At 47.9% G+C, this 288358-nt stretch overlaps 2 protein-coding genes across 4 annotated transcripts; both read right to left on the bottom strand.

Annotated features, from left to right (window-relative positions):
• Positions 1-6869: 6869 nt before the first annotated feature.
• On the bottom strand, positions 6870-232616 carry NTNG1 (netrin G1). Of its 3 annotated transcripts, XM_059673414.1 has the most exons (8): positions 231600-232616; positions 222607-223367; positions 121402-122042; positions 77653-77825; positions 67326-67352; positions 45629-45796; positions 39725-39859; positions 6870-8562 (listed from the first exon to the last, which is right to left on the bottom strand). In XM_059673414.1, exons 2-8 carry the CDS (start codon positions 222850-222852, stop codon positions 8306-8308), a joined length of 1647 nt encoding a protein of 548 aa, XP_059529397.1. In that variant the 5' UTR covers positions 222853-223367; positions 231600-232616; the 3' UTR covers positions 6870-8305. The 3 variants fall into 3 exon arrangements, with proteins under 3 accessions (XP_059529397.1, XP_059529394.1, XP_059529396.1); XM_059673411.1 differs by lacking the exons at positions 39725-39859; positions 45629-45796 and having other exon boundaries at positions 231600-232600; XM_059673413.1 differs by lacking the exons at positions 39725-39859; positions 45629-45796; positions 231600-232616 and adding an exon at positions 231275-231488.
• Positions 232617-277026: 44410 nt separating this feature from the next.
• PRMT6 (protein arginine methyltransferase 6) lies at positions 277027-278560 on the bottom strand. Its single transcript, XM_059673277.1, has one exon. The coding sequence runs from the start codon at positions 278539-278541 to the stop codon at positions 277339-277341; it is 1203 nt and encodes a 400-aa protein (XP_059529260.1). The 5' UTR covers positions 278542-278560; the 3' UTR covers positions 277027-277338.
• Between the last annotated feature and the right edge of the window lie 9798 nt (positions 278561-288358).

The raw sequence follows: 288358 nt of genomic DNA on the forward strand, positions 1-288358 counted from the left end.
CGATTGGATTTTCCCGTGAACTCTGAAGAATGCTACTCTTACCCCCATTTCACAGATGGGAACACTGGGTGTCTAGAGCGGTGTTGTTCAATGGGCAATATATAATGTGAGCCACACGTGTAATTAAAAACAATCTCTGGGAGCATGATTAGAAATGCAAAAGGAAAGCGTTAAAATCAGTTCTGAGAATGTGCTTTATTTAACCCCAGATATTCAAAATATTGTCATTCCACCATATAACCAATGTGAGAATGACAGGTGATAATCCATACTCATTTCTTGTTTGTTTTGTACCAAGACTTCTGGTGAATCTCTTACATTCCCAGGACTTGTCAGTGTGGATCAACCACAGTCAAGGGCTCGATCGCCATAGGTGGCCAGTGGCCACTGACTGGGACAGGGCAGGTCGAGGGGACAGACGGACGTAAGTGCCCTGAATAGTAGGAATAGTGCCCAGAACACAAGGAACCAGGAAGACAATTAGAAACCTAGACCTCTTCTCTTGATCTCGTGCTTGTAACCCAGGAGACACACACAAACGAAACCACGCAGCCCCCAAAATGACGTGGTGCTGCTCCATCCAAGTGTGTCCCCCTGTCACACATTTCAGTTTTAAAAACATTTTGTGACGAGTGTGGGAAAGAAACTGTTGGAAACCTTTCTAGCAAAATGTCTGCAACCCAGGAAACAGAGTGGGCGCTGCTTCTGACGGCCTTGGGAACACACTCGAGACCACCTGTTTCCGACTGGTGAGGGTGGGATTGTATTTCGGTGACAGGATCTGACTAAGGGGAGGGACTGGAATGGATGTGGTCACGGCCTCTCAGTGGCACGTCCCCAGTCAACCCCGTGCTGTCTGCCTTGAATTGGAGGTAGCCCTCACTCCTGTTCCCTAACACGGGCATGTGACTGCAAGTGAAGATCTAGTGTGTGGAAAGTGAGAATGTACATGGACATTGGTACGTATTCATATTGAATGAAAAAATGACTTATTTCCAATCGGCCAAATCTCCATGCTGGAATTGGAACTGATGATGAGGTCTGAGGCTTTTTTTGTTGCTGGTCAATCCTCACCTGAGGATATTTTTTCCATCGATGGATTGCCTCCCTGTGCACTCGCCCTCCGGGGCCGGGGATCGAACCTGCCACCCGGGTACGTGCCCTCCCCAGGGAATCGAACCCGGGACCCTTTGGTGTGTGGGCCAACGCTCTAACCACTGCGGACACTGGCCAGGGCTGAAGCATGAGGCTTTTATCACAATATTTTTTAAAAATATATTTTATTGATTTTTTACAGAGAGGAAGGGAGAGGGATAGAGAGAAACATCAATAAGAGAGAAACATCGATCAGCTGCCTCCTGCACGCCCCCTACTGGGGATGTGCCCGCAACCAAGGTATATACCCTTGACTGGAATTGAACCCGGGACCCTTCAGTCCACAGGCCGACGCTCTATCCACTGAGACAAACCAGTTAGGGCTATTATCACAATATTAATGCAACTATTTAAATGATTCAGAAACAGAGATTCTCTCAAGAGCTTTTTGGGGGGCCCCTTACCAGAACCAATATCCTTCAAACAAACCCTAAAGCAGTGGTTCTCAACCTTGACTGTACATTAGAATCACCTGGAATTCTTTTTAAAATCCTGATTTCTGGGCCTCATCCTCCGGAAATTCTGTTTCTTTGTTACTAATGTTGTGGCCCCACCCCATCACAAAGAAACAGAATTTCCGGAGGACGAGGCCCAGAAATCAGGATTTTAAAAAGAATTCCAGGTGATTCTAATGTGCAGCCAAGGTGAGAACCACTGCCCTAAAGGAAGGCTGAGGCAGGGCCCCAGAGCACGGAGTCTCCCAGCCCCACACGCTGCCATGAGCAATCGCCAAGGCTGCCCAGTCTCTCTGCCGGCGCTCACCCCGCGCTCCTGGTCTGGGCCATCGCCCCTTTGCTTCACGCTCGGTTTCCAGATCAAGCAGGGGCGGAGTGAGCACGCATCCCCTCCCACCGGCATGCGGTGCCGAGCCGCCTGGGGGAGAGGAGGCCGGTAGGGGATGAGCAAGCCGGCTACTGGGAAACACGTGCTTCCAAACACCTGCGCGCTATTCTCTCACGTCCCGTCCACAATTTATTATTTAAAGGGACCTCCCACAGTGGGGGTAAACCTTAATGTTAGGTTGTAGAGCAGTCATCCTTACATGTTTAGGCCTTTTATAAATTAAAAAAATACATATAGAGAGGGGATAGCCCAGGCCGGTGTGGCTCAGTTGGTTGAGCATCGTCCAGAGCACCAGGAGGTCACCAGTCAGGGCACATGCCCGGGTCTTTGGACTCGATCCCCAGTAGGGGGCGTGCAGGAGGCAGCCGAGTGATGTTTCTCTTTCTCATGGATATTTCTCTCTCCTTCTCCCTTGCTGTCTCTTTAAAATCAATAAAAACATATTTAAAAAATAGAGTATAATAGATCCTCTGCCCAGAAAAAAATCATATATATCCACAGAGCCTTCCACATGACTTATAGCACTTCTCTGCTAGGATTCCCTTGGCCCTCCCCAAATCTGGTTTGAACGGTAGGCAAAGAAGTCAGGTTTTTGAGGCACTTACTGCCACTGTGCTGTTGGGCCTACTTGGCAGAGCGAGAACCACCGACAAGAACGCACTTAGATCGGACTGCTCGCCCCATCAGGAACTGTAACTACACAGGTGTACACGCGTGTTTAAGTGCGTGCGGAACTGCTGCAATCCTGGTCACGCTGTTAGATTAATAAGCGAGCTGTGTAGCTGGGGACAGGAACTGTAACTACACAGGTGTACATGCGTGTTTAAGTGCGTGCAGAACTGCTGCAATCCTGGTCACGCTGTTAGATTAATAAGCGAGCTGTGTAGCTGGGGACAGGAACTGTAACTACACAGGTGTACACGCGTGTTTAAGTGCGTGTGGAACTGCTGCAATCCTGGTCACGCTGTTAGATTAATAAGCGAGCTGTGTAGCTGGGGACAGGAACTGTAACTACACAGGTGTACATGCGTGTTTAAGTGCATGCAGAACTGCTGCAATCCTGGTCACGCTGTTAGATTAATAAGCGAGCTGTGTAGCAGGGGACAGGAACTGTAACTACACAGGTGTACACACGTGTTTAAGTGCATGCAGAACTGCTGCAATCCTGGTCACACTGTTAGATTAATAAGCGAGCTGTGTAGCTGGGGACCTCAGAACTAGGCATCCACCGGCGAAAGGCTCTCCTGGCAGCGGCATCCTCTCTTGGAGACTTTTTTATTTTTTCCAAAGGGAGAGCGACAACGAGGCGGAGAGGGATGGCGCCAATCTCCTTGCCTCCAGGTGTTTATCACCCCACGGGAGCCAAAACAATGATTTGGGGCTTCGTGGGGTGCGCATGGCTGATAAGTAGCAAAATGCGATTTCCTGGGAGAGTGTTTGCTCGCTGTTTCCCACGGGCAGAGGGAAAACGGTTCCCGCGCAGGACGGCCTCCCGCAGCGCGCGACCAGTGGGCAGAAATGGCATCACGTCCTCGCCTCCTGGGCAGAGGGAATCGCCTCTTCTTGGCGGGACTCCAGGTGTGCGATTTCCTGCCATTTCCCGTCTTTTATTAGATTAGAAGGACGCCCCTCGGAAGAGCAAAGCTATCGGGCGCTACTCTCTGGGCAGGGCGGCTGAAGGGCACACGCGTGTGCAGCTCGTCTTTAAGGAAATGGGCCGCATTCTTGTCACGCTGGGACCTGAGCCTATTCAGACAGGTGTAGGAGGGGCGGTCATTATTGTCTCTCTCCCAGTTTCTTTTCCCACTGAATGCATAGCTCACGCATTAAATACTAGTTGCAAGGGCCGCCTCTGAAGACGTGGGACCAGGTTAAGAAAGTGGGAGCTGTTTTTACTTCCACTTCTCTGGTGTGCGCTAGCCAGCTCACCGACATCGTTAGTGCTCACATAATTAGGCCTCGCCAAGTAACCGCCCATTTTACCAGCTAGGATTTCAGATTAATAAACACGTCGCCTCATTTTCGATGTTCCCACACCATTTGCATGCATCCACCAGTTACGAAGAGCTCTTGGGTGGCCGGAGAAAATACAGGGGGGATTTCCGCATTTGTTAAATAAATGCTCAAATATATAAATCTTATCAACGCATCCTAAAATCAATGAGGTCTTCTTGTTTTAGGGCCTACGTTAAAAATGTACTGGGGGCAGAATTTTTCTGCCAAAATAGATCTTAAATAGCTGGCAGTTTTCAATGTAAATACTAATTTTTCATAAATGTTAGTTTCTCATTTCTAGTTACATGCAATAATGCTTTTTTGTTATTAGTCTTCACCCGAGGATATCTTTCCATTGATTTCAGAGAGAGTGGAAGGGAGGGAGGGAGAGGGAGAGAAACATCGGTTGGTTGCCTCTTGCATGCACCCTGACCAGGCCGGGAATCAAACCTGCAACCCAGGTACATTCCTTTGACTGGGACTCAAACCCAAGACTCTGGTGCTGGGCCAACGCACCAACCACCTAGCAACACTGGCCAGGGCTGCAATAACGACTTATAGAAGATATAGGTCTTGTTTCTTAGTTATTTGATTTTTCAGAAGCAAAATGAGGAAGGTAACATGTGAGTCACACCCTACCAGGGGTTGTAAAGCGTTCGCCCTCTCCCTAAGATTGTTGGCGAAAATTTAAAATATGATAGTTGGCCTTCGTAATTCTTGCGGACATCAGGTTATGATTACGGGCAGTTTGTGTGGAATTTGTTGGCATCTATTTTAGGTAACTAAAGGGAAGAACTCCTTGTAGTGTAAAAAAAAGTTAAAATACGGTTACAAGGGAAACGTTCTCTTACATGGAAATGGTCAGACCTGGGGCAATATTGGTGCCCGATGAACACTGGATACTTCTTAGGAAGAAAACTGAGCAGAATCGAGTCCTGATTTCCGGAGACAAAGAAAGAATTGCCCACAACCAGATATTTGGATCAAAACTCGGGGGGCGGGGGGTGTTCCTCCTCTGTATTTTTCATTCCCCTGTAGGACTAAGGCTGTCCCATTGGATTTGCTAAAAAAAAAAAAAAAAAAAAAAACCACCCTGGAGTTCTACCTGGTGATTCATATTGCGCTCGTCATCAGCTTCATCGCTACCATGCTTGCCGTCCTTGTCGACAAAGCCTGGGGATGAAGATGGAGGGGAAAGAACTCTAGTTCAGTTTTGGGAAGTTTCGGGAACTGCAGCTTTAACTTGCGCCAGGTCATACACAGCGTCCCGTCTGTAAGTACGAGGAACACGGAGCTCAAGGTTCCACACAGTCTGCGTCATTCTGGGAGCAGGGAAACTGCCAAACGGGGTTTTATTTAGTAGCTGACAGTGGGTGGATGCACCAGCCTGTTTCCCATCGAACACAGCGCTTCCCACTTCAGAATGTGGGGACTTTACATCCCAGTAAAACTGGGTTATTGACTTGATGGTGGGGAGCAAACGCGATGAGACGAAAGGCGATTTCAGGGTTTCCTCACGGCTGCCCCGTTCCACTCAGAAGTCCCCATATTCCACCCAGTGAGGCCCGTCTGCTTTCTCCCAACCTGTAACTTTTAAAATTTTTATACATTTTTAATGATTTCAGAGAGGAAGGAAGGGAGAGGAACATCAATGATGAGAGACAATCATTGATCTGCTGCCTCCTGCACGCCCCCTACTGGGGAATTGAGCCTACAACCCAGGAATGCCAGAAAGCAGACAAAACCCACTGAGATGGGGTTCCTCAGGGAGCACCCCCTTTAGACTCTAAAGTTTAGAGGAATCTGAGGATCCAGAGGAAAAAGAGCATTTCATTTCACATTGGCTCTATACCCCAACGTGAATTTTTATTAAAAGCAGATCACATCGCTGCAGGAAATTCAGAAAGCTGTATCTCAGTACACGGGCCGCAAGCTATTCCTCACCCCGTAGATCGTAGAGCCTCCTAGAGATAAGATGCAGATGGAGCGATGCCGATCAGGCCTTCATTAAGTTTTAGAATTAGCTCGCGGCCTCCCCGATACCCGGATGTGCAGACTCGCCCCTGAGCCTCGTGACAAAGCCACGAGCGGGTGATGACCAAGTGCGCCGTGGCCGGAAATAGAGGGGCTGCCTGTGGTTCGTGCTAATAAACTCCAAGGCGCCTTCCACTCCAATGTTCCCCCGGGAGACCCGCCTCATCATGAGCAGCCTCCGAGCCTGGGAGCTACTGGCCGTTCGGGAGGGTTCTCGGCTGAGCCTGATCTAGAATTTGCTGCTGATGCTTCTCATGTAAATTGCCAGTTTCTGACTGGCCACGCTGGCTCTAATTCATGTCCATCTTCCCTTACTCTCACATCCAGAGAGACTGTGGGTTTGAATAACCAACATTCAATCGACTCAGACGTGGGTGACAGGCAGGGCGGGCATTACCTGTTTACCTTTGATGGCCTTTTTCGAATTGGCTTTTTCTGGGAACAAAACCAATAAGACACACTGTTCCCTCATCTGGTGTAATTTATCAGATGATTCCCTCAACCCCTTGGTGCCCACCCTCCTCCCCCCTCGTAAAACTGCGACACTGGGAGTGGGGGACCCGGGGTCAGGGACTCAGAGAGCAGGCTTCCACCCAACACTGTCTTAGCTCATCGGGCGACCAGGTCATGGAGGACTTCACTGTCCTGAAGTCTCTGGCCGGGGCTGATGCTGTCTCTGAGGGCAGTGGAGGCGGCCCGCCACATGGGTAACCTGGAGTGGCACCCACGCTGGTCCCCCGCTGGGAACCTCCGCCTTTGCCCCCGCCCACCTCCCCTCGCTGTCTCGCCCGGTAATTGGCCTAATCAAAGGCAGAAACAAGAACTGATCACACCCTGGGCGGTACTTGAAACAAACTTTATTCTCAGGCCCAGCAGTCATGTCTACTCGCTGCTGGATGGTTGATAGTTCTTCTAGAGAGTTTGAATATATCCCAAGTCCAACTGCGAACACTCCACTCCCTGCCACTTCCCTGGGTCCCCAGGTTGCCCCCACGACACTCCCTGTAAACACTGTGCTTGGAAAGATACATCCATCAGCATCCCTCCCTGGAGTCGCGTGGTCACATCGGTCGGTGAAAATAGCATGGCTGAAAAATAAAAGTCTCTTCGTACTCTGCCAGCAGGCTTTGGCATAAGCTTGGCAATCGCTTAGATTTATTTACTCTTTCCTGTTATCGTCTTCCCCAAGCGGAAACAGTCTCGGGTTTTGCAGAAGGTGTCCAGGCTAGCGCACACCCTCCGCCGGCCCGGGCACTACACCCGCCGGCTGAGCGTGATCGGTCCACCACGGAGACGGCAGCAAAGCGAGGGTGACACTGCTCGGGGCTGCGCCCGGCCTCCCAAGAAAGCGCAGTACGTAGGCAGGAACTGGTTACTCGTTAACTCTTCCCGGGTTAAAGCAAACAAGAAAACGGAATGTCCTTTGGTGGAATCTTATTACACTCGTTCTATATGTAAACGGATATGCTGGGACGCCGGCGCGCTCGTTGCCCTTACAGAGAAACCGCACAACAGAACGGGAGAGGACAGCACAGCGCCAGCCCGCGCTGCGTCGGACGGGGGAAACGCGAACAGATTGTCTGGTAACACAAATCGGCAAGAATACAAAAAATCTACGTAGTACAGTATTTCAAGAAAAATAACTTCATTTGAATACAAAAGGATAGATACACTTTCTCCTTCCCCGACGGCCGCCCTTGGACAGCGGGGCGCCCCGGCACGCGGCCCCGGGAGGCCCGCCGAGCGCAGGAGGGGCTGTTGCACAGGTGCGTTTACTGACATCAGACAAGAAACCTTCCAACCAACGAGGGTGACAGCAACGTCCGTGAAGCACGGGTGGGAGGGGGCTCGGGGCCGCGGCGGGCCACGCGGCCGATGCCCGGCCAGCAAAGACCGCTCCGCGTGGTGGGGCCAGGCGCGCTGGGCGCAGTGGTGCTGGGCGCACGGCGGGAGCGCACACGCCCCTGCCGGTCGGTTCGGTTCGTTGGATCGTTGGTGCGGTCTTTCCTGCGCGGAGGGGCCGTCCCAGCCTGTCCCACGGGCGCTTCGCTCTGCAGCGACGCCACCGCCGCTGCCCGCTCCCGAGTCAGGAACGACCAGAGTTGACTCGGAGGCGCTGTCCACGGCTGAGAAATATGGCTTCGTTCAGTCGGGCCTCCCGGGGCGGGCGCTGCGTGGGCGCGGGGTCTGAGTGTGGTTCTGGGTCGGGAGCGAATGCTGGGGCGGGCGGCGGCGGCGGCTTCCCCGGTCCCGGGCCGGCTGGTGGCTGCGGCGCCGCCTAGACGGCGAGCAGCGCGGCGGTCGGGGTCGGGGTCGCCGGTGGCAGCAGCGGCAGCAGCGGCAGCAGCAGCAGCAGCGCCGCGTGGCCGCGCGGGGGCGCCCCCTGGCCCGAGCGCGCCCCGCAGCCGCCGGTCTCCTCGCAGCGCCGCTTCTCGCACAGGACGCCGGTGTAGGCGGCGGGGCACAGGCAGCGCGCGTGGTTGTGGCAGGTGCCGCCGTTCTGGCAGTGCAGCAGCTCGTTGTCGCAGACGTTGGCTGCAGGGCGAGGGGGGAGGGGGGAGGGGGAGAAGCAGAATCAGTGTCAGTGCATCGGGTACATCATGTTTGCAGCTTTAAAAAAATCGCAATTGATGGACCGATCTCGCGCTCCCCCGTCCCACTCCCCCCCCCCCCCCCCCCCCCCCCCGCCGCACACGAAGCACGTGACTCCAATTTCCAAACACTAGTTTGCTGCCTCTCCTCCCTCCCCCGCATCCCATCGGTTCTTTTCCTATGGATTTCTGGTGCAATCTGGGACGGTATCCTTGTCCATGTCGGGCTATCCAGAGCGAGGTAGCATCGTACTCCTGGTCTCTCAGGGGACCCGCGGTGGCCTCCCCGGCTCTTGAAGGACAAGTGCCTCATGCAAGAAGGCGGGGCTTTAAGGGCAGATGATGCTAATTAGAATGCAAAGCGGGGCGGCTAAGTGACCAGGAACCTCTAAGGAGGTGACATTCTCCCTGCAGGCGATCCCCAGGCCACATGCATGCGCACAGAAGCCAAGGGAAGGGGCTGGGTGGGCCGGGCGCAGGCAGGCGGCATGCGCAGGCAGGGGAGGCCAGGTGGGGCGGGAGAAAGCTGTTTCATGGAGAGGTGTGAGGCAGAGCAGTCACTCCTGCCCGTGGCAGCCGATGGTGGCATTTATCCTCTTGTAAACTGGGGACCTGGAGGCCAAGGTTGCCTTGGTTTCCGGGGGCCGTAAGAAGTGCAACCGTGAAACCCTGATTAGCAAAGATGTCACTATGTTCATCGATGGATCGCCTCTGTTTGACAATTCGAGACCAGCAATGCCAGAGACGGAAGTCCATTGGAGGTCCCTGCCACGTGACTTTCAATCTCTAATAATTTCTTATTTCTTCGGCATTCTGGGTATTCTCGTTCAGGCCACGTGTTTCTTATTCTTTTAGATAATCAAGGTTTCACTGATTTAGCGGGATGTTCACTAGAACCGGGGGAAATTAAGACAGCAACACAGAGGACAAGCGCCAAGAACACTTCCAGCAACATATGCTGTGGGAGCACTTCATCTGCAGAAACTCTGGGATGGGCGTGGGGGCAGAGCAGAAAAAGGCGTTTTTTTTATAAATTGTAACATTTTCCGTTTTAAAAAAAATGCCAGGGGTACCATGTGAATTACACACACACACACACACACACACACACGCACACGCACACTCAATATCAACTGAAAAGTGTGTAAAAAAGATAACCCCACCTCCCAAGTACTAGTCAACAGAGAATGCTGCCTGGCCATTACTCCTGGTCAGTGGTCACATCACCTTGCAAAGATGCTTCTTACGGACACGTGAATGCTCTGTGTGCAAGTGAGCCGAGAGGAACGGTTGCTGGATGCTCTCAAGGTTCATCACGACGTGGCCCACACAGGCCCCGTGTTACCACCGCCCACCCCTCCTAGGCCACCACCTGGCGACGCTTGCGTGAGGCATTGGTGTCATTGTCCACTGTGCTCGCGCTTGCTGCCTGCAAGTGATGCAGGCGACGTCTACTGCCCACTGAGCTCTTCCGCTCCAAGTCTGGATAGACAAGGGGGTGTTCTGGCTCCACAAGAAATGGCCGAGGAGTGTGCAAGCGACCTCTCATGGGGTGGCGTGGACCTCGTGAGGGTCACACCCAAAGGACAGCATTTTCTGAGTCATGGTTAGAGCGGTCGTCACAAGGCCCAGGATACCAGTAGCTAGAGATGAGATCAGGGTCAGATGAGATCAGGGCCAAAGCCTTCGCTTTTTTTTTTTTTTTTTTGGTGGTTGTTAATTTGGAGAGCCTGCATGGGTTTTCGGGATTTGGTTTTGTTTACACTTCAGGAAATATCTGTTTCATTGGGGAAACGTGGAATAAACAGATCCCAATAGCTGTTTCCATTTCAAGGTAAAGATTCTCAACAGCTTTGTCCCAGGCAGCGGATGGCTGAATGGGACACTTCCTCTCACTGTGGCCTGGGAGCTAGGGAGATATCTGTCCCATCAATATCAATAATTGCTTGCCTTGAATAATCGAGAAGAAATCAATAGTTAATTAAATATCACGCCCCCCCTTAAAAAAAGAAAAAGCGATTTTGCTGCTTCTTGGGCCTGAATGTAGTTCAGCTGCTGAAGAGAAGTATCTTTTCTTAAGAAGGTGGTGGTTAAAATTCAGTGCTTTTCCTATGTTTACATAATCTACTGATTGATGTTGATCATTGTGAGAAATTTCATAAACATACGAGGAACAGATGTAACCGCATGGAGTGGGGGGGGGGAGAATATGTTTTCTGTAAGAGAGACACAGGGGGGAAAAAAGAGACGTAGAATATGTTTCCTTCCTTTAGAATTCACTGTCAGACATACTGCATTTGGTCTCTTGATTGGGCTGTTCTTCCAACAAAGACAGAACCTGATTATCCGCACAGCACACTCCGTTGGGATCGTGTGCTAGGAACACATCTAAACCTACCGACAGGTCTCACCTGCGAGTCATAAGCTTATGCTGCATCTCTGTGTCACTCGGAATCAAATCATGGCGCTTAATGAAGAAACTAGGTGGTTAACATCTCTCCTTGAGCTCTACGCCAGCACTGGAAACCTTGTACTGAACACCACAAAGCAAGCAAAGAAATCTAAAGCTCTGCTCTTGAGGCGTTCGAGTCTGGTTGGGAAGATAAAATATATATGAGAAAGGATCTCATGTTAATTTCATTAAACGACCCTTATCGATTCTGTCCGGCTCAACCCGCGTATCTGCCATGTGCCGTGTGCCGGGCACCCTGCCAGGCTTTACAGCTGCTGCCCTACCTGCCCTAAAGGGGCTCACCGTTTGGCAGAAAACAAACAAATGAGTGTAAACAGAAATGATTATAATACTATATATATATATAGACTCTAAAGGAAGTATTTGCAAACTGCAGGGGACCTCAGATGCTGGTGTGACTAATGATTTGGGGAGATTAGAGAAGAGGAAAGAAAGGAGATTGTGTTTGCATAGAGGCATGAACCAGGCAGCTGTGGGTGGAAAGAGCATCATGGATGGGAAATGAGAAGTAAAGGCACAGAGACGGAACAGCTGTCTCTCAATTCTAAACCCACCCACCCCTGCGGAGGTCCAGGCTGGAACCCTGCAAGCTGTCTCCTGGCTCCCACCACAGGGGGCGCTGGAGGGGCAGGGAGGGAAGAGGGAGGAAGATTTCCCTTTTCCTGAGTCAGGGCTCTTCCCAACAGGACCCATCACCCCAGCAGCGGCCCCTCCTCCCCACCGACCCCAGCATTGGATGTCAGGGCTCAGCGTGTTCAGAACCTCTTCATGTCCCCCTTAGAGGTTCCCACCCCAACCCACGGCCTCCCTGCCCTAGAGGTTGAGCTCCCGCTGCCAGGCCCCTGCCCAGCCTGTGGGAGGCACCAGCAGCAGCCGGGCGTCGCCCCTCCTTGGGCCTGCAGGTCCCGGGCTGTGGGGCCTCCTCCAGACTTTCTGCTTCTCAGAACCCGTCCTCTTTCCTGTCACCCTCTGCCCTAGCGTGGGCTGCTTCCTGCTGCCAGTCACTATCTTGGAGGGACTTCGCTGTCTCCTCCTGTTTAAATCCTAAGACACCTGTTTGACCTTCCCTGCCTTCTCTCTGCTAAAATACCTACTGTGGTTTCAGCGGGGCCTGGGGGAGCCACGTGCCACGAGTGAGTGAGTGAGTGATGAGTGGGCTGGTGTGGCTGCAAAGACGGTGGAGACTGGGAAGGTAAGCCGTGGCCCGGGTGAAGGTTCTGGGTAGCTCGCCACAGAGTCCAGGTGATGGGCAGTGCGGGCGGGCGGAGACCTGTGAGCAGGGCCGTGTTTGAAAGGGGGAGAAGGTGAGGCGAGACAAGCAAGGTCAGGCTGGAGGCCAGGAGCCCTGATACCTCCATAGAACGGCCGGGGCTGAGTTAGAGCAACCGGAGCAGAGAAGGGACAGGTCTGGAGGCGGGTCATTTGAAACGGGGAGGAGAGATTCTGAGGTTCCCGCTTTGGTATTTGGACGCGTCACCGTTTAATTGATGAAGAAACGAAGATGGGAGGCAGAGTGTGGTAAGGGAAGAAAGCGAACCTTCCTTTGGGGGAAGATCTCTGGACCCGGAGGGCGTCGCGTCTTGTTCTTAGCGGGATCAGCTGGTTAACGGCCCGGGAGATACCGATTTGGAGCAGGGCCGAGGGAGGTCGTGGTTACCAGGGGTGAAGCTGCGGGAATAGAAGACCTGATCCTGGTGGAACAGAGGTGACGTAGACATGAAGGCGGCAGGTAGAACACCGAAGAACAGCAGTGTTTAAGCCAGAGGAAGAGAAGCAACGGTGCTGAAGGATGCTGAGAGGAAAAGATGTTAACAAAATGCAGTGAGGGGCGCAGCCGGTGTGGCTCAGTGGTTGAGTGTCAACCTATATAAGTCAGGAGGTCAAGGTTTGATTCCTGGTCAGGGTGCATGCCTGGGTTGCTGGTTCGATCCCCAGTGGAGGGCATGCGGGAGGTGGCTGATAGATAATTCTCTCTCATCATTGATGTTTCTGTCTTTCCCTCTACCCTCCTCTCTGAAATCAATAAAAATATGTTTTAAAAAAATGCAGCGAGGGATTGAAATGGACCACAGAAGGCCTCCTGCTGCACTTGACTGTGTCTGGGAATAAATTGATGGACCGGAAGGGGCTGAGAGGAAGGGCCCTGTGAGTCGGGTGAGGGGAATATGCAAATGAGCATGGCATGTTCTCGGCTGAATCTGACAGCAGGGGTTCTGGAATAATTAGGAGGAGGACTGGAGAACCTGGAGGCATGACCATCGAATGGAGGTCTTTGGTTGTCCGTCAAGTAGTGCTTTTCCACGGAGGGTGACTGTGCCTCCCAGGGGGCACTGGGCAATGTCTGGAGACATCTGTTTGGTTGTCACGACCCCGGGAAGGGCATGCGAGTGGGTAGAGGCCAGAGAGGCTACTGAATATCTTGCAACACCCAGGACCGCCCAGCAGAAAGGACCGCCCCTCTGTTAACGTCACAGATAAGATGAGGAAAGCCTGGCGCAGGCTGTCAGCCACAGCCACGAAGGACCGCTGTCCGTGCGGAGAGTGGGGAGAGGAGAATGGAGACGCCTTGGCGACTCGAGATCAGAGACAGCGAGTTTTCGGGTGCAGAGCCACGGGGATTCGGGGTGACCGGAAGCACTAGATGTTGGAATGAAGGAGCTGGGTCATCTTCCTGGGGGTGCAAACACAGGAAGACTGAGATCAAAGACAGACCCTTGAGTACCGCCCACAAGGAATTGAAGGGCACGTGGAACCAACACCATCCTCGTGGAATCTGTTCTACTTGGCGCCGGTAGGAAGGGGACCACCAGAGGGTGAGGGTAGCTCAGGAACTCTGCCGCCGGAAGCTGAGGGTTAGGGTAGCAGTAGGTCTAGAACCCAGGTCTCCAGGAAGGAGGAAGGCGGCTGCCCAGCGCTGTGCTCCGTGCTCCTCGAGGCGATGGAAGTCAATCTGCAGATCCGCTGTCGATTCTCAGTGGTACTGGCCGCTGCGCTGCTTCCTGTCACTGGACTGTGACACAGTGAGGTCTTTGCGAGTGGCAGTGTCACACCTTCTAGAGTCCCACCACCTCCTGGCCGCGCTCCAAATACAGATCAGCCCAGACACCAACTCTGGCCCCGGGCAGCGAAGGTGCGGGTCAGGAATGGTGAACGCGCCGTTCCCCTTCCTCTATATGTAGAAGACACAGCGACTTGGCCACGGCACTGCCACACCGACCTTCACAGTCCCTCTCAACACAAGGTTCGGGCATCTACCACCAGCGGGTAGGACCGGCACCGGGATAAACACTCAATCCTGGCATCACCTCCATGTCATCTTGTGTGTAGATGCGGATGGAACATCTACTGGGAAGGATTTCTGTCCAACGTGCACCTAGCAGCAGGCCTCTGCACGGGTGCCTGTCTGTGTGCACCTGCCTCACACTGAGCGCTCTGCATGCATTCTGTGACGTGTGGACATGAAGCATGTCCTGCTCCTCTCCTCACAGCCTGGAGGGTGCCATCTCAGTAAATGCAGAGGGTTCACTTTCAAAGCCCTCTGCAGCACTCAGACTGGTCCCGGAGGCACACTGCCGTGTGCCGGGCACAATGAATCCTTGTATGATGATACAATAGGAGTCCTCGACAGGCAAAGCTAATAGTGCTTCGACCATAGCCTGACTATTCCAAAGGACCATTTTACCTGTGATAAAAAGAGCTCATTTATGGTGTGTCCAAGACGCCCCCTAGAAGCTGCACCCCTGATGGGAGGGGTGCTCTCAGATGGAGTGGCTGGGATGACCTTGGCCTCTGCTGGATGGTGGTAGTATTCCTGTGGGGCCCAAACTCCGATGAAGGGTGTGGTCCTGATGGAAGGGCTCGGTTGGCCACGTGCTGTGAGAGCTCTGATCACAGCAGCGGTCACCCAGCGCAGCAGCAGGTAAACCTCCCCCCACATCACCTCCCATGTGAGTCTCAGAAAACGCTCAGAATTTTCACAGTGAAAGGACAGGAGCAAGGATCATCTCTTCCTCCCTCTTTCACATCTTTTTTTAAAAAAAATATATTTTTATTGATTTCAGAGAGGAAGAGAGAGGGAGAGAGAGAAACATCAATGACGAGAATCATGGATCAGCTGTCTCCTGCACGCCCCACACTGGGGACTGAGCTTGCAACCTGGGCATGTGCCCTTGACTGGGCTCAAACCTGGGACGCAGGCCGATGCTCTATCCACTGAGGCAAACCGGCTAGGGCCACATCTTCTTGCTTTTCCTGTAGCTTGGACGATGAGAGTCACGGGGCTGTAGCTGCATTACTCAGTTCTTTAACTTGATTTGGGTGGGTTTCTTGATTGCCGTACCCATTTCCTCTTGCCTGACCTCAATCTATTGTCACAACGTGAATGAGGAGACTTTGATGCGTTTTCCCTCCACCAGGCCTTTCTGGAAGGTATAGAAAAGCAGACCGAGGGAGGGGTCGCCTGTGCTCAGAGGGCACGGCAGGACTTCGTTATCGCTGCCTGTCTTCTTCTTTCCCTCTGTGACCTGCAGGGCCACTGATTCCCGTTATGGCCGATGCTCCATTACATCGCCCCGAGCCCGCTTTCTTTTCCTTTTCCGTGTGGGTCTTGTTCTAAGCCGTACATCTCGGCCGCCTTGCCAGGGAGCCGTCTGCTTGAGCAATGCTGGGGCTGTATTTATAGACTTGAAAGTTTCTCTTTCCGGCTTTGTCTCCCGCGCTTCAAGGAACTGATGCGATGCGTTACCATGACAGCCTTCCTTGATGGTCGTATTAATACAGTGACCTCCACCTCCAGCACCTGAAACAGGCCCAGGACTGCCGCGGGAACCATGTTCCAAATTGTTCCCGTCCTTTTCAAAGCTGCGGCAGAGAATGAATAACCCCCGCCACGCAGGCTAATAACAAAGGCGCCAGCGCAGCGCTGGGTCCTGATTGAGGCGTTTGAGGGAGCGCGGCCGCGAGATAAAGAGCTGGGCCGATGACCCACTTACTCAGCCGTGGCGGCTGTTTTACTAAGTTGAGAGATGGGAGATAGAACACTGAGCCCACAGGTGAGCTCCTGCGGACTGGAAGAAACTTCACAGAGCCTCGTCTAACGGCCTGGTGGGGGGATTTTAGGTACACGACGTGCATGTCCCTGTCTTTTCTCACCAATGTCGGGCCATGCCTGGTGGTGATGTGGTGGGTGCGGTGGAAAAACAGCCGAGCCCGGCCGGCGTGGCTCAGTGGTTGAGCATTGACCTACGAGCCAGGAGGTCCCACTTCAATTCCCGGGCAGGCTGATCCCTGGCTGGAGGAGGCCAAGGGACTTGGTTATACTGATTTCGATCTTTTTAAATGACACCCTGTCCAAACCACCTAGAACAAATGTCCAGTCCTCCGATGCTCCCAACAGGTCCATAAAAGGAACTGTTAACTCGAGAAAATGCAAGTGTCTTGCACTGAGATGCTAAGTCATTTGGGTAAGAAATGAATCCTGTGGCCACCTTTTGCCATATTTCAGTATTTGTGTTATTAACTAACATATTTCCAGTTCAAGGACCCATTATCCTACAGCCTACAAACATGATCTCAGGAAAAGCATGATCCCTCAGCACTCCAGGGCCCCGGTCACGGGACTCCCTGCCTCGCAAAGACGCAGAGCCTCAGGCGGCCCTGGAGCCAGCACGGCCTCTGGGCTGCGGGGCCTGCAGCCGAGCCCACGCTGTTCACTGGTGCGAAGTGAGGGAAGCTTTTACCTGCGAACATCCAGCCACAGCGGCGACCGTGATCGGTCTCCCGCCGCCTTCCCAGCCGAGAGGCCCACAGTCAGATTTCACTTAAAGAAAACATGTCACCTGCCACTTGAGTTTGTGGGCGACTCATACCGGCCCGCGTGGACACGTCGGCACCACCCGTGACCACTCATTGTGGTTCTGTCCTGAGTATTCCCGTTGTCCCTGGCACTGAACAGATGCCCAGTCAACACGAAGCAAGTACATACAGGTTGTCTTTTGTTCTCCGTTGCTTTCTGGGGGGAGGATAGATATCTCTTGTGAGTAGACAGATGATGGATGGACAGACAGACATGGCACAGATGGGTAGAAAGCGCGTAGGTTGGAGCAGAAAGTGAAAGTGCCTGAGGAAGAAGGAGAGAACTGGACCATGAATTCACATGTGTGGGTTTGATTTATTGTTGTGTTGGGTTTTCTTCGTTGTCGTTTTTTTGAGACAGAATGTTTTTGAGGACTTTGTAAAGCTAAAATGTTAATTTGAGGTTCCTGCTTGTTGAGTTCTAACCCAATGTCTCCTTAGAGACTTCATCTTTCCTCTGTGGACTTGGCAGGAGCATCCTAAACATGGACTAAGCCCTCTTAGGATTTTTAAATGGCAGGGACACTTAAGTATGAAGAATAGCTACTAAAATCTCACAACAGTCACTTTTCTCAATGGTTCTGTCCCCCTCCTCCCCGCTCCCCCCGCTCTGGGATTGCTGTAATTCACTCTTGTCTGCTGTGGTCTTGCGGTCCCCATAACCACCTCCTGACAATGCCAAGGCAAGTCTTGGGAGGCAATTTTATGTCAGAATGAAACAACACCGTTTCCGTGGCAATGCCAATGCCAAGGCAAAACGCCTTGGTGTCGCTACATTCAAGGCGAGGACCACAGCATTACGGAGTCACAAGCATGTGCAACACGATGACAGGAGGCCTGTAGGGAGGCTGAGCTCCGAGGGCAAATGACCGCTAATTTTCAAAAACGCCACTGGCTACCGGGGGCCAGATGTGTAAGGGATCTAAAGTATATTGGCGAAGTTAGGGAAGGACAGAGGGGGCACAGGTCATCAGCGTACCTTCTCAATCAGGTCAGCGATGACCATTGCAACTCACGCTGTCCTTTCCCATCGATAAATTCCCGAGCCACTCAAAATACGGAGGGCGAAGTGCAGTATCTCCTTGCTGTTCATTGTGGAGTTGACCAGGAGTCTGCGGTCTGGTGCAGGCAGCTCTCACCTGTTCACTCAGGCACATTCCTTTGTGCTGCTGCTGTTGTTGGTTATCACTCTTCCTGCTTGTCACAGCTACCCACGGTGTTTACATGCGCGAGTGTAACAGTTAGCTAGCCTATGGCCGCCTGGCTTTAACTAGACAGAGCCAGGCCGCTGCCTCACAGATCACAGAGAGACAGGATTCGCGGGTAGGGGTGGAAGGTGATACCCTGCTGATGCTGAGAGGAAGAGACACACAATTCAAAGGATGTTAAGTTGAAGGTTAGGCTCTTACTTCAAACTCAAATAGCGAAGCTTTCACCCTGTTGGAACTAATTGCCTTCCTATTTCCAATATAGTCATGAGAGGCCTTTTTTGTTAGTTTAGGAAGAAGGTATATAATTTCAAAATAATCCCAAGTCTCCCAGAATCCATCAAAATGAAAATGTGTCTGAAATGAATACATTGCACTTGGTAATCTTCAGGGTTACTAAAGGTTACTAGTGTTAAGAATGGTTAAGAACTATAATTTAATACGGTGGTCGCCAACCTTTCGGGCCTCACGGACCACCAGTGGTGGAGGTGACTCCTAAGGACATTGTCGGGGTCCTTCCACCGGCCAGGGAGCAAACCGTTTGAAAAATCTGGCCAAACACAAGTACAGTTCAATTCTTGACAGTGTTCCCATGAGATCGGTGATCCAGTCCCTAGTACCGCCTTCCTCTCGCGCACATGCTTGCGCCACGCTGCTTGCTCTGAACTGGCCCGGCTCCCTCCTGCCCTTGACTTGGCTGGAGGTGTCTCCTCTGGAATACTCATCCTCCAGAACTTTCCCAGTGGGGTGACCCCGCCAATGGTGGCGGACTGCTGGTGGGGTGGCTCTATCCACGGTGGCTGACTGCCGGTGGGGTGGCTCTATCCACGGTGGGGGACTGCCGGTGGGGTGGCTCTATCCACGGTGGCTGACTGCTGGTGGGGTGGCTCTATCCACGGTGGCTGACTGCTGGTGGGGTGGCTCTATCCACGGTGGTGGACTGCCGGTGGGGTGGCTCTATCCACGGTGGGGGACTGCCAGTGGGGTGTCTCTGCCCACGACAGGCAAGTTCCTTTGTCTCCCATCGCCCTCTGACCAGCCTGTGAGCCGGACAGCAGGTCTCCGTGCCTCTTCTTGGCACCACGTGCTCGGTTCTCAGTACCCAGAACGGCGCCTGGCCCCGACTTGACGCGCAGCACCTGTTTCTGGAATAAATGAAGCACCCTTCCTCATGGGCCCGACGGTGGCGGGGTACTAGGTTCTGTGGCCCCCTCCTGGCTGGGTGGGTTTTCATTGTCCTCTATCCCAGGGTTAGATCAACTCTCCTGACCGTTGGGGCTTAAAGACGCGATGGTGCCCGCCGGCGTGGCTCAGTGGTTGAGAGTTGACCTATGAACCAGGAGGTCACGGTTCGATTCCCAATTAGGGCACATGCCCGGGTTTGGGGCTTGATCCCCTGGGGGTAAGGAGTGGGGGGGGGGAAGGGTGTGTGCAGGAGGCAGCTGATCAACAATCCTTTCTCATCATTGATCTTTCTCTCCTCTCTCTCTCTCTCTCTCTCTTCTCCCCTCCCTTCCTCTCTCCCCCCCCCTTCATCTCTGAAATCAATTAAAAAAATACATATGTAAAGACGGGATGGTGACTATAGGGCACAGTTAGTGGCTGGGCATTGGGCTGCAGACCCCCAGAGCTAAACGTCCCGGGAGGGAGACATGTCTGCAGGGTTGGTCAGTGCAGCTTTGCCCGGGGAATACCAGGCACTTGGCAACCAGCAGAAAGTCTCCCTCGGAGACCAGCCCGCTCCTCGGACGGAGGGACAGTTGCCAGCAGCGGTTCCACCGCTGGGCCGCCTCCTAATGTCCAGTTGGCAGAAAAGGGGAAGCGGAAGGAGGAGCCACTGTCCCCCAAAGAGCCCGTCAGATGCTGCAGCCATTTTCCCACGGAACTCTCCCCCCGCCCCCCTGCCCCCCGCCCCCCGGCCCTGCAGACGCTGGGAATAGAAATATTCCTGAGTCGGTATGAGACCGCGGCCATAGAGAGAAACATTTCCTTTTTTCTTTCTCTTTTTTGTGAATCCTCAGCTGAGGATAATTTCCCATTGACTTCTAGGGAGAGTGGAAGAGAGAGGGAAAGACAGAGAAACATCGATGTGAGAGAAACACATCGATTGGTTGCCTCCCAAACGTGCCCCGACCAGAGCCAGGGCTGGGGAGGAGCCTGCAACCAAGGTACCTGCCCTTGACGGGAATTGAACCTGGGACCCTTCGGTCCACAGGCTGACGCTCTATGCACTGAGCCAAACGTTGGGTTTCTTTGTGAGATGTAATTGCCACAGTTATTCCGATGGTAAAATCTGGCTGCCTGACCAGATGCTGTCAGCTCAGGCTTTTGGGGGTGTGAAGGGGCAGGGGAGCCCGTCACCCAGAGGGGCCACTGAGGCCGGAGGGCACACTCAGGGGGACCCTCAGCTGTCACAGTGCAGGGGCCGCCCCGCGGCGGCATTCGGGCATCAGCCAGCGTGAGGAGGCGCAGGGAGCGGCCATGCCCGGTTCTGACATGGTCTCCGCTTACAGCTGTGCTTTGCGGCTTTTCTCTCCCAACAAATGGAGTTGTTTCCTCATCTCGATGTTCTCAAGGACAGAAAAGAGCAAAGAATACCATTGCGGGGGCGGGGGACCCGCCAAGACTGTACTTGAACTGTCTGTTGCTCTGCGTTCCCTCCCGGGGCCTCTGACCAGCTGGGGAGTGGGGGACAGGGCGGGGGGGGGGGGGAGGGGGAGGCTGGTCTGTGATTGAAAATCGCCCCCTGGTGAACCCACCAGCCAGGCCTTCGCTCAGGGCACACCCGCTGGGCTGCGTGTGAAATGCTTTTCTCAGCCTCCAATGCAGGGCCGGGCGCGGCTCCTCTGTGCCGGGTTCTGGGTTAAAGCGCTGCATTCGGATGATGCTCTAACCGACTCGCCCGTGGCTTTCTGCCGGCCTCGCTGCCCAATGGATTTGGGGTCAGGAGGAAGGAGGGAAGGAGGTGGGGGCTCAGGCCTCTCCCCGCCTGTAAGGAGCCCTCACTCTTGATTGCGAATAATTCCAAAGGACCCGCCTGCATAGGAATAACCTCACCTTGGAAATGCAGGGTTTTTCCCTGTGACTTCTTCTCCACGCCTGCCTTGCTCTGCCCAGGCGCACCCCCCCCCCCCATCAGGCCGACATCTATGTACACGGGGGGCGGGGAGGGGGGTACTTTCCAAGCCGCTCTAGCCGCAGTGCATGCAGAGGGTGGAAAGTACGCGTGCTATTTTGAGGCAGAATGAATGGCATAACCCGGAGCCGGAGGCCTCAAGGCCTCGGTGGGAGGAAAACAAAACCCCATATCACAGCACCTGGGTTTCCCCGAGGTCGCAGGAATAGAGTCGTCTGAGGTTTAAGATCAGGCCGCATGAATTCGGTTCCTCTCTTTCTCTCTCTCCTCTTGAACATGTTCATAAGTCTTTGCAAAGTTGCCAAAGGAAAAAAAGCAATGAACCGCTCTCATTTCTTTTTCTCTTTGATACATTCCAGGTAATCATAAACAGTGTGAACCAAAGCTATATAAAAATCCAATACCCACTTTTTTTTTTTTTTTTGCAGAGGGGAAAAGAGATGGATAAGAGTAAATAGAACACATCCTATGCATGGAAAGTGACTTTAAAACAGCAATTCCTCCAACTCCCTAACTCTTTGGATGATGCCTTCTGAGATTTAGGGCGTAGAACAAATGCAGGCAGACATTGCATGATGTTCTTCACGAGGGAACAGCACGGGCAGCTTGAAAAGGAAGGTCTGGCCCACAGTCAGGGTTCCACGGGGGGGGGGGGGGGGGAACTATAGGAATTGGAAGCGTTGGGCCACCCGTTGTCGGCTGCAACGCTGTCCCGCACGGCCCCTGGGTGGACGCTGGTAACTGCAGTGACGGGAACGGTAAGACATTCGTTCCACACTCCCGCTTGTTTCTCCGGGTGATTCAAGTTCTAAAAGGCCACCGGGCTGTTCTCTTCAGTAACTGTTTCGTGGAGACGGTTAACATGTGAATTAACTGAGTTCGCGGGCCTTCCCGACGGAAGCTGGGAGCACGGTGCTCATTTCGGCCCGAGTAGCAAATGATAACTATTTTTTAAAGCCAGATGGTGGGGGGTGAAGGCGGTGACCTCCGTAACGGCCAATGTAACGACCTACTTTTTTGTCCCTGAAATGGAAGCTTCATTGAAAATAATTTGGTCTCTCGGTTTATTTATGGCAAAAAGCGCTTTTCACCTTTTGAACTTAAGGACCGCTGGCCGCACAGGGTGGCTGGAGGGCTGCTGCGATGGCCTGACGGCTCCAGAGAGGCCAGCGTGACATTTCAAAGGACGCAGGCTGCTTCCCTGGGCAGGTCCTGCTTTTAGAGGACTGGCCCTGGACGGGGACAGCAGTGGAACTCTGTCACCCCGTTAATCTGACAGATGGGCAGTGAAGGGATTTTAAGCCACCTTTCTGTTGTGTGTGTTTTTTATTGACATTAGCCGTGTGGTGGAGAACATGCCCGAACTTTCAGGTGAGAGCACGTCGGAACGGAATGTGTCCGCACCTGGACTATCAGAGCACACGAGGTTCACCTTTAATGGGAAACGGAGTCTTTTCCTCGAATATTATGGATAAAAAAGACCATCGCAAGGATGGGTTAATTTTCTATTATCTCTAACTAAGGAGTCTGGGATATAGAAATAAAAAAGCGTCCTTACACTACTCATAACACAAAACGCCGAGGAATGAACATTCTGTTTCTTAGATATTCCGGCAAAGTATGAGCGTCATCACTTTCTGATACTTTAGGAGGGAGACAGCCTCGTACTACGAACTCATAAGTCTAGTGATATAAATAATGTATGTCTGACTCAAACGGTAATATTTGTAAAAGGATATCGCAATTATCCTGCAACAAAAAAAGTCTTAATAAAAAATGTTATTCTTAGATAAGCCACCAAACAAAAGGTCTGTTTGCCTCTTCGAACGTATTTCCTTCAAATAGTACAACTTAGATGTGCCCGTTGTTAGGGTCACGCGGAACCCGAAGAAAGCCGCTCCTTGGCGGTGTGGGCGGAGCTGGCGCAGGGCGTCTGCAGGGGCGTGTCCCTCCGTCTGTACCTGAGTTCAAGGTGCTCCAGACGCGTGATTCCCTGGACGTGAGGCCTCGCGCTTCAGGGCGGCCTCACGGTTTCAGGGCGGCGTCTCTGAGAACTAATAGCACAAATGCCATCCGACAGGGGGTTGAAGTTATGCATCATGTTATGTGAGCAATTGTATTGCAACGTGCAGCCAGACTGAGGTATGGGCGGACCGATATGAAACCACATGGGACCTTGAACCCTGGGCTACAGGGCTTCTCGGTTGGTGCGAGACACAGGATTTGGGGCTGGCACTGCATGCCCTGCCTCCTTAGAATGGCAGTCTGTTCTGCTGACACCCCGTTCGGCCTGCTAATTCCCCATTCTCCCTGCTGACACCCCGTTCTGGCTGCTAATACCCCGTTCTCCCTGCTAACACCCCGTTCTGCCTGCTAATTCCCCGTTCTCCCTGCTAACACCCCGTTTGGCCTGCTAATACCCCGTTCTCCCTGCTGACACCCCGTTCTCCCTGCTAACACCCCGTTCTGCCTGCTAATTCCCCGTTCTCCCTGCTGACACCCCGTTCGGCCTGCTAATACCCCGTTCTCCCTGCTGACACCCCGTTCTCCCTGCTAGCACCCCGTTCTCCCTGCTAGCACCCCGTTCTCCCTGCTAACACCCCGTTTGGCCTGCTAATTCCCCGTTCTCCCTGCTAACACCCCGTTCGGCCTGCTAATTCCCCGTTCTCCCTGCTAACACCCCGTTCTGCCTGCTAATACCCCGTTCTCCCTGCTGACACCCCGTTCTGGCTGCTAATACCCCGTTCTCCCTGCTAACACCCCGTTCTCCCTGCTAGCACCCCGTTCTCCCTGCTAGCACCCCGTTCGGCCTGCTAATTCCCCGTTCTCCCTGCTAACACCCCGTTCGGCCTGCTAATTCCCCATTCTCCCTGCTAACACCCTGTTCTGCCTGCTAATACCCCGTTCTCCCTGCTGACACCCCGTTCTGCCTTGCTAATACCCCGTTCTGCCTGCTAACACCCTGTTCTGCCTGCTAGCACCCCGTTCTGCCTGCTAGCACCCCGTTCTGCTTGCTAGCACCCCGTTCTCCCTGTTGACACCCCGTTCTCCCTGCTGACACCCCGTTCTGCCTTGCTAATACCCCGTTCTGCCTGCTGACACCCCGTTCTGCCTGCTGACACCCCGTTCTCCCTGCTGACACCCCGTTCTGCCTTGCTAATACCCCGTTCTGCCTTGCTAATACCCTGTTCTGCCTGCTAACACCCCGTTCGGCCTGCTAACACCCCGTTCTCCCTGCTAATACCCCGTTCTCCCTGCTAACACCCCGTTCTCCCTGCTAACACCCCGTTCTGCCTGCTAACACCCCATTCTCCCTGCTAACACCCCGTTCTGCCTGCTAACACCCCGTTCTCCCTGCTAACACCCCGTTCTCCCTGCTAACACCCCGTTCTCCCTGCTAACACCCCGTTCTGCCTGCTAACACCCCGGGCCGGCTTGCACGTGAAGCAGGCAGTGAGGAACGTGGGCTCCGGTTAGCAGCGGGTGAGGGGACAGGGAGGGGGGTCACTGGCCTCTGCCGGTCAATGCTTGTCTCCGCCCGGAGGCTTTCTCTGGCGTGTGGCCTGTCTGTGTCCGTGAACACCCCGAGAATGAGCGCTGAGCTCGCTTCCCTCACCGAGGGCAAGCGGACCCTGTCGCTGGGCTCGGCTCCAACACTAGCCACGCAGGCCCCTCCTACCCTCCGGGCTCAGAGGAGCATTGAGCTAAAGCGGGTCCAGTTTGGAGCCATGGCCGTGAGCGTGTGGCCTGTGGGACTAAGAGGCAGATCTGTGTCTTGGTTTCATAACAGCTCTGTCGCCTACTGGCTGTTTGCTTCGAACCCATTACACTCTCTGAGCCCCAGGTCCCGTCTCTCTAAAATGGGTAGAGCCCGGCTGGTGTGGCTCAATGGTTGAGCATCAACCTATGAACCAGGAGGTCACGGTTCGATTCCCGGTCAGGGCACATGCCCGGGTTGCGGGCTCGATCCCCAATGTGGGGCGTGCAGGAGGCAGCCGATCGATGAATCTCTCATCATTGATGTTTCTCTCTTTCTCCCTCCTTCTCCCTTCCTCTCTGAAATCAGTAAAGATACATTTAAGAATAAATAAATAAATGGGTATAGTAGTGCTATTTGCAGGGTTACTGCGAAGAATCAACGTAATAATATGTGTGAAATCCCCAAGCATGCTATGGTGCCTGGCAAGTTTATTACTAAACTACGTTCGAATGCAATTGAATGTATGAAGTCTTGACAGGATGGGCGTCTATATTTATAAGACACCGGCCTGTTTCCCTCGATGGTATTCATCTTTCCTGCTTATGAAAGTCACGGCCATCTGTGAAGAAAGACACAGTCAGCAGGAAAAGCTCAAGTCCATTGGAGGGAAGGAACTGGGCCGGGCCTGCACTGCAGGGACCCTGGGGGTTTAGCCATGATCGCTGCTGCGTTTGCAAAAGCACTTGCCAGCGAGGGCTGCTGGCTTTTGTGCTGGAAACCAGGTACCTGCTGAGGCCAAGAAAAGATCCCCAGGAAACGCCCGTCTTCTTTGCAAAGAGACGTGTTTTCCGTGTCTTTTTGGACTCTCAGTACATGGCCGATGCCTTTGTCATCCGCGCTCTAAAGAAACATTATTTTCTGTGTTCCTGTTGCATTTGGAGCCAGGGACCGGCGGTGCCTCGCCTTCTTAGAGGGAAATGAAAGACTGCCTTTAATTTAGAGAGAAATAAAAGACCGCCTCTCCCTTTAGGTGTGCTGACGGACTTGGAAGTTGACCCTGCTGTTTCACCCAACAATACAGTTACTTCTAATTTGATTTGGACACAAGAAAACTCTCCCTTCTGCTGTGCCATTGGCGAATGCTGACCCCCGTCTGGGGGCACTGAACTAATGTCAGGGAGACGAGCACCGTGGAAGGGAGCTCCATCCTCTCACTCGGAGAAGCCGAGGGCAGCGGGCAGGGAGCCTGAGCCGGGCGGGGGGGCTGGGGCGGGCCTTCGTCACCTCCCAAGGACCAGGAGCAGGCCTGAAGGCCCCCACTGAGTTTCAGAGCATCAGGCAATCCATATGAAGGTCTTCGTCCACCCCCGCCTCCCCCCAGACTCCCCACTTTCCCCTGCTGGCTTCCGGGCACGCATGATGAACTGTCTTGTCCAAGATTGCTGGAACCCCAGCGTTCATGGTTGGGACCCCCATCTGCGGCTGAACGGCTCATGGACACTCGCAGGCCCCCCTGAGCTCCTCTTCATCCAGGCTCGGTGCTGCCTTCGAGGCTTTGCTCCTAGTGGAGCAGCCCCGGGTGACAGTGACCATTCATGGCGCTCACGGTGTCCCCTGCAGGGCTTTACCGCGTTTCCCTCTGTTCCCCAACAGCTCCGCCAGATGCAAGCGCTCTGAGAGGGTACAGAGAAGGGACAGCTTGGGATGGGGAGGTTCTAGAACTTGCTCAACGGGACGCAGAGTCAGAGGCAAAGCCAGGATCACAACCCTCTGCTGTACGAGAGAGAGTGGCAGCAAGGCAGACCCGGAAGGTTCCGGGTTCCTTCCACCACCAGGGCCTGTGGGAGAGCCTAGGGCCTCCGGACAGGAAACCCCATTTCCATCTGAATTTACGTGCTTTCACCCAATCTCCTCGAGTTGGGCACCGTCCGGAAGGCTCAGGCTTTGAACCGGCTCTGTATCTTCCATAGCAGCTCTCACGGTGGATGGGTCCCAGCCAATGGCTGATAAGTACTTGGTTACTTGTGTTTTCTTTTTTGAAAAAATACATTTTTGTTGATTTCAGAGAGGAATGGAGAAAGAGATAGATAGAAACATCAATGATGAGTCATTGATTGGCTGTCTCCTGCACACCCCCCACTGGGGATCGAGCCCCCCAACCTGGGCCTGTGCCCTGACCGGGAATCGAACTGTGGCCTCCTGGTTCATAGGTCGATGCTCAACCACTGAGCCAAGCCAGCCGGGTGGTTACTTATTAATGAGTCCCTCAACCCAGGGTCTCTCGTTCCGCCCTGCTCCTTCTTACCCCGTTTCTCCTTCGATGATTCCTTACTCGATGTGCAGTTAGAATGACATTCATGTTAGGAGAGAAGATAATATGCCAGGATCGTGTGCAGAGAGAAGGCGCTTGTCAAATGCACAGACTAACGCGAGGCTGACTGCCCGTGACAGTGAACCCCATGCCAGCCTGTGGCTGGTGGCCGTCACACTTCCCTCACACTCTCCTCGCTCCTTACAGGGTCTGGCTCCTTCGCATTGTCACATTTCGAGGTGACACGGCTGGGGCCGCAGGCGTAGGAACGCCTCCTCTGGTGCTCGGGCCCTCTGGTTCACCGTAAACCTCAGCCTCACTTCTTCCAGGGCAGCATGACTGGGGCCCACCTGGTACCCCTCCTCCTCCGTCTCATCCTCTGCAGGAAAAACAACCCCATTCCACGCAACGCGAGAGTCTCCCTCCATGGGAGTCTCTTTTTGGTGTAAGAGGAGGAGTCTGGACTTTGCTGAAAAACAGCACCTAGCATGAACTTGCTAAGAATAGCCCAATAACCCCGTGGAAAGGCTCCCGAGTTACACAAAAAGAAAAAGAAAAAGAGGGAGCTGAAGGCGGGTCTGACATCCCAATCCCCGAGGGTGTCCACAGTCGCCACCACTAGGTCCCAGGGGGCCGCGATGGATGGGAGCTGTCCAGGTCACTCCTGGGGAACTGCATTACGTCCACATGCAGAACCTGGTCTAGCTGTTGGTTTGTTAAGGGGTCACCATAACTCAAGACCCGGCTAGCAGGCAGGGGTTTGAGTATTACGGGGTAATTTCCAAGATTTAAGATGACCCTAAAATTGATGAAGAAGTGCTGCTCAGGTTAGGGAGAATTTAATGGGTAGAAGCTCAGTGTAACAGCTTTATATTCCTGTTTGGAAGCTGGGAAACTCGAAGGCGCTGATTTTAGAGACAAAACCTTAAATTTTGCAGTTACAGATCGCAATTACAACGTGAAATAACCAGAAACTGTGATGCAATAAGTACCAGAGCCCATTCATTTTTAAGTCATTCTTTCAGGAAGCAGCTCTGACTTGCACTTATCCTGTCCTGTGTGTGTAACTGGATTGCTTTCTTAAGTTCGTTGATACAGTCTCCACCATTTTCAATGAAACTTTGAGGGCAGGGATCATCACTTATGGTTTTATCTCACTTCATGCTCTGTGTGATAGAAACTGGGCTGAGTAACATATTATTTAATTCTCGCAGATTAAATGAGGTGGGTTCAATCCTTATTTTCACTTCACCTGAGCAAATTAAGGCTACGTAAGGGGAACCACGGTACAGGACTATATTTGTCGCACACTAAATATTTGGTTGAGTCTATAAGGATTAAGGTACATGACGTAGGTTGCAAATATTATATTTTGCTCCATTATCTTGAATTTTCTGTCATTGTCCATAATGTTCTTACTTTTTATCCCAAGATTCCAAAATGAACAGGTGTTCATGTTTTTTTTAATAACTCCATTTATTTCTAAAAATATAATTGAGTATAAACATAGTTTTTTTGGAGAGAGAGGAGGATAAAGCTATGAACAGGAATAAAGCGGCCATATTTGTATCTTTATACATTTGCCTTCCCTCTCTCGTAGAAAATGTCTTATCAAGACACGTGTGCAATGAGGAAGTGGATTTTAAAATATGGTAATTGGGCACCTGGTAAAATATATTTCGCAGCAATGCTAATCATGTGTGTCAAGATAAAAGGAAATTAAGGAGGCTTAAGTTTTCAGTTCTCTTCAGAAAAATCAATTACAAAGCAGTTACGCTGCTGACACTAAACAACAAATCCTAGGACTTAGTTAATAAAAAAGCTTCCACTTTTTGAAGGTTTGTTTTTCCATCCAACAGGAGAGACGGGCGGCATTGATTTTTTTGAGGAAGAAAGGGCTGTTTACATCGGGTAGCTTGAAATCCAGACGGATTCTTGCTCTTAGCCTGTTTGGCTCAGAAATGGGTCCCCATCCAGGGAATACATCTTCATAACGCTGTCCCTGGCCTGCAGTGCTCCAGGCCTTGGCTGGGTGCTCCCCCCACCCCCCACCTCTGACTCAAACTAGGGGAGCCACGCTGGAGCTCGACTGGCATCTCACTTGGGGTTCAGAATATCAGGACTCACATTCACAGTTGGATGAAGTCTCTCTGAGGATGTACAATGTGGTCCTCAGTTTTGGTTGCGTATCATCATTGCCTGGGAGTTTTTGTTGTTGTTAATCCTCACCTGAGGATATTTTTTAAAAAATACGTTTTTATTGATTTTAGAGAGAGAGGAAGGGAGAGGGATAGAGAGAGGGAAACATTGATGAGAAACATCCACTGGCTGCCTCCTTCACACCCCACACTGGGGATCGAGCCCGAGACCTCAGGCATGTGCCCTGACCAGGAATCAAACTGTGACCTCCTGGTTCATGGGTTGACGCTCAACCACTGAGCCACACCAGCCAGGCCTGAGGATATTTTTCCCATTGAGTTTTAGAGATAGTGGAAGGGAGGGAGAGAAAGAGAGAGAGAAAAACATTGATGTGAGACAGACTCATGGATTGCTTGCCTCCTACACATGCCCTGACCAGGGCCAGGGATTAAATCTGCAAGTCAGGTACACGCCCTTGACCTGCCCTCAGAGAAGTGACAGGAGTGAGCTGGAGCGGGCACACCGATAACAACTCCATTTCACCCTCAGCTACCCCTTCCCTGAGATGCCCAGTCTCGTCATTGCTGCCTTTGGATGATCAGAAACTGCTGTCATCCTCTCTCCCTTTTGTCCCCGTGACACCAACAATGCGCAGGTGAAAGCCACGCGGAAGACGTCTCCCGACAAGCGCAGTGCCTGCTGCGCATCGCCTTTCAAACGAGCGATTAATAATTCACAGCAATTAACTGAGTTATGAGTTCCTCTCTCAATACGTTCGCAAACATGAATAGATTAAATGGTAATTGCCATCAAAGTTTATGTTCCATTTCATGTCCCCAATAAAAGTTTATCTTGTGGAACTCACTTTGTATTTCCTTTTGATATATTCATAACCGAGTGCAATGCACTATATTAAAATATTTATTATTAACCTATCAAATATTAACCACTTTGAAATTATAGGGATGAAAGAAAACAAATAGGCAACTTGTTTAAGTTTGCACGATTCTCTTTCTTTTAATAGGATGTGGATTGGTAGACTATGTGCCAGCAAAAACCGGAAAACGGACGGTGTGGGAAGCGATATGAGATCCTGCCCCTTCCAGAAATTTTTACGAGGTACGTGTATGCCCTGGGCCTCCCACCACCGTTATTTTAACACGAAGTGATAAAGACACGCAACCTGTGAGCTTTCCATCAGCCCAGCCCAGGAATCACCTGGGGGTCATGTTAACACGCAGATCAGGCTGGGCTGGGGCAGGGGTTCTGCATTGCAACCCATGTCCAGGTGGTGCTGATGGCCTGAGCCCACGGGGAAGCTGCACTAGAGGAGGGGGTGCAGGTTACTTAGCCGCTCTCAGCCTTGGCTCCTTGACCTGTGAAGTGGGGATAACTGCTGGAAGGGTTTGATGCAGGTTCAACAAGGCCATGTGGGTGGCGAGCCGCAATTTCTGGCACGCAGTAGGACTTCGGTATTTTTCAAACAAGTGATAGTGTGAATCCTAAATGAGCAAATGGGTGAATGAATGACTGCATGGGCAAATGAATGAATCAGGCAACTCTATAGCCAGCCTCATTTGCTAGGGAGATTGAATTCAAAAGATTCAGTAAGATGCTGTTAAGAAGCCCTTCGACCACCTGATTAACTTGAATTTAGGACCAAAGATGAAATGAAGGGCATACATCTCCTACTGAGTATGGTGTGATCTGACCTCAGTTGTTGTAAATGGAGGAACTCAATGAACATGATTGATCGATTCAGTCATGTTTGATTAGATGCACCTGCCAATAGGTGACTCACAAACTCCCCCCTCCTACGACTCTGGACAGTCTTCATAACTTCAGAAATTTCCAGACCTGATAAAACCAGATAGAAGTTATATGTCACCTCTATAGGCAGCTTAGCATCCTGGGTGCAAAATCAGCAACTTTATTTTTTCTTTTAATTAGAAAGAAAGGGAGTGCAATATCTCAGGAGAAACCTTATAATACATCCAAATACCTTCTAAGTGGAAACTAGTGAAGATGAGTCAGCAGAGTCATTGAAAATGCTGTGATTGCCATCCATCCCCAAGAAATTGCCAAATTATCCTGGTAACAGGCCCACCTGTAAACTCCCAAACTTTGTCTTTTTGCACTTAAAATCTGTGTGGACAGTGCAGTTGTCCATATTATAGATTTTCATGATAAAGAATACAGATTAACAAGACTGAGTCCATAGGGTCAATAATACTAATTAAAAAGAGGTCTTGCTGTGATTCCTAAAAATAATTACATCAATATTTCATTATTTGGTAGCGTTTTGTCTCTGAGACATATGCCCGTTTCCCTAAAGGCGTTGTAGCTCAGAAGAAATAACTACACCACATGATATTAATCCTACGATGGGAAGGAATATCGTTAAAAATGCATCTTAGCAATGATTTCTGTTCTAAAAGATCCAGCCATGTCTGGATGAACTCAACTGATAGCTACAGTGATGAGTTGGGATTGAGGTTGGACGCAGAGCAGATGAACTGCGTGAATTTCTGTGTATGTGCCTGTTTCAGATGAAATCCAATTTTAATGAATTCACACCAGTTGCTGAGTATTTAATGCCAGCCTCTTCTCCCCACTGGCAGCGATGGATAACTGAAGGTTAACTATCCTTTTTTAAAAATAGAGAACTTGCCCAGTTGGCGTGGCTCAGTGATTGACCTATGAACCAGGAGGTCACAGTTCGATTCCTTGTCAGGGCACATGCCCGGGTTGTGGGCTCGATCCCAGTAGGGGGCGTGCAGGAGGCAGCTGGTCAATGATTCTCTCTCATCATTGATGCTTCTAACTCTCTCCCCCTTCTCCCTTCCTCTCTGAAATCAATAAAAATATATTTTTAAAAAATAGAGAAATCGACAAAGATGGGACGGAAAGCAGATGCCACTTACGTAGAGCTGGGCCATGACATTCTATTCCTGTGGGGCAGAGCCACACGACCCAGAATTTCCGGGGTTCAAATAGGCTTAGTTGCACTCAAAAGGGCATCGGGACAGAAGAGACATGGGTTCAAAGCCCGGGCCTGCCCCTGATTCAGAATAATTACCTCTGATATCAAAGGCGAGGGTAAGAAATACATTCTCAACAGGGTCTGTTTTTCCCCTGTGCCCTCGGCGTGGCCTCCTGATGTTACTGTAATTCTCTCTCTGTAGAGCTTTTTGCTGATATTCGAGGTGACAGGCTGTTCTGCTCACGGAGACAGATGACTCCTCACCAGCCTGAGCAGCCGGACTGCACGGTGGCAGCCTCACGGCTCTTCCATTAGCGGCTGATTGTCCCAAATTGATGTAAATTGACTTGGCCGGCTCGGGCGCCTTTAAATGGTTGGCACCGACTATGGTCTCGCCCTGGAAATTATACGGTCAAAGCCTCCATGTTTCTGGAAATCCTAACCCTTTTCTTAATGTGAATGAGGGCCTGGTACATAGGAATTAGTTAGACACATGCCCTGTGGTACCCAGGGCCAGACAGGGCATGCTTCAATGAAATGGACGGTTTTTGTTTAAATTTTATTTTTTTTAAATATATTTTCATTGATTTCAGGGAGGAAGGGAGAGGGAGAGAGAGATAGAAACATCAATGATGAGAGAGAATCAACCCAGGCATGTGCCCAGATCTGGAATTGAACCGTGACCTCTTGGTTCATAGGCTGATACTCGACCACTGAGTCACGCTGGCGGGACTAAAATATGTTTGTTTTTTTAAATGTTCTCTTCTGCCTCCTGCTTCTCATCCTCTCCCCTTTACTGAAAGGTCCTCTGTTTCTTCATTTCTAACTGCTGTGTGAGTTTGAAATAAATCAGGCTATGACATGCAGGCCAATCCCAGCCTTTCTACATTTTTAAGTGACTGAAACAAAATCTAAAGAAAAAGAAGATTTCATGGCACGCAAAAATTGGATGAAATTCAAATTTTCAAAAGATGTTACTGGAACATAGACCACACCCGTCCACTCTTGTGTCGTCCACGGGTTCAGGCCCAGCAGCTGACAGAGGCGAGCAGCCGGGACAGAGATTACAGGGTCCGCGGAGCCTCAGATAATCGTATCTGTCCCTTCACAGGAGAAGCTTGCCCGCCCCTGGGATCAATCACCAAAGCCTCTGTCGCCATCAGCAAAGCGGAAACGACAGCATCCTGTAACCTGCCGCCGTGAGCTGCACGAGCCATCAATACTCACTGATGCTCGTTCGCCACTTCTCCCTACTGGAGCTGGGCCTACCCAATTGAAACCTCCGGTTTTCCACCTATAAAGTGAAGAGAATAATCATACCCGCTTGGGAAATAAGATGGTGCATTTATTTACATTCCTGACACAATGGCAAATGCACCATAAAGAACTGTTTATGGTTTGAAAAATGATTATTATTCCTCAGAAATGTGTTCATATGCACACAGGTCAGATCATTGGTATCTATTTTTAAAGACATGGAGTCTACCTTCAGCTGTCCATTCCTGCAGGGCCCCTACCTGCATAAACACCCAGCCATGGAGGTGAACTGCACCCAGTGGATTTCCTCTGAAACAGGCACGTACACAGAATTCAGACCGACAAGGAGCCTTAGCACGTCAGGCCCCGCCTGGGGTTTCCCGGGAGGAGGTGCAGAGAGAAGACCAACCAAGGTGGCCAGGGCCACAGTCCTTGGGAAGGCGGTAGCCGCCACCCCAGAAACAGGGGCCCCGGCTTCACTAGACTTTAGTTCCCAGGTGCCCTCCCATCGGGCTCACCTGAGGCTCCTCTACCCCAGAATCCTGCTGTGATGGCGGCGGAGGACTGGCCCTTCCCCGGATTCAAAATTCTCCTACAAGTTTCAAGTGCCTGGCCCTTTAGCAGTTGAGCTGGTTTGCATACTTAGATGTTATATATGCCATTAGAAGAGTCTGAGACTCTCTCTCTCTCTCATTCATACACACACACACACACCCCCTCACTAGCAGGTAAGGAATGGCTCCAGGGCACCTCCACTCATGCTCTGCCTCAAGGGAGGAAGGAACGTCAGGTGTTGGATGTCCACGTGGCCTCCTGATGGTCTGACCCTCAGCGAGTCCTCCCTGCTGCTTCCGCTCTGGGCCAATAGCAGGTAGAACTCCGCCTACGTTTCTCCACGAGCTCTGGCATCTCACACACCTTTCCCTGTTAAGTGTGGAGGGTCCTGTGGTGTGAAATGGTAGATTCGGGCGTATTTGTCCTTCTCAATATTCCCCCCTAGTAAACGGGGAAATTAGCCTGGATTGCCAAGCACCTACGGAGAGGTGCCCCCAGGGTCGGAGCCCAGGCTCCCTCTGGGTCTGTCTAGTCGCAGCGTCAGCGGTTCAGAGCCTGGGGTTTTGAACACATTCAGGATCTGGTCCTACTGTGCGGGGCGCTCTGAACAACTCTCTCCTCTCGAGCTGCCCCAGCAGCCTCTGCTTCCTGTGGCTCCTCCGGGTGGGCCATGAGGATGGGAAGCGTTGAAGCCCCTTTCACAGCCTCCGTGTAAGCCCACTGGCTCCCGGGGCATCGGGTCCGGGAAGCATTAGAGGTCGTGGGCTTCTGCTCTCGATCCCAAATTAAAGTGGCGTTAAGAACGCAGGGAAGCCGGCCGGCGTGGCTCAGTGGTTGAATGTCCATCTATGAACCAGGAGATCATGGTTTGATTCCCGGTAGGGGCACATGCCCGGGTTGCGGGCTCCATCCCCAGTGGGAGGCCTGCAGGAGGCAGCCCATCCATGATTCTCTCTCATCATTGATGTTTCTAGCTCTCCCTCTCCCTTCCTCTCTGAAATCATAATAAAAAAAGAATGTCACTACCCAAGGGACAGCTTTAGCATGACAGAGGGGTGTGGCCTCATCCTGACAAATCAGGAGGAATTTCACAGCGGGAGCCAGCCTGGGGTTCCCTCTTCCAGGTCATCAAATGAGCCTCTCCTTCCCTCCCCGCTCCTTCCACCCCCAGGAGGACTCCCCAGCCTGTGTGGTGCCTACAGATGACCGCTTCCTACCTTCGGCCTAACATTTTCCTTCCCCCGGAGGCTCCCGTGGGTCTGTTTAGAGAGCGCCTCCTCCCCGTTAGGAGCCGGGCCACAGTGACTCAGCGCCCTTCCCAGCACTCCCTGTTGGGGCTGAGGCTCAGGAAGAGCCAGGAGACCCAGCCCACGGTGCTGGAAAGGCAATGAAAAGCTCGTGGTGCCCGTGGCTTCAGTGACAGAGAGGTGAGCAGGCCCGATGAGGGACCTGATGCCACACAGACGGCCTCGTCTAAGTGACGTGACGCGCCTGTCAGTGGGCTCAGCCTGTGAGGTCGACGGGTGAAATGGGAGCTGGAGGCTTTCAGACCACGCGGCAGAGGGAGTGAGAAATCACAGGGAGGCGCCAGGAGGTGCCACCTTCACCTCAGAGAGGCGGTTGGGAGCATCATCTTAATGATCACAAGTTGTTGGGTGGGCGGGCGTGTGGGGGGTAATCTCACAGCAGGGAGGGGGGGAAGGGGGGGCAGGGAGAGGAAGGAAAGAGGCTCCTGAACCAGAACCTTCGCAGCCGGGGAGCCATGGTGGGAATGACTCTGAGAGGAAAGGAGGTGGAGGGATCCGAAATCTTGCTCTGGAAACCAGTGAGGACTGAGAACCTGGCTAGTGAGATGGACGGGAGCCCTGGTGGTCAGGAGAGATCGGAGAGAAGAGCGCCGAGGGCCCAGCCGTGGCTCAAAACCTCACCGCCCTCCCCTGGCCTCCTGGGCTGAAGGTCAGAGGGAGGGTGGGAGAGGCCCTGCGGTCTTTCACTTGACTTGCATTGAAGCAGCGCCTTTCCTGAAAGCATCCCTCCTAGCAGCCCGTCCGGCTTCTGCTGGAACTTTCCCAGAGTCTGGGGACCTCTCACTCCCCAAGGCAGCCGATGGCGGCTCTCCGGCAGCTGGGGAGGCTGCAACCTGCGTGGCTCCGTGTGCCCACGGGTCCCCCTCTGTCTTCCTGAGCCAACACGTCCACTCGTTACATAATAGCCCTTCAAACCCCACTCACATCTGCCACAGGCCAAGTCCTGTGCTCACCGGCCTGCTCAGCTCTCTATGGACACCCCTCTTCAGACCGGACCCCCCTCCATCACAGCCTGCTGCTCCCAAGGACGAGGCACTTTGTTGTTGTTGTTAATCCTCACCCGAGGATATTTTTTCCACTGATTTCCATTGATTTTTAAAGACAGTGGAAAGGAGGGAGGGAGGGAGGAAGGGAGGGAGGGAGAGAGAGAGAGATATCAATGTGAGAGAGAAACATCCATCAGTTACCTCCATACACACCTGGACCAGGGATTGAACCGGCAACCTAGGTATGTGCCCTGACCGGGAATCAGGAATTGAACCTGTTGGTGTACGGGCGATGCTCCAACCAACAGAGCCACCCAGCCAGGGCTAATCAAGAGCTTTTCAGAGTCTCCTAGTCAACAGTTTGATACTTCTAGTAGCCAATCTTGCTGCACATTCTGCACTCCCATCGTGTATAATAACCTTAAGACATGACTTCTTGCCTAGTGCTTTCACACAGCAACCTGTGCTTGGAACTAACTAATAACCGAGGGCTGACCATCTACCACAAGGGCCACATTCATCATTTTCCTTGAATCTTCACGATTATCATGTGTTAGGGCCTAGTGTTACCCCCATTTTTAGATGAAAACTGTGCTTAGAGAGTCCAAGTAATTTCCCCTAAGTCTTGAAGGTGGTAAGGGGCGGAGATGAGATTCAAACCCAGGTCCATATCACGCCAAAGCCTATGTATACACTCACTATCATAGATATAAACAATGGTGTCAGTAACTGGCAAGATCCAGTCCTTTCTGACTGCTGTTCCACATGGCTCCTCTAGGGGGCTGCAGCTCCGTGTCCTGTTCCCTCCTCACCTGGCACTGCCCACCTAAAGGGCCGCTCATTGCTGCCAAGGCCACTGTGAGCCCTGCTCTCCCACTGTCTCTTCTTGGTGTTGGTTCCTTGTTGTCAGGTTAATATCACTGCCATTGACAATGAGGCTAACGCAAGGATGGGTTCAACTCAGGGCAAGCAGAAGAATGCGTGGTGGTGGAGAGAAGAGAGACAGAGAGAGAGGGAGAGAGAGAACCACCAATCGGTTGCCTCCCGTAGGCATCCTGACTGGGGATCGAGCCCACAACAACAACCTTTTTGGTGGATGGGATGACGCTCTAACCCACTGAGCCACCCGGCCAGGGCTGGACTGCCTGCTAATGCCATGCTCCAGATGCCGGCCCTCCAGCTCCTGGGTCCACCTAACCTTGGCCAACTCACGGCCCACTTCCTGACGCCCGTGACATCAGAGTGGTGGAACATTCCACCCCGGCCTTGCGTTACGTAGACCTGCACCTTACAGGCGACTTCAATTCCGCGAGGAGCCAGCCACACCTTCCGCACAGCCCTGGTGCCATGGGCTCAGACAGGCCCTGCGTGCTGACATTTTTTTTCCAAGTGCCAACCAAGCAAAGAACCCTCTAGAGCCGCGCGGTCCAATGTGGTAGACATATGTGGCCATTCCGCCTCGCAATATGGCCAGTCCTAATTGAGCTGTTCTGTTTAAGCACAAAACCCACGTCTGACTGCAGAGCCTGAGGGAAAATGTAAACCGTCTCCTTGATCATTTTAATGCTCATTATGTGTTGCAATGATGCCATTTCAGACATTCCGGGTACCGTGAGTTGTTAGAATCAACTTACATTTATTTTCTTAAATTTTTTAAGGTGGGTAACAAACCATGGAAGGTTACCTATCTGGTTTGCACGATTTTCTACTGGGCTGGGGATTTGCCTGGTGCCTCGTAAAGCCAGCTGGCCGGCGGGGTATAGATGGGTGCAGAGGTGGTGCAGAACTAAAAAGCAGAGAAGGTTATGCAGGACGCCAGGAGGCTTCTGCTCAGATTTTGAAATTCACATTCCCCAGACACCCCACACGACGTGCCACCTCCCCTGACAAGGTTTTCAGAAGGCCTGCTGACCCTCTGAGCGTTGAGGCTGGACCGCGCGACCCCGGCATCCGTCCAGGGCTCCCTGAATGGTGCCCAACCTCAGAGGCGTAACATCAGCATTGCTTTTTGCCATTTATCCTCCCCTGGCGTTTACATGCCCCTTAGATGGATTGCCGTTAGGTTTCTGGTTAAGATTCAGTGATGGGAATGATAGCCAGGGTAGCGATAGAGATGTAGATACCATTTAATTTATGGACTCCGGGGCTCCAAGGTCCCTTCTGGCTCAAGAAATATACGAACCACAGACACACCAGCCCTCGTTTTGCGGTGAGTGCTTTCTGGCCAGGTCCCTACTGTGCCACTGAATTTACGGTCTGGCCAGGTACACGGATCGGCGTACGATATTTCAATGTGAGTGGCTCTAGCCATCAGAGGGGCCGGAGCCGGGCCTCAAAGACACCCGCTGGGCAGCTGATGAATTGCTCTCCCTCCTCGCCATAGAGCGTGGCATTAGGTAGCTTTTACTTTATTATTTTAAAAGAGAAACATGGATATTTAATGCTTCTAAATGCAACCTAAGAAAGGAACGTCTATTCCGCGAATATAACAGGTGATAAACAGGCTTCCATTCTTCATCACAGTGGGTGAAGAAGAAGAGGAAGAAAGAAAAGCGAGTAGAAAAGGAATGACAGAGAAAAAAAGAAACCCCACGTCTTTCCCAAAGCAGACTCTGAAAATATCCCGACTTTAAAGAATGGATAAGATAGCTACTTCTAGAACTTGTTAGGAAAATGGCATTTGGGTCCTGGCTGGTGTCACTCAGTGGTTAGAGCGTCTGCCCACACACGAAAGGGTCTCAGGTTTGATTCCTGGTCAAGGGCATGCACTTGAGTTGCAGGTCTGATCCCTGGCCCTGGTCCGGGCTCCTGCAGGAAGCAACCAATCCATCTGTCTCTCTCACATCAATGTTTCTCTCTCCTCCTACCTCTCTATTTCTCCCTCTTCCCCCCCCTCCCTCCATCCCTTCCACTCTCTCTAAAACTCAAGGGAAAAAACATCCTCTGTGAGGATTAACCAAACATAATAAAAACAATAAAAGAAAATGGCATTTGGTTCGGAAGCAAAGGCATTCTTGAAATCCGTCTCCAACACTAGTGCCAATCAGAACTCGCTGGGTGGCGGGAAAGGCTCGGGTAGCTTTCCTGGCTTGTCAGGGGTCGGGCTGGGCCTTTTTCTGCTCTGAGCGCTGCACGGCCGGCCAGGCAAGCAGGGGGGGCCATGCTGCAGCAGGCGAGGGCAGCGCCCCAGTTACTTACGTCGACAGCCGGCGTGCCAGGAATTGCCCGGCAGACACTCATCACACTTAGGCCCCGTGGCTCCCGCCTTACACTCACAGAATCCCGAGCCATTACAGCGCTCATGGACTGAGCCCAAGGGGTTACAATAACACTCTGTGGAAAGGAGACAACACACAGGCTGGAGAGCAGGCCCAGGGCCCGGAGGGTGCCAACACCCGCGCCCACGGCCACCAGCGCCTCGCTTCCTCGGGACGGATGCCACTAACGAAACGCTCTGGCAAAGGCGGCCGCGGCAGGCCCATCGATTTACCTGCCCGGCCTCCCAGGATATTGTTTTCATGACACGGGAGGAAATCAACCAAAACCTTCCAGGGAGATAAGGCATCGCGCGCCCCACCGCCCACGGAGCCTGATGGAGAGGCCATCGGTGGGGCCTCTTACACGGTCGCATGAACGCCACCAGCAGGGTGGCCGGCGAGGCTCCGTCATCCACCATCAGGGCCAAAGCTGCTGAAATGATTCAAATGGGCTGACCTGTGACGCTTCGGGTGCGAGAACCGCCGGACACGTTTACAGCGCAATACGGATGCACTTGGCTCACTCACAGGCAGCTTTTCCCTTATGACTCGGGATGGACACCCTGTAGGGACTGATCTACGAGGCTAGGGCGGCGTTTATGCCGCCGAGATGCACACTCGGGAAAGGAAAAGAAATGCCGAGATCCCACGTAACTTTCTACGTTTGAGACTTTCCTCACTAGAGTGTCTGAACTGTGGGTAATAAACAGAAACAGGCCGTTTTCCTGACTCGGCCCACAGCCTCATGGGAGTGTTTTTACGGCCCGGGCATGGCTTGGCCTCGGGCTTCCACTGGCCTGAGAGGTTTCAGGACCAGCTGGCTGGCGGCGTGTGGAGTTTGGGGGACAAAGTTTCTTCGCTTATCACCCCACCACGGGATCGTGGGCAGGTTCTTGGGCTCCTCCATAACAAGGGGCCCATGAAGAGGTTTTCTTGTTAAAAAAAAACAACAAACCCCAAGTAAAATCATACCAAGCAAATAACCAAACAGCCGCCCATGAGCGGCCCTGGGAATCCGTTTAGTATCACCCGGTTGAGCACCCGTTAGCCATGGAGACTCAGGGTTTAACACCACAGCGGGCCAGAGGCCCAATCTCACTCTTTCTGTCATGGGAACCAATTAGCTAATTTCTTCAAAAAATGTGGAAGGCCTTAGAACTGTGATTTATTTCGTGGTGATTAAATCATTTTTTCCCCCCTCTTTATAGTTCAGCATTCTGCTGCTGCAAACACGTAGAAGACGAATCGGTACACACAGGTAAAAATAAAGCGAGGTTAACTCTAAAATGCTCTCTCCTGGGCTGGTGTGGTTTGTCCTTAATAACCAGTTTTATTTTTAATCGGCATTTCCTATTTTAATGGGTGTGTGTAGGGGGTTGTTGTTTAAACATTTTAAAAACAGTAATTCTGTTACGGCTTTAAGATGTTTTTCTGTGCATATGTATAATATGCACCTATCCAAACTGTAAGATGTTTTTTACTGTTTAATGTGTGTACATTGACAATAAACCACCAATGTTTTGTTAGCCAGGTGGTAGAATTTTCTTTGGCCAACATGAATTCACATACTACCCTAGTCAATTAGCAAATAAAAATTGATTATTATGCCTTGATCAGTTTGGCTCAGTGGATAGAGCATCGGCCTGCGGACTGAAGGGTCGCAGGTTTGATTCCGGTCAAGGGCATGTACCTTGGTTGCGGGCACATCCCCCAGTAGGAGGCAGCTGATCGATGTTTCTCTCTCATCGATGTTTCTAACTATCACTCTCCTTCTCCCTTCCTCTCTATAAAAAATCAATAAAATATACTTAAAAAATTGATTATAAAGTTTTAGATGCAAAAATATGTAAACAAAGTTGTTTTATTTCTCCCTCAAAAATGTGAAACGTCTAAACCACGGAATATGCCAGTGGTTGTCTTAGGAAACGGTGTAGGTGTAATGAACTTACTCGAACAGTCATGAAAATAAGTAACAAGAAGAGGTGGGGCTACCCTCCACCTTCCACACAAATACTTGGGTTTAAAGTATCTATATTACTTATGGGGCTATGCTGTACGGTAGGTGCTGGGCTGAGGAGGATGGCCTTGGAGAATTTGTTTTCTTCTATGAAACTAGGAAGAATAGGCAGCACTGCTAGACTGAAAAACACCATGAAACATGTTGGGAGGTTTGATTCCATAGTTACGTTGCAATTGATAGGTTCAAAGTATCTTGCATTTGCTTCGCTCTACAGAAGGGACCGCTGATGACTTGAACTTGCGTTTCAAGGGGAATAAAAAATAATCCAATATCAGCTGAGCTACGTTTAGTAGCAACGGCTGGGCCCTGGCAGTGACTACCCAACGTCACACATCAGGCATCCGCTAGCTTCCTGCTGGAGTGTCAATGAGACAGAGGCGTGCAAGGCTGCCCTCTCCACATAATTGCTGCGTCATACAGGGCGATGCCATGCATCTCTGGAGACACGGCTGTGTTTGGACTTTGTGTGAAAACCGGTAAATTCACCAGCGATCCCAAAGCAGCGATCACTGCGGCAACATGGATCAGGCTGCAGTTTACATTTGCCGGATTATAAAATGATGCCAGCGGTGTACAGCTATTTCAACAGAGTCCACGTTTGGTCAGAGATTATGGGCTGTTCCCCAGTGGATTTGACGGCCAGCTGTTAAAGCGCCGTTTAAAAAAATATTTAGAGAAGATTTAGATGAAGTTCACATTTTTGTGAGATTACCGCCTGATTCTGTGCAAAGGTGCTGGGTAGATACCCATTCGTTATCATGAGTGCTTTCTGTAAACACGAGCCCTCAGTTCCTTGTGGTGTAGCCTCTCAAATTCAATCCTCAGTCCTGCCTTAAGCCCTGTGGGGAGCTTAGTGTGGGGAATAGTGAGAAGGGTCCTGTGCCCGCCAGGGCTAACCGTGGGCCTTGGCCATGAGCCACAGGCTGCCCGTGGCCCCAGGGAGCAACCCTCAGCCTCTGTCTCGATTTCCCTGCCCTTGGTCGCTCCTGTGGGAAAACTGGAATCTAAATGTTATTGCTTCGTTGCACATATGCATGTATGGACTAAAGACAAAAGACAGACCATTGCTGATACCAGCTGGCCACACCTTTCAGTTCATTCTCTAAAAATAATTCCCCCCCCCCCCTTAGGAAAAGGGGAACAATTTAAGGAGCTGGTGTGTGGGGGACATTGTAACTACTGGCTAATGTAGGTAACGGCACCTCACAACACCCATCTCTGTGCTTACCAAGTCCTTTCCTTGGTTTGAAGAGTGTAAAAGAGTGCTCTCCAAAGATTTCTAATTTCTAGAATTCCCCAAAGGTTTAGGGTTTTAATGAACAGACTTTCCAGAAATGGAAAAAGAAAACCAAAAAACAACGGCTCTTGATTTTTTTTAAAAGTAGAATTAAATAAAAAATGTCTACTTAAGCTTTCCATATTTTATCTGCAGCTTATGTTTTAAAAGACAAAAGCGGAATGGGCTGTCCTCTTGTCTGTGGATAATCAAGCGTGGATTTACATACAACTATATCTCTTAGAATCGGAGGGGGAGCGCAGATTGTCCTTCATAGATTATTTTAGGACTGGAAAAAGGCCCAACTTCCTCAGAACAGAATATTACCCCAAATAGCACATATTGGGGCATTGTTACATTACCTGCAATGAGAAAGTCCCTGGGATACAGTCTTTTCTCTTGGGGCCTTTTTCTTTAATTTATTTCAAGTAATATGAAATTAAGTTATAAAACCTTGTAATCGTACGTAAATAGAAATAATTAGGTTTCATTCCTGCGCTCCTATTTATTTTACCTTTTCTCTTGCTTCCATATTTATGGTGTGGCATTTATATATTTTTACAGGTGACATTCAGCAACATGGAACTCTGCATTCAAAATTCAGACAGCTACATGTCTTTGGGTTGTTAGTAATATCCTCAAGTCTTTGTAACCCCGGTGTTAGAAAGGCAACTGAATTTCTGTTCCTAAGGTTGGAGTGGAATTGTGGCTCTCATTCCAAAAGCATTCCAGACTGTGGAACCTCAGAGAGAAGGCAGGGGTGGGGCTGGGTGGGTGGGAAGAGATCAACCAAAGACCTTGTGTGCATATATGCATAACCCATGGACACAGACAATAGGGTGGTGAAGGCCTGGGGCAGGGGGCGGGGGTGGGCTAGAAGGGGTCAATGGGGGGAAAAAGAGGACGTATGTAATACTTTCAACAATAAAGATTAATAAAAAAATTCTATAAGTAAAAGTCTGAGAAGCATAGCTTTGCTAATTGGGTCAGGGTGGCTGGGAGAACGTGTTCAAGCTTTGAAGTCAGAAAAGGGACTCTTTGCTAACGCCATATGATGTGCGTCAACTTGCCTTACTTTTCTCAACTAGAAAATGGGAAATTATCAGTGGAACACTTACCCCTGACCCCCCCCCCCCGCGCCCCGCCCCCCCCCCCCCCCGCTTTGTTAATGAGGATCAAGTGAAAAAACACATTCACAGTCAGCCCACAGTTCACCAAGAGCTTGCTGCACATCCCATGGGATCCCCATGTGACCAGGGGTTCTCAGATGACTTACCTAAGGCACACGGCTATTAAATTGCACACTGGGACTTGAACCCAGGTCTCCGGCCTCTAAGTCCAGTGATTTCTCCACTAATTCACAAATAATAAGTGAGGAAGGCTTTGAAAAATAGGACATACTGGAGACATACACAGTCGAATGTAAACTTGGCCCAACCGAATTCAAAACAAGGTGTACAGCTAGTTAAATGAGACACTTGGCAAGTACCTATATGTCCTTGACAATCCAATCGGCGAGCGATAATCCCACAATTGCATATTGACTGGGTTCCTTTTTTTGATGAAAAGACCATCTGTCATTTTTCAGCTCCTTTATTCTGTTGAAATTAGTCTCTGTGAAATAGTCTACCTTTAAAATGGGTTGCCTATATGGTTATACCCATTAGTGTGGTAACGGATACACAGCCTTTACCATTTTGAACATATGCATTTCTCCCTAGAAAATGATGACGTGAAATTCCATTTATTGGTTCTTACTTCTCCATCAGCTCCCTTTCTTAAAGACAGGTCCCACTCTGCACAGGCAGGAGGGTTTTTTTTGGATGGAAAGGCCCCTGATTCTCTCCAGTTGACATGGTCAACCGTCATGGTGGGTGGGGACAGCGCCCCAGGGACCCAACCCTGTGGACTCAATTTTCCAGGGCTCACGAAGCTAAGAGAATTAACCATCTAGAATAATTTTGAGAAATTGCTTCTCTTTTTGGGGACTGTAGAAAAATCCAATAAATGGAATTTCTTTTCTGTGGATGAAAAAGGCAGGCAAGACTTCTATATTACCAACTGCATGTGGCTTTCAGTTGCAAATGGCAATATTTGTAATCAACCAACATTTATTTGTTGATTAGCGATGATGGGCAAGAGGTTGTATCCTAACTTCTCACATCGATACTTCAAGCCCCTAGAATGAGTCCCCATTTTGAATGTTGAATGCATAGCTTCACTTTAAGGTTAGGCTGAAATGACCAGGTTTTAAGAATTCATGCAAAAGGAAAATTGAAAATTCTTTATCTCCGAAACATTTTTCAGCTCATTATCATCTTTAAAGCAACAGTCACATAAGGATTCGCCATATATTCCCCCAACTACGATTTCAACCAGCACACGTGAATTTTACGTCTACCACAGGGATGTTTTCCCCGTTGAGAAAGTTCCTTCGAGAAAGTTCCTTCTGGCTCAGCCATGGTACAAATCCCCAGCCTCTCCGCCTTCCATAGCTCCCCATCGCGTGAAAGGCACAGAACAGTAGCTGAAATGATAAGGGGACTGACCTATGCACACATTCTCATCGTCCAGCTGTGCCGAAGCATTTCGGAAGTAGCCCAGCCTGCATAACTCACAGTGCTGCCCTCTAGTGTTGTGCTTACAGCTCACGCAAATGACTGTATTTAGCAGATCGATATAACTGCATCGATTGGAGTGGCCGAAGCATTCGCAGTCTTGCAAGGAAGAAGAGAAATGTATACAGAGTGCATACGGCAGCGGAAGAGTCATCGCACACCACATGCTTGGATACAATGAGGGGCGGGGAGGAGATGGAGGCATGGCATTACATCTATGCGGTGCGACATGACACATGGCGACGGCAGGTGGCTGTGACGGGCATGGAGGGAGCATCTGTTTCGAGCAGGAGAGAAAGGCCGGACATTCAGAACATGATGGGAGGCTGTCAATTCTTGGCAGACAGGATGAGCAGAAGCATTTGCAGGTGCACACCTTTTAATATCTGGGAAGGCTTGGCTTCCGTGGATGCGAAAGTCTAATTTTTGCACATGGGGAACTTTGCTGTCTTTGCATCCCTTGCCCCGTTTCCTGTCCGTCTTTGCAGATGGACAGAAGAGGCGGGGACGCGTGTGAGCACCTAAGGCCTGAATCTGTCATCACCCACGGCTCCTTGGACTAGAGCAGTGGTTCTCCACCTTCTGGCCCTTTAAATACAGTTCCTCATGCTGTGACCCAACCATAAAATTATTTTCGTTGCTACTTCATAACTGTCATGTTGCTACTGTTATGAATCGTCATGTAAATATCTGATATGCAGGATGGTCTTAGGCGACCCCTGTGAAAGGGTCGTTCCACCGCCAAAGGGGTCGCGACCCACAGGTTGAGAACCGCTGACCTAAGGCCTGACTCTGTCATCACCCACGGCTCCTTGGACTAGAGTCTCTCACTGCTGATGCTGTCAAGAGAGGAACCCATTCAGGGGTTCACAGAAGTCATGGCCAGTTTAACAGGGACCCAGACAACTAGATACTCTTTCTGTTTTGTTTTCTTCCCCCAAATGTCAAGAGGAAAGGTGGCCTCTGAGAGCCTCTCGCCAGGCCAGACCCGCATGTTTGCTAACATGTAGAGAAAGTATAAAAAGCAGGGAGGTTATTTGTGTAAAAACAGGGGTTCTTGCTATTTCTTTTCCTTCCAAGTTTCAAGCTAAGTCTTCGACAACAGGAAGACCAGGCAGCTCCTGTATCCCTAGGATTTTTTCCTTTGTCTCCTCAAAATGTTGGCGGTGCCTCTGACGCTTCGGGGTGACAAGGATAAGAACCAGATGAGGAAATGGAGCCAAGAGGACGAGAACAGGTCGGGGAGGGTGGAGAGGGACTGGATCGTTCTCTCGGTTGCATCTCAACCAAAGCAAGAGGTTGTTCATCTGATTCAACCTTTTTAAAGGAAGTGGTAGAGACCAAGCCCCCATTGGTAGCCACAACTGTCAACTCAGCCCCTTAAAAAAAGGTGAGGGATAACTAGACGGGGATCTCATTTGTCTTCTCAAAAGATGGGGGTAGACCTCGCTGGACATCTAAGAGGACAGTCAACCAGGATACTGCAAACCTCGTTTACCTAAAAACACTCCTCGGACTAATGCCTGGCTTTTATGTCATCTCACCGGGAAGCCAAAGACAGTCCCTATTTGAGCCCATCCATCCATCCGTTCTTTCATGCACTCAGTCAATACCTTTTGGGTTTGTCTACCATGTGCCAGGCACTATGGGAGGTGCTGAGTGGAGCTTTTGGCCTAGATAAAATTTTGGAAGTATGGCCTTCGATGACCAAAATAAAAATGAATAAGCATCATCACAAATGAATAAGGAAGAAGGGAGGAGACTAGCCTTGTTTTTTTAAAGAATTAACATGCTTTACCCATCGGAATGCTATGGATTTATGCAGTGGAGCGCCGGTTCCGACAGCGGAGAGCTGAGGTCACGGTTCTGACAGAATGACAGAAAATTCGGACCGAGGCAGAGGACGACACTGGAAATGGTGAAGGAACAGGGTCAGCATCGTGGGGACTCCAGAGGCAAGAAGGAGGGGAGGCTCCTGAGGGCGAGCCGCTTCCCGATGGAAGGCTGGCTGTGTCCCTGCAGGTGTGCCGGGTGGGGATGGAGATGGGGATCGGGGGACCCAGAGTGAGGAGAGGACAGGGAACCTTGGGACTCCAATGTGGGAGGTGGGGGAAGAAGGTACTTGTGGAAGTTTAGTAGTTTTAGGGCACGCCACGTTAAAAAGACAACGCTAGCATTACAGGTCACCAAATGAAATTCTCCTAGGGAACAAAAGCACTTCGCCCCAATACACTCTCTCCCTGAGGTACAGTTTCCTTGCGGTGGCATTTCTGACTCCCGAGGGAACCTAAAAGGCCTTGAAAACGTCCCTTGGTTGAGGGTTTGAAACAGGGAGAATCTTTTTGGTCTGGAGATGCCACAGGGAGATGGTAGCAGGGAGGAGACCCAAGTCTGACATCTCGTTCCCAAGGACTTCTTCCAGCTGCCCGGCCTCCTGAGGAGTGGGCTGCCCTCCCGGCAGGGGTCCTCCGCGTGTCCTCCCTGGTCCCTACCCCAGGTTGGTCCTCGGTGCACCTAACGTAACAGCTTGTGTCAAAAGCATCCTTGAAGGCATACATTCATCCCAGGAGCTTTCGGAACGACCAGGGGTCCCTGTTGTTAAGAAGCTACTTCAGTGGGCAAGACAAGCAGGTGCTCAGATAGAACACAGAACAGCTCGGGCCAGAACACCCGCGGTGCCACACGCGGCCTCCGGAGAAACCCAGGAACTCCAGAGGAGTTAGGAAAACTGACTTCACACTGGACTTAATATGGAACCTCTGAGGGGAGGTCGAGTGTATTAAAAAAAAAAAAAGGAAAAAAAGGAGGGAATGAGCGTTTCAGGGGAAAGGAGTCACGTGTGCAGAGGCAGGAAGTTGGGCAAGTTTCATGACCTGGTTCCTTTGTGGGTGTTGAGGGTTCGGTAACATCTGCCCCATGGCCAGACCACATCTGAGCTCCATCTGCAAAGTTTATCCAGGAAAAAAAGTAGATTTCCGAGTTCCACACTCGAACCCAGTCCATGAATGTCCCGAGATATGTCAAACGTGACTGGCACTGATTTTTTTTGCATTTCATGAATAGTACACATTTCTGGGATGACATTAACTTTTTGTTTCTGGGTCCTCTTTTGAAAGCCAATATATTACTTTTGATGAGAAGAGTTAAATAATATAAATGATATAAGTAATTATATAGCGATACACGAAATCCTACGTAGCTCAACACCCAACATTATAAACTTATTCAGAAGGTAAGGGAATCTTTTACATGCCTTACCATCTAGGAAACGGGCTAGTGGACACTTGATTCTTTTAACACTTCTAAGACTCTCCCCAGACTTTGATAAGTTGCCTTGCTTGGCTGTGATGTAAACTTGAGAATGTAAAACGAGAAAAAGACCTTGGAAAGTGATTTGAAAAACATGAGGACACTAGATAAACGCAAGACCGTTGCACATGTACTTCTGAAACTGCCGTGTTCGATTTCAGTATTCTGTGAATTCATCACTCCCCAGCAACGAGTCTTCCCAAGATGGGCACGGAATCCATGAATGATCACTCCTGATCTCGTCTGAGAGGCTTTAGCATCTTAAGACCCTGAAGGAATAGCTCAATGACTCTTTGATCGTCCAGTTCACGGACCTATCATCTCCCCGCTTCCCTTTTCACAAGAATGGAGTCCATGGTCCATCCTGGTAATTACTTCCTTTCACATATTCTCACTCCCCTGTCTCCTGCGCCCCCCCCCCCCCCCCCAATCATCATCTCCTGGGCAAGTCGGGTCCTGGTTATATCCAACTCTCTAGCTCTCCGTGCCTATACACCTAACAGCTGACTGTGGAGGTTTTATCCAACCGTTTGGGATAAAGTCTCACTTTAAGTTCATGACCGTCACTCTTCATGGGTCCTCGGAGCTGCCTGGAAACCGTTCCTGGACAGGGGGCTTCCCTCTCTGTTCTCCGCCTTCGCACCAACCATTGTTTCCCCTCCCTTTCTGCCCGTCTCCTCCCACGTCTCAGGGCGCAGTCACTGGCCCTCTTTGCTCTTCAGGCTCACACTAGAGCTAGGGTTGTTTTTGTTCTGCTTGTTAATCAGCCCCCGAGAATATATTTTTCCACTGAGTTTTAGAGAGAGTGGAAGGGAGACAGAAAGAGAGAAGCATGGATGTGAGAGAAACACATCCATTGGTTGCCTCCTGTACTCATCCCAACCAGGGCCAGGGATCAAGCCTGCCACTGAGGTACAAGCCCCTGATGGAATGGAACCTGGGACCTTGGGCTGATGCTCTGTCCACTGAGCCACACGGGCGAGGGCTGTTGCTGTTTTGTAATCCAGCTTCATGACTTCATACACCATCTACATGCTAACCTTCCCCAAACACTGTGAACCCCCGATTTTGCAGACCTCAATTTAACAGACTTTGGATTTAACAGACAACATTTCTGGTCTGTATGTTTTTAACCAAGATTTGCTTAAATTAAATTAACAGGTTATTTTTTTGTTATTAATTCACTGTTATTCTTAACAAACTTTGGCGAATAGGCCGTTTGTGGGGGAAAAACACTGTAGTAATTTCACTAACATAACTAAATATCACGTACCTACAACTACAGTCCACATATTTAAATCCAAGAGTTCTGAGACCAATTAGCACGTGATCACACCGCATCACCAGTGTTAACTGGCCCTGCCTCACGTGGCGGGACTTTCTGCAGCAGGTGGAACAGGTGCATGTTCCCACGGGCGCTAAGCCCCGCCCAGCCGTGCACATCTGCTCATCAGGTGACGGGTGAATGCCTGCATTTACTAGACCTGATCTGTATCGATTTAAAATGATAGGAATACATATAGGCAACTTCTCTGTGAAACTAAACTTTTCATACTTACTTTTAATTACACAAACGTGTCTACATAAGTCAAAACAGGTAAACTAACTAACTAATTTATCATTTGTTTTTTAACATCCAAATTTGGAAAACCAACTTGATTCTAAAACAGACTTTTGGCTTTAAGGGATGCCCCCCTCGTCCGAATTGTAACGAGGTTTTACTGGAGTTATTCCCAGCGGGGCCAACGCCCATCAGTTAGCGAGACTTCATCCGGACAGATACTCAGCTGCCTTCTTCATGTCTCCGCTTAGACACTGTATAGACACCTCAGCTCCCAGCCACTCCCCTCTGAGCTCCGAAGGCACCGTCCTAGACGCGCTGCTCAGCCAGGGGCCACCCATCTCAGTGACAACACCGCCCCTCCCATCGCCCGGCTCAGCATTCCCTGTTCTCCACACCTCTTGTGTTCTCCTCCCTGGCGACCAAACCACCAGCAGACCCTCGGCTTTGAAAACACATTCTAAATCTCTCCCCCTCGCTCCATCGTTTCCTCAGTTACAGCCACCCTCCACCCCCAGCCCCCGGATTATTGGATTGTCCCCAAGTTGCTGTCCTGGTTTCCATCCCGGGACCGTCTCCTCCCCACACAGCAGTCAGAGCAACTCTGAAAACTCCAATGAGGCCATGACGTCCTCTGGTCCTATCCTAATGGCTCCCTGTGTCATTCGTATTCACAGGCCGAGCTCCAGCTCATTCCTTCCCCGTGGATCTGGCCTCTTGGCTTCCTGGGGGCTCATTGCTGTCACCCTCTTCCTCACTGGCTGTAAAATGCCTCCATGTTGCTCTGCCCACATGCCAAGCCCTACCTCAGGGCCTTTGCACATGCTGGTCACGCTGTCTGGAATACTCCTCCCCTTGCCACCCCTAGGACCTGCTTCCTCACTTTTAGCTCTCCGCTCAAAGGAAATTCTGAGACCACTCTGTCTGCAGTAACAACCCTGGACCCAAACGCACGAGTCCCCCAATTTCCTAAGCCTGTTTCATTTTCCCCACAGAATTTACAGAACCGGAAAAGCATATTTATGAAGAAATCTCCCCCCTGCACTGACTGTCAATACACGAGTACAGCCCATGTCTGCATGGCTCACTGGTGTAACCTCAGCTCTCAGGACGTCGACTGGCACATCTTACACACTCACAGCTGCGGACTGGATGGTCAAGGAACCCGTGAGGGTCCCGGGGCACCCTCCTTTGGGGGACAGAGGAAGATATAGAGGAAACTTATGTTTAATTCACTCCCGCGCCATTTGGATTCCCTAAGAGTCTGGCTATATCCGATGCATTAGAGAGTATAGAAAAACGACAGCCGCCCGGGAAGATATAGCTGAGTTAGCGATTAGTTTAGCAGGCAGCTGACCGTGGGTCTACGCAGGTCCAATTCAGGTGCGAAAAACCAGATTTCTGAAAATGACTGTGGCTTTATGTAATTTTTTGATCTTCAAATGGCACTGTGGATGATACCTATTTTTTTTTTCAGACAAGTGCTAACTACTGCTGTGCAAACAGCCCTCATGGTGGTCTTGCAAACGCATCTGCGTGGTACGGCCCCCAGACACTGACAATGGGTGCGCACGGAGCACCACCTTGGACCGGGGGACAGCGTGAACGAGGCCCAGTCCTGCCAAACCCAGCCGGGGTCCTCAGCCTTGGCATTATTGAAGTTTTGGACCAAACAATTCTGTTGTCCTGATTGTTATAGGATATCCCAAACGTGACAACCGACATTCCCCTGGGGGACAACCCCCCAACCCCCTTAAGACATATATGAGGTCATAATAGGCAGTTAGGGTGGGAGGGCTGAGTCACTGGCCAGTGAAGAGCAATGAGGCTAGCAGTCTGGAAGGAGAGGGAGTGTCCGCCGTTGGCTTCTAGCGCAGGAAAGACCCACACCTGTGAGGCCTAGTCTAGCGGCTCTGAGACTGGCCTGGGAGGAAGAGTGGAAGGAAGAGGGTGTCGGGAAGAGGAGGGGAAGCCTTCCTTCTCACTGTCCCCGGGGCCTTACCGCTGTCAGCATCAGACAGAGCATGTGAAGGTGTGCGGGTAGATTTCTTTCTTTGGCCCAATGAGGAAAATGTATTCAAAGCCAGAGCTGGAGAGAATTCATTCGCTCCCTCACAAAGAAAGGATTTGGGAAAAGGACTTGAGGTAGACTAGCAAGATGGCCCCTTTGCTTTAATAGGCACCACGCCTCAGAGGGGCCTCCGGGGCGGAGGGGAGCGGTTTCCTGGCCCGTACCCGCCCAACCCTGCGGCTTCGCTCTTCCAGGCACACCCTAGGTGGCGTCTTCCTGCCTCCGGAGGGCGTGTGGACGTTCTTAGTGCCGTGACACCAGTGACACCAAGAAACCAGGGGTCGGATGGAGGGTCCGAGACCAGGCCAAGAGGCCTCCTGAGTATCCAGCGTGTGGATAGGACACGAGGACACGGACTTTGCGAGAGTCCCCGTCGCTCCCCTTCTCCGTCACCGCCCTGGTTTCTCTGGGCAGGTCTGCCTATGGCAGAGGGGGAGGGACATCCCCATGTGGCCTCACAACTGCCCATGACACTGTGACGTGCACACGCGTACACACACACACACACACACACACAGGTGTGATAACCCAGCCTCCAGGCTGCTCGGCTCCTGAAGGAGTTAGATCCCCTGGGTTTCCAACCCATTTGGAAGCCCCTCAAAAGCTGAGTGAAAGTACATGGGGGGGGGGGGCGTAAGGCGTGGCGTCAGTCCTTCCATGTCTGCTCTCCCCATGTTCGGACCAGCTTCCCCCTTTCTCCAGGGGCCTCAGGAGGACCGGCTGGGCGTTGATTAAACTCGGGAAGAGGGTTTGGCTACATTCGCTAAGGAACGGGGAAGCTACTGTGGCCACTTTCCCCAGGTGGGGCCACACCAAACCGGATGTAGCTAATCCATCTATTTATGGGTAAGAGGCGGTCACTTCAAAAAAGAAAAGCATATGCCCAGCAGTCAAGGGTGGAAGACAAGACACACCTGTCACAGGGGACGTTTGAAGGAAAAAGGCGAACTAAGAATAGGAGTCTAGGTTTCCTGGGGGAAAAAATCTCCATTCTGTGACTGACAGATGCCACCTGGAACAGGCCATTCATGAGTCCCAGAGGAGACGCTGCTGGCTCTCATTTAAAAACTGTGCCCTGATTATTCTTCTCGGGTCACGGTCATGGCTTAATGCCCAGTGTCGAGCGTCCCTCGTATTGGTTCAAATTCATTCCAACTAAGGTTTGGAAGCAGAAACCCCAAGGGGTGTCATTTGTTACAACACCAAGTGGGCACCGCATACAGCGCCTGCCCTTCTGTTCTCATGAAGAGCATCCTCAAAACTCACACCGCGTGGGTTTCCGTACTTTCAGTGCGAATGGACAACAGTGTTCATACGCTCACGCTCATGCTACACGGGAACCTAAGCTGCCCTGATTCTTAGTCACACACAGATCTTTCGGAAAACGAAGTTGCAGTGCTGTTGGTTTGCAGCAACTTTCTGAGTGAAGCTTTTCCCCCTCCCTCTGACAGGTGACATTCCCAGGACGAGGGGATGCATGGCTCGGTGTCAGGCCACATGCCTCACCAATAAGCTGATGGGCACACCCCACAGATATCCCCGATTCATACAGGACAAGGTTTCACAACACACAGCGCAGGGGGCCACTGTATGAGTCCCAGAACTCCTACCTCTCTTGTGGTTTGCAACTTGAACGGAAGGAACTGTTGACAAAGCTACTTTGGGAGCCACTGGATAGGTTCAAAAGAATGAACAGCACGTTAGAAACCACCGCGCAACGTTCCCACGGCAACCACTTATCACCAACCCACGGGGGAGGAGCCCTACTAGTACATGGCGGCTACTCGTGCGTGTCCTTCCCGGGAGTCTGTTTCCTCATGGAGGGGAGTCTTATCTGTGGCCGAAGATGGCCTAACCCTGTCTGAAATAAGTCTAGAGGCTTTCTTTTCAGGGGCAAGAGTAACTACCACTCCCATCAAGAATCCCGTTATAGCCCTGACCAGTTTGGCTCAGTGGATAGAGCGTCAGCCTGTGGACTCAAGGGTCTCAGGTTCGATTCCGGTCAAGGGCATGTACCTTGGTTGCGGGCACATCCCCAGTAGGGAGTGTGCAGGAGGCAGCTGATCGATGTTTCTCTCTCATCGATGTTTCTAACTCTCTATCCCTCTCCCTTCCTCTCTGAAAAAAAATCAATAAAATATATTAAAAAAAAAATCCCGTTATGCAAAGATCAGTCTAGGATAGTGGTCGGCCAACTCATTAGTCAACAGAGCCAAATATCAACAGTGCAACGATTGAAATTTCTTTTGAGAGCCAAATTTTTAAAACTATATAGGTAGGTACATTGTCATTAACCTAATTAGGGTACTCCTAAGGCTTAGGAAGAGCCACACTCAAGGGGCCAAAAAGCCGCATGTGGCTCGCGAGCCGCAGTTTGCCGACTACGGGTCTAGGAGCAATATGGCTGCTGTGGGACTCCCCGGGGTCCCTCTCTTAAAACAGTAGTTTGCGTTGCTGAGTTAATCAGCTGTATCGTTGCCTCCGTTTGCCATGTCATTCTCTCTGTGGGACCACAGGCTACCCAGACACTGGGCAGATGACCTCTGTTGAACTGATAAGACATCACAGCTCATTGCGACCATGGTCCCCCATTCAGTAGCACCTGGACCTGGCTCTCAGGGTCACCTTGAACCTGTCCGCCTTGCAAAAACGGAGCCTCCTTCCCAACATGGATTACCTTTGTCATGAGACCGGTCGCTAACGGCAGGCGTTTTGCTCTAGGTTTGCCCGCCGTTTCTTTTCCGATTATTCGTGGGGAGTTATTGCTGTGGAAACAGCCCCAGCAGCACAGAGCTGGATGCTCCCTGCGGATGTTGACAAGGTAAATGGCGGCCGCACAGAACTGGCCTCCGCCGGGAAGCGCACCTTTAGCTGAAATCTCATGTCCCAGCACTTTACTCCTCGGGCTGCTCCCAGATCCATTCACCTGAACTCGTTACCCTCGTCCTAACGCGGGGCGGCCGGCATGAACCGGGGACACTGGTGGGAGCCTGGTGTCCCGTGACACTCACAGACACAGGGCGAAACAAGGACACGGCTCTGTCTCGGGCCTGAACGATGCTGCTTCCGTCCATCTCCACACCAGGGCGGGGGGTGAAGTGTGAGAGCCTGACCTGCCTCCTCTGTTGAGTCTGAAATTCAGTGGGCAGGGCCGCTAGCCCTCGCCCGAACCTCACAGAGCTCCTCTAACACGGGGGGATGGAGCTCGATTTCTCCCACGCCTGAACGCAGGAGATCCACTAGGAGCATTTGATTATAATTCTGTTTACTGGTGATGCGTGTAGCTAGGACGGTCTCCATTTCAGCACTCGGGTCAAGGTCCCATTTCAGCACTCGGGTCAAGGTCGGGTGACGCAGCCCTCCAAGTGGACGCCCCCAAGCCTGCTAATATGCCGTTTTGTGTAGCAGCTATTTGGGGTCCTCCCTTCCCCCACGTCCCCCGGGTCTGTTCTCAATCGAGTTTAAAAGGAGCACCCGCAGGGGACGAAGGAAGGGAAACCACAGCCGTGCCCTGTTCCCTTCTGAGAAGGGAGGAGGCACAGGAGTGCCATATCCCAGCAGGGTAAACCCCTCTTTGTGTCTAGGGAGAGCTACGGCCTCAATGTTAGTGCGAGAGGAACGTTCCGCTGCGTCTCAGGCATCTTGGGGCCCAGTTTTTAAAAGTTCTGTTTCCTCCCATGTCATCGCGCCGCCATCTGCCAGGCTCTCTTATGTATGTATTTACGTTTGATGTTGAAAGTCAGAACATAACGAGGGCCCTCCGGGCAGACTGAACACGGGTGGCTCTCAGGCCGGCAGAAGTGGCTGTGGATTCACAGAAGATGGCAAGAGGGAGGGGAGGCCCAGCAGAGGCAATGCACCGTGACTGATGGGGGCGGGGGAGAGATGGAGAGAGAGAGATGGGGGGGGGGGGGATCTAAATTTCTAGAAGTCAATATAGAGCAACTGTAAGAGAAAGCTGGTCTCCTTAGGGGTGGCCATCCTGCCTTGACATGAATTGTCCCCGACCCTCGATACAACGGATGTAGCCGTTTCCTGAACAAAAGCAAAGGCAGGCAGTGGAGCGATGCCTGAGCCACTCACAGCCTGTGGACCTCATTGTTGGTGGCCTGGGCTGGGACGGCCACGGCACCCTGGGACGGCCTGCCGTTCCGTGTAGCACGGTGCCTACAGCTCCTACCCCATCGCATTCCCCCCTCCTCTCACTGGAGCATTTCTGGGACACTCTCCATATTAGAACAAGTTTTCCATGTACGATTCAAAGACATGGCACTTATGACAATGCTCTTGTTTAGTGCTAAAAATATTAGCATCTGGGTTTTTCCCCTCCACAGGAGGGACTGTTGTATCAGTAGGAATTGGACATGCTCCTACCTTGTTTGGGGTTAGAAACCTCAAGGGAAGAAATGTTCGGCCATATCCTATTAAACTTGGAAGGATCTGCACGCGTCGGGGAGAGATCAGGGCACGTTATTGTCAGCTCTCATGTCATTGGGTCGAAACAAAGTCATATGGACAGACACACAAGCCACACATCTGCCCTTCCACTCGGCCGTGACGTGGTCCACACAACACAACCCCACACCACACGAGGACAAGCCCTTGATGACTTCCCAAACATTGAATGGACATTAAATAGAGAGCCCCTCCGCTGGCCCAGCTCTGGCCATTTGCTTTTGCCACAGAATCTTCTTATGCAAACGGGGGGACGGCAGCAATTCAGACCCCGTAGGAAGCTGGCGCCTGGAACCAGGAGATAACACGAAAGGAATCATTTCTCCCTTGAGGATCCCGGGCTCTGCAATTTATATTTACAGATACCAACTGGCTGCATTCGTCTTCCCTGAGAGATTCTTCGGGGTATGTTTTAAGTGTGAGCCATTATCTCTGCGAAGAAATGGATTGATTTCCTATTTTTACTTATGCAATTTCTCAGAGAAAGGACGAGGGGTGCCCAGAAGTTGTGGCTGAAGGAGAAGGGTCCGAGGAGCCTCTGATCTTACTTAAGGTTTGAATGTTTGGGTGCGTCTACATATTTTCCCGATGTTTTTAAGCTCAAAATACGTTTCTGGAGTTATTAGTTCCAATCCAGAAATAATGGTAAGCGTTGTTCATTTAAGAGTTGATGTAATTTCTCTCTTAGATTCGCCAGTATAAAAAACAATGATCCAGGCCCAGCGGTGTGGCTCAGTGGTTGAGCACTGACCTATGAATTAGGAGGTCACGGTTCAATTCCCGGTCAGGGCACATGCCTGGATTGTGGGGGTGCACAGGAGGCAGCCGATGCTCATCACTGATGCTTCTATTTCTCTCTCCCTCTCTCTTTGAAATCAATAACAATAAATTAAAAAAAAACACAATAAAAAAAAACCTAAACCCCCAAAAAACAATGACTCAGGATCAGGACTGGACGCTTTGAAAGGATGTTTGCTAAGGAGCCGAGGCCATTACTATCAGACCAGTCATTTCATGAGTCAGAACTACCATCCGCTGAGCTCAGCTCCAACCCCTCCTGAGCCCACAGGAGAGCTCTCACCTCTGACCTCGGGAATCGGGGAATATGTCAGTGCTCCTGGCTGCTCACTGCCACGTGAGAACTGCGTTTGCATATCGCTGGCTGACATCTCATAGGTCTAGTTCTCATCCCTGTAATTTGATCGGATCTCTTTGAGGAAGGGCAGAGCCTGGCAGAAGGCCTCTGTAAATATCTAATAACCGAGTAATTGATAGCAAGTGCCTCAGCGACGGTAAACAGGTATCATCCGATTGTTTCCTCTGTAATTAGATGAGAGCAAGTAACGTTCTTCTAAGACATGGAACGTTCACTCTAATTTTGGTTTTTTAATATTTGGTAGAGAGCTGATATAGTGTTGCTGTGAGCGTAGGATACACACAAGAGCTAAGGAAATCTTCATGCGGGCATTGCTATAGCTGTCGGTATTTATGAATGGGAAAAGCACGTAATAATTTTCCACATCTGTCTCCGGGCGTTACTAAGGAAACACTTGGTAACAGGCAGGCACAATATGCAGGCTGTTGACGGCATGCTGCTATTCACCTGAGCACTTTGGTGAGTGAAAAGCACGAGTCCACCTGGACTGGGATGATCACTTTGGAAAAATGAAAAATTTGCATTTCCAAGGAATTAGTATGATTTCTAGAAGTTCAGAAAAAATTCCAAACCATTGTTATGGCGCTAAATAAAAATTATTTGTATTACTAGCATCAAATCAAGAACATTTTAGTTTGTTGACATGGTTCTTTTTCCTGTAGGAGAGGCAAAAACAAGTGATATGTGCAGTTTCAGTGACTGGTTTGTCTTGTTTAATATACTCTTTTCTTCGTGTTTTATGATTTTCCCCTAGGATGCCAGGGTTCCATCTCAAGGGTCTTCCTATATGTATAAAAATTAATGTAGGTCATTCTCCTTTTGAATTGTTCGTTTCTAGCCTGTATGGAATTGCCAAGATAGACAGTTACCATTTGACTCCTACCTAGAATACAATTTTCTTCTGTGTCATGTACTTAAGATAGTTTCTTGGGGGTGGGGAGTGCATAGCCCTTGCATTTCCTGGGAATATAATTAGACATTTTTTTTTCAAATAAGTTTTATTATGTGGGATGCCTAACCTTCCTGAATAATGAAAAGTCAAGATCATCAGCGCTCAGACAAAAATCCTAATCTAATCTATGCCTATGTCCACTGGGACCAATTTCTACGCTATGTTTTTCCTTAGGAGGAAAAATGTCCTAAAAAAAGATAATGGAAATTTGTGGCCCCTAAATCCCTATAGTATTTTACTGTCTGTGCATTCCATACTTTACTATTTGGCTGTCATGAGATTTTTAATTTATTATCTCATCCTAATCTTTAAAGATTTATTTTATTTTATAATTGCAATGAAAACAACTTAAAATTAGCCAGTTATTGTCTGGTTACTATTATTACTCTAAGATCCAAAAATATTCAATCAATATTACTAACAAATGTTTCATTCCCAGAAGTAAAAAAATTAGGCACTTTGGAGGCTATATTAATAGTATAATTGAGGCAAAGTCTATATTATCCTATGCCATTCCAATAAAAGTTCTTTGCATAACATGAAGCTTCTGAGAATTTTTACCTGTGGGCCACTTGGTTCGAGGAGTTAGAAATTACAAATAGGAAAAAATGGTAACACATTGATTTGCATCCCAGCTCTACCACCTGGACAAGTTCCTCACCTTCTCTGGGTCTAAGCTTTCTCACTTGTGGGAGGGGGATGATGATGCTACCTACTGGTCCCAGTCAGGACTACAGAGTTAATATTTGCTTGTCACTGCAGTGAGCTTTCAGTAAATGTCAGCTCTTGTTATTCTAATTGTGGGTGCCATTGTAATAGAAATCAGATAACTGTCGCCTAAACAGTTCCTGCTGAGTGGAAGTTGAGAAAATAATAGTGTGCCTCCTATTTTTTGCAAGTTTAGCTGTTCTCAAAGCAAGTGGTTCTGATATGTTAAAAGAAAGCTTACTATAGGGAACAACCCAGTTCCAGGGCCAACATCGATGAATACTATTCAGAGAGCAATAGAAGTTATTTTTGGAATACTGCGAAAAAGAGTTGATATTTAACATTTAAAGATAAAATGTTAATTTTCGAGTTTCTTGCAAGTTTGGAAGCACATCGGTTTAGACTGTGCATCAACACGTATCCTGCCTGACTTACTTTCTCTTTTTCATTCACGAGCGAACTCAGGAAACTGTGATGTGACAGTTTGGCTGTGGCACTCGAAGTTCATCTCCATGAATCAGAAAAACGGAGATTCTGGTTCTAAGCATGGGGCTGTGGAAGGATGTGTTTTTTCTCCTCTGCACCCCCAGGAAAACTCTCTGTGCTGCAAGTTGGGGAGGACGATGTTAGAATTGCCAAACCTGACTGTCTATTGCTGAGTCCATAGTGTGTCAAGCTGACAGCAAGCTTGAAGCGGACAGCTAAGTAGGGTTGTTCTAGAATTTTACCTTGTCTTCTATCATACAAGGCGTTCACTCAGCATGAACCGCAGGCAGGGTGCACCTCACTCTGTGGACACCCTTTAAATGCAGAGTAAATTGTGATCACGCTTTCCCATGTTTTTTTCTAGAACAGCCTACTCCATCGTTTTCCATGGTGAATGAGACGAGACGGCAACAACCCAATGTCAGGGTGCCATGGAAGGAGTCCTGGCTTAGAAACTGGACACTGAGCTGAGATGGGACACAGCTGACCTTTAGCCATAGTGGCCTCCTCCGTAAAATGATGTTGGAACAATCCCCTGAAGTTGCCCCAAAACACTAACTTTTATGTGATGTTTGGGTTCTACGATGGGGCAGGGGGCGGGGGGACACAGGGAGCCACCCTGGGCAGAAAAAGCCACTGCGGAGAGGGGGCTGGTGAGCCCTCGTTCAATGTGCCACTTCGGGGAGCGTCTCGGGTGGAGGCAGAGTCCCAGGGCCCCTCGGGTAGGTACAGTGACTGTGGCTGATGCTCAGGGGACCCCGAGACAGCATTATGGATGCCTAGACAGGAATCCACACAAAGCCCTAAAGCTTTCCGGCAGAAATCCCCAGGCCCTGGGGTAATCTTCCCATCTTCGCTGCCTGCTGCCTGCTCTCAGAAACAAGCCTCGTTAAATCGGTGGGAGGATAGCGGTCAGGTGACAGCGGTGGGTCTGTCCTTGAGATGACACGCAATTTTATTTTGTTGTAAGCAACTGTCCTGATTCTTTTTAAAGGTTTTTACTGTCACAGGCTATGGGCAAGCATGTTTTCTAATCTGCGTGGCTTATTTCATGAAATGTTCTGTGTTCTGCAATACATCTGACATCTACGCCTTCTCCCTCTTCCTCAGCATGCTGGGAAGTCGGTGCCAGAGGAACAGTCCCCGACTCCCTCTCCTCAGACGTGGTCCCTGTAACTTCTGTAACGAAAATATGGCCCGGCCAGTGTGGCTCAGTGGTTGAGTGTCGACCTATGAACCAGGAGGTCAGGGTTCGATTCCCAGTCAGGACACATGCCCGGGTGCAGGCTCGATCCCCAGTAGGGGGTGTGCAGGAGGCAGCCAATCCATGATTCCCTCTCATCATTGATGTGTGTTTTTTTTCTCTCTCTCTCCCCCTCTCCCTTCCTCTCTGAAATCAATAAAAATATATTTTTAAAAAATATGGATTCCTGTGTTTTCCCAGGTCATTGAAGTTCCTTGCACAGAAATGGATCGTTCAGGGACCAAGAGGCACCAGGTGCAATGCCAGGGGTCGGAAGGGGTCTGCGTTAGAATCAATAAATCCAGATGTCCCTGACTTCTCTCTTCCCCTTGGTCTAAGGTTATGAGCTTGAGCTGTGGGAGCTAGATGGGCCTTCCTGGCCTTGTTACATGGGCGAGCCCCTCGCTCACTGAGCCTCACTTTCAACCCTCGGCAACGGAGTCCTGTAGACACGAGGGAACATTCCCTCCTTCTGAGCAGCAGCTCTGTCTCATGCTTCCCAGGAAGTGGAGCTGCTCACTGGCCAGCTCGCCACTGGTACCCCAGGAGGTCAATGACACCCACACTGAGTGTGGGGTTCACAGCTCCGTGTCGGCAGATGCATCCCAGGACCATTCAGAGATCTTGGCAAATCTTGGTTTGAGCTAGAAATTTCCGGGTTCCCCCACTCCATGGAGATAAGGTACAGATAGCAGCTCACACTTAAAAAGTGGCTCAGCATTCTAAAATCACCTGGGACGAGATGAACGCCTGAAACAAAGTCAATTTGCTCAAGGTGGGCATTGTAGTCAGTAAAATTCACGAAGCCTCTCGGATTTTTTTTTTTTTTTAAGGAAGGGGTACTTCCTCCTCCTTCATTGAAATAGTTGATTTAGTCTTCAGGATTAAGGAAGCAGCTATGTCCTAATGTTCATTCAACTTTCGGGTAACCACCAAGGTTTCATGGACGCGAGATGCTAGTTACACAGATATGAAATGGATCTGAGATGAGGATACTGGGGACATGAGAGATCCGAGTCCCTCCGCTCTCCTCCTAGAACATCAGCAAACAGTTCCAAATGAATGCAGCTTTGTCGCAGAGCTACACTAGCCTGATCCTTCCCCCGCCTCGTTATATAAAACCTAATTAGTTAAAGGGCAAGTCAAATGAAACTTTTATTGGAGGGATTTAGAAGTATTAAAGCGCAGGGGGAAAGCAAACACGGCAGCTCCCCGAGGAGCACGAACACGGTCGCTAATCACCTCGGGTGGGCACATGGCTGACCTTGTGATTCTCCTCACGACCCAGCTTTCCTCCGTAAATCGGTCGCGAACAGGAATATCTGCATGCTGCCTGGAGAACAACTTTGACAAGGTCTCCAGCTCTAATGTCTTCCAGCATGAAAACACGCCTGGGCTGTCCCAACAGGCTGCTGGACCCCTGCAGGTAACACTGCCCTGGTTTCCTCGTCCTGCCAATTACATCAAATTAGAGGTGGACCTTTAACTCTGTGACGAAGGCCGTGCTCATGGTAAGAGCAAACAGGAACACGGAATTGTTTCCCTTATGTGAACGGTCGTCTCGAATTGAGCGAGTTGGAGAGGAGGGGATGGCCAAACACGTCCACCCATGGTCTAGGCTAGTGGTTCTCAACCTTGGCTGCACATTAGAATCACCTGGGAATCTTTCTGAAATCCTGATTTCTGGGCCTCATCCTCCGGAAATTCTGTTTCTTTGTTCTGGGGTGGGGTCCCAGAAATCAGGATTTTAAAAAGATTCCCAGGTGATTCTAATGTGCAGCCAAGGTGGAGAACCACTGGTCTATGCTTTTCATGCCAATCATCTGAAAGTCATTTAAGGAAATCATGTTCACTTGGGTTCACAGAATGTTCCTCTCTCTTTTGTTCCTTTTCAAAGAAATATTTGGATTTAAAAAAAATTCTGAGTTTTCTGAAATGGTGTTTTCGGACGTGATCTTTCATGTCAACGGATGGCCTACCTTTAACCTCTGACTCATCCCTTTTTAAAGCGATAATCACCCACACAAACCTATCTGCACATTAGGCCAATGCTTGTGGTTCTAATTATGTTCTTTATAAGATACTGTTATAAAGACATAATTAGCGAATTGCTTTTCAGGATGAAGGATCAGATAATATACGTTAGGAGGTAACAATTAGCTTGCCACCTTAACAAAGACGCCCACACCAAACCAACTATTAATTTGGATCAACAGCATCAACAAATGTTCACTTGAATAAATCGTGAGTTTGCTTATAAGGGCATAAATACATGAAGAGAAAAAAGAAAAACCTGAATGAATTACTACTACCCCAGCAGGTAACCAGGGCTCCTAGAGATATCTATTTCGGGATTCATTCATTGCTGACAACATCACCAGTGTTTTTTCAGCAGTGGCCAAAGCACACAGAAATGACTGAGTTTTCAGAAATCCAGGACCTTTGGGGATGAGTGGACAACCTACTTCCTTATAGAGAGACAACAGCAGGTACCAATGACCTTAATGGGAAATTTGTATCAAAAACTTCTAGCAGATGATCGGAAAGGATGACCACTCTGTCCATGCATTTGAACCCAACTTAATACAGGTGTTGACAGTTCGAGATCCATACCGACATCTATCAGGGCTCCAAAATCTTTAGCCCTTGTATGTATGCGAACTTACGGTTACATACGTTAATAATTTACGTCGATAATAGACATTCGTTTTCCTTGAGATGCACTTTGATGATGGGTCTCCTAAGTGCTACACCTGTTGTAAGGGCAGCTTTCTATATATACTCGGTGGAACTATGTTCATTGATTCCTTCTGTGGGATACAGGGAACAGCCCTGGCCACGGTTTGTACCTTAGAACCACCCTTCCTGTGCCCTCTGGAACGGGCAGCGAGTCATCTACCATGAATTCCTGAGGAAAGGAACCGGGCAGAGTGCCTATGTGCCCACAAAGAAGGAACCGTGAGACTGGCATTAAAGCAGCCTAGAGATAGTCATGTCTGATGGTTTTATCGCACATCTCTGGGCCTGAAGGCCAGGCAACAAGCAAGCTAGTCCTGCCTGATGTTGGGTGACCCCAGGAAGCTCTTACGTCCTGTTTTCTGGAAAAAAAACCGCACTCCACGGAGAACAGCCAGAGGCCTGGTGAAGGCAGGCACAGGCGACCACGCTATCTGCTAGAGGGCTTTGGTTAGGGATGCAGGAGCTAAATTTTCCTGATAAATAATAAAGCCGAACACACTTCCCCAAGGCACAACGCAGCATCCTTGCGGGTCACCAGTGATTTCAAAACAAAAACTAAGCCCCGCAGACTGGGATCTCCCGACTGGGTGTGTAAAAGGCCGACATCTGCTGATGCTCGGAGATGAGGCATGAGGCGGAGGCGACAGGGTGAGATGTCCCGTGAGCAGTACAGTGAGACCCATGCAGCACGCCCGACACGCCCACACAGAAACACGCCCAGCCCCGAGAACCACTTTCCATCCGTCCATTTCTGAAACGCCAGGCAGGCCGACGGCCACAGCGGCCTCAGCCATGTGCCTCCGCTTGCTTCCCGGGGTTCGCTGTCTGCTCTCAGATGCACGTGCAAATGCGACCCGCAAGGCCTGAAAGGAGCAAGTTGTGGGGGTGTCTACAGTGCCTCTGAGCGCTGCAGGTCCTGCACATCTGAAGTGGCCCCCCTCCAAAAGGCGCCATGGGCAGTGCCAGCGACAGGGCAAGCCAAAGACTGGCTGCTACTATTCATAGACTTTATGGCAAAAGACATAGCGAGGCTGGGAGAGGAGTAGGAATTCCAAAGACATAAAGGACCTAGGAGTGTAATACAGGACAATTCTCTACCATCCATGGAGCCATTTCCCAGATATTTCAGTAAGTGGAGAATTAGGTAGAAGCTGAAAAGGGAAATTTGGCTAGAAATTGGAGAATATGCTAGAACTCCGTGATTTGGTTTAATCAACCAAACCGTGGGGAAGCACATACGTTTCTGTTGCACTACAGGCCAATCGTCCACCCCCCAGGCTCGTCCATGCTACTGTACCTCAGGCCTGCATCTGGGTCGTGTCCTGCTCATCTGCAAGCGGCAGCGCTGAGGCTCTCAGCAGCAAGGCCGCGGGGAGGAGGCCGCGGCGTGGCTCATGGCTCCGGTGGGCCTCCACGTGGCTGAGAGCACGCCCGCTGTTTATGGAGCCGCCAATTATCTCGGCACCAGCCCGACCCCGGCCCAGGCCAGGCTTAACCAATCCGCATCCGGGCGGTCCCAGGCTGGGTAAACTGGTTGCTTTGTGAGTGGGAACACCTGACTGGCACTTACGAGGCTCGGGAAGCGTTTTACCTAAGTGATCCGAGACAGGGGATGGTCTCGCTTCAGCTGTCACCCTGCGATCACCCCACACTGCCCGAGGCCAGGGAGGGGAGACCACTGAGAATTCCTCTCCTGCTCCCAGTGTGGGGCCTCGCCTTCCTCACGGCTTGCTTTCCCTTTCGTTACTCAGCAGCCAGAGGTTGGAGCCACCAGAAAGGGTGCGATGTGTAAAAATGGGTGCAATTCTGCAAAGTTCTGGGGCCTTATCAGCTTTTCAGGCTCATGTCAGGGGTCCTTGGTTTTGTACGAGGAAGCTCCAGGCCATTCTCCCGGGACAGCTGGGAAGGGCTCTTTGCAGGGGCACCGGGCCTGACTTCCCCAGAGGGTCGAAGGGCATTTTCCTTTCCATTACTAATATTTCCACGAAAAGATTTCCCGCGGAAATTCCTAGTAGCCTGACTCCTCCCTGCTGCACATATATATATATATATATATATATATATATATATATATATATATATATATATATATATATATATTAATCCCTCTTCTCTAGCAAACTTAAAACTAAGTGATCAGGAAAACCTGGCTCTCGGTATTTTAGGAGGGACAGACAGACTGATTCGTTTTCCCCTCCATTCCTCCAGAAAGACGGATCGGGATCAGAAACCTGCTCCTTTCAGGCCTTCACCAGGACTGACTGACACTGCTGGGATAACACAATCCCTCCCCCGGCTACGTGGGATTCTCCCTGGATTCTCAGGAACACGCAAGCGTTCACTGGCGTCTGTTATCTGATTTTCTAGATGACGGTGGAAACCGTACCCCGTCCAGGGGAGAGCGTTCAATCGGGTTGTTGGTTACTAAGTTTGGGTAAATAGGACTGCTCCTCTTTTCGCTCAATGAGCTAGCAGTGGTCGGCAAACTGCGGCTCGCGAGCCACATGCGGCTCTTTGGCCCCTTGAGTGTGGCTCTTCCTAAGCCTTAGGCGTGCCCTAATGAAGTTAATAACAATGTACCTACCTATATCGTTTAAGTTTAAAAAATTTGGCTCTCAAAAGAAATTTCAATCGTACTGTTGATATTTGGCTCTGTTGACTAATGAGTTTGCCGACCACTAAGGGGACTTAAGTAATGGCACCTCTGTGAAGCGGGCCCTCATTGATCAAAATGAAGGACAGCTGGGCTGTGCCCGATCCACAGGCTCTACCAGGTAACCATTTCACCCGTGATCGCATCCCATCTGGGCCGAGAACAAACCCAACAATTCACTCCACCGAGAAAATACTCGTGTCAGAAATGGAGGCGGGGAAAGTGGATCTGAGGAGCGGAACAACAAAGCGAAGCGAGCCTCGACTGCTTGGTGATTTTTTTTTTTTTTACTTACTACCAATGCTGGAAATACTGGGGATGCCTAGGGAAAAAGAAAGAAGAGAAAGAAACGCTGTTAGACATGTATTAGTGCACGGTCGTGAACTCAATGTAAAAATCTCAGAAACATAACACGCGATGGCATTCTGATCACGAGGACGTCAGCACAGAGAAAGCAGCGTATCTAGCCCTCCGCGGGAGCCATGTTGCTTTCGCTGCAGAACTCCAGAACTCATCCCCGTTAGGAAGTCAAGGCTCGACTTGCACAGCTGGCTCAAGGCAGCTTCATATCAACCCTGTTGTGTTTGCCTATAACAGTGGTTCTCAACCTTGGCCGCACATTGGAATCACCTGGGAATCTTTTAAAAATCCTGATTTCTGGGCCTCATCCTCCGGAAATTCTTTTCTTTGTTACTAAAGTAGTGGCCTCACCCCATAACAAAGAAACAGAATTTCCGGAGGATGAGGCCCAGAAATCAGGATTTTAAAAAGATTCCCAGGTGATTCTAATGTGCGGCCAAGGTTGAGAACCACTGGCCTAGAAGGTGAACGGACATTTGTATGTGGCTCAAAACATATTCAAAACTAGGCTTCTGTTCCGGGCACAGAGGACTAAACAGACACAGCAGGGGCCTCTGCAAATAGACCCACATCATGGAATAGGTCTCTTTCTATGTGTCATGAGAAGTACGTGTTAGCGGGTGCAAGTCATTTGGCCTGTTATTTGATTAATGTCACATAACCATCATTTCTTATTCCTCTTCTACTCATCAGATATGTGGATTAAACTCCGTAATAGAAACTTAATTCGAGAATACACTAGGTTGTTCTCATCGATCATGGACTTCATAGATTTTTCCAAGGTGTGCGAAGGTGGTGGAACCATTTCAGAACGCACTGAGCTTGGAATAACCATGGGCATGGATGTAGTGTGCATCCAGATGAGAACTCCTGGCCAATTCCCTAGACGGTTTGGCTCCGTGGATAGAGCGTCAGCCTGCAGACTGAAAGGTCCTGGGTTCGACTCTGGTCGAACATGCCCCGGTTGCGGGCTTGATCCCCAGTGGGGTGGTGCAGGAGGCAGCTGATCCATGATTCTCTCTCATCATTGATGTTTCTATCTCTCCCTCTCCCTTCCTCTCTGAAATCAATACAAGTATATTAAAAAAAGAAAAAAAAAGAAAAAAGAAGACTCCTGGCCAAGAGCAGAGGCACCAGCTGTCCGGGTTGGGAGCCCTGCTCTTGCACTTGCTGCCTGTGTGACCTTGGGGTAAGTTGCTAAGGCTCCAGGAGGCTTGGTTTCCTGCCTCATCGTGTTTGCAAAGATGGCAGAAATTGACATGCAGAGCACTCAAAACATGGCTTGGCAGGTAGTACGTGCTAGCTCCATCCTTGCTATGATGACGATTATTGATGCAGTTGGTTCATCAAACAAGCAACCCCATGATAGATATCGCCAATTAACAGTCAGAGATTCATATCTTCTCCACTAAATTCGGGTTGAGAGCATGAGATGGAAGTCAGACTGCACTGAGGGACAGCCCTGCTCTGCCACCGATGAGCTGGGTGACTGTGGGCAAGCTCCCCAGCTCTACCCGTTTCCTCACTGGAGGGGGGCTAATGATGTCTACCGCAAAGGGCTGCTGTGCGCGTTGAATGGGATAATCCATAAAAGTGTCTGACACCCGGTACATAGTCCATACAAGGCAGCTGTTAATGAGCTGTTCGGACGTGCTGGTTACATCGTGAAGTGTACGAGCAGGTGGTAATTGTAGGAATCATTAAACTTCTATTTTAGTATTTATTTTTTTGAACGACTGCCCTCTGCTTATTTTAATTGATCCCTGTAGATTCCTAGCTTTGTTTTCTTGAAAACCAAGAGCTGTTTTCTTATTTCTTCAAAGGGAGGGGAGAAGGAGAAATAAATGCTTGCCATTCCTTGTGAACACCTTGGAAGGAATGAGATCCTAGGTTCCATTATTAGATACATTAAAATTCTCTAGATTTCATTTATCTTTATTTTTAAAATATATTTTTATTGATTTCAGAGAGGAAGGGAGAGAGAGAGATAGAAACATCCATGATGAGAGAGAACCATTGATCGGCTGCCTCCTGCACGCCCCACACTGGGGATTGAGCCTACAATCCGGGCCTGTGCCCTGACCAGGAATTGAACCATGACCTCCTGGTTCATAGGTCCACAGTCAACTACTGATGCATGCTGGCTGGGCCAGAATCTTTCAATTTTAAATGAACAGAGTTTATGGGGCTTCAGCTCAATTACTGATCACTGATCAACCCAAACCGGAGACCTCAGTTTCCATCTCCATGTTTCAGCGCTGTCCGTGCAGAGGGGAGCTGAACTCCTGACCCCACGCTCTGTAAGCTGCCTTGGCACAAGCGACAGTGACTTGGTATTGAAATTTTCTTTCCTTTGCAAATCCCCCGTTGAGTGAGGAATGATGGCCGCATCATCATTTTAGTATCAATGGCAGGAGGCTCCAAATTTCCCCGTGACTGAAAGCCCTGCTCCACTGGGGGAGGCTGCTTGCCTTTTGTAATCCGTCAGAGAGAATGGAAGTTGGGCTGCAGGAAGAGACGTCTCATGCGCTTGCAAACTCACGGGGAGCTAGAGGGCCATGCATAATGCAAAGCGAAGTTCTCCGTTCTCAGGGTGCGCGGGCCCCCCCGCCATGGAGAGCCAATCCCCAAAACTGATGAAACCCTTGCTGCAGTGAAGCACCTCAGACTCATGCAAAACTGTCTCCGTTCCTTCGGGGAGCCCCGCGCAGAGAGCCGTGTTCGCTGCAGCGACAAACCCCCTAAGCCAGGCTATCATGCGATCCTGTTTTCCATCAGCTGACATTTGGATGCTTAAAATTCAGGCTCTTCCTCACGCTGCGGCTGGCCTTTTTGTGAGATGTCACCAGGCGAGCGCGTCCTCCTCCATTGCTGTCAAATGGGAATTGCTTCGAAAAGATTTTTTTCGACTGCTGGTTGGAAAAGAGCTTTTTGAAGTTGAGAACAGCTGACTGCCAAGGGATGTCTACTGGTGTAGTTTCAAATGTTCTTCTTTCCCTCATGTTTCTTATTTAATGTCCAAACACCTGGGTTTTGGTTCCCCACAGACAACTGGTGAAGAACTTAATAAACCCGTTGCATCTATTAAAAGAGCTTCGAGCAAGTCACGAGGAATCTTTTAAATGTTGAAGGAACTGAGATAGGAATACAGTTCATTTCTTGAAAGTGGGCTTCTTCGGGGTGGGGGATGAGTCAATGAGTGAGATCCTATCTCACACCAGTGACAGTGCCCCTAAGCCACGGGACAGATGGTTTCAAAAAGGCCCATCGAATAAGTGACCAGACTGCGGCCACCAGGAGCTCTACCTGCAAAAGCCCAGACAATGAAGACGCGGGTGATGAGTAAGAACACGGGTGTGTTCTGTTGCCATTACTTCCGACGCCCTCCCAGCCCTGGTCTCTGGTCCAAATGGCTGTACAGAGCCGTCTTCCAGGAACGTGAAGGTGAAGGGAAGACCGCCTTCACAGCATTGCGCTGTGGCATCATCGTACAGGGGATCCAATCAGAGATGGCTAAAGTCACCTTATGCCAACAGAAGGGCTCCGGGGCCTGAGTGTACATGACAAACAACAGAGGTGGCCTTAGCGGATTGATTGACATGTGTGAAGAATAGTCGGAAGAGAGGCGTCCTGAGGCACGTGGTGGCAGGGTGGCCTAGCAGTGTCTCAGGAAGAGGGATGGGGAACCTCCCACCTTGACCTCTGTGCCGCCGATGCTGGGGAGGCTGGCCTGTGGTCAGAGGCATGCGTCAGGGTGTTTCCGCCCGATGTTATTAGCATTCGAGTCATTTACATTTCGTGACCCCCGTGCTTGGCAAGCAGCCTTCTGATGATTATCTGGCTCCGCAAGGAGACCGACTCACAGGGGAGAGGCTACACGGGTCCTAAGGACTGGGGCAGTCCGGACTCTGGAACGGTCCTTCCACACTGTGGGGGAGCAACTGATATGCGGACACACTCTATCTCCCCACAGAGCTGTCGCCAAAGGAGACACTGCTGACCAGACTGGGATGGGTCCTCGGTGGGATCTCAGTGAAATTCAAATGACAACAGCAGCGGAGTGTATTGCGCGCTGGCTGTGTACCTGCCACTCTTCCAGATGCCTCACATGCATGAATTTGTTTCACTTTTATGACAACCCGATGAGGTCAACACTCGGGTGTATTTCGTGGAAATATCTAAATGAACTGTATCTAAAGTTTTTGGGAAAAACTCACACATGAAGAGCTTGCCCACGATCATGTCAGTAAGTTGGGAAAGAGACTGGGATTTGAATTGAGTGGTGCTACCTGCTGTTCAGCTGTGGGTGTTGCTGCCATGGAAGGTAGGCACGCCGCATGACCCTTCAAAATGCGAAAGCTTTTGAAATCCAGGGCCTATCTGGCCTCATGAGCTTCCCATAAGAGACTGCAGGCTGGTGGTTGCGTGGATAGTTTGGCATTCGGGTCTTTCTAGATCGGGCCCGCGGGCTGGCTCACATACCCAAGGCTCTGCAAGGAAGGTCCTCTCCTATTGGGCCGACAGGCTCCGCATCTGGAAGGCTGGGGGTCCGGTCGCCGAGGCCAGGAATGCCACTTGGGGAGGGCTGTGAAAACCAGCCAGGCAGTGGGTCATCTCCAGGTGGCTGGAGGGGCCATGAGCAGCCAGGGAAACAAAGCGAGTCTTTCTCCTACCGTGTTCCCTTCATGTTCTCAGGGGGGCTCTGCCTTCGGAGACTGGGTCCCCTGGGCCCTTGTGTTAGAGCCGATGAGCAGAGAGGCCACTTTCCAGGAGACACCAGAATGTCAACAGGAGGTCAGTGTACCCACATGGGCGCTATAGGGTTCTTTCGCTTCACTTATTCGTTCACCTGATAATTAATTCCATAAACACAGGAAATAGATGGCCCCATTCTTAAATGGCTAGCATTTTAGCTCCTGAAGTCAAACAGAGCTGAGTTTAAATCTTGCTCTGTCATGCATTCGCTGTGGGACCTTGAGGCACCTAACTAACCTCTCTGTGCTTGTGTCTCCTTATTTGTAAAATGGGGGGTGGGGGGGGGCAGGGAGGATTGAATGCAAGAAAGCACTTCCCAAAGTCTAAAAGCCTCTGGCGAGCTTAATCAAGAGTAACTGTCATTATTATTAGAATTTTGATGATAGATAATCAATTCTAAGTGTCCATACATTGCCAAGACTCCAGAGAGGAAAGAGCAATTGATGTGGCATGGGAGAGCCTGGTAGGCTCCGCAGAGGAGCTGACATTGAAGAGCAGTCTTGAAAATGAGCAGAATTTCCATTGAGAGCAAAGAGAAGGATGACTTCGGTATCCAGGGTGTTGACTTTGAGATTTGCACAGCTGGAAAAATTGTCTGGATTCATTAGAAAAACTCAGGCTGTAATTGGTAGATTACAGTTGAACCAATAATACTAAGAACTAAAACCCAGGTATAGATTGGAATATCAAGGAAGTAAAAAACACCTGTAGATCGACAAGAGGCGGGGGGCGAGGGGTGGCAGAAAATGTAAAGCAAGGGCAGAGGGGGTTCTTTGAAGGCAAAGAAACAACAAGTAGAGATCCAGGGAGAGGAGCAGAGACCAGAGGAAGCCACTGAGGTCCCCTGAGAAGCAAGATGGGGTCAAGACCCGGCTGGGCTCTGACCCTGACTCGCTATGTAAACCTCCAAGATTCCTCCCCCTTCACCGTCATCCGCGTCTATAGCGTGAGAACAGTAGCATCTTCCTATAAGGCTGTGGTGAGTTAGGAATGAGCTAACGCACTTAGAGCACTTTGGAGATTGTTTGGATGATGACACATATGTGTTAACCTGGGAAAATATAAACCGGTCAATGCAAATGTAATACCAGAGAAAAGAAGGGAACCACCGCCAATTACTTTCCCCCACTCCGAGGGGCCCTGGCTAGTGTGCAACAACTCAAGTTGGATTTCTGAGCAAACAAATAATGTCCGTGTCAGACCAATTTAATTTTCTTTCTTGGGAGAATATCAGACCGTGTAGGTGGAGGGAAAGGGGAAGATGGAATACAGCTCAGCTAGCTGGGCTTTCTGTCTGCCTCCATGACATTTCTATCTGCAGCCTGAAGAAACAGGTTAGAATAGCCTGTCCCCCAAAGAGTAGTTTAGAAATAGAAAGTTATTAGTGTCCCATGAACAAGGAATCTGGGAGACAGTAGATTAAATTGGCTACTTGACTACAGGATTCTCCAATTTTTTAAATAAGGTGATGTGAATAGCTAAGAGTTAGGATAGTGGACAGCATTTTTCAAAATTTCTTGGCCATTTAATACTTTTTTAAAAATATATTTTATTGATTTTTTTACAGAGAGGAAGGGAGAAGGATAGAGAGTTAGAAACACCGATGAGAGAGAAACATCTATCAGCTGCCTCCTGCACACCCACTACTGGGGATGTGCCTGCAACCAAGGTACATGCCCTTGACCGGAATCAAACCTGGGACCCTTTAGTCCACAAGGTGACGCTCTATCCACTGAGCCAAACCGGTTAGGGCAAATTCTTTTAAGGGTCATAGAACACAGTATGGAAAGCAGTTTGGTAAAATTATATTACTAGAGGCCAGATGCACGAAATTCATATAAGGGGCTCGGCCCTTGTAGCCCTGGCTTCGTCCGGAAGGTTGTCCGGAAGTTTGTCTGGTCTAATTAGCATATTATGCTTTTATTATTATAGATCTTTCCTAGAGTGATAGTTTCTAAGGTTGATTATTACGTTTGCAGCATCTCTATGTAGAAAAATATTGTGTGTTATTCTACGGGGATTAGAATTGAAAGAGGCGCTACTTAATTCTTTTATTCATGAGCTGGTCAGTGAGCCTCAAGAGAATCTGGACGGAGTTGCTGTGGACTCAGAAGCTAGAAGAAGTAACATTCAAAACAGAATTCCCTCAGAAACAACATGAAGATCAATAGGGAACAGGAGAGAGATGTCTTACCGATAAAACATCATTTCTACCCATTTCTGTAAAGAAATAAGGGGAAGATTTCGATGCGCACATCCAGGGATTACCCAGCACGGGTGTCATCCCCAAGTCACCGAGAAGTTGATGCTGAGAGGACGGAGGCCACGGCCACTTCTTTTTTACTTCTTAGGTTTTACATTTTTGAATTAGGATATGGCATATCCTAAGTGTCCCTCCTCGAGAGCTGACTTGTAATTCACCAAATGGAGTCACAGGTCTGTGTGTGTGTGTGTGTGTGGGGGGGGGGGGGTTGAGGGAGCGCTGCGCGTGCACGTGCCCGCGAGCTCATGTATGCACATGTGTAAGAAAAAGCCACTATACAATGAGAATCAGAACAGCGCTACAAGTCCTGTGCTTGACTTTAAATTCCCACACTAAAAAAATGAGAGCAATTTCCTGGGCAAGCAACTAGGTAAGAGAGGTGAACATCGTACCACCTGGAAAAAGGAGTTAATGATGCTAACCTGGACAGGAAGAGAAACTGGGGCCAGTATAATTCTTTCTCTATTTAAAAAGAAAAAGAAGGTGGTTGGAAATGCAGAGACACTCACTACTGATGCTAAGAAATAAGTGTGATAACAGTGAAAACTGTCCTCCGATAGAAACAAGTCTGCGTCGGAAAAGAAGCCAAAAGATGAACTTAGTTTGAATACTTAGCGGGTGGCAGGTGTCACACCGCGCACGTTGCTGCATTAGCTTACTCAGTTCTCTCGAATCCCGGGGACAGGCGCTGCTGTGATCCTCACAGTCCAGGCGGGGAAGCCGAGGGTTGGAGAGGTTCGTCGGCTTCTTCGCGGTCACACAGCTAGTGAATGGACGGGCCGGTGTGGGGTCCTGGAGCCCGTGCGTGCTAGGCCACCGAAGTGCTGCCTTTCACCCATGGGCATGTTGCAGCACCGTCTGATACGGCAGAGAGTTCGGGTAAGGGGTTGGTTCCATTGTGAGAAGTTTCCATCGCAAGACAAGACCATCGTAGGTAAGCTCTAGGATCTTTTTTTTTTTTTTTAATATATTTTATTGATTTTTCACAGAGAGGAAGGGAGAGAGATAGAAAGCTAGAAACATCGATGAGAGAGAAACATCGATCAGCTGCCTCCCGCACATCTCCCACTGGGGATATGCCCGCAGCCCAGGTACATGCCCTTGACCGGAATCGAACCTGGGACCCTTCAGTCCGCAAGCCGACGCTCTATCCACTGAGCCAAACCGGTTTTGGCAGCTCTAGGATCTTTAATCCAATTTCCTGCAGGTTGAGAATTGAAACATTCGTCCAACCTCCTTGGCCACCGTGCCCACCTGTCGCCTTCCTAATTTACAGAGATGGGGGAGAGTCCAACAGTCTATGGAAGGATAGGAAAAGGGGAAAGAGGGATGGCTAATGGAGTCGCCCAGGAAACCCGGAGGAGGTTGTGTAACGGGCCAGGGAGTGGACGGATGTTCTGCAATAATCAAATGACGCGGGTGTGCAGTCGCTCCCACGGAGAATGGAACAAGACGTTCATTTCTATGAAAAGCGTGGCTGCCACCAGGAGGTTTCCCCAGTGCGATCGTCTTGAAATAAACAGACGTGGAGGCACAGTGACAGGTAGAAGAACAGGGTCCTGCTAGCATGGAAGCCAACGGCTTGGACAGCAGTGTGCCCAGCCGCCCTTCTGGTGGCCTGGACACGTTGGCCTGCCCCGCGGGCCCGCCGGGATGCCCGCCAGTGATAGTGAACTTGACTTTCTTCCGTCCTGTCTCACTGAAGACGCGGCAGACGCTGAGAATGAAATCGGAGCCATTTTCACTGTGGGGAGCTTTTAAACTCAATTTGATGACCATGGCGATGGGGATGCTTAGATAGCCGGCCACTGGGCAGCAGAACAAATAAGCTCGGGGTTCCTTCGGAATTCATGAGCGATGGCCCGCGGCGACCCAGGAACGCCCGGGAGAGGCTCAGTTAATAAAATCCCCCTGAAAAATCAACATTTCTGCCCAACGGGGCTTTGTGTATTAATTTCAGGAGCTGGATGGCCATTTTTCCCTTTAACACAGATAGAAACCGAATCCCCTTATACTAAGAGACTTTTTCCTTTGCTTCATAGAAATTTCATCATCATTTCATGCCCCCACACTCCACGGCTTGTTATTGAGCTCATTGCTCTTACGTCTACCTTGATAAGGCCCTGGGGCCGGTGGTACTGGTTTTAGGTTTTGGCTTCTCCCAGCTGTGGCTTTGAGGCTCCTGGTAACATTCCCTGCCTTGCACGGAGCAGGTGGCTTTGTGAGTGTTCCTGCTCTTGTAGCTTCTTCTCACCTGGGTGGGTGTAGGCTCAACCTCACCCTCCTCTGCTTTTGAAAGATGGCAATTCTGGGCTTGTGCAAGTGGCTAAGGGGCCCATTCCTGGGATTGGGCGAATCGTCTGGAAATGACTTCTCTCCTTGAGTGTGTCACAGCGTGGTTTTAGGGGGGCACATGCAAGTGGTGACGGGGCACCCCCCCGGGGCCCTGTAAACACGGGGAATGCCTCGCTCTTTTCACAGGGACACAAACATTTCTTTCCTCATTGTGGCCCTCGCACGCCTACCGTCACTCTCTCTATCTAAACCAGGGGTGGGGAACCTTTTTCCTGCCAAGGGCCATTTGGATATTTACCACATCATTCCCTGGCCATTCAAAATCATCAACTTAAAAATGAGCCTGTTCTATTTGGTCAAACATTTAGTTAACTCACCTCTAATGCCTTGGCAGGGCCAGACCAAATGATTTCACCGGCCTTCTATGGCCCGCGGGCCGGACGCTCCCCATCCCTGTTCTAAAGGGCGCCTCTGCTAACAGGACCCAGGCCTCGGGTAACATCTCAACCACGGGGGTTTGGGAAAAGCCAATTATTTCAGCGGACAAAGTTGGGCTGCGGCTAAAATCGGAGAGGGAAGCATTTCTGAACACAGCGCCTCTCGGGTCACCCAGCGTGAGAAACCACTGCAAATATTTAGAAACTTTCCCAGAAGTTATTTATGGCTCACATCGACTTAGAGTTTGAATGTCTTTGTTATTTTTATAGGAAACTAATTTGGGGGAGGGGAAAGCACCTGTTTCACCCACTCAGAAAAAACATTCCTCCTGCGATTTCCACCGTTTCCCAGCCCACGTGGTGTGAACACTGGCAGACGGAAATGAGCACGACCCAGCGCTGACGTGTGCTTAAAAGTGGGGAGACAGGGACGGGAGCCTCAGCTGCGCTGCGGACAGGAACAGCAGCCGCTCGTCGCGCACAAAAGCCGGGGTGAGGAGCGAGCTACTCACAGGTGTTGGCGGTGCCCTTGGGGATGGGGAGGTACGAGCCTGGGCTCCAAGGCCGGCCCTGGTAGTTCTTCTTGCATTTCCCACAGTCGGGCCCTGTCGTGTTGTGCTCACACTCACAGGTCAGTTTGCTGTTGTCGTACACGCACACCGTGGCGTGGAGGTTACATTTGCACCTGGGCAGAGGAGAGACAAGAGGTCACTGTCAGTGAGGCTGGCCTGGTGGTCACTGAGCCTTTTCCCACCTGTGTCTCCCGGTTGTGGCTCCAGTGCCACCTACAGGCTCCAGGGGAAAAGGTGGATTTGCAGCAAGTGCCCTGGGGGTGGGTGGGTGGGGCTCTGACATAGCCTGTCCTCACACCCCATCGGGAGGAATGCTAATCCCAGCTGGTGGGGTCCATTCCCGGGGGCCTGAAGCTCCGAGACCATCCTGCTCCAAAACCAAGGGGTCCCCCTCCCCCACCCCCTGCAGGTACCCACACTACGGCCACACCTCAGCGGTTCTGCTGTGATACCATCAAACCTATGACAATTGCCTGTGGGTTGGAACCACAGTGTTCTGCTCTGTTCTCCCTGAAACCAGAGGACAGTTCTTTTTGTTTATTTTTTAAAGAATATATTTTTATTGATTTCCGAGAGGAACGGAGAGGGAGAGAGAGGTAGAAACATCAATGATGCCAGAGAACCATGGATTGCCTGCCTTCTGCAGGCCCCACCCTGGGGACCAAGCCTGCAACCCGGGCATGTGCCCTTGACTGGAATCGAACCCGGGACCTTTCAGTCCACAGGCCGAAGCTCTGTCCACTGAGCCGGCCCAGCTTGGACAATTCTTATTTGCTTAAAAAGAAAGACAACCATATGACAGTGAGCTAGTCCGATTTTTGTCCTGGAGCCCCCGCGGTTCCATCAGCTGCTCTCACGCCGAAGACCACATCGCCCATCAGAAGCGCTTCCCACCGAGGCCCCGAACCAGCCTGAGTGTCGTTCCTCAGATGCCCTTCTCACGGCCAATGCGCTCATCACAAAGGAGTCTCAGAGCCGGGTCGCCCGGCTCAGGGAAAAGGTGCTTGTGTCCTAGCAAGCCTAAGCCTACCCGTGGCAGTGGTTTGGGGGCCTCAGCCAAGGCCTCGCCTTCGGTGCCTGTGTGCGAGGCTATGATATATGAGAGGCCACGACAGAATCTGCGATTTCCACAGAAATACATCCCCGCATGCAACGTCTTCGACTGCAGAATTTCAAAGGCCAACTTGATGTCTGTTGAGGGAGCAGGTTATAAATGGTAACACCCCAAGCACGGGCCTTATTCTCTAGGGCAGGGGTGGGTAAACTTTTTGACTCGAGGGCCACAATGGGTTCTTAAACTGGACCAGAGGGCCGGAACAAAAGCATGGATGGAGTGTGTGTGTGAACTAATATCAATTCAAAGTGAACATCATTACATAAAAGGGTACGGTCTTTTTTTTTTTTTAGTTTTATTCATTTCAGACGGGCCGGATCCGGCCCGCGGGCCGTAGTTTGCCCACGGCTGCTCTAGAGAGTTAAAGCCTAGGTTGATGGCATGACCTTGAGTGGAGGTCAGAGCAATGTATGCGGGAAGGGGTGTGTCACTCAAAGGAGAGAACCAGGACACCCCAGCCGGGGGGGCGAGGACCAAGATCTGTCACAGTCAGAACTGAAAATGTTCCTCTGTGTGCGTGCGTTTTTAAATATGTTTTTATTGATTTATAGAGAAAGAGGGAGAGGGATAGAGATATAGCAACACTGATGAGAGAGAGAAACATCATCAATTGGCTGCCTCCTGCACCCTCCCCTCCCCGCACTGGGGATCGAGCCCCCAACCCGGACTTGTGCCCTGACAAGGAATTGAACCAGTGACCTCTTGGTTCATGGGGTGATGCCCAACCACTGAACCACCCCAGCCGGGCTGTGTGTGTTTTTAAACTAGTCTGGCCTCTTCCAGGATCCAGGATGAAAATATAGAAAGAAAGCCAAGTTTCATAAAGACAAAGAAATATGGTGGTGTTTTACATTTGCTGTCTCCTGTGGCAGATGTCGTGGATTGGGCAAAGAAGCAATACTCTTTCTTAGGGAGGAAAATGAGATTCTTCAACAAGGGGTGTTGGTTTCCCTAGTGCGGGGGTGGGCAACCCCTGGCACGCGTGCCAAACATGGCACGCCAGTAACTTTTCCTGGCACGCGAAACCCTCTCTTATAATCTTCCATTTACAATTTTTTTCTTAATATTGACTTTTTTATTTTTCAGATAAATTAAGTGTAGGTGCATCTTAGATAAATAAATAATTTTACATAACAAGTTATCTTAAAGACCATAGACATGGATTGATGAGAGAGGGGAAGAGCAATTTCTATGCCTCTGCCTTAACTCTCCCTGCCTTCCTAGATCCGACCAGTGTTTTGGTTTCATCCACATACGCTTGTGAATCTTTGATCTCAGTGATGAATTTTGTTAACTCTCGTAATAGGAGTAGCCTGACAGATGAAAGTAGTAGCTCGTGCATATCTCTGAAGGTCACGAAATATAAACCTGATGTAAAATCTCTGTCATCAGTGATGCAGCAGCAAAAGTCCCACGGATAATATCAAACGGGGTCATAAAGTTACCTGTCGGACTATCAGTGTACATGTATACATTAAAAAATAAATGTCTTTTTCATCATCATATACTGTGTTTTTGTCGCTCGAATGAATTTTATTTCTTCAAGGTTCTTCACATACGTACACCTTAAGAGATATCAAGTAGGCGTAACATGTTCTCAAAATATTAGGGTTGGCACGCAGAAGAATTTTGAGTCAGAGATTTTGCTGATTTTGGCACGCACTCACAAAAAGGTTGCCCACCCCTGCCCTAGTGTCTGTCAGTGACTGAGGCTCTCTTCTGCGCCGACGACCTGTTTGGAACACTGACCCACACTCACGGCAAGGAAGCAAGGGATGGCTATGACCATTCCTGACAGCGGCTGGGCTCGCTTCTGACTGACAGCCAAGGGCACCCACTTTCCCCAGGGACGAGCCTCAGTTTCCTCTGGGCTCTACTACAATTTGTGACCCTTGTAGCCACACCCTGCTGTCTGTCGAGTCATCGATGGTGATAAGCTCTAAGGCTACTATTCCACACCTGTTCAACAGACACATAAACAGAACCTCCGAAAATGGACATGAGTACCATCTTTGAAAAAGAGAAGAGAAACATTGTTCAGTGAAGAGAACTAGAGGGTGTTTCATTATGAGCCGGGTCTTGTAACAATCCTCTCTGTGCGGGGAGTGGCTTGTGCTAAGCTGCCTATGAAAGGAGCTTTCTCCTCCCAACACCAGCACCTTTATTTATGGGTGTGTTTACACATGGAAGATGTTAGAGACCCAAGTGGTGGAAGCACCAGCTTTACTGACTTAGCACCCTCTCCGGTGTTAGAAATTCCAAATGAGGAAATGAACAGTGAGACCCCTCCCCCCCACCCCCTTCCGCAAAGAATAGGCTGGTTTCATGTGTGAAGACCAAGAACGCAATAATAATAAGTTGGGTGATATATCTTGTTACTGTTAATACTTTCATAGGTGTAGTCACTCTGAGATGCAGGCAATTTCCATCCTAAAGACTTCATATTCACTGAGAAAATAGTCTTTGAATAACAAAAGGAGGCGAAAAAGAATAGATGAATGTTTAGTGGGTCATCTTCACCTGTCCAAAAGCTTATTAATCATTCGAGTCTCAACTCAATTCATGACTCTCTCTGATCTCTTCTGCCTACTCTAGACACCCTGCTATCTACCGTTCTGATTTCCTTCAATGCTGCTGTGTGTTTAGTTTGGTTGATTGTTGCTTAAGACTCTGTGCCTTTAAAATTTTTACTCATTGGCATAAATCTCTCCCATCTTAATGTGTGCATGTCAGGTGCAACATCCACTTTGCACCTGGTCTTTCCCATTTACCTCTTCAACATTTTCCTCTCTCTTCTTGAGTTTCCTACACTTGCGGTCTCTGTTTTCTCATCTTCTCATCTTGCTCTTTCCAACTATCAAAGCCTCTCTTGCCAAGTTCATCCACAGCCCTGGTCCGGGTGTCTCAGCTGGTTGGAGCATCATCCCATACACCAAAAGGTTTCAGGATCAATTCCCCGTCAGGACACATGCCTACGTTTCAGTTTGATCACCCATTGGGGCACAAATAGGAGGCAACCGACTGATGTTTCTCTCTCTCTCTCTCTCTCTCTCTCTCTCTCTCTCTCTCTCTCTCTCCTTTCCTCTCTCTAAAAATCAATTAAAAAAACAAACATATCCTTGGGTGAGGATTTAAAAAAAAAAATCATCCACAACCTCCTTGTTGAAAACCCAATGGATATTTTCCCTGCCTCAAGGGCATCTTACCCATAGACCATTCCCTTTTCCCTGCTGGATTCTTGGCCTGTTTCCAGAACCCTCTTCTCCAGTGTGTTCTCTTCACAGGCCCAGTTAGGATTCTGGCCCACCAAGGTCAGCCTAAGTGACTCTCCTTGGGCACCCGTATCCAGGTTGTCCCTTCAGTTTCCTCTGTGGTCCTTAACTGCCTTTGAGTTAGAGGCAATTAAAAGCAAACTTGCATTGATTTTTGTTCCCAGGAAAAAAAAATAGACATATGCAAAATAAGCTCACACATTTGAAAACAGTTCAGGAGATCCAGAGGCTCTGTGTTACCCACAGAGATCCAGGGAACCCCCTCCTCACCCTCCATCACCACCAGGTGAGGATTATCTGACTGACGTGTTGGTAAGTCCTGGGTCTCCCTCTCCGCTCTCACTCCTGGGTATCTCAGACTCCACATATCCCCATCACATCCTTTGGCTTTCCTCTCCCACCTAGTCCTCCTCCTGTGGGTTCCGTCTCAGCAAACGGCATCACCTTCCAATCAGTTGGTCAAGAATGACTCCTTCCCTCCCTTTCCTACCGCATCTCATTGTCATCACTCAGCCTCTCCACAGGTTCTGAGATGCCTCCTCCTGACAGCTCTCAGGTCCACCTGGTTCTGGCCACCGCCACTTCCCTAGTTGAGATCAGCAGCATCATCTCGGATCTGGTTCATCTCGATGGCTCCTAAACAGAGCTTACTGCCTCCAGTCACGCTACTCTCTCACCCAATCTCAACGCAACAGTCCAAACCACGGTTTACTCAAAAATATGTGGGTCAACCTGGCTTAGAACCATAGAAAGATTTCCCATTATTCTCAGAATAGAGTCCACGCTCTACAACATGGTCTACAAGTTCCCTGGGAGTCTACGTCTTCTCCCACTGGAATGCCTTTCCCACATGCTCCCCTGATGCGGGCAAGGCCGGTCACGTGATAAGGCCCTCATTGTCGCTACTACAGATGTGGGTTGTATTGTCACTGTGAGCTCCTGGGAGCAGCGGTCCTGTCTGCCTGATTTACCCCAACATCCCTAGCATGTGTCAAGTGCTGGCGCATAAGTACTCAGAAAATATTTGACCAATAAACAGCTGGGCAGAGTGCTGCTTGGACACCAGTGCAGACTGTAACTTCAGCAGCAAATCCGGGCCATCTGTCCTCAGTCACTCTGTGGTCTGCTGTCCTAGGGCTGAGCATGTGAAAGTGGACATCAAGGTGCCCCCACACTGGCCCGTATTTGGAAATGACCCCCTTTCATTTTCTACAGCTCAGTGTATTCTCATCAGCCATGCCAGGCAGACACTGAATCCTCCCTGTGGAACCCCTGCCCGGGTGGCTTTTCATCCCCTGGGGAAAGATGGATTTCACAATGCCGAGGGCGATGGCTCTCCATTCCCAGGGGTCATGACCTCCAGCCTTGTGATTTCCCAGACACCTGCTGGGCTCTGACAGATTCATTATCCACTTCCACGGCCCCCTCAGCTCCCACCTCTAGCAGCACCTTAGGGGGGAGGGACGATACCAGTGGAGACCTAGAGGGCTTTACTAGAGGAGAAATGCACATTTATCTGTTGCTCTTGGGAGCACAGCCTACTCACCAAATCTGATGACACACCCAACTTGCACCAAGATGCCGCCCACAGAACTCACCACCTTGCTTATACCTGGGAGATCCACTTGTGTGTAAGTGACAAAGTGCACACGTCAAATACGGGCACTGCTGAGATGGACTTAAACAAGGTGAGCCTGCCCTCGCCAGTATGGCTCAGTGGACAGAGCGTCAAACTGCAGACTGAAGGGTCCCGGGTTTGATTCTAGTCAAGGGCACATGCCTGGGTTGCAGGCTCGATCCCCAGTAGGGGGTGTGCAGGAGGCAGCCTATCCTTGATTCTCTCTCATCATTAATGTTTCTATCTCTCCCTCTCCCTTCCTCTCTGAAATCAATACAAAAATATTGTAAACAAAGTAAGTGCTAATTTGCGATGTGATGGGCTGCAGCGTGCTCCTGCCCCACCCAGGTCCGCACCCCTGTGCTTCAGTGACCAGCTGGCACGAGTCAGTTTAATCTCGCTTGTGAGAAGGCTCCAGCACGGAGGTTTGTGCACCTGCCAGTCGGTATGAAATAAACCGGTACCACCTGCCTGTTGTTGTTTTTTTAAATTACATAACTGAATATATTTACCCTGGGAAGCATGTGATCCGCCCGCCTCTCCTGGAGTTCCAGGTGTGCATATAGCACCTGGGAGTTGCCTTTCGGAGGCGCTGGGACAAAGGAGTTTGGAACGGGCTTTTTCCGGAGCAGAAGCGAGGGAAGCCAGGCTTCTGCATTGGGCCCGGGCTGGCGCTGCTCTGAGCCAGAGGAGGAGTGACATGCGGGGGGTGAAGGTCACGCAGCTCAGCCCCTCCAGACCGGGAGGAGGCCCCCAGCAACGTGCTCACGGGGCACAGATGAGATATTATTATATAGTTTCATTTAATGAAGATTTTCCCTTAACGAGCCCTCCCCCCCGCCAGGGTATACATTTCAGGTGCTACAGGACCTGAGTCAACCTCCCTTTGCCCCCCTTTCCCCCCCCGCCCCCCGAATTGGATCGGCACTCGGTACACAAATGCGTCTAGAAGAGAAGTCAGCACGAACATCAGGGCTTCGCAGAGGTCTTTCTACGAAGATGCTGCATTACAAATGCCTCTCACATCCCTTTTTCTGCCTTGGCAGCCCCCGACCTTCCTTTGTGCTCTGACCCGAGAAGATGTAGTTTCCAGCTCAAGGCATGATTTGAAATGGGAGATGGGCATCCCTGTCACTTAGAGATTATGAGTCGGGGATGCCGGACGCAGGCAGCGGGGTTCAAATCCAGTTCAGATCCAGGTGGACGGTGTTAGTGAGCACGAGCGTGGGACCTGGGCTCCGGACGACCCCCGCTGCAGGCAGGGCAGCGGGCCAGCCCGGGGGCCTCCCTCCCGGCTGCAAGCAGAGAGAATGCATTCCTACCCTGCTTCTGGCATTCCGTGCAGCCCCTCTAACGCACCCCTGAGCTTACCTCTGGGACCCGGCATTGACTAAATCTAACACATTAAGCGCCCTGTCAGTCACTGGTGACTGACACTACACTTTCCATCCAGAAGACAAAACAGGCTGGGCGCTTAACGTGTTCTAAGCAATGACCTGACACCATCTTACAGCCGAAGCCCAGATCTGCAGATATCCAATGGGCCTGGTTTCATCCTGACCCCACCAGGGCTCCGACCTTTCCAGGATTCCACCACCCTTTCCTCCACTGATCGAACCCGGACTCTGACAGCAGCCGTCACTGGGAAGCAAACATTCTTTCAAAAGATGTATTTTGATAAACTCTGCAATGGCCCGGGTTCAATGGCAAATAGGTACCTGCTTATGGCGTGAGTTTTGGAAAGCAGCCGCACACTCACAGACCAACCAGCAGGCTGGCCACCCTCCGTGTGTTGGGATCCTGTCTTAGGAGAAGCGCTCGCGAGAGAAGGGGCATCAGGGCTCTAGGCAGCCACCCCCAACTCTCGGGGCGACGTGCCCACGCTCTTGAGCGCATGCGTCCAGGGCCCTGGTGGGCTTTCCTCTCCTGGGCTCTGCTCTTGGAAGAATTGTTTTTGAAAACTGATCTAGGCCTATTTTTTTTTTTTTTTGGAAGCAGAGAAATGTAGTTAGTTACACAGTTTTCTCTAAAAATAAAAACTGAGATCTTAATCAGTTCTCCACGGACACTGGGATCTTATGATCTTTTCTTAACTATATAAGGCCCTCGGTTTGCTCGCAAAATTGATGGAATGAGGACCAGAAAGCCTTCTTGTACAGCTGAGCAATAAATGACCTAGAGATCCTTATGGCACTTTTAAAACCCTCTAAAAGGCCCATTTAAACTTTACTTGAAACCCTAAACTTGCCCAGAGCGAAGCATCAGATGGCATGATTCACTAAATGGCTGGATCTTTTAGGTAATATGAAACGTAGCCCTTTTTCCATCGCTCGGCCCTGCCCGGGAGATGGGAGTACCAGGACCATAAAATATAAATGGGAGCCTATAAATCTGAGAGGACACACGTACGAGACAGACGCAGGTCTAGGATCGCGCGCTCTGAACCGCTCCCCGCACTGGCCAGCAGTCTGCTTAGACAAGAGGGGCCTGGCACGGAAGACAGATTTCACGAGACAATGATCGCTATCCGGACGGCCACTGCTCTCGGCTCAAGCGATCAATCTAAACATCGGGATGCAAAGAGCTCGTTGCATGAAAACGAAATGAATCCAAAGCCAATGAGCAATGACTAGATGGTCCTCAATGCTCACACTCTAGGCACGGCGAACTTGTCTATTCTAGTTCTTTTTGAGGAGACAGGAAATTGAAGAGTTTCCAGCCCCAGAAATACTAATGATCACAGTGCATGGTTCCAGAATCTGTAAGAAAGATGGGGCACATGGTGTTAGGAGTGCGGATTATGGGACAAAGGGCTTGAGTTCAAGGTCTAGCTCTACCACGACCCTGCTGGGTGGCCCCCTCGGAGCCTCTGTCTCCTCACCTATACTTTGGACCACTATTAATTAGCACCTCGGCTATGGATGGCTACACAGACTGGATGAAACAGGCCATGTGAAGGTCACATCAGAGTCGGGTAGATAGGAAGTAGGCAGTAAATGGTAGTGATCACTATAGGGCAGTGGTTCTCAACCTTCTGGCCCTTTAAATACAGTTCCTCATGTTGTGACCCAACCATAAAATTATTTTCGTTGCTCCTTCATAACTGTCATGTTGCTACTGTTATGAATCATCATGTAAATATCTGATATGCAGGATGGTCTTAGGCGACCCCTGTGAAAGGGTTGTTTGACCGCCAAAGGGGTCGCGACCCACAGGTTGAGAACCGCTGCTCTAGGGAGATACTGGAACTTTATGGCTTGGCTGTTTGAAAGCCCTTCACGCACCCCCTCCCCTCTTACCCTCCTCTAACACATGTGGGGGCCTGTGATGCTCACTCCCCCAGCCTTCCCTGCTCTAGGGTTGGCCATGCTCTGCAGTTCTGACCACATGAGAGGTCACAAACAGTTTTGAACCAGGACAGCTCACATGGGATCATTCCTTTGGTCTGTGCCTTTTCCTACTATTTTTTTCTCTTGTCTGGGATCCGATGGAAATGCTCACGGGACTCCAGGCTTGGCAGCCCTGAGCATGGAGGCTCTGCTGCGTGATGGGTCGGCGGGAGGCTGGAGAGAACTGAGGCCTGGCGGTGGCCTCCTCACTGCCAGAGCCCAGCCTGCAGACCTCCCCTGTGCTGCGAGCTCCCACCTGTTCAACACAGGCAGCTTTCCCGCTTTGGAAAACCATCCATATACTCCTGATCTAAGAAGCAATCGCAAAAACCGTGGTGTATTCACGCTCTGTTCACATGGACTCCTCCATCCCGTGGTTTACCGTAACCAACGGCTAAGTTAAATTTCTCTTCTGGTTTTTCTTTTTCTAGAGAAAAACAAACCCCACTTCAGCGAAATCTTTCATCTATTTTTCTGAAAGTTTCCGGTTGGATGTGCACCCTACCATGATACCTCACAGGGTACTTCCTTGGATTAAGAAATACGCCTCCCTCGGTATTGTCCAAGAAGCCGGGACAACAGAAACAGGGCAGGCACAGGCCTGAAGCTCCCTGTGCTCCAGGAAGCCGGGCCTGCGACCCGGAGTAGCTGACGCTACAGAATTCCTTCCGAGGCGAGGCTGGCGGGTGCGTTTCTGAGCTCCCATAAATATGCATATGGTCGTCTTTCACAAAGGTCTGATTCCTTCCAATGGTTGTATTAGAGTCGGATTAAAAATGAATCAGGCTGAAGGTACAGCTTGATGACTGGGCTGCACGTTGAATCTGTACAAAAGCACACACGACAGCAACCTGATTCTGTACTTTGACTTTTCGCTACAAAATCTGAGAGAGACACTGAATTAGGTTCCCCCGGCGGGTATGGAACACTGGGGGAATAGCTTCCCCCTCATTCCCCCTTCTCTGAGAAGTACAAGGATACCCCGTAGAGAAGAGTACACCTCGAGAAGGTTTTGTCCCCCGCCCCCCCTTATTTGGTCGCTACTTTTGTTAAGAAGCCTTGGAAAAGCTGAAGTGTGTAATTTGGACACGCTTTTAAACTTTCAGAGTCTAAACCCAATTTGCAAAATGCTGTTGACCCCTACACACCTCCAGAGAGGTAGGGAGCGAGGATGCATCAGCTGAAACGAAGGTGGAAGAGTCTGGAAGTCTTAAGGCCCACGAGGCATGCACACAGAGATGAAGCGACCGGGGCTGGGACGGTACCTGCCCCAGGGCCATCTGGGGCCTGGAGGTGTCCCCTCCCCTGCGGTCCAGCCTGGAGACCAGGTGGGTGCCGACCCCAATGGGAATGGCCTCTGGGGCAGGCGGGGCTGCAAATAGCAGATGCTGACTGTGCTGCAGCCGTTTAATCCGCGGGCCGGGAGGAAAGGTCAATTACCTCACTTAGAGGGATGAGAGGCCGCAGTAAAAGTCAAATAGATGCGCATTAGACAGCGCAGCTCAGGCATGGAAATGAGGCTTCTCCAGCGGCTCACATGGATGAGCCAGGAAACGCGGGAGCTTGCAGACAAAGAGGAAGCCAGAGGCTGGCGGCAAGGCTGCCCGCGGGGAGCCCCCTGCGCCCCGAGAAGCCTGTGTGGGTCTGCGCAGTCACCCTGATGGCTGTCAGGACCCTGCCCGGAAGCCAGCAGGTGCCAGGCGGAGCCGGAGACACAGGTGCTGCTGCCAGCCTCCGTCTCTAGCCCGTCCTCTCCCGGAACCGGGGCTTTTTCTCCTTGCCAGACAGCCCACTGTGGTCCTGACCTTGACCCTGGCCCGGCACCCAGCTCAGCTCTCCTGTCTGGGTGCATCCGGGGACCCAGCCTCATCCCCAGTTCCTGGGGCTGTGACTCTTCAGTCCAAAGCTGTTTGCCTGCTGTACATCTGTCAGATCCCGATCTCTACTTTTAACCAGGACCGACCTGCACCCACGTGGCTGGTGCCTGGTGGAGGGCTGGATGAGAAGGCCGACCCTGACTAGCTCGCCCTGGTCACGTCCAACACCGGCCGGGGGGGGCGCCCTCCCCTAAAGCAACTGCCTGGCTGTGTCTCTGGAAGTGTCTTCTCCCCAGCCACGCCCTCTCAGAACCACCCTGAAGGGGGAGGCGGAATGAAGACAGCAGACGTGGGAAAAGGGGGCAAAAAGCAACCAGGCAACAGAAAAATTCCCCAAGAACCCTGGAAGTCATGGGGATATGGCGACAGAACACAGGGCGCCCTACACTAGGTTGGGAAGATGTTTCAGCCATTTTTATTTAAAGATCTAAGTACAGGGTAGCCAGTAGGCTAGGGACTAGTGAAAGGCCCATCTGCTGTCCTCTATCTATCTTTAATCAATCTATCTATCTATCTATCTATCTATCTATCTATCTATCTATCATCTATCTATCTATCTATCTATCATCTATCTATTATCTATATATCTACCTATCTATCATCTTATTGTCCCCAGCACAGGTCACTTCATCTCTGTGTTCATGGATCCTGGGCCATAAGACTTCCTGAATCTTCCACCTTAGTTTCACCTGACGTATCCTCACTCCCTACCTCTCTTGTAGTGTTTAGGCATCAACAGTATTTTTCAAATTTGGTTTAAAATCTGAAAGTTTAAAGTTTGAAAGTTTAAAATCATGTCATTCATATACATATATACATCATATGCCACCAATATATATACTGGTGGCATAATTGCCTGTTTTACAAAAATGAGAAAAATTGCCTTTCTCTAAGACTACCATTGCCTTTCCAGGCTCGATCCTGATGCAACAAAAAATCGACACGTACCACGACAGTCTAGGGCAGTGGTTCTCAACCTTCTGGCCCTTTAAATACAGTTAGTTCCTCATGTTGTGACCCAACCATAAAATTATTTTCGTTGCTACTTCATAACTGTCATGTTGCTACTGTGATGAATCGTCATGTAAATATCTGATATGTAGGATGGTCTTAGGCGACCCCTGTGAAAGGTTCATTCAACCACCAAAGGGGTCGCGACCCACAGGTTGAGAACCGCTGGTCTAGGGTTTAAGAATCACACGGGGGGGTGGGGGTGGGGTGCGGGGGGGGTTCCCGGGGGTTAATCTGACCGCAGCCACGCACGGAGTTTGTTAGGCCAAACGATGCCCGGTCACTCAACAACAGTTCACTGGGTGTGTGAAGTGAACTGCGCCCGCTGGCATCCGGCCCTCAGAAGGCTCCGCACCCCTCTTCAGGAGTCTCCAACCCACATGTTTCTACGTCCTGTCTCCATCCTTAGGGTCCTTTATGGGGAAAAAAATCTATTTGGGGGCAAATATGAGGATCTACACTTCCTATTAGCGGCAGATGCTGGTTTAGAATGCCCAAGTCTCCATTCAGGATGCGGCCCCATTTTCCAATTATATCTGAAAGGAGTAGTGATTTATCATATGGCTTAATGCCATTAAACATTTATTGAGCTCCCAGAGTGTGCGAGGCATTGTTCCCGCTTAGCAGCCCCACGTAAAAGAAGACTAATGAATACAGGCATGTTCCATAGATCAAGCAAGCAATATACATTTTAAGAAATTTATAAATATTTAATCAAGATGTTCTACAGTCACTCTGACAGAGAAACCTAAGCATCTTGGATTGCTAACAGAGGAGTCTAAATCACAATGGGAAGGTCTACAGCTCTTGTGGACAAAGTGAATAGAAAACATCGCGAAATAAACATTTCAACATGATTCCATACCCTGTCTCCTAAATTTCTCAGAAAGGGATTAAAGATCAGAGAACATCTTCCATCCCCAATAGACGAGATGATTTAATTCTGCATCATTTAAATCTAGATAGAAAATGTGGAAGATTTCATATTATCCCACTAGCTTCTATGTTAATAACTTGGAAGGGATTTGGAGTCTGACTTTATCCTTTCATCCTGAATGCCTTTAAATATGAAAACACACACACACACACACACACACACACACACACACACTTACAGAAATGGGAGCCTTTGTCTACAGGTCTTTAACTCTATTGGGTTGGCATTTTGTGGCTCTTTGAACATCCCCCTTGACTCTAACCCCTATTGTCCTAAAGTTAATTTTAGCTGCACATTTCCAGGTCTCTGGGGAGATGGAGCCATAACAAACTTCGCTTTGAGACAGATTTTGGGGTCTACATTTAAGTAAAGATGCCCTGACATCTGCTCAGGCTCCATCCTAAGGAAGTCCTTCTGTGATGGGAGTGGTGAACCTCGACTTCTGACTTCTGATCTATCCAACTGGTATACCCTGCACCTGTCTCCCCACTGTGAGAGGGAACAATTTGGTGTGTGGGAGGTCTAAAGTGACATCATGGAGGGACCTGGAGAGTATTATGCTGAGCGAAATAAGCCATTTAGAGAAAGACAAGTATCACATGATCTCACTCATATGTGGAATTCTAATGAACCAAATAAACTGATGATCAAAAACAGATCCAGAAACATAGAAGCATGAATAGACTATTGAACCTCAGAGGGAAGGCAGGGGAGGGAAGGTGGAAAGAGATCAACCAATGAACTTGTATGCATATATGCATAACCCTTGGACACAGACAATGGGGTGGTGAGAGGGAGGGGGTGGGGACGGGAGCAGGCTGGAAGAGGTTAATGGTGGGAAAAGGAGGACCTATGTAATACTTTCAACAATAAAGGTTAAAAAAAATTGCAGAGCTTAAAATACCACCTGAGTGGACATGGTTGCAATACCATTCAAAAATGACCCTTAACTCTCCACCACAATTGTATTTCCCCACTAACAGGCCACCCAGGTGAGCTGTTACAGACCTGTGCCAACTGCTGCTGTGGCAAGCAGCAGACACAAGTTACAGAGCGTTTATCTGTCACTGGCTTACTGGCCGAGGCGAAGTAGGCAAGGTACATGGACACAGCGGGGAACGTGGTACATTTATGAACGGAAAGAACACTGACTTTCTGTCGAGTTGTTTGCTGCCGCTGGAGAAACAGAAGAGGTTAATTTCACGCTGTATAATAAAGCTCTGAAAGAAGGTAAAATAAAATAAGGCTTGGGCCTTACCACAGTGGTGCGCTAAGAATCTGCCTCCCCCAAGCAAAACAAACTCAGCGTCGTTTTAAGACCTTTAAAATAGATTTTAAATTCTTATGCATGCAGGTCCTGAGGGATTATGTTAAGTCGTTCTTACAAATCATATCTCGTGCCAAGTGGCATATAGAAAAAATATGCAAAAATATGATTATGTTTCATTGAAGATTCTGTCTATTCCATATTATGGCTGAATTTGAATTTTTATATTTATAGACATCATTACATCACATATGGTAAGTGACTGTAAAATATGCATTTATAAAAATTATATGGGTTTACCTATATGCAAATCAGTAAAGATACTCATGTGTATAATTTTTAAAATCATCATTGAACGCCTCAAAAATGGGGCTGGAATCCAGTTGTTTCTTTTGTTTATTATTGTTAATCCTCACCTGAGGATATTTTTCCCATTGATTTTTAGAGAGAGTGGAAAGGAGAGTCGGGGGGAGGGAGAGAGGGGGAGAGAGAGAGAGAAACATCGATGTGAGAGGGAGAGAGACATCAATTGTTGCCTCCTGCACATGTCCTGACCAGGAACAGGGACTGAACATGCAACCCAGGTAATGCCCTTGACTGGGAATCGAACATGAGACCCTTCGGTGCTTGGGCCGGCGCTTTAACCATTGAGCCACACTGACCAGGGGCAGTTGTTTCCATAAGTGATCGAGTGCCAAGAAAGATGACTGTGCACCATCATCAGTGGCCCTCTGGCTATGTTTCATTGGTAGGAATCATCACTATTTTTCGACAATTCCTAATACAATTCCATTTAAGTCATCAGCCATAACAGAAATGTTAAGAAAGGTGGAGGAACTTAAAAAAAACACCTGAAAGATCTTGAAATCCTCAGCTGCCCTGATGCTATTTCTGCGTGAAGTGAAACCAGCACCGTCTGCCTTGTGCTTGACAGTTTACCAAGTGTTTCCACAGCTATTCCGCGGTTAAGCTTCACCGCAACGGGGATTTCACAGATGACGTAGGCGTCTCCGAGGCCTAGGGGACCGCACCCCCCTCCCTGAGCAGCGGGGAGGGCGCCACACCTGGGTCTTCAGCCCCCAAGTGCTCCCCTCGGCACCACCGCACCCCGTGCTGTCAGCTTGGGCTCCGCACGCGCTGGGATAATGACAGACGCGTTCATCCTCCTGCTTGGATCCTGCTTAGCCGGCGTGCTGGCTACAAAGAGAATTGACTCACGGACACCGGCCTCCCGGGACAGCAGCAGCAGAACTGCATAGCGCCTGCCACAGCCAGCCAGGGTTAGGCAGCCACAGGCCCGAACAACCACACCACCTGGTCTGCGCCACTGACGCCAAACGGTGAACAAAAGGTCTCATGTCCTAACTCACCTATGCTGCCTGCAGGTCACCTGGAATCCCACCCTTCCCGGCATTCCTTTGGGTGAGATACACCCGCCCTTTTATTTATTTATTTATTTATTTATTTATTTATTTATTTATTTATTATTATTAAAAATATATTTTTATTGATTTCAGAGAGGAAGGGAGAGGGAGAAACAGAATCATCAATGATGAGATTCATTGATCAGCTGCCTCCTGCACGCCCCCTCCTGGGGATCAAGCCCACAACCCAGGCCTGTGCCCTTGACCCCTCAGTCTGCAGGCCCATGCTCCATCCACTGAGCCAAATGGGCTAGGGCTACCTACCCTTTTAAAAAGCACTTCTGTGATTGCGATGGAAACATCATGGCGCACAGGCTTGGGAAACTGTCCGGGAGAGCTCTGCGGAGAGGGGGTGGCGGTCAGAGCTCTTCTGATGGGTGGGTTTTGGGGCTGGGAGCCTGTGGGGTGCCCGAGGCGTTCCTGGCTGCGGGCTGGGTGGGTGTGAGGCCCCTCTCCCTAACCTGTTCCGGGCTCTCCCCGTCCCTGTCCCTGTCCGTCACTCTAAAGCAGCCTGTTTGCGCTGAGGGCTGCACAGACCCTGTCAGAAGCCGAGATGCTAATTGGGGAAGTCTCGGCGGAGCGTCCTCAGGGCGGACACGGAGCCTGCCTACCTGGGTAGCCGGGTCCATGCAGCTTTCTCCCGGGAGGAGTCATGTCCCGAGTGTCAGAAGTGACACCAGCTTTCAGCAGGAAGGGAGGTGTGGCACCCAGGAAAAGGTTTGCATTCTCAGACCATTTTGCCTTTTTAAAATTTTTTTTGAGCTGTGAACTTCCCATGGCCATGTGCTTTCCTTGCAGCGGTTCTCAACCAGTCGGTCGCGACCCCTTTGGCGGTGGAACGACCCTTTCACAGGGGTCGCCTAAGACCATCCTGCAGATCAGATATTTACATGACGATTCATAACAGTAGCAACATGACAGTTATGAAGTAGCAATGAAAATAATTTTATGTTTGGGTCACAATATGAGGAACTGTATTTAAAGGGCCAGAAGGTTGAGAACCACTGCTTTAAAGGGATGTAATGCATGAGTTAGAAGAGTGGCACAGAAGTTCCATTAGCAGCAGACATCTTTGTCATAGATATTGATCAATAACAAAATAAAGGGTCTTAAGCCCGCTTTTGCATAATCATAGGAAGAAAAATTAAACCAATGTATTTTGGGCGCAAAGCAGCAAATACTCAGTGACTGGCGAACGGATAATCGGAAGCAGAGTCTCGAAGCAGTTTGGGCCGGGGGCCATGCATTAGGACTCTCTGTGCTGTAAACAGAGCTAGCGTAGGACTCTGCACATAGTAGGTGCTCAATGCGTGTTTCCTACCCTGTGGGTTGGCTGAGCAGATGAAGCGTGCAGATTACAATTTCGAGAGTATTACTTAATTTTGCAAATCTTTTAAGAAATTAAAATAAGCTAAAATATGAATGAACTACTTATGAGTTAGAATTATCCATTCATCACCAGAGACATCAGATGACTTGATTTCCTTGCTGCAGGTCCCCCCGGGGCTTCCCCTCGCCCAAGCAATCTGGCACTTGTTCAGGTCTCCTCCCCCGGCGTCTGTCACTTCCCCTGGAGTACCCCGCACGGCTCTACTTCCTGCTTTCCTCAGGGCCTCGCACTTGCCATTCATTCCTCTTGGCACGCTCTCCCTCCAGACTTTCTCATGGCTCACTCCTCCCTGTCACTTCACTCCTGCTCTGCTATCCTGCCCTCAGAGAAGCCTTCCCAGACACTCCTCAGGTAGCTGTCCTCTCATTCTTTTTTCCTTACCCTAATCTGTTTTTCTTCGTGGTATGTATCCCTGCGCAATAAGACAAAATGGCCCTCGCCGGTTTGGCTCAGTGGATAGAGCACCAGCCTGCGGACGGAAGGGTCCCGGGTCCGATTCCGGTCAAGGGCATGTACCTTGGTTGCAGGCTCCTCCCTCTGGTTAGGGCGTGTGCAGGAGGCAACCAATCGATGTGTTTCTCTCACATGGATATTTCTCTCTGTTTTTCCCTCTCTCTTTCACTCTCTCTAAAAAAACAAGTGAACAAAAATCAATGGAAAAATATCCTCGGGTGAGCATTTAAAAAAAAAAAAAAAGACAAAATGTATTGTTTTGCTCACGTCACCTTTATCAAGAAGGTTTGATGACATAAACTTAAGAAATACAGGCAAACACTAACCAACAGACTTCCACTCTAGATGCCTTTAAGGACATCCGTGATTCCCAGGAAGAGGCCAAGGTATTAGCATGAAGAGGGGTGTGGAGAGGCCGATTCCAGGCCTCGTGGAGGACTCGGAGGCTTCAGGTCCTCCGCGGAGGAGCGACTGCAGATGTGGGGGGAACAGCAAGAGAACCAGAGTCAAGATGGGACTGAACCGCTGCATCTCGTCCTAGAACTTGAATGGCGAGGAGCTGCTCCTTGTGGCTGAGCAGGAAAGTGGTTCCTGAGATGGAATCTAGTTTCATTCAAGTGCTGGGAAGGCTGCTGAGATGGCAGCAGAGGGTTGAGAACATGACACGCACTTAGCTGTGAGGCGGGGGCACGGCTGGAGAGGACTGGCCCCGGTTGTGAAAGGAGGTCGCTGGGGGTAAGCTGCTCTCCCACCGCGGCACATGCTACAGAGAGGTCCTGAGTGAAAGGCAGAGTCCACCCATGAGGCAAACCTCGTGGCTGTCTTCCTTGAAGGAACTGCCACCCCCGCCTTCAGCCTTCACCAACCTGATCAGCCGGCAGCTATCGGCATCCAGGCAAGACCGGGCTCAGATGATGGTTAGCATTGTTAAGCAATAACATAGTTTTTTAAAGGAAGAGATGGACATGGTTTTTCTTAGACATGATACTGTGGCGTGCTTAAGAGACGACAGTATAATACAGGCATCTCTTTTATATGCACCGGGAAACCAAAACATGTGTGTGACTGGCATCACCGCGATAGTCGCTTTATTGTGGCGGTCTGGACCCGGCATCACCTCCGACGTATTCCTGTAGCTCATATTGAGGCGCTCCAGGAATCAACAGAGTATATTTTTCTCCCAAGCACCGTTCCCCCCACGAAGATGAAAATACTCATCCCCTTTGATATTTACTTTCGGATTTTGCATAATCTTGCACTTAAAAACCTCTCTCTATTGCATTCTTAGGACTTGTAACATGTACTCCGTGTCTAAAATGGAGTTCACAATAAGAGCTCATTTTAAATTCTATATATTCAAAATCTTCGTCATGTATTTGAATGGAAGAATGAATTATTTGTGAGTAGTCAGAAATTTCAAAGGAGTCATTGGGCTCACACAGTAGAGTAGGATATAAGGCGATGGATTCTGCAGTTGGGAGTTTCTAAATGTTCCTGAGTTATGGGAAGCAGATGCAATTTCAATATTCTATCTAACGAAATGACTTCATCTATATTTCAAATGTTTCTGATCAATATTCCCCTTTATTCTGTATCAACTCACCATTATAACCGCATATAATTCAAAAGCTAAGGACCGGCTACCCCGTTAAAAGTCATTTACAGTTGTCACTGTGAAAAACAAATTGTTAAATACCACGGAGAAAAGTAATATGTTTATATTTTTATGTTAAAAATACGCACCCCTACCCCCAGCCCCAGTTTTTCTCCCTCTCTGTTAGCTTTTAAAGGCAGACTCTCCGCTTTCTTTCAACATTAACTTGTGATTCAGGCTTTCTGGTCATTTCTCAACTCTTTCTGTCAGATATGTCAAGGAAAGGATGAAATGACTTCACTTTTTAAGGAACTATGAAATGCCTGTGAAAGAAATAAAAATAGTTACAATGAACACCTGGCCAAGCTTGTATATCTGGATAGAGATTCTTCAGCTCACGACTTTGCCAAACAGATATTAGGACTAAGGTGTCCAGAAAAGATGTTATAAACACGAATCGTTTTTAGCTCTTCTTTCCTTTCTCAGCTCACTGCAGGTCTGCCTGTCTCCTCTGGCCCATTAAGACATAAATTTAGGGATTTGTTGTTGATATAATGGCTCAGTGAGGTCGACCTGCTGTAATGGATGGCCCTCACATACTGCAGGTGGTGATCTCTCACCTGGAGAACGAATCCACGCCTGCCACTGGGGCCCCGATTCTGACTGGGGTGGGTCCTGCCAGCGAAGATATTTGTAAATCTGATCGTTGGCCTTGCCGGGAGCCGGTCCATCCTTGCTGTTTCAAGGGACCTGGCATATATGGCATACGGTTCTTAATATGTTTGCTCACCTTCTTGGCGCTGTGTTTTAACCAAGGTCACCTCTCCGAGAAAGGTTGAATCCCCAGGTAGGGATTTCCCCCTGAAGTTAGGGAGGGAATAAAACCCCTCAACTAAGTGCCAGGCGGGTAATTAATCACTTTAACTACGAACCATCATGCTTAAACTACATAATCTTTTCTCCCTGGAATGGAGATAAGAAACGCCCTAACCTTTGTAATAGAGATTGATAGGATTGAATCAACTGGTATAAATACAGTTGTAACAAGACAGAAACACACAGAACTTAGAACACAGAACCAAGAGAGACAGAACCTAGGCACAGAACCTACACAGAACGTTCTCTAGAGACAGAAGAACTTCGCTGGAGAGAACATGGCAATAGATCCTGGACTGAACCTGACTACAGAACATGGCAAGAGAACCTGACTAGAACCTGGTAACCGAACCTGGCTGGAGATCTCAGACAGAACCTGGCTAGAGAACCTAGCGAGGGAACATGGCTACAGAACCTGGCTGGAGATCCTAAGCAGAACCTCTCTGGAGATCCAGACCAGAACTTGGCTGGAGATCCTGGCTGGAGATCCTGGCTAGGCTGCTGATCAACTGAACGTTTTCTCTGTGTCATTCCTTCTTCGCCGATTCCGTCCACACCTTTGGGGACCCCTGGACCTGCTGGGGTTGGACCCCAGCATGGCCTGAGAAGTGTTGTTTGGTTCGGAATTGCTGGTATCGGCCCAGATGGACTGAGGCCACGCAACACCCTCCAGAATGAGCCTTTTGTATGCATTCCCAGAGGCCCGACATATATTTCCTAATGACTTGATGCCCTTCAAAAAAACAGCCCAGCTCTTCCTGGGGAGGTTTCTTCCCAATTCATTAATTGTTCAGGAAACCCCTGCTGAGAACACCCGCTCTACCAGGTACAGCAGGTCAGTGTTCCCCAACCTTTGGCGGCACGTTCACATTTCCAGGCACCGAAAGGTGAATAGAACAAAGGTGAGTAGAACAGACTCTCTGACTTTCGTGAAGGAAATGGCCCACAGTATTTAACAGGACTCTAGTTTCTACCGCTACGACAGTCCAGAACACACTAGGACCTTCTTACAACACCAGCGCTAACAACACTTGATCAGCGCTTTGGAGACGGCAAAAGAAAGTCCAGTAGGCATCAGGAATAAACCCTGAAATGACGTAAACATTGAATCTGTGTGGGAATAATAACTGAGTTCTGTGGCCTGGAGCGTGGGGGTGGGGGTGGGGGTGGAGTTAGACTGGTACCGAGACAAGACCATGAGCCAAGTGGGTCCAAGACCAACCTAATAAAGACGAAATGCAGGAGTGGTCAGGTCTTGTGGGAAGAGGTAAATTGATTGCTGTGTGCCCACATACACATGCTCATACCCACACCCACACGCCCCATAAATGCTCCAGAATAAGTCAGCAAGGGACGTTCTTTTTCTTGGCTTGGCTCTAAGTAGCAGTTAAGCCAAGAAATATCTCTGGTTGTTTTTGGTCACTGCCCAGCCTTCAGGGGCCCCCGGGTTTGAATATACCTGATGTGCATGGTCCTGAGAACGTTACGGTATAAGTCATAACTTTAACTAGACTTGGGGCTATGTTGCCCCAGGTGCCTGAAAGAAAAACATAGATTGAGGACTATCAATGATGAGAATAACCAAAAATCACAAAGCTCGCAGGAAATAAACCCCCCTATAAGAGAAGCAGTGGGAAAGCTAAAAGCCAATCAAACAAACAAACAAAAAAAACCAAACATGCAAAGGCTTCAGAAATTGGAATAATCAGATCAAATACAAAATAAATATGTAGCCTCAAGAAAGAAAGAGAAAACTGAAACACAAGTGGGAAATAAGAGACTATTAAAAATCATCAGGTAGATTTGAAAAACACACACAACAAAACAAACTTGACACAACGACAGAAATAAAACTCTACTCATTGAAGTAAAAAAATTCAGTGAGAGTTTGGTACCGAGAGAAACCCAGTATAACTCAGACGTAGCACTGCATAGCAACAGGAAAGGGTGCATGCGATCCACGAATTCTTCCAAGAAGCCTTGAGGCCAGTTAATATTCTCATATTACTGAGGTGGAAAATAGAGCTCAGAGACACAGCCTTTGCCCAAGTGACAGAGAGAGCAGATGATGGAGAAGTGGATTTGAACCCAGTCTGGCTGCCGACAAAGATGGCCACTAGGCCATACGGAGCGCTTCCCGCTTGCTCTGTCTTATCCTTTTCCATTCCCCTCTCCCTTCCCTCACTCACAGCTGCTACAGCTGCTTCTGCCCCACTGGTTCCCTGGGTCAGTCGACCCCTAAAGAAAGGAACTTTTATTTTCTCAAGGAAAAAAAAAGAGGGGATGGCAGGCATAGGGGCACCCAGGGTGAATGGCTGTGTTTTGAACTCCTACTACGTGCAGGCTCTTTGTAAGTGCAGAGGCAGGGAAATCCTGGCTGTACGGGCGCAAGATGAAAGACTTAGTGAAGCAATGTGGACGAAGGGTTAAATCAAGACTGCCTGGCAGTAACTTGCAAATGCTATTCTGGTCCCCTAAGCCTGATCGAAGCTTCTTTTTAAACCAGGCACTGAACATTTTATCTGGGATATAAATTTTTCACTTGTTTTGACATGTCTGAAGATTTTTTTCCCCCAAAACTTGCCAAAAAAAATCTAAATATATATTTGTGAGTGCACCTTGAGAGGAATCTATTCTCGATCCTCAACAGCCATCCCAGCCCACGTGGTCGAGCTGTCACCCAGGGAACGGCCGTGCAGGTGGCAGGTAGGGTCTGCGCCTGGACACCCTTTCGGGGGGATCCTCGGCCGGCATCTGGCTTGCTCTCAGACGCGTGCTCGTCTGCTCCAGTCTTGCAATCCTCACGGCTGCCAAAATGACTCGCTCAAGCCCCGTTTGGCTTCTGGCCGCCAACGATGCTAAATTCACACTCGGAGCCAGAGCACTGTGGTCGTGGGGCCGGTGTCTAGGGAGGGATCGTCTCCGAAGCTCCATCGCCGGTGGAGAAAACCTCCAGCTGCTGCAGGTTGGCGGCCGCCCAGGGTTTCTGAGTCTCCAACACTTGCTTCTCCTTCGTGAAACCCACGGAACCGCAAATCCCGGGCAGGTCAGACGGCAACGCAGTGACCACACAGGAGCCCCCGGACTCCAGCCGTGTCCGGGCTTCTCGGCTCTGCTTCCTGGTTGGCTCCTGGCTGGTACAACTGTATACTTTTTCTGATGTCTGAGGCCTGAGGACCCCCGGGGAGACCCCTTCTCGGGAAACAGATCAGTAACTTACACCGTCGCTGCCAGGGGAACACGGGACATCCCGGATTCTGGGAGGACTATTCCCACACACACGTGCTCCTTCCCATGTCAGATACACGGTCGAGGAATGAAACGTGTTCAATTCCAAAAGTTCTTTAAAAATATATTTTTATTGGTTTCAGAGAGGAAGAGAGAGAGAGAGAGAGAGAGAGAGAGAGAGAGAGATATGATGAGAGAGAATCACTGATTGGTTGCCTCCTGCACGCCCCACACTGGGGATGGAGCCAGCAACCTGGGCATGTGCCATGACCAGGAATTGAACTGTCCTGGTTCATAGGTAATGCTCAACCACTGAGCCACACCGGCCGGGCCAATTCAGAAAGTTTTTAAAAGGAAAAGAAAGAAGAGCACAGATCTCAGACAGGCAGCAAGCACCCTTTCCATGTGGGGCTTACTTTGAAGGGGCAAGCGGAAGGCATTTCTCTCCAAGGTGCTGAAAAGGCAACATTCAGACCACAGCCTCGAGGGCAGTTCTGTCTGCAAGTGGGGTTTCCAGGTCAGTGGTTCTGCGCTGCGGGGTGGCCATCAAGAATCAGATGAAATGCCCTCTGACAATGCCATCGCGGAAGGAAGTGCCGCTTTGAAGGAGAAAGCCAGAGTAACTCGCTTCCCCTGGCGGCCGTGTCCGTGACTTCTATGCCACGGCCAACGGCAACTGTCCAGTGAGCAGCTGGGCTCCTGCCTCCCAGTGCCATCCACGGAATCTTGAAGAGCCCCCTCTGGGCTCTGTCTTTGGGGGTGACACAAAGAAGAAGAGTCCGTTGTTCCAGACATTGCATAGCAAGAAGCGGTTCCGGCTTCTAACCTGTTTGAAAATGTGAGCTCTCCTGTATGTTGATAACAGATTCTGGCATCAAGCAGCGTGAAGATAGCTGATACCACCTAGATTTTCCACAGAGCTTTTGAACACTGGAGATTTTATATTTATGTTGATTTCAGAGAGGAAGGGAGAGGGAGAGAGAGAGAGAAACATCAATGATGAGAGAGAATCATTGATGGGCTGCCTCCTGCAAGCCCCGTACTGGGGATTGAGCTGGCAACCAGGGCATGTGCCCTGACTAGAAATTGAACCGTGGCCTCTTGGTTCACAGGTAGATGCTTAACCACTGAGCCAGGCTGGCTGGGCTTGAACACGGGATTTTCATTCCCAGTCAAGTCAGTGAGACTAACTCAAACCTTGGGAACGATGTTCATGATCAGATCTACAACACTACGTGTGCGTGAACCTCTTCTCACTTCGAACCACGGGGTCTTGCCTTTTGTAGGAAGACAGAGCTATTGTAAGCGACATTTGGAACTACCCCACGAATCTCCGTGTTTGAATGGTGTGGGGCTGCTTTTCCCGATAGGAAAAGAAAACATGTTGCTTTGGTCTGGTTTTTAAAAGATATGAGACATTTGACTCCCAAATCAACCTCTTCTCCTGTTTTAAAGCAGAATTGAGTTGTGGAGGGAGGGCCAGGTTCAAGACAACTATCCTTATCACTGAGAGAAAACAAATACCTGCCTTCATCTACCTCAGCGGTTCTCAACCTGTGGGTCGTGACCCCTTTGGGGGTCGCACGACTCTTTCACAGGGGTCGCCTAAGACCATCGGAAAACACATATATAATTACATATTGTTTTTGTGATTAATCACTATGCTTTCATTATGTTCAATTTGTAACAATGAAAATACATCCTGCATATCAGATATTTACATGACAATTCATAACAGTAGCAAAATTACAGTTATGAAGTAGCAACAAAAATAATTTTATGGTTGGGGGTCACCACAACATGAGGAACTGTATTAAAGGGTCGCGGCATTAGGAAGGTTGAGAACCACTGGTCTAATTAGACAGGGTCAGCGTTGTGGTCCGGGGGAGGTTTCAGAACCTACGTGAGATAAGTGTTTTGGAATGGAGGACCTTGCCAGTGTGTGTGTGCATGTGTGTGTGTGTGTGTGTGTGTGTGTAGTATTAAGGGAACGTGTGAAATTCTGCTTTGCATCTCTGAAATATCTTCGGGCCCAAGAAGAGGGCCCAGACCTCAAAAATACAGCAGAGTGACACATTTGCAGACAAACACCTCATCAAGTGGATTTGAAAAAAAAGAAAGAAAAAGAAAACACCAGCAGATGGGATGTGTCTGCCTGCCCTCCCTGCTGGGGTGCGTGTCACTGACTATGGGCAGAGAGAGCTGGAGGCCCCAGAGGACCCCGCCTTCTAGAAGGGAGGCAGCAATGACCCAGACGCACCTCTCTCTACAACAGACTCAAGGTTGATGAATGCCATGTCTCAGCAGCTGGCTTTTGTCGCCTCTTCCTATTTCCCTAGGTGCCCTTGCCTCTTAAGAAAGAAAGAAAAAAAGAAAGGAAGAAAGAAAGGTCAGACCATAATTCTGCATCAAAGCCACTCTCCATTTCGATTTCCATAACAACATTGGTAAACCTCATCTGTGGGTTTAAAGCATCAAATCCCCCCGCCCCCTGTAATGACGGGGGACAACGGGGGAGTGTCTCCTGCCATGAGCAGGAACACCAAGAGCCAGGCTTCTAGATGAAGGCTCCCTCTGGGAGGGAAGACGTAACCAAGTCTAAATCAGACGGAAGTGGTGTCTGGGTGCCCGCGAGGCACTACCGCTCAGTGACCAGGTGCCGTCGGGCAGCCTGCGGATCTTTTCTCTGGCCTCCACATCTGAAGCCGGAGCTCTGTGAGGGCTCGGCATCGCTGTGCAAACCCAAGGCTAGAGCCCGGCTTCTCAGGCGCACAGCCGGCGCCCGCCCGCCCGCCGCCCTGAAGGGGCCGCGTGTGTGATGATCAAGCCGGTCTCTCCATCTCCGAAAGGCTCTGGGGCGGGTTCGAGGGCAGCGGCCTGTCTGGAGACGGACGGACACGTGCTCGTTTTTGAAACGGAGGCGTCGGATGCCTGCGGCCTTCAGGAGGCGCCTCTGTTCGTGAGAACAGACCACGGGGGATGTTTTCAGTACAAGATCCCTTTTTCCTTTTAACAAATAAGAAGCTTGTCCGGCACCGCGGGGCTGCCCACCTCCACGCAGCCCTGGCTCTGTGCGGCGGCCCCCGGAAGCGAGCTTGGCATTGTCTAGTTCACCCAGGGCTGGATCGTCTGCTGGGCTAACGAGCTCTCCCCGGCCTCCTCTCCCGCAGGCAAATCCCCCAAAGCACAGTCTTAAATCAGATCCAGTTAGAGCAAAGGAGAGGAGTGGAGGAACATTAAAAAAAAAAAGGGTCGAGAAAGCCATGTGAGCGGTCGGCCAAGAGCCACCCATTCCATCCGGTGGCAGTGAAGCCGCGCATACCTCCGGTGGATATTAATGTGATAGATCTTCGTGGCAGATGGCGCTTAAATATACGGGTGGCGACCTTGACCTGGGACTGATGAGAAAGGCCGGATGAAAGCAGAGCGCGCCATTGGAAACCTGGAGGCCCTGGCGCCCGTGCTGGGACTGATTTCCTCATGTGTCACCCTGTCACCGGGGAGTCCGGCAGACATTCTTGGGACGCTCTGTGACAGCGGCTAACGAAGTGTGTTGGGGGGAAATCGTGGCTCCCATGGCACACGGATCATCTTCTGAAGAAAGACGGTGGTGTGGATGGATGACGGGAGGTGCAGGGGGCAACACTGATGATATGGGGCCATTCGTCCTGGGCCCGCGCCTGGCCGGTGATGGACGGCTGCGAAGAAATAACTTGCAGGAGGGACGGACGGGGATGGAGTCTGTCTCATCCATGTTGGCAGAGGTGACCATCTGATTATTGACTGGCTGCTCTCAATCCCTGAGCAGAATTCGAGGGCCCCGCAGGTCTCCGTGTACAGGGAGACGCCTCTGTAGGGATTCTGCCTCCCAGAGGTGTCCAACGGCTGCATTAGAAGCAGCCCAGGCTGGCCCTGGCCGGTTTGGCTCAGTGGATAGGATGTCAGCCGCTGGACTGAAGAGCCCTGGGTTCGATTCCAGCACATACCTCGGTTGCAGGCTTGATCCTGGCCCGGGTCGGGTGCATACAGGAGGCAGCCAATCGATGTGTCTCTCTCACATCAATGTTTCTCTCTCTCAGTCTCTCCCTCTCCCTTCCACTCTCTCTAAAAATCAATGGAAATTCAAAGGGAAGGCGGAGGTGGGGGGGTGGGAAGAGATCAACCAAAGAACTTGTATGCATATATGCATAACCCATGGACACAGACAATAGGGTGGTGAAGGCCGGGGGTAGGGGCTGAGGGTGGGCTAGAAGGGATCAGTGGGGGACATATGTAATACTTTCAACAATAAAGATTATTTTTTTAAAAATCAATGGAAAACATCCTCAGGTGAGGATGAACAACAACAAAAAAGCAGCTCAGACTGTGTTCCAAGTGGCTGAACGATGCGTGCGGAGAATTCGAAAGGCCGGGGAGGATTAGTAATGTTGGGGTTCACAGAGGCAGCTCATTTTAGAAATCTGGTATTTGAGTGGTTCAACCACATTCCTTTCGGCAAACTCCCCAGCACGGAGCAGATGGTCCCTCCATTAACAACCGTTTGCATTGAACTTACTGCAGGGATGTATGTACCGCACGCCACCGAGCAAAGCGAAAACATTCGGTGGCGACTAATTAAGTGTGAAGACACGTCGCTTCATGTACATTTTTCATAGCTCACGGTTTTATTTGTGTCAAGCACTTATGTCTGAACTCTGGTATCTGCCCCCCAATAATGGTGATGCTGAAACTATGTTTCTATTAATACTTCTGCCCCCCCCCCCCCCCCGCAGAGGTTATCCTTTATATATCAGAATTTCCCTGATCAGTCAGCCACATTCTGTTTTTAAAAGTTAGAATGCTGGCCCTAACCGGTTTGGCTCAGTGGATAGAGCGTTGGCCTACGGACCGAAGGGTCCCAGGTTCAATTCCAGCCAAGGGCATGTACCTTGGTTGCGGGCACATCCCCAGTGGGAGGTGTGCAGGAGGCAGCTGATCGATGTTTCTCTCTCACCAATGTTTCTAACTCTCTATCCCTCTCTCTTCTTCTCTGTAAAAAATCAATAAAATATATTTTTTAAAAAAGAACTTAAAAAAAAAAGTTAGAATGCGGTATGTTACTACCAAGCCCACCAAATGCTTATTTTAAGAAGCCTGCTTTGCCTGGAAAATAGAACATACTCCATATAAAATAGAGATGAAATGTCTACTCACCAAAAAAGGCCGCTGTCAGACAAAGAGCGACTGGTTTTAATGGGATTCGGAAAGTCCTTTCCGAATGCGGAATTCTTCCGTATCCTGCCTTCTTCCCCCGGGGCCCCCTGGAGTGACCACACATAATTTTCCTTCCCCTGCGAGCCCTCTGCTCCGACTCCCTCCCAGCCCCTGAATGTGTCTCTGATCCCATTGTGCTTCTTGAGCCCGTGACCCTGACCTTTCTTTCCAGAGCAGATCGCCCGGGGCCCGAGGAAAGAGAACGCAGAGTGGCGTGCGCGACTGCGAGCCGGGAGAAGAAGAAGCCCCCGCCCCCCCACCCCCCCCGCCCCCCCCACCCCCCCCGCCCCCCGCCCCTCATCTCCGAGGATCCGGAGACATCTCCCTTCCTTTCTGCGGACCACCAGGGTCAGTGGACATTACGATTCTGTCACTGTGTGGCAAGGTGACTGCGGGATGAAGCCATGAATCTTTCATAACTACGGTTGTCTTACTCAAGAGCCCTCCGTGTGAAATGTCAGAGCAGGCCAGCCATCATGCGGGGGAGAGGGGGTGGCCTCACACCTGCGGCCCAGGGAGACGGGACAATAGGCCTGCCTGTCTCCAGAAAACGCCCGGTCCTCATTCTCATGGAGATTTCTCCCTGCGAAGAACTCCAGGAATATGGTGAGGACACACGGGACCTGCTGGAGTCTTCAAAGGGAAAGGAAACGATCCAGACAGATAACAGCAGTGCCTTCACAAGGGAGCGCCGGAGTGTGAATTATGTATTAGCATCAATATAAACGCAGCCCAGCAACATGGAAAAGAGGAGTTCGTAGAAGAAGAAAACATGTTAATGGTTCCTACTGAGCGGGCCAATAGGTTGCAGTGAGACTAATACAAACATAATTGAAAACAAAGCAAAACTGCTTTGGAAGTCATCATATGCCTTTGCAACCGCTATTCTTGGGCTCATCATCAGAACCACCGTTTACTTAACATGCACTCGGGTTTTGCCGACATTAATAATATTGAAATAACTCATCAACGTGGGCCCACGTGTTGCATTGTATAGATGAGGGGATGAGCCGGAGATATTTTTAAGTCATGAAGTTTTTTTCCAGTAGCAAGTGGAGGGATTTGAACTCAGGTCTACCTGCTCCAAGCCTCCCTCCGCTGCCTCTCCATGGAAACCAGAACTGGTTAACAAACCCAGGCCTCAACTTACAATTTTCCTATTTTTGTTTGTATCAAAGATTCAGCTGAGGTATGTGCATTCCTCTGGCATCTTATTTTGGTAGGAAAATAACACTGGCACCTTTACATATGCTGTTGCTCGCAGCGAAATCTAATAGAACGGTCAATACCAAGGAAAGGAGCAAATAATCAAATTGCAAAGAAGCCTCTTGGTTTAGACTCATCAATGCTAAGCAAATATTAAATGTGTAACCCGGAGAGATACCCTTTTATCTCTGCAGGACTCTTGTTTTCCACAAATAGCATTTCTGTTTAATGAAAACAGGATTAACTTTTATTGAAAACTGAGCCTGCCTATTCGGTCTGATTAAACACCAGGCCGCCGTGCAAACCCCCATTGCACTCAGTATTTCTGTGTGTCTGGAACCAGCTCACCTGCGGATACATTTTCTGGATGTACCCATATTAAGGAAAAGAGTAAGACAAACGTGTCTTTCTAAGTGAGTGTGAGTATTCCAATAGGGCAGGTGGTATTTCCAATCATTAGTTCACATTCAACAATTCGAATGGATTAATACAAACAGTTCCATGTGGTTCAGGCTGACATATGGAGGTAATTGTTCAGAAGTAACCTTGATGAAGGAGAGACCATCCGAAGGTCGTCCTCCGGAAAGCGTCCTGCATCCCAGAGGTCTTCCTCCTCCTGCACCTCCCGCTGTTGCCATAGCAACCTGGTGCCTGTCCCCATCACTCCACAGATCCCATTGCTTTATGATTTAACTTGTGAAATGCCTTCAATCCATCCAGACGGTAGCAACTTGAGGACAGGGACTGTGGCTTCCCATCTCTGTAGCTCTAGCCCAGCGGTTCTCAACCTGTGGGTCGGACCCCTTTGGGGGTCGAACGGCCCTTTCACAGGGGTCACCTAAGACCACCGGAAAACACATATATAATTACACTAGGGGCCCGGTGCACGAAATTCGTGCACTGGGTGTGTGTGTGGGGGGAGTGTCCCTCAGCCCAGCCTGCCCCCTCTCACATACTGGGAGCCCTCAGGAGTTGACCCCCATCACCCTCCAATTGCAGGATCGGCCCCTTGCCCAGGCCTGACGCCTCTGGCCTAGGCGTCCGGCCCGGGCAGCGGGGACCCTCAGTTGCAGCGGCCCCGCGACCGTGGGCTTCGCTTTAGGCCCAGGCAAGGGGCCCCTAGCTCCTGGGACTGCCAGCTTCGACCGTGCCCAGCTCCCATTGCTGGCTCCACCCCTACTTCCTGCTATCACTGGCCAAGGCGGAAAAGGCACCTGATTCTCCGATCATGGCTGGGGGGCAGGGCAAAGGCGGCCCCAGGACCGCCTTTGCCCTGCCCCCCAGCTCTTAGCTCCCCCCTGGGTTTCCGATCACTGTCAGTGGCAGGGGGCTTCTTCCTGCTTTCCCTTTCGCCTCCCTGCATTGTGCCTACATATGCAAATTAGCCGCCATCTTGTTGGCAGTTAACTGCCAATCTTAGTTGGCAGTTAATTTGCATATAGCCCTGATTAGCCAATGAAAAGGGTAGCTCGTACGCCAATTACCATTTTTCTCTTTTATTAGTGTTGATATTGTTTTTGTGATTAATCACTATGCTTTTATTATATTCAATTTGTAACAATGAAAATACATCCTGCATATCAGACATTTACATGACGATTCGTTAACAGTAGCAAAATGACAGTTACGAAGTAGCAACGAAAATAATTTTATGGTTGGGGGTCACCACAACATGAGGAACTGTATTGAAGGGTCGCGGCATCAGGAAGGTTGAGAACCGCTGCTCTAGCCACTGGCATGCTGCCAGGAACTAGTAAGCACTACGGGGTGTCTCAGACAAGGCACACACAGACCTTTTCCGAGAGCTTGATTGCTGTTCCTCCTTTTCGGACGGAACCCACTGGGATGAATGATGACTCCAAGTGTGAATACATTTTTTGGGACACCCCGTGTTCGCGTGCTTACAGTTATTTGCAGGGTATTTTGCATGTTTCACGGTTCTTGAAAGGGAGGTGAGGTAGGCATGTAGCCTCTCCATGATCCACGGTTGCGCTTTCCGCGTGCTCAACTGTGGTTGAAGCTATTCAATGGGAGATTCCAGAAATCAGCCTTCCAGAGGTTTTCAACTGCGTGCCGTGCTGAGTATCCTGCCCTGTTCAGTGGGACGTGAATCCTCCCTTCGTGCAGTGTCTCCACGCTGCGCCCGGTCCCCACCCCTCAGCCACTTATTAGCCAATTCCGTCATCAAATGGGCGGCGGTGGTATCGCGATGCTTGTGTTCAAGTGACCCTGATCTTACTTAGCAACGGCCCCCAGGGGCAAGAGGAGGGATGCTGGGAATTTGGACGTGCTGGAGAGAAGCCATCCAGTGCTTCCCTTAAGTGAAAAGGTGGAAGCTCTCTGCTTTAGGCTGTATCATCTCACATCCCCACAAGAAGGGCGAGGACAGCCCAAGAAGGTATTTTTTTAAGAGGGAGACCGCATTCACATAACTTGTATTTCAGTGCATTGTTATAATTGTTCTATTTTATTATTATTATTGTTACTGTGCCTGATTTATTAATTAAACGTGATCACAGGTGTGTAAACATAGGGAAAAATATAGTGTATTCCGAGTTCAGTAATATCTGTGGTTTCAGGCATCCGCTAGGGGTCTCGGAACTTACCCCTCGTGGATGAGGGGGGACGATTGTATTATTTCCTAGGTTACAGTTTGGGGATTACAACCCATGTGATTTGACTCCCAGTTCAATGATGTTTTACCCCGTTTTTTGTTTTTATGACCAATCCCCACATTCTTGCAAAGCTTATAATATCATTTCTGTTTAACTAAACATAACTGGTTCTTCTTTTCTATCTTAAGCCACAACCCAATCATCCTTAAACTGGCGAGATGTTGTACTGCATTAACAAACGTAATCAAATGGCCACACTGCTCTTTCCAAAATGAACTTCTTCCCTCTTTTAATGAGAGGATATTTCCGACACCCCCTGGCCCAGGCTCAGTCTGTTACAGAAGGTGGCATGTTGCACGCTCCATGGACTCCATGCTGAGGTTAAGAAGGTGGTTGCCATGGTCCCCTTGTTAGTAACAGTGCGTACTCTGCAGCATGCTTTATCTCCTCCGATGTGTGGGTCCCTGTGGAACACAGGACAGACCCTAGCTCATGAGCTTTGAGAAGCACGGGGCCTCTGAGTGGCTCTAGTGAGCTAGTGGGCTGCAGTGTCCCTCTGAACCAAGAAAGGCCCCCTCCCCACCCTCTGGTCTCTCGGATCTGGAGTCAGCCACCAGGCTGGGCAACAAAAACATGCCTCTGAGGCGGATGTGAACGAGATTTCTCACCTGCTCTGCGCACCCCGGGTAGGATGGCGACAGAATGCAACCTGCCGTCCAAGCCTTCTCTTGCATCAAGATTTCCTGAGGAGCACCTCTTCCTTTATTGAGTTTTCTTTCTCTCTTAAAAAAAAAATCTTTTCCGAAGGAAATAGACATCCCCAAGATACTTTTGTAGTATACTCTCCATCCATCCCCTTAGTCTCTACACTTAGATGACTAGCGCATATTCCAGTGGAGTCAGCAAACTCATCGATGGGTCAGACTATGAAACTATAAAGCCGATTATTAATGATCTGTGCGCATTCAGGATGATGCGTCAAAGGTAAAAATGCTTCCTAGGTATTCAGGTGTCCCTGAGAAAACCAGTGCTCCACTCAGTGAAGATGACAATGACTGCCATCTGTTTATTTCTAAAGAAATGTTTGTGCTCGGACAGAAACTCAAAATGTAAAACAGCAATTTATGTGACCTGTAGGTCATCGGTAGGCTAACTTACTCGTCTATTCACTAACAAATAGTTATCATATCTAAGCTTCCTCTCTCATTCTTTTATTAGTCTCATAATTCCAACCTCCCATAGGCCATCACCACATTTAAGCTAAAATATGAGCTCATACGAGTCTCAAGTAGGTACCCCTCTCAATTTCTAAAATATCAATGGCACCATCACAATTCTGGCTCCCCAAGATAAAAATGTGGCCATCCATTGCGGATACCCATAACTCTCTCTTCTGCCGTCCACTATCACAGTCCTGGCTGCCCCCCAGAAATGGGTCACTGCTCTGCACTGTGACTTTAAGGGTCCCCACCATCACAAATAGAGGAACATATTTTTTTTCTCTTTGTGCTCATTCCCTCAGTCAGTCTGTATTGATTCCTACTATGTGCCAGGCCCGTTCTGGGCATTGGGGCAGATCAGTGAGTGAGACACAAGTCCCACCTGGGTCCAAATTCTGCTTATGCAACAGTATCATCTTGGGCTAATTTAGTTAACCATTCTGTTTCACATAAAAAAAAAAGAGGGAGTTCGATGAGATGATTCCATGGTTTCTTTCAGTGCTAAGAGAAATGATTCTGCAAGGCTACGCCGCTCTGACTGCTGGGCATACACACTGCACGTATGATTCCAGTCCAGGAGCTCATGATGTGATCTATTTCCAACCTGCCAAATCGCTGACCCCTTACCCGCCCCCTCCCATCATCTCCTGGCCCACCCTCTCCCCATCTGTTCCCTGTTCCCAGCAGCACTGGAGGAGCTATAATTACACATGGATGTCACCCGTATGTTGTAACAGCTTCGCTTCCCTGATATTCTGGCGAGACCGAAGGAGTACAAGCAGCCAGGGCAGCAGCACAGCGCCTAGACGAGGCGACACCCCGTAGCCGCAGCCCAGGTTCAGTACTGCTGGGCGCTCCTTTGTTGTTCATTAACACTCCCATGGAGCCAGGGAGAAGGCAATGTGCCTTCAACGAAAACCAGCCTGTGGTTTCCATACAACAAAGAGGAATAAATTAAATATTAGTTCATCTCATTTGCCTTTAAAGACATGATTTTAGTTTATTGGTGTCATTAGAGTGTGAAGAGATTACATGCCAGAGGAATAGCAATCCCCCGGCATCTCGATTTCTCTCTAAAACACACCAGATTGAATCACTTGGCATTTCATTTTTTTACATCTCTGCTGACTCTTCCATCACCATTTCTCCAGCTTAAAAACAAAACACAAAATATCCCCATCTATGCCAAGGCAGCATTTAATTTCCCATCATTCTTCAGTGCACAGGACTCCCAAAGGCTCAGAGAATAAGAGCAACAGTTAAAAAAAAGAAAGAAAGAAAGGTGTTCCCTATTACAGCTAGCCTTCCCCTGAGAGGGTCTCATCTTTCTCACCCAATGGGTAACAATACAGAAAGGCTGGTAACTAAAATTAGACCTTGCTGTGGGATATCAGTCTGTTCTTAAGTGCAAATAATTCACACACACACACACACACACACACACACACACACACACGCACGCACGCACGCAAGATGCTTTCATTGACTCCCTTAGTCCGGTGAAGGGTCCAGTGACACCGGGGATGAAGGAAACTTGTTTACCCCAGGAGAGTTCTGCTACTGCTAATTCGTTGGTGGGATTCATAGATGTCTTGGCTAAGAAGGTTTGTGAGGCTCTGGTTAAATAAATGGAAGTGTCTCTTTACTATAGGACAGTGATGGCGAACCTATGACACGCGTGTCAGAGGTGACACGCGAACTCATTTTTTTGGTTGATTTTTCTTTGTTAAATGGCATTTAAATATATAAAATAAATATCAAAAATATAAATCTTTGTTTTACGATGGTTGCAAAGATCAAAACATTTCTCTATGTGACACAGCACCAGAGTTAAGTTAGGGTTTCTCAAAATGCTGACACGCCGAGCTCAAAAGGTTAGCCATCACTGCTATAGGACATCTCGCGTGCGCCTGTATGCACTGTGACTTCCGGAAGAAAACATTGCAAACCACATGTCCCCCACAGGTGTCTGAGCATGGCGGCCTTTGTTGGCAGAGCAATTCTGAGGAACGCGGATCCAGTATCACCCGCTCATGGCGAAGACGGGGCGGCCGTGCTTAGAGCGGCTGGGCCTCACTCTGCGCTCACAGTTACCAGCGCAGCTGCAGCCAGAACCGGTTTGGACTGCCAGCCAACGGTCTCTTATAAAATAGGACAAGTAGCCCTGGCTGGTGTGCTCAGTGGTTAGAGCGTCACCCACACACTGAAGAATCTAGGGCTCTGACCCTGGTTGGGGCGTGTGCAGGAGGCAACCAATTGATGTGTCTCTCTCTCTCTCACATCAATGTTTCTCTCCCTGCCTCCCTCCTACTCTACCTAAAATCAATGGGAAAATATCCTGGGGTGAGGATGAACAAAAACAAACAAACAAATAAGACCAATAATGATTTTGAGATTCTAATGTTTTGATCTCTGTCCTCTCTACATTCCTAGCACAAGACCAGTTGCCTTAGGCACCCGACAGCCAGAGAGAGCTGACACAGTAGCGATCCTAATTACATACTGTTCTGGACTGGGATCTGCAGACCACCAGGCTTTACAAGGCTCCTGTGTCACATATTTAAAAACTCTATCCATTCAGTCAGTGTTCTTCCAAGTGGAAGCTCAGACACATGCTCATTGGCCAAACCATACGTAATTTAAAAACTGTCCTTTCTCCCTTTGCCACCGATTGACCTTGTTTAGATACAATTTTGCTGCTGCTAGACACGGGTAGAAGCAGCAGTCCTGCGTTTACGTGCAGTGCTGTGAGTCCCGGCTAAACAAGCACATTCAGTCCTAGAGGTGGCTGTCGGAACTGGAATACAGACCTACGTTGAAATGAAATCAACCCCTCTCTCCGCAGTCAAATGATGACGACACGACCCTTGACCTCCACTCATTTGGTATTGTGTTTGCAGACTGAAGGGGGATGGTGTCTCTACTGACCCCTCGGTCACATAGCTCCACACAGACTCTTACAGTGAGTGCCCACCAGCGGCATGACCTCCTCATGTGTCGGGAAATACCTCTGACCCTTGGGACAAAACCCACCAAGACCTGCTCAAGATGCCAACCACTGAATTCAGGTAAAACACAACTGCAGACGATAGGACTGAGGAGTGCACCCGTCTCCCCTTGCTTGGTCCCGTGGCTGTAGCTGGACTCTAGCTTCCTCTATCCATGTGAAGGGAGGAAGGAAGTTATTTCGTTTTTCTATGATGTGGGATTTTGCCCAAGGATCGTGATGCTTCTTAAGAAGGAGACATCTTTCCTTTTTGATGACCCACTCGTTTAAAAATATCTGTGGCACCGGGGAAGCGAGGATAAAGAGACAAGCTCTTGAACTGGGTTGTTTTTCTGCACGCTAACGAAGTTGCTAATTTAATTGGAGGGATTATTAGATGCATTCTCTCCTTCTAATGGTGCAAACCTCAGAGGAAAATGAGCTGCTTATGCATAGTTTCTCTTTTTAATTCAAGCAATCCTTAAGGACGTAAAATATATGCTCCAAATCAGGATGGTACTCGGTCGTCCACTTAAAATGGGTTCCTGCCACAAATCTTTATTTTAAGTGTTTCCATGGGAGCTAAATAGTAATGTTTGTGTTTGTTAATTTTTATTTATGGTTGCTAAGCTTTTCATTTGAATACTCTTATTTACTGAACTTCATTCTCCTTTTAAAAGAAGAGCAAATTAAATTTAAAAATCTTAGATGGTAGAATAGTTAAATATTCATTTAACTTGGAAAGAAAAAGACTTGGGGATAGGATCATTGACTTCAAATTTACATAATTTTGTTGTATGAAAGAGGCAGACACTTATGTTCAATACGGTTCCAGAAAAGAGAATATAACCTAATAGGTGGAAGTTAAAAGAAAAAGCAGATTGCCTTCAATTGAAAGATACACTTTCTTAAAATAAGCCAAGGTAGTTGGCCATTTCCACGTTGATCCAGGAATATTTGTGGCTTGTTTTACAACTGGATGATGCCCATGAAGCAAGAGTAGTTGTTGGAATTAAACGTTTATGGGGAAATATGAGAACAAATTAATGCTGAGAAAATTCAGCTCATTAATTTTTTTCTCCCTTTCTAAAATGAGACACTATCATCACAATTTTATTTTCACAGTAAGACACCAGGCCCTAACACAATACGACAAATTAGCCTAATAATACATATAAAGTGAATGAAAATGAGGGAGGGAGCTCCGATAAACACACAGTCACTTTTACTGTGGCGCAGTAAAATCCCGAGCCCAAAGGCTTGGGGAGGGCCACTCCCAGGATGTTCTGAGAGGAACAGAGACCCAAGACCTATTGGCTAAGGATGCAATTGAAAGATGGCTCCTTCGGGAATCTCCTGAGATTCCTGCATGTGCTGAGCCCACGCCAGGCTGGGGTGGCTAACAGAATGACAAAACATACAGTTTCTAATTAGCAGCCTGATGTTGTCACCTTCCTGCGTGTGGGATGCTTTTAACGTCATGGACCTTACGGGTCCTCAGTTTCCCCATCTGTAAAATGAGGCTAAGCAACACCTCCCTCCCGAGTCTCTAATGAGGATGCATGGAAAGAGGGTACCTGGCCAGAGCCTTGCAAGCTGAGTGCTATACAGACGTGAAGGGTTACTACGTCAACACTAATCCAGTGGGTAGATTTGGTAGAATGTCCTTCACTCATCCATCCCCGTCTCATTCTGATTTCCTCCTCTTTCCTGGATTATTTCTCAATTTCCTTCAGAAATCACCACTTCACTGACAGTACTGCACAGAGTTCTGCAAGTGTTCCATACGTGACCAGCCATTCATAGTTACCTGGGGAAAGAACCCTATTATATCGATGTCATTCATTCTCTGCACGTCAGCCATCACATGCGAGGAGATACCATCCAAACGTGTGTATTTCCAGCTCAGACCTCTTTCTTCAGCACCAGAGGAGTGTTTGCAAATCCTTATGTGGACCCTCCACTCGGATTCCTACTAACATCTTTCCTTCAGCCCTTCTTTCCTTCAAATCTGATTGGTCCACTAAGTCCGAATGACAGGGCGAGCAAATCTCAAAGCCGCACGTTGTGATGGCTTCTGTGGAACTTGGGGCGCTCTCGGGACTCTCCATTGGAGCATCAGGACTTGGACTTCCAGCTGCTCCACACTAAGCAATGGCCTAGTCCTCCTGGTCTTTCCCTGCACCTCCCGGTTCAACACAGCCCTGTGGGAACAGCCTGTCATCCCATGGCTCTGGAAAGTCCCTCCCTGCACGTAGTAGACATTTAAGAACCCAGAGAACTTTCTACTTCTATGGCATGGGGGACTCAAGGCCCAAGGTAAGAGTCCTTCAGTACTTCTTGGAGAGGCCGGAACCCATCTCCCAGGATCTGTCCAACTACTTGGAGTTCCTTACCAGATGTGCTGTTCCTTACCGGGTGTGCTGTTCCTTACCAGATGTGCTGTTCCTTACCAGATGTGCTGTTCTTAAGCACAATGAGTCACCTAAAATATCCGTTGGGCCCTGGCTGCTGCACAGTCTAAAGTACCTATTTCAAGACACCGTGCAAATATCACATCCTCATCAAAGCATTCGCTAGGCTTCCCACATTAAATGAGCCACTTTTCTGTTGCCAGGGCACTTTCCACACCCATGTGGCAAAAGCACGGACCCCACACGGTCCTCCTTTTCTGTTTACATGTCTGTGTCCTTGTGGGCACCAGCTTCTTGCGAGCACTGACTATGCCGTGTGCTTCTCCATATGTCCGCCGTCTAACCCGGCGTCTGGCCGGGATGGAGGATGAGCAGTTATTGGTGACAGAGGGAAGGTGTTATAAAAGCAGAGTCTGTTGGGTGGTGGTAAAACCCAACTTCGATGACTAAGACTCATTGGGAAGAATGAAGGAAGGCCAGGCCCCGTGCTTTGGCGCCTCTCACCTGACAGGTGAATTTTGGCAGATTTGTTCAAATTGCGGCTGAGAGAAGGACTCAGTGAACTCGCAAGAGGACCGGAAGCCTTTTGTCCTCCCCAGACCACTTGTGTGCTACATGGTTTTCCCTACATTGTCTGAGGAAGCCTGGGGATGCCCGACTGCTTTCACGCTCTGCAGCTCCCCGCAGTGTTCTTGCTTACTTTCCCATGATCACACACTTTCCCATGAACCATCTGAAAGCCTTGATTCAAGAAAGTGAATTTCCTGATTATAGCAAACATCAAGGCGGTGACATTCAAACAGTGAGGCTATATGAAGATATCTGGTTCCTTCTGAGGGTGACGGGGAAGGGCCTTTCTCACTCCTGCCAGCCAGCCCGAGGGGCTCTGTCCCTGGGCCTTTCCCAGTCCTGGGATCAGAGAGGGGCAGTGGGTTCCAGCTGGGGCAGCACCAAAAAGTGTGTAGAAGTGGAGCTTTCATGCTAGCGGTGCCCGGCTCCTTTCTCAGAGATGAACGACAGGCTCAGAAGGCAAAGTCCTTTCTGCCAGTAGTGGCTGATGGCCAACTACCTGCAAAGAGCTTGTGTAGCTGCTAAGGGCAAGACATGGGTGAACACCATTGCGGGAAATTATTGGCGATTATGTTTAGGGGTACTCTCTAACAAGACAAGTACTAGAGATGCTGGTTAGAGCTTTCTAGGCCACCGAGAAAAGGTCTTACAATTCTATCCTAAAGATTTTGAAGTTGAAAAGGAATTTCTATCACCTTGTGACTGAATCCAGTACCTTGAGCCATTGCTGACAGCACACCTCACAAACAGGTGAGCATATCATCAAATGTTCACTTGTCTTTCCAGTGTTACAATGATTACAATAAATCATATTACTTCCTTGAAACTGGGCACCTCAAACAAACAATAAATCAGGCTGAGTTTATGTTCTCTAAAATCAATGCATCTGACAAATATAATGTTCAACTTTTCAATGTAATTAGCAAATGCTTAGGAGGAAACAAAACACTTCAAAATCGAAACTTTCCATGTGTAACTAAGGAAACATTTTGTACCTTAGATTTCACAGCCCATGGGCTCAGCTCCCTGTCGGTATAAAAAGATGTTCGGAACAAACATCTCCTCCCCATTCCTCCCCTCACCTCTCATTTGGGTAGATTTTATTTATGCATTAGACGACCTTTTTGGCCATTAGAACCATCTTGCTTCGGCAGTTAATTAACACAAGTACCATAATTTAATACAGTTAATGCTACTTGATGTCCTTTAATGTACCTTCCATTAGTGATATTATTGTAGTATTACCCTGTAAATTAAAATGAGATGAAGACGAAGAGAGGCACTCTTTAATTAAGGTGCTGGCACACTGCACTCGTCTATTATTCATTAGGGAAAAGCAGCCTGATTTACGGAAGGAGGACATCCACAGTCAGAATTAGTCCCGGGAGATTATTAGGTTGATTGAACAAGGTAAGGACGGTGGAGCGGCCGAGATCGCCAACAGCCACCTTCCTCCTCTGCGACGGGAATAAGCGCACAGCGCGAGGGAGGAAGTGGCGGCAGAAGAAGCGCGTGGCCGAAGAGGGCTGCAATGTTTACGGTGGGAGTTTAGGTTCTGTCACCAGTAAAAGAGGTCTCAGATGTGTCACATGCTAAAAAGAACCTAAATGCGACCTTCGTCTTATGACCATCACAACATTAATTTTTTTATATACCAAACAATGCCAGCCAGTATAACACATAACCACCAAGTGCATTTGTGCGGAAGAAATAAAGACCTGGAATTCATGGTCAGCCAGCTCCAAGATCCCCCACCTGCTTTTGTGGCCTCGCTTAACATTTCAAGGTGAAAAAAATCTTGTATTCTCTGCCCACTATTCTATGGCCATTTCCCTACTGTCCCCAAATAACTCACTCCAGTTCCCACATTATTTGTGGCATGACAGGCAGAAAAAAATATCATGATAATGATCATATACAGACATGGAAAGGCACGTTAAATATTGCAACCATCCCATGAATGGAGGGAGGAGTAGTGATGGAGACAACTTTTTGGGAAAGTTTCCGTGTATGATTTTCTTGAAAAGGAACCTTCAGAACTTGCTTTCCAAGATCACCAATTCCCCTTCAAGGCTCCTCTAGATGGTGTGCTCAGAGAAAGACAGACAAGGCTGAGCCGTTCAAGGGTGAAGTGTCTACCAGGTTCCACACTGACAGGTCTGCCACCCAGGCAGCAGCTCCCTCGCGGGGCTCCACGCTCCTTATATAACTTAGGAGCTGGAGACACGCCTGGCCACGGGCCTGGCTTCTTTAGTCCCTCCCCCAAGACTAAAAATACCCCAGCCATCTGGCGCCCAGCACAGCACACGCCAACATCGGCTTTGCCCTGAGGAATTTGGACAGGAGTTTGGAGGTGACAGAAGGGGACCTGATGGGAGGGGCTCACCTCTATTGCACCTTTGTCTCCTGCCCAGCTGCTTCTCAACCAGCTTACAGGTGACTGGTGACCAGGGAAAGGCAGCGGGTGAGTCCCAGGGTAGGGAGGTGGGGGCCCTCTCCTCAGAACCATTGCAGTGCAGTGGGAGGGTTCTACGAGGGTGAGGGGTAAAAGGAAAGTAGTAAATCTGGTGGGATTTTGCCCGGCCGGTGTTGCTCAGTGGTTGAACATTGACCGAAGAACTAGGACTGTGGTCGGCAAACTCATTAGTCAACAGAGCCAAATATCAACAGTACAACGACTGAAATTTCTTTTGAGAGCCAAATTTTTTAAACTTAAACTATATAGGTAGGTACATTGTTATTAATTCAATTAGGGTACTCGTAAGGCTTAGGAAGAGCCACACTCAAGGGGCCAAAGAGCCGCATGTGGCTCGCGAGCCGCAGTTTGCCGACCACGGAACTAGGAGATGAAGGTTCAATTCCCGGTCAGGGCACATGCCTGGGTTGCAGGCTCGATCCCTAGAGTGGGGCATGCAGGAGGCAGCTGATCAATGATTCTCACTCATCATTGTTGTTTCTATCTCTCTCTCCTACTCCCTTCCTCTCTGAAATCAATAAAAATATATATTTTTTAAAAATCCTGCCTTATTTTGTTAAAATTTTATGATTACTTAATTAAACATAGATGATTTATGCATCGTTTATATTCTTATGTCCGTATATTCTGATTTAGAACTATCCTGACATTTTTAGAATGAGTTCTGCCTTGATTTGCTTTCTTATTCCCAGTTTTGCTGTACAGTCCACTCATCTTTAGTTTTCCCAACTCATCATCTCACGCTCCAACCTCCACCCGTTGGTGACTTCGGTGACATCCCACACTTAAAAAATCGGGTTGAAAATCTCTGCTTTGGTGGTCCTGGTTCTAATAATGAGTGAAGCTTTCCATGTAAACACCTCAACGTTCTTAGTAACTTGCTCAATTGTGTGTCAGGTACATTATCAAAACCTAAGGTCAGCCTGACCGGCACCGACGCTGCCGAAACTCTTCCCCCTGTGCCTGCCCCACAGCAAGCAGGGGCCGGACTCAGGGACACATGGCAGCATAGCTTTTAAAGCAACAGCATATCAGAACCGGAAAACACAGCTTGCCCCTTTGAAACCAATGTGTTGTTTTCCCTAAATGCGTGTGGCTCTGATTTAACCCATTTCAAGAAACTCAGCTTCCGTTTCGGAGATTTTTGCGCGACAGAACAAAACCACAGAGAAGCCTCCCATGGTGCAGGCCCTCCCTGGCATTTGGAAACAACAGGAAGAGGCATTGCTTGTTTTCCAGTCCCTTTTCTAAGACGCGCATCCCCCCTCTTTGCTTAAATTCTACGCAATCCTGCCACGTTCAGCCCTGAGGACAGCAATTCTGGGCTCACGAATCACCGCTGGGTGAGAAGGGCCTCAGGGGCCTCAGGACGTACCTTTAGGCTGAGAATCCGCTGCAGTAGCAACTGACAAACATTCTCCAGCTGCAAGAACAACCCCCCCCCCCCATTGCCTGTGAACACACCTGTCCTCACTCGCGAGGGAGAGACGCGCGCTTACCTGCCGTGGACCTTGATGTCCGAGATGGCGTAGAAGTAGCGCGCCAAGTGCAGCTCGTCCACGAAAATCTCCCCGACGGCCGGCCTCAGCAGCCGGATCCTCAGGTCCGTGACCGTGAAGAAGTCTCGGAGCTTCTTGGTCGTGTCCAGCTGGCCGTAGAGGGAGGCCATGTTGCGCAGCCAGGGCCCGGCGAAGAAGGCGAACCTGTCTTTGATTTCAAAGTGGATGATTTTGCTGTTGGTCATGTAGCCCGTGGAGTACTCTTCGGTGCAGATGATCTCCAGGACCGTGTGCTGGGACAGGTCCTTCACGGACTTGGGGTCCATGTGGAAGGCGTCCAGGCAGTCCGTGGCGTAGTACTGGTAGGGCTGCCAGGTGCGCCCGTAGTCCAGGGACTTCTCCAGGATCATCTGGTCCGGGCGCCCCGACTCGAAGGTGATGACTATGTTGTCGGTGAGCTCGATGGTTTTGCTCCAGGACAGGGTGATGTTCACCTGGAGAGGCTTGGGGTAGTCCTTCCAGGTGGCCGACTGCCAGAAGGTGGAGGGGTGTCTCCCCTCAAAGTCGAACATCAGCTCCGGGGGGTGCGCCAGCTCGGGGGTGCTCGCGTCGCACTCGTTGTTGCACATGTAGGGGTTGCCCTGGGGAAGAGGAACACAGAGGGGGCGTCACACATGGGCTGGGCACACGGCTTGCCTTGCCATCCTGCTGCTGCTAAGAGGCCAGCAGAGGAAGGAAGGAAGGAAGGAAGGAAGGAAGGAAGGAAGGAAGGAAGGAAGGAAGGAAGGAAGGAAGGAAGGAAGGAAGGAAGGAAGGAAGGGAAGGGAAAAAAGGAAGGAAGGGAGGGAGGGAGGGAGGGAGGGAGGGAGAGAGGGAGGGAGGGAGGAAGGAAGGAAGGAAGGAAGGAAGGAAGGGAGGAAGGAAGGAGGGAAGGAAGGGAAGGAAGGGAGGGAGGGAGGGAGGGAGGGAGGGAGAGAGGGAGGAAGGAAGGAAGGAAGGAAGGAAGGAAGGAAGGGAGGAAGCAAGGAAGGAGAAAAGGAAGAAAGAAAGAAAAGGAGGAAGAAAAGAAGAAAGAAAAAAACCTGCTTGCAGTAATAATTTTTTAAAAATATACTTTCACTAATTTCAGAGAGAAAGGGAGAGGGAGAGAGAGATAGAAACATCCATGATGAGAGAGAATCATGGATCGGCTGCCTCCTGCACGCCCCACACTGGGAATCAAGCTGTAACCTGGGCAGGTGCCCTGACCGGGAATCGAACCGTGACCTCTAACTGTGACCTCCTGGTTCATAGGTTGACACTCAACCACTGAGCCATGCCAGCCGGGCTGCAGTGATCACTTTTATTTGCCCTAATTGGAGTCTCCTATTTGATTGCTTAAAAAAACAGTATGCTAATTTTCTTGCCTGGTTTCTTTCCAAGGGCGTTAGGAAGTGGAAACCGTTTACTTATCCCGTATGTGTTAGACCCATAACGTGGCCCCAGAAGCACCGGAGACACGGAGTCTGCCGGCTCCATACCGGAAAAGCAAGGAAATTCCTCCGAGCCTCAAGGACGTGCCTCCAGAGCCCCGTTCCTCAAACAGTCAGATTCCAGGCACAGCTTTGGGATGAGCAATGAACCGAGATCCCTGCGTCCTGTTTGGGAAACCACACCCCCGTGGGACACTCGGCATCCATTCGCGTGGCCTCCAATCCATCATCCTTAACGGGGTCCCCGCTCCGCAGGGCCTGCGATGAAAGCATTTACTTTGCTGGCCGCAAATCATTAGGATGCGGTCTGCTGCAGGCTCTGGGGCTGGGCCCAGACATCTGCCACCCCATTAGCTGGAGGCCGGGGGATCGCTCAGGAAGGTGGGGGCGGGCCTGTGCTCCGAGGAATCAGACCAGGAAATGCCAGTACTTAACTGGGAGGGTGTGGCAAAGAGCCAGGGGACCACTGCTTTGCGCTCTGTGCCGGCCACCGTCGGCTGTCCATGGACGTGAACCGCTACCATTGTTTTCCGCCTCACGAAGGCTACTTCCTTCACAGTCCCATCAAACAAGAAGCTGACAGCGGGCCCCTCGTTCCACCGCCACAGGTGGTGACACCCTCTATGCTGCCCCAAGGGCTGCTCTCAGCCCTCACCTGGAGCTTCTCAGACAGTCAACCGGCTTCCTGATTTCTGTTTCTCTTGTGTTTAAGAAAGCAAGGGGTGTCACTGGCAGCCAAGCCTGCAGGTATTTCTGGCTGATCCTGACCCAGGAACGCTAAGCAGAGGCGGGAGCAAGAACCCACCCTGGGACATTGCCTGAGGCTTCCTGTTGGAATTGCAATTAGACTTGCTTTACCCCCCTTTTCCCTGAGCTGGGAGCTTGTCACGCCAGACCCGCGGGTGCAATGGCCGGGTCTCCAAGGATGCATTTGCACTTGAGACGCGGATGCTCAGTTTCCGCTGACGCCTGTGAAATGGGAGGTGGGCATTGGAGACCTGCTCAGGTCCCAGAGGCCACCTTCTCCCACCTCGTCAGCGACTCTTCCCCTTGCTCTCCCCCATTAATGCAACCGGATCCCAACGCGGGCAACAGGTGCGGGCCTTGCGTGTAACTGAGACGGGGCCGGAGAAAGAAGAGAAGGCGCGTGATTGGGGGAACAGAGCTGTTTCAGAAATACAGGCAGGGCACCCGCAATAATGGAGATGTTTCTGCACTTCCCTCTCACATTTCCATTCCCCACTCCTGATCCCCGCGTCTGTGGCGCTATTTATAGTGTCCCCTTCGGAACGAGCCAGGAGGGGAGAATACGTTTCTGTTCCAGGTGGAATAAATCACCAAATTTATTATTATTTAAACTCTCTTCAGCATACCGGGGAGCCAAATGCAAAACTCCGCGAACCAGGCGCGGGCTTCTTACGGAGGGCTATAAATACGGCAGAATCTGTCGGGATTTATAAATTCTAAATAGATGGAAATGCACACTTAACTGGAAGGGGTCAGATTTACACAGATCACACCTTCCTTTGAAATGTACTGAAAAAAATAGGGTCCCTTCCGAATCTAGCAGCACGCAGCCATCTGCACCATCATCAGGGTGGATGCCGCCCCTCCTTCTGACACAGGCGGCTCCCCCGGAGGTCCAGGGGATGGGACACAGGATGGCGACTTGACAGGGCACCCTGAGGGAGGCCCACGCAGCATCTCCTTGACCTCAGCAGAGATGCGCAGAGCTTCTCAGAGGGGCAGAGCAGGAGACTCTGCTAGCAAGAACAGGTCAAGGCTGGCAAGCCTGGCTTAGGAAATATCCGTGACCATGTCTGTCTAAATAGCACGCACTCCTATATTCAATCAAAGGCGTCGACGATCATCACCAGTGATTTAGCGCTTCAGGGTCAGACACTTCACCCACATTATCCTGGGTCGTCCTTTTCATCCCCACCTCACACCACAGGAAACGGAGACACAGGGAGTGTTGAGGAAAGTGCCGGAGGTCACAGAGCAAGGTCAGGAAGGTGGCAGAGCCAGGCCCCCTTTCTCCTGCCCCTGCCGGCTTGTTCAACTCCCAAGTCAATGGACTTCCTATGAGGCAACCCAGCCTTGGAGGAGGGTGGCTGGTACAAAAAGAAGGGTCGAAGGTCAAATGAGTTTGGGAAACACGGCCTAACACAGTCTTGCGTTTGAGAGCTCTAATGAGCATGCTCACACATGAAGTTAAACTTTCCTTAGCTTCCTGCGATACCTAGTTTCAGAAGCTTATCAGACCATGGACCCCATTTGTTTTAGTAACCCCCATTTCTATAGCACAGAGCTAGTGCATGGAAGAGCATCCTTGGAGATTCTCTGCTTTGTATGACTTTCAGAGAGGAAGGGAGAGGAAGAGAGAGAGAGAAGCATCAATGGTGAGAGAGAATCATGGATCAGCTGCCTCCTACACACTCCCCACTGGGAATGGAGCCTACAACCCAGGCATGTGCCCTGACTTGGAATTGAACCATGACCTCCTGGTTCATAGGTCCACGCTCAACCACTGACCCACGCCAGCCGGGCTAAACTGCTCTTAAAATGGTAAACATGTGGATGCCAAACAGGCACCGCACAACCCAAAGTTTTAGCCCTTCAATGAAGACTCTCCCGGGTGAAGCACCGAGTCTCTGCTTTTGCCCACAGGGCCATTCCGCTGGGCCTGAGCTGGACGTGGGCTCAGGATAAACGCTCACATTCCCATCCCGTGGTCAGCCATCGAGATGCCGGCCAGCATAAGGAGGAAAGGTCCCTGCCCTGCCCCGATCTGCTGCTTCAGGCACCAAGTAAAACTGAGAAGAGCTTCATGCGTTGGATAAGTGCCTGCTACACTTGATAATTATTGGTTGCCTATGATATCACTATCGTCAAGGCCGTTCCTTGTCTTGGCTCCCAAGACACAGCAGTGAACACATCTGAGTCCCTGCTTTTGGCAGCGCGTCCGTCTTTGTTGCGGGTTGGAGGGAGATGCACCAAGGAAACAAATATATACAGTTTTATAATGTTCTGTGCTGCAGAGAAAGAGGCAGCCTATTGAAGGGAAGAGGGGCAGCGAGGAGGGAGTCTGAGGGCGATTTTATATCGGGAGGTGACGGGAAGTTTCTCCTGGGGAACGTGACATTTGAGCAGATGCAGATCAATTCCCAGTTTACACTGGAGATGATCCGAGGTTGACCAGAAGGACAGTTTCATCCTTCATCTACTTTTCTCACCTTCGTGGTAATTCTAACAGCATAACAATTTATTGAAATTGATGGGTAAACAAATCATTTCACATGAGAATCTAAACCAAACGACTGTAGATACAAAAAAAAAAAAAAAGAAAGAAAGAAAAGAAAGAAATCAATAGAACTGTTCTTGTTTCCTACTCACACTCTTTTTAGGAGATTAATGATGTGCTGGCCATTAACATAATGACTGAGAGACAATGACATTGAGAGAAAATTAGCAGGATTAAATATATATATATTATTCTGGCCCCCTGAGAAGAAAGCTCCCATTTTAGGTGAGAGAGAAAGAAAAGAAGGCCAAAGAAGCTGAAAATGTTACCATTCTATAGAAAAAGAGAGCTGGGGAGAGACTTTTTATGCTAAAATATTTAGTGTCAATATTTCACAAGGTTGTGATCTGTAATGCTGTTGTTACAGAGAATTATCAATATGAAAACAATTGCTGTTAAAGGGATTAGATTAATTGCATTTTCAAGTACTTCAACCCCACCCTAATCCTCTCTAATACCACCAACAAAGAAATTTCTATATGAAAAATAACTTCCCCCTACTTGTGAAAACAAAGAACTTCTTGCTGCTAAATCCAACAGATTCAGGCATTAGCAAGTATCAGTAATTATTTTGTAGCCAGCAGGCATCCTAAAATAGATCTTCAGTCCCACTAGCAACAGATCCTTAACTGTCTATGGACAAGAGAAAATATTTTATGACTGTGCTGATAATACCGACACCCTTAAGAGAGGCCTACATCGTCAAACAGACTCGGCTGCTAAATATTTTTATAACAATGAAAAGAGGAGGAAGGTTGTGATGCTTAATTTCATTTTAAAAATAACACTAATATTTTACCTCTGGGAGCCCTGAAGTTCGTTTTTAATTAGCACTTTGCCGCCCAAGCGGAATGTGTTGTTATTCTTCCCTAATGTGCTTTCAGAACTTCGAGGGATAAGTACAATTCGAGACGCACTTTTATTGTTTCTGCAGATGGGAGGGCCTGCCTTCTGACAAGAGACACTTTGAAAACTACCACCGTTCACCTAATCTCCGCTAGACCTTTGGCGTTAAAAAAGGAAGACAGGAAGAAAATCCTCAATAAGCAGTATTCAGGCAGTGCCTGTGGTTCCTGCTATTTTGAACTTGCCCTTCCTATCTTTACTCATTGGCAAGCTACCGGGAAAAACAGTTGGAGATGTAGGGAATTCTCCCGGGGGTTCTGCGACTGCACTGTGAGTCAGGTGCCAAGCAGGCACGCGTGTACATACAAGTGTCTGTGCGAAGCGCCCGGGGTCACACTGACTCTGATTGTGAAGAACAGTGAGACAGAGCTAGCTCACACCCATGTGTGTCTGGCTGGTCCTTGCCTGTTTGGTTGGGAAGAGGCATGCTGGGATAGCACCCCCCTGCTCTCACTGTGGCCCAGGAGAGCTGTGTCAGTGTTACCCGACGGGGGCTGGCCCAGCCCGGAGTGCATCTGCCTCAGGCTGGCCTGTAGAGGGTGGGTTTTTGACTTGGTGCAGGAAAGATGTCACAGGATGAGTCCAGGTGATGTTGAGAGCACTTTCATTAAAGCTGGGACAGGGACACAAAAGAAGGACTTAAGGTAGACGAAGCTACTGGACAGAGCCTAGGCAGGACGCTTTGGTGCCCTAGAAACGGTGTGGGACCCAGCTGGTGTAGCTCAGTGGTTAGACATCGACCTAGGAACTAGGAGGTCACGGTTGGATTCCTGGTCAGGGCACATGCTCGGGTTGCAGGCTCGATCCCCAGTGTAGGGCATGCTGGAAGCAGCCGATCAGTGATTCTCTCTCATCATTGATGTTTCTCTTTCTCTCTCCCTATCCCTTCCTCTCTGAAATAAGTATAAACATATAAACACACACACACACACACCACACACACAAACACTCACACAACATAATCTACATATCACGGGACTGTCCCAGCTTTAGATATTCTAAGCCTGCTGTGACAGAAGTACTTATGTATTTGTCAGAGCGCAAATCCCCAATTTCAGTTTGGGAATTATGGCCGCCCCGATAACCGTGAGGAGAGGGAGTTCTGTGTTTGAACTCCGGCTGCTCCGTCTTCTAATGAGACCCCGGCGCATCCCCAAGGCTCCTGCCCGGCGAAGCCACGCTCGCTGCGAGGCCGAGGGAAGCCGCTGCTTGGTTCCGTCCTGCCCGACGGTACGACCACCACGCGGGCCTTTTCCTCGGGAATAAAGAGCCAGCAGAGCCTTTCTGCAGCCGGAATGCTGGGAGCCAGGTCGCAGGTGATGGCCATCACAGACACCCGTGCAGATCCCCCGGGGGACCGCGGCGAGGACTTCCAAACCCAGGCAGCCTCAGAGGTCAAGACAGGCCAAGTTTCTAGAAGGAGCCAAATCCATTCTCCAGCCACAGGCCACAGAAATGGCTCCCATAGAACGGCCTGAGTCATTCCTCTGTGTAACAGAAGAAAAGAGTAAATATGAATGGAATCTGGGGGTTTGAAAGTGAATGTTGACAGAAAAGCACCGGAGTAAGATGACATTATTTACAATCGGTAGGAAAATGGCTTTTTAAAACCCGTGGTCTTAAAAAAAAATAGCACTTAGGAATCTTTGGTACAAGCTGTGGACTTAGACCAGGGGTGGGCAAACTTTTTCACTCGAGGGCCACAATGGGTTCTTAAACTGGACCGGAGGGCCGGAACAAAAGCATGGATGGAGTGTTTGTGTGAACTAATATAAATTCAAAGTAAACATCATTACATAAAAGGGTACGGTCTTTTTTTTCAATAGTTTTATTCATTTCAAACGGGCCGGATCCACGGGCCGTAGTTTGCCCCACGGCTGACTTAGAGTCTCAAAAGAGATCAGGAAACAAACCCTTGAGTGTTAACGCGCAGCGGAAGCGAGCTGGCTGCGGTTTAGGTTACAGTGACTTGAGGGGAGTGGCCCTATCAGGAGGGTGGGAGGTGGGGGTCCCGAGAGAGATCGCCCCTCAGTGTGGGTGGGTGGGAGCATCCTGAATCTGCAAGTTCTCACTCGAGTCTCAGAAAATGCTGCCTTTTTCTGGGGAATCCCTGCCCTATCACTTAGCTATTACATCACTTTGGACAAGCTGCTTTTTTTTGAGCCATGGTTTTGTCCTTTAAATTCAATGTAATAATATGTACTGCATGACATTAACATGAGATAAAATTACATAATACATGGTAAGAGTTTAGCATCTCCTAGGCATGCAGTAAGTGCTCAACAATTAGTAGCTGCATTCAACACGGGCCACCTGCATTCCTTGACTTTGAGAATGACAGCGAGTGTTTCCACTTTCCAAGCAGGAACCCTGGGCATCATCGGACATTCCTTCTTTTTCCTCAATCTGTTCACCAACCAAGTTCCCTAGATGCAACCCGTCACCACAGCTCCATTCGCACTGCCTACGCTTTCTTTAGTTTTCAAAATATTTACAATATGAAGAATGCTTTCTCCAGCATTACTGTAATAGCCTCTTCAGTGGTCTCTCTCCATATAATATCGTCCTCTGATAGCCTGTTTCCTAAGAGCTGCTACAGCGGTCTTTCTAAAATCCAAATCTGTCTGTATCATGCCCCCACTTACAGCTCTTTAACGGATTTCTCATTACCTTCAAGGGTACAATTCAAATTCCTTAGCATAGCTTGTAAGATCCTTCAAGATCTAGCCTCTGTATTTTTTATTTTTTACTAACTCATGTTCATACCTAATAATTTAGTCATACATATATATGTATATATATGTACACACACACACACATATATATACATTCACATATATATGAATATATAAATACATGCACATATACACCATACAGTGCCATATAGATTATCAGGCAACTCAGCACATTAAGTTCCAATTGTTTATTTTTATGTCTCTATCACTAGAATTCTGTGAGGAGAGAGAGAATTGGCACATAATAAGTGCAACAAAAATTTATGGATTTAAAGAAAGTAAGGAAAGTAGAAAGACAGGAAAGCAGGGAGGAAATAGGATAAATAGGATCAATTAAGGAGAGCTGAAAGTATGGGAGGGGTTTGCCCACAGGTCTGTGATTGGGGATCAAGTAGATAATCAAGCTTCGAGAACTACCCAGTCCCCTACGTTGTAGATGGAATTTGTATGATGGCATACACGGTATAACACAAATGAGAACCAAACAAAACCTGAAACTCCAAGTCCAAGTGCAGAGCGCAGTGTGAGCGACTGACAGGGTTCCTGGAACCTGTGGGGAGGTTGGAGGGCAAACACAAATGGCGTGAGTTGCGATGGCATCCCAGTCCCTTCCTGGGGTCATTTTATCTTCGCTTTTCTCTCCACCCTTCACGGCAGTATTTCTCCTGGTGGCTTTAGAGCTGGAGATCTCTTTGCCTCACCCCATCTTGCCTTGTTTATCCAACCCACAGCATCTTTCTGAGTTGACAGGAGTAGTTGAACACCAAGAGTTTGACTTGTTCTTGGGTGATTATGGAGAACTGAATAAAATCGAGAGAAGCAGTGAGTCAGCTGGTTGCAATTTTACAATGCCCCGGCATGGACGTGCCTCCGCGGAGCAAATCTCTGACAGATGTAGGATGTGATCCATGGAAATGGGTGGACGACAAAGGCCAACAGGCAATCGAGGTCCTTGATGTGTTTGCTTTGGGCAGAAGTGCAGGAATGGGGGTAAGCACTCCCACACATAAGAATAAAGTCGAGGAAGAGGAGGAGGAGGAGGAGGAAGAAGAGGAAGATGGCGGAGGAGGAGGAGGAGGAGGAGGAGGAGGAGGAGGAGGAGGAGGAGGAGGAGGAGCACCAGCAGCAGCAGCTATACAAGTACTGAATGGATAGAAAACATAACCTGACGCGCTGGTGAAAACAAAGCCAAGATGAGAAGCAGAGTGATGAGGAGTTTTGGAAGAATTGTCTGAGTCTTAACGCTTTTCGTGGTTGAAAAAGCCAAAGGCAGATCAGCCAGAAGGACTAAAAATTCTTCAAAAATTACATTTAGAAGAATGTGAAATGGATGGCCAAAAACCCAACTACAAGGATGCATATGATACATATCTCCAGAAAGGTATTAGAAATTCCTCAATTCCATTATTCTCGAGCTATTCCAGAACTTAGGGTAGAGGATGTAGCGACTCTTTCTGGAGTGACCTCTTTGGGCCAACACGTGGAGAGCGAGAGGGCCAGCTCCCCTAGAAGAAGGGAGAGTCCACAGATTTGGTCCCAAAGTGAAAAATACCATTTAGTTAGAGCTGGTTATACTGTGGCTTACAATCCACATTTGAGTTCATGTATAGGGCATAGAGAAATCTATATATTTGAATGTGTATATAAGAAGAGAAATAAACATTTAATCTGACCTCCAAGAAAATGAAAAGGCAATTCATATCCTAAAGAATAACAAACAAACAAACAAACATATTTTTAAAAAATACCAGAAGGAGAAGAAAAAGTACAAGATCAATAATGCCAGGTACTTGAGAGAAGATAAGAAGTAAGAAAAATCTTTGTGATTTGTCTTGAAAGTGGTTGTCAATGAGCTTGGAAATACTCTGTATAACAGTGTTGAGGCAGAAGCCATTGTACTAGAGAATGGTGGAATAATTAAAAAAGGGGGTGGCTCGGTGGGTAGCGCTTCTTTTGAGCATTGTAAAAAAGAACTATCAAACAAAAATGAAACAAATATCAAGCAGGGATTCCAAACACACATCGAGAAGTCAGAGAATAAAAGAGGAAATGGGTAGTAGTTTCATGGGGAAGAGGATAAAGCAGTGAGCTTTTAAGACTGATCCGTCTTTGACGACAGAATGCAAAACAATGTAGTGGGAAAAGAAACATTACACCTACTCATGAAAGCAGGGTGAAGGGTGGGAAAGAGCTGCTAGTATCTACTTCATAATTCTGGAAACAAAACATGGATTCCCAATGCAAAAAGCTCTCCTTTTTATTGACTAAGTCTTTCCAGTTAGTCACCAGGATGCTCGAAGACTAAAATTATTGGAGAAATGTCTCCTTGCGTCCCTCACCTTCTAATTGCATTAATCTGCTGTGGTTAATGCTCACGCACAGCAACCAATATGAGGATTGATTTGAGGCAATTTCAGATCTTCCTCGATATTAGTTCAGGCCCGAATCCGCGGAAAATCTATTTGTCCTGAATGGATTGCGCTAGTCTACTCAAGTGATTTCAGAACGGGGAAGTCAGAAGAGATTGGATTTTAAATATTAGATTATTTTATATTGGACTTGGGATCTAATATTAGATATTAAAGTGTAAAATCACATTGTCCTTATTGCGAGCCTTCTCTCCCCTGCTGCAGGATCAGTATTGTTTTACAGGGCAGCCTGTGAGGGCTCGGGAGCCTCCGGGTGAGGAAAGATGTGTACAGAGCTCATGGAAGGGTGGGTGGGCAGCCCACGCTCTCAGATGAATGTCGCCAACTTTAAGTGCAGTCATTTATTAGCATAGGACGGCCAGATCATATCTGACGGTTGCAACAAGAAATGCCACGCACAAGGGAACAAATACCAAGCCAACCGAAAGAAGTGATGAACCTGTTTTGAGTTATTTGTGCTGCTGCCCTTCAGAGGAACGTTCTGTCGGCCGTGGCACGGCCTGGTATGTGACACCATAGGAAAGGCAGTGAAGAAACACAAATGGAGACCATAACTCTGAGCATCGAAACTTACAAGAGCAAAGCAGGTTGACACTGCTTTCCGGCGGCACTATTTTGCCATATGCTAAGAATAATCAGTATTGAGGCACGCTTTAAAAAAATATTAAGACCAGAAACAAAACGTGCAATTTTGAACCCTCATAGGAAACAAGTATTTGATTTTTATTGGACGACGAAAAGGCCCAAGTTCTTCAAAAAAATAACTAGTAAGTTTGTTTAAAACAACAACAATAATCAAAGTGAATATTTACTGTGGATCTACTACATGCTAGGACTGAGTACTCTATTCCAAAACAAAGAAACCAGCAAACCAAACCTATGGGGAGTGTCCTGCTATTATTCCAATTTTGCATCTGAGGAGACCGGGACTTACGTGACCTGGCAGAATATGGAAAGAACCAAATCTAAGTTGTTTTGTTTTGTTTTTAATGGTGAGGTAACACAGGTAGAAACAGACGCTCCAGTATTTGCTTCAGCTCCCTGACTGGGCGATGTTGTACCCTCCAGTCAACGGTGTTCATCTCAGCGCTTCCCAGTCTCTTCTCTGAGACACCAGTTCAATGTCATTGTAATAAGAACAAGACAGAGTATAATTGTCAAGTAAGTCTGGGAAATGCTGGGCTAATTTGACAGGTCTCCTTGATGTGTGACTTCTCATTTTTATTTTTATTTTTGGTGCTGAAACCCAGGATTGAATGAGGGACCTGACTTATCATTAAATATATATATATATATATATATATATATATATATATATATATATATATATATATATATATATATATTTATTTTAAAGCAAAAGGGAGAGGGAGAGAGAGAGATAGATACATCAATGATGAGAGAGAATCACTGACGGGCTGCCTCCTGCATGCCCCCTACTGGGGATCAAGCCCACAACCTGGGCACGTGCCTTGACTGGAATTCTAACCAGTGACCTCTTGGTTCATGGGCCAATGGCTCAACCAACGGAGCCACACCTGCCAGGCAAGACCACCTGTTCTAATAACCTCCTATGCCTAGGACCCCATCCCCATTGGTACTCCATTGGTGATAAGCAGGTGACGGTCGACCTGCCTGGCACTTGACAATTCTAAGAAAAACATTTTAAATTCGCACGACACAGAGAATATACTTATCAGGGAGTCGAAGCAAATAAATTGATCAGTTAGGGCTTGTTCAGGAATATTGAGGGGCTGCCCACATTCAGTCAAGTCATGGAACCCCAGCCAGGCTGGTGTAGGCGACACCCCGTCACCGCTGCCACCCATCAGTCAGCAACTGTCACACCCCACTGACGGGAATACGCACCCTGACCTCAGCGGTGCTCTAATGCCAGGGACAAAGTGCAACTTAGGATCGACTGAAAATGACCGCAACACGTGCCAGGGCCTAGAAGGCCCTTTTCTTCATTTCTTGTCAATGATTTTATTGGTGAATAACTTGGGCAAAATGGGTTCTTGGGCGACATATTTGCCACTATTTGTACACCTGAGGATGTCTCCTTATATGAATGGAACAATTTCCTTCGAGAAATACTAGAATTGCTCCATGGGCTTCAGGTCTATGAAAAGGCCCTTGTAGACTAGGATGAACGGTAACTTTAACTCCTGCTGAAGGAACCTAACGTTTCTTCTCTGCAACTTAAGAAATTCATCATCACCATCTTCTATAATTTAAGAATTTTAACAAGAAAGACTTTGTGTCATTCCCCTGATTATCCAGTACCTGGGCCATGATAAACTCCTTTAACTGCTATTTCGGGGTCCCTTTTCTCCCTAGAATTCTAAACTATAGGTTATTATATCTTCAATGATGCATTTTGATCCATTGCTTGAGTCTATAGGTTTTATCTCCATCACTGACCTCCCTGCCCATTACATTCTGGGCTCATTTTTTAAACCCGTGATTTCATTTTCGAAGTATTCTGGGTTTGGCTGATTTGATTACCCGCAATGTCAGGTCTGCTTTTTACTACTTTCAAATAAGATTTTTATTTCAGTTATTGTCATTTTCATTATGTAGCACGCTCTCCTTACCCAGGCCTGCTTTGGCTCAATAGAGACAATGTCCTCTTTTATTTCATTAGGAATAAAAAGTGGGTAATTTCAAAAACCATAGCCTCTATTTCATGGAATAGATCAGATTTATTCCTGAACCCTGAGGACTCGACTCTGTCTGTGGGGCCGACTGGATGACCAGCGTGTGGCTGTTTTCAACCTTGAAGGTAAGGTTTTGCTTGGGTGTCTTCAGCGACAGTCACTCTTATGGGAAGTGATGACTATGGTCCCGCCACCTTCACCCTCAACCAGTAGAGCTCATGTTCCAGAGCACAGAGACATCCCCCTGGCAGCTGAGGAAGAATGCAGATTCCAGGGCTCCACCCCCAGTGACCTCAATGCAGCACAGCTCGAGGGGCATGCCAGGCACTGATATTTAAATGTTTAGTATGGGGTTTGCAACTGTACAATCACACAGAAGAACAATACAGTGAGCCACTCTGTACCGGTCACCCAGCTTCCGACAACTGTCATACGCTACTTGGCTCTCGGGGCACTGTGACGTGAAAACAAATGAGAGCAACTTCCTACTGTCATGCAGCTCATGGTCCCTGGGAGACGGCTGGCTCCCGTGTCTGAATAAAGGGTGATACCACGCACCAGGGCGATTAGGTGAAGCAGCAGCTGCATGGACACTCGATGAGCTTTCGCTTGGAGTGTTGCTACAGGTTTCCAGGGTGAAACTTAGTTAGCAACTGGCTGTGTGAACCTGGTGATCACCAGTGGCCAGCAGTCAGACCCATGGGAGGTTAAATCAAGTGAAAAGATCAACAGGTTGAAAAGGGAGCCTGGGTGATACCACCCTGAGGGTAAATAGAGTCAGGTGCGAACAGAAAGGAGCACAGGTGGGTGAGCCAAAGGTGTCAGAGGAAAAGAAGGAGAGTGGGTTGAGAGAATGTGAAAGTGGGACAAAGATGGCAAGAACGTGAAGGAAAGAGGGAAAATGTCTTCTGATTCAGGAGTCCACTTTGGGAAGCTACATCAAATACTGTATCTTTATATTTAGTCCTAGAGGCCCAATGCACGAAATTCGTGCAAGAGGCTCGGCACCTGCCACTGCGGCAGCTGCCTCTGCCTTGGCCTCCGTCCACCACAGCTTCATCCGGAAGGTTGTTTGGAAGGACATCCGGTCTAATTAGCATATTACACTTTTATTATTATAGATTTGTTGAACAATTTTGAATCTCTCTTCTGTCTTCTCTTATAATAGTGTCCTTCATACACTTTATTGTGTATATATACTTTATATACAGTCACAATAACAGATACGATTTATTCAGCGCCTACGATGGCTCTGGTTCTTCATAAACATATCATTAATTTACAAGCAAACCTGTAAAATCCTTATTATCGTCTCCATTTTAAAGATGAAGAAACACGGTGTTCCCATAACTGATTCAAAGAAGAGGGGAGTGGAGCTAAGTTGGGCAGATGTCAAGGTCTGACTCTATACTTACAGCACAAACCCATCACTCCCTTCAGGTTTCAACCATCTAAGCTCAATGCCTTCAGATGCATCTCTTCATGAAGACACCGGGAAGCCAATAATTAACAGCAAGGATATGTGCTATTTCCAAACCCATGGGAGAAACTGGATTATTTAATTCTCTGGAGAAGCAGAAGCAGGCGGATCAGCAAAGTGAAGAGGGAGAGATCTGCAACGAATAAACCAAAAGAATGGACCGAAGCTTTAGGTAATGAGGCTTAAAATAATCACCTCTAACGGGGACCAGAAGCAAAGAAAGGAGGGTGAGTGAGGCCGCCAGGAGAATCAAAGGGACAGAAGTTGCTCCACTGGGCTCCATTTTCAAAAGGCAAGAGCACAATGATTCCTCCTGCACATCGCATCCAACCCTCACGTAATTACACAGCCCCTCTCTGACACTGAAAACCGAACACGCTGTAAAATCCACGGGATGCCTTTAATTAAACGTTATTCTCAAAAGCAAACAGGAATGGATTTTGCAAAAGGGCAAGTGAAAATCAGGCGTCTGCGCGCTGCAGAGATGTCCCTTATGGGGTGCACGTTGGTGGATGGGATGTTGGATGAAAACACTCCCATCGGGTCAGCTCACTGTATGCGCTGCAACACTCTGAACTTGAGATGAACTCAGACCCACAGCACATGATGTTCTGAGGAAATGCCACACACTCGTGGATAAATAAATGATGCCAACGAAAGCGTGGGGGAAATGCTGAGGTATTCCCAACGGACACTGAAGAGCTGTCAATGCACGAATCTCTATCACTCCACTGGGAAAGCAAAATGACCCCACCCTCCTAGCCATGGATTCCATGAAACTGATGACTTTTTCAGATCACCTGCTCCATCTGATCTTCATCACTCTACTGTCTAGCGTAAGTGTGACTACTGACAGCCGAGGTGTGACTACTGACAGCCGCGGTGTGACTACTGACTCACCAATAACCAGACAGATCTTTGGGTTATCTGGGTTCTTTTTTTCAATGTTTCGATTACAGTGGACATACAATATTATATAGTTTCAAGTGTATAATATAGTGATTAGACATTTATATAACTTAAGAAGTGATCACCCAGGCAAGTCTAGCAACCATCTGGCACCATACATAGATATTAAAAAATTCTTCTTTAAAAAATATGTATTTTTTAATTGATTTCAATGCCTACGATGTGAATCCGGTGGTCATCAGTGGATGGGAAAACGAGAGAGAGATAGAAACACAATGATGAGAGAGAATCATTGATTGGCTGCCTCCTGCACACCCCTTTTTGGGGATTGAGCCCACAACTTGGACATGTGCCCTGACTGGGAATAGAACTGTGACCTTCTGGTTCATAGGCTGATGCTCAATGACCGAGCCACGCCGCAGGCCAACAATATTCTTAATTATACTCCCTATGCTGTATTTTCCATCCCCGTGACCATTTCCATAACTGGCAATTTGTATATCTTGACCCCTTCTCCTTTTTCACCCATTCTCCCAGCACCCCTCCCATATGGCAACCGACACTTTGTTCTCTGTGCTTATGAGTCCGTTTCTGTTTTGTTTGTTCATTTCTTTTGTTTTTTTTTTTTTAGATTTTCCAAGGAAATGAAATCATACAGTATTTGTCTTTCTCTGTCTGACTTATGTCACTGAGCATAAAACCCCCTTGGTCTACCCAGGTTGTTGCAAAAGGCAAGATTTCATTCTTTTTTCTATGGCTGAAGGGGTTTTCTATCTGATAGTGTGGGGAGGTGGTGGAGTGGAGAGAAGGGAGGAGATAATTCACTCCTTCCCAGTCATGCTCGGAGCTGGCCCAGCTTTGGTTAGACATATGGCAACCCATGGGCATGCGGCCTGCAGGCACACAGAACAGCTAGCTCCGACGTCCCTGGGGATGCAGGCTGGAATTCTGGCCTCATGAATGCCCAGCTCTCGCCCAACGGTCCTCAGATGTTACTGTGAGTCAGAATCACAGGTGAAGTCATTATTAAACATTCAAGCGCTTGGACCACCTCAGCGCTACCACGTTCAGCCTCTGGAGGTGGAGCCCTGGCACCTCTGGTCTCCTCCGGCTCCACAGAGGATTCAGCTGGACCTCACAAATGAGGCGTCACCGGTCCGGCCAGGGGGCCACACCGCATGGGCCAGGATGCTGCCTACTCCCTGCGCAACAGATGGTGCTGGCGGACGCCGGCTCTGGCCTGGTGGCCAAGGTGCTGGCTGGCACTGCTGCCTGTCGGATTTACTCTTTGCAGAATCCCTTGTCTGCTTCCTACCAGGTGGAATCAAAAGGAAACGAACAAAGAAACAAAGCCAATATCCTGTAAACATTACAAAAGTGGAAATGTCTGAAAAATACATATAAGAAAAAAATCATGTATCATTCCAAGATCACCACTGTTAAGGCGGCAGGGAATTGTTTGCACTGCATATCCAGATAGTTACAACTACCCTTTTATGGAATTGTGTGCCCCGTTAAAAATCATCATAGTTTTCGTTGAGTGGCATGTGCCTTGTGCAAAGTGCTTTATATTCATTATTTCATGGAGTCCTCACAGCATCCCTTTAAGGAATTCACAACTATGCCCCCACTGTTTCATAGATTTAAAAATTGAAGCTTATGTCCTAGTCAGTTTGACTCAGTAGATAGAGCGTCCTAGGTCAATTCCAGTCAAGGGCACATACCTCGGTTGGGTTGCAGGCTCCTCCTTGGCCCAAGCCCTGGTTGGGGTGTGTGCAAGAGGCAACCAATCGATTGTGTTTCTCTCACATCGATGCTTCTCTCTGTCTTTCCCTCTCTCCTCCACTGTCTCTAAACATCAATGGAAAAACATCATCAGGTGAGGATTAAAACAAAAAAAAAATGAAAGCTTAGAGAAGTCATGGTAGAGAGTGGCAAAGCACTGGCAAAACAGTCTCCTTTCTCACTTCACTATTTGATATGCATACTTCCAAGATATTGGGAACATTTTATAAATACCATCGCTAATGGCCCCCTACTCTTCTCTTCTTGGACGCTACCGGCTGCCCCTGACCTCACCCATGCAGGAATTCATGCACCGGGCCACTAGTCGATTATAAATTGCTATAATGTTGCACTCACTATCTTCATGAATTTCATTTTCTTTCTGTTTCCAATTATTTCCTTAGGATAAATTCGTAGAAAGTGAGTCAATATGTCAAAGAGTATAGATATTAAAAAAATATAACTCTTGATGCACATCGCCAAGTTGCTTTAACAAAAGACCATAAAAATTTCTGCACACATTTTTCATCTGCTCTGGCCAAAATGCTTATAAAGTCATTTCTCATTTTCCCTAACTATCTATAAATCCTAGGTGACCATCTTGGTACATTTATCTTTCCCTAAGTTCCTGGTTATTTAAGCTCAGTTTCTAAAGATGGAGTGGCTGGATCAATGGGCATCCACGTTTTAGAGCTGTAACACCCATGGTGCTTCTGAATTGTCTGCCAGAGGATCACAATTATATTCCCAGCAGGAAATGTGGGTGACCACTTCTTCACACCCGTGTCAACACCAAACATTTTGTTTCTTTCTGAACATTTTAATCCTCACCTGAGGATATTCCCCATCGATTTCAGAGAGAGAAAGAGAAGACAGACAGACACAGAAAGAGAAACATAATGTGAGGGAGAAACATCGTTCAGTTGCTTCCATATGCGCCCCGACTGGGAATTGAACCCTCAACCTTTTGGTGTATAGGATGACACTCCAACCAATCGATGCCACCTGGTCAGGGCTCTGTCTAAATTTTTAAGAACTAATGAAGTAGAAATGCTTTTCGCACATTTATTGACTTATTGTTCTTTCTTTCTTGCAAGCTTTTAAAAATTTGTGTCCTTTGTTTTTACTTAAAAAAAACTCTTCGGCCCTAACCTGTTTGGCTCAGTGGATAGAGTGTTGGCCTGCGAACTCAGGGGTCCCAGGTTCGATTCCGGTCAAGGGCATGTACCTTGGTAATGGGCAGCTGATTGATGTTTCTCTCTCATCGATGTTTCTAACTCTCTATCCCACTCCCTTCCTCTGTGTAAAAAATCAATAAAATATATTAAAAAAAACTCTTTGGGTTGCAAGTCTCCTTTTATTATTTATTTGAAAGAGTTATTTATATTAAGACTATTAGCTCTGTAGAATACATTGCAAAGTACCCTCGGTTTGTCAATTGCATATTTCTTACAAATGTTTTTGATGGAGTAGAGTTTAAATTTTAATATGATCACATATGTCAGTATAGTCCTTTATGGTATAGAGAAATGTGTTTTCACACCACTAAATGTAAATATTCACATCTAATTTCCTTCTTATGGCATTATTTAATCTTTAAATCATTTGAAACATTTTGCTGTGGGGTATAATAAAAAACCTTAATATATTTCAAGTAGTGAATAAATTTAATCCACAGCATTTCTTGAAAAATTAATTTTCCCCTTATGTGAAATGCTACCTTTACATTTATGAAAAAGACTCATACACATATAGACACAGACACATAAACATTGTGTATATATGTATGTTTATATGTATGCACACACACAACATATAGATACATATATATACACATACATATATCCATACACATATATATATACATACATACAGATGTATGTATTTGTATGAAATACTTTGAAATATTTCTGCAGGTATAACCAAGATGTGAAATATTGTAATTCATTGATTTATTTGTATCTGTCATTCATTTATTCAATGCATATTCATAAGTAGGTTCTACATACAAGCATAATTAGATGATTTATACTCAATCTTATTATTATACCAGAGGCCTGGTGCATGAAATCATGCACGGGTGGGGTCCAGCTGGCAGGCCCCGATTGGGGTGGGAGAGGCCAACTGAAGGTGGGGCCAGCTGGGGGGAGGGGCTGAGGGCTGTTGGCCGGCCGGCCCCACCCCCTGGTTGAACTCCAAGTTGAACTCCTGGTTAAGGGGACCATTTGCATATTAGCCTTTTATTATATAGGATTGACGGGGAAGAGGTCTCACTATTGAATAAGAAGTTCTTTCCTCTAAACTTTATGGCACAAATGGTCCCTTTTGGTCATTAAGCACTTCATCATCTCAAGTACCGTAGCATGTTTTTATATAATTTTAGACAGTTTTTGTTTGGATCCATATGAAGAAGATAAGCTATTTGTGGATAAGGACTGTCTGTCTTCTAAGTACCCCTCCCAATGCTTGGAAAATGTAAGCTTATATGCACAATACACATTTGAGATACATTTATTCTCTTTATTAAAAGTTAAGTGTAATTCATTTACACTAATTTTGTAAATGAAGCAGACTCAGGAATATCAAATCATTTATCCAAGATCACACAACCAATCAATGACTCGGGTCTCTTAGCTTTCATGCCAGGGAACTTTCTATCCACATACCTTTTATTTTTTCTAGCATTTAAAAAAATACATTTCTATTGATTTCAGAGAGGAAGGAAGATGGAGAGAGAGATAGAAACATCAAGGATGACAGAGGATCATTGATTGGCTGCCTCCTGTGTGCCCTGCACTGGGGATTGAGCCCACAACCTGGGCATGTGCCCCAACTGGGAATCAAATTGTGACCTCCTGGTTCATGGTTTGATGCTCAATGACTGAGCAACACTGGCCTAGCTTATTCTAGCATTTTGATGGCTCTTCTAGCTGGGCTGCTCTGGAAAAATCTTGGCACGAAGGCAGGGTGGGGAGGCTCTCAAGCCATGACTAAGTGTGTTATCAAATCATAAGGAAACTCGTATGGATTGTGAAATTCTATAGTTTAATATGTGTATAAATAAACATTATGTGTCTGGTTGACTAAGTTATTAGTGGTATAGGAATTAAATACATATACTGGAAAATTAAATACACATGGCAAAGAGATAATTGTTGAAGTAAAGAGAGAAATGTTAAAGATGGTTCTATCATATGTTGAGGTCAACACTTTTTCAGTGGAAACATATTTGAAATTATAATTATGCTTAGCAAAAAAATATAATTTATATGAAAATATTCCTTGCTTTACTCCCCAAATCAATGGATAAAAATCAATTAATATAAAAAAAATAAATCTATCTCTGGTAGATTAGATTCTAATATATGTACTGGGGAATCTATGAACAAAAATCTGCAATAAATATTCAACAAAATTTTTTTCTGAATGCTCCTTCAATGCCAAACTGTATGCAGTATCTATGATAACAAAAGTGTAATATGTTAATGAGACTGGACAGCCGAACGACCTTCCAGATGTCCTTCCAGATGAAGCCGCCGCGGCAGTGGCTGAAGCAGAGGTGGTTAGGGGCAATCAGGCAGGCAGGTGAGCAGTTAGGGGTGATCAGGCAGGCAGGTGAGTGGTTAGGGGAGCCGCGGGCAAACTACGGCCCGTGGGCCGGATCCGGCCCATTTGAAATGAATAAAACTAAAAAAAAAAAAAAAGACCGTACCCTTTTATGTAATGATGTTTACTTTGAATTTATATTAGTTCACACAAACACTCTATCCGTGCTTTTGTTCCGGCCCTCCGGTCCAGTTTAAGAACCCATTGTGGCCCTCGAGTCAAAAAGTTTGCCCAGCCCTGGTCTAGGAAGTCGTCTGAGAAAATTAGGGAGAAAGGAAAGAAAATCATTGAACCCTGATTCAAAAAAGACTTCAGAACGATTCATTCAAGGAGACCCTGAATGTATAACCTTTCAATAAAGCTCAGGTCTCAAACCGCCTCAGAATAAAAACGGTCCTTGATGTCCATTCGCCACCAAACTTCCTGAGAGGATGGTTCACACGCATTCCTTTCCTTCACCCCCCTCCTCCTTCCTCAGTCCCTGGCACTCGTGATTGAAGTGCTCAGAGATACGGATGGATTAATTGCAAACTCTTTGGCTTCTTCCTAGATCACCTTCCCTCAAAATTTGAGATTCTTTAAAATATGTTTTTATTGATTTTAGAAGAGATGAAGAGAGAGGGGGAGAGAAACAGAAACATGAGTGAATAGTGTATTATTTCTACCCTTTTTATTTGGGTAGAGAGGAGATATGTAAAAAGAAGGAAATTTATTCTAATACTTTATATACAGTCATATATGCACTATGCACATTTTAATAGGTTTCTGGGTCCACAGCTGGTAGCAATTATTCTTCCTTCTATAAATGAATATGCCTATTATTCTTTTGTATCAATAAGAGTCCTACAAGTGCAGGAGGAAGGAGTCTCCAAAATGCCTCAAAAAAGCCCACATAAAAACAACAAAAAACAAAAACACAAAAGCTGCTGTAAGTAGCTATATAACTCTTCACAGATTTCAAGTTTTTATAAATGTCTAAACATCATTGTACATAAGGGTGAAGGATATGCCAAATTTTGCTGGCCTGAAAAAGTGTACTCATAATTTGCATAACTTTGGATGATGAGATTTATACTGTTCCTTGCAAACTCTTTGGAGTTGAAATAAGAGAGGTTATGGATGTCACAACGAATCATATCAATAACCAATAATTAATATTTATCTATAAGCCATTCTATATTAAAAAAAAAACCAAACACCCCACAACCAGCAGACAATAAAAAGCACACTGACAAAGGCACTTGCCCTTGAAATATTCACCCAAAGGGAGAAACTTCAACAACGCACTTCTCTCTTCTTACTCCCATCCTTTTGTTATAAAATCTTTTTGCTTCTCAAAATGTGCAGCTACAACAATATTCATACACCACGCCCGCATTATGTGTGGGAAAGCAGGTATAAATCACAGCAAGACAATTACGGCGTGCAGGCCTCCACGGCTGTGCTAATGGGTGCTGCGACAAGTTTCAGCTTGCTAATTTTTCCATGGATGGTTCCTATGTCCTCAGCAGAAGGCCGAGGCATTACTGGGACAGCTCCCCACCAGTGACAGGCATACAATGAATTTCTTTTTCTTTTTTAAAAATATTTTTATTGATTTCAGAGAGGAAGGTAGGGGGAGAGAGAGAGAGAAACATCAATGATGAGAGAGAATCATGGATCGGCTGCCTCATTGCACTTAAGGGTGAAACCCGCAACCTGAGCATGTGCCCTTGACTGGAATCGAACCCAGGACCCTTCAGTCCGCAGGCTGATGCTCTTTCCACTGAGTCAAATCGGCCAGGGCGACAATGAATGTCTTGAAACACTCTTCAGAGCCGGGGGTTGTGACTGAGGGACAGCAATGAGGTCCTCAGGGCTTCCCCAGTTAGCAAGTAGGAGGAGAAAAGTTCATGATCCCCTTCCACCCTCGGCCACTCCTACACGAAGGGGTGCTCTTCATTTTCCCACAAGCACCTGAATAATCAGGGGACGATGCCTGGAAGGTGGGGCTCCTGGATAATCCCAGACACAGAAGCTAAAACAAAAGCAGCTCCATGCCTGACACACCTGCTTAAGGGAGTCTGCAGCGAACACCTTCGAAATGACAAGCGGCCGCAGGCAGGTCTGTCTTCATAGGCTCCCGGACGCGCCTCCTTCCCTTGGGAGGAGAAGCTGACATTTATTCTTTATTGTTAATTCTACTGCTAACACCACTGGGGGCGGGGCGGGGCGGAGGGCTCCCCACATCTGATGGAAAGGACAGCAAAGGCAACAGCAACAAAGGAAGGCTCTCTGCCTCCACGTGGGGCCTTTGAGACGCAGGGCTGGGCTGATCTGCCATCGCCAGCATTGTCCTGGCTATCGATTCGGCACCTGTGGATTCCAGGCACCAGTCGGATTTCTAAAATAACCCGTTTCACGGCGGGTCTTCAAGCGCTCCTTGTTTCTGACCATTTCAGACCGGCGTCGACGCTGCCAACGTGTCCGCCGCCGTTTCTAATAAGCCTGGAATCAGAGTGGATGATTGCACGCAGACACACAGTTTTCATATGTGAACACACGGCCTCGGTCCTGCCATGAAGTGCAGCACTCCGCCCCTGTCGCCTCTGATCATGGCTGCACGCGTGTGAGCTCTCCGTGACCCTGTGTGCATGGGAGCCTCTGAATGGGGGAGAGCCAACAGAAATAACCATGACAACAGAAGCGGAACCTATTTCCCTTCATCTTTCTAAAAACGTGCATGGATCATTCAGCCGCGCCTTTTCCCTGGGATCCATCGTCAATACGCATGTAATCCAAAACTCACGAAAGAGCCAATTGTTTTTAATCCTCACCTGAGGATATGTTTTTATTAATTTTAGAGAGAGAGGGAGGGGGAGGGGGAAAGAGAGAGAGGATAGATCCATGTGAGAGAGAAACATCGATTGATTGGTTGCCTCCTGTACGTGCCCCGACCAGGGATGGAACCCGCAACCCAGGTCTGAGCCTTGACTCGGAATCGAACCTACAACCTTGTGGCATATAGGACGATGCTCCCACTCACTGAGCCACCTGACCAGGGCACGAAAGAGGAAGTTTGAAAGCTGGACCGCCACAGAGAAATGTCTACCTCCTCAGCACAGGCTGGAGGTAGGCTTTCCTTGATTTGCAAAGTATACAGCATAGTTCTTTAGAAACAAGTGGGATTCCTTATCCACCCTACTGCAAATTATTCTACATAGTTATGCAAATTATTTCTGAATTTCATCCGTATTTTGCTACAGCATCAAGTGGTATAAACTCAATTTTGGGGAGAACTCAGTATTTCCCAACTATTCCACAAAAACTTAACAGATGTCAAAATATTTTTTATATGAGTGGCAATCAATGAGAGATAAATTACCCCTGAGATGCAGCCATGACCAACCTAATAAAATATGGATTTAAGGCCGGGAGTGCTGTACTCCTCCCTGAGGGACATAATTCTGTGCTCTTACCTCCAAGTCAGTGGACTAATGGACTTAATAGTAGCTATAAAGGGACTTCCATTCTATCCTATAGTTTCCTTCCTTTTTTAACCTATCACTTTCTATCATAGTAAAGTCTAGTATATTCATTAATAAAAACTTAGAATATGCAAAACTCTATAAAAGAGCAAAAAGCACCCATAATTATGCCATCACATTTAATCCTATAATTTTAGATGTTTCTTTCTTTCAAATCTTTTTTCATGCATTTTTTTAAAACACAAACACAGATCCAGAGACAGAGAAGCATCGATCAGACCGTCAAACCTCAGAGGGAAGGTAGGGGAGGGTGGGGGTAAGGGGGAGAGATCAACCAAAGGACTTATGTGCAAGCATATAGGCCTAACCAATGGACACAGACAACGGGGGGCGGGGGGTGAGGGCATGAGTGGGGAGGATGGGGGGGTAATGTGGAGATATGTAATAACTTAATTAATAAAGAAATTTTAAAAAAACAGTCAAAATTATATTTTATATAATTTTTATCCTACTTTTTTTTACTTGTGTAAATATTTTCCATGTTATTGCAAACGATGACGTACAATTTTTAATGGTTAGAAAATTTCCCATGAGGTGAATTTATTAAGTTAATTGTCTTAAGTAGAGATTTGCTAAAGATTCAAAGATCTGATAGGTGTGCCTACCCTCCTTCAGTCCGCATGCCGTCGTTTGCGCACATATAATGAAGGTTTCTGAAAGGCATCTATCAGTCAATACTTGGAGATAAGGCATTGGGAGGAGGGATGGTCAAGCCTGCAGCTCGGTATAGTAAGAAATAGGCGAGTTCTTTTTGCCTCTGCTCAACGTTTGCAAACCCGCTTCATTAAGGGCGCATCATATGGTTACTCTCCTGATTCTTCCTTGTTTCTAACGATCAATCACGTATCCACTCACTGCGCGTTTACGGAGTTTCTTCCGTGCGAAGGGGACTGCGTTGGCCTCTGTGAGTGAACAATGAGGCCTGAAGGAGGAGCACCTGCCCTCTGAGAGCTGACACCAAAAAGGGAGAAGTTTACCCATAAATAAAAGGAAGTGACGGTAAATACCAGAGGCGTTTAAAACAGGGGAAGGCCACACTGGGCTGAGATACTCCGTAAGGTTGTCCTCAAGAGAGAGAGCATTGAACTGAGCTTCCAGAGGAGGCATGCAAGTGGAGTCCAGATAGAATCATTTGAGCAGAATTCGATGCAATCATGAAGGGCATGTGACTGGATAATTGAAAGACAGCCTGGAGTGTGGGAGTCAGTGGCTGAGTTAATGACGTGGCTTAATCACCAGGCGACGGTGCTTGGACTCCATCTGTTATGCCCCCGGGAGCCACAGAGCTCCGCAGCACAGAGATGAGGGTGCACGCAGCAGAGGAAGACAGCGGGTACGGCAGTCGTGTGCGAATTGGGGTGAGCAGAGGAGTAACCAGCAAGGTCTTTGGATCAGATCTATTGACACGGGTAGGCCGGAGGAGGCTAACTCATTGGAAACAGTGAGACAGCCATTGATCTGACTTGCTAATTCCAAGGCAACCATTGAATACAAAGGAATAATGTTATCACATGTACTTAAAAAATGGAGAGTGAATACGTGACAAGCTAAAGGGGTTATCTGCACTAACACTGCCCTATGTGGCTGGCACTCCGTACTCAGGGACTGGGCAAGGGGGAGCTTGCAGGTTGAGGTTGAGCGGGGCTGGAGCCAGCTCTGTGAGGAGTTACCCTGGACCATCATGGCATCCTGGGAAAGAAGAGAAGGTAAGTCCTCAGAGGGAACAGAGCACTGGTGCCTGAGCAAGGTCACAGGGACTCCCACAAAGTAGGACTAGGTGTAGCCTGTTGAATCTCCTGTGAACTGAGTGGTGGAAGTAGAAGGGAGGATGGTCTCTGTAGAGAGGGACTGCGTGCTGTTCCGGGAGTGGAGTGCAAAGATGGTGTGAGCCTCATTTAGAAATGAGGCCGTCCCAGGATACTCTGGCACGAGACCGGAGGACCGGGACCTACCATGAGGTTGGCAATCTGGAGCTGGCTGGAACCAAGGTGGACTAGCACCAGAGGGAGGGCTTGGCTGGACTTCCTCCTTAGGCAAAGTCCTCGAGGAGAGAACCAGGGAGCGCCGAGTGCCTGCAGAAAGGGGCTGACCAGGGCCTGGCCTGCCGCATTGCACTCTCAGGAGCTAGCACTTGCTCAGAAGCATTGCCGAAGCGTCTTGCCTTTCATCGGCGAGCAGCGATGGAGAGACTCTCTCTAAACTCTGGGGGGAACGTGTGACGGAAGACAGATGTTGATACATTAACTCGCTACCCATCTCACTAGCAAAATACACCCAGCGTCTGCAGATTCCAGAGCATTAATGAGGACCAGCTGGCATGCAGTCTCAGGATGGGGGCTCTCAGCAGGGGAGCCAGGACAGCCCAGCCAGCGTTGGCAGCACATGGGGCTCGGCACCGTTTTGGCGACTGACTCATTGGCAGCATCGATGAGTGTTTTCTACTGAATACACCAAAGGGGTGTATGGGGTTGTGCCAAACTGAAGAATAACAAAACTTCCATGGTGAGAAATTAGCGAAGTTCCCTTTGTTGTTTTATGAAAGAGATGAGCAGCTAAGCACGCTATCTGTGAAGGACCCTGGGAGCTGGCAGATTTCATTCCAAGGAAAGCATGTGTCAGACTCCGCTGACATTTATTCAATGCCTGCTCTGCCAGGCACGGTCCCGAGTGCTTCTACCACCTTCTCAAAGCGTAGGTCCAGGGACAGGAGCTGACCAGCAAATGGCTACCTGTCTGTGACAGGATAGGGAGCGTTTGCCAAAATGGTCATTGATTTGCTACTTTTCTTATTGGGAAGTCTTTCCAGGCAAAAAATGTCAGCCCACTACATAGCGTGCTTAGAAACTTCAGTGATTCATTTTCTGATGCAAGTTCCTGGTCTTGTCCTGGGCAGGTAACAAGGAACTCTCAGACCTGCACCGGTCCACTAACCACATTTTGGGTCAGCTTGGCTTAAACACATAGCCCCATGTAACCAAGTAAATGAGTCAAAGCTAATTGAGAAAAGTGGAGGGCATTTGCTTTTAATTTTAGAATTGGTCCATTTCCTCAGTCCTATGCCAATGACATGAAAATTTCATATTTTGTAACAGGGGGTCAGTAGATAATGTCGAACGAAGACGGAGAGGTATATGCATATTACTTATGGAGGTCAGCGAGCCATAAGAATAAAAACAGAAATGGTTAAAAGAAGTGGTCTCTGGGCAGTGAGGCTGAATGCATGAAAGACCCTCCATCTTGGGTTTTCATATCATAAGTTCTTACTCTGCTGTTAAAAAGGTAGTAGAGCAAGCACACTCACAAAAGCATTTGGTGAAGATCTACTGTATGAATGGGGATGTTACAGAAACAAACGAGTGCTTTATTTCCTTGAAGAATTGCTGACCCAATCGGTGAAATGAGACAGGAGAACACCTCAGGGAAAGGCAGCACGTAGTAGGTGCTCCCTTAGCCCCGGTAAAAGTTACCTGAATGGGAGCGGAGGGCAAGCCCATGCCCAGGGGCAGTGTTTCACCCTGTTTTGTAGCTTCTACAAGGAAACTGGGAGCATCGCTCTGTTTGGGAAGGACTTCTTGGAAGAGGGTGGTCTTGGCCAGTTCAAGGAATCCACAGGAAGCCGTGGGTTCCCATGGGCGAAGAGGACATGGAAAGACGTTTGCAACAAGATGGAGCCAAAGACAAAATATCCAGAGACGGGAATGAGTGGGGAGCGGGTGGCTGAGTGCAGGGGGTGGTAAGTAGAGTCGATCCTGAGCAGAGAATCCCTATCATGGAGTTTTAATGGCACCGCTTTCTATACATTCTGCCACGTTTTATCTTGAGTCACGTCTTCCTGGCATGCAAAAGTGTCATGTGAACTAACGGCGGGGGGGGGGTTCTACTTACTTCCTAGACTTCGGCTTGCTTCTGAGAGAGACTGGCTTATTCAGAAGAAGGCACATTTTAACAGCCTTCTGGAATTTAGAGAAGGCTTGTCATTAAAAACCCCTATAAATTAGATATGCTCTCGTCTACACAACAGCCTTTTCCCGTGTTCTTTCTCACAAGATACGCGGCATCAACACTTTGTCCAACGTGATTCTTTGGAGGAAGCCGCTAGACTTTGACCTCTGCGGTCCAGAGAGCGATGACCTTAGGCAAACGTCTACCCCTCAGAAACTGTGTGTAAAAAACAAACAAACCTCCTTTGGTTTTTCTCTGAATTGTGCCCAAAATTTCCTGCAGTATTTTACATTTTACTCAGTGAAATATTTCATTTTTCTCCAAAAGCCAAGCTTGCCCAAGACTAAGTAACTTCAATGGACGTAAGATTCCAGGTACACTGTCCATCGCTTCATTCCTTAGAGCAGGTTTCGTGGATTGAAAGTACACTGAGGGGCATTTCTGTAGAAGCACTGCCTCAGGGGCTTCAAGCCACTGCGGTCGCCATGAAAATGTGGCCTCTCGTATCTCCAGCGGCAGGGGCTGTGACCGACCAGGGCCTCGGGGCTGGGCTCTGCAGGATTCCTCCTTCCCCCTGAATGGGCCTGGGCCGGAACCCCCAGCCTCGGTGCCCGCACTTGTGAGCTGTGAATGATCATGGTGGCCACCTGGGTGGGTTCTTGTACAAACCAAGTGGCAACACGTCCATAAGCCAATCAGGAAGGCTGGCGCCTCGGCGCCCGCTGAACGTTTGATGTTAATAAAGGGTCAGTTCCCAGGGCACAGAGCTGTGCCTTCCTTCTCCAACTCCCAGCACCCGGTCCCATTATAGCAGGGTGGGGAGCGTCTGGCCCGCGGGCCTTGAAACATTGGGTCGGGCCCTGCCCAGGCATGAGGGGTGAATTCACTAAATGTCTGACCAAACAGAGCAGGCTAGTTTTTAAGTGGATAATTCTGTACGTGATAAATATCCAAATGGCCCTGGGCAGGGAAAAGGGTCCCCTCCCCAGGTTACAGGATAAAATGGTTATAATGGTGAAATTCAGGAGCGAGGGAGAAAGCATGGTCAGAAAAAACAGTCACTGAGAAGCGAGGCGACAACGCGGGGCGGGTCTACACCACACGCTCAGCTCGTTTGGCACACCGGCAGAGAGCCCGGGGCGCTGTGGGCTGCCCACTGTGTGGTCGTGAGCCCCCAGACTCACCAAGGAGGTGACATGTATCAACATGAGACCATTACAGGGAAGCACGTAATTCCTATTCCAAATCGGGGAAAAAATCAGATTGTGAGGAAATAAACTCCACTCATTTCTCAAATATTCATTTGGCACCTACTGGGTGTACAGCGCTCCGGGGCACTCGGGGGCAGACACACGGAAAGAGGCCAAGGACAGAGGGCAGAGGGCGGCGATGGGGTGGTTACCGTTCCCTGCGCCTCGTATTCAGAAACCACCACCACAAAACGAAATCAAAGCAAACCAGTCCCCTCTGTCCTCCCCAAATCAAAGCAAAACAACAAACAAAACCCCCCAACACACACACACACACACACACACACACACACACCCCATCACTGTGTTGGCTTTATATTTTACACTTCGAAAGGCCTATCTCAGGGAACCCGAGTCATCCTTAGGGGGGTGTTTCGTAACTGTAGAGCCCGTCTCCTGCTCTAACTCACCAGCCAAGACCTTCTTCCTCCAGGACCCAAACACCCTAAGGTCTGAGGCCAAGTTCATAGCCCCAGTTCCAAGCATCCCCATCCACGCCCCACGGCTGCCCCTCCCCCATTGCTCTCCCATCAGGCATCCTTCTCAGGGCCCTTCTGTCCGGGACTCTGTCAGCTTCTGGGTCACCCACACCATTTAGCAAAGCCTGGCATTGTCCCAAACCAACCCACAAGCATAAAAAGCAAGAACCTGTACAGAAGGGGGGGAACAGCGACACATTCCGTTCCTTTACTGAGAAATGGGAAATTATTGATCGTTGCTTCTTGTCGTCATGCAAAAAGCAAGCTGCTTGGAAACAAGGGAGGAAGGAAGACGCTCAGCGATCTTTAAGTATTTATGACGCGTTGCGCTAGCTGTGTCCTACAGACAGTTTTACTAGAGCGTCTAAGTGCTTCCCATGTCGGCGCACTTCACGGGGAGCCACGTTCATTCCTAGCGGTTGTTTTCAGGAGTAGCTTTTCAAGCGACCTGGGGAGCGGCCTCCAGCCTCAACATGAAGACCTGGGGTGGGTGGGGAGCAGGGGCTGGGAGGCGGGAGGGGGGATGGGAGATATCTGTAATACTACCAACAATAAGAAATATATTTAAACAAAGAAAAGGAATTATCTCACTGAAGCAAAAGCATGAAGTCCAAAAAGAAAAGGGAAAAAAAAATTTACAAAGTCACAGGGCTGCTGCAAGAGTAAATTACACTCTTCTTAAAATACAAATGTTTAAAAAACCCCCACAAAAATGCTCAACATCCCCCCTTGACAACTTGCTTGAGATCCACATCCCCTTTCACTTGCTCAGTGGTGTCCAGACTGGGGACAGGGCTCCCCGGGGGCGCGGCTGCCTCTGAGGGCTTCGGGTCCACAGAGCAGGCACCTAACCTTCCCAAGGGCGAGCTCCCTTCTGCCGCCCCAAGCACCTGCGGGACTTCACGGCAGCAGAACGCCCTGGAGGGCTCATGGGAACACATACGCCCGGCGGTTCTTTGTCAAAAGCCACCGAGGACTCTGTGCGCCCGTCAGCCCGGCAGAGAGTGACAACCTTGTGGAGCGGATGTAGCGAGTCGTCAGTGTGTGATAGAAACTCCTCCACGGCAGACACCAAGCCCGTGACTCCACCTTCTGAACGCAGCTACTGAGAAGGAACACTCGGCCACGTGCAAAAGAAATACTCAAAAAACACATCGAGCCACCTGTTTTGGGTCTCTTGCAGAAGATGAGTTGTATCTATAATAATGAAAATGTAATATGCTAATTAGACCAGATGGCCGAACAGCGGAACAACCGTCCGGACAACCTTCTGGACATCCTTCTGGACGAAGCCGGGCACCGCGGCTGCGAGGGCCGAGCCCCTTGCACGACTTTCCTGCGTCAGGCCTCTAGTTTAAGAATATTATGATTCAAAATGCTAAATGCTATTATTGCTGGTGATGAGGAAGCCGGCCCTGTGGGAAGGCAGGGTGTGTGTGGACAGGGGCAGGCGCTCCATAAACATGTGTGGCCGAGTCGCTGGAAACCCCGGGGCTATTTTCCCCGAAGCTGATTCCCTTTTGACTTTTTAAAGCTCCTGGCATCGCTCCTTGGTCAGAAGGGAATTTTAACAGGAAGAGACGGTTTTCGCTGGAAACTCTGCATCATTGTTTTTAGAACGGGTATTAAACATGACAGCACAGGGTCTTACCTCCCCGTAATTCCCCCTTTTTATTAGTGCCATTTTTTTTCAATGCATTTAAAAGACAGTGCCTGGCCTCGATTCTGAGGTTACTAATAGATATGCATGAGCCAAACATGATTGGAGTTGAGCCTGCAAAGCTCTATACCTTAATCAGGCTTTTGGCTCAGATGGTAGCCCTGTTTTGACCCAAAGACGGAGAAATGTCTGTTTAGCCACAGACTCAGAGAGCCCACACAGCTGTGTCAGACTGTGCGTTTTCCTACCTATTGCTTCTTTTATTTCTTTTTTTTAAATTTTATTTTTCAATTACAGTTTACATTCCTCTATTACCTATTTTTAATTAAATATCAATCCATGCCAAACTGTGACAAAAATTGATAGCATAACTAGGTTATTTGGGACTCATATTCACGGAGGCTTGGTGTCTGTCAGTTCCAGCATGCTTTTGTTGCTTTACATACAAGCTTCTGAGTATATGCTATTAATGACTCATAAGCTGAATCTGTAAAAAAAATGGGAAAGGAAAACTTGGACATTGTAAACTAAACTAACAAATGCACGAGGAGGATAAATTTGTTTAGAACACACTTGTTGAGCTCTAACTGGTTTCGTCTGACCACCATTCTTATAATTTCAATTAAAAATATTTTTAAATATATTTTTATTATTGATTTCAGAGGGGAAGGGAGAGGGAGAGAGAGATAGAAACATCAATGATGAGAGAGATTCACTGATCAGCTGCCTCCTGCACACCCCACACTGGGGATCGAGCCTGCAACCTGGACATGTGCTCTGACTAAGAATTGAACCGTGACTCCCTGGTTCATAGGTTGATGCTCAACCACTGAGCCACACCAGCCAGGCCTAATTCATTTTTTTTACAGAACATAACTTTCACTGAAAAACTCAATTTTTAACTTCAAAGAAATACGTCAGGTTTTGACAAGGACAAAGGAGGGAACTGTTCTTTGGGGAGTGAAGTTCATACGCTCTCCAGCGAGAAAGTGAGCAAAGCGTTGGTATTCTGGAGATGAATGGAGCTTTCGTGAGCCTTTCTGACGGTGTAGTTGATCATAACAGAAATATGAGTAAAGGCCTACTGAATGCTACATGCTGTTTACTTCCATCCTCATAATGAACATATTCTTCCCATTTCATAAGCGAGGAAACTGAGTCTTGGCGGTGTTGTATAGTTTTATGACTTTGCTCAGATGAGAATTCAAAGAGCTTCGTTTCAGGTTGAAATCTGCCTGATCACACAGCCTGAGCTTGGCAGGAACGACAGTCAAGGAGCAAACAAGCCAACCACAGCAACCTGCAGTGGGACTTGCAGATCTTACAGGAACTATGCTGCAGAAATGGTAACACCGTTTTGATCAAAGCACGACAAACTCCATACAAGTGACAGGTCAGACAATATTGAAACATTAATACCCTGCTGTATGGCTCTCATTGGGCAAACGCGCTGAGCTTGTTTCTGTTTTAAAAAGCCACTCACTGTTCTTCGTCTGCCTTTCTGCTCAAGGTGACTTGTTTTGGGTTTTCACCAAATTTGGAGCCATTTATTGTGCAGAGGCACAGCTTGGAATAATACAGCAGCTGAATGGTATTTTTCATATCGGCGTACGGCGTGTCGCACTCTGTGGCTTTTCAATGGCAGCTGAGCGTGAATAGAAATGGCCACGCCAGCGACACAATCGCAGGGACCACCGTTGGGAAGACATCAATACAGAACTGCCTTCAAGCTGCGGATGGCTACCTGCTTAGTTAAACTTTTGATATTTCAAGGCAGCCGTTTGAACAAGGGAAGAAAAATGATCTCTAACAAGAACTCAGAGAAACCGCTACGTAGCTTAAAGACATGATACAAGACACAAGCAGGTGTGTTACTCTGAGAATTTGACTCTGTGACAGTGGCTTCTCCTGCTGGCACTCTGGGTTGCATTTTTAATGGAGAAATCTCTGTCACGAACGGCCCCTTCAGCCCTCACAAGGAAAAGAAAAATGTCAGTGACTGGGTCAACCTCCAAAAAACTGTGAGGGAGGGAAGATGACCAATAAGAAGTCTCTCTCCCTGTCACCTGATGGAGCAACTGGGTGGCAAAATGGTGGTGGGGTGTGGGTAAGAATTCTGGGAAACAGAAGGGTGTGTGTGAGTGTGAGTGTGAGTGTGAGTGTGAGTGTGAGTGTGTGTGTGTGTGTGTGTGTGCGCGCGCGCTGTGGGTGTATGTGTATTCTATAGACAAAGTGGAAAGATGTCGGCATAGATCTGTTCAATCGAATGACTAGAGAGCTAGGATTCTAGATTAATCTCCTGCCATCTCTGACATCCATCAACCTCGATCGCTTAGTTCCTTACAATGTTTCAATAGACTGATAAGAAGACTCCTAGAGAAATAGCAAAATATATTCTTTAAAAAGAATGTGGAGTTTTAAAATATTTAATTAAGATGTGTTTGGGTCATGATTGATTGTCATTATACCTTATTTCTATTTTTTAAAAATAATAACAATACTTACCAATGCAACCCCCAAATCCTTGAATGCTCAAACATTAAAATGAATGTTAAAACGGGTTTGCCCCTCGTAAAATTAATAAAGGCAAGTGCCGGAAGCATAACTCTGAAAGACATCTTTCCCGGGGGTAAGCTCTGTGATTGCCTCGGGTTATAGGCCTGGAAGGAGACAAATGCTAAGCGGGAAGTCACGCTGTACAAAACCTGGGAAGATCGTCTCTAGCCTGCCTTGCTCAGGCTAATTACCCCCGAAGACAAGAGCTGGGTGGCACGAAGCCTTCATTCGCAACCTCACTCCACTGAGCAGCCATCCCCATGGTGCTCACCCTTCCGACTACATTCTCACAACGGCTCGTGTTCACCACTCGTGATTGGAAAAGACCAACTTGGTGATGAACGCCTCAATGGAAAGAGTATCAAATGGGCCTCAAAAATGAGTAGAGGCCTCAACGGGATAAGCCGGCCTGTCGTACAGGTTTTAGGGAAATTAAGAAAAAAAAAAAGAGAGAGAGAGAGAGAGAGTGAAAGAAAGCAAGCCGGCTAATTTGGAAGTGTTATTAACTTTTCTACACCCACACTCACTCTCAGGTCCACGTATCCATTCTCCCAGAAGCCTGGCCCTGAGCCATGGACAGGGGAACACGAATTGGGATTCGCCATGTGTCAAAGCTTTGGGTGCTGTGGACTCCCATTCCCCGCCACAACGAAGGCGGCGACGCCTGGCCTTTCCTTCTCCTTCATCAGAACTGTCTCCAACAGCAGCTCCCGCCTGAGTGCGTGCGCGGTTTGTGTGAGATAACGGTTTGCGGTCCTTTGCCACCAGGTGGTCTATGGGCTGCTTCTCACTCCACTCCATTCTGCACCAGTGTTTCCCCGCTCAGGAGCACTCACCGGTGAGGAATAAAGTTGTGCACCAGGCCGGTGTCTCCACTATGCCCACCACCCTCTGATGGACCTTTACCTTTCTGCCACCCCTACCTCCCCCCGGCCCCCGTGAACCTGTTAAAAGAACGCAAGTATGTTCCCGGGAAATGTGGGTTCCACACGCTCCAATCAACAAAAGAGATTTCTAAGATCTTCTCATTCATGCATTTATTTAACTCCCAGCTACCACCTTGAGTAATTAAAAATGCACTACGTCACTCCTAATACGTGAATAAGCATTTAAAGAAGCATTTAAAAATAGAGTCCTGATAAAAAAGAAATCAGGCTGCAAACATCTCCAGCATCGAGAGCACGCACATCGCACACACCGGAGAAAGGTTGCTGATTGCTATTTGAATGGAGCCAATAGTAAGGCTGAGGTGTTTATCTGGTGGGGGAGGAACAGACCATGAGGGTAACACAGACGTAGCAAACGTGAACTGTTCATTACCAGCAGAATAATATTTTAGGAAAGAAAATCAAGAGTGGAGCGTGAAGGAAAAGGCCAGGGAATGAGTGCTAGAAGGTTCTGGATTCCTATCTATGAAAATCATCCAAAACAAGGACTTCAGAGTTAAACTCGGTGGCTTTTAAGGTCTTTGCTGTGATAACTGCCTTACGTTTCATGCCTTACACGGGGTGATGCCTAATACCGCCCACCGACCCTCCCCGGGCCCTGGTCAGTGTGTCCCTGTGACGTACGACACTGAGGTTTTCCCAATGGTCATTATTTGCTCCCTTGACCTGGTGATGACTTTGGGTGAAAGGACCGAAATGCAAATAGAAACAACTGGAGATTTGTAAATTGCCGACTGCTTTGGAGCTTTGATGGAGTAGAAATATACCAGAAAAAAGCAAAACAGAAAAGTAAATATAAGGGAAGAAAATGGAAACAATCAGTCTAGCATTAAAAAACATTGGTATTTGAGGAGCGCATGCTTATAGTTTTAACGGCTTTCGGGCTTTTAAAACCCAATCATTTCCATAGTGCCTTTTTTAAGACCAGCTTTTCCTAACTGTTTTTTATTTCTTGTCCCCAGTTCCAATCAAAGTTTGGTCACCAGGATCAGAGAGCTGGCTAGTTTTTAGGGCTTCCTTGGGGTACTCACCATTTTCACTCTGGGCTTTTCAGGGGAAACATTTGGGCTTCTTTGTAATGCCTCCCCCCACTCCCCCTCCCTCCACCTTCCTCCATCCCAAGGATTAAAACAAACAACAGACAGTAACAGCAGCAGCAATCAAATGGCTTTATTCTCTGTGTGAGTGAAGATGGTCACACTTTCAGACTAAAGTCTCTCCCTCCGGAGGTCAGAGGTCAAGTCTGCCGCTGTGCGCTCACTGCAGGAACCCTGGCGCTCCCTCTGGTTAAGAGAGGCACCCAGGGGCGTGGCCTTGTGGAGCCCCGGAGACGGTCCTGAGTTCCAATCCCGCTCTGCCAGGTCCTTGTCTGTGAACGCAAGTGAGTTCTTTAATGTCTGTGCCTCGGTTTCCTCATTTGGAAAATCAGGGCCTAAACAGGGTTTTTAGTGAGGAAGGAAGTGTTTGGACTGGATCGTGGCGCATTAAAATTGCCACCGAGTGTCGGCTGTTATTATAAACTGTTTAAGCATGGCCCCCAATCTAAGTGGACTCTCCAATTGCTTTTCTTTTATAAATAATATGCAATGCAGAGAGTCTGTTCTCTGTTGTTTTTGTTTTCATTAGACTTTTTTTTTGGATCATTTCACTTAGGGAGTAAATGAAATAACAGGCTTTAATTCAGGGAGATGGACCTGCATTTTTAAACATGTAGTGACAATGACAATTTTTCCAGTAACATCATGGGGATTTTATTTTTCTCAGTTACTATTAAAGTGAAAAAAAAAATCCCTAAACTTCTTAGGGCCATTATATACTTATTAAGAGCAGCCCTGGGCAAAACATTAAATAAAAAAGCACATAATCCCAGCAAGAGCATTCAACGTAATGAAATTCATCCTATAAACCCAGATGTGGCTGATCCCACCTGCTCAGGGCAAAAGGACGCGGCAGGTGGAGCTGGGATTAACCTGGCCGTGTCTTCATGTGATGCTTTAATCCCAGGGCCTGGAATTGGAAAACAGGAGAGGAGGGCGGATAATCACTGACAATGTCCTAAATAACAAAATATTCTTGGCGAAAAGGCTCCTCGGGTAACGAAAGGCCTGAGGTCACTGCACCGGAGAGAAAGCCAGGGAAAGAATGTTGGGTTACGACTGTGGCCTGTGGGGCCCTTGCTCCTTGCCGGGGACATGGGGGGATAAGATCATTGGTTCTGGGAAATTCCAGCAGGTCTATTGGCACCTTTGTTCTGCACCCCTTAGCCTGCATCCCCCCATGAACATGTCAGGAGGGTTCTTTCAGCAGGGCCCACAGAAAGAGGGCTCTAACCCTCCCCCACCTGACTCCGTCACATCCTCAGAGCATGGCGCTGTGTAGCACTCACACTGACTGTGTTATCTGGCTGGTGTGGCTCAGTGGTTGATACAGGAGGTCATGGTTTGATTCTCAGTCAGGGCACAGGACACGGGTTGCAGGCTCAATCCCCAGTATGGGGCATGCAGGAGGCAGCCGATCGATGATTCTCTCTCATCATTGATGTTTTCTATCTCTCTCTCCCTCTCCCTTCCTCTCTGACATCAATAAAAATATATTTAAAAAGAAATAAAAACTAGCCCTAACGGCTCAGTGGATAGTGTTGCTCTTTGGCTCAGTGGATAGAGTGTTGGTCTGTGGAATGAAGGGTCCCAGGGTCAATTCTGGTCAGGGGTATGTACCTTGGTTGCGGGCTTGATCCCCAGCAGGGGGCGTGCAGGAGGCAGTTGATAGATGTTTCTCTCTCATCTATGTTTCTAACTCTCTATCCCTCTCCCTTCCTCTCTGCAAAATCAATTAAAACAAAAACAAAAAGAAGTATAAAAAATAATAAAAACTGGCTGTGTAGAGCTAAGCTGGTATATTTGGATACAAGTAAGTGACTTGGGCAGCTGGGTAGCAATTCAGCGTATTCATGATGATGTCCAAAATGACTGCCTTGGTGGGTTTCGGCCCTTTCATTGTCTTAGGTAAAAAGGGGGCAACGTCTCTATTTCTGAAGAGCTGACTGGGACATGGAGAGAAAGTACTGAAGAGACGGGTGCATTCTATCACACATAGTCTTATTTCCCCATTTATATTTCAACTATAAGAGAAATATTTAAAATGTACACACGTCACAAGGCTGACTTTTCTCAAATATTTCCCTAGATCAGGTTGGGCTCCAGTCTTGAAAAGATGTTTAACAAAAGTGAAATTCAGTGATATTCTCACAGCAATGAAAATATTTTCGATTTTCAATTGTATAAATTATGACCCAAAGTGATTTCTAAACTGGTGTATTCAGCCCAACACTAATTATACAGGCAGATAGAAAATGAATAGCATATCATCTTTTTTTTAAATAAAAAACCCCCGTATATTTTGAAGTCGATTTGCCGTTCTAATTTAGCGTGGGGGAAGACCTCAAGCAGGTAGCTGAGGAAGGAAGAGAGAAGTGGGAAATTCTGACCAGAAATAGAATTCTCCCAATCTTTCAGGGAAGCAAAAACATTTCAAAGTCAAATCTGTCAGAAATGGAAACCGGCTCAGTTTGGACAATAAAAAAAAAACACCCAAAAGCATAAAAAAAAAAAATGCAGAACCAGTTTGGACATTTTGACAGGTAAAGTGAAGGCATAAAGGATGGCTGATTAATTCAGCTCGGATGCGATACTAATAGGACACAAGACCTCCTCTCAATTAAAGCCTCCACGTGCTCTCCAGCCAAATGCACGGCTTGCAAAGACCTTCCTAGTCTTGCCTGACCTTCATCGCTGTCTCCTCCTCCTTCAGGCATCAGCGACGTCTTGAGCAGGTGCTCTCTGCAGCTTCAGCAGATGAAGCGCCCTCTGCCTGGACCACCTGGCCGACAGACAGGTGGTCCTCCCTGGGTGCTCCAGGCAACCTCTCTGGGCTGGTAGGCTCGTTAGGTTAACCTTCAGATCCTCCCACAAAGCCCGGACCTCTCTGAAGGCCGGGATCATGACTTGCATTCATGCAGAAAATAGAAGCATAGGGTCTGAAATCTCCTAAGTATTCTTCGGCTGACTGATTGAATGAATGGGCGAATGACTGACTGACTGAATGAATGCTGCTCCAGAAAGCACCCCATGCTCCTCACCTTGGTTCGTGTCTCCTGAGAGATCTCTTTGGCGACACAAGAACATTGCTGAGCGGCCTGTGGAAAAGGCAATCAAACTAACCTGAGGGCTGGGAATAACAATGGATCGATACTGTCATTTCTGTGTGAAAAGGACAGCCATATTTAGCCATCAAATAATTACAGGGACCTTTAGATGCTGGAGGTGTGACCATAAAGTAATGAAATGACTTCAGTAAACAATAGATGAAACCCGTTTCATTAACTTAAAGTTGCACTCTAACAGACACATTTAACATGTCCCCTTTAATGAAGACTATAGCTATAAACCACCCAATGAGCTTCCCAATACACATTGTTTTTAAAATATATTTTTATTGATTTCAGAGAGGAAGAGGAAGAAAGAGATAGAAACATCCATGATGAGAGAGAATCGTTGACTGGCTGCCTCCTACACGCCCCCCACTGGGGATCGAGCCCGCAATCTGGGCCTGTGCCCTTGACCGGAATCAAACCTGGGACCGCTCAGTCCACTGGCCGACTCTCTATCCACTGAACCACACCAGCTAGGGCCCCAATACACGTTTTCAATTTCCTCAGAGTTTAAGAGTTCAACAATGTAAGAAACTTATCTATTAGAATAGGTCTGAGCTGGAAAAGATACAATAATGTGTGAAAGAGCACCGGAGGAGGGTATCGGGTGCTGAGAAAAACAGACCCTATTTTTCAGGATTTTGAGCGATTTCTAAATATGCTGAATGTACAGTTTCAAACCCTGGAAAACTTGTTTTATAGGCAACTTTATTCCCATAATAGTCTCAGCCCCACTTCCCAAGATAGCAAACTCAGTTTTTCAGAACTGAAGGCTTTTTTTCTGGGGGGGGTGGGGGGTATAGGGGGTGGTACAGGGACGGGGGCTGCTAAAAACCTTGAATCACTAGAATTTCCGCCTGGACTTGAACTTAGGTACCCGCACAGAAACAACAAGAGAGTCAGTGACAAAGGGAAATGTGTAAACAATTAATTCCCCATCTAGCTCCAACTTTTTAAGTCACGCAGAAAAAGAAGAATTTCATCAAAATGGCCCTAGAGAGATTTACAGTGTGGTGGATGCATTTGCTTTTTTTTAAAATTTCTAGTCTTTGGACTGCTGGAGAAAGCCACCCAACTCACAACAACTGCTGTGCCTCATCTTCTCATCCATCAATGTCCCGCACCCTCCTCCAGGCGGTTTCTCTCCGTGGGCAATTAAGGCACTTCTATCTCCTATGGAGCAGAATTACCTCTGCCGTCATGACATAATGGTTGGCTGAGACGTTTAGCCATCTTACATCCACGGTGGTTTGAAGTGCTGAGAAAGAGGTCATGCTTGTCCATGGCAGACCTTCTGAAATTTCCGGCCAGACAGGGAACACTGTGGCTCAACCTCGAGGTGGCTTTTATTTCATTTTCATTATTTCCCCATTCACTGGGCTGGTTATTCGTGAACAGGCCTGCTTAATTTTTAAAAAATATATTTTATTGATTTTTTACAGAGAGGAAGGGAGAGGGATAGAGAGTTAGAAACGCTGATGAGAGCGAAACATTGATCAGCTGCCTCCTGCACACCCCCCACTGGGGATGTGCCCGCAACCAAGGTACATGTCCTTGACCGCAATAGAACCTGGGGCCTTTCAGTCTGCAGGCCGACGCTCTATCCACTGAGCAACACCGGTTGGGGAGGCCTGCTTAATTTTAACCCACCATATGAAAAGTCCTGGGAATCTTCAGTGCACCATGGCTAAGTATTTACTGTTACTGTTGTAGCTGTTTATGACGATGATTAATAGACCTAAATAATAAGGTCAAAACGGAAGGAAAAGAGAGAAACATTCTTTAGCTTTTCTCTTCTGGGCGAAGGGACAGCATACTTGGCAGGGACACACGAAGTCTCTTTCAGGCCTAGCTGCCCGTCTAATGCAGCCATAAGCAGTCAGTCACAGAGGGATGGAACACGCACGCATGCTTAACCAATGCATTCTTTTCTGGGGACGGATTAGGCCAGCCTTTAGCCAAACAAAAGGCTGTTCTCTTTTTTTCATCTTAGCTCATTGCTTCTTTCAAGAGTACTTCTCTATTTAAATGTGTTCTGCCCCCATTGCAACATAATCCTATTAATAATATAAGTCCTTCCCGGGTGCTGGGGGGTCACCCCTTGAACACAGCAGAGAATGGGTGTTTTCTGGCCTCACACAGCCCCACGTGGCTTCCCCGAAGGAATGCATGTGGATTCTTTCCAAGAAATGGGGGCTCGCGAGCGCCACCGAGAGGGCAGACTCAAGCAGCAGCGGCCACAGCCACGACCACGGGGCTGCCACGGGGAAGTGGGGTCCGGGACAGTCAGGAGGTGCCGAGATCACCGAGCCTCCCTTCGCTATTTCAGCTGCTTCTCCTCCTCAAGCCCACGATCCAACAGGTGGGCTGCGTTTCCAGGCTGCACGGTTGGCATGAGCTCCATCGCATCCCCGTGGGCTGCTCCTCCCCGCGGGAAACAGCCCCGTGGCCACTCCGGCAGCCGCGCGGCAGGTGTTTATGTAAAGAACACACTTCGCGCAGCCTGGCCTCCGCGTCACAGCTTTCCTGGAGCGTTCGCGTGTCAACCGGGCCCCCTGGGCTTTCAGAAGTGATGAATCCTGAAGGCTGTTTTCCCCACAGAAACCACAGGGCAAATGGAACAAGTAATCAATCTTCGGGGCAGCAATCCGGCAACCACTTAACGAACATAATACACAAACAAAATAATTAATCTGAGCCCCGTCCCGAATGGCAATTCATCTCCTCGGCTCCCGGTGATGCGTGGGCTCCGTGGGCGCGATAGGCATAGGTTAAGGTGGCAGGGGCGGGGGCCCGGGCGAACCAGCTCAGAAGGATGCTGACTTCAAGAGCAGCCTGTGACACAATGTTTACGCGTGTGGGATGCCCGCTCCATTGTCTGCGGAGACATGTCACTGTCGGGCTAAACGGAAAAGAACAAATGCGCTCAAAGGAGAGAGGAAACAGGCGGGACATCCGCAAGCATGGGGCGATTATACTATCTAGACCAGTGGTTCTCAACCTTCTGGCCCTTTCAATACCGTTCCTCATGTGGTGACCCAACCATAAAATTATTTTCGTTGCTACTTCATAGCTGTCATGTTGCTACTGTGATGAATCGTCACATAAATATCTGATAGGCAGGATGGTCTTAGGCGACCCCTGTGAAAGGGTCGTTCGACCGCCAAAGGGGTCGCGACTCGCAGGTAGGTTGAGAACCGCTGACCTAGACCAATCCCTGCCTCCTGGGGGAGGGCAGGCACACTTCATGATCAGTGCTCCAGGGAACGAAGAGGAAAGGAAGCGGAATGAAAAATACAGGAGGCACACACAGGTGGGGGAGAGGAATTGGTTGATCTTCCCCGAGGAAACGGTTTGCATGGGAGCTAATTCTGATAAGGCAGGATGGACAGGGAAATATAAAAATAGCTGCTTCCTTCCTGATCTTGAATTTAATGATTTCAGATTTCAGCTACGTCACCTGGTGTCCTGAACTTCACTTTGTGTCCTGCAGACCAAACCTCCCTTGCAGGTTGGCTACTGCAAGAGTGATAAGGAGCCACCGGCTGCATCTCAGGGGACACTTGGTCCAGGAGGGCAGAACAGACTGGTATTCAGCCTCACCTGACACAGGAGGGCAGACCCTACTGAGGAACGGGCTTCCTCAAGACGGTGTTTTTAACCCATGGAATCTGAGTGAAGCCACCTTTAGATTGTATTATCCCCCCCACCCCCTCTTAGGCTGGTGTTGAGAAATTTCCATGAAATTAAGACGGTGGGTTTCGAATGCTTGGTTACAACACATCTTCCCTGGCATCCTTTGGTTCTTCTTGGGTGGGAAAAGGAAGTAGAAACAACAGACGTTCTAGAAGGAAATGCTAAGAGCTCTCTCCCTACTGCGGAGATGGTGACCCTTCGGGGTGTTGGCACCACCCATGCCCATCTCTAGTACTGGGAGTGCTCGCCACCCACCACCCTACAGCAGGGCTGCTCTAAGTGGTCATGATTGGGCCAGCTGATGCTCTGACTTAGACTTTAGTTAACAGAAATAGGAGTGGACAGTTGAGCCAGGGACCCAAACCACAGTCTGGTCTGATAACTCTTTCCTAGGAATTTGGAACTCAGGTGCTGAGAGATGGAGTGTGTTAGTTGTGGGAGCCCTGATGCAAAGCCAAGTGATATCGGCCTTAGCAAGTAGAACCTACCCATGAGCAGGAACATATGGGAAAGCAGCAAAACTGAGCAAACAGAGCGAGTCGGTCTGCTAGAAGCGCGAGGGGAAGGGCCCCAGAAGAGAGCAAAACAGTACAAAATGCCCCAGAACTGCAAGAAGTCTCGTCTCAGTCTAACCCCATATGGCCTCGCTACCTGCAATTTCCTGTTTTCGGACGTGGGTGTGATTGCTTGTGGGATTTATTCAGTAAACGCTGTGTTCACAGGCATTGGTTTCTCTGACATTCAATATAACATTCCTTGAACTAGAACTGGAAAGAATCACCAAATAGAAAAATCTGGGCCCAGGCATACAATTAGCAAGTAGCGTATCAGTTACTGGGTTTAAAAAGAACTACATGTGATAGGGCTTTGGGAAAAGATTCCATGCAGAAGGGGGTGTCAGTGAAGGCTTGAACTTAGCCTGGAAAAAAACCAAACCCACAATAATAAAAGGCAACACTTATAAAATACTTGCCATAAGCCAGGCACTCCTCAAAGCATTTAGAAATATAAATCATTGGATTTTCGTAATATTCTCTGACATGGATGTTATTATCCTCGTTGTCCAGACGAGGAAATGATGCAGAGAAAAATTAAATAACATGCTCAAAATCACAGAACTAATCAGTAGGCAGAAGTGAACCATGAGGGCATGTGAACCTGAAGTGTCTGTTGTTAAAAGTAGGTAATGCAAAAATACCCCCCAAAAACCACAATAGAGGGACGCGTATTATGGCAACATTTCCCAAAGTGGATCTCTTAATACACTGTAGTTATAAAGTGTAACTATTAGCTTATAGTTCTTATATACAGGGTGTAGCTTATATACAGGGTGTCCCCCCAAAATGTATTTATCCTTTGAATAATTATTACTTCCAATGGATTAAATCTGAAAAGAAAGAAACATCAATTGAGCTATCAGCAGTAAGTATGTATACATACATTTTTGAGGACACCATATATATTATATACATACGTACATATGTCATCTGATAATACATATGAACTAATATATAGTGTAGATGTTCAAGAAGTTATTTTTTTGTAGTTTTCTTCAAACCTGCCTAACCACAGAACTCTGTTTTATAGGGTGGTCTCATCCACATAACACATTTTGAAAACCTCTACCTCAGGGAATAATTAAAACAGTAATTTCTTATGAGACAAAGTCCAAATGCATGCATAGCTCCACAAACTAACTTTCTAATTTCAATCAGTAGAATATCTAAACTTTGGATGAAGTAAACCAGGAGTATCCTCACAATTTTAGAAGCAGTTAGATACCTGCACAGCCACCCACTTTCTCACTAATGAAAGGAAAATATGAAACTCAGCACTTTGAATATGAAGAAACGCTGCCCTCAATTTTGAACACCCTCCTTGACTTGGGATGCAACTGGAATAAGAAAGCTGAATAATAATTGACAGGTTAATAAAATTGCTTATATTGTGATTGTCATTATAGATGCGGTGAGCTCACTTTGATAGCCACAAGCAATGAAAAATGCTTAAGTCACAGAAGACTTGAGGACAAGTGGATAGCGAATATGCATATATATTCTTTTTTTTAAATATATATTTTTATTGATTTCCAAGAAGAAGGGAAAGGGAGAGATAGAAACATCAATGATGAGAAAGAATCATTGATCAGCTGCGTCCTGCACGCCCCTTACTGGGGATTGAAACCACAACCAGGGCATGTGCCCCAACAGGGAATTGAACCGTGACCTCCTGGTTCATAGATCGATGCTCAACCACTGAGCCACACCGCCCAGGGCGAATATGCATATATAATCTTAGCTGCATGGTAAGATTAACTCCTTGTTGCCCTCATGTCTGCTGTAACAACAGGTTTTTCACAGCATCTAACCCTCCCCCTCAGACTTCCTCAAACCAGATACTAGTTCCACCATCTGCTTTTCCCCTTGAGCAATTGAAGAAGACATCCTATTATATATGTGACCATCTGGTATGTACCTGATGCTGCCATTGACCGTCACAGGTGAGCATGACTGAATCCTCACCATGTTTTTTTATGGATTCAAAGCCTGAAACAGAAGCATCTGATTGGCCAAGTCATGTCACACTGAAACCCGGCTGCCAAAAGGCCTTGGAAATGCTTACTTATCTTTCTCAACTTCTGTATTCCAAGACAGGGGACTGTATTCTAATAACATTACACAGAGTGGGGTTGTCCCTTTAAATAGAGAGACCCATGGCCAGTAAGAGAGCTAAAAAATGATCAAAGTCCACTACAGTGACCAGAGACCACTCTGAGTGACAACCCCAAGGTCTGCAGGAACCTATAAAACGGACCTAAATGAATAGTTGTGATTGGTGAGGTTGGGCCTCTGTATCCACGCTCGACCTCACCCTCAGAACTCCAGCCTCCGACTTCCTTGTTTGGGTTGCACTTGAGAAGGTGGGCGCCAGGCAGGGATTGATGGAGCAGAGAACAGCGGAGCTCCAAGGCCTGGGCGATGGGATTGGCCCTCACAGGAGAATTCCTTTGCTGGGAGAAATGAAGACCTTCTGCTTCAATGGCTGACGGATGGCATTGCAACGTTGACATGCAGGAAGCCAAGAAAGGGAGGTTGACCATGGGAAGGGGGAAGGTCAAGTGCTAACACTAGGACTCAACCCATGTCGCCTGGGCAGAAATTATTAGAGAAGGTCCCTGATTCTGTATGTAGATCTGTCGTGAAGTCACCAACACACACCGAAAGACGCCATGCTTACAACTATACGTATCATCTCATGTATTCCTCCCAACAGTCGGACGAGGTGGATACTATTGTTATACCCACTTTACGGAAGAAGAAACTGAGTCTTAGGTAGCTGCAAGTCCCTTTTCCAACTCCAAACCCTCAGCTCCCAATGAACCACCCCCTTCGCTGGATTTCTCTCCCACTCGTGGCTCTGTGACCTCCTGTTTAATGTAGGACTGGAAGAGAAAGAAAGAAGGACAAAGAAAAGACCAGCTAGTGAAGCAATGATTATTTCAGGTAGCGTTGAGGGTGCTATTGTGGGGTGCCTCATGGAGCAGCACCTCCCATTCAGGATTCAGGAGGCAACCAGGGGTGTGTGTGCCGATGGAAACCCTCGGAGATCGAAGATTATTCTTATGGACAATTACCCTTCCGGCTTTTCCTGCCGAACCAGGCAGCAGGCTCCTGAAATGTACCTCCGTGAAAAGCCAAGCAGAAAGGCAACCGCATCTCTGAATTCACTGGGTTTCTAGGGTGACAGTCATATCAATAAGCCACGGAGACATAGCAAAAAAAAAAAAAAAAAAAGTGACATGCATCTCTAGGAATAACCCCATCAGCACCTGGCTCAGAGCTGCGGTTCTCGCCAGGAGAGAAACATACAAGGCATTTCACCATTTACGTGCGGGTGTTGTGTGCCGTGAGAAATTACCTTCTGGGACACGGACATTTACCTCCTTCGTAAAAGGGATTGTGGATTTTATCAGGTTTATTGCAACGCGCCTTTCGGTAGCCGGTTTCTCTACCTTACTCTTCCGTGGTGTTTTTAATAACTTATCACACCGAGGCTCTGAGTTAGCGACATGCAAGATCCCAGCATGAGCAGCTACTGCGATCACATTTTTAGCATACGTAAAAATACGGTTAAAATTATAATGTGTATATTTCAGGAAACAGGAGGAGACGAGAAAAGTCAACTTTAAACTTCGCCTCTGAAGACTATGCCTACAAATGAAACGAGACCGAGATAAATTTCCATACTGCCAAACTGGGGTTAATAAATTCATAGCGTTCCTTTATGAACAATTGCATTTAAGCTTTTATTTCCCACATGGGCCCTTTTGGCTTAAACAAAAAGAATAAAACCCTCATGTAGGCATTATGCCAGAAGCAGGTGGAACACACCTCACATGCCCCTAGTTACTGCCTACACACAAACGTGCCTACATTTGCCCTAAAGCCATCGGTAGACAGCTCACCATTGTGCACACAGTACATTAAACCCTTTGCAGCCTAGACTATTAAGCACTGAATAAATTCTCATATGGAAGTAAACGCTTTCAACTACTAATTTACAGATCCAGACTTTACCATTAGGTACATAAAAACATTTTTATTTTATTTTTAATCTTTATTGTTCAAAGTATTACACATGCCCCCCCCCATTGACCTCCTCTAGCCACCCCCCTCCCCCTTTCCCCCCTCTCCCCGCATCCTCACCCCAGGCCTTCACCACCTTATTGTCTGTGTCCATGCATCATGCATATATGCATTCACGTCCTTTGGTTGATCTCTTCCCACCCACCCACCCTCCTTTGTTTTAATAAGATTGTAACAAAAATATGTATCATTTATTGAGCACCTAGTACATGCCCAGCTCTAAGTCAGCTCTTTACTACACTCATGATAACACCGCACACAACCACTTGTGGGAGAGGCATTATAATTGCCATTTTATAAATGAAACGTAGTCGTATTAACGGCTAATTTGCCCCCAAAGCACCTGCTAATAACCCCAGGCGGCACTGGAACCCCGATGAGCTTGAGTGAACGCCGTTCCCGACGCGTGTGTCCCGGCCTTTGTCCGCCTCACGGAGCTACCTGCTGAGAGCGCTGGCCTAGACGGACAGTTTCTAAATCACTCAACCACAGCGGCGTCAAACTAGACCGAGAAAACAGTACTGATGACAAGCACCGGTGAAAATCAACACAGCGAATGCGAATGAAAAGAGATGTATATAAATGGAGAAAAGCAAACGGCACTTGAAAAATCATTTCAATTTAAAAACTAGGCAGTGGCAGCAAGAGCAGAGATTTTTTTTCTTCCTCTTCTAAGAACGGAATAGGCCGATGGCGCATTTCATCGCGGGCGAGGCTCTGATGTTTCTCCTGAAGCTGGAGATGCCCCTTTGCCAGGATGAGAGAAAGACCCGCCTGGATGCAAACTGGGGGTGCATTATGCTCAGTTCACCCACGAGCACACACAGCCCTGGCTTTGCTTACGGCTCCTGAGGCGTCAGATGGAGGTGCCACCATCATAATTCATCGACCCCTGCATTTCCGGTCATCTATTCGGACTAGGCTGATTGTGCAAGAAATGTTCACCACTGAGAACAAACTGCACAGCTCACTTCCTCCGGGCCTTTCTGATACAGGTCTGAGGCGTGGCTGTGAGCTCACAGACCCAGCCCCTGGTAAATCTCCTTTATTTACAGCCACCTGGCGCCGGCTCCAGCCGTGCCTGCAGGAGGAAGATACAATCTTATCAGCAAACGGCTCTGACACCAGACGAGGTTTCCCTCGCAGTGCTGTGCTCCGGCTGTGCGAGTCGCGTGGTAGTTACAGCAGCTCCTGAGTGACAGGGGCGGTCTCCAGGGGGAGGCGAGCCTGGCCGGTGCCACACCAGGACCCAGCCTGCTGCCTGCTCACCCCTTCACCTGGGGCAGGTGTGTGTCTGAGAGAGAGAGACAGAGAGAGAGAGAAAGAAAGAGAGGAAGAAATAAAAGAGAAAGAGACAGAGAGAGAGAGAAAGAAAGAGAGGAAGAAATAAAAGAGAAAGAGACAGAGAGAGAGAGACAGACAGAGAGAGAGAAAAAAGAGAAAGAAAGAGAGAGCCAGCAAGCAGGGGTGGAAGAAGAGAAGAAAGTGAGAGGGAAGAGAGAGATCCAGGAGAAAGGAGCTCGGAGCCATAACAATATACACAATTACTGAAATAATGGGGCACTTATCCCATAAGAGGAGCTGAAAACGGAAACCCCAAGTGGAGACACTGAAAGCTCTAACGCAAGCTCAGCTAATGGCAGTGTCCATGTCGGAGAATAAAAGGGGGCCCATTATTTCTCGACGGCGGCTGGTTTGGATGGAGCAGCAGATGTGGGGACACAATGCAGGACACCCCACGTGGCACCCACTGCAGAACAAGTTACAATGCGGGGGGCGTGGCGAGGAAGCCATACAGTCAACACGTTCAGTTTTCAGGCGCGTGAGCTTCAAAAGTTACAGGCCCCAGAAAGGGAAAAAGAAATACTTCGAAATTCTAAAGTTTGATCTATGTAACTCGAACTTTTATCTCCACAGGATAACTCGTTGCAGATAACACGAACACTCTCATTTATCGGCTTACAGCTGCACTAGAGGCCTGGTGCACCAAAATCCGTGCACTTCGGAGGGTCCCTCAGCCCAGCCTGCACCCTCGCACAGTCTGGGAGTCCTTGGGGGATGTCCGACTGATGGCTTAGGCCCTCTCCTCTGCAGGAAGCCACTGGTGGGCGATCTGGGGATGCCGCCGGCCGGTTGGTGAGCAGCCGGCCCCGTCCCCTTGATTGCCCCTTGGCTGCCACTGGTTGCCACCGCCCCCCCCACCCCCCATCACTGTCCCCTCCCTCTGCCTGCTGGCACGCGCGTTGGCTGGCCTGGCGCCGCCTGCTCGCCACCCCACCCCACCCCCCTCTGAATGATCATTCTACCGTTTGGTCGATTTGCATATTATGCTTTTATTATAGAGGATAGAGCAGGTGATCTCATGTAGAAAGTTGTTAGCACTATACCTTCACTGTAATAAGAGGTGTATATTCAAGTGTATGTATTTTACCTTCTGGAAGTTACTGTCATGGGTTGAAACAAGGCTTCATCACTGCATGGTGAATTTACCTCCAACGTATTTCCAAAGAGGGAGTTGGTAATTTTTGTTTTTCATTTCGAAATAAAACAAAACCTTCATAATGTGTTACCTGACACACTCCCACTTCACCGGACAAAATGAGGAGTTCTGACAAACTCTAGACTCTAAGTAACTCATGGGAAAAGTGGGGGTGTAAGGAACCTTCTTTCGCTCATCCTGTCTCTCCATCTTTACAGTAAAATGACTCAAGTGCAAAGGCCCACAGGGTGAGAAATAAATCTCCCCAAACCCCTGACCCTGGCATGTGTGCCTCGCTCAAAAGCAACATTACTAGCTTACTAGGCAAATCTTCCTCGGGGATTCTAGGCATCTATGTACAGGGACATACCGAGCGGGAAACACCAAGGTACACTTTGCTTGTTTTCCTTCAATGTGCCTCAGAGACGGTTGGGACCTTTTAAACTGGTAAATAAAATTCTCTTGTATGAATGCACCATCCATAAAACTTACATAATCCCACTGTATGTTCACTTAGGTTGTTCTCGGTCTTTTTACGAGCTTAAACATTTTTAGAGCCAACTTATGGGGGTCACTTTCCTGTTTCTAACACATCCACTTTTTTTCTAGAAATGCTCAAATTCCATTCTGATGTTATGACAAGTCAACACTTGTGCGAGACCCGGCCAGTGTGGCTCAGTGGTTGAGCGCTGAGCTATGAACTAAGGTCAGGGTTCTATTCCCTGTTGGGGCACATGCCCTGTTTGCGGGCTCCATCCCCGGTAGGGGGCGTGCAGGAGGCAGCCGATCAATGATTCTCATCGTTGATGTTTCTCTCCCTCCCTCTCCCTTCCTCTCTCTGAAATAAATAAAAATATATATTAATAGGAACAAAAAAACCTCAGCAATAGCTGCAGAGCTCCAAGGAGAAACACACCACGTGGCATATACATGTGAGCAAAACATACTTTGTATAATTTTTCAAAGGAATAAAAGTCAAGTTCACAAGGTGTGGAGATTTCCAACAAACCCCTTGATGCTCTGATCCAGCCTCAGAACTTTTACTCAGGAAGCCGCTGGCAGCCTTCCCTCCGAGTAATCAGAAGCTCGCTCTCCTGTACCTGACATGCGCTCACCTCTTATTCCAAAGCGTGGCTCCTTCTCAAATACGGCTTTTCATTATGTTGCTCCCTGGTGGCACTTAATCCTTCAGTATTAAAAAAAAAAAAAAATGCCCCCTTTAAAATTTGGAAATTCAGCCCTGGCTGGTGTTGCTCCGTGGTTAGAACTTTGTCCCTTGGCTAGAAGGGTCGCGGTTTTGATTCCCAGGCAACCAATTGATGTGTTTCTTTCACATCGATGTTTCTCTCTCTTTTTCTCTACTCCCTCCGCCCCTCCCTTCCACTCTCTGTAAAAACAAATGGGGAAAAAAAGTTAAAAACTTAGAAACTCAATAAGACAAAGGTTATTTTCGTAGCCCAAATGTCCTAGGCAGCTAAGTGAGACCCAGCCATGACATGAAGTAGATGAGATGGTCAGATGACTGAAGGAAAATGGTTGTTTTGTTTGCTGGGACAACCAAGTCCTACTTCTATTTATTTTCAATACAGAAATGACAGCAACAACCTTATACGTATAGAGCAAGGTTAGGGTCAGAGTGGGCCCACAGCTTACCCTATGCTCACTCTGCAGATCACAACCACAGGCAACATGAACCCACTGCTGGGCTTGCTTTGTTTGTTTTTTCTTTAATTGTTGACTTCAGAGAGGAAGGGAGAGGGAGAGAGAGAGAGAAATATCAATGATGAGAGAGAATCATGGATCAGCTGTGTCCTGCACGCCCCCCACTGGGGATGGAGCCTGCAACCTGGGCATGTGGCCTGACTGGGAATCAAACCGTGACCTCCTGGTTCGCGGGAGCTGGCCTGTTTGCTGTTCTATTTGAAACATCTCACAGGACGTTACCCTGCATTCTGCTAAGCGCCGACACTGGTCTGCACCTGTCAGACTGTTTAATACAACTGTGAGGTGGGAAGACTGTCTCTTGCCACCCTTTTCTGAAGCCCTTGAGTTAGGTGGCGTTGGGATCTGCTTCGTAGTATTTTTGCTTTACGCCCCATGTACACAGACATATATACTCCATGGGCACTGTGGTGCTGCTGGCCGACCTTTCAGATGTTTAAAGACAATGATATAAACCTCCTTCCCACTTTTTAAAAAATATATATTTTTATTGATTTTAGAGAGGAAGGGAGAGGGAGAGAGAGACAGAAACATCAAACGATGAGAGAGAATCAAGGATAGGCTGCCTCCTGCACGCCCCCTACTGGGGATCGAGCACGCAACCTGAGCCTGTGCCCTTGACTGGAATGCAACCTGGGACCCTTCAGTCCGCAGGCCGATGCTCTATCCACTGAGCCACACCAGCGAGGGCTCCTTCCCACTTTTTATGCCCTAAAATATGTCCACGGCATCGAACAATCTCCCAAATCAACTCAAGAGGTCGGTGAGATTATGAAGACGTGGTATAACCGTGATGCCCTTGAGCCAATGACTGCATGTCTTGGGGCCGTGCCCTGGGCCCTCCCGGCAGGACTGTGGTGCCACCTGGACACTGTGGCTTCGGCGGCTGCCATGCTCTGCCCCATTGGAGCTGCTGTGCTTGCACAGTGTAGGGTCTGCTCAGGGTGGGGGCGGGGTCTCCCGACAACGGTTAGCAGGGCTCAGCGATGGAGGCTGACGGTTTGCCTATTCTTGCCTCTTTCCTGATATCCTTTGTGTAGCCCGTTCACTGAAGGCCACTGTTTCCCGGACAATAAACATCGCTGCTTCCATTTACCCCCAGGCTCGCTGTTCCAGGCGGCCTCCTGTCCCAGAACCCATCAGTGACTTATCAAAAGAGCAAAGGCCAGTGTGCAGGCAGCGCCGGAACTATTTTGCATTTGATTCCTGGTTCTAATAACATCACTATCGATTCAGTGTGCTCCGGCTTGGCCTGGGCCAGACACAACAGATCATTGTGTTTTTGAACTGTCAGTCACAGATGATCCAAGGCTTTCTGAAATATGTGAGCGCCTGAGAGCCGAAGGTCCCTCGCACAGGCTGGGATCCATTAAACTTTATCTGAAAACCCCCAGCTTCCGAAAGGGGTTGTAAAGAGCTGCCTTCTGCACTGCTCACAGAGAAAGGCAATTTTTGTCAATGAAGAAATCTCGACAGCTATGTCCAAAAATCGTTGACGTCAACGAAGAGCCAAAGAAGAAAAAGGTGCCGAATAATTAGCTATTTTTTAAAAAAACTTTAAACCCACAGTAACCTTAAAAGATACTCATGCTGAGCCTCTCATCTTCCCGAAGAAGAAACTAAAAACACAGAGGGCTGGTGAGATGAAGGCATGTCACCTCATTTCAAAATAACTGAGAGGTGGAGGGATTTTTTTTCCAGTAGAGAAGAGCAAATTTACCTATTTTAACCCTTTAACTGGTCAAGTGTACATTCACTTCTGTTCCTTTTTAAAAGTGTGTTCACACATTGCACATAAAAAGTTCTCTCGCTTTTTGTCACGAACTCCACAAGGAAAAGCAAATTGGACTCAGGAGCCACAGGGTGAGCTGGGTGGTAACGAGGAGCAGTAAATGCATGGAATTTTTTACGAAGACCAAGGCGCACATGACTGCACACATTGGGGCAAAAGTGATCTTACAAAATATCTAAAACCTGGTGTGGGCAGCCAGAGGCGCCCACGCCCGCGCCCACTGGAGACCCCGCGGTCCAGTGCAAAGGCCAAGTGAACAGGCTTTGGGCTAAACAGCCTGATTTCATTCCTGGCTCACTGACTAGTTAGTGAAGGGACTGGACTTCACTTGGTCTCCCGATCTGGGAAAATGAGGTTTCATTCCACCTGAAAGGGGGACCTTCCCCCCCCCCCCCAATGCTTGTGGGTAAAGTTGGAGGATTAGGCTACAAGAGCCCCACTATCTTCACTTCCAACATTAAACGTAAAATAAAAGAAGCGTTTCAAAAGCTGCTTCGCAATCCTTTCTGGAAGGCACTATTACATGTCTTCTCGGGTGTCACCGGATCCCTCCCACGTCAGAGCACGGCTGTCTGTCTCGAAAGACAGGGGTGTGACTCCCAAACTCCTTTTATTTTTTTCTAAATATATTTTTATTGATTTCAGAGAGGAAGGGGGAAGGAGAGAGAGAGAGAGAGAAACATCAATGATGAGAGAGAATCAGGGATTGACTGCCTCCTGCACACCCCGCACTGGGGATTGAGCCTGACACCTGGTCATGTGTCCTGACCAGGAATCAAATTGCCTCCTGAACTCCCGGCCTGAGTTCAGGAGGTGGGCGCGAGACTGTAGTTTAGCTCTGACACATCAAGAGTTTGGGAGTCAAGAGCGTGGCCCTATAAACCAGGAGGTCACCGGTTCAATTCCCCGTCAGGCCACATGCCAGGGTTGCAGGCCTGATCCCCAGTAGGGGGTGTGCAGGAGGCAGCCGATCACTGATTCTCATTCATCATTGATGTTTCTATCCCTCTCTACCTTTCCTCTCTCTGAAATCAATAAAAAAATATATTAATATATTAAAAATAGAAAAAACATATTAAAAAAACAACAAGAGACGGGGGGCGGGGGGAGGTGTGTGTCCAAATAGAGATGCTCATATCCACCAGCCATCCTGAACGGGCAACAGACAAGGAGGTAATTAATTCATAATCAAAACCCACAAGTGAGGTCTGTGTCTGAGGACACCGAGTAATCCTCGTGTCGGCGAGCTGTCTGGGAGGGACTCTGGCTTCCAGGTGTAGGGAACAGTAAAGGCCATGATTGTCAGGAAACTCACTAAAAGGACTGGACTCCCCGGCCGAACGCTTTCCAAGACGCCACGAGCACATTTCTCCCCCAATAGAGGTGCAATTGATCACCTGTTAGGGCTGATTTCCTCAGAGGAGCTCCTTTCTGGATAGGGCCTGGGACTGCGCACACCTCGCTTCTTTTTTTAACAACAGCCTCATCAAAGATGCTTGCTTCGGCACCTCAAATTCTGAATACCAATGAGTGGTCCAAAGGCCACTCCCTCCCAGTGGGATGCCGGCATTTAACAGACTTCATAGGAAACGGCAGTCATTTTAGAAACAGTCGAGCTCGAGCTGGATGGAATGGTTTTCCGAGTCCCGTAAAGCACAGCAGAGCAGTCGCCTGTCTCCCCGTGCCTGGGAACACTTCCTAACTTCCATCCTCCGGGTGCTGCTGACTTACAGGAGCCTGGCACTGACAGCTGTCATTCCGAGCACAGGTTTATACGCTGTAATGTCTCCAGGACGAAAGATCGGTGGGTTTTAGGCAAATGCATCAGTCATATCTGAGACAGTCTTGAAACAAAGGCACAACAGGGCTAGGTGTCACGGGAAGGAAATGCAATTAAAACGATAAAAAGTTAATACACATTATATTGTCCATAAACCAGAAAAAACCCCCGTTCTTATAGAATCTGTGCGTCAGCTTCATCCTACATGAAACAAAGTTCCACATTCGAGCTTCCAACTTCCATTTGCTCCTCTGCAGCCTGAGCTATAGGCACTGTCACCACCAGATAATGTCGACGCAGCTGAATGCTATCAGGACCCTCCGTTTGGACTAGACTATTATATTATCAAACATGAGATTGGGCAATTTTACATCCACTCCTTTTATTGATTCTGACTAGTAAGTAGGCAATCAATGGTGATTACAAGATGCAAAGCATTCCAGAATGGAAAGGAAATTAAATTTGGCTCATCGCTTCTGTTAACTGTACAAGTATAATACCTTTAAGATGAACAGCAGGCCGACTTTAATATAAATAAATATATCGTTTAAGATCCCAAATCAGCAACAGAATTTATGAGGCCACTTCAAAATGATGATGCATTTAAAAGAAAATTATATTTTCAAAGGAACTGCTCTCTTTACACTGTTAGCAATAGAGGCACATGGGGACACAATTAGCGGGAGAGAGAACACAAGGAAGATTGATTAAAAGTAAAAGGGGAGCCTGGCTGGTGTGGAGCACTGACCCACGAACCAAGAGGTCACCAGTTTGATGCCAGTCAGGGCACACCCCCGGGTTGCAGGCTCGAGCCCCAGTAGAGGGTGTGCAGGAGGCAGCCGATGGATGATGTTTCTCATTGAGGTTTCTATCCCTCTCCCTTCCTCTCTCAATTAAAAAAAATTATTAAGCCGAACCGGTTTGGCTCAGTGGATAGAGCGTCGGCCTGCGGACTGAGGGGTCCCGGGTTCGATTCCGGTCAAGGGCATGTACCTTGGTTGCGGGCACATCCCCAGTGGGGGGCGTGCAGGAGGCAGCTGATGGATCTCTCTCATCGATGTTTCTAACTCTCTGTCCCTCTCCCTTCTTCTCTGTAAAGAATCAATAAAATATATATATAAAAAAATTATTAAAAGAAGAGGAAAAGGGGAAACCAGGGAAGGCAAGAGATCCAGAGTTTCTGGTTCCATGGAAGTAGGCAAAGATGTGCAGACCAGAGCAGGTTTAGGCAGCCATGTGGGGATCTCCCTAGGCCTGGAGTACAACTGGTGTTTGGTTGAATTTTTTTCACCTATAAGACCATTTTGCATTACATGTCGTTTCTATGTTGTTTTTCTGGAGCCAGGCTTGCCTTCCCTTGAGGAGATATTATTGCGGTGAAAGGATGTGATCTGGAGATGTTTTCGTAACCAGGAAACCAAGAAGGTTCCACAGGGTGGCCCTTTGTTCCGTTCACCTGGACTGAAGGGTGAAATGAGCCAGGAGCTTGGTTCACACAGTATCAGGCTGCTACCCAGAGTGTCTGAGTCAAGAGGTCTTTATGGGAAATGCCTGGAAAGTCCCTAGACTGGCTTCATTGGAGGCTTCGTGATGGAGGGTCGGTCTGGGGGCCAAAAGAGTTTCTTCTGTTACAGCCGTATGTGAATTTCACTTCATCTGAGATGATGGAGAAGGGACAGAGGACATGGAGGGCCAACTAACAGATACCGGGGGTTTGCCCTCCTTCAACCTGTGCCCCTCACCGGCCTGAGAGGGACAGGTACCACCCAGGGGTTGATCTGTCTATTCGTCTGTGCCCCTGTGGAAGGCCCTGTGACTTAGCAAGAGGCAGAGTTCGCAGGATTAGAATTAACGCACGGTATCTGAACGAGTAATCTCACAGGGAGCAAATGATGAGCCATGTGAGATGAATTAACCGCAAGATGCAACCAAGGGTCCTAGGATGAAGTATGCAATCTGTTGGAAAGACACACGGAAACATATTGGTTTAGCTAATACCTGCAGAGTCAGAATTCAAATTCTCCTCTCTGGGCTGTCTCTCCAGAACCCTTACAATGTGCAGCCCCAGCTGCCCTCCACCCCCCTCAGCTACAGGCTTTCCTGGAGCCTCTGGTCTTCCCCAGGGAACGATTTTTGCAAGAACCGCAAGCATCCCAGGGGTCTGCCTGGTGCAGACAGTCCGTCAGTGGATGGACTGGGACCTGCAGGGAAGGGAACCCTGGTTACCTTGTCGTCCCACCAAGATACGGGCCCCGTACATCCCTTTAGGCCCAGGAAAGTCCAGAGTGAAACTGTGACGTCACTATTTCTTAAGGACGTGAGCGTCCGTGGCTCTTCGATACGTGCCTGTAAGACTAGAACTACAAGCAGATGAACTCGTCTGGCAAAGAGTGATAGGAAACGAAACTTCACATTTTAGAGTTAGTGCTGGTACTTTTTAGGGTTAGTATCCTCATGTTTCATAACTCGGTTTCCTCCATTTCTAGTCTGCATTTTGCCTTAGTGAAGAGTTCTCGAACTAGTCTTGGCCATCTTTCATATAAATATATATGTTTTCATTGACTTCAGAGAGGAAGAGGGACAGAGAGAGATATCAATGATGAGAGAGTTTCCTGCACACCCCACACTGGGGATCAAGCCCGGAACCTGGGCTTGTGCCCTGACTGCAAATCGAACCCTGACCTACTGGTTCGTAGGCCGAAACTCAACCACTGACCCACACCGGCTGGGCCCATATTTACAAATAAAACAGATTTCCTGAAGACGAGGTAGCCATGGTGCCCTTCCCTGCGGGTCCCAGTCAATCCACTGACGGACTGTCTGCATCAGGCAGACCCCTGGGACGCCTGCGGTTCTTGGAAGAATCATTCCATGGGGAAGACCAGAGGCTCCAGGAAAGCCTGTAGCTGAGGGGAGGGGACGGGGAGAGGGCAGCCGGGGCTGGGCATTGTTAGGGTTCTGGAGAGACAGCCCAGAGAGAGGATTTGAATTCTGACTCTGTGTGTATTTGTTCTTTAGACACAAATTCACTTTCGGGGTCGTTAGCATATCCCAGTGGGTCTAAGAGCCGAGCAGCTCTGAGGGAAAATGCATTTCCTTCCCCAAGAAGAGAAATCACCACGTTTTCCGCCTCCTTCTCACACGACCCTTTGCAATAGAATTCACGGTAAATGCAGAAATATGCCTCCATGTGACTTAAGTGAAGGAACCACCTGGGACTAAAAAGAATATTTCTAAGCCCCCAAATATATTGAAAAGTTTCTGAAACTGTCGTGGCACCGCACACGTTCTAGGGTGGAGCATGGAAGATACTGCGGGACCAGCTTCCCCCGCCCCACAGCAGGCGGACAGGACACAGCAGCAGCTCAGCCTCTACGCCTCTTCCCGAGTGTGTCCGCTTTCAGAGAAGAACCCTTCTAGAAGTTCTCACTGAAAAAGGGATGAACACAGCCTTGGAGTGCACCAGAGGGGTGCATGAATCCTCACAGCAGAAGCGCTGGGACAGACGGGAGGACAGCCCGAGGGGGCGGCGAGGGACCCCTCCCTCCAGCTTCGCGTTGCTGGCTGCCTTTGGTTTGCGGAGAAGACGACGCAGTTAGTTATGAGAAAATGACTGGAGTGTGTACAGATGCGGCTGGAAGGCCAAGGCTGGGCCAGCCGGGGACACGCCCGTCTGACGCACAGAACTCATGTTCTTCAACCAGTTAGTAAGAGGGGCCACCGTCCCGAGAGCCCGTCTCCACTGGTGACATTCCTACTGTTTTAGCCTCACTGCCGGCTGGAGGCTTTGCTCGGAGGAGCAGCTCCAGCCTGTCTGTCCTTCCTTGAGAAGACCCAGCATGGAGGCGGCCCTGGGCTGTATCCTGCAGGCATCTCCCGTCTCCAGCTGGGGAGGCACTCCACGCTCCTCGCTCCACGGAGAGTACTTGGCTATCAGAGCTGTGATCAGCCCGACAGAGATGCCCTTGGGGGTGGGGGGTGCTTCCCCGCCTGGAGGGCTGACCGTGACCCAGGACTCATTCCTCACAGCCTTGTCCAGCCACGAAGGTCACCTACCCCGGACACCACATGGGGCTCCTCGCTGGCTGCGGGGATGTTTTTGGTTGGTCCAGGCTTACGGCCTCATCCGAATTAGAAAACACGATTGACACCTGGACTGAAGCCACGGCAGTGCCCACTTTAGCTTCTCGGGGTCTCGGTGTCCTTCTCTCTACGTCGGGGGGGTGACGCGGCCTCCTCCGTGTGCTGTGAGGCTCCTGTCAGTACTTTCCCCGGTGGATGGCCTGTCACAGTCCCTCCATCAATAATAGTAATGATTACCGTTGTTGTTGTTTCCCAGCTTCTCAGAAGATGTGCTGACTCCAAGCGTCTGGGATAACGTAACGTGGAAATGACGGCCAGGCCCCCGCAGGAGTGAGCGCTGACTTTCTGTGAACACGCCAGGAGTCTGGAACGTTCCCTGATACATCAGGTCTGAGGCGACTGTCTGAATGGATCTGATCGCTCACAGAACAGCAGTGGAGTCTGAGCTCACACATTTACATTTTCCTGGCAAATGTAACAACACTTGCTGAACAACACTTCCAATATTAAGAAAGATCCACAAAGTGAGAAAGAGGGAAGAGAGAGGGATTGCTCCCCGGGTCCCGATGCGTTGTGGGTGAAAGGGTTAACGCTGTTTCTGTATTGGAAGCATCGTTTCCACTTTGCTTGAGAAAGGAATCCCTGTGACTCAAGTCCTCACCGACCACAAAAATGTAATGTTTTAAAGTCGATGCAAGAGCAGCTTATGCCGATGACTTGGCACTTGGGCAGCACGGGGAGCTGCCATCTAGAAGCCAGATACTAGCGACTAGGCATTGCTTCATAAGCGACTGACGGGGAGGTTTCCATTAGTCTTGAGGTCTGGCGCGGAGAGAACCCATTCGTCCGCTGGAAGGTGGTCAGGGAGGTTTCGCGTCCAAGACCATCCTCTCACCGTGATGTGCGCTGCGGTGGCAAGGTGTCTGAGAGAGAGCTTCCAGTACGCCAAGGCCAGCTTTGTAAGCAAATTGTACCGGAAGGTTTCTGCGGCTGCTGAAAAATGGAAGCCCGCACGTGCGTGTGTGTGTGTGCGTGTGTGTGTGTGTGTGTGTGTGTGTGAGAGAGAGAGAGAGAGAGAGAGAGAGAGAGAGAGAGAGAGATGCTTGCTTTCCAATGTGAGCCAAAAGTAACTTTAGCCAAGAATTCAAAATAACAGACATTGCTGGTCTATTTGGATGTCAGCTGGAACCATCCCAACAGGACTGACTTGCTCAAGGGACCCAGCGAGGCAAGAGCAAGTCCCAAGGAAGGAACGGAAAGGTCAACGGTGAGCGCCATGGAGTTGGCTGGCGAGCAGGGCGTTTGTGACTGAAGCCAAGTGCTTCGTGCCCCGGCATCCTCCGGCTCCTGGCCGAGTCCCAGGGAGAGGGGACCACAAAGCACCCACAAAAAGAGCGAATGAAAGTCTCTGCCCTCACCTGGCAGCCTGAGCCCGTTGGCCAGTCACTGTAGCAGCGGCCAGCACTCGCTGGGCCCCACGCCGGACTCACACAGCCACGCGGGCAGTGCCACAGTGAGTGCCATCCTGTCGGTGGGCGAAGGAACCCAGGCAGAGAGAGGCTTAGTCATCGCCCACGGACACACGGCAACCTGACCGAAGGCTGAACTTCAGGCCCACGAGGAGGGAATTCCACCCTCACCCCTGCTCTGATCCACCACAGTTTGGGGAGCCCAGTCTTCAGGTGGAGAACGGGGCCTACTGTTATCCAAAACAGCCAGAAGTCTCTGGAGACTTCAGGAATTCCAGGGCACACAGCCGACCATTGGTGAGCCCCAGTTTTGAGCCAATCAAGGCGCCTGAGACTCCCCCATCTGTCTGCTTGGAGGCATCCCGGACCCCCAGGGCGGCATCACTTCGTGCCGGGAGCCGGTCCATCCTTGCTGTTTCAAGGGACCTGGCATATATGGCATACTGTTCTTAATATGTTTGCTCACCTTCTTGGCACTATGTGTTTTAACCAAGGTCTCTGAGAAAGGTTGTTTTCCCCAGGTAGGGATTTTCCCCTGAAGTTAGGGAGGGAATAAAACCCCTCAACTAAGTGCCAGGCGGGTAATTAATCCCTTTAACTACGAACAATCATGCTTAAACTACATAATCTTTTCTCCCTGGAATGGAGATAAGAAACGCCCTAACCTTTGTAATAGAGATTGATAGGATTGAATCAACTGGTATAAATACAGTTGTAACAAGACAGAAACACACAGAACTTAGAACAGAATCAACAAGACAGAACTCATGAGACAGAATTCAGAAGACAGAACTTCAGACACAGAACTGAGAACACAGGGCTTGGAAGACAGGACCAAGAGAGACAGAGCCTAGGCACAGAACCTACACAGAACGTTCTCTAGAGACAGAAGAACTTCACTGGAGAGAGCATGCCGGAGGATCCTGGACAGGGACTGGCCTCGGAGCTTTGAGGCAAAGCCTGGCGAGAGAGCATGGCAGGGGATCCTGGACTGAACCTGACTGCGGAGATTGGCAGGAGAGCCTGACTAGAACCTGGTGACTGAACCTGGCTGGAGATCCTAAGCAGAACCTCTCTGGAGATCCAGACCAGAACTTGGCTGGAGATCCGGGCTAGAGATCCTGGCTAGGCTGCTGATCAACTGAACGCTGTCTCCGTGTCATTCCTTCTTCGCCGACTCCGTCCACACCTTTGGGGACCCCTGGACCTGCTGGGGTTGGACCCCGGCAACTTCGGGAAGTTGGACCATGTGAGGAGGAAGCCAGATGACAGACTGAGCAAATCTCCCTGGAATAACTGAGGAACCCACCATAGGGGAGGAGAACGCGCCATGATGAGCGGGTGGATGGTCAAAGAAATACTGTTGGTTGCTAGGACCCCAACACTCATTTCCCCCCGAGGCTGATGAGGCTGAGGAACCACGTGATTGACATGGAGAGGGAGGTCCCTAGCAACAGAGCAGGGAGGAAGCTGCCGTATGTGCTGGGTGCCAAGCTCCAGGTCTGTGCCCCAGCGCCCGGAGGCATGTGAACCTGCGCGCGCTTTCTTCCTGGGAAATAAACCCCATGTCACGTTCATGGCCAAATCCTTCTCTCCCACAACAAGGCGGGAAGGGGGGACACGAGGGTGGCATTTATCTCCCAGGCAGCATTTTTCTTCCTGGCTGTGATCACCATTGTGTTTGCATAGCAAAACGGGGAGAGAAAAGACCCCAAACAGTGCGTCACGGGGAGCGTGGAACACCTGGGACATCACGGGGTTCCGACGGGGTTCTACGAGGTAGTCGTCGTGGGGGGCACTTGTCTATGCCACACAGTTGACACTGGGTAGAGAGCGGCTTGAAAGACAGGCTGACTCCAGTTGGAATCCTGCCTGCTCCCACTCGCTGCGTAACTGTGGGCCACCCAGGTGAGGTCTGTGCGCCTCCTTAAACGAAGAGGGTGCTGACCTAGCTCCTGGCGCCAAGGTGAGCGAGGTCTGCTTCAGACCCACGCCGGCCCACGGAGCGCGGCCTCCACACGCCTTCTCGTGCACTTCTTTAGTGGGTGGCTGTCCCTCGTGGTTAATTGAGTAACTAAAATGGTAATTATTTGGAAGGGCTTCTATTGAAAAAAAGAAAAATCTCTGGATTATTTAAATTTCCATACCAGTAGAGTTAACCGAGGATTAGAAAAACGAATTCTCAATTTTATCTGGACACACATGGGCACTTGGTTGGGATGGAAAGATTGTTCGCCTGCATACACACCAATAAACAGCGCGCAACACCGCAGAACACGTGGACAGGAGCCCAGTGGGGAGCTCTTAAAAAAATCCCAGTATTCCACAGGAAAACTGGATCTCATGCTAGTTAGTACAATCTGTAGGGACCAACAAAACCGTCTGACCCTGGAAGCTACCCAAACAGCGACTCCTCGGGGGACAGTGCTCGGGGGTGCTCCCTATAAGTCCTCTGCATGGTGACAGGGGAGAGGATGCGACCAGCCTGAACATCCGGGAACCTGATCTCAAAGACCATTCTCTCCACCGTCATGCCCAGCGTATTATGGAAGCCAACATCAGAGATGAAGGATATATTTTAATATATTTTTAGTGATTGCAGAGAGGAAGGGAGAGGGAGAGAGAGAGAAGCATCAATGATGAGAGAGAATCGTTGATTGGCTGTCTTCTGCAGGCCCCACACTGGGGATCGAGCCCACAACCCCAGGCATGTGCCCTGACCGGGAATCAAACTGTAACCTCCTGGTTCATAAGTCGATGCTCAACCCCTGAGCCACGCCGGCCCAGCTAGCTGAGTCTTAATATTAGGGCCCTGAACGTGATTTCTGGCGGCAGGCAGTCTCCTCAGACAGGCTCCTAAGCTTCCAGATGTGAGAGCCATGATGCAAAAAATTGGAACAAGTATAATGGGCTTGATGGGGCAAAATCAGATCGATTTGAATGAGTGCATGGGCCCACTAAACATGAACGGCCGATGGGTTTACACGAGATTAAGACGGAAAATGGCACTAACTATAGTACTTCAAAACAGAATAAGGGGTTCTGCAGCTCAAATGAACGTCTTCATTTTGTTTTTATGTAAGCGATTTTCTAGTCACCCCGGCACATGGCGGGCTCCGCAGCCTGGCATTTGCCACTGTGTCTTTTAAAGGCAGAATAATTCCAAAGTCAGAGGGGTCCCTGCCTTGGGGTGCTCCCACTGGGCCCTGACCCTGCTCACCCCCATCACCCAGACGGCACACGGAATGCTGAGCACACAGTAGGTGCCTAATAAGCGATGTTTCCTTTCCCCTCCCCCTCCAGCACAGAAGCAAGGGAGTCCCTTTCTGGTTGTTGTGGGAACAACCAGACACAGGCAATTACACAGGGCGGGGCAAAAGGAGGTTGACAGTTGTTCCTATGGAAAATACAATAATTATACATAATAATAAAAAAATGAACTGTGTTTAGAGCACTCACAACGGTGAGCCTACTTTTGCCTCACCCTGTAGTTCAGGTGAAATGGACTCAGAAGGCGCTGGCTTTCCTTGTGTAAATTCTTGGGGAGGCGAATTGTTTGGGCCCAGGCTGGAAGCGCCAATGAATAATTCACTACTCAGCGCTCAATAATGTCAAGATTCTTTTAAGGAAACAAGCTGTGTCGATGGACTTTTCATATGTTCGGTGACACCGAGTTAACAAGGTGGAAACTGGCTGGGCACTGCTGTTCTCGTAACCAAATGTAACGAGCACAGAGTTTGGACCCAGAGGGCCTTGGGCTGAAAGATAAGTTTCCACGTTTACTAGCTTGTGTGACCTTGACGAGGTCCCTTACTCTGGGAGTCCTTTCGACAGGGGCCATCTTTTCCTTGCAGTGTTGTGCTGAGGATTCAAAATAAAACTTGTAAAGTTCTTGTATAGTTTCTAACAAATAGCACTTATGAAGTGATAGACTACCATTATCATAGGCATTCAAGCAAACTCATTACTATTAAATTTGCAATTGATAAAAAAAAACCCAGCAATATCACAGACTTAAAGATTTAACAAACATGTGGGGTGATGTGACTGCAATAGAGAGCAATTAGATGACTTGCTCTAAGGGTCTGGCCATCCCCTACACCTTCTAATTCTATAGAACGCTTTCCTCTGGGAAAACAATAACATCGTGGAGATTTATGAGTCTTAAATATATTTTAATATATCCATAAAGAGATTTAAGCTCTTTTTGGAAATAAGACTGAGGGAGCCATTGATCAGATTTTGACGGGGGAATAATTTCACTGCTCGGCTGCAGTTTTCCAAACACATTTCTCCCCATCAACCGATGGAAAATTCGGTATTTCATTTCCCGAATGTTGCCCAAATGAATTGTGGGAGTCCAGCAGAAGTGCCTGATTGTGCTTTCATTAGACTTCTTTGCCTTCAGGCCATACAGGTGCAATGAAAGAAGAAAGAAAATTAATTAAATTTATGGGCATGTTTATACCCTCCAGGTGTCATAAAATGCACTGGCTCAGACATTTTTCAAGTAATTAAGCAGACATCTCTGTGTTTCCTAATGAGTTGCTGCCCTTCCCTTTTCAATCTGGAGAGAGATCTCATCACCTGCCTTCTGTCCGCTGAGGGGCTTATCCCCCCGACAAGTCAACCCTCCCCTCGCTCTGCAGCGTGCTAAGGGGACTCCATGGACACAAACATGAGGCCCTCTCGTCCACAAAAATCTTTTCCAGGGTCAAGTGGTAATGGCGCTGGGAGTGGTGGTTTGAGGATATTAAAATAGGCCTGTTTGCCTCTTATGATGTTACTGAAGATGTTGGTTTATATTAAGAAATATTGTAAGTGAGCCCTGGCCAGGTGGCTCAGGTGCTAAGAGCATCATCCTGTACACCAGAAGGCTGTGGGTTCAATTCCTGGGCAGGGCACACACCTAAGTTGCGGGTTCCATCCCCATTCAGGGCAATGGATCCATGTTTCTCTCTCATATTGATATTTCTCTCTCTCTCCACACACACACATGCATGTATATACTAGTATATTTGACTAGTATCTCAAATACAATATTTTTTATACTCACCTGAGGATATGCTTATTGATTGAGAGAGAGAGAGAGAGAGAGAGAGAGAGAGAGAGAGAGAGAATTACAGGCATTAATTTAGTCTGGGACTTACATGAGATAAAGTTGACCTGCATCTTAAAGAAGGTGTTAATGTAATTTTTTAAAAATATATATTTTTATTGATTTCAGAGAGGAAGGAGAGGAGAGAGATATAGAAACATCAATGATAAGAGAGAATCTTTGATCAGTTGCCTCCTGCATGCCTTCAACTGGGGATCGAGCCCACAACCTGGGCATGTGCCCTGACCAGGAATAGAAGCATGACCTCCTGGTTCATAGGTTGATGCTCCCACCAGCTGGAATTTTGACAGAGTGGGCGTGGGCAGGCTCCCAGCAGACCAGCAGAGGTGAAGGCCACGTGTAACTGGTTGACAGGATGCTTCCACAGTGCACCCAGCACTGCTCAGGACACCAACAGCCTTGAGGAGCACTAGCTTAGTTAACCAAGCAAACCAGCTTACATAACATCATTAGGGTTCTACATAATAGAGCACACGTGTAATTGACTGCATTCAGAGGAGGAGGTGAGCACGGGTGGGTGGTCAGGGAACATACGCAAGGCTGGGGGGCGTCCAGAGGACGGTGCGGGGAGCGAGGCCCCCAAAGGAAGGCTGGGCCAGCCTGGCTTGAGCCGATGGTCCATGGTCAGATGAAGGAGTGGGAGGGAGGGTGCCCAATTGGGGGCATGATGAACTCAGTATCTACCCGGGCCCAGAGGAAGGCACTGGTCTCCCCAGCGTGCAGTGTGGAGTGTGGCTGGGAAGCAGCATAAACAAGATCTGAGAGGCGCAGGGGGCCGGATTAAAACGGAAGGCTTAAAGCCAGGGAGAGAGATTAGAATGTGAACCTTTTGTGTAGATTCCTCGGCAGTGACAGGTAATCAATTCTTTGCTTAAAAAATCACTTGAAGAAATCTTCAAGATCAACTCATCTCAACCCATCTTCCCCGCACAACCTTTTCACAGAGGAAGAAATGTATGAAAAGAGTGTTTTACTACGATTCACCCAGCAGCGATGGAGGATGCCCTGGGTCCCAGGTGAGCACCGGGCCTTGGTCTCCACCTCCTGCATCTGCATCTCGGCTGCAGGCCAGCTCCCTGCAGGGCGAGCCCCGGGCCGCCTTCTCCATCTGCCCAGTGACCCGACCCTGGCAGGGTCGCCTCTTTATTCTCTCCTTGTCCCTTTTGTCCATCCCCAGAGCCACTGCCTTCAGCCAAGTCCTCATCATTTGCAACGGGAGCACCGCGGGAGTTGTTACTTTTCTCCTTGCCTTCAACTGTGTCCCCTTCCAGGCCATTCTCCAAATGATGCAAGTGGGACAAGATTAGGGCCCTAAGCCACGTTTCTCACACACACACACACTCACACACACAGAGTATATAATTAAGGTGTACAAAGTGCTGATTTGATATATGTATACACAGTAAAATGATGACTACTGTCAAGCTAATTAACATGTTCCCCATAATTACCATTTTGGGTGCGATGAACGCACCTGAAACGCGCCCTCTTTGCGTATTGCTAGCGTTCGAGGCGGTGTTATTCAGTCTAGTCATCAAACATCTTTCCAAAGTGCATTATTTCATTCCTGTCCTCAGAGCAGAGCCCAAGCTCCTCTGCTGGATCTACCGCTGAGCGCTCCTCCGACCTCCTCCCCCCACCCACCACGCATGTCCTCACCGGGCACATTCCCAGACCATTGCAGCTGGCAGCCCTTGCCCGGGGCGTCCCCCCTCTCTGGAATGCCCCTCGCCTCCTCCCTCAGCACTCAGCTCCAGCATCATCTCCTTCGGGAGATAGTTCATCACACCCAGGTGCAAAGGACTAGGATCCTGACCTAGCCAACCTAAACCGAGGACCAACTTAAACAAAAACGAGGAGGGTATTGGCAGACAGGACTGCTGTGGAGCTGGGCTCAGACACGGCCTGCTCTAAGGACACGCCTGCTGTCCAATCTCCCTCTGGACCCTACGCCCCCTCCCCCCAGTATAATGGCTTCATTTCTCCTTTCTCAGGACACCACACACTGCTGTTCGGGTCCATGAGGTATAGTTCAACTCCCTGCTTCTGCATGAGTCACAGTACGGCCTTAACGCTTTGGGTCTCTGGAGAGCTCAGGGCGCCATGGCTCCTGGAGGCCAGAGCACCGTTCTGTCCCCGCAGCGGTGGCGAGGAGGTGTGGGCGTGGGGTGCCCTGCAGATCCATTCTCCCGCCAACACCAGAGGCAATTGCAATGCAATCCCTGGAACCTGGATTATCCTCACTGCTGATGCACCTGTCCCCTCATCTTCAATAGGCAAAAAGTGTTCAACCATTTCCACTGCTACAGACATGAAAGCAGGCCAGGCCGGTGTGGCTCAGTGGTTGAGCATCGACTCATGAACAAGGAGGTCACGCACGGTTCGACCCAGTCGGGGCACATGCCCGGGTTATGAGCTTAATCTCCAGTGTGAGGCTTGCGGGAGGCAGCCGATCGATGATTCTCTCTCATCACTGATGTTTCTCTCTCTCTCCTTCTCCCTTCCCCTATCTGAAACCAATAAAAAGATACAAGAAAATGTTTTCTCACAAAAGAAAGAGTGGAGATAATGGATTTCATAAGGACATTCCATGATGGCGTCCACCGATATAGTCACTTCACTTTCCGAGGGCCGGAGCTGGGACTCTGCATTAATTATGGTAATTCTGAAGTATCTGTGCAGGAGGACTGTGTGTATGAATAAGTAAGTGTCTCTTGGTAACATTTTTCTGATGAATAAATCAGCTTAAAATTGGAAGTCTGTGTCCTCTGGTAATTTGTGCTGAGCCTCCTTTCCTGTGCAATCCCTCTTCAAAATGCACACACCTAGGAGACACTCCTTAAACATCGGTTGGATGGCCGAATTCTGATGTGACATTGAGATAATGCTTTTAGCAGCACTCTAAAGTAGTACCTGTCGCATACTTTTCATAAGCAGAGAATTGCAGTGATTACAGGACTGCAGTGAAATTGAATCCTTTGGTAGAAGTTACAAACACTTACGCCTGCAGTGAGTTAGGGTTGTACTTCACATATTCAAGTCTCACCTTTGTTTATAAAAATGGAGCTCTGGCTGGTGTGGCTCAGTTGGTTTCAACTATTGTCCCATGCACCACAAGGTCATTGGTTCAATTCCCGGTCAGGAACACATGCCCGAGTTGCAGGCTCAATCCCCAGCAGGGGGCGTGCAGGAGGCAGCCGATGGATGTTTCTCTCTCACATTGATGTTTCTCCTTCTCTCTCCCTCTCCTCTCCCTCTAAAATAAATACATTGATAGTGTAGATTTTATAAGTACCGCGCGCTAACCGGTTGCGCCACTGGAGCTCCTGATAGTGTAGATTTTAAAATATGTTTTAAAAAATGGCATAAGGACAACATGCATAATATATGTTAAACTATGGAACCAGAGACGGTTACAAAAGAGAATAAAATTGGTGAAGAGGACGCTGTCCTGTTACCTGAAAATACAGAAATGATTTCATTAAGAAGGCGGGGGGCATGACTGAATGGAATAAAATCATACAATGATATATAGAGAGTAAATATGGTTTTATCAAGAAAATCCTAGAATCCTAAAATGAGGGTGAGCCCTTTGAGTCTTTAAAGAGTTTATCTTAGCACCACACCAAAAACATTGTTCAACTTTTCAAAGTGGGACATCGTTTCTGTAACTCTTTGATTAGGTAATAGTGATTTAGAAAAATCAACTAATTCCAGGAGGGCTTAAATAACAAATTCATGTACAGGAGACACATGGGAAGCATACGATATTTTGGTGTCATATTCCTAATATCTTGAAGTTAAAATCAGTTGTTCCCAGAATATAGCCCTGCACTATTAAAAAGGACAGAATAAAAATTAAACGCACCGTGAGCCACCTGAATGGTGGACCTGGAAATTGTCAAGTCAGACAATTTTAGATCTGAAACCTTAGGAGACCACAGTACAAGCTCGCTCTTTCCATAATGAGAAAATGGAGGCCTAAAGGGTTGAAGTAGCTTGCCTGAGGCCTAACAACCAACAAAAGGCAGAGACTTGCTGGAATTAGACTCTGAGTCTCCAGCTGTAAGTTTCTTCTAGGATATGTGACTCTCCCAGTGACTGCAAAGGGTGGGGAGAAAAGAGAAGGGAGCAAGTGTTGGATTTTAAGGCAACTATTATTCCTGTCCCCTAAATATGAGCATTAGAATCTTAGATTGTGTGCATTTAAGCTCAGTATATTCAGACTAGAGTTTGGGAGTCAAAAATATAGTTTCAACTTTGCATTATTGAAAAATTTCAAGCATATGTAAAAGCAGACAGAATCTATATTATAAAAGGCCTGTGGCCCTAATGCCCTAACAACTAAAGACCAGCGTGGGTGGGCGGGGCTGCAAGCATGTTGAGGAGCACGGGTGGGAGGGGCACGGGTGGGTGGGTGGGGCCGAGCGATTTCAGGGGCTGAGCTTCTAGAAGTATAATGAAACCTCCATCCCTCAACCATGACCTCACAGCCAATTTGGCTTGCTCTACCCCCTACCTCATCCTGCCTCCTCTCACGCTACAATCTTGAAGGAAATCAAAGAACACACCCCTAAGTATACCAGTGTGTGTCTCCAAATGTAACTAAATACCATTATCACGAGTAAAGAATCACTAATAATTCCTTAACATCACTTTAAAGCCAATGTTCAAATGTTCAATTGTCCACAGATGTCAGTTTTAGAATTTGTTTTGAGCCAAGAATAATTCAAATTATACTAAGTTATTTAAAAAAATAACCAAATAAACTCTAGGGATGAAAGTCACACTCGCGTCTACCTTTAATAACAACAATATATCACTGCACCTTGAAGAATGGGAAAGAGTGTGTGTTATTACAAGGGTCTGGAAATAAGGTCATTATGTTTGTATAATCACAAAGTAAGTGACCCAACTTAATGCACAGAAGAGTATGTTAACAGGGATGAGTTTATGATTGAAAATGCAGTGGCCAAGAGGCAGGCAAGGTTTACACGCGGTGGTGCCCCCCATTGTTGATATGTCCACACATCCCAACGATGCTGGGCCAGGTGCCATGCAGAGAAGATGAAACGGACCCTCCCCGTCACTGCGCGAACATATGCTAATAAATCATGGCAGGGATTGGAGGGCGAGCACTGATATACTTAGGGCAGGAGAAACCAGGAGAAAACCCAGCTGAGGTTGCAGGCAGTTGTGTGCAAACCTACTGATCTCTCTGGGGCCTCCTTATTGGTACAGAAAGGAGTAGGCGAGATGTCCTGAAGCCTCTCGCATATCCAATGGTCGGGATTATAAGCAGTGCCCACCATTCTTATTCATTACGGGCAACTTAAAATTATGGTGGTATGATTCCATTGGATGGTGAGACATCGCTTCAGCTGTCACAGTGTCTGAGGAAGAAAAGCCCAAAGTGGCAACTACTGGTGTCTCATTAGGTTATTAAGCCATCAAACAATCTAGCAAAGTTCTTTCCTTTCTGCTTCACACAGCCATGGGTATCACACTGAGATATACTAGCGCCCCCTGTAGGTCTGCCAGAGTTAGGAAAGGAAACCACAGCTTGCTCAGTTAAACTTGAGTTTCAGATCAACAATGAATAATTTCATGCGAAAGTTTTATATACTAAACATTTTCATTATTTACATGGGACACAAATTGAACTGGATGCTCTGTATTTTAATGGGCAACCCTAACCCTCTGACACATACACGTGGAAGGAGTTACGTTCATGTTACAGACCAGGAAACCAAGGATTAGGTAAATGATCCGTTAACGCAGGAAAGATATATGGCGGCAGTGGAATTCGAACACAGATCCGTCCAACTCTAAAACATACGCATTTTTTCACTACATTTTTTATTGGTCCCTAAGCACATATAGGAAACAATTTAAGGTTTCTTTAAATATGAAAAGAAACCTCAACCAATTCCAGAGAGGTCAGAAGAAAAGCCAGGAGAGAGAGGAACCCTCCCTTCGGGAGAGAAAGTTATCCTAGAGACCAAAGGAAAAGGCAGTCTGGCCAACCCCCAGGCTCATTTCTGAATCTAACCCTGAAACACTTAGCATCTACTTAAGGGCATTGGTTGTACGTATAATGCCCGTCTATTGTGAATTATCCTCCTCCGATTTCTTCTCTCCTGTTACCTATTAGTCTCTGTTTACCTTGTTTAGGACACACACAGAATTTACAAGAAGGAGAATTCAATTCTTTTTAAAAACAAGGTCAGTGCTTCTCAATTTACAGGAAGCCACTGCGGTCTCCATTCCATTATTCACAATTAGTCAGATGCTGTTGACGAGTGGGAGCCACTGAACTAAAGCGAACATGAGGGTCAAACCCCCTGCGTCGCCGGTGACTTCCAAGCGGCAGGATGAGCTCACACACGTGGCTCAGCAACTGTCACGGCCGCCGCTGCGCCCATCCCGGCGTTGCCATTCCGTCTCCACTTTCACAACCGAAGGCACACGTTGTTGCAAATACAAGAAAAATAAGAGAAGGGGAGCTTTGCCCTCCAAACAGCAAATGCAGGCAAGGGGGGGGGTGGTTCCTGTGTCCCTAGGGCCCGGGAGTTGAGAGGAGGAAGGCAGTGGCCAAGCTGCAGACGCTGGCACTTTGGGGCTACCGCTGGGCTCTGGGCCCTGGAGGTGATGAGAAGACTCCTGGGAAAAAGCCAGTGAAACACACTGGACCTGAGGTCGTGCCTTCGGATAAGGCTTTAGAACGAGGCCCACCCACTTTCCTCCTGGGAACCCTGAGCGAGCTTTTCCCCCAGGATGGACGTGTGGAAGGAAGGTGGCCAGAGGCAGGAAGTGGGAGTCGGACAGGCGCGCGCACACCCCAAGAAGAGAGTGAGAGAGCACGCACAGATGCTCACGGCTCTGGGCTTCTCCCAATTATTTTATATGTTATCTAAACTAATTTTTCTATATTGTTACTGTTGTGATTTTCAATTGTGGCAAAAAACACGCAATACAAAATTTATCATCCTGACCACTTTCAAGTGGACAGTTCAATGGAATTAAGTACATCCACACTGTTGTGCAACCATCACCCCCATCCATCCCCAAGACATTGTTACGTTCCCAACGGGAAACTCTCTATCCATTAAACAATCGCTCCCCTTCACCCAGGTCCTGGTGACCACCATTCTATTTCCTGTCTTTATGAACTTGACTATGTCTCTATGAACTTTGATTATTGATGTCAGAGAGGAAGGGAGAGGGAGAGAGCGATAGAAACATCAATGATGAGAGAGACTCATCCATTGGCTGACTCCTGCATGCCCCCCAATGGGAAAAGAGCCAGCAACCCGGGCATGTGCCTGGGAATCTGACCGTGACCTCCTGCTTCACAGGTTGATGCTCAACCACTGAGCCATGTCAGTGGGGCTGACCTTGACTATTCTTGGCACCTCACACCAGTGGAATGATAGTGTTTGTCCTGTGGGGTCTGGCTTATCTGACTTGGCATCATCTCTTCAAGGTGCGCCCATGTGGCACCCCGGATCAGAATTTCATTCCTTGTGTAGCCTGAGTGATCCTCCATTGTGTGTATGAACACCGCCTTCTGTGGATCTGGGTTAAGGTCGGTGGACGTTTGAGTTGTTCCCACCTTTTGACTATTGTGAATAACGCTGCTGTGAGCAGTGCTGTACAAATAGCTGCTCCAATGAGGCATTGAAAAAACAACCACACTTTTGACTCACATTTGCCTACCAGGACACAGGTGTTCTAGACAACTGTTATGAGTCTTCAGGACTTTCTATTTTTATATGCATTCAAACCAGAACTGTCTATCTGTCCAGGGTGATGTATGGGGATTCTTGTACCAGAGAAGGGGCTGGGCAGCTGGTGAACTGCACACTGTAAGGTCCTTTCTGAGAGGCCAGAGCACTGAGACGTTCCATGAAGCTACCTCCACTATGGGAGTTTGATGCTCAAGCTGTCGAGGGAACATGGAGTCAGCGCTATTTGAGCAGCGAAGAGTGACTCTGACCGCGCGGGGAGTTTTGACGCCCTGTAGAGACAACCAGTTTTCTTTTGTAAAGAAACGAAGAATGCGTCACAAACTTGTCCCCAAACTTCATTTGCACTTCTACATTCACTCAAACTCCTAGACACCCCAAATCAGATGAATATCAATGCCCGTTTTGTCATAGGAAGGCCCTCGAATGGGATGGAGTTAATACTCTAAAACATGGCATTGATTTGTACTCCACTAACCAACATGAGTTACCAGGAGGGACCGTTTTCCATGTAAATGAATGCCGCCTTAGCTGGATAACTTACTCCTTATCTTCACATCTGTAATCACAGGGGACTCTCCGGCTGCATCTGAATTTCCCCATTTTTTTCAGCTAAGTCAGGAATCCTGATGCCAAAATCCGCCCTGTTATGTGGATTTGTGAATGTCTAGAGGGTTCTGGGTCCATTAACCAAGAGATAGATTACCCTGAGACACAGATAGAACGTTTTCCTCTTCAACCGAGTTGGCCTCGCTCCAACCCTACCCATGTGATTTCAGGAAAAGTGTTGGTGTTTTCTTTAGACTCACACCTGGCAATCCCTAAAGAGGAAGGCATAGCTCTTGGTTATTAATTCCAAGCTTTAGAGCAGCATTAACTACACGTGCACTTTTCAAAACCCTGGATCCTGACGCCAGCAAGGAGAGAGTATTTGGAATGTATTCATTCCAGACCTCACAGCGATGGTGCTTCACAGGAGGTATTGCTCAGGCGGAGCGAGAAGGGGCTGCAGCGCATGGGGCCACCGTGGAGGGAGACCTGCCCGTTAAGTAAGAGACAATGACACCTTGGCCGTGGCGGAGACAAGGCATCTGAGCATCACCCCTTGTCTTACCACTGGGTGTTGCCACCAGCCGACGTGAGGTCCAGACTCTCCCAGCCGATGTGATCCATTCAATCCCAGACAATGCCGCACACTCACTCCACTCTATTGCCGCCTCACACCAGTGTGCAGCTGCTGAGCAGAAAAATCCATCGCTCACTTTGTAATTAAGAACTGTCCAGATATTGCCATCAACTCCTAGCGGCACATAAGGATTTAAAAAAACAATGCCTACATCAGGGATGGTGAACCTATGACACGCGTGTCAGAGGTGACACGCGAACTCATTTTTTTTTGGTTGATTTTTCTTTGTTAAATGGCAGTTAAATATATAAAATAAATATCAAAAATATAAGCCTTTGTTTTACTATGGTTGCAAATATCTAAAAATTTCTATATGTGACATGGCACCAGAGTTAAGTTAGGGTTTTTCAAAATGCTGACACGCCTAGCTCAAAAGGTTCGCCATCACTGGCCTACGTCATACTGCATACAGAGGAATATCAGCGGACCCACCCCAATCAGTCTTTCGTAGGATCCGTCAGCATGAACACCTACCTAACCAATATTCTCTGGGAAGTGTCTCGTCCTAGCCAGAGCTGAACCTGCGCATTTTCACACCCACTGCGAAATAAATGGTTTCTTCCCCCCTCTCCTTCCTTGTCACTGCCTCCTGCTCACATCCCTCATCCTTTCCCCGGAAAGGATAAAGTAAAGTCATCCTGCCCTTGCTTCTGAATCATACATGTCCCCGCCAACACCTGAGGCAGTGAAAAAGGATGAAGAAGTGACAGTCCCTGGGCTCAGTGTGTCTCGCTACTTTGTGGCGGAGACAGAAATTCAGACACAGGGTTAACTCGCTCTTGTCCGTCTGCAGCTTTCATAAGAGCTGGCTCTGAGCCCTCGCCATGGTGTGGGGTCTGTTTGGAGCCAAAACCACCAGGGCTTATGGAAAGAGGGTAGACCCCGCCCCCTTGAAAAGCAGTTATGGTGGGTGAGCTGCTCTGTTTTTTGCTGTATTTGTTCGTTCGTTGGTTCGTTCGTTCATTCATTCATTCACTCAGTGCTCTGAACCCTAGTTTTCAGGAATCCTGTGAGTCACGTGTTAAGCTGCTTGCAGCATGAAGTGGGCCCTGAGGTGGCCACAGGGAAGTTTAAAACAGCTGTGTCAGCCCCATCTCCCGCCCCAAACTGGCGGTTAAACGTCAATCAACACACCGCTGCCCGTGTTCATCAAATATTAGGTCTCTACTCTGCGCCAGGCACTGAGTGAGTCTGGGATGCAGCCCTGAGTAACAGATTCTGTTTGGTTGTTGTTAATCCTCACATGAGGAAACTCTCCCAGTGATTCTCAGAGAGAAAAGAAGGGAGGGAAAGAGGGAGGAAGGGGAGAGAAGGGGGGAGAAAGGGGAAGAGGGAGGGAGGGAGAGAGAGAGGGAGGGAGGGAGGGAGGGAGAGAAAGAGAGAGAGAGAGAGAGAGAGATGAAAGAGACACATCAATTGGTTACCTCCCACATGCGTCGGACCGGGGCCAGGGATCAGACTTTTGACCCTTTGGTACACGGGCTGATGCTCTAACAAACACTGAGCCACACCGGCCAGGGCACAACAAAGATTCCTCAATACCAGTGGGAAGGACAGGAAATAAACAAGTGAATTCATAATTTTAAAAAAACCTTCAGAGTGTGGTCAGCAAGACCAAGAAACGAAATAGGTGCTGACTGAGAACAAAAGAAAGGACGCGTCTCTCTCTAGAAACAGCAGGGTCCAGTGGCGGAGGGGCAGTCTCCAGAGGCAGGCAGTCCTGGGTGCGATTCTGAACTCTACGGTGGGAGGTCCATGTCTGCGTACAGCACACGGTAGGATGATTAGGGAGCACTGCTTAGAACTGCTAAGCATAAGATGCTAGAACCTCTTTCACAGGGTGTTCCCGGCCAAGGAAACAAGAAAGATATTTTATTCTCTTTCCTCCCACAGAAACTCCCGAGGCCAACACAGAGCTCTACCCACAGTAGGACATGGATGAGTATTTTATTTTTTTATGATGATGGGGCTAAAGCTTCCCAGACATCATCACCCTAATTGGTCAGTGCTTCAGAAAAGGCAAAGCAACATTCCATGGCTTGGGTTGGTCCATCCAGGAGGAAGGACTTGCCACCGCAGTCCCTGCTGATCGGGGGCATGTTTCTGGGGCTGGGAAATGCCTCTGAAACGAGATGCAGGGAGACCTAAATGCTAAACAGGAGCCCAGGCGTGCTCTTATTGCACCCCCCGCCTCCCTGCCATTCCTAATGTTAGATACGGATCATAAATAAATGTCTCGGCTTGCATTTCAATAAAATATATGTATGTATTCAGATCTTTCATCACATGTTAGAGTTTTAAATATTTTAAACACGGAAGGGAAAAACTACATTGGTCTGGGGACCTGAGGATGCTTAGGGTATTTTTTTTTTTTTAAAGAGAAATTGCAAATAGTGCAGGACAAAATCTAGGACAGCCACCAAGCCCGATTCCCCTAATAATTATTATTAATATAAAAAATGGGGGGTTCTATGGAGAGTTCTCCACCTAAAGGAGACAACCGGAATGAGATGCAAATCAGGGCTCTTGGATAATGAATAATGCAAATGAATGTTCTGCATATATTGCAAGTCAGTCTGCAGGAATTCTCTCTGCCTCACCTCACATTTCTCATGGATTTAAGCACCCTGTGTCACAAGAAATTAGAGAAAGGAATTGCCAAGTAATGACAGAGGCCTGGCGCCCCAAGCCAGCACAGACAGCAAGGACAGTAAGATGCAGGATACAGCCCTAGCTGGTGTGGCTCAGTAGATAGAGCATCAGCCTGCAGATTGAAGGGTCCTGGGTTCGATTCCGGTCAAGGGCATGTACCTCGGCTGCAGGCTCCTTCCCAGCCCGGGCCCTGGTTGGGGCTCATACAGGAGGCAACCAATGGATGTGTTTCTCTCACGCGGATATTTCTCTCTGTCTTTCCTTCTCTCTTCCAGTCTCTCTAAAAATCAATGGAAAAATATCCTCGGGTGAGGATTAATGACAACAAAAAAGATGCAGGATACAGTGAGGAGGGCTCTAGTTCTCACTGCAGTGAAAACGATGCTGGGTTCCCTACACCCGGTTAATTAAGTTGTATGACACCGTAAACTGTGATGATCTGTGTGGCTGTTATTTAAAGGAACCCTCAACAGTACTTTTTTTGGAAGGGCACTGGGAAACTTTACAAAGCCATGGCCTCCCCACCCCCCCACTGGGGGAGAAATAAATTACCTAGGAGCACTTGACTTTCTTTTTTCCCCCCAATGAACCAATGCTGGAAGTTTTTCAGCAGCCCCGGCAGAATCCACTTAACACTGCACTTTATGCAACGCTCTGGCTGCTTGAAAGGCACTCAGTTCCCTAAGTAACCTTTGAAAGCGGACCCTCACTGACTCAGCACATAATCCATTGATGTGGACTGTGGGTGTGCGCACAGCTAGTTTTCCGTCCTGGGCTATTTCCCCGCGATGTGTTTTTACATAGAATTCCCTGCTATGGTCTCCAGTTTTCTAAGAAGGCGGCTCTGAAAGCAGAATTATTTTGCTTGTGGAACATAACTGTACCTGCCTCATGTTTTTTATTGAATCCCTTTCTCTGCTAACCTCAGATTTTAACCACCTTAAAGCGTGTTCCACTAACCCTGTGCACGTGCGATACACAATTTTCCACCGGAACATTTTAGGAGAAGCCCTGGCTGGTTTGGATAGAGCGTCAGCCTGCGGCCTGAAGGGTCCCGGGTTTGATTCCAATCGAGGGCACATGCCCTGGTTGTGGGCTCAATCCCTAGTAGGGAGTGTGCAGGAGGCAGCGATCAATGATTCTCTCTCATCATTGCTGTTTCTATCTCTCTCTCCCTCTCCCTTCCTCTCTGAAATCAATAAAAATATATTTTAAAAATGTTTAGGAGAGCTTCTAGCATGAGCAGCCACTGAGCTCTTTGTTTCAAGCTATGCTTGGGGGACCTCAAAACACAGAAGTGGACCAAAATGGAGCAACAACCTTACATCTTGTCGATGAAATTGAAATTCGTTGGAAATTCCATGTTCTAAAGAAACAGGCCAGACCAACCACACAACACCCTCATTAGGACCACGACTATGTGTGTTTATTGTTACACGAGGCAAACACTGGGTGACTTCTGGTTTTCGTTTTGTGGGTTTTCCTCTAAGTTTGAATTTCGGAGAAAAATACCCAGGCAACGAACTTGCTAAGCATTGTTATGTTAAATGCACATAGTAAGACTGTGAGTTTTCAAATAACAGTAAAAAATCAAGGACCCCGGCTGGCGTGGCTCAGTGGTTGAGCTTCGACCTATGAACCAAGGGGTCACAGTTTGATTCCCGGTCAGGGCACATGCCTGGGTTGTGGGCTTGATCCCCAGTGTGGGGCGTGTAGGAGGCAGCCGATCAATGATTCTCTCTCATCACTGATGTTTCTACCTCTCTCTCCCTCTCCCTTCCTCTCTGAAATCAATAAAAATATATTTAAAAAAAAAAGAAATAAAGAAAATGACTTTAGGGACATGGTAACATTTATCTGAAGGCTCAGAGAACATGTGTTGACACCCAGGGGCTTTTGGGCAACATCGGGAGGTGTGTGTTGGTCACGTCTGAGGGTGTGTGCTATGAGGGCCTGGTGGGTAGAGGCCAGGGATGCCGCTCAGCACTCCATAGCTCAGGGGCCAGCCACCGACAACAAGGACTCACCCGGCCTCTCACCCACGGTGCCCAGGCCGGAAACCCCACTCAGGCCATGTGCATCTGCTCAAATGACAGGTCGAAGGGGCCCCCCTGGACCAGGAAGGACCAAATGAAAGCACAAGTGAGAGATGGCGGCGTTTTTGGAAAAACCTGGGTGAGGCCAATGGAAAGGAGAAACCTCTGCAAACGGAGATGGTGAAAAATCAGCTGCTGCCTATCCCTTCTAGTCAATGCCCTAACGGGGTGCAGCGCAGCGTCTCCCCGCGAATCTCCACTGGACTCCAGTTCAGGCCGCCCTGTAAGAGCCTGGGCGAATGCTCTTACTGGTGCTGCTGCGATGTGTAAGCTGCTAAACAAATGAGAGCAGGCGGTCCGCGGCTTCCTTAGCTGAGGATCAATACAACTGAGTTATTTATAAGGGTTAATTCAGTGAAATGCTTTCTCCAGCGCATCCTGGATCCAGATACTTGAAGAAGTATCTGCTTTCCATGTCTATGAAAATGCATAGTGACTTTCAGAAACAAACAATGTATATATCATGCACTTTCCCAACAGCTCCCGACTCCAGTGAGTTGCTGACCGCAGTCGAACGGGGAGAAAAGGCTGTCCGCTTAACTTACCCTAAATCCAGCTCCGCTACCCCAGAGCTCCTCTGTGCGCCGTTAGCTTCCCGGCAGCTTTCCTACCGAAAAGCAGGGTCCTTGAGGGGCGGGGACTTCGTTTTACTCAACTCCGTTTCCCCCTAAGGCAGTGATGGCGAACCTTTTGAGCTCGGCGTGTCAGCATCTTGAAAAACCCTAACTTAACTCTGGTGCCGTGTCACATATAGACATGTTTTGATCTTTGCAACCATAGTAAAACAAAGACGTATATTTCTGATATTTATTTTATATAGTTAAATGCCATTTAACAAAGAAAAATCAACCAAAAAAATGAGTTCGCGTGTCACCTCTGACACGCGTGTCAAAGGTTCGCCCTCACTGCTCTAAGCGCTCCACCTTGAAAAGAGTGGGCCCTCCACAGGTAGCTATTGATCTGCACTGAATCGCTGAATTCCATTCCAGCCTGGCCCCCAGCAAGAGTCTGCGCTTGTCGACACAAAATTACCTGTGCTTCTGGGCAGACAGAACCAGCGGACAGGGCCACCGAGCTGCACCAAACCGGCCTCGGCGCGACCTGTGGTCCTCCCCGGGCACCTTGGGAATTTGCATGGCGAGTTGAACTATGGTGCCCGAGAGCTGCTGTGATTGATCTCATTCCTGCAGATTTCCTCCTTGTCCCCAAACGCCCCACTATTATTAGAGACCGGCTTTTTGTTTCAAATTGTGTAATGGCTTTTCATAGAAGACATCTGTCTTATAACTTGCCTTTCTTAGGGAAAAAAAACAAAACCCAACAAAATCCAGCAGAAAGCAAAGGGGAGAACAATACCTCGGTGACATTAATTATCCCAGCGTGCTGTTCAGAGCTTTGAAAGGGGGACTGTGAGCGCTGATTGCCATTGAAATGAGACCTGAAGGGTGCCTTGCAGCCCTGGAAACCCCACGTGCTGTTCTTGGGGCTCTGAGAAAGCCGGTAACACCCTGATGGCCACCTGGGGTAACAATCAATTTCTCCTATGAAGTTGCCCGGGGCGAGAGCCTGCTGTGTGCTGCTGCCAGGCTCCTTCCGCAGGTCGCTGAATTCTAGACGCCTCTTGCTTTCCAACACCAAACTGGAGCAGGACATAACCTACCAGTGTGAGCTTCAAACCCAGGAGACGCTTGCGAAGAAACCTCCATTCCCACTGCATTCTCGTGGCAAGCACTCATCCTAACCCACTGGCTCTTCCTGAGCTTGGGGTTCGGACGAAGCATCCGTGAAGAACCACTGGGCCCGGCCGGTGTGGCTAAGCGGTTGAGCATCGACCTATGAACCAGGAGGTCATGGTTCGATTCCCGGTCGGGGGCACATGCCTGGGTTGCGGGCTCGATCCACAGTGGGGGGCGTGCAGGAGGCAGGCAATCAGTGATTCTCTCTCATCACTGATGTTTCTGTCTCTCTCTCCCTCTCCCCTCCTTTCTGAAATCAATACAATTATATTAAAGGAACAAAAAAGAACCACTGGGCTGGGGTCTGCTAGGCAGGCAGCCTAGTTGTGAAAATCAGAAAGCACTGGCCAAACGATAAGCTAGTATTGATGACACTTGGTCTTGGGTACTTAACAGGATCGGAGCATTCATGCATTCATCAGCAATGCATTACAAATCAGTAAAATATTTATATTGCAAAACCATGGCAAGCCAGCATTTCAAATTCATTCATTCATTCCACTAACCAACAGCTATTATTTGGGAATATCTGTTATGTATCAGCAACGGTACTAAATTCTGAAAATATGGTTGAATCATTATTACCCTTGAAGAATCTATGGGCTGATATATAGCTCCCAACCCAGACCTTGCATTACAATTACCTGGACAATTTTTTTAAAATATCTGTGAACTTCATCTCCAAACATAGGTCCAGACATTGCCATTTTGTAAACCCCCCCAGGAGGTTGGGACCTGGGGCAGGGGATGAGATCCTCGCTCAGACAGGTGGGTGAACTGCATGGCCAATCGGATCGCAGTGCAGTGTGGGAAATGCTGGCACATACTTGGACAGGATGTGAGGGGAGCACCTTGGAGAGTCATACACATCAGCCTGGATGGTGGGGGGGGGGGGGGGGTCAGGGAAGCTTTACCCATAAAAAAGGCTTATGGTTTCTACAGAAGAACAGAAGACCTTCTCAAAAAGGTCAGAGAAGGAGGGGGACAAGAAGCAAAGAAAAAGAAAGTGAACAAGAAGATGAGAGCAGTCCAGAGCCCCATGAGACATGGCTCGGGACAGCCAGGGTGACCCTGAGCCCCGGGCTGGGACACTCAGTGTCCGACCATCACCGCAAGCCACCGACACCAAAGAAGAACCCAGCGTCTTTGACAAAGACCTTGAGGGAAGAAAATCCTTAATCCCAGATTTAAAAAATCCTTCCAGAGTCGCTGCCCATGGCTTTGAGGGGGTAAGACAGCAGGGGGCGGGACAAGGCTTTGCTGAGAGACGGAAGGCATCGAAGCCCCGAGATCGATCGGAGCCGGTGCGGAGGCAGAGGGGACATTAGGGCGTGTTGCAGTTAAGCACATACACAATACGAAAAAAATAAAAATTGTTACTGGACATTTTGAAGCATCAATAACTCAGCCATTCATATTTTTAAATATTAAAAAGGGCACAGCATTGGGTATTGACTTGAAATACAGAAAATGTCATGCAAAAAAAAATGTATCTGGTTTAGAACTGACAAAATAAGGCCATGGGCCTGTTTTCATGACATAGTAAGGGTTAGATTCCAACACAGTGAAACTGTGTCTTATTAAAATGGGGGTTGGGACACTAAATATTAGTACATTGTGACACGTAATAAGGGTCCCATTATTAATCTCCTGTTCTTATTAAGGAATTCGAAAAATAGAAAAGGGAATTACGGGCCTACATATAATCTTTAATGTGAAAAATGGTTGCCTGAATTGGATGTGGGGTCAGCAATGGTAACCTGATAAATTATAATGAGTTTTCTAAACCAGACCTATATAATAGTTGCTTTTAACACAAAACATAAATGATACCAAATGCCACATCCAATTAATTCATTTGCCACTGGTTTTGATTATCAGCATCAATAATTATGTTCAGTGTGCATCTGGCCATTAACCTTAATGATACTATAGCTGCCACTTAAATAATTAGTTTTTTGGTAGTAACATCAGTAACAATAATTTTTTGCCTGTAATTGGTTGACTTGTCATTCATTAAGACTGCTAATTACAATTATCCTATGAAATCATCATCCACCAGCAGATCACAAAGATAAATAAAATATTTCCTGGGTACCGACACTTGTCAACCCCTTTAATTTTGAAGTATGACATAGACATGGCCCAAGAAAAGCAGAAATAATTTATTCGTCTTCCTTTGGCTCCAACACACTTTCAGTTTCACTCCCTCGGGGTCTGAAACTAAACCTTTACATAAAAAACCTAAAGAGCTAATCCATTTTGAAAATGGTTTTCTAAGACTTCCCAAAGAACAGATAGGATGGTCTTTTTGGTGCAACAACTCACTTGGCTACAGCCATTCGATACTCAAACACTAATCTAGGTGTTGCTGTGTAGGTATTTTACAGATGTGATTAAAGTCCATAATCAGTTGCCTCTTAAGTAAGAAAGGTTCTCCTGGGTAATCTAGGTGGGCCTGACTTAATCAGGGGGAAGGTCTCAAGAGCAGAGCCAAGGCTTCCCTAAAGAAGAAGTTCTGTGGAGAGCAGTTTGAGATCATGCCTAAGGGATCCAGTCTGCCCTTGACAGCCCCCCTTACCATTTTGGACCTGCCTAGCCAGAATCCATAATCCCGGAAGCCACTTCCATGACATACATCTCTTAATACACATCTCCTGCCATTGCTGCTTCTCTGGTAGAACCATATATGATACAGCAGGCTGCAAGGTGGCTTGGGTGTTGTATCAGAGACAACAGAACATGGAAAGTATGCCTTGTTCTCATACAGGTAACTCACCATTTAAACTTGCATCATCAGATAGCCATTGACTTCTTTGTGAGAGACTATAAAACCGCAGGTATCTACGGAAGAGGTCACAGCATACCCGATTCCTACCAAGGCCTTCACCATTAGAGGTCCCCTCCTCCTGCTGGGGCCCCCGAGAGGGTGGGAGCTGGAAGAAGAGCTGTGAAGGGTGGGGATGAGTAAGCAGCAGATGGAAGGGTTGCTGCCTCACAGCTTGGCAAGGGCCAGTCGGGCAGAACTGGCACTTTCCATCCAAATCTCTCTGGATTCCTGCTCAGTTAGGAGCGTGTCTTCTCCCTGGTGATGTACAGCCATAGGATTTCCTTAGCTGAAGGAGAGTTCCCACCATGCATCAAGCAGCTCTGAATAGGCCCTAGCGGGTTTGGCTCGGTGGAAAGAGTGTCCTGCGCCCTGAAGGGTCCCGGGTTCCATTCCAGTCAAGGGCATGTACCTCGGTCACAGGCTCCATGGCCACCAATTGATGTGTCTCTCACATCAATGTTTCTCTGTCTCTCCCTCTCCCTTCCACTCTCTCTAAAAGTCAATGGAAAAATGTCCTAAGGGGAGGATTAACACACACACAAAAAGAAACTCTGAAATACTTTCTTGCCGCTCTTTTAAAAACATTTTTTGCCACTCCTTATGTTACACTCAAGAAACAGAATTTAAGAGAGTGATTGCAGGGCCTGACGGGGATGGGTGGAGGTAGGAGGGAGCGTAGAGGGGCTAAATGGTGATGGAAAAAATAAAAGTAATTTTAAAACAAATAAGCAAACAAAAAGAAAACAGAGTTTGATACATAGACTACAGAGTCGAATGATTCATGTGTAGGGTAACTGTTGGAAGTGGCTAGTTTTATTGTCACTGTACCAATAAATGCAGGTACAGTTTGGGTAGGAAAAGTAGGCTAGCCAGCCTTTAGAGGACTTAGTGATGGTTTTGGCAAATTTCAGCAGGGGTGGGGAACACCCGGCCCCAGGGCCATATAAGCCCCTGAAATCATTCGGTCTGGCCCTGCCCAGGCATGAGGGGTGAGTTCATTCAATGTTTGACCAACTCTAACAGGCTAACTTTTAAGCTGATAATTTCCTATGGCTTGGGAATGATGTTATAAATAGCCACATGACCCTTGGCAGAAGGAAGGTTCCCCACCCCTGGTCTAGAGACAGACAGACCTGTCCTGAGATTGGAGGATTCAGCCAAACAGCAGAGAGATCAAAGTCATTGCCATAGACATGAAAACAAAGTTTTTGTGTTCGTCCTGGATGCGATTCAAAAGACAATTATTTTAAAATAGATTTACTACTGGGCTTATTTTGTTGACCTTCGCAAATGTCACCCCAAAGCCATTCCCCTTCTAGTCTCCTCCAGGGAGCAGAGAGGCCCACGAGCAGGCACAAACCAGAAGCACGCTGTCAAGTGAAAGATATTGCACGTTTCCACGGAGACAGAGAAAAAAACCTCCAGAATATTAAAAAGAGAAATAATAAGATGTGCATCTCAGCAGAAGACTCTCCTGGACAAGGTGCCTCATCTCACAGATTAGCAACTACTTAATCATAAACATTCAGGTATAGCTCCTGGGAATGATTGCCATCAGCATCTCCCTGGACATTCTTCTGAAATGGGAATGAGAGCGCTGCCCAGGACTTCCCAGGATCATCGTGGCCGCCCCTTAACGAAAAGCAGGAAGGAAAAGGCGGAGGAGGCCCCCCATGAGAACCACCTTGCCCATTCCGGACCTGGGCCGCAAGAATTACCTCCCAGTTTCACCGCGGAACCCCCATTAGTTACACTCGGGATTGCAGGCTGCCTTTCCTCCGAAGATCTCCCAAGCTCTTTCTGCTCTCAATTTGCCAACAGCTCGATGCCCCTGATCCTACAAGCCCCGAGGAGTCTGTGCCGGGTCATTTCTGTGGGAACCTCTCCTAGCCTGGCGACAGCCCGAGCTAAGGGGTCAATGATGTCCCTAACTAGTGGAAGACACACACAGGGAAGGAGAAGAGGGTAGCTCTGAAACGATTGTAAAATCAAGGGCGACATATCTACATTCTTCTTAGAGCGACTCCAGTTTCCATTCAAAGATTGGACTAATGCATGTTATGCACTTAAGACAGTGCCTGGTACAATATACTCAATAACAGTTCAGAATTGTAAGTTGACAAATAGGCGATCATCCAGCACCTACCATTTCTTAGTTATTGTGAATTGGAGCCAGACAGCTCAGCTTCCTGGTGTATAACATGGGGCCTTTCTACCTACTTAATTGGATCGACATGATGCAAAATGCATGAAACCATTTTTAAGTTATTTTTACACAAACGTCAATTATTAGTATAAGAGATCCGGGACTTGAACTCTGGGCACTTCGGGAACACTGAGAAGAGTGAGTTATAGGCATTTATGTAGCCCAACTATTTCATAAACTGGGGGAGATGTAACCCCCGTGCTCTGCCATCGATGGGGGGACTTTTTAGAATGAAGTTCCTCTCAGGGCTCATGCCTAAGTGCAGGCCAGTCTAAGAATGGCTGTAGGCCCGTGGAGCTGTGAGGGTTTGCTCTGGAACACTGAGAGCGGATAAAATAAAAAGGCACTTAAGCAGTCCTACAAATGTTTCTTACTGGGAAACAATGGCAAAAGCGATAGCCCAGCATGCCAGTAAAAACATAGTCTTGAATCAGTGATTTGGGAAAACTGAGGTTCGGACTAGGGTGCTGGAGACCCTCTGAATATCAGAGCTCGGGGACCTAGATCAGGTCAGTTGTCGGTGTTTACATTCTGTGCTCCCCGGGGTCTTTCTGACTATGGCCATCCCTGAGCAAGGACGCCCGAGCTCATGATGCTGAATGGGCGTAGCAGCGAGTCAACCTCCACTCACCTGTTGTAGTGCACGCCTCAGTGATGCAACTCGCATCTCTCGGCAAAGCTCCTGGCCTGCTCAAACCAAGGGCCTGGTAGGTATGGAGTGACTTTTCTTTCTTGTTCTGAACTTTATACGTTTCCAAGTTAGTTATTTCGGTCAATCTTCACAAAAAACACGCAAGAGGCACTGGGACACGGAAGGCTGAAATAGGGAACTCGTCCACATTGCTTGGGGAGGACTCAATACGTGTTCACTGAATCTCCAGGTCATCTGTTAAGGACCCGTGGCCGGTGGTCACCGAGCTTGCAAGCAAAGAGGTAATGAGAATCACAGTACCTTCACACAGCCCTTCCCCACCTCCACAGACCTCTGCCTTTTCCCAAGGACCTTCTCCCAATGCTATGCTTCCTGATGGATGGGCCGGCGATGGGAGACTAGGCCTCCTGTGGGAAGTGATGTTCCAGGAAACAGAGACAGCTGAGCAGAATTCAGATGAACCCACGAGGGCACAGTCATCACACTGATGACCGCTGAGCTGGGTCCCCCAGAGGGAATTCTTTTCTAAGGAAAGTGAAAGACGAGGCTTCTCTTGGTCCCTTAAGCTGGGACGTCCTTGTCTTTCTTCCTGCATCTCCAGGCAGTTCCCTCTTCCCCCAGAGCTCAGCTCAAAGGCCGCTCCAGGTGCCACCATTGGCCCTCTGAGTTTGCAGTGACTCCCTGCCCTCCACACCCCCGTCTCTGCCTATGGGGCGCGGGCAGCGAGTCAGTTTCCTCTTCCTTGTACACAGTTTACTTTACAAAATGCTTGAGGGCCCGGGCTCGCTGGGCATGCTCACTCCCATGAAGCTCGCAGAGCAGGGCTCCATGGCGCGAGGCATTACACAAGCCCCCACGGAACTGGACTCACCGAGGGAGCACCACCAAGTTAAAGGACTACGTACTCCCAGGAACTACCCCCAGGGCCCCCTTCGGCCAGGTTCTGCGGCGGTTACTCTGGTATCACAGATGACGGCAGAGACGGTGTGAAGGAGAACTCGGGTGGCAGGAGAGGTCAGTGAGGGACAGTTATGCAAATAAGAGAGCAAGAGTGGAGATAGCAGAGATGTAGGAAAGCGGACTTCTAGAAGGATCCTTCATTCCACACTGTGCACCCAGGGCTGTGTGCCAGGTGTGACACTACCGCTGGGGATGTAACAGCGGACAAGGCTCCGCCCCTGCCTCCAGCAGCTCCTCCTCGGCCTGGGAGGCAGACAGGTGACCAATAATTCCCCGCTGGAGTGCCTCCTGTATGGTGAAGGGCAGCTTCCAACCATGGCAGGGCAGTTGCCGTCTAAGAAATCTTGTTTTGCTCTAACCGGTTTGGCTCAGTGGATAGAGCGTCAGCCTGCAGACTGAAAGGTCCCAGGTTCGATTCCAGTCAAGGACATGTATCTTGGTTGCATGCACATCCCCAGTAGGAGGTGTGCAGGAAGCAGCTGATTGATGTTTCTCTCTCATCAATGTTTCTAACTCTCTATCCCTCTCTCTTCATCTCTGTAAAAAATCAATAAAATATATTTAAAAAACAAAACAAATCTTGTTTCTTTTTTCAAAATTGCATTGAAAAAGCTGTGGGGCTAGACACAGTGGAATAGTACTCAGCCATACAAAAGAATGAATCTTATCACTTTCAACAGCCTGGCTGGGCCTGGAGGGCATTATGCTAAGGGAAATAAGCCCACCGAGAAAGACAGGCACTGACAGATCTTATTTACATGTGGAATCTAAAGAACAAAATAAAGGAACAGACAAAACAGAAACACACTCACAGAGAGTAGACTGATGGTTGCCAGAGGGGTAGTGGGTTAGGCAGAGTGAGTGAGAAAGGCGAAGGGATTGAGAAGGATAGACTGGCAGTTACAGAATAGTCACAGGATGTACAGTACAGCCCAGGGAATACAGTCAATAATGTTGTAATAATTATGCACAGTGCCAGCTGGGTATTGGAAGTACCAGGGGGATCGCTGTGTAAAGCGATCCAGCCTGCTGTCTCCTCTCCCAGCTCTGACGCAAGGCGACCCTTCTGGGATGGAAGCAGAGTCTCTTGCTAACTCTCTCAGTCGCCCTGAGGAGACAACTTGTGCGCTGCCTTCATGGAACACACTGTATCCAAATATCACCTGAACGAAAAAATGGGATGAGAGCGAGTCAGGCCTGTGGATGGGAGGGTTCACCTGCAGGGCTCTGCTGTGCGGGTCAGAAGCCCTGGATGACTTTGAGAAAAGTGGCCAGAGAACTCGGTTTCAGACCCAGCCTTTCCATTTCCCACACTTGAACTTCCCTCCCACTTCTAAGCCTCCACGAGAGCCAAGCCATGGAGCCCATTACGAAATTTTATTAACAAAATGAGCTTTTACTCATTTCCGTATAGGTATTCATTTTGTGACCGTTTGTTTTGGAGTCAAGATGTTGTTGCCGTGCAGCTGTTGAAACACTGACCCGCGCATTATCATCTCGGTGCAAATGCCACTGTGGCCACGAATCATTTCAATCCTGTGCTATTTAGAAGACATTTCATTTCCTTTAAAACAGCCATTGTGGGATGATTTTGATGTTAAATGCTGGCTTGAAGCCAGAGCCTCCTCAGCACTTAGTCATTAGCTATTAGGGAGGGGCAGACAGTCCACAGAACAGACAACTAAAGGGAAAACATGAAGAGGGTCCCTTCAAAGCAGAACTTGAGACTCAGAAGGACTTCAACTTCTTAGCAACGAAGATGATGTTCACAGAGATGAAGGCGATTCCTATCCACTGAGCACTGCCTGGGGGCCAGGCCCTGTGCCGGGATAGCATTGCCTTATTTTTCCTGGGAGGAAAGAAGTGACATAACTTAAGCTGGAACTCCAACCTTCCAATTTGTTGGAGTCCGAATCTCATATCCCTAAAGGCATGCCCTTTCCCAGTTAGACAAATCCACTTCTGAAGGCCCCAGTCCCAGTATCCTGGAAATTTCCTGCCAAGAAGGGGCGATGAATTGGCCCTTTTTGAGGAGGGTACGAAGAGGTGGACGCCTTAGTGTTGCTACTCCTAAAACAGTCCTAATTTGCCCCGAACTAACAAGCCAGTGTACACGATGTGTACTGCTCTCCCTACCCTGTCGGTCTCCATGGACAGGGTGGCGTCTGGCTGTGGTTTTCATCGGGAACGGAACACACCCTCACTGTCCAAAGTCATCCCAGCTACTCAGCACCCGCAGGTTCCCATCCCAGGGCCGAGCCCTTCCGCTGATGGATGAGGCAATATTTCGGTGTCATCTTGCAAAGTAAGCAAGGAGACTCCAGTTTATAAGCGCCATCGGGCGATTGTCATAGTCCGGTAAGGAAGACAGCGGTTTGCGGGGAGGGGAATTACATACAATGAAATACCAAAGACAATTTGGAAAGCTGTGGTTTTGTGTAAGTTGTGCAGGTCAAAGCATGTCTTTCAGTCCAGGTGGCCAGATGCAAGATGCTGCTCTTAAAATGTGTCGCCCTCCGTGCAAGGGGCTAGTCAAAGCAGTTCGCTTCTGTTTTAGCTCAAGATCGCTTTCTCTGGATTCCGTGTTTCTTCCTGTTGATTCACCGCGATGAGTTTTTATTAGTGATGCTCAAACAATTTCCAAGTGACTTACTATTAAATAATTAAAACAGAGACGAGTGAGATTTAATTAAAGAAAGAGTTACAGAGAATTCCTAGATTTTTCATCTTGAGCAACTAAGTAAATATAAACGAATGTTTACAGAAATGAAAAAGACTAAGAGTTGAGGCAAAGAAATGAGTTTCATAATAAACGTGATAAGTTAAAAATGCCCACTGGCCCTCCCAGGGGAGATAGCTGGGGGGCAGGTGGCGGTATGGCTCACAGTGGTTATTGATAGGGGGAAACAAAAAAATCACAAGTACCCTACTAATCACTTTTTGCAGCACCTCCCCACAGGAACATAATTTTTTAAAATATATTTTATTGATTTTTTTACAGAGAGGAAGGGAGAGGGATAGAGAGTTAGAAACATCGATGAGAGTGAAACATCAATCAGCTGCCTTCTGTACACCTCCTATTGGGGATGTGCCCACAACCAAGGTACATGCCCTTGACCGGAATCGAACCTGGGACCCTTCAGTCTGCAGGCCGACGCTCTATCCACTGAGCCAAACCTGGTAGGGCCATAATTTTTTTTTTTTTAAGTAGCCAACAGTCGCTGACTTCCTATTCTGGCTTGCGCTGGTGAACACAATATGCATTCCGGTCTCTGTGATTTCTCACAGCTTATTTCCATTTATATGAGCACGTTAATGGGAAAGAAAGCGGGAGTGGAAACAAACACTGTTGATTGGCTCTCTTCTCCCGGAATGAAGATTCATCACATAATGTGGATTCCCAACATTCCCGGCCCTCTGTTTACAGAATCCAATTTCCCGGAGTTATTTCAGATAAAAGGCTTTTAAATAACAAAATCACAGCATTGCAGCTCAGAGTCCAAATCATAACTGTGATTTTTTAAAAAAGGTTTTCTTGCGATGGTTTTATCCCACATGCAACAAATTGAATTAGGGGAGAGTTTACCGCAGAGGGACACGCGTGTCAGACGGGTTTACAGCCTGTTCCCCCTAGTTAGTGGGAAAAGTTACTTCATCTCATGCCGCCATTGCTTTGCCCCTCATTAAATAGGATCATGATAGGACCGAGGATTAGATCAACCAACGAAGGCCAAGCATTTAGTACAGTGCATGGCACCATGCAAGGTCTTGAGAAATACCAGCTACAAATATGCTTTGTAAAAAATACTGCCTGCCCTGGCTGGTTTGGCTCAATGGATAGAGCATTGGCCTGTGGACTGAAGGGTCCCAGGTTCAATTCCAGTCAAGGGCACATGCCCAGGTTGTGGGTGAGAAGGAGGCAGCCAATGATTCTCTCATTATTGACATTTCTATCTCTCTCTCCCTCGCCTTCCTTTCTGAAATCAATAAAAATATAGTTTTAAAAAGTACAGCCCAAGTTCAATTCAACAACACGCAGTGAGTTCCGCTTCCCACTTGCTCCGCACTATTGAGGCCGCCACCCCCGTGGGGGTTGGGGGTGGGGCACAGAGCACGACTCTGCACCACAGGGAGGAGGCACCGGTGAGAGAGCTCCAGGCATCACCCACCTCCAGTGAACTCACCAGCCACCAGCTCGGTTTCTACGTCGCACACTCACCCCCTTCTGATCCTTGTGCTGGCCACACACATGGGCCTGTCCTCTCCCTGGAGAGAGTTGCCTGGGAGTGAATTAGATTTCCTCAGTTTACCTTTTCCAAGAAGGACAGGGAGCAACAGGAACGAAACAGGAAGTTCCCGGTGAGGGTGAGAAATCACTGTTCAGACATGACCTGATGACCATGCCAGCTGCTGGGCCTCTCGGGACACCCACCCCCTGGAACCAGAGGGCTGTTTGTTTGTCCCGAAGCCGCATGCAGCTCAATCCTCCATGTCATGTCTCGACATCAGTGTCAAGGTAGGTCAAGGGTGAACACCGATTGTGGTGTCTTCCTCAACTCACATCGCTAATGTTCACAGGATGGACGCTGTGAATGTCTCTGCTCCCAGAAAGATGGGAAGACACTTACAAGCTGCCAACCTCTAAGTCCTTTTCAGTCATCATGCGTGTGAAACAGCCCTCTTCATGTTCTCCTCTGGCGAGGAAAGGAGTTCTGAAATCTAAACATGGCACATGAACACCAGCCTGCCCCTTGGGCTGGTGAATTAAGCCGATGCAGGCAGATGCCGCACCTGCTGCTGTAGACAGGTTGCACACCGTTAAAAAACATGTACTATTTTCACATATATAGGTTCATAAACAGCATCTAGTTTTGACATGTTTTTCAGTGCGCAACTGCTTCCAAAGACTGATTCGATAATACATCATCTGTACATCGCCCACCACCCCAGGTCAGGTCTTCTGTCACCATGTATTTGCCCGCCTTTACCCTTTCCTACCCCCCACCACCTTCCCTCAAATAACCACCATACTGTTGTCTGTGTCTATGAGGACTGGTTTCTTGCTTGTTCGCTTGTAACTTTCAGTTTAATATCCCACATATGAGTGAAATCATATGGTTCTTGACTTTTTCTTTCTGATTTATTTCGCTTAACGTGATATCCTCAAGATCCATCCGTGCTGTCGCGGATGGACAAGTATTTTTAAAGCCTTCCCTTAGAAAAGAAGGAAATCCCTCCTATCTGCTCACAGTGCCAGAGCTCGGCGTACCTGCCTCTCCCCTCTGTCTTGGGGGAACATCATCCCGAGCTGCCCCTGTGCGCAGCTACATGTTTCTCGCCATCCGTTCATGTACAGGGGAAACCAACAAGCTTAGGTTCCTGATCGCAGTTCTCAGGAAGGGAACAACACTCTGGAAAACCAATACTGTGGTCAATCACTTGCTCAATTAAAAACATGTTATTATTTATTTGTTGCCTGGGAGTGTGATAGGTGCTCAGAGGTAGAGGAGCAACATAAGGTTTAGTCTCGGCTGTGTTCTCTGCATCAGAGACCTACATCACAGTGTGTCTCCAAAACAGAATGTTGAGATAAAAAGGGCAAGTTACACCCGGATGTATACGGTATGCTTTGTCACATATTATCTCACTTAAAAAGGAGTGATCTAGTGAAAGAGTTTATCTACTCAGCATACTCCAGCATTAAGAAAATATAACTATTTATATAACTAATATAACTAAATATAACTAATCAGGCTCTATGATTTTTTGCTCCTCTTCGATCCTGCCAGATATAAGAAGTCATCCTACCATTAAACAGGCCATTTCGCTGTCATTTAAATGCTGTGTCCTGCCCACCCTGTTGTCTTTTTCAACACTGTTTAACATAAGACACTTGACTACCAGAGAGGATTTCCCATGTGGCCCTTGGTTATGCAGCAAAATGATGTTCCGCCTCTAGATGCTGAGAGCTGGTCTTCCTTCTCCTGCTCTCTCGGGCACACACTGTTTTGTATTCATTTTGCTTCAGACTCTCCTGTACTTCCTTTGACTTCATTGGACTTGGATTCTCACCACCGCCGCCAGGTTTTGCATGTGCTACATGCTCTGTGCACATCACTGTGCACGCAGTGGTCTGGAATAATATCTGTACGGCATGAGCCCAGCCGGGAGAGACAAGGGCACTTGTGCACATCGAGAACACTGTCTGGGAAGAAGGTATCACATGGGTTGTTCCAGGTTTTGTTAGCACAGCCATTAGCTTTCTTTTTTAATAGTTAATTGATATTTTTAGAGAGAGAAGAAGGGAGAAGAGAGAACTACCCATGTGACAGCACAACATCTATGGGCCGCCTCCTGCACGCGCCCACTGGGGGATCAAGCCCGCCACCCGGGCATGTGCTCTGACCAGGAATCGAACCGGCAGCCTCTTGGTGCAGGGGATGACGCCCAGCCAACTGAGTCACACGAGCCAGGGCATCACAGCCATAATCTTTATCAGCTCCCAAGGCCTTTCCCAGAAACCACACATTCTTATGCCAACGTAGCTTCAAACCGAATCCAATGGTCCCCTTCCAATCCATCGCCAGGCCCAAGTCCCCTAGACATGCCATAGGGTCCTGATGGGAAGTAATGGGAAGGAAGGTGGCACATCAGGTAGGGCCCTTTGTACTTGATTCGATAGAGACTAAGGCGCTATTGCAGGCTCCTCACCAAGGAAATGCTTCAGACAGTGATCAATCAGAAAGATTGATCTCCACGGAACTTAATTCGCTGCAAACACGAATTAAACTTTTCTAAGAAAAAAGTCTAAATAATGAACTAATAACAATGGAGTGTTAATAATGAAGGAACTGAAGGTTTTTAAAAATTCCATTCTGGCATAATTAAGGGATAAATCAGTTCGAATGAAATATGTCGCTGTTATTAAAACTTCATTCATTTATTGAATTATGTTTCATGCGGACGGAGTGCATTTTTAAGATTATTCGATTATTATATAAGTCAATGTCATTTCCCCGTTTGGGGAAAATTGATATTAATGCCTTGTCATTGAAAATGTAACCGAGTTTATCAAATTAACTTCTCAAAGGCCACCTGATAGCCACCAGATGGCTTTCCTGAGCTGATGTCAAGTCATAAATGTAAGTTATGGAGGCCCCTGAGACTCCCATGTCCCCACTCCCTCATCCCACCGGGTTCCGTCAGAACCATAAAACTCGAAGGCTTGCCACCACTTTCATAAATCCCATTTACACGTAATGAAATAGGCTCTATTCACCATGCTTATAATAATTAAAGTTTTTTCCCCCCTTCTTAATAGGAGTCTATATAGAAACAGCACAATATAAAATGATCGTTAACAGACCTGCAATGGCACTTGAATAAATGCCTATCGAGGTCCCCATTAGTAAATTTCCTAAAGAAAATCCATTTCCATTTGAAATCCTGACATTTTATTTAGAAAAATTATACCCCTTCTTTTCATTATTTCAGTAAACATAATGAGGGCATTGCTAACTACCCCTCCGAGTACTTTCTTTTCTGCATTTTTTTAGTAATCTGAGCCTCCTTGTAATTAAAGGCACGCTACATTAATGATGCCTGGCGCCGCCAAGGGGGACGCTTAATGTCCACCTCATAATATTATGCCAAAATTACACGCACAGAAGACTTCTTAATAATCTTTTGTTTCCTAATTTGGTTTTGATTGGCTCCGAAATCCATCGCCGCACCCAGGGGCCCTCGTTTCTCCAGGCCTCAGCACTTCTGAGCCGTAGACTGCACGGACGCCCATGCCTCCTTCCGCCTGCAGCCCTCCTTTCAAAGCCTCTGTTGAACTTATCCAGGAATGAGCTGCAGGCTGGAGATCAGTGCCGATCATCTGGCCTGTGTGTGTGTCAGTCACAGGGCTGTGGTGTGGTGCTCTGGCAGCTACACCTGTCCCAGCATAAAGAACAGCTCCGGGTTGTCCCTCAGCGTGGCTCCCAGGTCCATGCATGCCATTTGCTCTTTATGCACATAGAAGGAATGGCAGCGGCCGGAGTTGCGCGACCTGAAGCTTTGACGTGGCTCAGAGAAGGCTGTGACCCAGACCAACATGGTAGCCCAGCCCGAGACAGGACGCTCAACCCTCTTCTGCCTTCAGATCCTCCCCCCTGAACAGAAACAGCTATTTTTTAGCCACCACCAACTTAAAAGAAATGTGTAATATTAAATTGAAAAGAAAACGTATGGCCTCAACATGCACAATTCGTACATACAGGGTGTTCCAAGAAATGATACACATTTTGAATAATCATTCATTCCAATGGGTTAAATCCAAAATGAAAGCAACGCCAATTGAGCTATCAGCTGTGAAGTGTGTGTACATTTTGGGGGACACCCTGTATATTCGTTTATACCTATACCTATGTATATCCCCCTATTCCATCATCCTGAGTAGAAATGGCAGAATTCTCCCATAAAACTAATGTTTAAAATGCTGGTCTTATAAATATACAACAACTTAAAATCACCAGACACCGAAGAGCTATTAAGTAGGTCAGCCAGGCTAATGAGCAGAGATCTGTTGTCCAATGGAATTACATGGTCCCTTTCTTCTTGAATGTCCCCTCTACAGTAAGTGTGGCGTTCACGGATGACACAGGACGACGAAGCAAGCGCCAACAGCAGGTGCACAGACCCTTAATGCGTTGCCAGTGAACTTGAGCCTCACAGAAAATAAATGGGCCATGGGAATGCTAGGGCACTTCTCTGACCGAACGTCCCCTCAGTGCTCAGCACCGCTGTGGTCACAGCTAATAAGGGTGTCACCGGCTGAGCAGGTGACTGCCGAAACCATTTTGCAGCAAACATTTGCATATAAGGGCTAAGCGGGCCTGTGCGCAGGTGGCAGGTCCCCTGATGTAATGGGCCATAATGACTCGGAGGGAGCAGGTAGGACGCGTGTGTCAAGGAGGGGAGAGCATGACAGTCGAGACACAAATGACTCCGGAGTCCATCAGACCTGGGGCTAAGGAGCCCTCAGCGGGTCTGAGATGACAGCATCCGGAGGCAGCCTGACCGCCTCGGGTGGGGAGCCCGGACCTGCCCAGAGAACGCGCTTCTACACTAGGCCATTGTCGCCAGCTTGGCCTACCACAGGCACACACACAGTCCAAAGTCTGCATCCACAGGACGGGCGATTACATCCGTTATGCCAATCATATGCATATTAAGGAGCCCAAACGCAGCCCCGATGGGTACCGTCTCACACACCTTGCACTCTCCCTTGGAAATCGTTTCGGCTCATTGACAATCGGAAACCCACCAAGGTGTCCAGGCAGTGGCATCTAGTACAAGGTGGCCTTTTCAAAAGACTGTCCTGTGGGGTTTCGTGTGAGCATACAGAGCACACGGGCGAGTCCAGGGGATGAAGTTCAGGGGCATCATTTGAATTCTGTGTTCCCCTTTGGTCTCTGACATCCCTTAGCCAGTAGGCTGGTAGGCACTGGCTCGTTTAGGGCCATAGACCCGTGGTAGGCAAACCACAGCTCGCAAGCCACATGTGGCTCTTTGGCCCCTTGAGTGTGGCTCTCCTACAAAATACCACGTGTGGGTGCGCGCGTACCGTGCAATTGAAACTTCATGGCCCATGCGCAGAAGTCAGTATTTTGTGGAAGAGCCGTATTTTGTGGAAGAGCCACACTCAAGGGGCCAAAGAGCCGCATGTGGCTCACGAGCCGCGATTTGCCGAGCCGCAGTTTGCCGACCACTGCCGTAGACCATGTCCCTGTGGAAGGCAGGGAGAGAAGTTCTGTAACGTCCCCTTTCCCACCCGTGATGGGGGTAGGGGCGTGCGGCAGACCCCCAAGCGCACCTTTGGGCACAGGGACAGGAACAGGGCTGAGCAGGCATTCTCTGGCCACAGGCTGAGATGGGGAAGCTGCACATCAAACAACCCATTGAACACAGCACTCGGGGCCCGTGCAAGTGGAAATACTCTCTGAACGAGGAGGTGCGCTATTTTACTGAGACGTGGAAATTCCTGAGCACGTCCAGAAGTGGCATGCTGTTACCAGGGCATGAGAACCTATATACAGCGCCAGAGTGTTCTTAGTAATATGAAGAGCCTGGCCGGTATGGCCGAGTGGTGGAGAGTCGACCTATGAACCAGGAGGTCACTGTTCTATTCCTGGTCAGGGGTGGTGGGCTCCATCCCCAGTAGGGGGTGTGCAGGAGACAGGTGATCAATGATTCTCTCTCATCATTGATGTTCCTATCTCTCCCTCCCTCACCCTTCCTCTCTCTGAAATCAATAAAAAAAATATTAAAAAATAATAAATAATAAAATGAAGAGCTAGCCCGGAGCTCCTCTGTTCTGTAAGGAGTAAAAGATCATACAACCTATTACCTGCATGCCATTTCCCCGAAGATTAGTGACCTTTCCTGAGAGATGATTAAAGGCCTTACATAAAGCCCACCACTCCCCTGCCCTTTTCACAGACTTACTGTAGTTTTGCAAATCTGTTTGAATGAACTCCTCTCCCGGAGGTCTCTGGTACCAAGGGGAGATTTCTTTGCAAAGCGCATGCCTGCCCGCCTCTCAGGGAGCCAGGTCCTCCCTTTGAAATACTTAGTCTTCCTGGGGCACTTTAGTCATCTTGACACCTAATCGCCCAGCTCTTTCTCTCACTCCTCACAGAATCAGGTTTAGGTGATAATTCAAACCAGTCCCCAAAGGCACTTCTGAAAAATGGCAAGCCCTTGGCTTTTAGGTGCAAACACTCTTTATTGCTCATAATCGTTTCCTGTTGCAAAACCTCTTCTCCAGTGCTAGGTCTGGGATGATCTTATGCTAACCGGGGACTGTCAACAGATGCTCCTTTGATGAATCGTTTCCCTCTCCTGAAAATGCCCGGCCAGGTTCCGGAAAATAAAGCCAGGTAAGAATACTATTAAAGTCTGCCATAAGCTTCTATCTGCTCCGTGAAAAACGGGATCGCGGTCCCCGGATGGAATGAAGACCACCTATGACACAAAAGCAATGGCCTCCACCGAATGAACAGGCTGCCTGAATTCCTTAGCACATTCACGTACATCACTGCAATCACCAAACCCTCCTACTCATACCTTAGAGGTGTGCTGTCAGCAATGTCCCTGTGAAAATTCAGTGTGTCACACTCCAGCGTTACCTTTCCCATGGCATTTCCCTTCCCGCCCAGAAAAGGTGTCCTACCCACCATGAAAACAATGAACTCCGTGACTCTGCTTATCCAAAGGACAGCCCGGGAGCTCCCCCAATAACATGGTTTCATCCAAAGCTGTCGACTCATAACGTTGGTGAGATGCCGGCAGAATGTGACTCTTGTTTCTACCAATTAGCCTGCGGGACACCTGGTTTTGTTACACGTTGTGTCTCTTAAAGTCGCAGAACCTAGCAACAAAGTTAAGTGAGGACTTGCTGTACCTTCAGCAAATATATTCCCTACATCCCAACGTTCAACTCTAAAACACCCATGGCAAAGCGCGCAGGAACTGACAAGTAAGACCCCTCTGACTGGCTCATTTCGCTCAGCGTAATACTCTCCGGGTCCATCCATGCTGTTGCAAATGGTAAGATAAGTATCACATGATCTCTCTCAGAGGTGGAATCTAATGAACAAAATAAACTGATGATCAAAAATAGACCCAGAGACATAGAGGCATGAACAGACTCTTGAACCTCAGAGGGAAGGCAGGGAGGGTGGGTGGGAAGAGACCAACCAATGAACTTGTATGCATATATGCATAACCCGTGGACACAGGCAATGGGGTGGTGAGGGCCTGAGGGGGGGAGGGTCGTGATGATAGGAACGGGCTGGAAGAGATTAATGGGGGAAAAAAGGAGGACTTACGTAACACTTTCAACAATAAAAAGATAATAATAATAATAATAATAATAATAATAATAAAAGATGCTGCTGGGAAAGCTCCCACAACACATTAGCCCCTCTCTCTGCCCCTGCTTCTCTTCTCTCTGTTCTCCTAACCAAAGAGTTCCACATTCCAGCAGTTTCCTGAGAGGAAAACCATGACATCCACTCTAGCCTCGAGTTGTGAAAGCTGGGACTGGCCTGAAGTCCCCACAGGGAGGAACCTCTGTGGTGGAGGGTGGTTTGCCCACAGGTTTTCTCTGGACCCTATCGCCCCACATACAGCCTGATCAGATCCCCCCTCCAACCCGAAACTCAACTGCAGCTGGATGTGTTCTTTGACAACTTGTGTTCACTGGCCTTGTCTCCGTGAAACCTCTGGAAAGCGGAAGGTCAGGTCCAGAGGCTCCAGCACACTGTCACTGGTGGTCCCAGATGGGACTAGCCTGCACTGGGATGCAGCGAGCCTGCTGCCCTAATGGTCCCCACCCACAGATCCAGCTTATCGATGGGTTGAGTCTTTGACTCCCACATTGGTAGTCACGCACCACAAGCCCCCACTGACTAGGAAACCTTCTATTCGAAGGGGTGGCCTCACTCACCATCGCGCAGAACGTCTCGGGAGGGTCTCCGCACGTGATGTCGGGAGGGTCCAGCTTCACTTTCAGGTACTTGGTCATGTCCGTGGATTCCGGCTGACAGGCCATGTAATCCCACACTTTGCCTTCTTCCGTGTAGATCTGGGTCTTGCACACATCGTAATGTCCCCACACCAGGGGGTAGGGCTGCATCACCGACGACACTGTAACCCAGAGGGCGTGAATGGACAGGAATCTTGACAAATACATCTCTAAATTCTTGGCAATCTTGGCGGGAATTGGCGCGGGGTTGGCTTATCTGTGGCCTGTGTCTATTTTACACACACATGGATGTCTCCATGTAGGTAGGGCCGGATATAAAAAAAAAATAAAAAAAGAGAATGAGACCTCAAAGTCGATGCCAAAACTGACCGTGAAGGGTTGAGATACTGGGCGCACTCAGGGATCTGGAGGACTTTGGTGGAAAGCTAACATACTGGTGCAGTGGGCTTAACAGCAGCCTGTGGGCTTGTTGTTGTCCTAGAACATATCTACTCGATGGGTTCCAGTTGGTTTTTGTAAAAGATGTCCGGTTGCGGATCGTGATTCAGCAAAGGGGTGGCTCTCTGGCTGAGCATCCGATCACCCTTGGAGATCCCAGGTGTTCGCGGCTCACCAGGGCTGCTGGGACACACTCAGGTGTCAATATCAGAAGCAAGAGGGTGAGTGTCTCTCACTGGTGTCTGTGTCCCGTCAATCATTCTCTTCTTCTGGCACCAACACCCCTGTGGAAACAATAATAAGAAGAGTTACTGCCCTTGAATCAATGAATTGCTAACTACAGGAAAGGTTGATAGTTCGGAGGTTGGACGCAACATAAAGCAAATGGGTGGGCTATGGGTCACCTTGTCTCAGCTGCTGTGATGAAGTGAGCAGACCAGAGAAATCATTCCCACTGGGGGGGGGGGGGGGGGATTCAATAGGAAGGATCAAACTCCTGCATGTCACCAAGACATGTGTGTGGTGTGTGTGTGTGTGTGTGTGTGTGTGTGTGTGTGTGTGTGTGTGTTCTGGGAGAGTTACAGGTTTTCGCTTCAAAAACTTTATTTCCATCTTCACCAAACTGAGAGCAAGGAGCTGGCCTGAAGCATGTCTCACATGTGGGAGGGTTAAAAAATCTCCCAGAACAATGGGGGAAATGAGCGCTTTTACCACAAAGACATGGAAGCTACCTGTAAGCCTTTTATCTATTGGCAAAGAGCCCCTAGAAATCTCCCAGTGCCTCCCTGGCAACCCACTTGGGTCCCCTCCCTGCAGCATGGAGCTTGGCTGAAAGAAACCTTTATTTTCTCTCATATCTTCGTCCATGAACTCATTCTTCCATTTCACGAGACAACAGACTCAGACCTGAACAGAAATTTTGGATATCATCTTTGGAGGCCCCAGCGAGATCCTACGGAACGAATCCATCAAGCTGAAAGTGGTCATGAGAATGGAACCCCGAATGACAGCCCCTATGGTCTGTGGTCCCCTAGATCGCCCACCTCCGATGGAGCCCTAACAACTGTTGCCATCAACAAGGCCCCTTCCCAGTCAGAAGCAGAGTGGTCCTAGCCCCTCTTCCCTAATAGCAGTTAGGGATTCGTAGCAGAAACCAGTGGGTCAGCCACACCCTGTCCCTTATAAAATTGCGAGAACAAAGGGCCTCCATTCCAGGATGAACACACAGGGTGGGGAAAATGAGCAGGAACTCAGGAATCCTGAAGTCTAAAATGTATGAATGTTGCTAGGGCCAAATTTTTTGAACCAACTAATGGGAAGTTAGCAGGGCACATATTGACTCCTAGACAAAAGAACTGTCCCAGCAACCCGTGTGGGTCCCCTCCCTGTAGCAGGGAGCTTTTCCGTAATAAACCTTTACTTTCACTCAAAGGGGAAAATATATATATATATATATATATATATATATATATATATATATATATATATATATATATATATATTTTCAATTGCTTGTACATTTCTCAGCTTTTGTGAGCTGGAGTGAAAACTGGCTTTGTTCGCACTAGCCTGCCCCTTTAGAGTTGCCCATGAGGTTGGGAGAATTTAGCATCTTTTTGTTCAGTTGCATTTAGTCATAAAGATAATAACTCTGGGAAAAAAAAAGATTCAAAATAAAACCAAAGGAGAAAATTTTCCTTTCCTCAGAATTCTCTATTCTCTCACATCTTTTTACAGACATGACATCCGCATCTGTAGTTACTTTCTGCGACAGAAGAGAATTTGTCCCAAAGGCGAATATTATACGCTGCTTTAAAACAAAAAGCTTGGTAGTAAAACGCACAATTTAAAATGCACATTTAAAAATAGCTGAGGGTGACTTAACAGGCCGTGAAGCAGAATAATATGGCACTAATTCTAAGAGAAAATAAAAATGACTGTTGCAAAATACTCTTGCTTAACTGATCGTGCAGCCTCCATAGCTATGGGTATAAGTCATTGGTGGGTTGAACTGGCAACTTTTCTCTTTGCGGATCACAGCCCATATGTAAACAAATGCTAAAAGTTGGATTCTAGGTTTCAAAGCAAGTATTTGCTTAATTAGTTGGTCCATGTTGTCACAGTCCCAATCATTATTTTCGAAATCACTGAAAAAGGGCAAAAAGCCCAGAGTTCCAGAAAACAGCCTCGGAGACCCTCCGAGTGACATGAAGCAGGTTCACCATGGGCGTTGCCTATCTTCAAACAACCTCATAAAAGGAACCCGCTGTATTTTAATAACGCACCATCTTCAAATGAACGGAGCCACGGAAACCATGAAATGCCGGCAGATGGCTGAATTGTGTTTCCATAGCAAAGTAATTTATAATAATTGCTTTATGGATGCAAGTACCATTTTCATTATCTCCCATTCATAAAATGTTATCATACAGCTGCAAAGTGTGATATTTCCTATTAGGAAAAGTTGAACAGTGGAGTTCCTGGGAAGCAATAATTAGCAGTTTGTCTAAGCATGGATCAACTACCCATTTGGATCTGCCTCCTCCCTGTAACGGAAAGACTACGCTGTGTGTTGAGCACGACTGGGAATCTTAAGCTAAAAAGGAAAACCTCCCTGAGGAGCATGTGATGTGGCTACTACAGTTTTCTATTTGGTGTGTGTGTGTGTGTCAGATTCACTAGTAGATGTGAAGTTGATATTTTCGGAAACATCCACCACTGTGACAAGTAATGATCTGAAGAGGTGTTAAAATAGTATAAATGCACATTTTCCAGATGATGTTTCAACAGTGTTTGCTGGTTTATTATAACCAGAGCCAACACTTTGATGGTGTGTGTGTGTGGAGTGTTACAACGGAAGCACTACGGTATAAAATCCACTCGACCAGAAATTCACTGCAATTCTTAGTGTCAAATGCACAGCAACTTATTTATCAAGGACCATATGTTCTTGAAAACCTGACCTCGGTGGCAATGACTCTGAAGTGACTAAGCACTAGGAGCTAATTCTTAATATTCTTTCAAAAATATGACCCCACCGAAATAAAAAAGGGGGGAGGGAATATGTAATATTTTCAACAATAAAGATTAAAAAAAATTATGACCCCAAGTACATATTTGAATTCTCCCTGAGGCTACAGCACTTTTTTTTTTTAAACCAGTGGAAGTTACCCCCCGAAACCACTTCTTCTGGATACTGTCTTTATCCACATGTGGCCCTCCCGCCACCACAAAATAAAGGGTGACTGTATACAGCAGTGATGGCGAACCTATGACACGCGTGTCAGAGGTGACACGCGAACTCATTTTTTGGGTTGATGTTTCTTTGTTAAATGGCATTTAAATATATAAAATAAATATCAAAAATAGAAGTCTTTGTTTTGCTATGGTTGCAAAGATCAAAAAATTTCTCTATGTGACACGGCACCAGAGTTAAGTTAGGGTTTTTCAAAATGCTGACACGCCGAGCTCAAAAGGTTCGCCACCACTGGTGTACAGGCACATGGGAAATGTGGATACGAGGCAAGGTATGTGAACCTATTTCTATTTCCTGACCCGACAGCCATCCACTGTGACGGACCCTCATGAAACGCTATGGGAATGATAATGATGGTCATTACACAGAATTATGGACTAGACCATTGATCGGATTGAGAGAACTGACAAGGGAAAATGCAGAGGAGTGCAAGATATTTGAATACGAGGCCCTCGCCGGCCTGTGCGACAGCCGTCCCTGACAAGAGGCAGCCAATTATAGCTTCCATTTCTGGCACATAACCAGTTGTGATTAATAGTTTTCCATTCCATTACAGACGTACTATTAATGTATTAAAAATGTCAGGCCTTGGCAAGCACTAATACGGCATGGCCTGGGCGGGCTGCGGATTTACATTTAATGAGCTCCCATTGACATGGAGAGGAATACCAGCCCCGGCAGGGCATAGGTCAGGAGAGGGGGGTCGCCAGAATTCTTTGATTCCATCCTCATTTTCTAGATGCGAACATGCCTCACCCAGCACGCATCCTTCACATTAGGGTTCCCTTAGTGCAGTGGTTCTCAACCTTCTGGCCCTTTAAATACAGTTCCTCATGTTGTGACCCAACCATAAAATTACTTTCGTTGCTACTTCATAACTGTCATGTTGCTACTGTTATGAATCGTCATGTCAATATCTGATATGCAGGATGGTCTTAGGCGACCCCTGTGAAAGGATCATTCGACCGCCAAAGGGGTAGCGACCCACAGGTTGAGAAACGCTGCCTTAGTTGCTGGTGCAATGTACACAGGTGCAAAATCCTCTTAATATAAGATTAATAGGAAATCAAAGCTATGAACTTTCACGGCACCCAGAAACCTCCGTCAACATCAGGAATTCTGTATTAGTTGTGGTTTTCAAAGAAAATAAAACCATGTGAAAACATTGCTTTTTAACGTCTATTATTACCTAATGGCACCGGTCCCCATCTGGCTATGCTTGCAAGCAGGTTAAAATCACCAATAGCTTCTTAAAAGCTAGGTCGTGGTGGCAAATGGCTAGGCAACCCAATTAGGAGAAGGGCAGTCAATGACATCTTTGGGGATTTAATGATCTAAAAGAACCCCTTCTGGCCCAGGACGGAACTGCTTGCTACCTGATGTGGGCTTTGAATGTGTCCCAGGTGTGCGCATCACCTCACTCCTGGCAGCTCCAGAAGCACCATGGGCAGCCCCTATTCTAGCTCTTGACTTTGCAAACCTTGAGAACTCACCACGAATTCAATAATGCCAGCATCTCTCTACCTGGGCACTGAGACGTCCTCTCGGATAAAAATGCCCATTAACATGCTGGGAGCTCTCCCTGGCTCTCTGACTGGTGTACAAATTTGCAGTGCCCACATAAAAATGTAAAATTGTGTCATGCCCTCAAGTTGATGGGTGCTATTGATCTGGACTAAAACAGCCTATCACATGGCCTCGCACACATGGAACGTGATCTTTCTCCAGGATTCTGTAGCTAATCCCCCTCCTCCTCCTTGGATCAACTCTGCCCGGGGTAGTTCCTGCGCCCTCCCTTGCCGCAGAAAAGGAGCCTTCCCCAAAGGCGACATGCAGGTAACGAAGACCAAAACGATGGGCAGTTACAGTCCAAAACCAATTGCCAATTTCATCAACGGAGAGGGAAATACTGCGAGTGAATCCACAGACTCTAGCTGGCTTTCCCCACTCGTTCTGTCATATATATAATCTCCCCCAGAGGTGGGGGTGTTGGTAGTAGGCTATTTATGCCATAAATACTCAGCTCTTGGGGCACCTGAAATAGGCAGCGATTGACTCATTCCTCATAGACGTGAAGGGTTTTATAAATACACTTGCTTTTGAATGGGAAGGAACAAAAAGACGATCATCATAGTCCATTGACTGAGGCATATAAATAATGCCGTACACAAATTCTATCACCTGTCAAAATTAGCAGCTTCCCACACTGCCCTGATGAGCTTGACTAGATTAGGCGGTGAAGTATAACGAATGTTCTTCGCGTTTATTTAGTGGCTGCGAAGTGAGCCTTTTCTTGTCCTCCTCCCCAGAAAGGTTTGCTTCTCTCCTTTTGTTAACTGTCTCCCAAAATATAAGGGATTTAACATGTTCTGCAACGTGATTGGCATTTTTTTTCTACTCAGACTTGATTGGCTCTTCGGAGCAACTGCCTATCATGAGATTCTTAATAAAAGCAAACAGCACACCTTTGTATGGGAGAGAGCTCGGCGTGCCCGAGAGAAGGCTGCTGAGAGAATTCGTCAGCATCTACTTGGCAGGATGCGGGAAGGTGGGATAATTCACACCATCATTTCAGAAGCGGTGAAGCTTAAAGAAACCCGTTGCTTCATGATCACAGGACAGCAAGCCTTGCCTTCTCCTGCAGGGAAGTCCAGAGAGCCGAGAGGAGGAAATCTACACCCACCTTAAGTTTGGAAACAGAACTCTGGGGTCTGAAGATTAAATTACTTTTAAAGTATGCTAAATCTCTTCCTGAACTACAATACAATGCAGTTCACACACACACACACACACACACACACACACACACACACACTCATTTTTCTGTGAACATACAATTGACTTTTTGAGTTGAATGCAATTTTATTTCTTCCTGAGCGACTTGGGGCTTTTGCAGCTAAAACTCTCTCCCGAAATCTTACAACACTTAGACAACATAGCAACTAAAAGGGTAACAGCTTAATTTTTGAAGTATGTTACTTGATTATTTCCCCCTGAACAATAATAGAAGCAAAGACAAGTATTTGCTCTAGTTACAAATATACCAGAGGGCACTGCAAAATACATTATCTGCCTCTTCTTAAAAAATAAATAAAGGTAGCCTGCATCACTTCCACGCACATGCCCAGGGAAAGCGGGCAAAACAAACATCTCAATAGAAAGACAGCTTTCTGTGCCAATAAAGTCTTTTCCTATAAAATTTTGAGATTATCCCACCTAATTTCCACTATAGGAAATATCACCAAATTAACAGACAAACATATGGAATTCCGAATGCCCTCACGTTGGTCTTTCACTTCATGACACCCAGAAAAGGACAGAAATGCACCCGATGCATGGGAGCTGGGACAGCCTGACGTGAAACGCCTGATGAATTATGTTCTTTGTATTGTGATCCACATGCACAGATTCAAATTTCCTCCTCATGCAACACTGAAAGTGCATACCTCCCCCCAAAGTCCTGGGCAGTTATGGAGCTGCTTTTTTTTTTGCTCTTTCTTTTTGCCTGAGACAAGGGGGTGGGGGGTATATTTGGCAAAGTGACACCTTTCAAATACTTGCTGAAACCAGGGCTTGCTAATTCCCGGGGTTAGACATGCTTTCCCAGGGCTAGACAAATCCCCCGAGCCTTGCCCCTCCTCCGACACAGAGAATGTCGGGAAAACTTTCTAACCAGCCTCACTGGTAAGTATATTTGAATCAAAGGTTTTGTCAGATCTTTCTGGTGTCTCTCCCCCCCCCCCCAATTTCTGAAAGATAAGAAAACTCAGTCTTTTCAGTCATAAACTAGGGCCTTATTTCTAGAGCAAAGCTACTGCCAGATACACCATATGTTGAGTGAAATGTTGAATCCTACTCAGAATTTTTCCATTCCGAAGATCGACAGAGTGTGGTAGCCAGTGGGGCCAGTTCCCGTGCCTGGGCCAGGGCAAGAACGGGAAGGGGACCCGGAACAAAAGCCTTTACTCTCTGGAAATCTATACCATGGGGAACGCGCCCTCCGGCTTTTCCAAATAAAGCTGCTTTAAAATCCCCCGCTGGGAATTTTTCTCCCTTGCCCTGTAAAATGACAACCTCCTAAGTGGATTTCTGGAAAAAGAAAGAAAAGAAAAAAGAAAAAAAAAAAAGGCCCCAGGTGAGGCTAGTAAGATAAACAGCAGAGGGCGCAGTTTCTTTTTTTATCCAAGTTTGCCTGTGTATGCATCACTTAATTGGTTATTTTGGGCCCAATAATAGTCAGTATTATTCGTATTATATATAGATATCCACAGATCCATACGAGAGCAACTCATTGTCCCTAGCCGGATCCATCCACCGATAATGCAATGCCAGTAAAGCAGCTGAGAAACCATTCCAAACTGCATCCCTACACCAAGCGCTCCCCTCTGCATCGCCCCCGCCCCCCGCCCCTCCCCCCTCCCGCCCCGCACAACCTGGGGTAGCCAGGCTTTCATCTCGCACCAATAAAAGGGATTAAATGCAGGGAACTTCAAATGCAATCTGTGGGATCCCTGGCTGCAAAGGGCCCGCAAGAGGGCAATCCTTCCCCCCCCCCCCCCAGCAAAGACAATTGGTAAAAGAAAAAAAGGGGACCCGTCAGTGCGTGGTGTGTGCTCAGGTGTGTGGAGGGAGAGCGCGCTGTGTGCCCGTCCGTCTGTCTGTCCAGCGAGGCACAACCCAGCATCCGGCTCTGGATACAACACCCCGGCATCCCCTGCTGGTGCGCACGCCGGAGCCCGAGCCCGAGCCCAGCGTGGGGTGGGAGTGCGCGGGGTGTGCGCTCACAGGGGCTCCCGCCGCCTCCTCCCCGCGCTCCGCAAACTTCCTCGCCCACCGGGAGCCTCGCCTCCCGCCAGCGGCTGGCCCTGGGGGGCGGGAGGGAGGGGCAGCCCGGGGGGCAGAGGGGCTGAAGGAGGGGGACGCGGCGGCACTCACCATGTGGCCCAATGGCCCCGGCGCCCCTAGAGCCGAGCTGACGGCACCGGGTGGCTGCCCTGCCCAGCTCGGTGCACCTCCGGCGGCGGCTGCAGTGGCGGAGCCCCCGGGGGGCGCTCGGAGGGCGGAGAAGGTTCCCGCCGAGCCTCCCGAGGGCTCGGGGCGCAGCGGGAGGGACGGGGTGTGGACCCAGCACCTCCGCAGCCGCCACCGCAGCCCCGGGGTCCCCATGGCGCCCAGCCCGCCGCGGGAGGGGACTCGGAGCGCCCCCAGCCTGCGCCCGCCCGCCCGCCCGCCCGCCCGCCACTCCCTGCCGCTTAGTTACCTTCGCCTCCGGGCCCCTGGGGGAGCCTCCGGCGTCGCCCCCTCTCGGAGCCCCGGCCCAGAGCGGGGAATTCCTTCCCGCGGACGTCCTCTTCCCAAATGCGAACGATCAGGGACTTGGGCAGGTAGACGAGGAGGGAGCGGTGGGTGGAGAGGAAGCGAGGACTGAGAGGCGCCTCTCCCTCCAAAACCGGCGAAACTGACCAGGACTCGCAGCCTCCGGGAGGTCGCCGCCGTCCCGCCCGCCGGCTCCGCCTGCGCCGCCTCGCGCCACTGCCTCTGCCACTTCTCGCCTTAAACTTTTACGGAGGGGTTTTTTTTCCTATTTATAATTTTTTCCCCCTCGCCCTTTAAAAATAAACGTTAAGCTGCAGGACGATTCCCTGATTCCCGGGGCTCAGCACCAGCAGCCGGGCGGTTCTACCCCGCGGGGCTCAGCTTTCATTTTATTTCCGAGGAGGACGTGGAGCTTCGTCCGAAGGGACCTAGATCGGGACCATGATTAGCGTTGGCGCCAAGATCCTCCGGTGCCGACGCCGCCCGGCCTCCCTGCGCGCATTCCTCCACTCAAGTCAGAAATGTCACTGCACATCGCGGTGATGGCTGCGAGACGCGACGCACCCCAAGTCCCTTTGATGAAACAGACATGGCCCGGCCCGCGACGCGGCTGGATTGCGGTGCCCGGCTCCCCGCCCTGCCCGCCGCGCCCGCCCGGCTGGACCCGGCTCCCAGCGGCCAGCAGCTCCGGGCAAACTTCGGGGCGCGTGCAAACGCGGGAGTGCGCGCGGGGCGGGGGCGAGGGGGGGGCGGGCCGCCGGGGAGGCAGCCGGGAGCCCGGGGAAGCCGCAGCCCTCCGAGGGGTGGCCTGCACGCTTCACTTAGAAGCGGATCTTCGTCTGCAACTGGCAGCAAGTGGAAGGATTGCAAACCTTATACTCCCCGAGCCCCGCGCGCTCCGAGCGGTCCTAACTCCCTCGCGCTCTCTCGCTGCCGCGGCTGCGGCTGCTGCCGTGGCCACGGCGGCCACCACTCCAGAACCTCAGGCTGCGGAGGCTGCGGAGACTGGGGACCACCTGCCCCCTTCCCCCGCCCCGCGATTGTCCGCCAGAGCCTGGCTTCCTGGGTCTCCTCCTGTGCCGGTCACTTACGCCCTCGCCCATCCCATGGCTCACTCCTGGTTGCCCCTCAAAGCCTTGCCTGAGCGTATCCCTAGCCCCCAGCAGGGATGGCAACTGTGTTTCAACCAACAATTCCCCTGCCCAGCCAGCGCCCCTACAGCACACGCCTAGAACCTCCTCACTTAGAAATTCATGCTCCTTGGAGAAAGTTCAAGTTTAAGAGAGAGAGGGGTGCATTTCGGGCCTCGCTGCCTTTCCCAAGACGGGACAAATGCCCCCAAGACTTTATTCACGCCAGCTGGGGGGGGAGGGGGGGCTCGGACCTACCTGGGGTCATTCTCAGCTAAACATTAACGCCAGCAACAACATCAAGACTTAGGAAGATATTGTGATTAGAAATAAGACGATTGCCTAGGCTAGGGGAACGAATGGGTCTCAGACCTCCATACGCATCTCAAAACCCAAAAATAATCGGCGCTTATACTATTTCTACTCCAAGGACAGTGAGCAGGAAGGGAAATTGGGCAGATGAGAGGGAGACCACCAAGGCACGCATGCGTGGTTTGACAAGACCTGTGTCCCTGTGGGCCCGGATCTGGGGGAATACATTGTGGAGGGAGCTGCTCTGCATGTCAGTGGTGCCTAGACCTGGGGGCAGCTCCCTGTCCAGGATCCAGTGGGGATGCCCAAGGCCCAACAGGGGGTAAGCAACAGGCAACCAAACCTGAACACCTGGCCACTAATTTGGGGCCCCCATGAAGGAACCCAGCTAAGAGCAGAGGCAGTGTTTTTGCTTTGATGACTGGGGGGCGGGGTGGTGATAACAGAAGGTGCCTGGGGGAGAAGGTCTGAGCCTATAGCCAGATCCTCCTTGGCCCTGAGCAGCCAGGGAGGAGGCAGGGATTCTGGGCACCTGGGCCTGAGAGGTCCCACATCTGAGAAGCCCAGTGAGTCCTCCCTCCCTGACTCCCCAGGACAGGAAGCTGGGATTCCCCTGCTTCTCCCCCGACCCCCGCACCCCACCCTCCACCTCTGTGCTTAAGGACCCACAGCACACAGTTCCTTGCAGGGCTGAAACTAGAAGGCATCCCTAGCCATGGCCATTCCTGGCTCCTCACCTGGTCCCCACCCAGCCTCCTCTAGGGTTGAAATACACGGATTAGATGGAGGTGTCACTCAGCCCTGACCCGCCCTTACCGCCCCTTTTCCCCAGCCAGTCTGTTCTGGGGAACCAATGGGATTTGAGAAGCAACACCCACTTCCCATTGGGCCCTGCCTGAAGCACAGAGCACTCCCACACAGCGGCCACTCAGCCCTCAGCCTGACCCCTCCCTCCTGCCCTTGTCCCTCAAGGCAAGAAAACCCCTTCTGAATTTTCATTCTCGGCTTTATCTAATCTTTTTAGGTCTTTCTCCAGCAAAAAGCAAAGAAATGGATTCGAGGTCTGGAGACTCCCTTCTGGGATATACCAAGGTCCAAGGTCGTGGTGATACTGGTTCCTGGAGAGATGTCCCCTTCCTTCTGCCAGAATCTTGGCCTGCCCCTTCTCCTCCTCCTGCAGTAAACAGGCCTCATTCCAGGGCCCCTGGCTGGGGTCAGGGGGCAGACATGGGCCCCCAGGAGCCTGACCTGTGAATGGGGTCCCTCTCCAGTTGGGTAATTTATCACGTCTGCTCTGCTATTTTCACAGACTCGGCAAATCACCAACTAAACGTGTGGATCCCAACTCTGGGCAGGAGATCAGAATCCCCAGAAGAGAATTCTCAACACTGACCCCCCTTCCCTTCTGAGCCTGAGACCCCCACCAGGGAGGATGCGCAGGAAGGACTCCGGGTGGATCCAACATTCTCCCTTAAACCGAGGCCCTGCGGACTCGCATTCACATACCAAACCGGCTGTCCGCAGTTGACTTTGGCACATTTGTTTCTATCATCCACACGCATCAGGAATTTACTGTAGATATTTTCTGGGCATCAGGGAAAATAAGGTAGGACAGACTCACTTTTCCTATCATCCTTTGCTTTGTCCATCTCTATGTATTAGACTTTCTCTGGAAAGAACGATTTGTCTGGTTTTACTGAACCTTTCCACTCTACTCTCCCCCTCCCCCTTCAGAGGAGAACTGCTTGACCTTTGGCTGCCGAGCTCTGGCTGGTGTCCATGCGTTCCTCATTCTTCTTCAACTTAGATGCTCATTTATTTGTAATCCTGTTAGGTCTCTAACGGTTGTTCATTTTTCTGAGTTATTAGCTGCTTAAAAACCTTCTTTGTGGAGATTTGGCAGGGTCCTGGAAGTACTTGTAACGTCAATCTGCCAGACTGGTAGTGGCGGCGCATTTGCAATGTATCTGGTCCAAAAAGATGCCAGCCTTCTTGTGAAGACTGTAAGGGACTTGATGTAAAGTAGGCAGGAGATCAATGTTCATTGCAGGTGGGAGTGATTTTTGTCCTTTCCCAGGATTCGGGTCTGGCCTCCTTGGTAACAGGAACCAACTCCCATGACATTAAATGTAGGCCCAGATTCGGAAATACCTAACCCAGGGACAAGTTCTCTTTGGCCAATTATATACAGTGTGATAGATGCTTCTTATGCCTGCTGCCTGTGCCCAGTAGAAGCATCCTTGCAGGCAGTTGTTAAAACTTTTAGCTTGTTCTTGTCTCCATTCCATGCTTGGGGACATGTTTTATCACAGAGCCACTAGCGGCATAGTTTTGACAGGCTTTTGAAGTCCTTCCCTAACAGGATTTCTTCATGCTTCAATATTTTGACACTTAAACCTCTTACGAGCCCTAAGTGTCTGGTCTGGGCTCAATCCCTGGGCTACCAAGTACTCTTACCTTGACATTTTAAATTTATGTAAGTATCAAGCATGCCCAAGTGAGGTACAGCCACATCCTCATTTAGTGCTTCCGTGGGCCACTAGCAGATCAAAGGACATATTGTTGAATAGAAGAACATCCACATATTGACTGTTACTGATTCTAGAACATGAAGGACAGCAGATGGTGTAAGCCACTGGTAGCTGATGACGGATGAAGGCAACGTGACTATCAGCAACCATATATGCACTGTGTAAAACAGAAAATAATGAAATTGACTGCTTGGTTACAATAATACATTTAAAAAGCAGAAATGTGGGTTTGTGTTTTCTTTTAGGAGAATGCATGCTAACCTCAAAGATAACCTTGTTTAGTCCAATAGTTCATGTCTCTTCACTATTCCAACGTTATGAACCTAGAAGTGTTTGCGAGAGGATAGGTTTTTTTTATTTTTTGTTTATCCTATCTCACCCAGAAGTTACTTTTTAATTTTTATGCTTCCAGAACATGTGATGCTTTTATTTTATTTTTCGATATCTTTATCTAACCAGTGAAATTGGTCAAAATTATGGCACCCTGGGCTTTTTCTTTTTAACCTATTTTAGTTTTTTTAGACTCAAAACCACAAAATCAATTCAGTAAGCTCCTACAAACTTACATTTTGTTGTGCTTAGTCTGTCTCAGATCATCGACATCCTCCTTGGGAAAAGAAAACAGAAAACTGCAATTTAACTAGTATGTGGCTGAAAACTTCAGTCTTCGCAAATCAACAGCTGTGTAGGTCTCCTCACATGTAATTTTCATATTTTCAGTTCCTCTCCACCAACAAAATCAGCAGCCTTTTCAGACTGAGACGGGAAAAAATATGAGGGAAAATTGAGTAATGCCCCTTGCCTGACTTTTAAATCTTTCCATCAATTCCATCCAGTGGTTCTTCCACTCAAGTCAGGATGGACCCCAGGCCATCTGCCAGGATCTGTCCGAGGTTCTGGAGGCCACGCAAGCACTGGAGTCAGAATGAGCAGGAGCAGGCTGGGAGAAGGGAGTGGCAATGGCCGTTGTGCATTTTTAACGTTGTACTCGAGACTAAAGGCGAATGCAGTCACAGTGGTCAAGCTGGAGGATCCTCTGTACCCAAGATGAGGCGAAAAGACACAAACTCAGAGGATGGCTCAGGGCTGCAAAGATCTCCATCGGCCGTTGGTCCAAACTACAGTCGAGGGCAGCCCCTGCAACAGGCCCTCGCACCTTGTGATAAATGTGGGCAGGATGCAACAATGCAGAGCTGAAACTCGGTGAGCCACCTCGATGACAACGTCTGTGATGAAAGATATTCCAGTAACAGAAACGTGGCAGATAGAGAAGAAACATCTAAGATCACCGCGGTGCCACTGGAGTGACGTGTACTCTACACCGGTGTTTCTCTCTGCTTTTCTGGACGTCCTGCTTCTGGGGTTAGGTTGAAGTCTGCTGTTCTGACATCATTACTGTCTTCCTGATACCTGTGTAAAGTGAGACTTAGGAATCTGCCTCTCTCCCCAGCCACTTCCCTGAAACTCTATCTGCCCCACGGGTCTGAAGGCTGAGTTTGCCAGAAAGGAACAGAGCTAGACGGTCAGTGCCCATGTGCCACAGTGTATATAGTGCCAAGGTGCTGCAGCTGTCCCCATATTAAGACGTAATGGAGAGAGAGGAGAGCTGAGTGCTCCTCGCTCAGTGAAGAGTGGAGAGGCAGACACCAAGACTTCAGCCAGGAAAACATCTGAGACCGTGAGAAGTTTAGGCCCTTCAAACGATCTTCTTTAGAAAATCCAGTGAGGGAGTTGAGTTCCAATAGCCCTGGGCTCACAGCTAAGACGCCTCCTTGCTGTGTGAACGTGTGTCGGTCATTGTGCTCCTCTGGGCCTTGGCTACCTCATCTGTAAAATGGGTTTGATGTCAGCTGGCATTATTATTGTGCTAACAGCATCGATTTTTGTATGTAGATTTCATTTCTATGCTTTGCTGGGAAGTGAGCTTAAAACTCCTTTGCCCATTTTAAACTTTGTGCTACCCCCATATTTCAGAAAAGATTTCAGGGAACTTACAGGAGACCATAATATTAACCAATGTCACCCCAATAAATTTAATTTAAAAAAAGAGAATATAAAATATGACCCCACCCCCACCCCCCGAAAGCAGCAGAAACAAAGTACAACAAGAAATAAGGCTTAAAACACTTTTCATAATGTCCATGCACGGTTTCCCCCTAAGCGGCCTAGCAGACAATAAAAAAGAACAAATCTCACCATTTAATTACAGCATCTCCGAGATTCCGTGTAAGCCAGGTATATAGAAAATGTATAACTGCTCTTTGTAATAAGACCAGCCACGCGTTTTTCCTGGGAGTCCTCACCAAAGAATACGATGTGATGAAATAACTTTATTTTTTTACAGCCTTCTTGCCAAAGATATGAATAAACAGGGGGGAAAAAATGTTTCAGAGGAAAGGCAGTTGAATTTGAGACTTCAGCTGATTATCTTGGGCACCTCTGGGAAAGGCATGGATACACATGAAATAATATTTGTTTTAAGAAAGAAGAATCTCATTTTCTCACTTCGGATGTCACATAACTGCATATTTACAAACTCTCCAAATTGCATCTCTGTCCCTTGTTCCAGAGTCAGACACGAAATCGAAGCCAGGGAAGGGAATCTGGGAAGACGGTCCTAGTTTTGTCGCACATCTTTGTAAGAACTCTGAAGAATAAGAGACTGGCCGTGGCTGGTGTTGCTCAGCGGTTAGAGCACCAGCCCTGGCACCCAATGGTTGTGGGCTCGATTCCCGGTCAAGGGCACTTACCTGGGTTGCAAGTTGTTATTGTTTTCAAACATATTTTTATTGATTTCAGAGAGGAAGGGAGAGGGAGAGAGATAGAAACATCAATAATGAGAGAGAGATCACTGACTGGCTGCATCCTGCACGTCCCACACTGGGATCTAGCCCACATCTGGGGCATGTCCCCTGACTGGGAATCAAGCCCTGACCTCCTGGTTCATAAGTTTGATCCCTGGCCCTGGTGTGGCACATGCGGGAAGCAACCAAATGATGTGTCTCTCTTACATCGATGTTTCGCTCCCTCTCCTTTCCCCCACCCCTTCCACTCTCTGAAAATCAATGGAAAAAATAAATACCCTCCCATGAGGATTAATAACAGCAGCAAAGAGAATATGAGACTGGAACATTCTGCCTGGTGCTGGGGAGCCTCGGAGCCAGGACATCACCACCAAGGTCGCTCAGGGAGGCTTCACTGTCCCCTGGTCCCGTTTTACCAAACTTGTTCAACGTGAGGCTGTGTGAAATGTTAAGTTCCCTCCTTGGATGGGCCTGAAGGCAGGACTAGTGAACACTTCAGGGTAATCAGCAAACAATACTGGTCAAGCTCTGCAAGGCGGCCTGCTGATAAAATCACAATGGAAGACCCGCCCACCTGCTGGCAGTGCTCTTCAAGGTTGTTTGGGGTTAGCAAAAAAAAAAAAAAAAAAAAAAAGTTTCCAATGGAATTAGAGTATGCATTTGATGGGATGCCCATGACACAGTTATCATGATTTGTGTTTGCCTGACTCTCATCTCTTTTTTTAAAAAAAAATATTTTTATTGATTTCAGAGAGGAAGAGAGAGTGAGAGAGAGAGAAACATCAATGATGAGAGAGAACCATTGACCAGCAGCCTCCTGCACGCCCCCTACTGGGGACGGAGCCTGCAATCTGGGCATGTGCCCTTGACTGGAATCGAACCCGGGACCCTTCAGTCGGCAGGCAAACGCTCTATCCACTGAGCAAAACCGGCCAGGGCTCTCATCTCTTAATTATGGCTTGTGTTAGATTTCTGTGAAAATCTCTACTCCCTGACCATAATGAGCTTTGTGTGCATAAGGACTTCGGGGACCACCTGGAATACGTAAGGCAATAGTGGAAGAACACATGGGAAGTTCTCATGGCCCTGATTTCAAGTGGGGGTACAAACACGCATACTGAATAGGACCCAGCTCTGTGCGCCCCGGGAGGGAGCCTTATTCCAAGGGCCCTCTGGCCGGTGGGCACCAGCGTGTGGTATGTGGAACAGTGTATGGCGTGGAGCTCCTCAGCCTCTGACAGCTAACCAGGACTTATGACTGGCGGTGTTATTGCCAGCCAGTGAAGGGCAGCCAGAGCCCAGGGCTTGGCAACACGGAACAATAAAGCCTAATTGTTATTTCGGGTTGTGACTAAAAATGATTGGCTTTGTTAGATGTAAAGGTATTGGCTGCAAATTAATGATATTTTGCTCATAGTTCCGACTGGCTACCTTTAAATAATAGAATCTCAACACAAACCCAGAATTTATAATTAACGTGACCATTTGTCATGTCAGAATCATCTGATTCTTATGGAACTTAGCGAGAAGCAGACATCAAAGTTTTTTCCGCAGCTGTCCTGAGAACACCTAAATGAAATATTTTCTCATCCTCTAGTCTGCCAGCCAGAAATAGATGACTGAGTAGCACAAACACCCAAAGACCTCACTGATCTGCAATTGAAAGGAAGGAGTAATCACATTCCACGGAACGCCCATGGATAGAGTTCTAAATTCAACGCACTCATTTTTAAAATATAGTTTTCTTGATTTCAGAGAGAGGAAGGGAGAGGAAGAGAGAGAACAGAAACATCAAATGACAAGAGAGAACCATTGATCAGCTGCAATCAAGCCCTCACGCCTGGGCATGTGCCCTGACCAGGAATTGAAACGTGACCTCCTGGTTCATAGGTCAATGCTCAACCACTGAGCCACGTCAGCTGGGCTAAATTCAATATATTCTTTTCTTGAACTCACATTCTTTTGCCACTGATTAATGTGTATGGGGAGGGGGGTGGGGGGGGGTGGACGTCCTTGCAACAAATCCTACACCTGGCCAGAGCTTTCTGACTAAGTTAATCTGTCTGCTCTGGGCCTGCCTGGCCTCGGCCCATCTCTCTTTCCGTGGGCGCGTCTGGGGCTGTCCCCTCACATTTGTAAAGTGCACACAACCTGAACTAGTTCTGACAGAGCAGTGTCACCTGCCCCGCAGCCCTGCCCCATCACAGCAGGTCGGGCCTCTATGGGAGCTGCCCCTCAGCTCACCTGCCTCTGGTCCCAGCCATAAACCTGTGAGAGCCTCTCCCAGCCCATGTCAATGCTGTAAAACTTCCAGGAAACCTTCAAGGAAAGGAGCCTTCCTACTCCCCCCTTTTCTCCTTCCTCCTGGAAGGTAGACGTGAAGGTCAGAGCTGGAATAAACACGGGAGCCAGGTGTGGAGGATGGGAGCGAAAGATAGAGGACGCTGGCCTCCTGACATAACAGGCCGCCCTGTGAGCCCGCCCTGCTGTGCTTGGAGCAGCGGTTCTCAACCTTGGCTGCACATTAGAATCACCTGGGAATCTTTTTAAAATCCTGATTTCTGGGCCTCGTCCTCCGGAAATTCTGTTCCTTTGTGATGGGGTGGGGCCACAACATTAGTAACAAAGAAACAGAATTTCCGGAGGATGAGGCCCAGAAATCAGGATTTTGAAAAGATTCCCAGGAAATTCTAATGTGCAGCCAAGGTTGAGAACCACTGGCTAGAGGGAGAGGTTCTTTGGGGTCTTCTTACGAAATCCCAAACATCCCTTAATAAACAGCTTCTATTCATGGCCCAGCAGAACCAGCCCCACACTCGCGAACTACCCTATGGTAGTTCAGTTCTTGTAGTAAAATGATATATGAAAACTAACTCAGAGGAAAGGTGGGGGAGGTTAGCTGGGTGGGAGGTAATCAACCAAAGACCTTGTATGCATATATGCATAATCCATGGACACAGACAATAGGGTGGTGAAGGCCTGGGGTGGGGGCGGGGTTGGGCTGGAGGAGGTCATTGGGGGGAAATAGGAGGGCATGTGTAATACTTTCGACAATAAAGCTTAAAAAAATAAACATAACAACTTGTTGAAAATGTTTAGATTGCTCCTGTTGTTTCAATCTTGTGAGTTGGAAGCATTTAATCGGTTCTTTTTCTTTCCAAATGCTTTTAAAAATCCCAAGTTTCGCACTGTTTTAACGTTACTTATTTAGTTTCACAGGGGAAAGAATAAAGGGGAAACCAATGTTATATCTTTTCATAGCAAACATAGCATACGACTCTCTGACCAGTGCCTTTTTTGTGTTTTTTAAAAAAAATATTTTTATTGATTTCAGAGAAGAAGGAAGAGGGAGAGGTAGAAATATCAGTGATGAGAGAGAATCATGGGTAGGCTGCCTCCTGCACGCCCCCCACTGGGGATGGAGCCTGCAACCCAGGCCTGTGCCCCGACCAGGGATCAAACCCTGACCTCCTGGGTCAACGCTCAACCGCTGAGCCACGCCGGCCCGGCTGACCAGTAGGGTTTCCAAAACCGACCAGAAAACATGTTTCCCTATGAAACGTAATTAGCAAAGGCTCCCTTACCTGCTGGCTTGCCGTGCTGTCCTTCCCTCCAGGCTAACGGGGTGCCCACGGGACGGGTTATGGGATACAGTCCCAGCAGCTCGTCTCCAAAGACAGCGGCCAGCTCCCTGGTTTCCGATCCGACGCCTATAACCCAGCTGCTCCTACTGGAGGCCTCATCCGAGCAGGTGTAGCCAGTGTGTGTTGGAGAGAAGCGTTCTGGGAGGGCGTGAGTGCGTGGAACCCGCTGCAGCCGAACCCTGGCCTTGACACTGGCTGCCCCCTCTCCTCGGGTCATTTCCTTGACTTCGGAGCCCAGATGTGTAGTGGGGGGCAGGAACACCTACTTCCCAGTCTGGCTGGAAGCAGCTTATTCCTGTAGGTGCTGCCCGGATGCGGGTTAACCCCTCCCCTGCCACAGCGCTCCGATGCACTGACCGTCGCCAGCAGAAGGCTCTGACCCTGTTTCTGACCCGAGCCAGGGTGTTTACCTACTGCTGGCGCCCAGAGACATGACTGGCCTCGCCCAGGAGCGCCGCCAGCAGAGTTCCGGCAGGGCTGTGCGGAACAGCGGCTAGGAGGCCCTTGGAGGGGCCAATTCCCTTCGCCTCTGCCTTAGACCCGGCCGGAAGCCCCTTCGGAGTGAGCGCGGATGCGGCCTTCGGCTGGGAGTTAGACGTCTGCCCTTTGCTTTCGGTGTATCCACGGGAGGGGGCCGCGCGTGCCTCCCCTGGTACCGTGGCCAGTCTGTGCTCCAGGGAGACGCGCTAGGGCGTGCGCGTTGCTGTGCGCGTGGCCTGGCAATGCCGCGGGCGCCGGGCGCCAATGGCCTCTGAGAGAGAGACAGTGCCGGTCTCACCCATCGCTCAGGAAGCGGGAGCAGGCCCCTGGGGGCGGCGATCAGGTGAGGTGACGGTGTGCGGGGTTACAGCTTCCTGGCAGCTGCGCTGTGAACCTGCCACACAGCCCTTCGCCCTGCAGCTCCGTTGACAGGGCTATTGCCGACATACTCTTGCTGACTCTTTATGGACCTTCTTTTTGCAGATGGAAACGTCACGGTTTGGACGCTGCACTCCAGGTTCCATGGGCACCTCCACCCCCTGGAGCAGGGATTGGGGCGCCAGGCCTCCACTGGGTCCTGGCATTGTGAGCTCCGGGCAGGGACAGATGGCTCCGCTGTGCCCAGGGATGGAACTGGGGGGGCCCTTCCAGATGTGGCGATTAGTCAGCCCCATGAATATGTTTGGGGGTGTCCTAGGGCCTGGGTGGAAATCCCGCACAGGGCTTCTGGGGTCACATGATTCCCCGGCAGCCCCCCCCTACGCGCTGACCTAAATGAGCACTCCTGGAACCTTAGAAGGGTGTGACCAAAGGGAAGGGCAGAAAGGGCTCCAGCCGCTCTGCTCTCCCAGTCTCCTGTCCCTGCAGACATGGAGGCCCTCGGGGTAAGGCACACGAATGTCTCCAGGTGGGGGTGGGGAGAAATCACGTGAGGTCAATGATCTCTCTCTTTCTCTCTCTCTCTCCCTCTCTCTCTGTCTCTCTCTCCCCTCTCATGGAACACTGGTGCTAGGCTCCAAATCCATTTGCTTTGCTTATTTTTATTTATCTTTTTATAAAGTCAACAGACATATGCTTGGGTCTCAAGGCATCACCTGGACCAGATACAAGGGCCCATGGCAGCTTGAACCCTGAGCAGGCTCAGCGCTCAGTGTTCAGGATGAGACCTTAGCGAGACGATTGCAGAGCTATCATTGTGGGGGCTGTGTTTTCTTGGGGGGGGGGGGCGGTGTGAGTGAGGGTGGAGGACTCTATACCAGGGCAGGTCCCAGTCAGGAGGGGACCCATGCGCATCCTGTTAGTTCAGATAAGGGTGTGGAGACCGGGTTTCACTCTCCCTGACATCCCCTGTCAAAACCACCACAGCAACCAGCCCGCCCCCCACACACAGCTGTCCGCAGAGGAAAATCCCTTCTAGACAACCAGCTGTCCCTTTACCCTTTCTCTTTAAACCATGATCCAATCACTGCAACCCGAACCTGAAAATTATCCTGTTACAAGTGTGACCCACACGCAGGCATATGACTTGTTCCATGGATCCCCTTCTAACTCATTCGTCATGCTGCTTTCAAATTTACCAAGAATTTCTTTATAACAACCACAACAATAGGTAACATGTAATGAAGCTTGACTCCAGGCCAAGCATGATCCTAAGCATTTTATTTACTTTTTACATGTACTTTTATTCATTTCAGAGAGGCAGGGAGAGGGAGAGAGAGAAACATCAATGATGAGAGTCATTGATCAGCTGCCTCCTGCACTCCCTCTACTTGGGGATCAAGCCCACAAGACGGGCATGTGCCCTGACCGGGAATCCAACTGTGACCTCCAGGTTCCTAGGTCAAAGCTCAACCACTGAGCCACGCTGGCCAGGCACGCAGCCGATTCCAAAAAGGGAAAAATCCACATTGAGGTAAACGACCATAATTTTTACAAGAAACATCATATTCAGACAGCTTCCGGTCAGGATGGCAGAGTAGGTAAATGCTGTGCTCCCCTCCTCTCCAAAAATATCAAAATCCTATGTCTCATACTTACACTTTTTAAAAATATATATATTATTTTATTTGAGAGAGGGAGAGGGAGAGAGAGACAGAAACATCAATGATGAGAGAGGATCACTGATCAACTGCCTCCTGCAAAACCCCCCACTAGGGATCGAGCCCAGAACCTGGGCATGTGCCCTGGCCAGAATTGAACCTTGACCTCCTGGTTCATAGGTTGATGTGCAACCACTGAGCACACTGGCCAGGCCTACTTATTATTTTAACATTAGTAGGATAGCAGTTTCAGTTTTGGTAACAAAGTGTGATTTTGAATGGTTTTATTTTTGCTCCCTATTTCATACTTTGAAAACCAATATATAATATGTATATGAAATATTTTATATTTATACATCCTATATAATAGAAGGCTAATATGCAAATTGTCCCCTCAGGCGGGAGTTTGACCAGGAATTCGACCGCTCGCTATGACATGCGCTGACCACCAGGGGGTGGCGCGGAACGAAGGAAGGCCCTGGCCGACGGCCAGCAGCCAGGGGAAAGAAGGCCCCAATCAGCCCTTATTGCTGGCTAGGCCTAGGGACCCTACCCATGCACTAATTTTGTGCACCGGGCCATATATACATACATATATATATATGAAATCATTTCCTAGCTAAGCATTCAATGCCTGTTTCTCAGCCTTGGCAAATTCTCCTGTAACTTTACAACACGACAGGCCCTGCTGTGAGTTGATGGACATCTGGCTTCTGCCTGTTCAATCCTGTGGTAAGAGACCCACCCTCCTGACCCGCTTGTGCAGTGATTCCTGTTGATGTCTGACGAGGAGTGAAACAGCACACGTGTAGTCCTGCACCCACTGCACGCACAGTCAACTTTGACCCCACTCAGGACACAGTCTCCAGAAATGCATACAAATAACAGGCCTGAGATGTCTTGCAATTGTCTCAGGGGTGGGGAACCTCCGGCCCACAGGCCAGCTCAGGCCCTCAAAATCATTGGGTCTGGCCCTGCCGAGGCCTTAGGGGTGAGTTCATCAAATGTTGGACCCAATAGAGGCTGGTTTTTAAGTTGCTGATTCTGTATGGCCTGGGAATGATGTGGTAAATACCCAAATGGCCCTTGGCAGTCAAAGGTTCTCCCTCCCGGGCCTACTTCCTTCTACGAGTAGGAACTGCCCCCCACAGTGCGGTGCTCAGTCCCTGTTTATCTTTTATTTGCTAAAGGCTTACTCAGATTCTGCATGTTTCAAAAGACCAGATCGCAAGTGATTAATATTTGAGCAACTGCAAAAAATTAAGCTGAAATTCCAGTCAGCCCCCTGACTCATTTTTATCTGCTGCCTTTGTTGTTTCACACTTTGGGGACTATTGCGGGGGGGGGGGGGGGGTCTCTTTGATTTGGGCAAATTATTAAAAAGTGTTTTTATTGCCGACAATGATTTTTCAATAATAGGTCAGCAAATGAAGGGATTTAAATATATGTCTTATTGAAGGCTTCAAACTACCTTGGATTCAAAGCGATGCTCTTAGATAAAACTGTAAAGCTTGGCAAAAACAGAATTGCTGATTGGTTGTGAATTAATGCAGGTGAGGTGGGTAACTAAGCATTGCTTGTGTATTTGATATTCTCAACAGAGACTGTAACCAGGGACCCTGTGATCCATTTTTTCGTTCCATCCCTGACCCACTTTTTTGGAACATGGTGGCCGCCATACCATTCGGATGTACTTTCCCTTCAAGTGAATATTGTAAACGGATCATAATACAAAAAAAAGGATGTTACATGATTTTAGAAATAGAGTTGATACATACAAACACACGTAATATATGTAATGAAAGGGATATTTATACATTTTCTTCACAACTTCATTAGAGCTTCATACTCTTAAAATTGTAAAAATGCTAAGTAGCCACGATGGCTCAGGCCCCAACCGGACACAACCAACATGGGCTTCTGTTTTAGGCTGTGCCAACAATTCAAGCTTTAGTTGTGGGGAGAGGGGACGCTGGCAGGGGGCAGCTACAGAGTGCTGACTGCAACTAGCGCGGACCAACGCTACCGCGGTGCCCACTGGCTCCCACAGGCCCTGGCCTCAGAGTGCGGTCAGGGAAATCCGCCACATCCGCGTGTACTGCTTTAAGATGCCATCTTTGCACTTACCCTCCCACTTCCACGTCCCCATAATCTGTACTCTGCGCCATCTTACCTGTAGCTTCTTACACAGTTTTTATTTTTTCTCTTTGGGCTTCGCACAGATGTGTTCCTCTCTTATCTTCTACCATGTCTTCTCCTAATTCCAAAAATGTCCTTCAGGCTCCCTTCCTCTGGAAAGCGTTCCTGACCCACCAAGCTTGGTCAGGTGTCCCTACTAGGTGCCACCCTGGCTCCCTGTGATTCCTGACTTCACGGAAGTTAGCTGCCTCTTTATTTTCCTGTTCCTTACTCTCCACCTGCCCCAGAAGGACATGGTGTCATATGAAGGCGATAGGTACATGGTAGAACTCCCCACTTTCACATTCTGGAAGGTTAAATCAATAAGCCACATAAAAATGTTTCCGTAAATGCTTGTTATTATTCCAGTTGGAGTTAGAGGAACAGTTCAGGTGAGTGAGGGGAAAGAAAATGCCATGTGCAACTGGCAATTTCTACGTGGGAAGTGCATGACTGGGACAGTATCTATCATGGTTATTTTCTCCATCCAAAATGCAAGGGATGTAGACAATTTAATTTTTTAAAATGAATTTTATATCCTAATGTCATTAGTAAAGATATTAGGAACATAAAAACATTTCAATTCTCTAATCTACCATGGAAATGAAAACCATAAATAATATTGCAGGAGCATCATAATCCAGCCAGAATTAGTGTTCATTTATTTTTCAATTATTATTTAGTTAGACTTAATGATTGATTCCACTCTCAAGTATTGATAAAACACTGAGCGATTCTATGTTTAATAAACTCATCAATTCTATGATATATAGAGAAGCCTATTATTGTTTTTGCAAATAAAAGAAGAGTTATGTGGGAACAGCTCAAAGGAGTGAAAGAGAAATCAGCGTCTAAATATTTTACCTCGGGAGTCACATAGCCCACCTACATCTACTTTCCAAGAGAAAAAGAAAACTTCACCGGAATCCAAGGGAAATAAGCAACTAGCAGCATTTGGGTAGAGATCAATAAAGGAACCCAGGAGCTAGGGTAGTATAATGAGGTGCATGCGTTCGTGATGAGACTCAGGAGCCTCTTACACTGTTTCCTTTCTCCATTAAAGATATTTGCTTTTCGCTGTTATTTTTTCTCAGTCACTCAGCTCTGCTCTACACCCTCTACTTCCTATCCTCTGTCAAACATTTCCAGGAAGTTTCTGACTGAGCAGTCCTCAGGGTGAAGGAGGGCTTTGTAATGTGTCAAACTGGTTAAGCTGAACTACATTTCCCAGAATTCCCTTTCCTATGTGTTTCCTGCCACAAGGAGCCCAAGAGAAGGGTCTTCTGCAAGATCTGGAGGATGTAAATGAAAGGGCAGCCATTCTGTAGTTCACCACTCACCCTGTGGGCTCAATGCAGCAGCTGGGCCTGCAACTGCCCCAACGTTCCCGGGTCTTCCTCCGGCTTCTCTGACTCCTGGGGCAAGGGCGTGAGTCAAATTTCACAAGGAAGCATTCTGGTGCTGGCTTCTGCAGGCCACCCACACTGCCAGTTGGACGCCACCAGAACCGGACATGAAACTCATCCTCGTGAATTCAGCTGATGCTTATGGTTCCAGCTTCTTCTTGTTCCTCCCCACTCTGCACCCATCATCCCTTCCTGACTCTACTTGGCCCGTGGACTTAAGGTTCCACCCCAAATGTGAAGAATAAAGCCTCACAGAGATTGCTTAAGCACACCAGCCCCCACAATCCAATGAGATCAGTTCCCTGTGACAAATCTATTTCTCTCTTTTTCTGATATGATTAAATTTACAGACATGAAAGATCCCGTATCCCATGATCAAGGCAACATTGGTGACCTATGGCATACATAGACAACACAGGCAACACGGTCACTCAATTAATGACCTTTAGATCCCTGCAACCACGTGCCTTTAGCAGGCAAGGTTCTGAGTGACCAAGTATTTGCAGGCTTACGATATTATAGTGAAAATACCAATTATCATGAGGTTGGTTGGTGCTGGAGAACTTGAGGCCATGAGGCCCCAGTGTTCTAAATCCCCACCTCAAGGACTGCATGAAGGACGTGAGAGCTCGTAAGAGGACCCTGAGGAAAACTCTTACTTCCTATGGCAGTGGGGCCAAGATTTCTGAAAACCAAAACCCAAAGCCTAAACCTGTATGTGGCTGGACTATAAGGCAAATTGAATTGCCAACCTCTCGCACATCAGGGAGATTCAGAGGATACCCTTTCCATGATGGTGTGAGAAAGAAATTTGTGGGGATTTTTAATTTTAAAATCCCGAGCCTCCTAGATGTGGTAGAGCTTTTAAAACTATTTGATTCTACAGCAAACCAACGCTCCCTGGTACCTGGTATGCAGCCATAGAACAGGAAGGGCCGCGATAGGACCTCTAGGCCAATGGAGTACATATTGGGGTTTGCCCATGGGAGGCAATCTATGGAAGGAACCAAAAAACAAACAGAAAAGTGATCACAGGATAGAAGAGGAAAACCAGAATGGAATTTTTGAAGGAATGTTTCTCTCTCTCTCTCTCTCTCTCTCTCTCTCTCTCTCTGTCGTATCCTTCAACTTTGGAGAAGTGGTTTAAGAGACAATTTTTTCAGACCTAGTTAAGACCAAATTTTAAATCTGTAAACAATAATAAGGACGTGACCTACTTTGTGATATCACGTGATTACCATGATGAGGAAGACATTTATCTGTGATTATGGGAAATAAATGAGGCCACCTATCATTATCTCAGCTTCACACTCACCTCCCAAATATCCTAATTTTATCTCTGCATTCTTGAAAACAACTTCTTCTTGTCATGTAACACTTGAAAGTTCAAATTTCCAGACACCTTCTTTTACGGGTTTCCAGAACTTTCTGTCCTCAACCCGGGAGCAGCTGTATTCCATGTTCTGCATCTCTATACCGAAGGACCACGAAATAAGATACTCAGCCCCTTTCTCCTCACTGTCTTCTTGAATCAACCAGACTGTCGAAGCTCAGTGGCATCTGGAAGATTCTATCATGTAGGTATTCACTGTTAGAGAATGCCAGAATGACCTCCGTCCTGGGGGAAGCCCACGCTCTAGGCTGTGTTTCCACCAAGGCACCTGGAATTATTTCTCCAGCCTCCTCCCCATAGTCCTCTGAATTGTAATATCCCCAGGTATTTTCCTTCCCGCTTCTATTCTGAGGGACAAAAGGTGTTTTTATGTGGTTGGTTGGCTGGTTGGTTTTCACTCTGAGTTATTGTCACAGCGGTGAGCGGCAGTGCCTGCTGACAAAGGTGGCTGCTGCTCTGAGAGAGGCATGGGAGATTCTATTTGCTGAAAGAGAGAGCAAGAGTGTGTGTGTGTGTGGACTCGGTAATGATGCTCGAGGGAAAGGATGCAGAGGAAAGCGAGCAGGAGCCTGCAGCGCTCTGGTCCTTGGGGCGGCCACGATCTGCTCCTCTAACCTTCACTTTCCACTGGCCACCTCCTCTGCCGCATCCTGTGTTAGGAACAGGGCATTCACTCAGGAGGCCGCGGAGACTGCGCCCCTGGTAGACACAATGTGCGGAAGGGGCTTGGGTCACGGAGCAAGTCCAGTTCTGAAGGCTCCCCATCCCTCTAGAGATTTCAGAAGTGATTACAGGAGAATTCTAAGCATTCCGTTCATCTCAGCAGTTTATGAATTCACGGGGTAACCTGCTCAGCATGGAAAATCTGAAACCTATTTTGAAATAAAAATCATTAGGAACATTGTTTTCTAATACATTTCACAGCTTCCCCATGCTGAGAGGAAACGCAACAGAATGGCCTGTTGTTCCTCCGCACACTGGGAACTGGATTATGAGGACTAGTCACGAATTTCAGGGTGAGTGGCATGCTCTAACGGGGTCCAGCACATGTTTATCAGTCAGTCGCCACTGCATTTATTTAAGCTGCTAATTACCATTGTAACCATTGCCAGATAAAAAACATATAGCCCAGTGGTGGCTTCAAAGCTGAAGTGCTTATATAAAGAAGCAGAAGAGCCCTAACTGGTTTGCTCAGTGGATAGAGTGTCAGCCTACAGAGTGAAGGACCCTGCGTTCAATTCCTGTCAAGGGCACATGCCCGGGTTGCAAGCTTGCTCTCCAGTGCCGGGTGTGCAGCAGGCAGCCAATCAATGATTCTCTCTCATCATTGATGTTTCTCTCTCTCTCTCCCTCTCCCTTCCTCTCTGAAATCAATAAAAAAAATTATTTTAAAAAAAAGTAGAAGAAGAAATGTTAGAGAAAGTTTTCTGTTGTCTTTTCATGTAGCATGAAAAAAATGAGTAAAAGACATGATACTGGCATAAAATAAAATAAAAAAGGGGCAATTCTGTCTCCTTGAAATCCATTTGTTTGTTTATGGTCTCAGCATTCATTTGGGAATTTACCAAATCATAAGAGATGCCTGAGTGACAAAATGCTCTTTTCTGTTCTATGTTGTAAACTAAAGGAAAGCTTGGTTCTGAATTTACATAGCTCACTGATTTGACAAGTGAATTGTGGTAAATTCCTCTTTAATAGCCAGGAATGATAAAGCCTGTTTAGTGTGGTCCTTCTGAACATAAGCCTTGATGACAAATACAACTGAGTTGTGAACTTCAACTCTGCTACTTACTAAACATGATCTTGGGACAATGTCTCGGCCTCTCCGAATCTTAGTTTTCTTACCTAAAAAAGTGGGGCTAAAAGAATCTCCCTATTCATAAGGTTATAGGAAAAGAAAATGAAATGACATATAGAAAATGCTTAGCGCTGTGTCTGGCCATAATAAAAGCTCAATAAATATTTGCTATTTTTAAAGTTGCAAGCTTATATAACCTCACAACATTCATAGTATGCTTATAGAAGTTAGAGCCATAATAGGTGGGTCTTTTAATGGAGCAGGACCCACAATTTTAGATACAGTATGACTACACAAAGGAATTTAAGATCGGGTCACATGGGTTGATGTTCCCTGAAGGTCCAAATGAGATGGACAGAAACATCCAAAACAGCATAAAGATAATCAGCTGATAATCGAACAGCCTGAAACCAGGTAAAGTAGTGAAGAGCGTCTAGGCAGGAATTCCTCCCTGAGCAGGCCAGGAGGTAGTGAGGTTGGAATGGGGCACAGGTCAAGGACAGATGCAGGATCTTCAAGGGCATATTACACGGAGGGATGCTACATCAAGCCACAGACAGAATCAAAAGTCAGAATCAAATACCTGGAAGGGGAATCATCCTATATAATAATAGCCCAGTGACCAAACAGTGGAACTACCAGTCGCTATGACATGCACTAACCACCAGGGGGCAGACGTTCAATGCAGGAGCTGCTCCCTGGTGGTCAGTGTGCTCCCACAGCGGGAGCGCTGCTCGGCTGACTGGGATGAGCGGCTGCTCTGGCAGCAGGCTGATCCCTGCAGGCCATGCCCCCCACCGGTGCACGAATCCCATGCACCAGGCCTCTAGTCAAGTAATAATTGAGGAATGGAAACAAATGCTGTAAATGGACCAAAGAATTGGCTGTTAGCCCTAGACAGTTTTGCTCAGTGGATAGAGCATTGGCCTATGGACTTAAAGGTCCCAGGTTCAATTCCAGTCAAGGGCACATGCCTGGGTTGTGGGCTCAATCCCCAGTAGGGAGCATGCGGGAGGCAGCCTATCAATGATTCTCATGATTAATGTTTCTATCTCCCTCTTCCTTTCTCTCTGAAATCAATAAAAATATATTTTTAAAAAAGAATTAGCTGATAGACCACATTGGGGTATAGTTACAGCCAGGAATTGGTTTTGTTTACACGTGTGCTGTGTATCGAACCTCGGTGTTCAACTTTTATGACGACGATGGATATTGAGAAGGGGACCACTGGCACTGAGACGGAGCCCTGATAAGAAGAGGTTGATGGCGCAGTGGCTCAGGTGGGGATGGTCAGATGTTGATTGCTTTGAAGGTCTATGTCCTCAACGTATCAATAACCTTTCAGGGGGAAATAAGTGTTCTCCTGGGGACCAGAATGCCTGAACGGGGAGGAATATCTCTCTGATAACAGACTTCAATACTGTGGGCTGTGGATGCAGATCTCAGGGGAGATGGGGAAGGCGCATTGCAGGGGGCAGGGTGTAAGTGAGATGACAACAACCTACAGATTGCCCACATGAACCCTCGTCCAAGTCTGCTCTTGGGAGCTGGAGTTGAGGATTCACTTATGCCCCGGCTGCTGGTGGGAGTCACAAGGTTCTTCCTTAAATCCATTCGATTGGACTGAAACCTTGGAAAGCTCAGAAGACAACAGATACCAGGCTTTGGCGTAGGTTGTGGCACTGCAATCAATGAGGTACAAACTGTACTGCAATCAATTCTGCTGCTGGGATTGTGAGAAGGAGACAGACAGACACGCTTTCTTCTGTGTTGCCCGTGACCTCCAAGACGTTCAGGAGAGAACAAAGGGTCACGTCAGAGCCAGTCAGCAGAACTAATGTTTATTTCAGGACTTCCTTCTTCTTGGAGTTTGATTTTTTTGCTACATTAGATCAACAAATTTAAGGAATATTTTTTGCTCCTGTATCAGCGATGCATTTCAAGTGCAGCTCTTATTAAATATTTATAAAAACACAAGCGTTTTATTTTTCTGTGCAGTTATTAGGCATTTTTTTCTTAGTGCATAGTTAAACAATATGTATATTTTTAAATTATGAGAGGATAGACTTAAATGTACACGAATGCTCTTGAAGGAGAGAGATGAAAGCTCCTATTCTGACTAGGTTCGAGAAGACTGACATATTTTATGTTTCTTAATTATCTTTAAAGTTCCCCACTGCATTCCTGTTGAAAAGACTCAATTTACTACGTGCTGGGGAAAGAATAAAGAGAACCTACCAGACAACTGCTATTTCAGGCGAGAAAGTATTTCATTCCTAGGAGCTGTCAGAATATGAAACTTTCATGCAAAGGACGCTTCTCACCTCCCTTCGTCCCCTCTCGAAGTGGTGGCATTGTTCAGGTCACCGCTGACATGCAACGCGAGTATAAAATATTAATTTAATAACATGTTCCACCACATAGATTTTTCTGTATTTATTAATTGGCAGCGCCTTTCGGTCTTCGCCTCACAAAACTATTCGATGATCTATGAAAGCAATCTCAGACCTGGCTTGACGAAATTGATCAACCTCTTGCGGTTTTGACCAGCCGACTGCGATTTCTTTACCCTTTCTCCCACATTTCCTGTTCTCCCGCCGAACGGGCACTTCATTCAGCGCCGCATGTTGGACCCTCCCTAACCCTTAGCCCTGTGTACTTTGGGGACCTGCCAGGGAGTTTGATGAATCCACAGCAGCCTGCAGGGCTGGCTGGCTGCTGAAGTTTTCCTTCGTCGGAAACGGCTCAGTAGAAGCCGTTTGTAAATGTACATTTGGGAAGCTTTCCGTCTGCTGCAAACCTCATTCACTGTAAGCCTAGCTGCATAGTCACTGTACAATCTTCGGCATTTGTTTTGGGTTGCACTGTCTTTAACTTTTTTTTTGGGGGGGGGGGTCAGCGCGGAGACTTGTTTGAATGACAAGTCCAAGTTCATGGCACATGCCAGTCACCAGTCCGCGTTGTATTTTAATTAATTATCCTTTTCCTCAGCAGCCACTGTTCCCTTCCTCTCCCTCCGCTCCTTCCCCAAAGATGCTGGCTCTGTTTTGTTTAAAATGTGTCCATTTGTCTATCTAATCCGCCTGGAATAGTGTTTTGAACCTTTTCTGAAACTGTATGTAAATGACATTGTGCTTTACCTTAGAATTCTCTTTTTCTTTCTCACACTTAAAAAAGGAATCTGCACCCGAGGATATGCTTTTTATTGATTTGAAAACGCCTTCAAATGGCGCCATGGTCCGTATGCCACCGTCCAGCTCTCCGTGGATCAGGCCCTGCCTGTCGCACTGTTTCTGCTGCTGCCTCTCTTTGCGGCCATCGCACTCAGGGCGTTTCCATTCCTTGCGCTCTCCCTCGTCCCCGCCTGTCATTGTGACTTCCCTGTGCCCGGAGCGCCTTCCTACATCACATTCCCCCATGTCTCCCCAATAACCTCCTCACCATCAGCACCGGGTTTAGACTTGACTTTCCCAGATGAGGAGAGGATGCCTTTCTGAGGAGTTTGTGTAGACCTGGCCCCTCTCCTTCATGACCTCTCCACGCTTCTCTTCAAGTAGTAACATAATTCTTATTCTGCTGGCCGGTGCCTGGCACCTGGGGCACTCAGAAATACTTGGAGAGGAATGAATGAGTGACTGAATGAACGCTTGAAGGAAGAAATCTATCCTTTGAAATTCATTCACGTGTAATCTCCCCGAGAAACCTGTGCCCTTCCCTCTCTAGTCCTTCACCCTGTGCATGACCAATAGTGACCTTGACTAACCTGGGGTGAAAACATGTTTCAGGAGCTGCCACCACTGCACTGTCTCAGAACGTGTGGCCTCAGTGGGAACTAGACCCCAGCTTGGACCCCAGCTCTGCTACCAAACAGCTATATCATCTTGGATAAATGCTGCCTCAGTTTCCCCCTGCATCAAAAGGAGATAATAATGCTTACATGGTGGCTTGTTGTTAGGATTCAATGACACACATAGTAAGTGTTCAATGAATGGCGGTTCCCATTATTACTAACATTGCGTATCATTTTGTGTGTCCTGTATCGTTTTGCCATGAATGATAAGGCAGATTGCCTAAGGCAGTAGAGAAAGAGGGAGAAACGAAATCACCATTTAAATTAATCCATTTATTCTCTAATAAAAACGCAGTATGTATCTGAGTACCTATTTCTAAATTCAGCCCAATTCATCTTTCCTATTGCAACCAGAAATATACAGTAAAAACACCAGCTTTCTTTTGCTACTTCCCCATCAAAATTTCTCCAGGATTCCTTATCACTTACAGGAAAAAAAAAAATACCATGGAATAAAACGGTGCGTGCTACCCCTTCCAGACTTCCTCTCAGTTGTATTGATTTCCGTTAGCTAGGTCACGTGGTAGAAAAGCAAGTGGGATGGGGGCCGGGGCTGCTCCCTCACCACCATGTTCAGCGGAGTGCCACTCAATCAATACTCCGCTGCCTTTGGAAAATGCAGCCCCCCACCCTACCACCGAGCTTAGCACAGGCCAGAGACTCCACCCGTGCTCCCAGAAAGGGTGAGTGAGAGATTCCAGGGGAAGGAAAGTAGAACCAAACCCTTGCCCTCAGGGGAATTTTAACCCTGTCCTCGCCAGCTGCTGAGAATCAGAGACAGTCACTCAGAGTCTGGTCCCTGCGAGAGGGAAGAAATGGGTTCTATTCTTTTTCTATTTCTCTTTCTCTTCTAAAAAAACCTCAGTGCATAATGTTCTGAAGCTGGAAATGAAACGAAACTTGTTCCCATACCCATATTCCCAGGGCTCACCTTCTCCCCAGCCCCCACACACATCTACCACATGTTTAAATTTAAAGAAGTGTTGTATTCATCGTCTTTCTAGTTCAACACAAACAGATCAAGTCTTTTTCTCCTAGGGGGGAAATTATAGGGAGCTTTATGGTAAAGTATTTACTACTTAATGATCTCTATGAGTGTGAATTATAATTTTAAGATAATAAACTGGTAAGAAGCATAAAATGATTCAGAGTCCAAAATTATTTTTAAGCGAATTAAAACTAAAAAAAAAAAAAAACCCAAAAACCAAATGACCTAGAAGTCTCTGAGCAAATTGTTGGCACCCTTCTACACCCGCCTTCCCCACCTGCCCCCTCCCCCCCCCCAAAAAAAGAAAAAAATCTTGTGCCCATTTCTGGACTCACCTGCCCATGCGCCCAGGTGAGCCTTAAGCTCTACTCCCCCCCCCACCCCCCCAAAAAATTTACATTTTTATTGAGTTCAGAGAGGAAGAGAGAGAGAAACATCAATGGTGAGAGAGAATCATTGATCACCTGCCTCCTGCACACTCACACTGGGGATCAAACCCACAACTCAGGAATGTGCCCTGACTGGGAATCGAACCACTACCTCCTGGTTCATAGGTCAATGCTCAACCGCTGAGCCACGCTGGTAGGGCTAAGCTCTACTTTCTGATGGGGATACAACTAATAATTACACTTCCAGAGAGTACATGACATTTTCTCAGTTCATAGTTATTACACAAAATATTAGTTACTCTAAAATTAACAGGTTTAAAATTACAGCAGCACCAATAAGAAATACTTATCCAAAGATACATAGGACATGATAAAAGGCATGTCGTTAAGCAACGGCACAACAATCTGAAATCTAACTAGACAAAAACAGTGTTATTTCTCAAACTGTGTATGGAGTCGCATCCTCAATGAAACAGTTCTCCTTTCGTTATTTACATGTACTGGTAGTTGCATCTTCTTTAACATTTGGAATGTCTTGCTGAGCTGCGGATAAAAGCCTCAACTCTAAATTCAAGATTTTCCTTTTTCCTGGATGCCAGCCCAGCTCACTGAAGTAGAGAGTCGCATTTATTACCATTCAACAGCACCAAAGGGACTTGGACGAAGAATACACATTGATTTACTGTGACTATTGGCTGCTGTGATTTGGCAGAAAACAGGGGGCACAGAAAATTTTACTTCCTTAACATCGACTCAGGAAAACGGAGGGGGAAGCTGATGAGTTCAGCTGTTGATGTTTAGAGGTGTGTTTTGGTTGGTGATTTGTTTGGCTGCTTAATCTTTGCATTTTTTATTTAAACTGAACATGGATGATGATATACATGCTGGACCTTTCTTTGGCTTGTATCTAATTATGGCAAATTACAGATAAGTATAGCAACCCCTGGATGAGATGTAGGCAAACAATAAACATAAATAGAGTGAGTTCTGAGTGAGATGTAGGCAAACACTACCAAGTCCTCAAGATTTACGCAGTGGACGTAACTCTTCAGTAGAGATTCTAAAGCAACCCGAACAGGTATCTGCTTACTAGAAGTATTGGCCTTTCAATAATTGTAGGAGAAATACCTGTATCTACTAATTTTTTGTTGAACTTTCCTCCAAGGCTGACTTATACATGGAATCCCCACCTGCCCCCTTTTCTTGAAACAAACAGCTAGTATCTGTCAGACATCTCATTAGTAAATCTGAGGAGCAATGGGCATTGGTTTGATCTCACAAATAAAATATTCATTCATTTTTCTCTCTTTTAAAAAATAGATTTTTATTGATTTCAGAGAGGAAGGCAGAGATAGAAACATCAATGATGAGAGAGAATCATTGATCGGCTGCCTCCTTCATGCCCCACACTGGGGATCGAACCCGCAACCCGGGCATGCGCCCTGGCTGGGAATTGAACCATGACCTCCTGGTTCATAGGTTGATGCCCAAGCACTGAGCCATGCCGGCCAGACTCTTTCTTTTTATTCGTTGTTTAGTTTTTCCAAGATATAAAGAACTATTCATTATTTCATGAGTGCATTAATTTATGAAATCAGTGAACATCACTGAACTCAGTCCATGCCAGGCACTCTGTCAGGCAGCATCGTTATTCTGTCAATTTATAAACAAAAGTCATCGAACTTCAGTTGCTCACATGTGGGGGCAGCAGGTGATTACAAGTAATTTTGCTGTGTTGTATATGATAAATACTATATATATATATATATATATATATATATATATATATATATATCCCCCACATACACACATGGAAGCCCATAGGAGAGGGACGCTCACTTGCTGGAGGGTTATAGATGTCTTCCTGGAGAAGTGATATTGCTGGGGCAGAAGTCTTAGGCAGGATCAGAATATGCTTTGTTGTTACTTTCTATTTCTTTTTAAGTGAGACGGTATGCATTGCTAAATGGAAATGGTCTTCATTTTTCCTTTTTTTTCACCTAAAGCGTTAACATTAGGCTGCAAACGTCCACCTCCTCCTCAGCACTACTGGAAGAAAATGTGCACAAATTACACAGGGCATCTGTCTGCCAAGCAGCACAACTTGATTTTTGACAGTTTAGATGTTTGTTACTTGCGGCTGAGACAAAGGTGAGCCAACAGGAGGATCCTGTTTAAGGAAATCATAATGGCTTTAAAAAAAATCACCATGTAACTCACTGGTTGACAGAACAGGAAACAAGGTCATTTGACACCATTTATTTTATCGACACGGTCTTTACAGGCAGTCCCTCAGGTGGCCCTGCTTTCAATGACGCCGTCCCCAAGGCACTATGACGGCATGGACCGTCTAGCAGCTCTGAGACTGAGGCTGACTCTACAGCTTCCCATCTTTGGATCTAGAGTTGGCTTGACCAGTAACTCTCATTTTTCTGGACCACTTTGCATATAAAGCAAACACCCAATTAATTAAATTTTGAGAATGTTCTGACCATAAATCTACAAAGAACAGAAACTTTGCCTACTTTGCTTTCCATCGTCTCCTCCACAGCAAGTTGATACTAGCTGCTCCATGAATAAGTGTTGATCGAACAAATATACGCCTGGATAAGAGTAAAGAGAAACTTGGAATTTGTTATTTTTTAATATAGCCTTCGGCTGAGAATTTCTTAATGATAATGAAATACTTCTTTGATGTTTTTATGGTTTTTTAAAAATTTTCTAATGTGATTAGAATATCATAAAAACATAAAATTGATACAGACACGGTAACTATTTTCTACGGCTGCTATAACAAAATTCCACACACCATTTGAAAACAATACAAAAATGTACTAAATTAGAGTTCTGGAGTCCAGAAGGTGAGACTAGGTTTCACTGGGCCAAAATAAAGGTGTCAGTGTTAGAAACTCTAGGGGGAACTTTGTTTTCTTGCATTTTCCGGCTTCTCCGGGCTGCCTGCATTCCTGGTTAATCCTTGGTTTGCTGTCCCCTCGAGCAATGGCTGGTTGAGACCTTCCCTGGTCACACCGCTTTGAAACGCTCCTCTGCATCCCTCATCCGCAGGTAAGGACTTGTCATTCCGGCGGGCTTGCCTTTAAGTCAGGATCATCTCTCCATCTCAAGGCCATCTGATTAGCAACCTTAATTCCACCCGAAACCTTAGTTCCCCTTTGCCTGTCACCTAACATATGGACAGGTTCAGGGCATTCAAATGTGGGCATCTTTGTAGGGCTACGATTGTACCTACCGAGACACCAAACACTGGGATGGAAATTATTGTTCTGCCATCAGCAAAGGTGAAACTCAGTCGTGACTCACTGTCCTTCATGGACTCATCCATTCAATGAAACTGTTACAGAGCTGGAGGCGCCGGAGTTACACAGAGTTGGGCTTCAGTCCCAGCTCTGCCTCTTCTAGTTCTGTGACCTTGGGCAAGACAGCTAGAGAGTCTCAGGGTCATTCCGAGTCCGTGAAATGGCAATGTGTCTTTCAAGAGTTTTGTGAGGAATAAAGAAATATGGATAGAGGCAGTATATATAATTTACAGGCCTATTAAAATATTGATTTATGCTCACTGTTCGGAGAGAACAGAAAGAATGGAAGAGGAGCTAAACCTCTGGTTCTGGCTTCTCTTGCCACAGTGGTAATTACGAGCTACTTGAAAGATCTGTCTGAAGCCATCTTGAAACTTTTGTGAGAGAAGATGGGGCTGCTTAGGATGCGGGTGGGGAGGGGGCGGGATGGAAGTGAGCATCCGAGAGGATGACAAAAGGTGGCCAGACCCTGAGCCCAGGAGGACACAGGCACTGCTGGGCCAGTAAAGAAATTGTGTTTGCCCGGCCAGCATGGCTCAGTGGTTGAGCGTCCACCTATGAACCAGGAGGTCACAGTTTTCCATTCCTGGTCAGGGCATATGCCCGGGTTGTGTGCTTGATCCCCGGTGTGGGGCATGCAGGAGGCAGCCAATCAATGATTCATCATTGATGTTTCTGTCTCTCTCTCCCTCTCCCTTCTTCTCTGAAATAAATAAATAAATAAATAAATAAATAAATAAATAATAAAGGCCCTTGAAAACCAAATGGCAACAGGTTTTGAATTTTCACTCTTCATCAATGAAGTGACACTCCCTTCTTATTTGAAGTTTTCACTCCTATTCCTGGCAGTTGCTTGCTCTACTGGCCTATTTGCTATTGACTATAAAATGCAAAAACAACGTTTTCTGAAAGGCTCATTCAGTCTGATGAATTTATTTTAATGACTCAAAAGACACTTACTCTATTTAACCCAAGTGTGTATGCATTTTGATATTATTTTGTTTTAATTTTTTAAATGTACATTACTTATCCAGCCAATTGAAACAGTTCTAGTCTGTGCTTATTTATGAAGGCCTTTAAAATTCCAAATGGCTCTTGATGGCATATTTGCACGACTCGAGTCGATGCCGTAAGTGAATATTAAGACTCATAACTCAGATAAAGAGCTGTTACTGCAGAAATCTCGGGTCGCTTTCTAGAGCATAATATCTCAGCAATTTGAAAGACATTTATTCCAAATACCAGAAAAAATTAGACAATATGATGACAATTCCTTCGCAAACTTCAACCGCTAAAATCATTCTTGAGCTACGCTACCAGAAAAGATCAACTAAACCCACAGGCATCTATGAACATTACAATAAATAAACACTGACTATGGCAATGGAAAATGCCATGAGAATTTTCATAGCCAAGAAGAAAAATCTTCCAAATTAGGAAAACACTCTAGATACGTCGTTAGAGCAGTCTGTGGCAGGGGAGGTATAAGTCTCCTTTGTGGGCTTGAGGTAGACAGGCCTATGGTTACGATGGTTGGAGTGGTCTCCCACCACAGTGTCTGGAGCATACCACCTTTCACTGGTTTTGTTCTACATTGTAAGTATCTCCTTCATTAACGTGTCTATTCTGTGAACCATCTTGTTCCATTCTTACTATGGTGCACCCTTTTCTGGCTGGAATGTATTTTTCTAGTAATTCTTAAATACCAGCTGTAGAGACATTTGTCCACAACCTTCACTCAGTTTGAATTCTTTTTAGAGGGCTACGAAGTGCCACGAGTGTGCTCTAACTCAGTGATTCTCAAACTGGGGACATTTTAGGGACATCTGGCAATGCCTGGAGACAATGTTGGTTGTCAAAACCAGATCGAAGGGGGTGCTAGTGGGACCTATTGGGTAGAAACTAGAAATGCAGCTGAACATCTCACAGTGCACAGGACAGCCCCACAGCAAAGATCGTCCTGCCCAGGATGTGTGAATGGCACCAGGGTGGAGCAGCCCCTCGCTAAATTAAACAACAGTAACCAAGCCCATGTCTATAGTCCTTTTGTTGGCAAAAATGGTTGGCCAGGAAACATCTATATATGTAAATGGCTAATATGCTAAGTGTCCGTCCGGGTAATGATGTCATATAGCAATGCCCAGCTTCCTCTCCTTAGCAACGACTAGCCTCCTTGCAGTTTCTTCAGCCCAGGAACACAACTTGCTTCATAGCTGGGTGGAAACGTTTCACACTTTAACCAAATATCTGTGAAGTGTTTTCCTGTGCCTCATCTCATTTGATCCTCACAGAAGTCCTGGAGTAGGTAGATAGGAGACTCGGTGGAACCCTTTTTTTTTTTTTTTTTAATTAGCTGGAAAATGGAGATTTAGAAAGTTTAGAAACTTGACCCAACTGAAAGAAGTAAGAAATGGTAGACCTTGACAATGACTTCAGGCTTTCTGACTGTGCAGAATATAATCAAACACTGCTGCAGTTAAATATTTTACCCTTTGTTCTGCCTGCATGATCTACAATAACAATCTGCTTTGTATTGATATTTACTGTTGTGTTGCTGACAGTTACCTGAAAGAGAAGTTGGGTGCTTCACTGGGCTGGAAAAAGTTTAGCTAAACTGGAAAGCAGGTCTAATTAAGCAAGTTTATCTCTATATATACAGCTCTTGCTGGTGCCAATTACACATGTGTGTTTTGATCTGTCATTGTTGATCATGAATTTGGTTGACACTTCTATTATAGAAAAAGGGCAAATAGTGATATTAAAATATTTCTTCTAATTAATTTCCTTTCAATGTGCACGAATTCATGCACTGGGCCACTAGTTACTAATAAAATGTCCCCTCTGGCAAGGGGAGGTGTTGAAAAATAAATGCCCTCTTCCCTTGAAGGTTTTAATAAAATAGTTGGTCTAGCCGAAACCGGTTTGGCTCAGTGGATAGAGTGTCGGCCTGCGGACTGAAAGGTCCCAGGTTCGATTCCGGTCAAGGGCATGTACCTGGGTTGTGGGCATATCCCCAGTAGGAGATGTGCAGGAGGCAGCTGATCGATGTTTCTCTCTCATCGATGTTTCTGACTCTCTATCTCTCTCCCTTCCTCTCTGTAAAAAAATCAATAAAATATATTTAAAAAAAATAGTTGGTCTAAATTGTATTTGGTTTATCTAACATTTCATCTTTAAATGTTAGTGAAAAGTATAAACACCAGAGATAGAAAGCATGCATTCTCTACCACACTGTACCTGGTAGATGCTCCATAAATAATCCTCTAGCTTCATGCTGTTATCACTGTGTTCTTGGCAGAATCAAAGTGAAATATGTGAGAATCCCTTACATTAAGGGGCTTATAGTTTAGAACAGGGGTCCTCAAACTATGGCCCGTGGGCCACAATATTGTATTTGTTCCCGTTTTGTTTTTTTACTTCAAAGTAAGATATGTGCAGTGTGCATAGGAATTTGTTCATAGTTGTTTTTTTTAAAACTATAGTCTGGCCCTCCAACGGTTTGAGGGACAGTGAACTGGCCCCCTGTTTAAAAAGTTTGAGGACCCCTGGTTTAGAAGGAGAAGTCTTCCAGTCAGACACATGAATGCAATTAGAGGAGAGAAAATAGGGGGTAGCAAGGCAGGTGGGGCTAGAATGCAGATCCCACTGTGGGACCTAGAAGCTTGCACAGTGTCTTGGAGGCGGCCGTGTTGAGTTGTTGATGGAGGAGTGGAGAATGGCCTGGAAGGATGCTGGCGCACCAGTAGGATATTCTCAGCCAGGGGAGGGATGTGGTGAAGTCATACCAGTCAGTAATTTTTATTGAAAGATGGGTATTGTTAAGCAGGGCTTGGAAGAGGGGTGAACACCTTTCCAGGACAAAGAATGGCATCAGCACAAATACAAATTTTTTTTAAAAGGTGGTTATTTTGTAAAGAATGGTGAATAACCTGGACCTCTAGTGATTCTATTGGCAGCAACTAAGACATGGTTTTAGTCATTTGAGGACTAATTACATCATGTAGAAGGAAATTACTGATTTAACTGCTGCAGTGCCACGGTTTGGCCTCGGGTGTCCCTGAGGGCAGATGGAGGAAATGAATTTAGGGTCTTCCGAGGCTTAGCTGTAGTAAGTGCCAAATGTTAAAAGGTTAACGAACACTCTATCACTGTAGAGCTACTCCCCAAACAGAAAACAAAACTGAAACAAATTCATAATAAAGGCAAGAATATGTAGTTGGTAAATATTTCCAGAAGAAAAAAAAAATTTCCTTTAAGGGGAAAAAAAGTTATGTAAAAAGTAAGTATTTTAACCGAGCTGGCATGGCTCAGTGGTTGAGCATCGACCTATGAACCAGGAGGTCATGGTTCGATTCCTGGTCAGGGCACATGCCCAGGTTGTGGGCTCGATCCCCAGGAGGGGGTGTGCAAGAGGCAGCCAATCAATGATTCTCTCTCATCATTGATGTTTCTATCTCCCCTTCCTTTCCCTTCCTCTCTGAAATCAAGAAAAAAATATTTTTTTAGAAGTATTTTAACAAATAACGTTATCGTTTCCCAAGCAAATGCTTTCCACAAAAGTACACATACCCTTCTACATAGTTCCATGATCATATGGATCTCATCTTCCAGATGCCATCTGCGAACCCGGAGCAACACTTGTGTATGCAGGCCCTGCCTGTTCTGAGCTTAGATTCTCTGCACACTATGGCCTAAGCAGGCTTGCGATTAGAACTCTGCCTGTTGCAAAAATATGGACTTACTGTTCCTGCAAATGCATGTCTGGATAAAAGCTGTCAATAATTACTCATCGATATGTTTTACTGCCCAGTTTTTTTATCTAGCATATGCAGTTCTTGTAATGTGTTCTGATAATGCTGGTTTAAAATAGCTACGATTCCAGTCAGTTCACATTAATAGTCAACACACAGCTCACCCAAGGATGGGTCTTCTTGTGCAATAACCCAACTATGCCAGAGAACCCACTTTATAAACACGAACACCTATAAACATTATCTTCTGGGATGGTTAATTTTATGTGTCAACTTGGCTGGGCCACAGTGGCCAGATATTTGGCTCAGCGTGATTCTGGATAATTTCTGCGAAGGTGGTTTTGGATAAGATTAACTGTTTCATGGGTGGACTGTGGGTAAAGTAGATTTCCTTCCTGCATGTGAGTGGGCCTCATGCAATCAGTTGAAAGTCTTCATAGAACAGAGACTGACCTTCCGCTAGTAAGAAGGTGGACTGCAGGTGGGATGACTTGGGACTAGAATTTCAATCCTTCCCTGCATCTCCAACCTGTTGGCTCACCCTGTCAGATTCTGGACTTGCCAAGCTTCCACAATTACATGAGCCAACTCCTTAAAATAATCCGTCTCTCCATAGATGATAGATAGATAGATAGATAGATAGATAGATAGATAGATAGATATGATAAACAGATACATAGATAGATAAATAGATAGATAGATGGTTGGTAGATAGATAGATAGAGATATAAACACATAACCTGCTGGTTCTGTTTCTCTGGAGGCTCAGGACTAATAATACATCTTAAGATTACCCTAGAAAAGTCACTCTATTTGCATAAAAAAACTTGGTTTAACTGGGAGTTCTTAGAATGTTCACAGTAAATACAAGATTAAAAATCTCTTGTTTGTTAACCGGTAGATTAAGGTAAAAGAAAAGGGATAGCATACTATGTTGAATAACCGTGAACACCAGGCAAGTATTTATTCATGCAGCAATCCAGGGGTAATTTTTTTGGTAAATTCCCCTATGTAATTAGTTTTATTAAACGCGTACAGGTGGCATACTGGTATATCCTATCCTCGAAAAGGGACTGTCTGAAGGAAATGAAGCAAGCCCTCTGATCATTAAGATGTTTAATAAACCACACACTAAGTAGCTTGCAGATAAGCATAACGTGAAGACATTTTCAGGAAATGTGTAGGAATAAGAAGAGAAGGCTTATGTGGCTCAGCCCACACTGAAGTGTACCAAAAATGAACAAAACAGGCGAGACACTGAAAACTAGGGACTGGTTTCAAACATATGCTATAAACTTCCTGAAACATCTTTCAGAAACAGTATGAGCTGAACAAAATGGAAAGTAGACACTCTAAACTGACACGAAATAGTCCTTCCAAAGGGAGTAATTTGGCATTTTAGAAAGTAAGTGAAGCAAATCTGAAAAATCCCCAGTAACATTTGCCACTTGGGAAGGGGGTCTGGAGGTAGGGACTAGGTTTGAGAGTGACAGAGAAAGTTTTCATTGCAAGCTGAGCGTCATGAGATTTAGTGCTCACCATGTGTGCACCGCAAAGAAAAAAAAATCTCCAAATACTTAGGGAAAACTAACAGGTTTACTTGCAAAGACTGAAAAAATAGTTTGTTCTGATTTTTCCTTAGCGATAATAGGGTAACGGAAAAGCAATTTCTCTGGGTACAGAAATGTCGGTGAACGGCTGGATATGTGGTCTCTTGCTTACAAAGGACGTCTGGCCTGGAAGTGGAAATGCCTGCCACTCAGCTGCACCTGATGGCTGTCAAGAGGAGTTCTATCCACTGAGCCAAACCAGCTAGGGCTATCAAGAGGAGTTCTAGGCCAGCACTGCGGGTCATCCACGTCCAGATTCCAGAGCTTTAACATCAAATCTCCTGATCCTTAACTATTTGAATTAAAGACTGTTTGCATTTAGAAAGACACAGGGTTGAGGCTAAGAAAGCACAAGGGCCATTAATTTGAAAACTTTGGAGAAGAAAAGGGGAAAATAAGCCTGAGCATGAGATTTTTATAGCTTCAGTGCAATCCAAATCCAGATCTCAGGGGGTTGTTTTGTGGATATCAACACACTGATCGATATTGATAAGGAGAGGAGGCAAAAGACCCATAATAACCAACACAATATTGAAGAACACAATTGAAAGACTGACAACACCCAGCTTCAATACTTACTATGAAGCTACAGTAATCAAGACAGCATGGCATTGGCAAAAACAAACAACAACAACAAACACAAGTAGATCAATGGAACAGGATAGAAACAGACCCGCATAGAGCCAACCAATCTTCGATAAAGGAGCAAAGACATGGTACAATGGAGCAAAGACAATCTTTTCAACAAATGGCGCTGTATCACCTAAACACCCACATGAAAGAAAATAAAAAAAGGAATCTAGACACAGACCTTCCAACCCTTCACAGAATTAACTTACAATGTACCACAGACCTAAATGTAAAACATAAAACTATAAAACTCCTAGAAAATAACCTAAGGGAAAACTTAGATGGCTTTTTGGATACAACAAAGGCGCAATCCATGAAAGAAATAATTGATAACCTAGACTTCATTAAAATTTAAAACTTCTGCTCTGCAAACGGCATTACCAAGGATGAGAAGACACGCCATGGGCTGGGGAACAGAGTTGCAAAAGATACCTCTGATAAGGGACTGCTACCCAAAATCGGCAGAGGACGCTTTAAAAACATCTGCTTTAAAAATGGGCCAAACACCTTTGCAGAGACCTCACCAAAGAAGACACACAGATGGCGCATAAGCATATGAAAAGATGCTCTGCATCCCATGTCCTCCGGGAGATGCAAATGAAACCGCCAGGAGACACCACTGTTCGGATGGCTACCTTGCTGCTGGGATGCAGGAATGTGCTGCCACTTTGAAAGGCAGTCTGGTGTTTCTTACAAAAGTAAACACTCCTCCCACATCAGCCAGCCATTGTGCTGCTTGATGTTTATTTCCCTGAGGAGTTCAAATGTGTGCCCACCGAAAACCCTAGACACGGATATGGATGGCCACTCTATTAATAACTGCTGGAGCTTCGAAGCAACTAAGAGGTCCTTCAGTAGGTGAAAGGGTAAGTCAGACCATGGAATATTATTCAGCGCTAAAGAGAAATGAGCTGTGGAGCCATGAAGGAACCTGAAACACACACTGCTAAGTGAAAGAGGCCCATTTGAGAAGGCTCCATCCTGTACGAGTCCAACCACATGCCATTCTGGAAAAGGCAAAACTATGGAGACGGTAAAAAGGTTCATTGTGGTGGAGGTTGAGAGGAGGGGATAGAATGAAGAGGCAGAGCATAGCGGATTTTTAGGAGAGTGAAGATACTCTGCCTCTTATTATAAGGAGGGGTGCATGTCAGTATCCACCTGTCCAAACCCACAGAGCGTACACCCCCAAGAGAGAACCAGAACCTGTGGGCGCTGGTTATGATTTCTCAACGTAGGTTCATCAATTATCTCGGAGGTACCACTTTGGTAAGTGATGCTGATAATGGGGGAGACGATGCATGTGTGGGAGCATGTGTACCTTCCTCTCATTTTGCTCTGAACTTAAAAAAAAATACAGTTCTTTTTTAAAAAATAAAATCATGTCAGGCTGCACTTATTAATTGTCTATTTCGTTCAAGTGTTATCCTTGGCCCCAACCAAGCACTTAACTCTGCTTAGCACGTAGTAGAAGCTCAAAGCAATAAAGGTATTTCCACTGAAAATTATGAGTTCGATCTCACATAGACTCAGAACACGTGTGTAGCCTTCGTGTGTAGGACCTGCACGCTGATGCTACAGTAGCTTCCTGTTGGGCAGCATGTGCTTCAGGCCCAGTCATTTCCTGAGCAGGTGAGTGCCTCTATGGTCTGTCCCCCCTTGAATTGTCTGTCACCTCTTCTCCCCAGTGTCACTGTTCTGGTTGCTCAGCCTATGACCTTGATGTTTTGGATTTCTGGAAAGCATCGCTTTGCACAGGAAAGGTTACCTTTAGGCCTATTTCCCGCCAAAAGCACAACCCTCTCTAGATTACAAGAGGGCGTGCAATCCAACTATTTTCTCTTAATGTGATCATTGTACTTTCTTCTTTCCCCCCCTTCAACTGTCTTGTTCAGAAAATCACGTCCAATCTCCATGGAGTCCTTAAATGGTTTAATTGCCTACTCCATCATCCAAACTCATCCCTCTTCGTATAACATTCCCGTAATTCAGAAGGGTTAGAGTTAAGTAACTTAAAATCAATCAATATCTGTTGGGTGCCTGGAACTGTGTTAAGTAATTAGGGGCCATACCAAAGTACCCTATGAATAAGCAGCGCTCCTCAATTAGCAACTCGATAGTTGAACATTTATCCAGACAGAAGCAGCTGTACCGAGTATCACAGGAGATCCCCCATTGGGAAGGTAATGGCTGTGACTACCCAATTTAGAGTCAAATATGAAACATGTCGTTTTTTTTTTTTTTCTTGAATGAAACAAGAATTTGGAACAATTCTGTCTGTTTAACTGAAAGTCAGCGAAGTAGAAATTCAGCCATTGGGATATCATCTGTCTACAGCTTGGGAGGGCGGGGGGTGGGGGGAGAATAATATTCATGTTGCAAAGCGAGGCTGTGGAAATGACTGCCCTGTTTAACTTGGGATGAAACAGCTATTTCTATGGGACTGTGATCTGATGCAAGGCGTAGGGGCAAATGCTCACCTGGAGCTACAGAGAGAGTCTATGTTTTTACAAACCTTTAAGTCTCCTTCTCCGCCACTCACTACAGGATGTTGGACATTTCAGTCCCTTCTGCACATGAACTTCAAGCCGCCACCATACACCCAGGGCATCACCACAAAGGAAACACTCCCTTCTAATCTATGAGTAAGTTATATGTGACTGTAACCTGATGATCACCCCAGAATAATGGGCTTGTAAGTGTCAGATTTAGGAAATGGGCCTCCCATATCCATCTCACCCCAAGGGGAAGGCTTTCTCCCACCCCACTCCACCCCACCCTACCCTACCCCTTATTCCTAGGGGCAAATTGGCCCCTTGAAAGGGATTTTGGCCCAGCTGGCGTGACTCAGGGGAGAATTTTACAATGAAGGAACCAGGCTGGCATGCTCAGAATCCATCAGCTGCAGCAATCGCTAACAGTGGGCAAGTCAGTTACTCTTAAGTCCATGAACCACACCCCTCCTGGCTTAGCAGCTGTGGATGGTCATTGCAGAGATCCACGATTCCATCATGAGTCACAAAATGATTTTCCAATCCCACCATTCCTCCTGTTTCACTTGCTAGCAGTCTATAAGTACAAACTGGTCTTCACCGACCATCGTTGACCCTGAAATGCAAGTCAGCAGGCCATTGTGATGGTCTTGGCCAGGGGTTGGGTGGCAGGGGCTAAGGTGATAGCAGTGATGATAAAGAATAAGTAATTTCAAAAACTATATTTTGGCAGTAAAGCCCCCAGGATTTGCGACCAGTCAGATATGGCGAAGAAGTAACTGGACTGACCTCTGATTTTCTTGCTTGAGTAACTAACTGGTGGGTGGAGGTGCAATCCCCGGAGATGGGACAGCTCTGTGAAAACCAGGCCTGGGGAAGACAGGCGACTGAGGAAGCATCAGACAAAGCATTAGACGCCGGAGAGAACGAGGGCCTTCCGACCTGTCTGCTACAATAACTTCTGACAGAGAAGGACTTTCCAAAACAAGCAATGAGTTCCCTAACAGGTTAGAAACAGGAAAAGGTGTGAGCAAGTCCTCAGCCCGGTGTACCTGTGAGAGGCTCCGCCCGCAGCCTGGTCCTGTGGCGGACTGACCGAGGCAGCACCCGCAAGCGTGAGTTCAGCAGCACGTCCGTCCTCCTGAAAGTGAAGGCTCTGTCGGGATTGCCGTTATAAACTCCAATTTTCAGGGGTTTATAACTTGGCTATTTTAAAATCGCATCAGGCTGAGACTTGCAAGTAATAAAACATTTTTAAAAAGAGGCCTAATGCATTTTTGTCAAGATCGAGTTAAAATATTGCCTATTTTTCTGAGATTAAAGTGACGTGCAGTTAATATACGGCCAGGCAAATGTTTAATTAAAAACACTTTTTATTTTCAAGTGCCTGGAAGTAATTACACTTGATAATAACGTCACATCTCATATGTGTCCATTAGATATGGATGGACCTCAAACACAGGCTGAAGCAATTTTCACACATTTTAGCAAAACGTGGCATATGGGTTGCCGTTTTAAACACATTTCTTTCCAATAAGCGTTGTAAGTCGGTTAAGGGTTTTTTTTGAGGAACAATAACATGTTCAACTTTATTTTATTATTATTTTGCCAGCCAGGACTTAGTCTCAAAGTTATTGTTCAATTAAAAATATACCCCGTGTCATAGAAATGTACACTGGAAACCTATGTGATCTTGATAACCAATGCTGCCCCTATAAATATAATAAAACATAAGTAAGTAAAAATACATACCCTCTTCTCTTTGGAATACAGAGTTTTCATTTCCTTTTAGTAACAGGACTTTCTCACATGTGGATGCCAAGGTCATCTAAGGCCTTTGGTCAGATCAGGTCAGCCGGGAATTCTACCTTAAAGTATGAAAGCACCCTCTTCCCTTACGGGGAAGAGGAAGAAAGACAGACGGTGTGTGGAGTGGAAACAAGCCAGCACTCCATGCGACGTGCCAGGCAGGAGAGAGCAGCCATGCCCTTTGCTCCGGCCCGTCCAGCCACCTTCTGACCTGTGGTCTGATCACAGCCTCTGAGTCATTCCGGCCAAGATCAGCTTGGCAACCAGCGGCCCATTCGCAGAAGCCAACCCAAGCTGAACGTGATCTGGGAGTATTAAGTGGATTCTATGCTTTTACACAGACACCAAAGAATTCCTACCTCAAACTGTAAAAAAACAAGACACAGATTACACAGGGGTTCAGTATCTAAGTTGAAACATTAAACACCAAAAGTGAAAGATAATTTGGGAGTATTTTTTCAACTTTCGATTGGGAAAAGTCTGATTTCATCAGAAAACAAACTCAGAAGCAGTTACAAACAAAACAAGAAGGTTTGTATTCATTAAAATGGGAAAACGCTCACTGACCCAAAGTTAATGAAGTAAAAAAATATTAAATGAACGTATTACAGCATATGATAGACTACTCCTAATTAACAGAGCCCCCCAACTGCCATAAAATCCAATATAAAATGTGTAAAATCAACAGTAACTTCACAGAAAATGAAATGCAAAGGGCCAGTGAATACAAGGAAAGATGTTCAACCACTAGGAATTAGGGTAATAAAGTTGAAAATAAAAAGCTAGCATTTTTTTTACCATAAGATTTTAAAAAATAAGATTAAAAAAATCTAAGTGAAAAAATATAAAGAAACAGGCTTTCTCATATATCTTTGTTGGAAATATATATTTTGACAACCTTCCAAAAGGCAATCTATTGGACTTTATTAAAATTTAAAATAAGCAAAATACTTAGAGAAACCAACCCTAAAGGTATGAAAATACCAGTATGTAAGGTAGCATGAATGACCATATTAATTTAACATTTATTCATTAAGTAACTAATTTCTCAAGTGCAGCAGAGAGAAGAGGATTCTGTGCTCCATAAAATGTAGATTTTCTTAGGAGAAAGTCAGCATAGAAATCAAGAAACGAACAAAATAATTTCAGGTGGTAAGAGGTGCTGCTTGGAATATAAAACATGGGGTGTTACAATGAAGTAAATTAAGGTTGCGGAAGACAGCATGATATACTTTTTGTGAAGTTCAAAAACAAGCATACACAGAAGTTGGAATAGAAAATACTTGAGGGGTGAAACTATGGGTGATCTATTATTTATTCTCCCATGTTTCTGTCATCTGAAATTTGCTATAATCAGCATGCATTACTTTCCTAATGTAAAATATGCTATTGAAATAAATGGATTTTCAAAATATTTTCATTAAAATTCTGGGAGAACATGTATGTAGCCTCACTCTGGCTGTTGCCCTGTACTGTAGCCCTTCATAAAGCATGCCTTTGGTGAACGTTAGCCTTTCAGAACACTGATTTAGAGAGAACAGCCTGTCTGCTTCCCACCCCAATGGAAGACATGCAGACTCATGCTAACCCCACAGGGACCAGCCCAGGGATGCTCTCCTGGCACAGACGGGAGAGCACACGGGTTTGTAATTTCTTCAGTGGCTGTTGGCAATGTTGTGGATGTTGTCCACTCAGGTCTGATGGGGGAAGAGAAGATTTGTGGACACCTATTTGTCGAACAGTCGATGGGCTGACGTCTAAGTAAACTGGTTGTCTTTGTGCTTAGTTAGGTACAGGATTCTTTGTTTCAAACATTTTTTTTCCCTACGAACACGCACCATAGTTTGAGACTTAGTCTCCTTGCACTGTCTTCCTCCTTATCATCACTTTAAAGGATTTTGACACATTTTTGGAACGGGCTTGGCAATCTCCCATGTTCCTTCCTGTTGTGGTTAAGATCCGATCAGGGTTTAGTCTAGGCTTAGAAAGATGCTGCAGAACGTTCTAAGTTTCCTCAACATGGTCTACATGTCTCAGAATTCTTCACACGTTCAGAAATCTTGATTCTCCAAACATAAAATGCTGTGGGTTGGCTAAAAGGATGGGATCCAATCAGCCACCCATCCATCTGAGCAATCAGAGACACCACATTCCATAGGGCACGAAGGGACATATCCCAGAATCCTCTCTCTCACCTCCTTGTCCTCAGAACTTCTGCAGATATTCCGGAAAGTCAGATCATATTTTAAGGCCAAAAAGTATTAGAAGAGAACAAAGATACATAAATTCCAACAAAACATGCAATATTTATTATAAGTGAGAAGGGCAATAAATCAGGAAAAAAAACAGGGGTATGGAAGTGGAGCCAGATATAAAGCTAAAAAAGAGCACAAGCCAGTCATAAATTTGGCTCAGCTCCCTAGGAGCCAATGGGAGAGGAACTGCCTACCCGAAGGACCACGTCCATTAGCTGAAATAAACCAGTTATTTACAGGACACAGATTTATTTCTAGAACTATCACCATGGAGGAATTTTCCTCTGAGGTCTCACAATCTATGCAATGATAGGTAATATTTATTTTGCACCTGGGAGAAATTTTAAGGATGGAATTGAATTGAGGGCTGGCTTCTGGACCCTGCTTCACAGAGGTTACGGTTTAGTTGGAAGGAGGCCTTTCTGGGCTAAAGGATGTATGCAAATTATTGATGTAGGTCATTTTATTCCCTTACTGTATCCCAGCTCTTCGAGGTCAGGATTGACTTACTTGTCATAGGGCTGAATTGTTAGAGAGTTGGTGTTTATTAAGTGATTAACTGAATGGATGCCTCACGGATGCCTCTCTGCGCTCCAGCACCAGGTATGTGTAGCCGGAATGGCAGAGTTCACCTTACTGTGGTCCTGTGCTGAGGATTCAGTTGTCTGAGGGCCTCTAAAGTGCCCCATTTCATCAGGTCTGTTAGGGAAGCAGGTACAGGTATGTTTCAATGAGTGCTTACTACCTGTCAGTCTTGAGATTCTATACACTGAAGGTGGATCTCCAATGAGACTCTTCAACTAAGGACTCCCCTCTTTCATTCGTCATGAGATAAAAAAACACACAACATTACAGAGATATGTATTTTTTAAAAATATATTTTTTTACTGATTTCAGAGAGGGAGGCAGAGGGAAAGAGAGAAACATCAATGATGAGACAGAATCATTGATCAGCTGCCTTCTGCACCCCCCACACTGTGATGGAGCCAGCAATCTGGGCATGTGCCTGACTTCCTGGTTCACAGGTCAACACTCAATCAATGAGCCATGCCGGTCGGGCAGTATGTACTTATTTTTAAAAATATTAAAGCACACACAGATTAACTGAAAATTTTGTTTAAGGTAAGGAATTGAAAGACTTGTTTCACTGCCAAGAATTAGCTATGTGACCTTCGGCTAATTCAGTATCTGTGACCTTTGGCAAAAACTGAAGATAAATGCCTGTCCCCCCAACACCCACACCACCCCACTATTTACCCCATTAGCCTTTGTTTATATAACTGTCTGGCCGGTCCTCTGAACACACCTCCTTGGAGGCAGAAACTAGGCTTCGTGGGCCGGTATCCTGAGTGCTTGTTACAGGGACCGTGACCGTGTGACCTGGAGGAAATCTCTGGAAAGTTTCAGTGCTGAGGTGGATATTCACCCTGTGCCCATCCTTGGGGCTGGGAGCTCCTTCCGTGGCTCCAGGGGCCCTAGGCCATCAGCAGCAGTTCCTACAAAGACTGGACAGCGCCTGGGGGCGCATGAATCTTCCACACGCCTCCTCCTGCAAGTGTCCTGGCGCCAAAGGGCTCGGGCTTCCTTTGGGTCCGCTGGAGGCCGGTCACACATTGTGTCATAGACAGCCATGCGGAGGCTGTCAACCAAGACCTGTACAAACACCATGTTCCGTACTTATTCCGCAGCCAGTTTCGTCTGTGTCCAGCTGCTCCAGCCTGTATATTACATCCCATAATGACAGCAGCCGGGAGATACCGAGGTCTTATTCCAGGCGCTATGTGCTTGTATTTTAACGGGTTCCCTCACCTTCCAATTGTTCTCCCCAATTTGCGGGAGAGCACCAGAGAAGGGCAGGTAGGTATTTTGCTGGAGGTCACACCGCATGTGGAGCTGGGGCTGCAGCAGGAGCTGTCTGGCTCCAGGGTCCAGGCCTTTAACCGCTGGCCTGTGCTGCCTCCTGACTAACTGCCTTAGTAACTGTATTTTTATGCTAACGCATTTTTCTTTGGGGGAAACAGCGACAGTAGGGATTTTAAAGCCTACTTTGCCTAACTATGAAATACCTTTTACTTCTAGAGTTATCCAAAGTTTTAACTAGTGTTTGCTTTGTGTGCTTATACTGGTAATAAGAACTATTCAGAAAACCGTAAGTTTAAAAGTGGAACTTGGAAGGTGCTTTCATTGGCCTATACAGCAAAGGAATTATTCTAACAAGTTAAAAACAACACACACACACACAAACAAAAAACAAAGAAAAACACACACCCCAGAACTTGATTCAAAACTGTACACTAAATCCGAAATAAATGTTGGCCTAAAATACAGCTGACCCTAAAAGCAGCAGCTGCTATGCCCTAGCTTAAACCACACCTGGCTTGCTGTGGCTGCACCATTCACCTAGGTCCTAGGCTGCTCACCATCTGCACATCAAAGACAGCAGCTAGAATCGTACTGCTTGCTATTGGAGGACCTTGTCAAGTCTATGGTTGTGTACATTTCTGTTTCCCTTCATAATGACAGATATGCCTGTGGTCACCAAATTAGTTATGATACTTAAGAGCTTGAATATGCGTTGAATCCCGGGGCAGAAAATGCATTATAAACAGAACTGGTGGAGTACTTCAGAGGACCAGTTTTTCACACGTGTTTTCTGCTGGCACACAAAACCCTACACTCAGCATGACCCTGAAGCTGCACTCTGAAGGGGCTTTAACACTTTAAGAGCTGACCATATTACCAGGCCAAAGCGGTATCACTCAGACAGTACACGAGACTTCTTAGTTCATCTCTCAAGACAGAATGCCAATGTTTTATTTGCCACAGGGATGGGGGGGGGGGGGGGGGAAACCGGCGAAATAAATTTGATGACATGACTCACACTTCATTACAAATGACTTCCCTGAATTCACAACTTTCACAGTTGGCTGAGCTAAGAAGAAAAAAGAGAACTTGTGCTTGATTTAAGTAGGCCAAGTCAGATGATCCACCTAAATGAGGGAGCTTAAAGGAGGACTGGACCCTTCTAGCTGAGAAAATATTCCTTTAATTTAGTGAGCTGAGCTGATTGACCCGTGGGGAGGAAGAGGCCCTGAGCCAGGCTCTGAAACGACCTCTCAGCCTGTTCATAAAATTATGGAAAATACATGGGACAGTTTCTCGATGAAACCTTAACAGTAAAGACAAGAATTAAAAAAATTCTCTACCACTTCACTTTCCCGTCTTTTTCTTGATTTCTCAGATCGGCTGCACAATTACGTATGAAGTCTCTTTTACTGAACGGCGTGTTCATCACCTTGGGCACCCTATGGAAGTAGTTACTAGTAAGTGCAAGAACAGGGTTATTGAAACTACTTCCTCCCCTCCTCCCTCTGGCAGCCAGTGGGGTAAGAGCTGTAGCCTAGAGGCCCCCGGGAAGGGAAGGGAAGGGAGGGAATTCAGGGAAGGAAGGGATCTGGCTCTGGGCAGACAGCAGAGCCAGGCGGGAAATGTATGGCGTCTAACTACACACCCTTTCACCGTCTCCGAGGCTTCAGGTTTAAATAAGGTCTGAGGGGTCGGGGTGTGCATGGAACTTCATAAACGGACATTTTATTACGTGTTTTTTCTTTCGTGAAACAAACAAAAAAATAGAAATACAAGTGCTTGGGACCACATACTTGTGAGGCTCAAAAGCCTAGTAACAAACACGCTGTTTTCATCGTTGGGGGCATCGGGGTCATTTCTAAAATAAATGTCACCGGGACAGCCTCCTCCAAGGGAGGGTGAAGTCACTCCCCCCCCCAGGAGCCTGGCGGGGAGAGGCAGACAGAACATAAGGCCCCCATCCGAGTGGCAGGCGGGATCTCCCTCTCCGCTGCGACCCCCCGCCTCGCTTCTACCGGGAAAGCCTGGCCTCCTCCGGAGGCAGCTGCTGGGAGGGAAGCCACTGCTCGTCCTCCATGGCGAAGTCTTTGGCCTGTTCCTCCTGGTCGCCCACTCTGTAGCGCAGCTGCACGCGCAGGAGCCGGTGGTTGGCGCGGCAGGGAAGCAGCGTGATCTCCCCGGAGATGTCCGTGTCCTGCTCCACCTGCACGGGCTCGTTCAGGTAGAGCAGCGCCTGCTTCCAGTGCGTGACCGGGTGGAAGGGCGAGGTGGACAGCACCAGGGGCTTCCCCGAGTCCCCTCCCGGGAAGGTCACCTGGAACCAGAAGGCAAAGCCGTGCATGGCCGCCGCGCCGTAGCAGCTGAAGCGGAAGCGCCCCGCCACCCCGGCCTGCAGCTCCTGCTCCAGCCCCGCGCGGGCCAGGTCCAGGTGGGCGACGCGCTGCGGCCGGGCCAGCACGTCCTCGCCGCACAGGTCCTGCAGCACGATCTCCGACGGGCCCATGAGGCAGCGCGTGGCGAAGGCCTCCAGGCAGCTCATGTCCACGTCGTAGAGCTGCTTCACGTGGGCCCAGAAGCCCAGGCGCTGCTCCAGCGTCGGGTCGCTGACGGGCGCCAGGAAGAGCTCGGCGGACGCCGGCAGCAGCAGCCCGCCCTCCTTCAGCCACTTGGCCCGCGCGTGCAGCACGGAGCTCAGCATGGACTCGTGCAGGAGGCCGTAGCCCATCCACTCGCTCACGATGGCGTCCACCTGCTCCGGCAGCTCCACCGTCTCCACCTGCCCCGGCAGGACGTGCACCCGGTCCTCCAGCCCGTTGAGCCGCACCACCTCCCGGGCCTGTTGCCAGATGGCGCTGGCCTCCACCGCGTACACGCGCCGGGCGCCGGCCTGGACGCAGAAGATGCTGAGGATGCCGGTGCCCGCGCCCACGTCCAGCACCGTCTTGCCCCGCAGCGCCGCGCAGTTGCGCATGATGCCCAGGCGGTAGGCTTCGGTGCGGATGCGGTCGGCCAGCATCTCCTCGTGCACCGAGATGTCCGAGTAGCACTCGTAGTACTGCTGGTCCCGCTCCTGCCGGCACCACGCGCGCCGCGGCCGGGCCACCGCCCGCTCTCCGCCATCTTCCTGCTCGGCTCCCTCCCCTCCTCCTCCACCGCCGCCGCCGCCGCGGCCGCCGCCCCCCGACTCAATCTTTCTCTTCTTGGGCAGCGACATCTTGGCGGCTCCGGCCGACTCCCAGCGGGCGTTGCGCGGCGCGGCGCCGGCGCTAGGAAGCGGGGGCTTCTGGGACTTGTAGTTCGCGCTGGCCTTTTCCTCTTCCTGCGGGTTCTCTGGGCCAGTGGGTCCGCGGCTCCGAGCTGGGCTCAGCGCTTTCTTTTGGTGACCCGGAGTCCCTGGGATTCTCTCCGCCCCCTGCCTTTCCCTAGCCCTCCGTTCTCTGTTCTCTCTCTCTCTCTCTCTCTCTCTCTCTCTCTCTCTCTCTCTCTCTCTCTCTCTCTCCCTCTCTCTCTCTCTTCCTGCAGTGGGCACGCCCACTCAAAACTCAAAGCCCACGTTTTTGCTAGGTTCCCAGATTGTACCCCAGCGAATCTTCGGGGCGGAACCCTTCCCCTGTGAGCACCTCTGGGGCAGTGGGAACTCCTAAACTCCCCAGAGGTGGGATTTAGAAATCGCACCACACGTTTCTCTTTGCTGCTTTGAGTGGATTTAGGGTGCAAAGCAGGTGGAATGGAACAAAGAAAAGGACATAACAGTGTTAAACGCTGGTTCTGATTCCAGGGAGACCGCAAATGAATGGAATGATTAGGGCCGGTGATATCGCTACTCTCGTTTTCTTTCTTTCTCTTCCTTCTCTTCTTCTCTCCTCCTCTCCCCTCCCCTCTCTCTTTTTTTTCTCTTCTTTGCTTTTTTCTCTCTTGTTTTCAATTACCCATTCACCCAGCAGCAACAAGGAATCATCATTGCCGTCCAAGAATTATGTTTTTGGTCTCTTTTTTTCAGGGGAATAGTTGCTTGGCGTTTAGTCCTGCCCTGTTCATTCTGTGGTTCATTCAAGAGTTCAGTCTTGGTAGGATTGAGCGGTGTGGTACAGTGTAGCCAAATGCCAAGTGTAAGTGGTCGCCAGTTACAGTACCACCCCTCTCCCACCCCCCAATAATAACTGGGTCCCTCATCCCTTGTGACCACTTTCCATGCCACTCCTTAATTTTCCCTGTGTCTGGGCAAGACGGGGACTCCCCTCTTCCTCTTCTTTCAGTCAGGCATCACCTCTTAGAAGTAAAATATATTTTTAAATACGTGTGATTTCTATATGAGGTCTGTGTTCCTAAGAAGTAAGGTGAGAATAACATTTGTCTCTGCTAAAAAATAAAAAAATCACATAGAAGAAAAAAAAATCACAGAAGAAAATTGACTGTTTTTCTTGTAGTCAGGAACTATTTCTGTTTAACCAATGGGCCTTTGATTCCTTATCTGGGGGGAAGGTCCTTCACCCCATTCTCGCTATTAGTCGTCTTTAATGGATTAGGTTTATTGACCTCACATCCTCAGCTGTACTTCTAAGGGCTCTCAGTCCTAGCTGCTCATTACAATCCTCCGTGGAATTAAAAGAAACAAAAAAACCCCCTAGGCCCCTGTCCCACCTCAAACTAATGAAATCAGAACCACTTCAGTAGAGGAGGGGGGCGGGGCATCTAGTTTTTAAAAGCTCCCCAGGGGTTTGAATGTGCAGCCAGAGTGAGAACTGCTATTTCTCATGTAAATGACCTCAGTTCAATCTTGCTTCCTTATTTTCATTGGGTAAATTACTTCTCAGCGGCCTAGGCTCACCCAGTTACGGTTAAAAACCCTCTGAGCGGTGCCTGGTTTACTGTCTTGTTTTAAGGAAATAGAAGCCCAGAGCAGGGCATGGGTTTCCAGTTGTAAATACGACCACTTTAATATATGCCTTCTAGGCTGTTCCGTCATCTGTACTTCTTCCATTCTGTTCTTCCTCAAAAATATTTTCCTCCCCTTTTAAGTCTATTCACTTTTCTACCCAATTCTCAAATCACTTACTCAGGGTCGTTTAGAAACTGCTGAATATGTGTTTTTCCCCAGATATTTTAAATGTTTATTGTTGAAAGTATTACATGTGTCCCCTTCTTTTCCCCATTCACCCCTCCTAGCCCACCCCTCACCCCACCCAGGTCTTCACCACACCATTGTCTGTGTCCCACCCACCCCAACCTTCCTCTAAAAATCCACAGTCTCTTCCATGCTTCTGTGTCTCAGGATCTATTTTATGCATCAGTTTATTTTGTTCATTAGAGTCCACATAGGAGTGAGATCATGTGATACTTGTCTTTCTCTGACTAGCTTATTTCGCTTAGCGTAATACTTGGTAAGTTTTGTTGGTTCTACCTCCAGTATATCTGAGTCATTTTCTTTACAGCCACGTCTACTCAGCCATCTTTGCTTGCCTGGACATCAGTCAGTCTCCTAAGCCCGTGGTCCGCAAACTGTGGCTCTCGAGCAACATGCGGCTCTTTGGCCCCTTGAGTGTGGCTCTTCCTAAGCCTTAGGAGCGCCCTAATTAAGTTAATAACAATGTACCTGCCTATATAGTTTAAGTTTAAAAAATGTGGCTCTCAAAAGAAATTTCAATCGTTGTACTGTTGATATTTGGCTTTGTTGACTAATGAGTTTGCCAACCACTAAGCAATCTCCCAGCTTCTAATCATAACCCCATCTAATCCATTCTCCACGCAGTTAGGAGAATGAGCTTGTTAAAACCCAACTGAACCATGCCATTCTTCAGTAACTTTCCCTTCCAGTTACTGAAACAATCCTGTAACGACATCAAGTAACTTCCCAACTCATCTTATACTACTTTCCCAGCTCCTCCAAGCTCCTCACTGGGCCTTTATTTAATCACAGGCCTCTTTCCTGGCTCAGGTGTTCACTTATACTCACTCTTCCAGGGCCTGGGCAATTGTTCGTCTCCTTAGCGATTCATTTCATGACTTTCCCCCCCATGTTGTAATTTACATCCCCTTTTTATTCTGTACTGTTTTCATTATAGCAGCCTGATTTATAGTAGGCATTGTTAAAATGCCATAACCTATGTTTATACTTGAAATTGTTCAAATGCCATATTCAATACTCTAAGAGAGCCCAATAAATTTCGACTAAGTTCATAGTAGCCCTGTTGTCACTACCTAAACAATGCAATACCAACATTTTTAAAGAATTACAACTACTCATAATAATACCACCAAGGAACTATGAATTGCCATTCATCTGTTTAAGTATGAGGTTTAATAGCTGGGCCCTACACCATGGATCTGAAAGACAGTACACCCATCAAGAGCACGCCGCACACCTCGGCTTTTTATGTTTGATGTTCCAATTTGTTTAAATAAAAAAGATCACCGCCTTTTAGCTTCGTTTTCTAGGAGGAATTTTCAGGTTCTTTTGCTCTGCAGTATGTATGTAGAAATTACTCCAGGTGGCTGCTTGTCACAGTAGTTCCTGCACTGACCTTGCCATAGGGGATTCAGTTCTCAGCTACGTCGAAGCCACTACGCCACACACCACGCTCAACCTGCCAACGACTCTGCATAAAGCAAGTAGCCCAGCTCCTCACTTCTCCCGTCTCTGTTCTGTACCATTTGTTCCCAACACTCAGCAATGTGCTAGGTATGCAGAAGGCCAAACCAACCAACCAAGATTCTCAAATACAGTCAGTCTGTACAGCTTCGCGAATGATTCCAGCACCAAGCTCTTCTGAGTAAAGCACATGTCAAGACTAGACAAAAACACTGTCTAATGTGCTTTTCTTCCTACAGAATAAAAAGGGAATGTAATTACAGCATGGGGGGGGGGCAGGGGGAGTCATGAAATGAATCGCTGAGGAAAAGAACAAAGTCGCAGGCCCTGGAAGAGTAAGAGTGAAGACATGAGGCAGGAAAGCGGCCTGTGATTAAATAAAGGCCCGTCTCTCTCGAGCCCGGTGAGGATCTGGGAAGACAGTGTAAGGCGAGTTGGGAAGTTACAGGCCTGCCGGGCCTTGCACAGGTCTTGACGCGTCATAACATCAGAATCGAATTTGAGCATTTCTAGGAGAAAAGAGGACATTTTGGAAATGGAAAAGTGATCTAGTTTTTAAGTCAGTACACCACTGGCTTTGTAGCCTTGTTGTAGGTTTTGGGACCAGGTTAAAGCCTCCTTGTGCTGCATTATTTACTCTGCAGCTACATTCACAAATACAATGAATACACTGAAATTATTAACTCGAGAAGGGTGCAGAGTGAGAGCATTCGCACTCAACTATGGAGATGATCTATGACGTTAATATAATGGTGATGCTGGTTGGATACAATAGGGTGAATAACAATGAAGTGGCAGGCTAACTGAATTTTAGCTTCTGAGTTTAGGAAAAAAAATGGGGGGGGGGAGTGGGAGATAAATGGTTATCGGGCACGGTTACAGCTCAGATGCATGTGCTTATTTCAATGTCAACTCTTAGCAAAGGACACCACGCCGGTGAACTTGAATATCCTTTTGATTAACTAGCTTCTTACACGTTGAAATGCGCTTTTATATACTTTGGAAAGAACTCGTAGCAAAAAGGATAAGAGGGTGGGTTTAAATAGAAGTAATCCTCTAAGAAATTACTCCTTAGCAGGGAGACAGATAGAAAAGCAAGAGAGACTTGAAATCAGCCTGCGATAGCCTGTCTTACCCACCGTCTTCATGTAATAGGTACTTAGGGTGAGGATTAAACTGTGCTCGGAAGTCACCCTGAGAAACCCTGTCCTTTATGGGTTCTCCGCCCATCCCTCTTCTTACTGAACTAATGATTGCTTTTCCACCTACAAGTGATCAATGAAGCCACTGAATGCAATTATTGGGTCGGGTCCCAGTAGTTCTTGGATTAAAATCATGGATCTCTAATGAGCCTGTGTGTGATCTATAAATGGTGATTCTCAGACCTGCCTGGGCACCGCACTCACCTGGGGAGCCTGTTAGAAACATGCCTGCCTGGGTCTCGCTCACTTAGATTTTGATGCTATGGGTCTGGGAGGAGCTAAGACAAGTGTCGTTTATGATACCCACACAGGATTGAAAATTCTATGCCATTGTTGGTTTGAAGTATGTTTCACAAAGAGGAGAGACTTTTAACAATTAAGTATATTTCAGCATCTTGATTTGAATTTATATTATGTATTTTAACATGGAATGTATTTTAGTAAACACTGCCTTTATAATTATTCAAAGCACATGTATACATTCTTGGGGGACACTCGATATTTTGAAACTCTCTTCTCCCTGCATAGTTTGTTTCTTCTGAGAAGCTTTGGCACGTTGGCTTGTTTCGGTCCCTGTCTTTCAAGGTAGAGGTCAGATTCCTTTGAGCAAGCCCTCCAGGCTCCTGCCCGGCCGCTGATACACAGGCCTGGCCATGAACCTCCGTGAAACCCAGGCTGAGAAGGTCGGGTTACAGCATTCAGGGGCACAGGTTCCCCAGAAGGGACAGTCACCCGGATGATCTGGTTTCATGTTGGTGGGATAACCGGTTCTTAGGAAGGCTTTTCAGCAGCCTTTGGAGTTTGGCTTTATGCTCACCTGCACCTCGGGCAGGGCGTGTGTGGTTGTGGGGTTCTCGGGTGCAAAGTAAGGTTGCTCCTCATGAGCCTCTTGGTTACCTGCTTAGCAGGTGCCTTCCTGGGTCTGCTCTCAGTGACCACTAGTCAGTTACTGGTTTTCTGGCTTCAAAACATCTGTTGCTCGCCCTGACCGGTTTGGCTCAGTGGATAGAGCATTGGCCTGTGGACTGAAAGGTCCCAGGTTCGATTCCGGTCAAGGGCATGTACCTGGGTTGCGGGCACATCCCCAGTAGGAGGTGTGCTGGAGGCAGCTGATTGATATTTCTCTCTCATCAATGTTTCTAACTCTCTATCCCTCTCCCTTCCTCTCTGTAAAAAATCAATAAAATATATTTAAACACACACACACAAAAAACACACACACACACAAAAGCATCTGTTCCTTCTCTCTAATCCCGCTGTTCTCTATATCCTTGTGGCCTTGTGCTTTCAAACAAAGCAAAACACTTCCCTTATGAGGATTCCAGTCATAATAATCCCAGGAAGCCGGCGGTATTCTTGTATGGCTTTTGCAGATTTGGGAACTGAATTTCAGAGAGGCAAGTGGTAGGGGCTGGGTGTAGACTCTCCGATGGGCAGTGTTTCCCAGAGGTGATGAGGCCTCGGGGGCTCACACTGGCTGCTATCAGACGAACTGGCTCTTGTCCTCACTGACCAGGGAGAAGCCTGACTCCAGACGCAGCTCCGGGACCACGAAGACCTGCGCGGGGAAGGCTGGGCACGGACCCAGGGCCTGCCCTGTGGAGCCCTCACGTGAGTTTCACCAGCTCTGCCACCGTCACGGGGCGGCCTGTACTGCGCACATCTTCTTTCTCTGAAGAGCTTGACAAAGTTGCATTCTGATGATCTATTTTAGCATTTCGCTAGTTCTGAAAGGCAAGCCACCTGCTTTCAAAAGGAAGGAGCCGGAATGGCGAAGGATAGAGATGGAAATATGGTGACTTTTATGGGCAAAAGCAGGTTTTTAGCAGCATGGTTTTAAAATGTAAGTATTTCACAGCTGTTTTGGAAAATAAGTGAAACGCTTCCGTGTTGTTAAAGAATATGCACAGGTAATTAGTGTTAAAGTAAAACTTGTGACCTCATTTGACTGTACTTAGCATCATTACATTAATTAACTAGCTAATTTTATCTATCAAATGATTGACTAGGTTCTAAATCTCTGCTCCCTAAAAATATTGATTTCTTTTCATGAAAGGTGAATATCAATTAATAAGAACAATTTTCTCATGTCGTTTGTGAAATTGAGCCACCTCCTGGCTTTATGAGCATAACTGGTATGCCATGGAACACACATCGCCTATTTATTCTAAAAATGAGGATAGGAAGATGAGGAGTTAGATGATGATATGTTTTGCCGTGTGATATTTGTACTTTAGCAGGCAAAAGTGGAGAAATTTTCTTAAGTACACCAAATTAATAAGGCAAAAGAGCAAAAAAAGAGATCACTGAAAAATTATATCTCCTCCAGCAAGACTCCTGCAACATGCCCACTTCTCACCCAGCCAGCGGCTCAGCGTGGCCCCGGTCTGTCCTTTCTCCAGATTTGGATGTTGAGCCCTAACCCCCAATGCGATGGCGTTTGGAGATGGGGCCTTCGGGGAGCACTTAGGGTGAGAGGAGGTCAGGAATGGGGCGCTCACGGTGGCATTAGTAGCCTTCTAGGAAGGGGAGAGAGAAAAAGACCGATGTCGCATATGGGAGCTGGTCTGCAAGACAGGACAAGAGCTGTCCCGAGAGCCTGGCCATGCCGGCTCCCTGCCCTCAGACTCCTGCCTCCAGGATTGTCAGAAAGACATTTCTCGTGTGAGCCACCCAGTCCACAGGTTTTGTTATCACCAGCCACACTGACTCATACACTTCTCAGCATTATATTTTGTCTTATTCTGCACTTCCTCTGGTCTGAGTGTAAAACACATCGGATGGTACCTGAGGAACCTAATCTCAACACCTGCCAATACAATACTCTACGTCCCAGTTCTTGAAGAGAAAAATCCAGATTTTTACATGACATTTCTTAATCTTTTTCATATTGACGTATCATTCTCTATATAACACATTTCCATGCTGGATCTACCCACAACTCACAAGTCTACAAACCTTGTTTTTGTTTGTTTGCTTGTTTTTTTGCTATTCTTTTTATTTTTCAATTACAGTTTAATGTTATTTTGTATTAGTTTCAGTGTGTAGTACAGTGGTTAGACAGCCATACACTTTACAAAGTCATCCCCCTGGTATTTCCAGGGCCCACCTGGCTCTGTGCTCAGTTACTACAATCTCCCAGACTACAGTCCCCGTGCTGTGCTCCGCATCCCCCAGACTACTGTGCGACTGCCTATCTGTTCTTCTCATACTTCTCAGTCTTTTCACCTTTTTCACTCAGTCCCACCACCCCCACCCCTCTTAGCAACTGTGGTCTGTTCTCTATAAATCTGTTTCTGCTTTGTACAAATGTTGTTTTATGTTTTAAAACATGTCTTTATTGATTTTAGCAAGAGAGGAAGGGGAAGGGAGAGATAGAAACATCAATGAGAGAGAAACATTGATCAGCTGCCTCCCACATGGCCCCAGCTGGGAATCAAACCAGCGACCTCCCCGTGCACTCAACCACTGAGCCACACCCACCAGGCCTGGATAAACGTTGCTTTACTATGTATGTCCTATCTCCTAACCTATGGAAGAGAGTGTTTATTTTTATTCGCTGATTCCCAAGATCTAAAACGGTGGGTACTCAGACAACACATGGTCCTGCTGATGCTCTTTCTACTTGCTCTTTCCCTGACCCTTTTCTTTAGGTACAAGATTCCCCATGACATCGATGCTTCCATTTCCCTTCAGCTATATTTTTAGGTCGTTCGGTGTCACTCCTTTGCTGTCTCAGATTTTGGTTAAGGCTCTTGTCGGGAGCCGTCCTGGTAAAAACCTACTTGTCTGTACTCACCACTTTTTAACGGTCTATTTTTAGGTCCAGAGGACCTTGAACTCTACATAGAAAGGAACTGACAGATGCAAAGTGGAAGGAGGGTTTCCTCCGGTTTCTCTGCTTTCCTCCTGTTTTCGTCACCCGCCGCCTTGACTGTCTTTTCAGCAACGCTGCCCTTACTGCTCTGCGGTCCCATTTCTCTGAGGCTCAGTGGGAAGGCTTCTCTTTTATTTATCTCTCTGTTCCTATTCGTGGGAATTAATCTTTAAGTGGCGATACACCTGTTTATTCATTCTGCGAGGGACACTGCTCACTGCCAGTGGTTGTTTTTGAGGCTAACACTGCTTCTTGACTTGTTTTGTTTGGATTCCTGACATGTTTGCAGGCCTACGGGACCTAATAAATAATAGTAATGAATTCCTCACCAGTTCCTGTTCCGCCTTCATCACAGTCTTCCCAGAGTCAGAACGGGGAAATGCTCTTTTTCTCTGGCTTCATATTTGGTAGATAGAAAGTGGTATATATATCAAGGTGCTTATAAAACGAAGTTAGTTGACCTTTCAATATTGTAGTGCTGATAAAAATGTTTTATGAGCTATTTTTCTGCAGCTGGTTTTCATCATTTGATTTTCAGGATAGGAATACATTTTCATAGTTCAGAAATAATATAAAAAGTACAAAAAACATACACAATGAAAAGTCTTACTCCCACCTTTTTATCTCTCTTGCCGTCCCTACCACCTAACTCCACAGATAACTACTTCTTTATATTAGTATTTATCCTTTTTTTTTTTTAAAACACAAGATATCATTATTCTGCTTCTTTCAGTTTTCACTTAACATTACATCTGGGAGCTTCTGCCATATCAGAATATAGAGCACCACAGTCTTTTATATAGTTTGATCGTATTTCATTTGATGGAGGTACCATTTATTTCACCAAGGCCTTACTGATGAGGATTTGTTTGCTTACATTTTTTCTAGGATATCCCATATTACAATAAATAGCTGCCTATAGACCTCTTGTCACACATATACAAACACTCATAGTTAGGTGCCAGTTTTTGAGCACTTCAATAGATATTTGGTATTGTGCCATGGGTTTTAATAGTGAATATTTAAAACAATAAGGAATTCTTATTTTGGCTTTACAGAAGAGGGGACTAAGGCTTAGGGAAGTTGAGTAACTCAGGTCACACAGCTGGTAAGTGGCAGAGCCGGGGCTATACAATGTCTGTGTGCTTCTCTTAAGAAAAAAAAATGTACTTCTCTTCTCACTGTACTGCTAAATATTGTTTAGATCAGTTATATGATAGACAACATTTCATATAAGATTTACCTTCAGAGCAAATACTATAAGAACACCTTAATTATTTTGGTTTTGCATAAGTAATTATCATTCCTAGTTAATGTGTTTATAAAGTTAATGCATACATATTTTTAACTATCTACTAATATT

This window comes from Myotis daubentonii, chromosome 18 (genome assembly GCF_963259705.1).
Source record: "Myotis daubentonii chromosome 18, mMyoDau2.1, whole genome shotgun sequence".
In the NCBI taxonomy this organism is placed as follows: Eukaryota; Metazoa; Chordata; class Mammalia; order Chiroptera; family Vespertilionidae; genus Myotis; species Myotis daubentonii.

Excerpts from the sequence above, each read along its gene's own strand:
- NTNG1 (XM_059673414.1), bottom strand. The coding sequence starts at position 222,852 with ATGTATTTGTCAAGATTCCTGTCCATTCACGCCCTCTGGGTTACAGTG. Across the intron at positions 77,826-121,401 it reads GACATCAAGGTCCACGGCAG|GTGCAAATGTAACCTCCACG; the intron begins GTAAGCGCGCGT and ends TCCTCTGCCCAG. Across the intron at positions 39,860-45,628 it reads CGATGAGAATGTGTGCATAG|AGTGTTATTGTAACCCCTTG; the intron begins GTCAGTCCCCTT and ends TCCTTTCCACAG.
- PRMT6 (XM_059673277.1), bottom strand. The coding sequence starts at position 278,541 with ATGTCGCTGCCCAAGAAGAGAAAGATTGAGTCGGGGGGCGGCGGCCGC.